Genomic DNA, 288,358 nt, shown 5'->3' with positions numbered 1-288,358 from the left:
TTGGGATTTATTTTGACAGATCTAATAATGTCTTTTTTTTTTAAATGTCAAATGTAAGAAATAAGGGTTCTGGGCAAAACCTGGGTATTAGACCCCCATCATAAATGCTCATCCTTATAAACTCGCTTAATTTAAAAGCTGCAAAGGGCAAACACCATTGGTTCTCTGTGAAAACACTGACCTTGACACCAGACCAGAGATTACAGATTCATCCACCATGCTGGATATTAATCGCCGGGCAATAGCATCAGGTGGGGCAATGCGTCACTATAGCTATGGCCCCTCTACACGGAGCGATGTAATGGCATTTTCGTGATCTAGGGCAAGATGTAGACAGCTTCAAAAAGTGATAAAATGGAGAGTGAAAAACAGCCAGCCAATCTGCTCCTACCTGTCATGTTAAAGGCTGGGTTTGAAAAAATTACACGTTGTAGCTGATTTGCTGGTTGTTTATCACTCTCCATTTTATCACTTTGTGAAGCTTGATATATCTGGCCCCTAGTGAGATCGCTTATGGGCCCCACACACGGGGCAACATTCAGGCAGGCTCTGCAGCAGTTATACAAAGGGAAAAGGGGAAGGTGGGAATTTACCGCTTCACAGGTAGCTATTCAATACAGGTGTGGTATAGCGTTCCGACAGTCGCGATCCCGACAGTCATTAGCCTGACGTCGGGATCCCGACTGGCCGGACTTAGACAGCATGGTGAGGGCAACAAAGCCCCTTGTGGGCTCGCTACGCTCGCCACGCTGTGGGCACGGTGGCTCCCTACGCTGGCCATCTATTCTATTCTCCCTCTATGCGGGCCGTGGACCCCCATGAGGGAGAATAGCTGGTGGCCGTTGGGAACCCGTCTTTCGGTGTTTTCAGGGGCAAATGCAGGATTTTCAGAAGGGGGTTTCCAGAGGGGCGGAGCAAAGCATGGAGATGGACTCTTAGGTGACCCAGTATATGCTGGGTCAGTTAAAGTATTATAGATAGACCAAATGTATATAAATAATAAGAACATATATATATATATATATTTATATGTATACATATATATATATATATATATATATATATATACACAAACACATTTTTTATATATATATATATATACATACATACATACATACTTACATACATACATACATACATACATACATACATACAGGGGCGTCAACAGCAGTGTAGACCCCTGGGCATAGCAATATATTGGGGACCCTACCGATCCTCCAGTGGTAGGGGTGCTGGAAGCTTTGATGTCCTGCGGGTGGTAGGGGGTATTATATCAACCGCTCAGCATGTAGGATCAGTAATTTCCACTAATTACCCCTTTACTGCCCAGATGGTGGGAGATGAGGTGGGAGAAGGGGGCATTTGGCTGAATGAAGGGGCCCTGATACATAAATTCCAGGGTGGTAGAGGATATGTAATATGCAGAGGAGGGGTGTAGAGTGGAGTGGGCTTATTATTCATTATTTTCTGGTGGGAGCAGTGGCGTAAGTTCATCCCAGTTTCCCGGAGGCAAGAATAATATTAGTGCCCCCAAATAGCTCAATCAGTAAGGTGTCTGTCTAACACAGGGTGTGCAAAAATAATGTTAGGAGGGGGAGTCAGCCACAGAAGCGAAATTGATGGCTTTCAATTAACTGATTCAAACTCGCCGGGGAGGAGAGGTGCCCCCTTGGGAGCAGGAGCCCGGCGGCAGATGACTCCATTGCCTCCCAGAGTTACGCCTCTGGGTGGGAGGACAGCTTGCTTGACTGCAGATATATCCAGTTACCGGAAATAGATTTCTTAGATTATAATGAAATTAAAAACTAGAGAATCCCACCTACCAAATGGTACTAGAGACTAGGGGATCAGAGTTCAGGAGGCAGAGCAATCTGCCAATGAGAATATAAAACTACATACCAGGTGTGTGGAGCTGGAGCAGTAACCAGCTGCTGGAAGGCTGATATCTGTGGTTTTGGGCACAGTAGAGACACTAGTGTCCATCAAAGGGGGAGAGTCCCAGCTTTTGGAATATATCCTCAGAAAAACTCTATGTCAGACAGAACCTGAAATATCTGACTGGGAAGAGCAATTAACAGGCTTGCATTGGGGTCCACTGCTTTGAAGTCAGATATCTCCGGGTCCCAAGAGTCGATTTTTAAAATTCTTGTACCCATGGAAAAGGGGGACGCCACGCTTTCAGGCTATAGACTCCTGGGGGGGTTTCTGGGTACTCAGAAACCCCCCCTGCGTGCGCTACTGCAACAGTCGGGATCCCGACGTCGGGTAAATAACTGTCGGGATCCTGACTGTTGAGACCCAGTCCAGCAACCATTCATTACTATCGGTATGTACTATTAATAATTATTATCCACTGTACTGGCTATTTTGTACTGATGTGTACATATTATGACAGTGGAGGTGCTCCCCAGAGAGTATGGTATTAAGGGCGGGATGTATTAATATACAACGCCGCCCCTCGCCTGCTAGCCGCCGCGATGCTACCGCATATGTACTAACATATGCGGCTAGCATCGGGTTGCGGTGATGGAGACACCCGCGATTCCTGTAATGTGATGTGCAGGGGGTCTCCGTCACATCCCGGCGGCTGTCAGAGTCCCCCTGCGTCTCCTCCTCCCCCCTGCAGCCGGATGTCCTCCCGGCTGTGACACCTGCTGGGGGATGAGAAAATCGATGGAGAACAGAAGGGGGGGTCACACGGACGGCTATAGAAGCCCATACCCTGCCAGAGATGGGGCAGACGGGTAATGGTACATAGGAACATGCGGTAAAACCACCGTTTTACCGCATTTTCCCTTTAGTACATCCCGCCCTTATTGTGAGCAAGAAAAAAGAAAAAAGTACTCTCTCTTTTTGGGGGCACACTTATTTGATTTAATTAAAACTTAACTTTTAATTTGTAATTTATATAAATATGGTTTAGCCAATTTACAGACCAGACAAACAAAACAAACATACATATATATAAAATATAACTTTTGGTGACTATGTTAGAGTAATCTGTCACTGAAAATTGATTAATTCTGTTAGCACTCAAAAATATCAGGATACCTTTTTGTACAGATTATTGCGGCTAAAAATGTAAGTGATCATACATATTGTTTCCCTCTTCAAAGGAAATCAGAGGGGAGTAGTATGTCACTCCTTTAGTAAAAAATTGTAGAAACAGAAACAATGTTGGTTAAAAAAAAAAACAAAGACAAGTTTGTAATAATATGCTTAGTTACACTTAAATTGAATGTAACAAAAGCCACTGGATTCCCAATAAGTTAATGTACAACAAATCTAGTGTCTATTAACATGAATCCTCAAAAATATGTCAATGTACAATAAGTAAAGTATCAATTAGTATCAACTTGCACACAAATTTGTATATCACTTATCATAAACTTTTTGCAGTACACCTACTCAGAGAAGAAAGATGGCAAAAGTCTTAAAGAATTTTATGACAAAACGATAAGTATCTATTACACCACTGTCCTAACTGGCTAGTGTATACGATCAGATTACATATGCAAATACAATAATAGTCAGCGGCGTAACTATAGCACCACAGCCCCCGCCACCGCGGGGCGGGGGGGCACTGTGCATGTGGGGGCGCCGGGGGCTGCGGTGCTATAGTTAACCCCCCCCCCCCAATCCCCCGCAGACTTACCTATTGTGCTGGTCCCGGCGGCTCCGTTCTTCTGCTGAGGACCACCACAAAATGGCCGGCCCCCATATAGCACACAGTTCTCTGAAACTGTATGCTGTATGGGGGCGGCCATTTTGTGGTGGTCCTCAGCAGAAGAACGGAGCCGCCGGGACCAGCGCGATAGGTAAGTCTGTGGGGGATTGGGGGGGGGGTTGCATAGGCGGCGGGGCGGCAGGGCAGGGGGGTAGGGGTGCTTGGCGGGGCGGCGGCGAGGGGGGGCGCCCAAAACGTAGCTACGCCACTGATAATAGTTTAATTAGCTGTGGTGACCCTGGAGAAATCACCGTTTACTTCTAGGCGAGTGAGCGAGTGAAAGGGGTTAGGGGATATCTACTGTCCTGGTTCTTAACTACAGAACCCTGTTGGGCAGTGACCAGTGCAGTGAACAGTGTACTGAGAGAGACCAAGCATTCTGAGTGAAGTAGCTTCACTCAGAAAGCTCATCGGCCCGCATGTAGGGCCCTTTAGAAAATGCCCTCATATTGCCTCGTGTGTAGGCCCGAAGAGATTTAGACAAATCGCTTAGAATTTAAGCAGAAATCTCCCCATGTGTATGGCCCATAATGCAACCAATGTTGCACACACAAAGATTAGAGACCATGGGTGAGTCACGAATAGTTCTTGGAAAGATAAAAATATTTACTCGTATATCTCTCTATCTATGCATTATATAAATTACAGGAAATGTCATGATAATTTATGCGGTTTGAATAAAATGTATATAAAACATTTCTATATTAATAATTATTGGAGGCCTCAAGCCAAGAGATTACTTACCTTTCTTCCTAAGCCTTTACATTTTATTATCATAAAAATGCTTTTAACTGTGCTCATATTCGCTTAGATATAGTCTCCAGGTAGCCTCAAAGCGCTGGTTAATGATTTGAATCTTCTGCAAAAGCTGATATGAAACATTCCGCGTTTAATGTATTTATTATTTTAACCTAGCATGATGGATATAGTGTACACAAATTAGGTTCATGCCGCTTCTCAGCTCAGTGCAGATGTTTGTTCTGCTGTGGGGTTTCCTCTCGTTCCTTTTCATATCTTTCTAGTATTATTTAATATTAAAGTCTAAATGCAAAAGGTTATTACCCGAAATGTCTGCACCAACCCTGCAATAGGCTTATTGTGCTCTAGGTAGCAGCATTGCTAGCTGCCTGGGTGCCCAGAGCAAGGGCATGTTGCGCGAGTGTCCCCAGATTTGTAGCAGGCACTCAGATGATTGCCACAACCCCCTAACCTCCCCGCAAATCCCCCACCACCCCCCGCCACCCCATGTAGGGATGGAGACCGTGTACATGGACGATGGAGGGAGTGTGTCCTGACTCCGGTGCCACCCGGCCGTGACTCACACAGCCGATATTGTGTGTGCCACTGCTGGGCGGCGCAGTATTCAGGACATAGAACAGAAGACAGCGGGCGGGCAGCAGACAGGGCAGGGATGCCGTTTGCGGTGCGCTGCTCCTGCTCCCTATGAACTTTCGGCACCTGGAGCTCGTGCTCCGCCCTCGCTATACCCCTGGCTCTAGGTTTTATTGTCCTTAATTATTTCTGTATTTTTTTTTTTCAAAAATGTTTTAGTATAATAAATCATGTTTTTGATGTATCTAAAGCGACTTTGAGTCCTTTGGGAGATGAGCTCTATATAAATACAATTATATTTATTATCATTATTATACATATACATGTTGGGATAAAAACTATTATTCCAAATGCAATGAGCTGCACCTCCATAACATTGCTTCCACCAGCCTGAAGAGTGGTGATGATGCATGAAGGATCCATGCTTTGTGCTGTTGTCTACAAATCTTCACCCTACCATCTGCATGGTGTAATTGAAAACGTGATTCATCAGTTCAGTTTGAAATCATTTACTGTAAAATACCTGTGTTCCTGAGCAAATCAGAGAGTTTTCGCCCATTTTACAACAAATGGCATCTGGACAGGCCGCCTGATTCTGTAGCCCACATGATGTAATGTGCAGTGTACTGATCATTGAAATGCAATCTGTATTAGTTCCAGATAATCCATTATTTGAAGCATTGTTACCCATCTTTGAGATTGAACAAGTCTGCCCAATGTCTGTTCCACTTCATTTATACCCACAGACATTGCGCTGTGGCCCAGGTTTACATCTTTTGGACCACTGTGTGTACATTTTAACTGTGACCCTCAATAGTTCCACCAGGGCCATTCTGTCAATGCTTCATCAGATCGCATCATTTCATTTACCCATTATTTTATGAGTGATACACTTCATTAGTCTCTGTAATTTCATTCTTACCCAGACTAAGACATCCTACTACAATATTATTGGCAAAATAGCTAATTTGCATACACCACCCCCTTGCAAATCTTACACTTGCCCAGGACCTGAGTGGGGAGGAAAGTGTGGTGGAACTGATTCCCACATCCTGTAATGGTGAGGTGGAACTAGTTCCACCTTGGCCCTGTACAGTAATTCTAGCAGAAAAGCATTATCGTTTTTAGGGAGGTTCCAAACACCCTACCACTGGCCCTTGCTCTGCCTAATGGGCAGAAGTGAGGGGGAAAATTAGGTGGCAGCAGTGGTGGAACTTGTGGGTGGTGAGCCCAGGTGCAAAATATAATTTGTGACCCCTTCCTCCACCCCAACCCAAGTTCATAATATGTAACGTAACAGTGGGTGACAGGGAGAGGTAGAGGGTGACAGGGAGACAGAGTGTGAAAGAATAATACAGTGGGTGACAGGAAGAGGGTGACATGGACAGAAGAGGGCCCCTTCGGGAAATGAGTTCCCCCTTCTCTCCAGGACCACTTTAAGCCTTGCGTTTGCCCCTGAATTATAGTATATATATATATATATATATATATATATACAAAACAGGAACAGAGTGCGCTAGAGGGTGAAAGTACACAACTTTTTTTTTACACAATCAAAAATTTAATAAAAGCCAACAATACGGCTCATAAAAAACACAGTGATAATATAATCATATATATGAATCAATTTGACAACATCTGTGATAATTCAGAATAACGACAGGCCCAACGCGTTTCGTCAACCACGTGACTTCATCAGGGGCATTAGACGACTTGATTTATCAAAGCTGCAGTTGCTTCTAAAAATAACAATACAATATATCAGAAAAAACAGGAGGAAACATATGAAGCTCATTTAAGCTAAAAAGCAATTCAGGAGGAAAAGGAGGACAATGGAGAAGAAAAAAAATATAATAATGACGAGGAAAAAAATTGAACACACTGCAGAGTATCATTTGCAGAATACATATGCAACAAACCATTATCAACATTTGCCATATCAAATTGACATCACTTTATAGATTATCCTAAAAAAGCAATTGATTGCTTTAATACAATTAATAATAATAAGTAGACCAGTACAATTAATAAAATAGACCAGTATAAATGCATCAGGTCTCTAGCCTATATTTAAATAATAAATATAAAAATAACAGAAAACATACTTATTGCTTAAAAATACATACATACAGAGAGAATTCATAAAAAACGATACCTTCTTGCAGTGTCTCAAATTGACTGAGCATAAACAAATTAAGTGGGTAATGATCAGTCAATTTGAGACACTGCAAGAAGGTATCGTTTTTTATGAATTCTCTCTGTATGTATGTATTTTTAAGCAATAAGTATGTTTTCTGTTATTTTTATATTTATTATTTAAATATAGGCTAGAGACCTGATGCATTTATACTGGTCTATTTTATTAATTGTACTGGTCTACTTATTATTATTAATTGTATTAAAGCAATCAATTGCTTTTTTAGGATAATCTATAAAGTGATGTCAATTTGATATGGCAAATGTTGATAATGGTTTGTTGCATATGTATTCTGCAAATGATACTCTGCAGTGTGTTCAATTTTTTTCCTCGTCATTATTATATTTTTTTTCTTCTCCATTGTCCTCCTTTTCCTCCTGAATTGCTTTTTAGCTTAAATGAGCTTCATATGTTTCCTCCTGTTTTTTCTGATATATTGTATTGTTATTTTTAGAAGCAACTGCAGCTTTGATAAATCAAGTCGTCTAATGCCCCTGATGAAGTCACGTGGTTGACGAAACGCGTTGGGCCTGTCGTTATTCTGAATTATCACAGATGTTGTCAAATTGATTCATATATATGATTATATTATCACTGTGTTTTTTATGAGCCGTATTGTTGGCTTTTATTAAATTTTTGATTGTGTAAAAAAAAAGTTGTGTACTTTCACCCTCTAGCGCACTCTGTTCCTGTTTTGTATTTCTATCTGTTCTGGGTCTCAGCTAACAGGGGACTCTCAGAGTTGCTGCTATCTTTAGAATTGGGCGCGGACTTTTGGGTTTCTTTTGTCTTTTTTATATATATATATATATATATATATATATATATATATATAAATAGAGGACATAATATTGCTATGTCCCATTTCATTTGCTGAATATAGAAGAATGACATTTTGATTATACCTTTTGCTTATAACATTTTGTTACTGTATTTCAAAAAAATGTATTTAGTGAATAAATGTAAATTGGTAAAAATTTGCCCTAATATTTTAGGTCATTACAGAGCACTGAATAATATGTACGTTTCCTTCAAGCAAGAGAGACATTTTCTGACTAGACCACCATAGGCTATAGAACAAATATGTCATACAGTATGTTCTAATGTCAGCCGGTGCTCTGTCAAAGGCATCAACCTCTATAGAAAACTTCATTCACTGCTGTATTAAACTATCATTAAGCACCTGGTGCCCATATTGTATCCTTAGATCACCCATCTGGATATCATGAGAACAAACATCACAGTCTCCAGATTTCAACACAGGGTTCTCCAGCTGTATTTAAATGTACTAGATTCTAAAAGCTGCTGCAGTGAAATGTCAGAGGCATAAATACACATCTGATACTTGGCTAGATAGCATCAGTCACTGCAATCAGTACATACTGCTATACACTCCACAATTCAAATTAACGTTATTGTCTTTTCCATCCAAAAACAACACAATTAATGGCCATGGACGGCTTCAGGTTGTTAAAGGACATTATTTCTGAATTGTGTAACTTATGTAACCTCAACATCCCACGGTTAAAGTATTTTTCTACTGTATGCTTATAAACACATGAGGTAATTAGTAATTAGCTCAATCAAAAAAGAAAACTAATTATGCTTATGGGTAAGTAATAGCAGTGCTGCACCTCCTACCTCTCTGGAGCAGTTCTGCAGCAGTCGCAACCCCCCCCCCCCCTCCCCCCCACCCCCAGTGGAGCAGAGGCAGGAGGAGGTTAGTCAAAGTCTGTGGAGTCCTATGCCTGTGGTGTCCTATGCAGGGGGAGCAGCCTGTGGTGTCCTGGTATTGTGTAGGGGAGCAGCCTGTGGTGTCCTGTTATTATGCAAGGGGAGCAGCCTGTGGTGTCCTGTTATTATGCAAGGGGAGCAGCCTGTGGTGTCCAGTTATTATGCAAGGGGAGCAGCCTGTGGTGTCCAGTTATTATGCAAGGGGAGCAGCCTGTGGTGTCCTGTTATTATGCAAGGGGAGCAGCCTGTGGTGTCCAGTTATTATGCAAGGGGAGCAGCCTGTGGTGTCCAGTTATTATGCAAGGGGAGCAGCCTGTAGACTCAGAGCCGGATTAACAATGGGCCTGATGGAGCTATAGCTCCAGGCCCACTCTCCAAATAGGCCCATTTTGTAGCTGAGGTTCAGGGCTTTCTAACGAGACCAGCCCCGCATCGCTAGCCCCCCGGGAACTGGAGATACGGCCAAGCAAACCTGGAACGTTTTCCCTTAGGATAACATGGGACCCGCTAATTCCGACCTCCACCTGGTTCCAACGGCTGTCAGTTCCCCCCTACAGCATCACAGAAACTCGAGGTTGATCTCAGTCGAACCCAAATCGCTGGGCCTTCAATCTGATACCTGGTCCATATGGGTTCATTGGTTCTAGAGATATTGCAGGTAAAACTATTTTTTTTTTTCATTTCTGAAATGTAATTTCATGGCTGTTCATGTTGTTTGAGGACAGATTTCTCTGGAACCAAACGGCCCAGTTTCACGGGACCAAAATCATTCGAAGGCTACATGTGAATGGATCAGTTGGTTCCGAAGATATAGCTGGTTGTTTAAAGGGGGGCAGGGTGGTTTTCTCTCCCCCTCACACCAGAAAATGCAGGGACTAGGCTGGTGTAAAAGGGGCCAGTCCGAGAATGTCCCTGCATGATCCTGGGACCATATTCCCTGCATTTTCTGGTATGAAAGGGGTATTATTTCAAATAGCCGGGACATGCAGTGCTCTGAATACAGCCAGGCAGCCCCCTGCTCTCTGCCCGGCTGTTAATGGCTGTCATTTCTGCCCGGCGGCGACTGTCTCCCAGTTACCGCGAGCATGTATTCCCCCTTGGCAATGAGCATGTAATCCCACATGGCAACGAGCATGGAACCCCTGGCAAAGAACATGGAACCCCTGGCAATGAACATGTAGGTAAGCAACACTTATGTAGCATCATTTTTAATAGGCATTATGGTGTTTGGCATAATACGTAATGGAGATTATGGTGTGAGGCTTAACATGTAATGGGCATTATGGTGTAAATTTTTAATGTGCACCTTTGGCGCGCAATGCCCCTATTTATGAAGCATGTTGTGCATTATTGCTCAATCTGTTTGATATAGTGCAGGCATGTCCAAACTATGGCCCTCCAGCTGTGAAACTACAAGTCCCATCATGCATTGCCACAGTTTTGCAATCAGGGAATGCTAAAACTATGTCAAGGCATGCTGGGATGTGTAGTTTCACAACAGCTGGAGGGCCACTGTTTGGACATGCCTGGTATAGTGTGTATTTTGGCTCAATCCATGTGGCAAAATGTGAATTTTGCCTTAATCTGTGTGGCATAACGTGAATTTTGCCTTAATCTGTTTGCCATAGTGTGAATTTTTGCTCAATCAGTGTGAATTTTGTCTCATTCCATGTGGCATAATGTGTAAGAAGCAAGTACAGTATAAGGGGGTTACTATTGTGTTGCATGATTTGTATAAGGGGTATATGGTGTGGTAAACTTAGGTTACCACATAAAAGGTGCTGACGTATTGTCTACCAAGTTTCGGTTTTCAGTATTTTTTTATGACTGGAGTGCTGCCTCACCCCGCAAGTATCTTAGGACATCGACGTCCTGCGGGTGCACCTTTGGAGTGCACCCGCCAATATATCTCCCTGCATTTTTCTTATGCCAGCCCCCTGCCTTTTCCAGGCATATATAATTAGTTGAAAGTATTTACACAAATAGAGACACACCCATGAGCAGACCACCCAAACAGAACACTGGTCACGCCTCCCACATTATTAGGTGCTGGCCGCAACCCCTATTATTGCGCATAATAAGCCCTTGATCATTTTCAGCTCCAGGCCCATTTAGACCTTAATCTGGCTCTGCCTGTAGTGTCCTGTTATTATGCAGGGGGAGCAGCCTGTGGTGTCCTGTTATTATTATACTGGAAAATTTGCCAGTAGCTGATGCATTTCCCACCCTATATTGCATTTCCCATCGTATATTGGTGCCCCCAAATAGCTCAATCAGTAAGGTGTCTGTCTTCATTAGGACAGGTCATGGGTTCTAATACAGGGTGTGACACTTACAAAAATGATTTTAGGAGGGGAGTCGGCCATATCGACAGCATTCAATTGAGTGATTCAAACTAGCAGGGGAGGAGAGGTGCCCCCTTGGGAGCAGGAGCCCAGCCTCAGAAGACTCCGTTGTCTCCCAGAGTTACGCCTCTGCACCCTAGGCTTATACTTGAGTCAATAAGTTTTCCCAGTTTTTTGTGGTAAAATGAGGCTTATATCCGGGTCGACTTATACTCGAGTATATACGGTAAATTTCCTTGCAATCGCAGCACTTAGAAGATTGTATACTGCAAATAGATGGATGAGTGCATAGATATAAAGTCCCTTCATTCCATTAATTTGCAGCAGTTTTGTTCACAAGCTTACTATTATTATTCTGTTTTTAGAGATTTTTAGCTACACACAAAGTAGTATTTTTTATATCCAATAACAGATTAATCTCCTTCCCGTTCCCTCTAGATGTATAATCACATGGTATTGTACAGACTCCAGCCATTGGGAGTAATTCTATGTCCTGTAGACAATATTTCCTCTAGCACCCATGTTTAAGTGCCCAAAGTAATTTATATGCAAACCTCGAAGACATATGTGTTAGTATTAAGGATATTTACAGTTTATGTCAATCTACTTATCCGTGGTATAAAAAGTCTGCATATTTATAGTCCTTTATTTCTAGTAACAAATGCAGGATACCACAAGTCATTTACATATTAATAGAACACATAACAAAAGCTCAGACGTCTCAGCAGTCTGTGGGCACTTGATAGTAACATCCATATGACTACATTTTCATATAAAACCTGATTCAGATATGGACGAAATGTTAATGTGGTACGCGGTGGAGCAATTGTTTGCTGCTGCTCATGCATGTAAGTTGCACTACACATGTGATGTGATGGTCTTGTGGCTGTGGCCATGGGGAGGATTTCTGGGAGGTGGCAAGTCAAAGGCAGGAGTGTCACAAACGCTTCAGGAGTTTGTCACAGCTCGTGTCTCTGATCACATATGCAGTAAACGTGGCTCTGGTTCTTATTTCCGTTTGTCATGCTACATGACCATGGGGTTACACATACCTCCCAACTGTCCCAATTTTCTTTGGACCGTCACTTTTTTTTTAGGATGTTCCCGCATCCCGCTCGGGGCCGGCAGTGTCCCACAGCAGGGAAGGGGGACGCAGTCGGGAGACCCCCCTGTCAGCAGAATAGCAGTGAATAGACTCTGCAGGCAGAGTGGCTTGGCGCATGGTCATCAGCTCACAGAGCCACTGGCCATGCCCCCACAGTGGCAAAATGGGTAGTGGTACAGTAGTGGTACTGTGTACGTGAGCCACTGGGGCATGCCAAAAATTGGGAGTGGGCAATGAAAATGGGGGTGTCATACACATATGCCCCCAATAGTGCAGTTCCAGATACACATATGCCCCCACAGTGCCAGATACACATATGACCCCACAGTGCCAGTTACACATATGCCCCCATAGTGCCAGATATGCCCCAGAGTGCCATATACACAGGCATCCGCCCGGACGGGACACCCCCCGGACCGGACTCTACAAGCTCCGGAATACAGAGTTTGATGTCCAGTCTGGTGTTTCGGGGTCTTCTCCGGGTCCGGTTTTTACTTTGTCCCCGGAAAGCAGGGGGCCTTCCAGTGGGTATGGATCATTAGGTCGACAAACATTAGGTCAACACCATTAGGTCGACATTCATTTAGGTTGACATGAGTTAAGGTCGACATGTAGAAAGGTCGACATGACTTTAGGTCGATATGGTCATTAGGTCGACATAGGTAAGGTCGACAGGGTCATTAGGTCGACATGGGTAAGGTTGATATTGAAAAAGTCGACATGGTTGTTTTTGGGGTCTTTTTTTACCGGAATGTCAACACAGTCAACATAAATACTAAAATGTAGAACCGCGTTTCCTCGCATGGCTCGCTGCGTTTGTCATGCTTCGGGCACGGTGCCGCGCTACGCTTGGCACACTATTTAATTCTCCACCACACCCTAGTGGATGGTAGGGCATGAAATACCGCCTGGCGGCACATTTTGGCTCAAAAAACAGTAAAAAACCCTGTGTTGACCTAATGACCGTGTCGACCTAATGACCCTGTCGACCTAACCCATATCGACCTTAAGTCATGTCAACCGAAATGCATCTCGATCTACTGGTGTCGACCTAATGCTTGTGGACCATCATTCTGTTGACACAATGACCATATCCCCTTCCAGCAGGGCACAAGATTATACAGGAAAGCACAGGCACTGCAGGTTCCGGTGTGCACAGCTCTTCTGTGACTCGCACATGCAGCCATCCTGCCAGAACCAGGTCTATTGTATTTTTTGGATGATTTTTGGTGTGCGATTTGAAAAATGGCACCCTATTACATGTGTGAGTTCTATACTGTGACATGGGAATCTGGATGCGCACACTATGACATGTGTGATTTTCTGGAAAATAGGTATTTTTTCAGTTTTTGTCTAAAGAAAAATCGCACAATATGAAAAATTGTGTTCTACATTATGACATACAAAGCACTTATACTTGAACTGTCAGGGCTTTACATCTTTAGTGTATAATGGAGTATTCCAATTAATTCAACTTCTATACATTCTTGGAACTGCAGAAGATTGTTGTAATGATCTCTTGATAGCTTGGCTGCATTAGCTTGTAATGTTACTTCTAGGAAATTGAATTAATTAGAGCTGTGTTCATCATCATCATCATCATCATCTTATCTATATACTTACAGGTATATACTGTACTTACTCATATTCCTGCATTCACTCAATTTAGTACAGTATTATACAATATTTGCCTAGGATTAATTCTCCTTGTAAAACCTTAATCTTTATACACGATCTTCTGGGCAATCTACAGATAATGGGCCTTATTCTGGTTCACTCTCAGTGGCAAATTCCTTCTCAAATGGACAAAACCATGTGCACTGCAGGGGGGCAGATGTAACATGTGCATAGAGAATTAGATTTGGGTGAGTTATTTTGTTTCTGTGCAGGGTAAATACTGACTGCTTTAGTTCTACACTGCAATATCGATCTCACTTTGTAGTAACACCCCACCCAAATCTCATTATCTCTGCACAAGTTACATCTGCACCACCTGCAGTGCACATGGTTTTGTCCATTTGAGAAGGAATTTGCCTCTGAGAGTGAACCAGAATAAGGCCCAATGTGCTGACACAGTCCCATGTTTCATGGAATAACTATGTTGTTCCCCACATAAGCCTATAGCATTTACATAAAATTTAGATCATTGGGAATGCAGCTACTGTGTGTATGATATCATTCACAGGCTACATACAGTACTAAGGTGCTTGTAGGACTTGGGTCCATAACTAGTTGATATGTGTACATACTGTACCTCTCAACATGACCCATTCCAGGAAGGACAAGGGGGGAGATTCTCTAAGCTAAAAATTCGGTAAAAACCCCGTTATCAGGGTTTTTACCGCATTTTGGGATGCACCAAGCATCCCCCACCGGGTTACCGTGACCTATGGGCTTCTACCGCAACCCTCCGCTACCCCGCACCGCCCCAACACCGCCCCACACAGACCCCCCCCCCCGCCACGCATCGTCCCCCCTCACCTGTGTCCGGGCAGCACCCCCGGACCTGTGACCTCCTCATCCCTGCACTATGATCCTCTTCCGGGTGCAAGGAGGAGGAGAGCCCGGCGCAGCAGCAGTGTACTATTTTTGGTATACACAGGTTGGTTGAAAGTAGACACCAGCAGAATCAGCATATAAAATGGGTCACACAATGAGGTTTCAGGATTAGTCAGAACACATTATGACTCGAGGGCACGTGGTGCTGATTAATGTAATATGTGACACTTGTATATGTTGTGTGACTTAAGCCGCCTATACACGGTCCGTTTAGCGGATCCGTTTTGTACTTAAATAGTACACTTTGCATCGCAACACATGTCTTGTGCATGCGTTGTGCATGCAATGTGATGCGATGCGATGTAAAGCAAGTACAAAAAGTATGTGCAGCACATACTTTTTGTACCATACGATGAGATGTGCGGGAGCGCGCATCTCATAGTACAGAACGGACGGGTAGGAACGGACCGTGTATGGCGGCTATAGTCTGTATACTGAGCAGAACAGCACTTCTGTTGAAAATAAAAATGTACAGTATGAGGGCACCTCTGTAATGGCAGCCATGATGACCCAATGCTTCAGTAAAAGCACTATGGTGATTGTGTAGGCGTATACCCCATTTCCAACCTATTTCACTTTTACAACTGAAAATTAACATTATCCTTTGTTGGTAAACAACATATTTATAATATAAGACTATATTGGGCACTAGTAAATACATGGGCCTGGCATCTGTTGGGGCACCTCAGCAGTTTCCATGTCCCACCAGTGCTCTCTCCCATCCTCACCCTCTCCTGAGCCATTCTAATTACCACACCAGTTGCTGTTCCTCCTCTCTTCTGGCAGACCAGCCCATGCGCATGTCATATCTAATGTGCATGGCAATCACAGAGGGAGCTGAGGCCCAAAACTTGCGCAGTGAATTTGATGCATAATTGCCATGACCGCAGTTACGTCATTATGCTCATTTGTACTGATTTAGATCAGGGATCAATTTAGAATATAGGGCATTATATGTTTGTTTGTTTTTTCCTGTTCACAATACAATTTCAACCATCAACAGATTAAAGTAATTATTATTTTGTTAAACAGATGCAAAGCATTGACAGAAACACTGACAGTTTCACTGAAATCAGTTACGTGTGAGAAAAATTCAAGTGGTTCATTGAACCTCTCTCAAAAAGCTGTTACTGGTCTCATGGGCTCTTATTCTGGTTGGTGCGGATATTCCCGCTTGCGTACGGGCCGCCGATGTTTATCTTCTGCGCATGTGCAGAGGTCACTCTGCGCATGTGCAGGTGTTTTCGCCGCAAGGATTCTCTATACGCCGCACAGGGGGCGTAGAGGGGCGTGAGGGGCTACTTATCCTCATTACCCTATGCATACGCCCCGCGTTTAATGGGCGTTCCCATGCAAACGCGGGGCGTATGCATGGTAATGAGGCCGTGACGCGTTGGTACGGGGCGGGCATCTGACATCGCCGGATGTCAGCTGCCCGCCCCCATACAAGATTTCACACGGACAAGTGTCCGTGTGGTCTTGTGTTGCGGGACCTGGTGGAGCGTGCGGCCCTGCATTCGATGTTCGGCGACCATCGAATGCAGGGGCTGCTCCCACCATGGAGGAGGCGTATCCCCGTCCAATTTCATGCGGATCGCCACATATCCGCGTACGGACGGCCGTGGCGATCCGTATGGAAGGCGGGGATTCGCCTGCACGGTCGGAGCCGCATATGCGGCTCCGGCCGCACCAACCAGAATAAGGGCCATGATGAGAAGCATAATCCTTTGTGCTTCCTAATTGGTAAATTAGCACAAAAGAAAGTAAAAAAAACCTTTCCATGGAAGTTTCTCAAATGCATTTAGTAGAATAAAAAAAGTCTTAATCTACAGCACTTTGGGCCTTATTCTAGTTCACTAGAGGCAAATTCCTTCTTAGCTGGACAAAACCATGTGCACTGAAGGGGGGGCAGATGTAACATGTGTAGAGAGATTTAGCTTTGGGTGAGTTATTTTGTTTCTGTGCAGGAAAAATACTGACTACTTTATTTTTACACTGCAATATAGATCTCACTTTGAAGAAAAACCCCACCCAAATCTAACTCTCTTTGCGCATGTTCCATCTGCCCCCCCCCCCCCCCCCCCCCCCCCAGCAGTGCACATGGTTTTATCCAGCTAAGAAGGAATTTGCCTCTAAGAGTGAACTAGAATAAGGCCCTCTGTGACTAGCATGCCAACGATCCTTTCTGAAGCTCAGATTTTTTTACACAGCTACAGTATAGTCAGAACTAATCTACAGTACACAGAATGTGTTATACTGTACAACTACATGGTGAATGGGCAGGGGGACCGTAAATCTATCCAAAAATGACTAGGGCACTTTAAACAAAGATAAAGGGTTTTTTTTTTGCTCATTTGTTTTTTTTTTGTAATTCGTTAAGGCAGTGGTTTCCAAACTTGACCCTCAAGTACCCCCAACAGTCCACATTTTCCAGGTCTCCACACAGAATCATTAGTGAAATACAGTAATTAGCTCCACCTGTGGTTCTTTTAAAATGTATCAGTGAATAATGAGTACACCTGTGCACCTGCCACGTGACCTGGAAAATGTGAGCTGTTAAGGGTACTTGAGGACTGAGGTTTTAGTAGATACTATAATTTCTTAAATCAATGTTTATCAATGTTTTGTGTTTTTGTTTTTTTTGCAAAATAAAACCTCTATCTGAAACTAGGGATGAGCAGGTTCGGATCTCTGAGATCCTAGCCCCCGAACTTTACAGTCCAAGGCAGGATCTGAGCCAAACTCGAGTTTTCCCAGTAGATTCGCAGGTTTTGGATCCTATGTAAGTCCCCGCCGATCGCCGCCATCATCACTTCATCATAGAGTGTGGGAGACGGACCTACGCCTGTCTGTGGGTGGTGGCGTCAGGTGGGTTCTTGCTGTGTCTGCTGTCCTACTCCAGGGTGCCGTGTCTGCTCTGTTAAATCAGTCCAGGGGTGCCCAGTCTGCTTTATACATGTGTGTTGCCATTGTCTGCCCTATAACTGGGTGCTGCTACTAGGGTGACCAACTCATCCCTTTAATCCGGGACACATATTAATTACACAGGTTCTGTGGCTGGCTTTCACCTGGTTTTAAACTGCCACACCTCAAGACTCCATTTCACCTGGATTTAAACTGCCACAGAACCTGTGTAATTAATATGTGTCCCGGATTAAAGGGATGAGTTGGTCACCCTAGCTGCTACTGTCTGCCTTATAATTGGGTGCTGCCACTGTCTGCCCCTTAACTTGGTGCTGCCACTGTCTGCTCTATAATTAGGTGCTGCCAATGTCTGCCCTGTCTGCCAAATAATCTTTATGATGCTTTTCTATATATCTATGTCCAGTGACGTGTGGTGAGGTCATTGCCTGGGGAGGCACTGAACTCCCCCCCACCCCCCGCGGCCAGGCACGGACACTGTGCTACATGGTATGCTGCGGCCACCGGTACATTTGCTGGCCTGTGTGCTGTTGCTGTAGAGGGGTGCTGAGCTGTGTGATGTTCTTTAGAGGGGTGCTGAGCTGTGCGCTATTCTGTAGAGTGGTGCTGTCCTGTGTGCTGTTGCTGTAGAGGGGTGCTGTCCTGTGTGCTGTTGCTGTAGAGGGGTGCTGAGCTGTGTGCTCTTCTGTAGAGGGGTGCTGAGCTGTGTGCTGTTCTGTAGAGAGGTGCTGTCCTGTGTGCTGTTGCTGTAGAGCAGTGGTTCTCAAACTGTGGGTCCTGACCCCAAAGTGGGTCCCGACCTTCTCAGTATGGGGTCACGACTACATGTTGCTGACCATCAGGCTGATGATTTTTCTAATCTCAGTCAGCGATTCAAGGGTCTGAAAAATCTGTTGAATTGTCTGTTATTTTAGACTCCTCCCATCACTCTGTGCCTCCACAATGCTGCCATGAATGTGCTGTCTGCTGACTACACATGTGATGTGATGACTTTCTGCAATAACTTGCTGGGGTCAGTGGCGAACGCAGGGGGGGGGGGTTTCTGATTACCCGGAAAAAGAACCAGGGGTCTAACAGTCCTAGGCTGAAAGCTGAGGGTTCCCTCTTTCCATGGGTACAAGAATTTTAAAAATCGGCACTTGGAAACCGGAGATATCTGACTTCAAAGCAGTGGTCCCCATCCAAGCCTGTTAATTGCTCTTCTCAGTCAGATATTTCAGGTTCTGTCTGACTTTTTTCTGAGGGTATATCCAAAAGCTGGGACTCTCCCTCTTTGATGGACACTAGTAGCTTGTCTTTACTGTTCCCAGAACCAGAGACATCAGCCTTCCAGCAGCTGGTTACTGCTCCAGCTCCACACACCTGGTATGTAGTTTTATATTCTCGTTGGCAGATTGCTCTGCCTCCTGAACTCTGTTTCCCAAGTCCCCAATACCATTTGGTAGGTGGAATTCTCTAGTTTTTAATTCCATTAAAATCTAAGAATCTATTTCCCTGGAACTGGAGATATCTGCAGTCAAGCAAGCTGTCCTCCCACCAGAAAATTATAAATAATAAGCCCACTCCACTATACACCCTCCTCTGCGTATTAAACATCCTCTATCACACTGGAAGTTATGTATCAGGGCCCCTTCATTCTGAGCGGTTGATATAATATCTGATGAAGCCGCTGACACCATAGGAGGCGGGGAAACGCGTCATCCAAACGATCCCTCACTGTTACACGTGAAGCACCGCTGACTGAGAGAACCCAGAAGCCGGAGCTGAGGGTCCTGGATAAGGCTGACCACAATAACAGAGCGGCCGGGGACCCGCTCACGGCGTGGGCATTGTTACAAACCTCTCCTCAAATTGGATTACAAAAAGGATCCCGGAGCATAAGTATACCCTTTTTTCAATACCTATAAATCTCAAAGCTTACTAACATCTGAAAGCTAAAAATGATATGGTTAAATGACTGACCACTAATACTTGGCTGGGAATCAGCAGCCCAATTGCATTGGAGTATGACTGTTGGAAGTGAATTAACATCTACACCCACAGCTAAATAGTGTCTTATACAAGACTGTCATTTGATTCATGCTTTACAGAGACTTAACACCTTGCATGCCTAACAAAGTCTAAAGCCTGCAGCTTATTAACCTCTGCTCTCTATCCGCATTTTAAGTGTGAAAGATTGAAAAAGTGTGGTTATTAACCTCTTAATTACCACATTGTGCTAAAAAATATTTCAAGCACATCAAAAAGTGTAAAAAGCATGTTTAGTGGAATTGTTTTTTTTATATGATATATTTTTATTATATGTAAATCTCACCGGCCGGTGCCTTCGCTTTTTATGAAATTTATGAAATTCTTTTTATGAATAAATAAAATTATATTGATTTTTTACTGTAACAAGTATCCAGAGTATCCCTTTGCGCCATCTACCCTGTATCCATTGTCTTTTTTCTTTTAAAGAGGGGTTGAGTATCCCCTCTAGACGGCTGCAGGGAAAAGTAAATCTTCCAGCGCTTCTCTATTACCTCTTTGTGATATAATACCCCCTACCACCCGCGGGACATCAAAGCTTCCCCCAGCCCTATCGCTGGAGGATCGGTAGGGGCCCCAATACATTACTATGCCCAGGGGTCTACACTGCTGTTGACGCCCCTGTATGTAAGTATGTGTGTATATATATATATATATGTGTGTGTGTGTGTGTATATGTATACACATATATATATATATACAACACAAAATCTCTAAAATTGCGCTTTTTCTTTAAAACATATATTGGTCGCTGTTGACACTCAGTCCCCTACTAGTTAGAACTGAAAAAATACTTCAACACACCCACAATAGTGTCTTCAGCGCCCTCTAGCTGTAATGTCCATACAGTATATAAAATATATAAAATAAACATAAACTCCAGGTGATTCTTATGAAGAAAGTTTTTCTTTTCTTTTTCAAAAACCGTGATCAATTCCCAACGCGTTTCACCTACATGAGAGGCTTCATCAGGGGTTTATGATCTTAAATTTTGAAACAATAGAAATGGTACCCATCAGGGTCAAGTTGAAAATATTCAATATTCAATATAGGTGTCCGGATATGCCCGGATTATATCGGTGTATATAGGCCTGATTGGGACCTGTTTTAGAACTGTAATAAGTTAACTCTTTATTATATATGTTAATCCCTAGAGTGGTATTTTTCTGGCAGATTATGGAATTCCTCTTCGAATTTGTTTTTGAGGCAAAATCGACAAAGCAAAGAATTTTTCTCAAACTATGAGTTTTGCAGAAACATCCCCAAATGTTTTTTGTCCTTTCTATGGGGAGATGTGTCCTCTAGGAGATCCAGCCAGCATTTCTATTGTTTCAAAATTGAAGATCATAAACCCCTGATGAAGCCTCTCATGTAGGCGAAACGCGTTGGGCATTGATCACGGTTTTTGAAAAATAAAAGAAAAACTTTCTTCATAAGAATCACCTGGAGTTTATGTTTATTTTATATATTTTATATACTGTATGGACATTACAGCTAGAGGGCGCTGAAGACATATATATATATATATATATTATTTATATACATTAGGTCTAGCTATAATACTTTAACTGACACGGCATATACTGGGTCACCTAAGTGTCCATCTCCGTGCTTTGCTCCGCCCCTCTGAAAACCCCCTTCTGAAAATCCTGCATTTGCCCCTGGGGGTCCTGTCATTATTTTTATTGTTTGATGGGGTCCCAGAGAAAAATAGTTTGAGGACCCCTGTTGTAGAGGGTTGCTGTCCTGTGAGCTGTTGCTGTAGAGGGGTGCTGTCCTGTGCCTGAAGCATCGCGAGCGAGGGGCTGCGGTTCACCTCCAACTGTGTCCATGTCGACTGTGTCGACATTCGGGTCAAAAACCTTGCGACCTGTCGACCCAAAGTCATGTTGACAGTTTCACCTGCACATTCTATTTGTCCGTATTTTGACCATGTCGGTATTTTAAATGTCGGGATTTTGTCCTTGTCGGTATTATGACCCATTCGGGATTTTGACCCTGTCGGGATTTTGACCATCGGGATTTCATACCGAATCCGTCCTGGGTTTGCCTTTCTCACCTTGGCAAACCCAGCCTTCTTGCTTAAATCATAAAAGGAGATGCCAGAGAGGACCCTTTTAGTGGCCATCTTAATTCAGCTCCTCAGGGGTGTGTTTATGCTGCTCTCTCCAGTGCTTCACCCTATTAGACCAGCTTTTTTCCTAGGTTTGTAAGTTATTTAGGGGCAGATGTATTAAGCCTTAACAAGAGATAAATGCAAGGGTGATAAGGAGAGATAAACGTCCAGCCAATCAGCTCCTTACTGACTTTTTCAAACACAGCCTGTAACATGGCAGTTGGCAGGTGATTGGCTGGATGTTTATCTCTCCTTATCACCCTTGGATTTATCTCTTGTTAAAGCTTAATACATCTGCCCCTTAGTAACTAGTGGTGCGGACTGATTCACATTCACAATTGAGTGCTGCAAGAACAATAGTAATGTCTCATTTGGCATTTTGTAGTGCTGAAATGGGTTGCTAAGATTACAATAAATGTGTCCCAATGTGTTTTTTATGCATTAAATGAGCTGCTTTTTTAAAATTAAAATGATTAAAATTAAAATGATTCAAATCATAAATGTGCTTCTAGTTTGAAGTTGAGGTGTCACAAGATTTTATATAGCAGATATGCATACCTCCCAACTATCCCGATTACAGCAGGACAGCCCCGCTAATTGAAGACTGTTCCGCTGGGAGAGGGGGCATAGAAGGGAGTTGGGGTTCAATAGTGCTCTGCAGAGCAGCCTATGAACGCTGAACAGAGGCCATATGCATGGGGGTCACAGTGCTAGGCCATGCCCCCTCTGCCTGATGTCCTGCCCACCTGGTGTTACAAGTCCTGATTTTAAAAACACAAAAGTTTTTTATCTGCGTCGATCTTCAGTGGTCGACCCAATGTATGTCAACCTTAGTTATGTCGACCTAACAACCGTTTCCCCTCTTAACACCCAATACTGTAGGTAAGATATTTCAATCCAGGCTGAAAAGTAGGTTACTCCAAATTGTGTTAAAGGTTGACACCTGTGGATTTCTTTGTAATTTATTATTGGTATAATTCAAAGCCTTTTATGTTTCCATAATTGAAAGTACTGAATTATGTTAAATTATTTTTTGGAGAGTGTAGCAACAGGGCCGGCGCCACTAGGCAGGTTTAGGCGACTGGAGGGCGTAGTGAGCTGCAGGCCAGCAGCAGCAGCAGTAAAGCTACCACAGCAGCAACAGAGGAGAGCCAGAGGAGGGAAGCTGCATCTGCTAAGCACTTACAGCTATTCGGTGAGTGAGCACCCCCCCCCCCTTCCCGAGCAGGCACATCGCCCCCCCCCCCCCCCCCCCGAGCAGTGTGCCAGCACCATCGCACTCCCCCCCCCCGCCCCCAGCAGCACGGCGACCACATCGTGGACCCCCCACCCCAGAGCGGGTGAGCCTGGGGCGCTACGGTGCCTAACACCGGCCCTGTGTAGCAATCCACTCTGATAGAAGGGGGAAAATAATTCACCAATTCAGTTTCCAGAACCAATTAGTAATATATTTATGAAAAAAAGCTGTCCTGCAAAAGGACTCCAAGACCATATAACAATGTAGTATTGTGTTCAGTCTCCTGAGGCATTGTAAGTGTGGATCAAAAGGCTTCTTTTTTGGAGATAATCAATTCTGATTGGGAATACATTTGGGAATAAATATTTAAAAAACTAATATTAGCATTTGATCTGTTGCTAATGTAATCTGAGCCACGTAGAGCCCTAATTACTATAGGACCATGGTATCCCTTCAGCTAAGTAAAAAGTAATCTGCAGTACTAGACTTCTTCCCATACCTGTAAATAGAGCAATGTTGGCGAAAAGTGTATTTTGATTCCATACTTGAAAGTAGATTATCAAAAATAGTTTTCTACAAATTATAATTTGCTCTAGTTTCAGCAGAAGATGAGGATTTAAACTAAGAAGTAGTTAAATTTGCCTGAGGTTCCAGGTATGCTGTACCCACTTGTTTATCTCTCTGTTTACAATAAAAAAGAATTGTACTTTGAAGCACAGATTTAGAGACTTGCCAATACAGCAATGGGTTCCCTTTTTCAAATTCAAGATTGTTATGTTTATAATCCATCCAGTCAACATCAAGCATTGCTCGGGAATTGAAAGGAGTTAGATAAATGAGAGGAAAAGGGCCATTGACAAATGGGGCCCTTGTCTGTGTAGATTGTTACCTTCATTCACCCCTAGGCATGTTCTGAAATACAAATGGTTTCTAATTCGAAATCTATTACTTTTGCAAATAAATGTTCTGATGTTAGTAGGTAATCAATGTGGTAGAGGGTGCCAGGTGCAGCTGAAAGACACATACTGTATAGGGCGGTATTCAATGAGCCTGATTCGCCATGTTTTTATGGCGAATTTGTGCTGTTTGGCGAATTTTTGACTAAAACGGTGAATCACCCTATTCAATGACCAGATGGCGAATACATTTGAAGGTTTTTTCGCCATGATTCACCGAGTAGCAATCGCTATCTTTTTATGGTGAAGTGGAATGTGAACTTTTAAAATAAAGTGTTTTGTTTTTTACATTTGGTGTAAAAAAATCAGGAATTTTATTCTGAGGAGGGGCATGCTATTTTTATTCATGTGCTGTAAGCACATGAATATATATTTAATTTAAAAAAATATATTATTATTCATTTTTTTTTTACACTGACCAGCCAGCAGGGGGCGCCAGAGCCGAGCCGCTCATTAGATATTCATATATTCACTTCACCCGATCATTACATATTCATGATCGGGTGTAGTGAATATGCCCGGTCCCCTGCTTGCACCCCCGTGGGCCAGCCTGTGCTGCCTGGCACCCGGGGAGCCCACCTCCCCCCCATAAATGTTGTGGGGCAGGCAGAGAGACTTCCATCTCCCTGCCTGCCACCGTCCTCAGGCTCCCTGCAGCATTCGCCGCAGGAGCTCATATTCGCCGGTCAGGGGCAGCGAGCCCCTGACTCGTTGAATACCGGAGCCGGCGAGGCTCCGGAACGCGGCGACCCATTGTGAATGTGCAGCGAATCCTAAACAGGATTAGCTGCACGTCGCCGGTATTCTCATTGAATACCGCCCATAGTATATCTCTAAGGGATAACTGGTCTTCCAAATGTCTACTACCCGAAGTTGGCTACATACAGTATATAAGAAATACAAACTTTTGGTGTTGGGAATCTTTGTGAGGAAGTAGAATTCCTGTCTCATAACGATTAAAAAATCTCCACCTAGGATAATGGAGGCGTTTAAATGAGAAAACAATTTGGTCAGTAATGGAAGTAAAAACTTTGATGATTCAGGAATTCCATATGGATTTGCAAAAGGATTGCGATTTTACAGTGATTACAGTATTTAGAACTATATTGAGAAGTCTTCTATAAAATACCATCTTGTGGACCTGTAGCAACCATGACACCTCTCGCCTTACATGTATATGTAAATGCCGTTAACACAAACCACTGTGGCATATTTAACTTAGCAATTTCTGGGGGAAGATGAGCCTTCTGTATGAATGACAGCAATGTTAATATGCATTTAATTTAAATACAGGAGAAGTTTTCTCCCTTTACCTGATGTATTAATGCCACCCACATTCCAAGTACCAGTTATTATAATAGCCATTAGGATAGTGAGGATCTAATAACCTCCAGGAACAAATCTAAATATACAAATAAGCAGCAGTTATAATGATCAACAATACCATAGAGAGAATCAGAGATACACACAGAGGAAACATGACAGGTCACACAAAGGGCTTTATTCAGATCTGAGCTCAGTACAAATTTGTTTGGAAAATGGGCAAAACCATGTGCACTGCAGGTGGGGCAGATGTAACATGTATAGAGAGAGTTAGATTTGTGTGAGTTATTTTGTTTTATGTGCAGGGTAAATACTGGCTGCATTATTTTTACACTGCAATTTAGATTTCAGTTTAAGCACACCCCACCCAAATTTAACTCTCTCTGCACAGGTTACATCTGCCCCACCTGCAGTGCCCATGGTTTTGCCCATTTTCCAAACAAATTTGTACTGAGCTCAGATCTGAATAAGGTCCAAAGAGAAGAAAGTGGAACATATATATGACATGACAGAGAGAAAGGCATTTTTTAGAAAACAATACAATAAAAGCCAGTGATGTGGTTAATGTGTCTGTGGCATTTTGTGTGTATAGTGAATTTCATTTAAGGTGTTTTTCCTTCCTCTTACAGAAGTTCATGCTCTATTTTAAAATCAGACTCTGTCAGTGATGTCACTGACATGTTTATTATAGTATGTGCTACAGGTTTTATCTTGCTGTGCATGTTCTGTAGATATGATATACAGTACTGTCACTTTTTGCATCCTTATATAACCCGGGTTAAAAGCACAGTAAATGCCAGTTGTTTGCACGTCTCTACCCATTTTCCTAATCGGAAATCTGTACACCAAGGTTGGCTTTGGGAGTGCCCTGTATGCTACCATATCCACTCTTATATTAGGACTCTTAAAGACGTTTGGTAACAATTTTTTATTGCACAATAACACATGGATAAGGGAAAAATAACATTTCCATGTATGTTTCATCATGTATTTGTCAGCAATTTGTAGAATTCAAGGGGTGACTTGATGAAGGGGCCATCTTAAAGGCATTGTGGGCCCAAGTCAAAGCAATGCACTGGGGCCCCCATTTTAGTAAAACAAGATCATAACTTCCAGCAATTAACATGCTTACAGCCAATAAATAATGTATATACAGTATGGAGTAATCATGCCCCCGTCGTCAGGACAAAAAGGCAAAGGTAACGGTTACCTTTGCCTTTTTGTCCTGACGACAGGGGCATGACCCCCGAAACGTAGACAGGCTATGGAATAAAATTCATCCAGTTTTTTCACCGTCTTCAAGCCTCTGAGTGCCTTTGTCCCTTTCAAACTTATATATATATATATATATATATATATATATATATATATATATATATATATATATATATATATATATATATATATAGGACTTCCACATGTTTTGATTCAGAATTCATTAATGATTTGCTGAATAATGTAATAAGAAAGCCATCAATCCTACAAAGAGAATAACTGACAGGTCTGACCTGAAAGCATAGAACATTATAAATACTAGTAAGAATTCCTATATACTTTCGTGTAAAAAAAAGGAATTCTGATCATGGTGAATAAGGTGCAGTAAACAGATGTTCCACATACTCAATATCAATTACACTCATGGGTGAAATAATAATCTCTACTGAATAATGTTTACCTCAAGGATGTTCTTTTTTTTTGTCATACTGAATGTTAAAATTTAGGTAGTTTTACATAAAGGGACATGCCTGATCCAATTTGGACCGATGGTCATTATCACAGTATCCAATTAGAGGTATCAAGGAATCCAATTAGACCTGCAATCACACACAAACACATGGCACCTGGTATAGGGATGAGCAGCTTTGGATCTCCGAGATCTGACGCCCCCCACCCCAACTTCCCAATGCAATGCGGCATCTGAGTCTGGCATGGATTTCTAGTGAGGTTTTGGATCCTATATAAGAGCCCACCGATCGGCACCATCTTCACTCCAGCATTGGAGAGAGTAGAGGACGGACCTCTGTCTGTCTGTCTGCTGGTGGTATTGGGTGGGTGCTGTCTTGGAGTGCTGTATTGGGGTGAAGTCTTGGGGTGCTGTCCTGTGCCGTACAGGGTGCAGCTGTCCTCCTGTGCTATAAAGGGGCACTGCCCTGTATGCTGTACAAATAAAGGGGTGCTGTCCTGTGTGTGCCGTAGAAATAATAATACAGGGTTGCTGTCCTGTGTGCTGTTGTTGTAAAAGGGCGCTTTCCCATTGGGCTTAATGGGCAGTTGCCCAGGGGCCCAGAGATTGCAGTGGCCCACCCTAATAGGGAAGACGGTGCTGCCCGAGGGAGCTGTGGCGGGTGGTGGGCCGCCTGGCAAAAAGCACCCTGCGAGTAAACCAGAATAAGGTCCTAAGTACAGTAAGCTAATTATAGTGATCTGATATCAACAAAAGGCATCTTTGTCCAATCTCCATAGCTTAGTACATCTCCAGAGAGTCTTAAGGTTCCCATATATTACTGCGAGGAATACATTACTGTGAGGTAACACATGCCGCCCTCACATGCGATACCCTGCCAACTGGTCACCAGGGAGCCGCAGACCTCTAGGGCAGGAGGATCGCATAAGATATATATGATATTGCAAATTATATGTCTCATGCGCTCCCAGGAAGGGCTCTGACAAAGCCTTTAGTACATACGCTCCAAACTTTCAACCAATCAGTTCCTGTCACTTTTCAAAAACATTTCTTTTAGGGACTGATTGGCTCATACTTTACCTCTCTCTACTTTATCACTTTTCAAGGCTTAATACATCTCGCCCCTAGTTACCCAGATTAATGCTTATCACTATTTCTCTTAGAAAGTGAAGTTTTAGCATATTTGGAGATTGTTATAACTTCTATACTATGTTTGATTGACGTCATCAATAAAAAATGGAAATGGGTGCCCACATTATACAGCTGTGCTATGGTTATAGTACTGTTAAATACTATTAATAGGACTAAGTCATAATGGAGATAGGAAGCCTGATATTTGATCCCAATGACGTTAACTTCAATATTTCCGCTTGCGAATGCATTATTTCTATATGGCTTATATATCAAATATATTTGAATTAATAGTCAAATTCTGAAAATGTTCCATGTGAGTTTTAGACATTACATAATTAATCTGTTGTAAACGTTTCCAATTATTCTATATGTTTAATATGCATAGATATACTGAGTAGCAGGAGAAAACATGCTGCATAGAACAGATGGCCACCAAAACAAAATTCAAGAGCAAATAAGGTTAAAAATAATTATCTATGTTGAACTACAGTATTCACTTCAAGGCAGTTACAGCTCTGTTAATCTGATATAACTGATGATGGAAATTGAGGGAAAGAGTGGTAGACAGTTCAAATTTGAAAAAATTAGTTATACTATGGTCATGGTGGTGGTGGTGGTGGTGGTGGGGCAATTAGTTATTGGTCATCTGCTAGGTGTATCCGGTCCCTGGGTCAACAATATTTAGATCTACAATCACTAGGTCCACTACCATTGGTTGACAGTGACTCAATCAACACCTAAGAATCACACGCTTAATTTCGACATGTACATGGTCAACACTCAAAAGGTTGACATGACGTTTTCATGTTTTTTTTTATACCGACTTTGTTCATACTTTACCATCCAAGTGGGCAAAAGAGTTAGATTATAATAGTGTGCCCGATGCAAGACATATACCCTGTCCATGTTGACAGATGTCAACATAGACACACACAAAAAAATACATGAAAAAATCATGTCGACCTTTTGGGTGTCGACCATGTACATTTCGACCTTAAGCTTGTGTAGGTCAACCTTCTGTCACTGTCAACTTAGGGTATTCCAACCATTCTTAGGTTTCGACTTAGTCACTGTTGACCTATAGTGGTCAACCTATTGACTGTCAACCTAAACATTGTTGACCCATTATCCCAGAACCATGCTATGAGCTTGATTCAGAGCTGTATGCAGTGGCACGATATATATCAACACTGCAGTACAGTACCGTAAGGGGCTGATTCAAAGCTGTATGGGATGGCACAATATAGAGCCACTGCAAAGCACCTGTCTAAGGGTCTGTTTCAGAGATGGATGCAAATCACACAGTCGCTGCATCTTGTAATATGCTAATGGAACAGGTGGCTTCTTGTATAATAAATATACCTCCTACTGGTTTTCGTAATTGGCTGTTGCATCCAAGGAAACAGCAGGAACATTGGACATTATTATTATTATTATTATTATTACAATTTTATTTATAAGGCGCCACAAGTGTTTTGCAGCGCCTTACAAAGGAACAGTATAGGGAGAAAAAACTTGGCATAACATAGAATAAATAACAAAAATAGAGTACAAACAAAGAGTGCCACAGTTAAATACACATTACAGCTTAAATATAAGTAGTGAGGACTCAATCAACATACTATAAGAGGCTTGAGGCCAATGATGGAGATGAGTTTGCGAATGAAGATGGTCACTGAGTGTTTGAGTATAGGAGAGCTGTGAGTGAAATGTGAAGAGAAGAGGGCTTTGACAACAGGAGGGAAGAAGGCCTCTCACTAACCCTCAGGTTGTTCGAGAGAGGGCTAGACTGGTCATCGGACACTTATGGCAAATGCCACACAGACTGATTGCCTAAATGGCTGGTCTGACCTAAAAGACTGGCCAAACAGCTCTGGTCATCTGTAGGGCACCCAGAGAGACCGGGGCTGACCAAGCAGCTCCACCTCGATATGAGACTCATGGTAAACCCTCTGGAGACATGGCCACCCCCCCCCCCCTTCCCCCTTGTCATGTACAGTGTCAGGGCTCATTTAGACACCCAGTCCGTCCCTGACTCAAGAGGTCTGACCAAGTCATGCTGCCAGAACCAGTGAAGCTGTGTGCAAGAATGCAACCACTGGCATCAGTATACCCAAAATGGGGCTAACATGCTACCTTTTCCTGTAATGCTACCTGTCGTCATCCAAAAAATGTTAGCAGCATGGTGCTGCATTGGGAGCTCTGTAAGCGGCATCGCAGCCCCGGATCTGCACACATGCAGAGTGGTTTCTGTACATGCACAGATCTCTGAACTAGGCCCTAAATTGTAATGCACACAACATGTTTTTATTAAAGCAGTTTTTTATTGAGGATTTTTTTGCAAAGTGACTGACCGTGGCAACAAAAATAGATGTGTCATGAGCATTTTGGAGACGTGTTTGAGGCAACAACTGTAATCCCATATGCAGTTACAATGGGCCTTATTCTAGTTCACTCTTTCTGACAAAACCCTTCTTATATGGACAAAACCATGTGCACTGCAGGTGGGGCAGATGTAAAATGTGCAGAGAGAATTAGATTTGGGTGAGTTATTTTGTTTCTGTGCAGGGTAAATACTGGCTTCTTTATTTTTACACTGCAATATAGATCTCACTTTGAAGTAAAACCCCCACCCAAATCTAACTCTCTCTGCACAAGTAACATCTGCCCCACCTGCAGTGCACATGGTTTTGTCCATCTGAGAAGGAATTTGTCAGAAAGAGTGAACCAGAATAACCCCCAATGTATCCAGCATCTTACTTACTGTGCAATGCTCCATGACCATAGGGCTAAGCAAAACTTGGATAATTGGTGGACACCTGAATACAAATGTTGGCGGTTGTGACATTTCAATACACATTGGAAGCGCTGTGCTAATTTGGTTTGTGTACCTTAGGCAGAAGAACATGCAACAATATGAGAATAAAAAACAATTATTTATAATGTATATGATAAACACATAAAAATAAGTTTTTCTGAGGTGGCCACCCAGTACAGTAGTTTAAAAAGGAAACTTTTTGGCATTAATCATATATATAAAAAACATACATATATTACAGTATATATGAAGAAATAAATACAATTAATGAAAAAATGATAAAAAAATATTATATATAAATTACGTCAATTTGGCTTATCTAGATGGTATGTAGATTTCAATATTTATTATGGAGTGCACTTTTTGCCCAATGTGATAAGTCCACCAAATATCTGATGTATTAAGGATGGGTGATTTAGAAAGTACTTGCCGTGGATAGAATGAAAAAGACGTCTGTAATGTGCTGTTGGTATCCGCTGCAGTGCCGGGACTCGACACATGCAGCAGGGGTCCGAATGGTCTGGAACTGGCTGATGGTAAGCTGAGGTGTACTGCTGCGTCTCTCACCTGCCTTGCAGTGATGGGCGTCTCTCACTCTCCGTACCGCAGGTGGTACGGCTAGGCGAAGGACGCACGTAGATGATAACCGGTGAAGTTGTCTCTCTCACAGACAGCGTCACAAGCTCCCTCACTGCTCCAGACTGTGGCCCTTATTCTGATTGAGTCAGATGGCTCCGTGTGTGGTCGGACGTCCGATGTTATTTGCACATGTGCAGAGGCGTATCTGCGCATGTGCGAATGCCTCACTCATCCGAACACGGAGTGAGGTCCATGCAGAAAACGATCGTAGGGAACCATCCGAGCAGGGGGTGGAAAGGGGCGTGAAGGGCTGTTTGGGCTCATCACCATATGCGTATGCCCCGCGTTTCATGGGCGTTCCCACGAAAACGCTCGGTGTAGGTATGGTAATGCAGCCGTGACACACGTGTGGGGGGCGGACAACAGACATAGTCGGATGTCAGCTAGCCGCCCATATCCCTGCTTTCATACGGAAAAATGTCCGAGTGGTCTGGAGCACTCGGTGCTGCCTGACCGCTCGGTCCATCATTCGATGGTCGGCGACCATCAGAGGATGGGGGAGGTTCCCACAGATGGAGGAGGTGTTCACATGAAATATCCATTCGCGGTCCGTACGCTCGGTGTCTTACCGCATTCGGACGGTGTGAGCGATCCGTACGGTAATCGGTTCCTGTCTGAAATACGCATCCGTCCGAATCAACTAGAATAAGGGCCTGTGTGCGATGGACTGCGCTCACAGCGGCTGGTGAACAAGTGATGTAAGAATGTCCAGTAGTACAATCGGTGGTTGTAGATTGATATAAAGGTTCAAATTGACCGAGTAATGCTGCACAGTGTCCTTGTATAAGTTTCTCTAACGCGTTTCACTTCCAAGAAGCTTTTTCAAAGAGTGAGGTTGCGTATCACTGCAGCCTTCATATACCTAGCATATAATTGGGTCTTGCTTGTGATTGGACCCATATCAATTTAATACAGGTGTAAGTTGTGACATTTTGCATCTTTTGGCATAGTCTCATCCTAACCCTCTGTTTGTGCTCACTTCTATCCCTGCGGTGTCACCCCAGTTTGTTTTGCCCCTTCCCTTTAGAATGTAAGCTCTAACGAGCAGGGCCCTCTCTCCCCATGTGCTTTTCTTAGAATATATCTCTGCCACTGTTATAATTGACTCAGTGTCCACTGCTTCAACTGTCTTTTATTTACCATGTACTTGTCCTAATTTGCTTTTGTACTGTAAATCCTTTTTTTTTTGTTTTGTTCTTTTGATCATCTATTTATTGCCAGGTGCAACGGAACCCTTGTGGCACCATATAAATAAAAGATATTGTTAATAATAGTAACAATAATAATAGTCTCTGCATGGTACTGTATACAGGGTTTTTTCAAGTATGTGTGGGGGGTGTGGATGGGTGGATATCATATTAACTAAAATGTGAGAAAACTGTGCTAGCAGTAGCAACTGCTCCTCACATGCTAATTCTGTACAAAAAAAAACCACTAAATCAAACATTTTGAATTGTTGCCATAGCGATGCCCCATCAGACAAAATACTGTATGTGTTTGTTTGGTTTGTAAGACGGCTGCAAAGCATTGTTCTTCCCAGTATAATTCCCAGATGTACGTCACACAGATTTTATTTATTTATTTATTTATTAACAGTTTCTTATATAGCGCACACAAATTCCGCAGCACTTTACAAAGCATAATTAGGAACAAAAACACATATCAAATTACAGTACAAGACAGTTTAGGACAAGTACATGGTTAATATGGATAGTTGCATCAGGGGACAGGACACTGAAGCAATCATCAGGGTGGCAGAGGTTTATATATTCTAAGAAAGGCACAACAGGAGAGAGGGCCCTGCCCGTGAGAGCTTACATTCTAAAAGGGGAGGGTTAGACAGACGGGGTGACACAGAAGGGAAAGAAGTGGGCATAAACAGTAAATTAGGATGAGAGATGGTCAGGTTTTATGCTGGAGGGTGGGAAGAGGTCAGCTTAGTCTTTGATATTTTAAGTCTAAAAAAGCGCTGGGTCATCCAGGAGTAGATAGCAGAGTGACAGTAGGAGATATGAGTGAGGATGGAAGGAGAGAGATCAGAAAAGGAGCGGTAGATTTTAGTATTATCAGCATAGAGGTGATAGTGGAAGTTAAGTGAGCAAATAAGTTCACCCAGAGAGGACATAAAGAGATAGAGAAGAAGAGGACCAAGAATAAAATTTTGGGGGACACCTATTATCAATGGAAGAGCAGGAGAGGTGAAGTCATTAGAGGTACAGCAGGGCATTTTCAAAACAGACAGTGCAAATACCAGCATTAACAGTGATATTCAAAGTTTTAGCAGTTGCAGAAATGGTGATAAGCTGGATGAACAGTCAGATACCCAGGAGTAGTATGTTGTGAGTATGAAGTGAGCTCACTCAAAGCAGTCCTTTGGTTTTCTGAGTTGCTGTAGTTTCTGTTTTTCTGAATCACTTTGATATCAAGATGTTAAGTTGGTTGGCAGTTTCTGTCCAGTTTAAGTCCAGAATAAGTCCAATCTTTAATCTATGTAACTTTTTCTCCCTACTTAAAAATCTTCCTACTTTAAAAACTGACAAAATATCAATAGTCAGCTTTCAATAGTCAGCCAGGCTGTGTCAGCCTAGTATTCTCACTAAATACTAAATGCTGTTTCTAAGTTAATTGATTAAGACCCCACCCAGCCAGAGCCCCTCTCCCACTAGCAATAAAACTAAGATAAACAAATGGTAAGAGGTTACATACCATCCCAGCCACTAATACATTCAAACTCACTTTAATTCTTAATACAATTGCACAAATACCTATAAGAATGCAATATGCAGGCAGAGTGATGGTGACTCAATACTGGCATTGGCATGTAAGGTTAAATACCTATAAGAATGCAATATGCAGGCAGAGTGATGGTGACTCAATACTGGCAATGGCATGTAAGGTTAAATACCTATAAGAATGCAATATGCAGGCAGAGTGATGGTGACTCAATACTGGCAATGGCATGTAAGGTTAAATACCTATAAGAATGCAATATGCAGGCAGAGTGATGGTGACTCAATACTGGCAATGGCATGTAAGGTTAAATACCTATAAGAATGCAATATGCAGGCAGAGTGATGGTGACTCAATACTGGCAATGGCATGTAAGGTTAAATACCTATAAGAATGCAATATGCAGGCAGAGTGATGGTGACTCAATACTGGCAATGGCATGTAAGGTTAAATACCTATAAGAATGCAATATGCAGGCAGAGTGATGGTGACTCAATACTGGCAATGGCATGTAAGGTTAAATACCTATAAGAATGCAATATGCAGGCAGAGTGATGGTGACTCAATACTGGCAATGGCATGTAAGGTTAAATACCTATAAGAATGCAATATGCAGGCAGAGTGATGGTGACTCAATACTGGCAATGGCATGTAAGGTTAAATACCTATAAGAATGCAATATGCAGGCAGAGTGATGGTGACTCAATACTGGCAATGGCATGTAAGGTTAAATACCTATAAGAATGCAATATGCAGGCAGAGTGATGGTGACTCAATACTGGCAATGGCATGTAAGGTTAAATACCTGTAATGAGATGAATAAGATTTTATACACATATACATATACAGTACACACATATATATATATATATATATATATATATATATATATATATATATATACATACACATAAGAAGCAATCTTCCATTTTAGTTCTCTCCTGCAGTGCCCCCTACCTGCTCCCTGTGGATGCTTCCCATGACTATTATTTCTCTTTCTTACCTTTTCTCTGTATCTTAAAATTTCTATATTAAATCCATGTTGAAAAATCTCTTTCTGATATACAATGATACACATTGGTATAGATATACTGTATTTTACATGTCACTCTCAATGATCCTCAGTGTATTACCCACTAAGCATGGGTCCCCCTTACTATGCAGCCTCTTCTTTTCTCCACTTTACACACACATAAGAGCGATGTGTTCCTAGCCGATATGATGCCTGTACACACAACACGATGCAGTGGTACGACGGCATCTTCCAAAATACCATGATGCATTTAGGAGCACGGCATAGTTAATAACATCTTCTGATTGACAGTGCAGTACAGCCAACCAGAAGATAACGTTAATGACCAAATGACTTGTGATAAAAGGTGTAGGTGGCCCGTCTTTATTAAAAAAGTATATTTAAAACACAATAAAAACCTTTGTCATTTAAAATAAATTGCAGAAATGGAATTCAAATAGGTTCTTATATGGGTGGTTATTTATTATACGTTGTTATTTATTTATTTTTTTACTAAGTTCTCCTAGGTATATAAATAGTTCTGACTAGATTTGGGATTATAAAAAATGTGCTTGCTCCTTGACAGGCATAGGTGCTAAAACAGGGGGCAAGGGTCCACTGAACCCCTCCCTCAAATATTTCAGAAGCACCAGTCGAGGGGTGCGGTGCCATCTACATTTAATATACGCAGTGTTAGGAGGAAGGTAATACTCTTTCTGGGCTGCTCCACCTCCTCCCTCCCCATGACCCAGAGCCAGAGTTAGGCTTCTCTGCACTCTAGGCAAAAGTTTACCCTACAGTGCTGCTCCCACCCCCCCAACCCCACACTACCACCAATGCCCGCATCCCAGCTCATAATGTGGACGTATGGAGGGGGCATCTTAGAAGTTCCACCGCCACCACCTGCATTAAGTACAACAAGGATGTCTTCCTCATAGACATTCTTAATTTTGTGATAGGCAAACTCGGTGCCCTCTCCCAGATCCTCTCCAAGGATTTCATTACATACACCGTATGCAGTCATTTTGTATTTGATGTACAGGTGGAGCCCCTCTCATTCACTGCCAGCACTCGCCAGAATGTCTCTGCTGGGACTGGGACGCGCATGTATCTCACATGAACACGCGTGCCAGTCACTAGGCGGCTGGGCAGCGTGACCCTGCCCATCTCCAGTTCAGGGAGGATGGCAGCGAGGAGCTCCATCGGAACGGGGCGCACGAGTGTCTCTTGTGCCCACGCTTCCTTCTGGCGGCTGGCGGGGCTTGGCGGCTGGTGGGGGCTGGCGATTCTATCACCAGCCCCTGCAAGAATGAGCTACGCTACATCTGTATCTTATGCAATTCCAGCCAAGCCTGCTGAAAGAATAGAGATGATACAATTTTCAGCCCAGCAGAACAATCCCTGTAGAGTTGTTTCTTCGGAAAGGGTTATTCCCACAAAGATTACCAGTAAACAGTAGGCAGGGCAAGTAGAATGACTGTAATAAAGACACGTTCTAGTAATAGTGGTAAAAGGCAAGTCAAGAAAATAAGATGCACAATGTAACTCACTACACAAAATAATGAAAAATAACAATTTTAAAGCCTGGGGAGCAATACAGTGGAGAGGGTTAAGGCTCCTACATACTAGATGATGATTCGAATGATATGGAGGATTCATACACATCGGAACAACATATTGTTCAAATCGACAAGAGTCTACACATTGTGGGCCTGATTCAGACCTATTAGCAAGACTGCAATTTGTGCAGATGGATAAAACCATGCTGCCCTGCAGGTGGGCCAGATGTAACATGTGCAGAGAGCGCTAGATTTGGTTGGAATGTGTTCAAACTGTGTATTTACCCTGCACAGAAACAAAATACCCAGCCAAAATCTAACTCTCTCTGCACATGCTACATCTGCCCCACTGGTGAATCTAGAAATGTGCTAATGGCTGGTCTAGATTCAACTAATCCTGTAGTAGGGCGGGGACTTTGAGTGTTAAAAGGGGTGTGGTCTCTCAAAAAAGGGTGTGGCTTAGCGGGGATGCCGCTCTCACAACCCACTCCCCCGTTATACATGAAACAGTTTGTTAAACCATTTGCATTCACTCAGCACACTATATGTAGGTTCTTTGAGGGATTTCATGTACACATCATAAGAATACAAATAAATCGTATTTATAGAATGAACTGTTTACCCAACTCTGCTGGAGCAGCTGATGATTGTATGCGACCTTACACAATGGAGAGCGTTTACAGTTTGTATAGTCTCTCCCAGGTGTCCTGCTGTAGGTGCATCTGACAGCAAATGCAGGGACTCCCTTGGTGGGGAGTATGTACCGTGGGTATGTTGTGTAAAAGGGGTGAGTCAGTGGAAATAGAACAGGGGTTGGGCAAGGTAAAGTCACTTGTATAGTGCAATCGGCGCAAGCCAGTGGCCGTCCAAATGTCCCTCTGTGCTCCTCTTCATGTCCCGTGGGTTGGCGGTATGGTGAGACCTTGCCTCCCAGAGTCACGCTGTCTGGCGGTGCCGTGTGCTCAACTCTGGAGATCAGTGGAGACTTGGGTGGTAGGAGCTTATTCTGATCGGTGCGGCCAAACGTGCGTACGTTCCAAAACAACGTACGCTATCCGTACGCGGCCGTTGGGGTTAAGTCCACCCACAACTCAGCCGCATACGTACGGCCAGAAACAACGTCGAAGGGGAGTGGCGTACAATTGAGCGTACGCCAACGTACACGGACGGACCGGCCCTTACACTCCGACAACTGGAGTACAACTGAGCGTACGCCACCGTTTACGGACGTCTCTCGTTCGTCTTCCCGCCGACTTCTTGCGGAAATCTGAGCGTACGCCAGCTTGCACGGACGGGTCGCTATTGTTTTCAATGGAAAACTCAGCTTATGTCACCGCTCGTGAGAGTGAGCGTACGTCCGTGCACGCTGGCATACCCTTCACATATATGGACCTGCAAATCTTGCCTTTCAACTACAATTCTGACAATTAATTAATTATTCTATTTGTTATTCAATTATTGTTTTATATTAACTCAATTGTCTACCTTAATAAAGACCCTAATAAAACAACATTTTAACCCTCATTACATGTATATTTGTTATGTTCTAATGTGGCATTTTAATCACTATCTATGTGTCCCCATATTGCTGTTACTTTTAAATCAAGTTATGTTGGTGTTTCTGTATATGTACTAAATTATGTCCATAATTATTTTGTCCAAAATGTGTAACATGTATACCTACCCTGATGTTATGTGTGATGTTTTAATCGAACAACATTAAACATTCATGCATTTTCACTATGTGTTATTGTACTCAAAAACACACACATTCACACATCAATCATTACCCCTCACCTCAAATTACAAATATAACTTACATTACATTCTGTATGTACCTACCTTTACAAGCCCTCTAACATATTTATTATTAAAAACACAGGCAATTTATAACAGAATATAAACATTTATTTATAACAAACATAATAAGGGGGGGGGGGATAAAAATAAATTAAATGCGGGCCTCCATTTGGGAAAAAAGTATGCTCAAATACAGGAGGGTCAGGAATATCTCCCGCATTATTGCTGCCACCTCCTCCTGGTGCTGTTCAGTGTCTGTAGTGAAGGGATAAAAAAAAATAATTAATATATAACATACACAAATGTTTGTTGTATTTGTACATAATAAAAAGTTGTGAGTTATGTGTGAAGGCCACATACATTTTTCAACTACATTGAAGATGGGTCTGCTGTAAACACAGTGGGGAAGGGGATGGGGAAATTTGGTGGGCCCCAGCTTTACCCATTGTCTCCTCTTCCTCCTCCTCCTCCTCTTCCTCCTCCTCTTCCTCCTCCTCTTCCTCCTCCTCTTCCTCCTCCTCTTCCTCCTCCTCCTCTTCCGGCTGCTCCTGGGCTGCCTGGTCACGGGCTGCCTGCTCCCGGGCTTCTATGCGGGCTCTTGCCCGTGCTGAAATGTTCATGTTGATGGCATAGAAATCGAAGATTGGGTTTCATAAAAAAGGGGGAAAGAAAAATTAACATTAGTCATGCTCATAACCTTCCACATTATCATTGCTGTTATATTTCAGACATTTATCATGCAAACTAATTGATATGCTACACCCAAAAACTGAGCAACTACTTAACCCCCCCCCCCCTATACACCCCCTATACACCCCCTATACACCCATATACACCCCCTATACACCCCCTATACACCCCCTATACACCCATATACACCCATATACACCAATATACACCCCCTATACACCCCCTATACACCCCATATACACCCCATATACACCCCCATACTCAGGAACATATTTATAAAAAGTACAGAAAACATTGCAAAAAAACGCAGTCATACTAGTAAATAAAAACTTACATCGGGCAATATGGCGGCGAAGTGAGCATAGCAACACTGGCTGCCGCCGGCGCAGGTCAGACCAGCGCCGCTCAAGTTGGCCCAGGTTTCTATCGACGCCGGTTCGGGCGAAAATTAGCCGGCGGGCAGCATTATATGCCCGCCGCTTGTCCAGATTTGACACATAAGGGCCCCTGGGCCCCAGGCGGCGGTCCATGACCTCAACCAAGGCCAATAGCTCCTGGGTAGAAAACGCCCTAGCCCTGGTTGAAGTCATAGTGGCAATGGCGCAGTTATTAATTGCAGGTACATATATAACTTTTGGTGCTTGCTGATTGGTGTAAAAAATTGTTTGTTTAGTATTAACTTTATTAATCCTTCTTACATGAACAAACTGGATGCGAATAGAAACTTACGTGGACCGTTCCGATATACACACACCATAACCAACAGCATGCATTCAATGTATAGAGAGGAACTGTATATACAGTGTGCGAAAAAGAATACACGCAAGCGTCTACTAATAAATACGCTGCTAAAAGGGGCCCAATGCAACATGTTGGTGTATGACAATTTCAGACTCATTACATATGTAAGGAAAGCATTATAACGTGATATTTTGAAATGTGACTCACAAAGCATACACGAACTCAAACAGATACCAGCTGACAACATTCATCATTGGAATGACAGGTGTACACATTTCACGATGTAGCACACAATGCTCCACAACCTGTGTATGTGCATATACAGGTGATTGATCAGGTGCGTGGAGACCTGCGTAATTTAAGCGGCAATTATCGGCGGGAAATATCGGCGTAAATTAGCAAGTACATTGCGGGGAAAAATATACGCCCCCTTGTTCATGGCGGGAGATTAACATATAAATATTCAGTCAGATGCAGGCCAGAATTGCTGCAAACATGTCTAACTCAGACGATTCCGCAGCTGAGGACGCTCTGCAGAGAGCACAAGCAGAATCCCTGCTTGAAGCGTTACAGAAGAGGGAACAGGAGCGGAGAAGGAGGGCTCAAGAGAGAGGTAGCCTGCCAGACCAAGCGGGCCCCTCACTAACAGGCCCTGTTCAACCTCCACCAGCTCCACAAGGGCCAAGCAACCAGCCAGAACAAGAGGTTGCATCTCTCCAAACAGGTGTGACCCAGCAGGTGCATGGTGAGAGAACTGGGGCCACCAGAAAACGAGCTGCAACATCTAGGGTGAGGACTGAGCAGGATACCACCTCCAAAAAGAGAAACCCTGCATTTGTAGAGGCAGAATTAAGAATTTTAGTGCCCAGAGCACGTGAATGGATAGAATTGCCAATCAGGAAGCCGGGTGCCAGTGCAAGGAGAAACCTTTGGGACAAGATAACAGAGGAAGTGAACCAGGTGTCACCAGTGGTCAGAGATTGGCTATCGGTGAAGAAAAGGCAAGTGTGTTTGTCCCCCTGATAATGTCATATGTGTGTACATATGTTACATGTATGTTTTGAGAATAATAGAAAGGTGTGTTTGTAGATAGTGCTACACTTCAATGTCACATGTGAACACAACCATGTCTAATAACCCACATTGATATATGAAACATGCACCATTGGTGTGATGTGAGGTTATGGGCACAGTTCTGCTCATGTGAAGTATGTGAAGTATGTGATGGGACAAGAGAAAGTGTGTTTTGGAAAGAGTTGTTGTAAAGGTGCCCATACACGTTACAATTATTGTATACAATATTGTATACAATATCGCATCTCATAGCATATCGGTTTAGCAATGAGTACAAAAAGTATGTGCAGCACATACTTTTTGTACTAGATCTCATCTAATCTGATCTCATCGCAAAACCGATATGCTATGAGATGCAATATTGTATACAATAATTGTAACGTGTATGGCCACCTTTACATGTTCCATATGATGCAACTGAAACAAGAATGAGCAAACTGTGCACATGTAGCTGGTGAGAAACTACACATCCCAGTATGCCATCCCATAGTTAAATGACTCCATAATAACCACACTGTCAAGCTATGGTGGAATGTGTAGTTTCACAACAGGTGGAGGTGCCTAATTTGGCCAGGGATGATGTCATTTCTGCATAGTGATCTATGTATGTGCATTTAGTGGCCTAATGAATGAGATGAGACACTGAAATGCCTCCTAATGGAGACATTAATGTGTGTGTGGGACACATATGGCTAAAAAACATAAGATCACCCACACTAGGAAATGTAACGTAGTCATGATGTTCACTAGCACAGTGGTGCACATATCTCATGGTGATATTTGTATTTTTAAACTTGTAGGTGGACCGACTTCAAAAGTACACTGAAGAGGAAGATGACTGACCGGTACAACCACAGCATGTCCACCGGGAGAGGTCCTATGCCCGATACTTTGGAGTATACCCCCCTGGAGCAGGACGCCTTGGACGTCATTGATGTGGCCGAGGTCAGGGGGATCTCCAATATGGACAGTGAGCTCCCGGCGGAGGTCTTTGATGCTGCTTTTGATGGTAAGTCACAGTAATGCATTGTATTTTGAAAGAGATTTTTTAGTGCGTATGTGATGGTGACATTGTTTTCAATTATTATCCTAGCAGAAGCAGAAACCCAGGATGTACCGGCAGCATCTTCCTCTGCAGAGCCACAGGTGGAGCAAGTGGTCCAGCCTCCACCAAGAAGACACCCCCAGCCCCAGCCACAGGAGACATGGGATGAGAGCATGATGGTGATGCTGGAGAGGATCGAGCAGCAAGGGGTGGATGCTGCGCTCCGTCAGCAGCAGATTGGGGAATTTTTGGAGGATTGGAAGGCCACAAACAGGCAGCAGTGTGAGGCCTTCAACCGCATTAATGACACTCTGGCGGCTGGCATGCAAAACATTGGCCAACACCTCAGCCGCCTGAATGTCATTCTTGCGGAGCTGCTGCCCACCGCCAGGTCCCTAAGGGACAATCCCCCATCTGCTGGCCCACCCCAAGCTGCTCCCCAACCTTCCACCTCTGCTGACCCTCCTGTGTCCACTAGGGGAAGACGCCGCAAGCCATCTGACCCAAAGGCCCCTGTCCCCAAGGCCCCATCTAAAAGGGGGAGAAAAGGGCCCAAATAATGAGACCTGGTTCACTTCCTCTGTGGTTGGACCCCAAATGTTTCAATTGCACTGGACATCCACTTCCTGAGTTGGCCATCTATCCATTTTCGTGCCATGGGCATTAAAGTTCTTATTTTGACCTCTACAAATGCAGGATACATTTTTGGTGGTGTGTATCTTGCTTAGTATTCACCCTGGTTGTTGCAGTACGTATTCTGGTGTCCCCATTTCTTTCACCATTGCATTTGCAGGGTAACACATGTTTGGAGATATGCAACCTCTTGTTCTGGCTGGTTTTTTTTTATTTTTGTGTCTATTTTATTTGTTTATTTGATTTATGACATGAAAGTGTCTACTAAGCTGTGATGCTGAACAGCAAATAAATTTATTTTACCAATTAAAACAAAATTGTTGTATGTGTAATTTCTTGTGTGAAACAAATACTAGATTTATGTGTACTTACTGACCAGGGTATTTTTGAACATTTGTTAAAGTGTGGTCGAAGTTTCCCATGTGTAACCCTCTCCATGGTCATTCCCATGTTCCTATCCAACTTTTCCCTGCTAATTAGTTTGTGTCAGCACATGTGCAGAGCAACTTAATAGGTGAGAAAGCAGTTTGTGTGCAGGTGAGGTAGCTCCTACAGTAGTAGGTAAAAGCAGGTCCAGAACAATGCTTTCCTCATGGAGTGGGTGAGGCAGACAAACAAGGGTCAAAAGGTACATTTGTGTAGGAATGCATATGTGTCCTCCCTAAAAAAAGATGTGTGAATCGGCCAAACATGATAAAATTGCTTGTGAAGAAACATGTATAAGTTTTTAAATATATATGATTTTACAGTGTCATAAGCAGATGTAGGAATCCTTTGTTAGAGAGATGTGAGTGCAATAATGTGATTGGTGGCATCTTACATCCAGAGTGTAGTCAAATCCAATTCATAGCAGATCAGATAGTGGTACAGTTCTGTATTTTGGCTACTATACAAAGATTGTGTGCAAAATAGTGGGCATGGGCTTAAAACATTGCTGAAACATCCTTTGTAGGTGTTAGATGTGGTTTATGTTATTGTATCATAAATACAAAACCTATGTTTGTATTAGAGTGAACACGTTGACACATGTCGACATGTGTAGATTGAGTGTGCTACTGTGTAAAGTCTATGAAAGCACGTAGTGAATGTGTCTAACTGTTTAGCAAATAGCTACCTTAGCATATATAAGCAGGTCTTAAAAAGATTCTTTTTTTTTCCCATCAATAGATTTTTATTGGTGCAGAAAATTTATATGGGGTACAAAAAAGAAGAGGGGGCATTCCAGGGAGGGAGGGGGGGGAGGGGGAAGGGGCGTGGATAGCAAACATAAGGGGGGTTACAAATCAGACATAGATCATAACATATCACTGCGCAGAGTGATCCACGGTAACAGCATAAATTCAAACAGTACAACACAAGCATTGATTATTATTGTACATTGTACATTGCTGCCCTGTGGCCTAGGGTTAGTGGACTCTCAGTTATAGGAGGTAGAGGGAGCAGGGCTGCGGGGCTGACATTGAACTGGAGAGGCATCAGGAAGTTCAGTCAGATTGAATTGTGGCGAGATCGAAGTGGTATCGGGGGGGAGGTGGCCAGCACCATCACCCTCCGAGGTGTATATAAACCAAGGCAGCCAGCGAGAGTGAGGGGGGGGATGTCTTGAGGAGAGGGGTAGGGCATTGGTTTCCATAAGATAATGATGGTTAGTCTTCAGGATAACCTTAAGGAGAGAAGGGGGGGAGGGTTGTTTCCATTGCTGTGCCAAATTGGCCCGAGCAGCGATGAGGATATGCCCTAGGACATAAGTTTTCTGTGTCGGGACATCCTGGGGGTAGATATGGAACAGGGCGATATGGGGGGAGGGAGTAATAGACGTCTGGAGGACTAGAGGACTGTGGAGGCTAAATTGAAGACCTCCTCCCAGTACTCCCGGAGTTTTGGGCAGGACCAAAAGATGTGGTATATGTTTCCCACACCGCCACACTGCCTCCAGCACTTATTAGAACATGAAGGCCAAAAGGTGTGGAGGCGGTCGGGGGTTAGGTAGAGTCTGTTGACGAGTTTGATATGCATCTCAGTGTGATTTAGGCAGCGGGACATTGTGTAGGAAGATAGAAATATTTGACGCCACTGGGCGGGCGACAGTGGTCCGCCTAGGTCCACCTCCCACTTCTTATGGGCTGAGGTTTTGGAAAATTCAGAAGGGGTCACCAAGACTTTATACCAAAACGATATATCCCCTTTAGAATGTACCATGTTGGGCCTCGCGAGGGCTACTTGGGAGAGTGCATCTGGGGGGGAATAGTTATGAAAGTTAGATTTCCACCAGTGAGCGAGTTGCAGATAGTGGTAATATTCCGATTTGGGGAGAGAGAATTGGTGTTCAAGGGAGGTGAAGGGAGTCACAGAGTGTGCTTCCAGGATGTCGCTTAGGGTTTTAATCCCATGGGCTCTCCAGACCGTCAATCGAAGATTGGGTATCAATTTCGCTACTGTGGTGATAGGTAAGGTGGCTATAAGAGAGTTCGAAGGGGGGAGCGAGGCTATAAGTTGGTCCCACGTGTGGAGGGAAGCTATAGTGGATGGAAGCAGGTTCGGGAGGCTGGGTCTAACATGTTTCGGGATCTTAAGGAGATCTGATAATGGGATGAGGGGGGAGCGGGTTTGTTCGATGGTCACCCATGCCCTGGGGGAAGAAGGGTCAGTGTAATGCTTAATTGGGGCTAGTAGGCATGCTGCTTGGTATTGGAACAGATCGGGGAGATCAAGTCCCCCGAAGGCTCTTGGGATTGACATCCTGGAGCGGGCCATAGTCGGGGGTTTCGCTGCCCAGATATATTTTGTCAGAATGGAAGTGGCAAGTTGTAGGGACTTTTTGGGGAAGATATATGGGATGGTACGAAACAGGTACATTAGTTTAGGAAGTAATGACATTTTAAAAGCTGCCATGCGTCCCAACCAGGAAATTTCAAAAGAGAGCCAGGATTTGGAAAGGGCGGCAAGGGAGGTGAGGAGGGGGGATATGTTGGCATCAAAGACATTTGCCATAAGGGGGGTAATGTGTATGCCAAGGTATTTTATTGATTTGGTTTGCCAATTGTATTTGTATATGGATTTCAGTTGAGGCAGTGAGTTAGTGATGTTTATCGGGAGGGCATCAGTTTTAGTAGTATTAAGTTTATAGTATGAGGCTGCGCTATATGAAGCTAGTGTTGAGTGGAGAGACGGAAGGGAGGTAATAGGGTTGGTCACAAAAAGGAGTACATCGTCTGCGAATAAGCTAAGTTTATGGTTACTGGATCCTTTTTGCAGACCTGGGAAATTTGGGTTGTTACGAATGGAAATGGCCAGAGGTTCTATGGAAAGAACAAAAATTAGCGGGGAGAGGGGGCAGCCCTGCCTAGTGCCGTTTGAGATCTTAAATGGGTCCGAAACAAAGCCGTTGGTGAACACCCGGGCCGACGGGGAGCCATATAAGGATAGGATTGATGTGAGAATCCGATCCCTGAAGCCAAAGCGCAACAGCACCTCCTCCATATATTTCCAGTTTAGTCTGTTGAATGCCTTTTCGGCATCCAATGATAGGAGGAGGAGGTGCTGTTCCGCCGAGAGAGAGTCGACCAGATCAAACACTCTTCTGGTATTGTCCGAGGCCTGACGCCCCGGGACGAATCCCGCCTGATCCGGGTGCACCAGCAAGGGCAGAATTAGGTTAATACGAAGCGCCATAAGTTTAGCAAATAGCTTAATATCAGTATTTAATAGTGCGATAGGTCGATAATTTTGGCAGAAGGCCGGGTTTTTGCCTGGTTTTGGGATAGTTACTATGCGGGCCTCTAGGAGCTCTGGGGCGGCATGACCTGTGGAGGACAGTTCATTGAAAAGATTCGTCAAGTATGGGGATAAAAGGTCGCTGAAGGTGATATAGAAGTCTGTAATAAACCCATCGGGTCCAGGGGCCTTGTTGCGGGGAAGGGATTTAATGGCCGATTGAACCTCTGCCTGTGTCCAGGGGGCATTTAGGGAGTCTAATTGTTCCGGGGTTATGGAAGGGAGTTGTAGGTCGTGTAGGAAACTTGAGATGGTGTCACTGGTGGGCTGTGGTGTGGAAGGGTCTGAAGATAGATTGTATAGTTTGGAGTAGTAGTCTGCAAATTGGTTAGCTATATCTTTGGGGTTGCTAAATTTCTCTTTGGACGGGGAGATTATACATTTGATTCTATTCCTGGCTTGTTGGGTACGTAATTTGCGGGCTAACATTCTGCCGGATCTGTTGCTGGAGAGATAGAATTTATGTCTTAATCTATTCAGGGCGGACTGGGTACGCGCCAGGAGGAGTTTTTGGAGTTGGCCACGTATGTTGGCCAGCTCCTTCTTCAGGAGATTCGATGGGGCTAACTTATTTTGTGATTCCAGGGCGCTCAGCTTAGTCTCCAAGGCTTTCTGTGTTGCAATGGCCCTTCTTTTTAGGGTTGCTCCCGCTTGTATGGCCGCCCCTCTGGTGACCGCTTTAAAAGCGCACCAGTGGGTGGTCACAGAGGTATTTTGTGGTGCATTATGAGACATGTAGGAGTTGATGGATGTTAAAATAGATGTTTTGGCGGTGGGGTCAGACAGTAGGTGTGGGAAAAGGCGCCATGGTCTGGGGGGGATTTTAGATGGTTGGAAATCCCACTGCCACAGAACTGGCGCGTGGTCAGACCAAGTAATTGGGAGGATGTCCACCTTGGTGGTGTGCTGCAAAGCCCATTTATCACATAGGATGAAATCGATCCTAGAGTACGTGTTGTGTACTGGGGAATAAAACGTATATTCACGTCCGGTGGGGTAAGAAGTTCTCCAGGTGTCATAGAGATCGAATTCTAGCAAGAGGTTGCGGAATGCTAAGGACATGTTATTGGAGGAAGATTGGCCGGTGTTGGGGCGTCGGGATTTGTCCAGCAAGGGGTCTAGGGTCAGATTAAAGTCTCCTAACAGTATGAGGGAGCCTTTGGCAGAGTTCCTAACTAGAGAGAGTAGTTTGCGTAGGAAGGGGAGTTGGTTGGAGTTAGGAGCGTATATGGAGACAATGGTCGTCAGCTTGTCCTCGAGGAGACCCGTCAGGATTAGATACCTGCCATTCTTGTCTGCTATTTGGGATTGATGGACAAAGGAGGTGCGGCTGCTAATCAGGATTGCTACTCCATTTCGTTTGGATGGGCCGTTAGCATAGTAGGCTACGGGATAGTTCGAGTTCTTAAAGGTGGGGGGGTTGGGGGAGGCAAAATGTGTCTCCTGGAGCGCAACCACATCTGCCCTTTGCTTGTGAAAATATGTAAGGGCAAGCCTGCGCTTATTGGGAGAGTTCAGACCTTTAACATTGAGTGATAGGAACTTAGGCATTCAGGGGCTTAAGGGGGTACGATAAGGGTGGAGGGCATCTGGTCTGGTGAGGGCTAGGGCAGCAGTCTCTGCTATCCATTACAGGGAGGGGAGGGGGTGGGATGAAAGATGTGGAATAGGGTGGGGACAGAGAGCGAGGGAAAGAGTAAGAAAAAGGGAAAGGCAAAACAAAAGGGTCCAGTAATTGGGCCCGCATGACTACTGCAGGGGAGAAAAAGGGAAGGGGAAACTCGTGCAGTAGTAACTAGAGGTTAGGGGGGTGGCCTGTGTTTTGAGCGGGGAGAGAAATCAAGGCCGCCACTCATAATTATACAAACAAATATAAACATATAATGGGGGGAAAACCAGCATATTATAGTGTAATAAAACCTGAGAATATTACAAAGAAACCATTTGACACATCTAAGTAGTCAGAAGTAGATAGTATAAGATTATGATAAACTGTCTAATGTACTATCAAATACCATAACATATAACTAACTAAAAATAGAAAAAGTTACAACTATAACCATGGGACTAGGCGTCTGACGCCCTACTTTGCTAAACAAATAGAGAAAGTATACTCATCGCTAAGTCCTCATCCCGGTGGAGGAGGAAGCAGGGGGGGACGACCGTAGGGTCCATGGATCAGCAATTAAGAACAAACGTGGAGAGGGACAGTCTTTCAGGTGTCGGACCATTCCTGGCGCATGGGCTGCGGGCGTCTCGGTTCTGGAGGTCTTGTGATCGAGATGTCCCATTCCAGTAGGAGCTTGATCCCCGCATCCAGGGAGGATATGGTGTACGAGGTGTCATCATGGTATATTATCAGTTTGACTGGGAACCCCCAGCGGTACCGGATATCCTGGGATCTTAGTGCCGAAGTGATGGGGGCAAATGCTCTCCTGTTAGCCAGGGTGGCGGGGGAGAAGTCCTGAAACAGCTGGAGGCCTCCCAGGACGTCAGTGTTCCTTTGCTCACGTGCCGCTCTTAGTAGCTGTTCTTTTATCGTAAAGAAGTGAACTCTGAGGAGGGTATCTCGGGGTAGGTCGGCGGAGACCGTCTTGGGTCTGGGGAGACGGTGTATGCGGTCGATCAACAGATCCTTGGGATCTGTGGAGGGGAGAAGTTTGCGGAAGAGGGAGACGGCATATTCTTCAAGCTCGGAGTTGGCCACAGAGTCGGGTATGCCTCGGATTTTCACGTTATTACGTCTGGACCTGTCCTCTAAGTCCGCCAGCTTGGATTTAAACTGGGTGATCTCCTGTTGTTGTTGATCGTATGAGGATATCAGGTCGTTGTGGGACGCAACCAGTTCTTCCATTTTCCGCTCTAGGTGGTCTGTTCTGTCGCCTATTGCCACTAGCTCAGTTTTGACCTCTCGAATGGCTAGTTTGAGATCTTTGGCTATCTCAGCCTGGAATGCCGAGAAAACCTGGCATAGGGACTTTACCGTTACCGGTTCATCTGAGTTTGCGTCTATCCCTGCCACTCCAATTGCAGGGGTAAGCTCCTCGGTTACTCCCAGGGGGGAGGGCATGTGCTTCGGGGGGCTAGAATGGGGGGCAGGGATTTGAGAGGATCTCCGCGAGGACATGGAAATTTTTGCCGGGACAGCGTCCTTGGGTCTCTTAGCGGGCATGTTGATATTGACGGCACAAAGGACAAAGAATTAGGATGCAGTTAAAGGATGGCACCGTGGGGGTGTTTGACTCAGGCTAAGAAGGCATGGTAGTTGCTGGAGTTCCGGTATTAGGTAGTGGCAGCCATGAAGTCAGAGTGATCACATTTATGCAAATAGGGATGCAAAAATCTGCGTTAGATCCACTAGGGTGTGCTGGAGCTGCTATAGGACCTGTAACAGGTCAGTTAGAGATTAGGCAGCGTGGACCTTTTAGTATGGTAAGTGATGAATAATAAACGCAGTGCAAGCTTAGTTCACAGAAAATTCAGGTGGGGGGGTAGTGTAGAAGGTGACAGGATCCACAGGCAGCTACAAACCAGGGATGAGAAGTGCAGCCTTGATGTGAAATATAAATGGCACTCTCTGCAGCAATCTCAATCAAAGTTTGGCACACTTAAGGAGTCAGGAGCTTTGCCAGGTAAGTCTCAGACTGGGATAAGCAAAGCAGTACCAGGGGTAGTTCAATCGCAGGAGATTGTAGATTGGACTCAGAGGGTGTACTGTGTATGCAGGTGTAGCAAGATGGCCGCCGTCATTACTGTGGTGCTGATACACTACAGCAGCAACCTCAGAGCAATCTCCTCTTTTAAATATAAATGCAGGGCTTTTGGGTGCCTCTGGAGATATCCCCAGGCGTTAGGGAGTGAAGGGGGAGCAGTACAGTACCTCCGTTTGCGTCGGCGGGTCCGAATACCCGCGATCGTCGCCCTGGAGCTCCAAACCCGGCAGGGCCTCCAAATTTAGGTCCCGGCTTTTCCCGGCGGGTAGGCCGCAACCCGCAAAAACGTCCAGAGACGCTTCCCGGCTCCGCGGCTTCTCCCAGCAGGGTGCCCCGGTGGTCGGGTGCAACAGGGAGGTGGTCAGTGTGCTGCAGGGTAATTTTTAAGGGCTTTATTGGGGAGTTTTGTGGAGAGCTCTCAGGAAATGCAGCTACTCCAGGTCCCGGTCAGGCCACGCCCCCCCTTAAAAAGATTCTTACCTTAAATTAAACAAACCTTTAAATGTCGAGAAGTATAGAAAGATAAGCTTCCAATGTGTTTGAGTGCTGTGTGTGGCTTGCAGGTAGTGAAATCATGGTTTGGACTTAAGAGACTGCAGCATTGGTTATTACCAATGCTGCAGTCTCTTAAGTCCAAACCATGATGGAGGTGTATGTGTTTGAGTAGTAATCAGCGTTAATTAGCAAACCCAGGCGCACGCTGGCATGCGGTATCTGTAGGGGTGGTTTGAGATGGCGGTTGGCGGCCGCCTGTTTTGTGTCCGAAATGAACGGTGCCTTAGTCGATCGTGCGGTAGTAGCACCGCTCATTTTTGGTGCACACCCCCGTGTACGCCCATATTTACGCCCATTTTCCCTCATTATTTCGGCCGCTCCCCTCTTCACGCCCCTATGCCGCCCCCAATGCCCGTACACTCGCGTATAGGTTTTTTCGCACGTAGAGACCCGTCCGTAAGCGTTGTGGAGTGTTCGCGCCTGCGCATTAGCGAATGTACGCATGCGCAGATCATAAAAAATCCCGGGACGTACGCGTACGGCCCGGCCGCTCCAACCAGAATAAGGCCCGTAATGTGGTGGATTTCAAAAGTGTTTGTGTCTCCTTTGTGCCATCGGGTGACCCGATGTTAGCAGCCAGGTTTAATGGGTGGTCTGGTGCATCGCCCGGACCACCCCTTACATTCGCCTATGATCTGCTCCACCTGCAGTGGTGCATGGTTTTGTCCATCTGCAAAAAATGCAGCCTTGTTCAGGTCTGATCAGGCAATTTGTCACTGCTGATGCATGCTCCTCAGTGTCGTCAGTGACATTCTCTGTCGACCATAGGCGTGCGCAGCCTATTTTCTTAGGGGGTGCACCATTGGAGGGGCGTGTCCATCACCGCCTACTGGGCGTGTCAATTACCGCCTACTGGGCATCAATGCAAACTGAATAGAAGGTGACTTATTTATGTATATGGGCTTCAGAATGAATCATTCCCCCCACACACATACTAGAAACAGGGACAGTGCACAACAAAAGCGCTGCAAAAATGTGCTCAGAGGGCTCAGGAGGACTCTGGGACAGGGCTGGAGCCTGAGCACAGTAGCACTGCACAGTGCACTTGCCATTGACTTAATGGGGCAGCGGACTGGGCACACTGAGACTGGCTGGACACATCCCATAACTCCCTCCCTGCCCCCTCCCCATATCCCACAAAACCTCCTTTATTTTTGCTGGTCCCCTTCTGATAGGCACATTGCGGGAGCCGGGCGGGATGAGTTGAGGTTTGCTGCGTCGGGCGGCTGACTCTGGTCTCTTTCCTGCAGCCTGTACAGGCTTCACAGTCACAGATAGCATAAAAGTCAGCCACCACAGCCCGCACTGCTCCGACGGCTGTGACGGCTGTGATTGTGCTCAGGGAGCAGTGCCGCGGATCAACAGCAGAGATCAGATATCGACCCCCTCTCCCCTCGGCGCACAACATCCCCAACGTCCCCCCACCGTGCATCATCCACGGCACCGAACGTAAGTAAAAAAAAAAAAAAAAAAGGAAGGAAACATCAGCAATCATGCGGGGGGTCATTAGGAGGTACCTGTGCACCCCCGGCACTCCCCGTGCCCACGCTTATGTTGTCGACCCTGCTTGCAGCTCAATCTGAGGATAATGTCAATGACAGCATACTCCTGGATGTGGCCACTGACGGTACAGTATTAGATAATTTGCAAGATTGCGCAGTGTGTACACATTGTATCGCTTGTTCAGGAGTTCAAGATAAATCAACAAAATTGCATTGTTTATTTACATGTCGTCTAGTGTTACCTAGCATTAAAGTACTGTACCAACCAGTAAGCTCCTAACTGTCATGTTACAGGCTGTTTGAAATATAACTGTTAGGAGGTGATTGGTTGGTACTTTATCTCTCTCTGCTTTAACTCCCCCCTTTATTTGATCCCCCCTTTGTCTGATTGCTCTAAATTACTTTATACTGTGCTGTGCATAAAATATTGAGTTGTACTCATCTTATATTACAAAGAGGAATATCAAATTAAGTATTTCTTTGAATGTAAAATAGACCATGTCAGATATTTATGCTTAGAACAAGCAATGGCCAAATCGCTATGAGAGGAGTTAAGAATCCCAGGTTTTTCCTATAAGGTCAGATGACAAGCTTGCCACTGAGGCAGAACTGGTTATGGTCTAGCTGTCTATCATTCGGGTTAGCCAATCCCTGTTAGGAGAAGTAACTTGGAATAAGGATATAAGTATTCTGGAGTCCCCAGAGGCGCAAGGCCTCTTGGGAATTATTCTTTCAGGGTCCCACCCACCAGCCCAAAACCCGTTTTTTTATTCTCTTACCTGTCATTGCTTGGTGGTTTTTTTTGTGGCTTTTAGGGCGCATATGACCAACCCGGAGCACCTACAGTACCCTTGAATCATTGGCGAGTTTACTTGTGCGGGTAACATCCAGTCTGGTCCATGAGGGTTAGGTGAGCCCCCACGATGTTAGGTGTGTTATTTATACTTCTTTCAGACCGCAAACCCGGGTCCAACCCTTTATTTTGAACACGGGTCCATCCCTGCTGCAACCTGGGTTAGACTCCTTTTTGACACCTTTCACACTGCACTTCAATCTGGGTTATTCCCTGGTTGGCCACTTTCACACTGGACCCGGGTCAGCACAGTAAAACCTATTGGCGTCATTAAAAGTGGACTTTTTTCAGGCTCACAAACATGACGTCACAAAGGAAACAAAAGTGAGCGGCTGAGAGGAAAACTGAGCGATGCCTATATTTGCGCAGGGGGAGAGCCTCTATTTTAGCGATGTTTTTGTAAACCACAGCATCTTTTACTGTTCGGTCATATCTGCGCATTTCTTCATCTCCCCTTATTTTCAGCAATCCCCTCACCTCCTCATCTGACCAAACTGAGGACATGGCTGTGCTACTGCCGGAATGCTGCCTCAGACGTGTGCTCTGCAGTGTGCTGCTTGTTTTTCAGGGCTCTGGCCACTGATCTCATGAAAGAGACAGAGGAGTCATCCAATAGCTGCGTTTGGTAACCCTAACCTGGGTAGGGAGCTTTCAGACTGCACCCCAACCCGGGTTAGAGCCGTGTTCAACCCTGGTCAAGACTAGGGTTGAAATGCAGTGTTACTCAACTCTGGAATTTTCACAGTGGCGGTTTCACACTGCACCTTGTCCCGGGTTGGAGTCACAAGGACACGGCAATAACCCGGGTCCAGAGTGCAGTCTGAAAATGGTATTAGGGATGACGTTTTAATCTTCCTCCAGGGCATGGCCTGAAGTAAGCAAAGCTAGAGCAGGAATGCAGTGTCCCCTGGCCACCTTTTCCTCATTTAGGGTAATGATTTGGAATATAAAGCTGTGACCTTGTTAAGCCAAGCTGTACCGTGTCCGTGTCATTATTTTACACCTACATGAGCTTTACATGGTAAGATTCTAACATTGTCTCACTTAGGTTAGTTTCAATTTAGTTGAATTAAAGGTTATGCGTTAAGTATTCAAGGTTGAAGGTTTTATAGGAATAAACTAATGCAGCTCTTAAGCATTAAATGGATACAAAAATTAGATTGGATTCAAATGAATAAATAAATAATATTGAATAAAAAGTTACCAAATCATCCCTTTTGCTTTTTTGAATCAAAGACTTCCATAACAATGAGCTGTCCTACATAACGAGAGAAGGTTTAAATGTATAACATTAGCTGTAGCTTCTATTAAATGAACCTGTTAAACATATTCCTTTTCTTTTATTTAGTAAATATGGATTATATGGTTTGCTATGATGGAATCTCGCCATTCTAGTAAACAGAGGTAATACTGCAACTTTGACAATGGATTGTAATGTCTTAGAATTTATAGTCATTATACTGTTTTGAAGCATACACTATTGTCTTTCTAGATGTGTTCACTAAGTACTCAGCTGTATAGTATTTTAAGAACAACACGATGGTTATGTTATTAACAATTTCGGTACTTGTTTCCTAGCACGGCCACACTGATCAGAATCGCGGTCATCGGGGGTAAAATCGGGGCCATCGCGGGCATCGCGGCCGCTAAAAAAATCGGGTGCGATGGCCAGACGCGATGCCCGCGATTTCCCCATAGAGAACAATGTTAAATGCCTCAATTTACCCGCGATGACCACGATTTCCCATAGGAAACAATGTGAAATGGCTCAATTTAGCCAAATTATCATAGGGAACAATGGTAAATGGCCCAAAAACAACCCTGAACATTGAAATGTCCCCCCAAAAGTTATTGACGCCACCCCGCCATCAACGTGAACCCGAAGCGTGGCGAGCGTAGCGAGCCCGCGAGGGGCGGCGGTACACGTCCTCCGACCTTTTCATGCCCTACTATCCACTAGGGCGTGGAGTGAGAATAGAATAGTGTGGCGAGCGCAGCGAGCCACCGAGCCCGAAGCGTGGCGAGCGCAGCGAGCCCCGTGAGGGGACGCGGATACCTTCACAGTTATACGCATCCCCTAGCGGGCTTCCCAGGTGTCCATGGCGACGCGGACACCTGGGAAGCCCGCGAAGGGACGTGTTTACCTGTGAAGGTATCCGCGTCCGCTCGCCACGCTTCGGGCTCGGTGGCTCGCTGTGCTCGCCACACTATTCTATTCTCACTCCACGCCCTAGTGGATAGTAGGGCATGAAAAGGTCGGAGGATGCGTACCGCCGCCCCTCGCGGGCTCGCTGCGCTCGCCACGCTTCGGGTTCACGTTGATGGCGGGGTGGCGTCAACTACTTTTGGGGGGACATTTCAATGTTCAGGGGTGTTTTTGGCCCATTTACTATTGTTCCTATGCTGATTTGGGTAAATTGAGGCATTTCACATTGTTCCCTATGGGGAAATCGGGGGCATCGCGTCTGGACCATTTAAGCATTTTTAGGTGCACACGACGCGACCGACCCGATTTTTCACTGTTTTCAATGCATTTCAATGGAAAAATCGGGGGCATCGCATCGGTCGCGTCGCAGGCCACTCAAATTACCCCCGATGGCCAAGATATGTGGCCGTGCTAGGATACAAGTACCACAATTTCCTGATACAAATTGAATGCAAGTTTAATAAACAAGAAATAGACACTGCCACAAATACAATACAGACATTCCGTGTGTGTGTCCAACTAAGTGGGGCCCTATGCTTGTATAAATCAGATGCCTTAAACTTAAAATATAACTCCATCCAATGGACTTTTTGGTGCACACAGAGATGAGGTAATAAAAAAAGAGTGGTCACTGCTCACTGCATTAACCATGGGCGACGAGTTCCTGCTGAGAATACCTTCCAATATTGGTGGCAGTGAAGGAGGGAAACAGGAATGCACTTGAAATTAGAGGGTCTGGCCTTCCAGTCAGGGTCATGGTCTATGCCTGCGGTGCTCCCGCAAGGCCACGCGCCCCCCCCCCCCCCCCCCCCCAGCTTTTACCGCTTTTGGGGGCATAGCCAGTGCTGTGAGAGCTGCTGGCCATGTCCCATCCCCTTTCGCACAGTGTCTATTTCTATATCCCGAGGGGGGATTCCTAACTGAATGATGTAGATAAAGAAGAAATGAGCACTAGGAAACAAGTGCTTGAATTACACCTCCCAGTACACCTCCCCAGAGATCCACATAACGTAAGGCCCCCATACATCAGCAATCACAATGAATTGTTTCTCAGATATTGTGATTTTGTTTCAGCAGTATAAGATCACAGATGGGATGTACTAAAATGAAGATGCGGTAACCCCCCCGCATCAACCCCGCTCCCCCCCATCACCTGTGTCTGGGCAGCCTCTTGCTGTACTGCCCGGACCAGTGACCTCCTTCTCCCTGCCCCTCTACCGGGTACAAGGAGCCACGGAGATCCTCTCCCCCCGGCTGCTTCGCAAAGGTGCCTGATCCAATGTTGTTTTTGGAGTGAATTTGTACATTTAATCACATGAACACCAAATTAGTGTACCCCGTACCCTTTCATGGCTCACCATGCTTCAGACCTGGTACTATGCTCCCCTATCACTGTGCTCACCCGCTTTAACTATCCAAATGGGACTCCACGTGGTTGGTAAAGTATGAAAATGTCAAAAAAAAGAAAAAATTTCCCCAAATAATCATGTCAACATTTTTATATGTCTACCATTGTCATGTTCATCTTTTGCTTGTGTCGTTTTGTCTATGTTGACCGTGTGCATGTCAATCATTTTGAGTTGACCAATTGCCCCGCACTCAAGCTGCGAATGGATATTTATGCAAAACATCCATTCGCATGCGTGCGGGGGAATTTTGCGTGCATACGGCGGGTGGGCATTCATGCGAGCGACGGGTGGCATTTAATTGGCTTATAAAGCTGCGAAATCCACAGGTTTGTGAGTCAACCAGAATGAGGGCCATTGGTATTTACAGTAGGACTACAGGTTGCAAGAAAGCCTGTCAGTACTTGCAGATCCACAAGTACCAGCATGCAGGAATTAAGGGCCGTCTCTAAACTGTAGTCCCACTGTAAAGGAGATATTAAAATAATCACTTCAGCTTCAAGTGAGTGCAGGTGGCCTGTAACAGTCAGCCTATCTGCTGATTTTGGTGATGCATTGGAAGAAAATCCTTATACAGTAAATCATCATTTTTAAATATGTTTAAAAGTCTGATTTGGTGACTGTGATCAGTTTTTGCTCAGGATCACCAGTAGTGGAAGCCCGTACATTACTGATTTATTGTGACAATCATCTCCAGAATGGATAATTGCAACAATTATTGCTGACTTATTGGGGCTATTAGTTGGCCTGTCCTATGAATATATAAGAAGACCTTGGGTTATGTCTCCAGCATCTCAGATAAGTGTGGTAATCCTGCATGATTTTCTTGCCATTGATAAAGGGAAAATTAATTGGGTAATTGGAAGACAAATTCTGAATTCTGATGGACTTTCTATTGCATTATGTATAACTAAATACACACAAAGCCTGATTGTACTTTTCCTTTTAATTAATTTGTACAAATAACTTACAGTACAGTATTCAATGACGCTCTGTATTACAAGATTTAGGCAATTTTTTAAATTGAAAACTTTTGCTATTGACTCTAATAACAATATATTGAAAATCCATGTGTATGCATGAAATAAATAGAGGGGATTTAGTCATATTTTGATCAAAACATTTCAGCTTTTATCCCACGTCAAGGGGCCCCAATGCTCCGTAAATCCCTACACTAGCATATATGCTCAGCACACCATCCCATTGCTGTTCCATGTGCTCACCTCCCAGAGGGGAACATATATACAGGGCTGGCTGTGAGCCACAGCTAACTAGGCCTTTTATAGTCATATGGCCCCATACATTAGGGTGACTTCTCCCCTCTTGAGCCGCCCGGGCGGCAGGATCACATGCAATATCTTGCATGCAGTCTTTTTACATGTGATATATTGCATGCGATCCCTGCTAAGCCTGCCCGGCTCACAAGCAATACAATGGATTGCATGTGCAGCTGGTGCGATGCGAATGGACGGAACTGTGGATGACATTGGGCCATCTGTCATTCTCCTGCAATTTGGGCTCTTTTCCTAATATTGATCACCACAATCGCAGGAAAAGAGCCCGAATTGCAGGTACATATCTGAGTGAATGCTGCATGAGAGCGCTAGGCAACATTTTTTTAAACAAAACCAAAAACAAATCTTTCCATGCTCAGGGTTACTTATATAATTCAGGTTACCAGCTGGGTGGCAATATTGATGCCATACAGATGTATCCCCATACATCCTGCAAGGACAGCCTGGCAGAGCTGAGTGCGTGTGTTCCCATCATGGTCCTACTACTGCCCCCAGCTATATTCAGCAAAGCTGTAGCAGGACACATCTGCATTTGTATACAGAACAGAAAGACGTTTGGGTACTTGTTTCCTATCTGGGCGCCCAGGTTTTCTACGTACGGCACCGTAATGAAATCGGATCTCATCGCATCGTACACATACACGATATTGAACGATGCGATGCGATGCGATGCGATCAGATTCGATTTCCCATAGGAAACAATGTGAAATAGCTGAATTTAGCCAAATTATCATAGGAACAATAGTAAATGGGCCAAAAACACCCCTGAACATTGAAATGTCCCCCCAAAAGTAGTTGACGCCACCCCGCCATCAACGTGAACCCGAAGCGTGGCGAGCGCAGCGAGTCCGCGAGGGGCGGCGGTACGCGTCCTCCGACCTTTTCATGCCCTACTATCCACTAGGGCGTGGAGTGAGAATAGAATAGTGTGGCGAGCGCAGCGAGCCACCGTGCCCGAAGCGTGGCGAGCGCAGCGAGCCCCGCGAGGGGACGCGGATACCTTCACAGTTATACGCGTACCCTCGCGGGCTTCCCAGGTGTCCATGGCGACGCGGACACCTGGGAAGCCCGCGAAGGGACGCGTTTACCTGTGAAGGTATCCGCGTCCCCTCGCGGGGCTCGCTGCGCTCGCCACGCTTCGGGCTCGGTGGCTCGCTGCGCTCGCCACACTATTCTATTCTCACTCCACGCCCTAGTGGATAGTAGGGCATGAAAAGGTCGGAGGACGCGTACCGCCGCCCCTCGCGGGCTCGCTGCGCTCGCCACGCTTCGGGTTCACGTTGATGGCGGGGTGGCGTCAACTACTTTTGGGGGGACATTTCAATGTTCAGGGGTGTTTTTGGCCCATTTACTATTGTTCCTATGATAATTTGGCTAAATTGAGCCATTTAACATTGTTTCCTATGGGAAATCGAATCGGATCGCATCGCATCGCATCGTTCAATATCGTGTATGTGTACGATGCGATGCGATCAGATTTCTCTACGGAGAATAGCATGGTGCGCAATTAACTTAGCGGGCGCCCAGATAGGAAACAAGTACCGACGTTTGCTATCAGCGCTAACAATAACATACTGCAATCTGTATGTAGCACATAATATTGAGGGGTTCTGTCATGTTTTGATCAAAACATTTAAGCTTGCAGCCCACGGCAAGGGACCCCAATTTTCTGCAAGGGGGTGAGTGCCAGCAATAATGACTGGCACTCGTGGTGGTATTAGCACAATGGAAGCGCACTAGAAACTGTGGGTATCTGGCGCTGAGAGAATCACAGGAGCAATCTGGAAGCTGTGAAGAGCTCCAGCGATGGTGACTGGCGATGAGCGTAACACAGCAGCAGGTGAAGGACTCTGGGACTGTGGAGCAAACACTGGAGAAACACTCAGTTGTTCTGGCATGGTCTGCGGCATAAGGGACAGTTTGATCTTCTGTCCATCCAGTGCGCTATGCAGGATCCATGAAACACATGGGCACAAGGCAGCACAGAAACTGCATCACCATTTGCATAGTGCTCCAGGCATATGACACAGGAGTCCGGTATCTGTATCTGCATATAATGGCCAGACGGCCATGCAGCTATCTCATTTGGTGGGTCCAGATGGGCCGCTACTTGCTGCCTGCTCACAGCTGGTACATCAGGGAGAGGGGGAGTTGGACCTCTGATGATATTCGGTCTTGGCAATTCCACAGAGCTCTGTGCAGGACTCCTGGAGCGATGTCTCTGCTCTCTGCCTCTTTGTGTCCTGCGAGTCCTGAGTCTCCTCCCTTCTACAGCCGCTCTCCTGAGTTCTGATCTCAGTCTCTCCGCAGAGGTCATCATATGATCAGACTCATCTGAAAACATACATGTTATATTGTGGTTAGCACCATTCCCTATAGACAACATACACAAATCATTTCTTGTTGGCCAAGAGCAGGAGTTACAGCTGTACAATTGTGATTTATTGCAGCAATAATATGTATTATGTATTAAGTGTTAAATATTCACTTATGTGTTATGTGTCGCTGGATGTCACCGCAATGTCCGGCCTCCATGGGAGTTATTCACACCTGATTGCTACTCTGCTAAATGCAGATCCCTGCGATCAGCCCATTGCGCCCAGCCAGAGTGATATCCCGCCCGTATCAGCCTGCGTATTGCTTAGTACAGCTTGGGAACATTAGCTGGATCGGCAAATAGCTGCAAATCCATTAGCAAGCTGCTCACCATCTAATGGTTATTCCAGTGTGTGAGGTCTCTGCCCAGCCCAGGACTTACTCAGCGGCTGTGATAGAAGCTGCATTTCCCTGACACTCCCAGAAATCAGGCGGTTATCACCCCCAAATGCCAGATTTCTGTAATTGAACTTGCGTTAGGCCAGCATTAAAAAAGTAGCAGTATTTTATCGCAGGAAGGTCTCACCCATGCGCTCTATGATCTGTACGCATGCACAGTCTATCAATAATCTCCCAGCCTGCGAACAGGTCTGAATAACCCCCTATGTGCCACACACACACACACACACACACAGAATAACATGTCCTAAATCAGTGGTTCCCAACCTCACTCCTCCAGTACCTCTTACAGGTCAGGTTTTCTAAGTCACCCTATAGGAGCCAACTGTCACACTTTATCACCAACTGTCACAGGTGACCTGGAAAATGGGACCTGTTAGAGGTACTGGAGGACTGGAGATGGGAACCACTGTCCTAGATTGTTATATTGCCCCAAGCATTTCACTTACCAAGATCTCCATGACCAGTCCCCCAGCTTCTCTGGTCTTCCAGGAGGCGCCTTAACTCTCTTCTACTCATTTTGAGTAGTTCACAGTCAAAAACGGTCAAAAATCACAACCAACAATGTCCAATGACAGACTTCAGCCACACGGTCAGGTACTGAAGACATAATACTGCTGGTCCTGTTCCCTGGTGGATGACTCACAGCTGACCATTGTGACATCACTGCAGCCAAGATGGCGGAAAGCTGCTGCTGTGTTACTGTATTTCCATGAATACGGCTGGCTATTATAAATGTACACAATATTTCTACATAATTTCTAACAACAACCCATAAGTATTATGAGGTCCATGAATTGGGACTGTACCGGTGCAATTTGGGAGATCTGTTGCATAGAAATTTCCCATCTTTGTCCATTGCGAAGATCACCATATTAACCCTGAACTCTGCTCAATCCCAAAATATTACGCAACAGTTTGCAGCATACTAATTCAGTGGGCAGGGCCAGGGAGAGATCAGAGGGGCCCAGGTATTGGGGGCATGGCCAAATGCAGGAGGTGTTTTCATGTCATTCTGGGAAAAACCAACAAGCATGCTGCCAATGCGGACAAAGTTTACCCCCTCAGCATCTGGGCTGAACCCCTTCAGCAGGCCCGGGCAGGGCCGTGCTAGGCACCGGAGCGCCCTAGGCAGGAGGGCGCCCTGGCGCTCAACCGATCCACCGGGTGGGGGGGGTCGCCGAGTTCCAGGTGATGCGGCACAGGAGGGACCTGGGGATTCTCCTGCTCTACCCGTGGACAAAGAGAGCTGCAGGAAACTTACCCCTGCTGCCGGCGTCCCTGTGTGGGTGAAGTCACTCCACGGGGGGTGATGCTCGGGGGGAAGAGTTGCGGCTGCCGGTGGCGCTGACCTCCATTCAGGGAAGGGGGGCCTGCTCCAAACGCCTGCCCTCCAGTGGCCGGCGCCATAGGCAGATGCCTAAAGCTGCCTTGTCTGCCTGGGCCCGGGCCTTGTAAACAGTATTTGCTCGTCCATCTTGAAGGCCCTACTGATGCATGATTATTTGCAGAGATTGGTATTATTTTGTAGATTTGTTTAAATATCATCTCTGCAGCTCAAATGGTTAATCTCACTGCAGCACATTGTTTCACAAACTAGCAGTACTGCACCATTGTTGGGTGCTCTCTGCAGTTTCCAGCTTGCCCCTTTGTTACCCTCAGCACTGGCACCATGGTTTATGTACTACATACAGTATGCACCTGGTTTATGTGCTACGTAAATAGATTTGCAGTTATTGTTAACGCCAAAAGACGTGATAGATGTGTTTAAAAAATACATTAGACTTGTATGTTTGTGTTTCAGTGAAAGTTGACACGTCGACTCCTATGAATTGTGTATCCTCATACTTGCCTACTTTTAAAAACTAGTTTCAGGGAGATTATAGTTGGTAGTAGAATTTTGCACAGTGCCCCATTGAGGGGGTGAGTCATGCTCCACTTAAAGGGCGTGTCTTGTTCCATATATGGAGAGATTGTGAAGAGAGATTGTGAACGTGGCACCTAGAAGCGTGGTTGTGTACTGCTATTTCTGAGAGGAATCTTTAAAATGACTTCTATCCACATGTAGATGAGCCCCAAGGCCAAGCAGATAGTTTTTTGCTCATTTGCAAGAAGTAGAATGTCACTGTCAGGATACAGCAGTGTGAATACCTGCTACTGATGATGCAAAGTAACTTGTATGGTAGATGTGTCCCTGGTGCTCTTGATGCAGAGGGGAGAGAAAGCAAAAAATGGTATCTTGTGTGTGGGGGGCGCGGGTGCCGCGAATGAGGGAGGGGGGGCCGCGGGTGCCGCAAATGGGGGAGGGGGGGCCGCGGGTGGCGCGAATGGGGGAGGGGGTGCGGGTGCCGCGAATGGGAGAGGGGGGGCACGGGTGCCGCAAATGGGGGAGGGGGGGCCTGGGGGCGTTTTGAGGCTGCCGAGAATGTGGGGGGACGGGGGCGGGGGGGCATTCACAGGTGTTACGGGTGCCGCAAATGGGGGAGAGGTAGAGTTGGAGCTATGAGGGTAATTTGTTTGAGGACTGAGGTGCAGGAGGCGGTGTTGCAGGGCTGTAAGAGGGATGGAAGACAGCAGGACAGGAGAGGAAAGGACAGGAGAAGCCACTCACTGTGCGCCACTTCAATGCTGAAGTCAGGACGGCTGTTGGGATGGGTGGTGGGTGACAGGCGCTTCTTAAACTCTGCACACAGCACTGAAGTCAGCGGGCAGAGGCTGACTACTGCAGCGCAAATCATTACATTACCATTACCATACTGTATGCACTCAAAGGAACGCCGCGGCCGTACCCAGGTACCACTGCTACTTCCTCCATTTACATGGCCCAATCACATCGGCTTCAGTGACAGGGGCGTGCTTTCATATTGGCTGAAAGCACGCTCCTGTCACTGAGGTGCCGCTTCTAGTAGCATTTTTAATGGGCATTTGCAGCCCTCTGCTTATCCCCGCCCCCCTGCCCGTCCGCTGCTTCCAGGGTTTTGTTATGGGCAGCTGGAGGCACTGCTTTCGGTGCCTCCAAAATCAATGTAAAAACTATGCAGCAATGAAAATGATTAGAGTAATATAAAGAAGATTCTTATGACACAGAATATGTGTCATAAGTATTTTCTTTGCATTATTTTAATCACTAATGACAGGGGAGGCACTGCCTCCCCTGCCTCCCCTGACAGCACATCCCTGGTTGATAGTTACATGGTTGACATGAGTTTTTCCAATTTTTTTTGTTACCGAATGTCACAGGTCGACTTGGTTCATACTTTACTATCCAAGTGCCCATAGAGTGAGTTTATAATAGTGTGCCCAGCATAGCAAGTCACCATGCACGAAGCCATGCAAGAGGACACTGTGTACAATCAGCATCAAAAAAAGTGAAACACTTATGTCGACCAATGTGAGCGTTGACCACGCTGCCATCACTTTAACGCTGTTCTATATTATAAGGATTTGGGATTTTTATTGATGCCTAAATGGGCTTGTCGCAGATAAAATAGTTTACTGTCCAACATGGGTACAAGTGGGACCTGGAGCATCTGCTACTGTTGCCAGCCTGGATGGATCTGGAGCTCTGCATATGGTTGGAATTTCAATATCTTAATATACACCCAATTTACAACCAGGGTGTCACGACCACCATGGCTGCTACCCATGCCTCCCATACTATGGTTACCTCTGGGCAGTGGCGTAGCTACGTTTTGGGCGCCCCCCGCTGTTAGGGGGGGGCGCCCCCCCTGCCCTGCCAAGCACCCGCCGCCCATGCAAAAAAAAAACCCAATCCCCCGCAGCCTTACCTATCTCGCTGGTCCCGGCGGCTCCGTTCTTAACTTCTTCTGCTAAGGACCACCACAAAATGGCCGCCCCCATTCAGCAGACAGTTTCAGAGAACTGTGTGCTACTGTATATGGGGGCGGACATTTTGTGGTGGTCCTCAGCAGAAGAACGGAGCTGCCGGGACCAGCGAGATAGGTAAGTCTGCGGGGGATTGGGGGGTGTGTAACTATAGCACCGCAGCCCCCGGCACCCCCACATGCACAGCGCCCCCCCCCCCCCCCCCCCGCGGTGGCTGCGGTGCTATAGTTACGCCGCTGCCTCTGGGGTCCCTAATAGGGCAGTACATGCTCTGGTGCTTACCTCTGCTGGCAGTCCCCAGGTTGCTGGGCTGTGTACTGTCGCGCTGTCACCTGCTGGTGACAGTAATGACGTGCGCACTGGTGACTTGCGGGTACTGCTCGGCGTGGGGCCTGAGGCTCCATGATGCTCTGTGCCTGTTTGGGCCTTGCTGGACAGACAGCCTGGAGTATGCTGCACATGCTTCCTGCAGGCTGGGAACTGTCGCCGCCCCTAGGCGGCGGCCATCTGGTTTCTCCAATGGGACTGCACTGCCAATCAGCTCCAACCAATTGCAGTGCAGCCCTCCTGATAAATACTGACTGACTAGGTCTAGGAGTCAGTCAGTACAATGATGTCCTTCCCTAGACATCTGACTCCCTCCTGCTGACAGTGCTGCTGCCTGCCAGGTATCTCCAAGAGGAATCCTTCTGCTTGCCTGCTGTACTCAACCATCCACCTGCAGGACCCTGCTGCCGCCTCTACGGTCTGGACAAGGTTAGCCCCCCAAAGGGGATCACCCTTTTCCTCACCTGACGGTCACTTCACCTGCAACCCTCCTGGTCACAGCCATTCAGGCCTGCTATTATTCCTTCCGGATTCCAATCGTCCAACCGTCCAATCATCCAATCATTCATTCAATTCTTCAATCATCAATCCAATCATCTTTCCAAGTATATTCTTCAGTTCGATTATTCAAGTTTACGTTTATTATCCAATCTACACTTCAAGCCATCTTCAGATATCAAGAAAAAAATGGAAATGGTACAGCGCTGTGTTCAATATTAAATTCAAGATTTTTTATTTAAAATATTTTCACAACATTAGTTAAATCAATGTGGCCAACATTGGGACAGACAAGACTTACAAACATGCAAATTAATTCTCCCCTCAAAAAAATATATATAAAGGATCCTTTTAACTCAGTCAATGGTTAGCAGCATGCAATTTTTAAAGGGGGGTTAATAGTGTTAAAAAGTTAGTGGTTTTAGCCTCTTGGTTAGTAGCCGATACTTGTTTATGAAAGTGCACAATCATTCAAGTGAATACTTAAGTTTGTATCCGGATGGGCAAAAACGGGGTCCAGTCTGCAGTCTCCAACCAAACCTCTCCGACCGCTGGATGTTTGATGCGGTTCTAGCTGGGATGGTATGGTGGCTTTATGGGGCGGCAGCTTCTCTCCCCAATCCTTATCCTCTTATCCTCTACGCGTTTCTCCGCCTTGGACTGTCAGCGGCTTCCTCAGGAGGTGACACACCTCCTGAGGAAGCCGCTGACAGTCCAAGGCGGAGAAACGCGTAGAGGATAAGAGGATAAGGATTGGGGAGAGAAGCTGCCGCCCCATAAAGCCACCATACCATCCAAGCTAGAACCGCATCAAACATCCAGCGGTCGGAGAGGTTTGGTTGGAGACTGCAGACTGGACCCCGTTTTTGCCCATCCGGATACAAACTTAAGTATTCACTTGAATGATTGTGCACTTTCATAAACAAGTATCGGCTACTAACCAAGAGGCTAAAACTACTAACTTTTTAACACTATTAACCCCCCTTTAAAAATTGCATGCTGCTAACCATTGACTGAGTTAAAAGGATCCTTTATATATATTTTTTTGAGGGGTGAATTAATTTGCATGTTTGTAAGTCTTGTCTGTCCCAATGTTGGCCACATTGATTTAACTAATGTTGTGAAAATATTTTAAATAAAAAATCTTGAATTTAATATTGAACACAGCGCTGTACCATTTCCATTTTTTTCTTGCACTATCTCTTTAAGGGGTTTGGTAATCCCCCTTAGGTACGAGCTGCAGTGTTGAATATCAATCAGCGCTAAATATCACTTTTCCCCTGTATCTTCAGATATCAACCTCGTGCTCCACCCACTACGAACTTTACAATAACTTTTATATATCATTGACTTTGGTTATCGCATATCTTCAGTATTACCTTTGTGCCACTATTCATCTCCAGTATTACAGTATCTTTATTAAAACTGGTTTTCTTTATCCAATTGCATCACTCCCTTCTGCCGTTTATGCAAAAACCTTACATCAAGGCACCTAGCCTCCGTTACACTCCAGCTGGTGCCACTGCTAGCGTGACACAGGGGCTGGGAGTCCTGTACAAGGTAAAACCACACCTAGTTAATGATTGTCCCTTTAAAAAAGAACTTGGCCCCTAGCCCCTTTAAAAAAAAACCTTGTCCCCTTTTCCCCTTTAAACAAAAAAGTTTGGCCATCATCCCACACCGCTGCCGAGCTCACATCGCATTACATCCAGCTCCAAATCTGTTTCAGCTAATTTAATATCCAAAATTTTAAAATATTGTAAATGATTTAAAACATCTGCGAGTAATACTCATTTAGTATTTATGAAACAGGGCAAACTACATTGCAAAAAATCAGTTTTTCTTGGATCAATACATTTTACACAGTAGTTCAGTCTCTTTGCTGCCTGTTAGCAGGATAAACTGCTCATAACCCACCTTTGTGCTAGTCAGTGCTCTGCTATTCTGAATGACCTGCCCTTTTGTCAGATTGATCGCTATGATGATAAGATCATAAGGAATCTGCACCCTAGGCTAGCACAAACTTATTGGAAATCAGATGTGATTTGCTGCACTGCATCTGCAGTTTGTTTCTTGGAAAATATTCAACATCTTACTGGCTTCTTGTCAGTTTGAAAAAACAGCTATTTAATTTGCAATTTTTCTATATACCTCTTCTGTAAACTTTCATTTTTTGATGCTCTCAATATCTGTTTATCTATATTTTGACAAAAATGATTGTGCTAATAAAATGTATTGCATACTTGCTAAGTTGTTAATTTCCCTCTCCAGTGGGTAAATGCGTTGGATCATTATGGGCAGCACGGACTGTGTAATGGTTGGGATGCGGTCAATATGCTGGCGGTCAGAATCCCGGCGGTCAAAATACCGACACCGGAATCCCAACCGCCGCAATGCCAGCACTATAGAGGGAGAATAAAATAGTGCCCGCCACGTGGCGAGTGCAGCGAGCCCGCAAGGGGGGCTATCCACGCCCCCCCCCCCTTGTCGGCATTGCCGCGGTCGGGACCCTAATGGTTAGCATTACTGCCTCACAGCGCTGAAGTCATGGGTTCAATTCCCACCATGGCCCTAACTGTGCGGAGTTTGTATATTCTCCTCGTGTTTACGTGGGCTTCCTCCGGTTTTCTCACACAATCCAATAATTGTCGCCAAACAAAATTAAACTTAACTTAAAATTGAACGTTTGCGTGTACAGATGGAGCCCCTCTCATTCAGTCCCGGCACCCGCCAGAACCTCCCCTGTGGCGAGCGCCTCCATTAAACTGAGACGCACGTGTGTCTCACACGCACACGCGTCCCAGTCTCTTGGCGGCGGGGCAGCGGATCCCTGCCCGTCTCCGCTTCAGGAAGGCAAACAGGGTTAGGGGAGGGGGGGTCGGTGAGGGGGACCTTTGGCGGGGACCCGGGGGGAGCTCCCTTGCCACGGGCGGGAGCTGGAGGCGGCTGGTGATAGTTTCGCCAGCCCCTGCAAAAGATGAAGCCGGCTACATCTGTACATGTGGTAGGGAATATAGATTGTAAGCTCGACTGGGGCAGGGACTGATGTGAATGTTCAAATATTCTCTGTAAAGCCCTGCACAATATGTGTCTGCTATATAAATAACTGGTCTATTTTCCCAGCACAGCACAGCCTCTCTCCCCAGCTCAGGACATGCTGCTCAGTGCAGTGCAGAGAGAGTGACAGCTGCACTTAATTCTATTAAAGGGCTAGACTAAGAGGGCTCCATCTGTAGCCCTTTAATAGGATTACTCTGCTAATCCCCTACTGTATTGTTCTACAGTATGTATTGTATTGCAGATGAGAACAATAGGCCTTGGGCTCACCATTGTTATCCAGAGAGGGCTGGCTGAGGAGGGCTCCATCTGTATGTCACATTGCGGTTTCATCATCACTGGTAACTGTATTGATAACAGGGCACTGGAAGAGGCTCCCAGGCATTCCCTGTGCTGCCACAAACAGACTAAAGTGCAATATGCCCTGAAACCACTTTATTTTGTGGTATCGCTGAGCAATGGGCCTGATTCAGCTTCCAAAATATAGAAGTAGTGGCGCATGCTGTTAAGAACAAAGCCCAATATAATGAAGTGGTGCTTTAATGACGGCAAAGTAAATCACATATGTGTTGGATAGCAGGAGAGATTAAATCATTGCTTCAGTGCAATACTGAGAGGGAACACAGAAAAGTACCTGCTTAATAAGGTGCCTCCCAATCCTCCTTACATTGGAGAAGATATGTAAATTACTGTATATCATTTTATACATTATTACATATAGGTGACCTGGGCGGGTGAGAAAAAAACAGTTTAGTAGATTAAAAAAACTGTGTAATGGAACCAATACACACGGGTGCACTGTAAGGAATCAGCAGATGGGTCAGCCAGGGTTCCGGATAACTTACCGACCATCGGGAATCTGACGGTAATTTCTCCGACATCGGAATCCAAGTTTACATGGGCTAATTTCCCTCATGCGGGTCCACATCGTGGCGAGCACAAGGGGCTTGAATGCATATCGGGCTCTTGACAGTTGGGATTCTAATGACGAAAAAACCGACTGTCGTAATCCAGCTCGTCATTATCATTGTATCATTGTCTGCTTGCATTTATTATACTGAAATCAGGTGTTTCACTTACTGCCTATTATACTGTCCTGACTTTTCATCACCCGTTCTATAGCACCTCCTGTCCTGATCTTTTCCTTTTCTGCTGACCGTTCAGTTTTCAGCCAGACTTCTGCTTGGACATTGGTTTGAATGTCAGTCTTTGTAAGTTGTAAGATGAGACCTTTGGTGAGGTTATGTAGCCATAATAGTCCGGCAGGTATATTTACACAAATAACCACCAGATGAGTCAGTCAGTTTGTATATGTAATTATTTATGAATAGACCCAATTCCACTTTATACCAGAATTTCACTCCCAGTTTATGTACCCCATTCGGTGCAATCACATAGCACACTTCCCAGCCAGGATTCAGGATAGAAAATATTAATATTAAAATGCTATTTAATCAGGTTCTAGTCTAAATATACAGTATATAGGTTCTAAATGGCAACATTGATTAGGACAACATGTAAAATAGTACATTTATTATGTCACCACCTGAATGTTGAGAGAATATGCTATTTTTAGGGTTAGGGTTAGAATTAGGGTGGCCAATCCCAGGATCTGGATTGGCAGGATCCCAGGATTTGGCCCCAAAATGTCTGGGATTACTCGATTAGACTGTGCATGCTCTCATTGCCCGCTCCCGCCTCTGGAAATCTCTCGCTGCCCACTGCCCGCTCCCGCCGCCACTTCAGCAGCTTCGCTGCCCAGCCCCACAACTGATGACTACTGCACCGCTGCTATCTGCCCTGGCAGATGTGATTCGTTGACTGCCGATGGTTATATTCTTTTTTGGACTGTGTTCCTTTGGTCACCCATCCTGTGAGCAAGGTCCCTGACGTGGGACCGAAATTTGGGGGGGACAGAACACACAGGTTCAGTAATTCTTTATTGTTATATAAAAAATAATTATTGTTATATGAAATACTTTCTTTGAATCAAACTCAAAGTCTTTTAAGAGATTTTTGGAGAGTGCTCTTTCCCCATTGACCTTGGACCTATATATATATATATATATAATACCATTCTCACCATTACTTATCCACACATTAACCTTTGCATTTTCTCTATTGATTAAGAGAATGCTCTCTATTCATTTTGATTTTCATTTCACATTTGCTTAGGAGAATGCTCTCTATTCATTTATTCAGAGGATGCTTCTTATTTTCAACCATACTGTATGTGACATACAGTGGTTACACGTTCTTGGACTCTTCAATCACTGCTCTCTCACATCCTGCATAGCGCTTCATTAACGGCTGGTAAATCTAGAGAGAAACACAGAGAAAAAGAAACATTAATGGTCATTAATATAAAACAACTGTTTTATTAATATTAGAGTGCACTTAATGAAAATTGCCACTGTAAAGTGCTTTAGGTATTAAGGTATGATGTCTATGCTGTAAATAAAAGCACTTGTCAGGATTACACCACACCACAACACACCACAACACACCACAGTAATACTGTCGGAGGAGGCAGAACAAGAACAGGATGATGCCAGTCGCACAGGAGGATAGTGTAGTAGTGTTTTTCAAAAAACCCTCATTTAATAGTATTCACCGTATTATACCCATATGTTTTCAGGTAAACTTTTATTTTTCAGGAGACACTTCATTCATGACACTTTTCATGAATATTGATGAGTGACACAGGTACTTAAGGAACTTCCTTTTGGCCACCAGGTTGGTCCTGACAAAGCTTTTTTTGCGAAGCGTACTCAGGTCTACTGCATCGCAGTGTGTGCGCCCTCCTGTTCCCCTTCCCCACATGAATGTATTTTGATCTGTACTCACTCCATATTGCAGCGTTACCAACGGACGCCAGTCACCACTGGGTCCGTGGAGCCAGAGAAGCGGTGACATCAATCACCGCAGCTCTCTGACTCCCTGGGCAGACGGAAGATCAGTGGTGTTTACCGGCACACCCTGATCCTCTCCACAAGCAGTAATCGCAGCTGACAGCTGCCCCCCTGAGCAGTGAAGCGCCAAGTGTTAGAACGCCATCGGCACCGGGCGCTGTCACGGCTTGGTGGGACTCAGTGGTAGCACACCCGTCTGCCACATACTGGGCACGGGAGTAGCTCCTACCGCATATATCCGCATTTAGAAATTATCAGGGGTTTATGTCTGCCTCCTTTTCACTGTATTATTAAAGATCCATGGCATTAAGCCAATTTTTTTCTTTTTTCTTTTCCCTGTTCCTTTGGATGTAATAAAAGCCTACTCTCACTACAGATCTGTATCCCCTTATAAAATATAGGCTACGTATATATTTGGTTTAATTAAAGGGAACTGAAATTCCAAGAAAACAATCATAATACGGCCAATTTACATGTTGATTTGATGGTAACGCTCCTAACAAGGACTCATAAATAACATTGGGGAAGGCAATACAGTGGGGCCCCACTTTGTGAGGATCTAGTATCCTTTTTAAATTTGCACTGTCCGTGTATATGTATTGTATTGTGTCAATATTTCGCAACATTTTATTAAGCATTTTCGAATAACAGTTATATTTTATTGAAATTCTCTCTTAGTGCACCACATAGCGATACTCTTTCTCTATCTTCCCTGTCAGAGGAGGTCAGTGTACAGATAGTCCACTGTGTCCTATCCGGATGTGCAGGGATTGACCTCTCAGTCTGTTATCCTAGCTTCCATGACCTCCACATGATGTATCAAGGGAATGCGCCGGTGGGACTCCTTTAATTAATAGATACTGTACCATCTCTCTGTATCAGTTTGTGCAATGCCACTTGTGAATGTATTATGGTAATTAGTTTATAGAGTCTTTGTCCTAAGAAAATATGTACAACAAAAAGTCCACTGTGTTTGCAGAGTTTGGACCTTATTCTGATCCACATGCAGTGCTGCAAATTTTGCAACGCTGCAGGTGGTTTTAATGCCCCCCCCCCCCCCTTCTCTGAACGGCTTCAAATGGATGTTTTGCATCCATTCGCAGCCCTGGGTGCGGGGACCAAATAATAAAAAAAATAAAAAAACATGAAACCTCATGTTGACAATTTTCATGTCAACCTATTGCTTGTGTCGACCTTTGACCACGTCAACCTTAGGTATGTCGAATTTTTTCTTGTGTCGTCATATGGCCTGTCAACCAATAGTGGTCGACCTATTAACTGTGGACCTTGTTACTGTCGACCCTATGACCCATACCCCCATGAGCAGGGTCCTCCATACGTTTTGTTTCCATGTCTGCATTTATTTACGTCCTGTTCTTCCCTCCTGTCTGGCACCGGGCGCACCTTGCAAATCTATGCTAATATTAGTATCTCTTGGACAGTTAATCAGACTGTAGCGGTGGCACGACATGATTGGCGGTTTGAGCAGCGTGGCCACTTATTGGCAGGCATGGTTAGGGTGGGTACACATCAGGACGATATTTGCATTATTTGCCGATTGGAATGTATTTGTACCTGAATGACACATCATGCATATTGTCTGATAAATACGCTCAACTGTGTGCTGCAGCGGGTCACATGCGACATCTTACAGTCACATTTGACACCATGCATATTAATGAAGGATGGAACAGTGATAGTTCTGTTGTTCATTAACTCTTCCAGGGGTGTACCTGCAATCTGCCATGGTGGAGGGGGCGAGGGGGAGGTAAATTGCCCTAACCATTGGCCCGATTACTGGTCGTGTAGCTAGCCTTAAGCTGGGCATATACTACTGCGCTTTCTCGCAGAAGCAGTGTTTGCTCAGCCGATCAACCGCGACCCGCCCGGGACCTTCCCAGGGCATCACATGCGGTCCTTTATCTTGTGATGGATCACATGCGACCCCTGTTCCCTGCCCAGCCCACTGCCGGGAGTGAGGACCGAGGTCAGACCTGCATGCCGATTCGACCTCCGACTCATGGGCTCATGGGACCGCACATCGGACCTGAAGGTACATCACACTGACCCGATTCAGGCCGATATCTCGGCCCGTTCCATCAGGAACGGGTGAAATCTGCCCAAATCAATTTAGTGTATGGGGGCCTGTAGTCAGATGCTCCAGTCAAACAGTGGACACTTTGACAGAACAGTCAGCAGGCAGCAGTTTTAGTTACTATATCCAATAAACAGTGTCAGAATATTCCCAACAACCAGATTCCAGAATGTGAGGTATATGTAGATGAATAAATTGTCTATATCATTTCCTCCATGATGTAAGGTGAGGCCGCTGTCTATAGATGCCATCTGTTCATAGTAAAATCATTCAGGCTTTTCTAATTAAAATACAATGGTGTACATTTATTTTTTACTGAATTATATTCTTAATTATTCAAAGTGATAAGCTTTGCAAATACATGTAGTTGCTAAACATCTTCATTTTTCTGTAGTAATTCTGAAAACAATGAATGCCCAGAACCCATTCCATGATGTTGGACTCTGGTATTTCAGTAGCTGCTACTATGCTACAGTGAGATGTATTGGAGATGAGCAGCGTATATTCAGTTAGGTAAATGTAGCGTCCTTTGGGCCGAATTCAGCATCATTTGTGGATTTTAGCATATCTGCCTATGCGCGCACACCACAGCATGCATGTGTGAGCCCTCAAAGTCTGAGCGATTGCGAGGATGCAGCGTTGGGTGGCCGCCAACACGCCATTGAGTGGGTGTGATATGGTCATCGGAGGTGTGTCCAGACCATTTGCAGGGCGGTTCACGGCGTCTGCGAGCCAAAACATGGCTGCCCAATGCCTGCCTTCGCAGCTAGGCTATGCAGGCAGAAAGCTTACCATAGGCTAATTGAAGTAGTGGTGTTATTCATTTAGTCGCAAAAGCAGCTGCTTGTTTGCAGGTAAAAGGAAGAAAAAGCTGTCCTACAGACAGAGAAACGCGGCAGGAGCTGCAGGCCAGCCACTTTGCCACTGCCATCCTTGCACAGCACTTTGCACTTTGTCATCCCCGGACCAGTCACCGCTGTGGGAACCATTCACAGCCATCCTTTTACCATCAAGTGGGACTCTGCTCATTCCATCACCACCACCCAGGAGAATACCGCTGCTATGCCATCCTAAGTTGGATCAATTCCTCTAGAGGACATTATTGGTAATTATACCACATCATTTCAGAGAAACCCACCAGAGACTGTGTTTTTTTTAAGATTTATCCCCATTTCACTACAGGCGATACTAATAGAAATGGGTGACTATCCAGCTATTAACATATACAGATGACAGTGGCCTTATATTGTTGCTATTAACCCATTTTTATCATTTACAAATTTTATTATATTGAAGTGCACAATAAAATGTCTTATTATTGAATGCTCATTGGTATATTAGCGCTACCTTTTTTCTTCCTTTTATCCCAACCTTTTCTAAGGAGTTGCTCTCTCCATACGGGAGCTGCTTGCCGAACCACCCCACACCAGTGACCTCTTTTTTGCTACCCAGGTAGCAAAAATGTTTTTGTTGTCGCTTGTTTGCAGGTGCCGCAACCATGTTAATCCATAGGTCTGGGAATGATTCTAAATTCTATAGGTTAACGCATGTTAACACAATAATTTACTGTGCAAGAAAAGGGGACTCTAATTGGATTCCCCCTATGAGTCATGAACTACCACTTTGTGTCCAGGATCTATAATTACAGTAAGAGATGCATTATTCTTTATAATATAGCAATTTTCCTAATGAACACTACATCAATGATATCATAACTTCACAGAATATAAAAAAATGCTATATACTGTAATATAACATTGCATAGAGGAGACATATACTGTGATTTTTCCAAAAGTTTCTTTGTTAGAAGTATAATTTGGACATAATATGATACAATTAAAAGATGCATTTTTTTTCTGCGCGGAATTAGGAAATCATTAGAAATAATGTATCTTGCTATAATCTGGGATATCGGTGCAATTTCTCACATCACTGTGATCTGTACCAGCAATTGGTAATGGATAATAATACTCGGCACTCCTATACTTCGACATAAAGACCAAAATCCTCCAAGAATCATCCTCCTCAACAGCTTTTTACGTTGCTGCCCCAACGAATCAATGGTTATATTAGCTTATTTAGCCCTAAAGGCTGCAACAATAGCACCTCATAATTATAGACCCTACAAGTAACACATCCTTGAGTATTCAAATGATGTTTTCTACTTAATATAACTTTCTTGTACTTTATCGCACTTTACTGTATGATGATTATATCTCCCCCCCCCCCCTTCTTCCCTGACCCCCCCCCCCCCCCCTCGGTCTTCGTCTGTCTGACAATTTTGATTATGTCCTATATCTCAATGACAATATTTTCAATTTCTGTGTTACATTGATGAAACTTTCCCACCATTGATAGCCAGTTGTGAACCGCATTTGATCTGAGGTTTACATGACTCTCAACGGCTACACTTAGCCACACAGTTACAGCCTTATCTGGTATGAGATATTGTATTATACCATTCATGCGATGTGTATTTGTATGTTACATTTTGAACTCATACTCAAAACTCAATAAAAAGTTTATAAAAATAAAATAAAATAAAAACTCGACATGGGGCCAATTACTGCCTCTAGTCAGGGAAAGGCCACCCATCTATTAATACTAGAGTAATGGCAGAGACCATTCCATACGCACCAGTGGGATTCTGTTGCAATGAACTGTGTCAATTGCCAATTTCAAGTAATAATAACAAACAGTATTGTTCATGAATCTTTTCATTGCAAACGTTGTGTTTCTAAAGACGCAGGCACATGTGTCACTGTACAATACATGACAACTTGTGTCCCCCTGAAATAAAATTCATTAGAATAATGTTTTTTCCTGCCATTGATAAAACATTCCGATCAGTCAATGAATGTAGAAGAACAATTGTTAGTTACCTTGCCTGCATCTGGTCTTGGAGTTACTACTAACTTGTGTTCAGCCGGTTTGGTGACATCTGTATGGGACGAGGGTGACGAATGCATAGCCAGTCCTGAAATACAGAAACAAATGCTATCAGGACAAGTAGCTGCCACCATGAGGAACTGTCCACATGAACAACTCCTGGAATCAAAAGAGGTGAAGCCCCCAAGGTGCCTGGTGTGAGGGGGCACCAATGGGAAATGGGTACGGAATACCGGAGTCCGCAGCCTAGAGTGCCAGGACATCTTTGTAGTCTGTGCCATGTGCTGTCTATAGCATTAGAGAGACAGAGGGGGGGATGTACTATGACGAAAATGCGGTAAAACCCCCGTTTTACTGCATTTTCAAATTTACTAAAACCCGGCCGCACCATCTTAGGGTGGCGATACCCTATAGAAGCCTATGGGCTTCTATCGCCGCCCGCTGCCTGCCGTCCGCACCACCCTCCCCTGTCCTCCGTGCTGCTCCTCCTACCCCAGCAGCATGTCATAGCCGGGGATGTCCTTCCGGCAGCAGGGGGGGGGGGGGACACACCGGGGACCGCCGCAAAGCCCAGAGGTGATGGAGACACCCTGCACACCACATCACAGGTATCGCGGGGGGGCCTCCGTCACTGCAGTGCAATGCTAGCCGCATATGTTGATACATATGCAGTAGCATCGCGGCGAGGGCTGGCGATGTATATTAATAAATCCCACCCAGTGTGAGTGTGTGCTCATTTTCACAGGTTATACTTCTCTGTGTGAACATTGGCCAAGCTCACTCAAATGCCAAGGCTGAAAAGTAGCCGCAGTTTGTCCCTGGGGGCACATGGCAAGGAAACAGTGGAATACATGATAATAGTGCTAAACACACCTATGGGTGCAGCTAGATACTCTCCATTGACAGTGCTAGAAAGGACCCTTGCACAGAATATCTAACTGTCCCTGGGTGCAGACTCCAATGAAATATGCTTGCATGCATATGTAATACAGCCACTTATTTGTGCATTATAAATATACTACACTCTCTTTTATCCTGAGTGATTATATAAATAATCCACAAAACCCCTAGAACTCTGCCACAAATATAGACCCACCTGTTGCTAAATGATCCCCTCCTTCACCACCTAGCTAATTAACCCTAGAACATACATCATTTTTGCAGGCAGTAATTTCACGTTTCTTTAGGGTATTTTATTATATGGTTATATGGTTAACAGTATTCCCCAGTGAATGGCAAAGTAAAACATGTAGACAGATAAATGTGTGAATGCTACCACAGAATGCCATTATTAACAAATTGTGAGGCTACATTTCAACAGTTCACAGTGAACAACTTCTCTAAGGTTTCAGTCTTAATCATCATTCAATACTATGACAATATACTGGCCAATGCTGTGTTGATGAGAAGTGAATTTTGAGTCTATTTGCACTGGGCATGCTTAGAACCAAGCTTATGCAAGTACAGGTGATACACAGCATAGTTGCCTACCCTCCTGCATTCTGCAGGAGACTCCCTGAATTAGCAGCAATCTCCCTCCTCTCACCTACACATTACACTGTTATATTTTGGGGGAAAAGGAATGATAGACAGATACATTTACATTGACTCATCATCAGCACCATTTCCCAGCACTTTACTAACTGCTTTGGGGCTCTACATTTGGATATAAAATTTTAGAAGATTCCTCTCAGATGTAGCAGTACACACCCATGCTTCTAGGTGCCACGTTCACAATCTCTTTTCACAATCTGTCCATATATGGAACTAGACACGCCCTTTGGGTGGAGCATGACATGCCCCCTCAATGGGGCGCTTTGCTAAATTCTACTACCAACTATAATCTCCCTGAGACTAGTTTTCAAAAGTAGGCAAGTATGATACAGAGTAATGTGCATATATAATTCCTCATCACCATTTATAACTGAGGCTGCATAATTGCCAACTCACAGTGAAGGAATATTGATGCAACTGTAAGCTATGTATGGAGTTGGATGGAAGCAATCATATTCATATTTTCAGATGCAAGTTTTGTAGCAATGTGTACAGTACAGATCAGAGCAGACCACTCGCAAACCAGCACACAAATCAGAGTACGGGTGAATATACATTATTTTTAAGGTGCACACAAAGTGGAAGTTTTCACATCCAAGTTGCGTTTATCAGCCTGTAGTCTTTAACAATAGGGAATTCAATGAGCGGCGGTCATTCTAATTCACATATTCCCCTGCGTGTTGCACTGCGGAGCGATGTTTTCAGACTGCTAATCATTTATGTGCATGTGCAGCCTCTTTGTGCGAGCGGGCGGGGAAATTGATTATTCGCTGACCGCTCATACACAGCGGTGTGGACGGGGGCGTGGGGGGTGGCGGAGAGGGGTAGCACCCATGGGAACGCCAAGAGTTTCATGGGTGTCTCCATGAAAATGCTGGCCATTCCCATGGTAATGCAGCCGTGACGCGTGTGTGGGGGGCAGGCAGCTGATGTCAGTAGATAGCAGCTTGCCGCCCTCTTCCCGTACAAGGATGTAGCAGATCTAAGGCTGACTTAAATCTGTGAGCGCTTGCAAAATCATTCGATGGTCAGCGACCATCAAATGATTTTGCCCCCGCACGCAAGGCTGCTAAACATCCACTCACATGTGATCAGGGAACTCAGCATGTGAGGGGGGGGCAGCATTTGAGCGGGCGGCGTTTAGATGCCCGCAAAGTTGCAAACCTGCTCGCTAGGCTGCATATATTCGCTGCGTAGGCAAGCCCCGCCAGACGCACCACACACACACTTGCATGCGAATGGATGAGCACACTTACACATCCACTCGTAGGCGGATGCACGGAAGAAAAATAATTTGATGTCGCTCTCCATCGATTTAATTTTCCTCCCTTTTTGGATAGAAGTCAGCCTATACTTACTATTATCCTGTACGGAGATGGCCAAAAATGGATTCTGAATCACCCCCTTTGTTCTATATAGATATTTTATATGATAACCAACCATATCTTTATAATGACAGTAATCATCGCTAAAATATGCAGCTTTGAATCTCATTAATGCTATTCCAACAAAAAAATGCTTAAAGATCTGTAAAAAATGGAATAATAATAAATTGTGCGTATAAGCGCAGAATTCTAATTCAACAATATACTGAACTATGTCTATGCTAACTGTTTTAACCTGAATTAAAATGTATAATTACATGCAGGTACTTGTCGTACTTGTCATTGTGTCTTACAGTATTTTCTTGTTTTTTGCCAACTACTGACAAATGTTTCTTCACTGACCAGATTGACCTGTTCCGCAGCCGACTGTCAAAAAACCACCAGGAATCCAAATGATTAAAAGGATCGGCTGTTAGGAGGACACCAATAATGAGGGAGTAGTAAACAGGGTTACTTGGAAAATAGGATGTCATTTATGAAGAAAGATGACATAGCTTTCTTTAAACAATTTTTCACTCCTGTGATCTCTTCTCTTATAATCATGCACAATAGTGTCCGTACAGCTCACAGAATAACTCAACTGTTTCTGTCCCCAAATTTACTTTTAAAACACATTTATACACGTCTCTGTGGGCAATTAGATCAACAATTAAACACACAGCTTCTAAATATTTTTTGGGGGAGGGGGGCGGGCGGAATTGAATTTCTCCTATGATGGTTAGCCAACAGAAAGCAGGAGATATGTATCTAGGGGGCAGATTTATTAAGCTTGGAGAAGAGATAAACTGGTGATAAAGCGGAGAAAAGGTAAAAGGAGATAAAGCACCAGCCAATCAACTCCCAACTGTCTTTTTCAAACACAGCTGATTGGCTGGTGCTTTATCTCCTTTTACCTTTTCTCCGCTTTATCTCCAGTTTATCTCTTCTCCAAGCTTAATAAATCTGCCCCTTAGTCTTTATACTTTAGCAAAGGCCCATACACACCGGGCGATTTTACGCTAAAAGCACCTCCATTTTTCAGTTTGAGCTGCTTTCAGCTCAAAAGCCGCCGAAGTGTGCACAGGCTGGCGATGAGCGCTGATTCATGATCACGTATCATCGCCGGCCGCGGCCGCTCATCTGCTAGACTTACCAGCCAAGTGGACAGCTTTCCATAGCGTCCTGCTACGGAAAGCTGTCCACCCCCGGGAATTTTGCTTGGGCGGGCAAAAATTGCTTGGTGTGTAAACACTGAGTGATTTTCAACCCATCTCAGCATCATCGCTTTGCATACATGCTGGGGAGTGTGTATGCACCTTAAGAGTCTAACAACACCTAATTCTGTGGCTGATTCGGTAGCATTCACAATTTTTCGAAAATAGTAAAACTGCGACTGCATGCTATCACAGCCCCAGCACAGGGCAAGGTCGTCCAGCATAAAAAAGCTTGCCTGTGATCGCAATATAATTTTTATTGCATTGCAGAAACTGCTACAATTGCACATGTGTATATTCGCATATAATCATGCGCAGAGCCGTACTATCGGTCCCCGGTACGAATACCCTGGGGACCGAAGCAACCTGAATCTGGCCCTTTATTCACATTTCACCACCACATACCTTTTTTCACATTACAGTATATCATACTGTATTGCTCTTCATTCATATGACATGACCGTATCGACCTTTATTCAAATTACACATCCCCATATTCCCCTTTATTCCCACTGTATCTTTACTATTCACATTAAACCACCCTGGATCACCCTTTAGGATTGCTGGCGGCAGCGCGTATGTATTGAATTGCTGGCGGCAGCCTGGGGGGGAGGTGCTGGCGGAGGAGCATATGTAATTGGGGGGGGGGGGTAGGCAGCGTCATATGTAATGCGGGGCGGGGGGCTCACCTGCTCCATTCTGCAGCCTCCAGATGGGGGAACGGGAGCTGGGAGCCCTCCCGTGGCCATTTTTTATGTGGGCAAAGTGCCGCGGCCCAGCCAGTCCAGGGGGGGGGAGCGCGGCCGGCCCATTTTTCAGGAGTTTTGGTTTTGGTTTCCCGGTGGGCCAATCCGCCATGCCCCTTATTCACATTATACAATGCCGTATTTCTCCTTATTCATATTACACCACGTCGTAGCAACCTTTTTTGCACATTACACCACTCTGTATCTCTCCTTATTTACATTACACCACACTGTATCACTCTTTATTCACATTACACATTAGAAGTGGAGAGTACAATCTCCACTATGGAAATTCCAGGAATGATGCTTTATTCCCTTATCAAGCTCTCCACCACTACGTAACTAGAACTTGTTGGGACCCATAGCAAAAATCTTGAAAGCCCCCCCCACCCCCACGGAGAGAGTTTCAGGAAAAGAGAAGGAGTGTGTCAGGGAGAGAGAATCAGGGAGAAAGAGTGTCAGAGAGATAAAGAGAGAGGAGGAAGAGAGTGTTAGGAAGAGAGACAGGGGAAAAAGGGGAAAAGAATGTTGTTGGGGGGGGGGGTTTTGTCAGACATATAATAGGTGAGGGGGTGAGGGTAAAACATGTGCACACAGGTGCTTGGAGTCACCTCACATCTCCCGCATTCCACTTTAAGCTTGAGGGTCCCCGCTGGCAGCCAAACACCAGCAAGGTACTTTTCAATCCAGCCAACACACACTGGCTCCCCCACTTTCATACTAGGAAGCGCAGTGAGCTGATGACGTGAGTGACCCGTTAAGTGCCCCCCCTCCCTCGCCTGGCCTTCTACCTGTTCGGTGGGCATCTGTCCGGGGATTGTAGCGTTAACTTTTATAGTGAGTGCCCGCTTGACACACCGTTCTTCGTCTGCCGGGTCCACACCTCATGCTCTGCAGCAGAGGAGGAGACTGCAGGGGATCACTGACTACCAGCATTGAGCACCCGGCTAATAGAGAAGGCAGCTGCAGCGCCCTCTATAGTGTGGCAGTGGAACTCTAAGTTGACGAGTGCTGCTGCGTCTATATCCTTCTTCCCTACCAGCCACTAACTCGTCCCGCTGCGCCGCATTATAAATACATTTTAAAAAATTATAATAATTCAAGAGGGTGCAGGAGATGGCTGCTGGGTCCTCATTCCATTACAATTTCTACTTGCCTCTGTAAAAGTGAGTACAGGTGTATCACCATTTGTTCAATAATCCCCACAGTTTAAGCTGCACACTGGTTAACATACACTGGACATTTCATTGGGTCAAAATCACAATCCGCTGGTTTGAGTATATTAAGGGACATATTTATCAACAAGTGATATTGTTTTTATAACTCATTTCAAATGATAAATGGTGCTCTAACCAATCAGCTCCTAATTTTTCATTTGATGATAGTTCGGAGATGACAGGCCTTAGCACCATTTATCTTCTTTAACAAGTGATAGCAAGATTATCACTCATTGATAAATCTGCCACGAAGGGTGCCCACACACTAGAACAATTTTTTTGCAGACAGTCTGATTTCCGACCAATCGGCAAAGTTTTACCACAAATTGGCCAATCTCGATCAGATGCGCGCTCCCGCAGATCTTTTGATAAATCTTCTGATCTTACATGCTACATGAAAGATCAGAAGATTTAGCAAAAGATTCATAGGAACGCACATGGGATCTTAAGAGAAGTATTTGAGTCTTATTTATTTGAAGGCTAATTTATGCGCACATCTTAAGAATACAGATCTTTCTAGTGTGTGGGCACCTTACCTCAGCTAAGCCACCACTTGTACACACATCTTCCTCATAGGTATCCTCACATTAGGTGGTTGAAGTTGGATCACTGAGAATGGGTAAGCTTGCGAGGGCCAAGGGCCCCTACATAGCTCACTATGACATAGATGCTCTAACCATACTAACCACAGAGATTTTGGTTGAACCCATACTAGCCACAGCGATTTTGGTTGCACCTAGGGTGGCCAATCCCGGGATGTCCGGTACTTCAATCTCGGGATTTCGGGATTAGATTGCGCATGTGCAGTCTAATAACGGGCATGCCTTGGCATCCCTAGTTGCACCTCACCGATATATGTGAAGCAACATGAAGGGAATAGTGGAAGACCTAAGCTGACTGTCCTGAAAAATCTGTTCCAGGCTTTCATTTACCCAAATAACTAGATGTTAATCTGACTATGTTTAACGGCGTTTCTAAATGCCACATAACTCTGAAACAGTTAATCTGGTTTGATCATTTTTTAAATATTGTTGAAGTGAAGATTGACTAATGAGGAGTAGCAAATATTGACAAAAGGAAGTCAAGGTCACCTTATAGCTTCAAGGACAATAAATCACATTGTTCTTTGGAACATGATTGAATACAGACATTGTTCTGCACATTCTGATCTTGTATTCATAGTATCAGTTTATTAGTATTTCACAAAGCACATTATAAATCTACAATTTGAAAGACAAAGCAAGCGGGGCATAGAAACTGCAGGAAATAAATGCTTTGAAAATCTCAGCTGCTAAACAATTAGAAGAGTAACCTAAAGTACAATTGAATTAAACACTGCACGTTTATATGGCACAACAAGAAACATTCCGCCTATTTCTGAATGGAATGCAAAAATAGTAAGGGTCAATTTACAGATGCCAAAATCTGATCATGCTAACTCTTTAACGTCCTTGTAAACACCCTTGTAAAATGACATTGCAAAAAAGTATTAAGATCACATCAATGTTAAATGGGAAACTATCTCACGTCACTGTATTTACAATTACGCTGGTCAAAGTCCACCTAGAAATGCAGTTTGCCACAAAAGCGCAATTGTGAGGTGTAATATACTGTATGTCCCATTATAGGGATAGGGACAAAAGGGTAACAGTAAGCGAGGAGCAGACAGGGGAACAACAGCCCAGCACAAGGCTGATCAGCTGGACAATCTTTGTGAGGACCAGCAGCAGCAGCTTTATATGATGAAACAGTCTGACTCATTATAGTACCTGGCTGTCCATTATGATACTGTTAACCATGGACCCATTCATTGCAGTAAGTCCCTTTGTACTGCACCGGCTGCATAGCCATTGATTCCATCACTGCTGCTGCTGTCCTTTTTTCGAAATGAAAAAAAGTCTCAGAGACTACCGGGGAAGGTAGAGGGAACACAGTGCTGCATGCCCCTGACACCTATGCCCACATTCTTTTTTATTAAGGAAAAGCTTGGAAGATATAATCTACTGTAGCAGATTTAGAGCTCCATGCATTTACAAACCGGTTGGGCACCGGCACAATTTTTTGATAGTGATGACTGGCTTGCATCATGTAATTGGCGCCACCAATTGCATGCAGGGGCAGATGTATTAAGCCTAATAAAGTGGTGATAAAGCGGTGGTAAAGTGGAAAGTGATAACGCACCAGCTAATCAACTCCTATCTGTTATTTTTTAAACACAGATGATTGGCTGCTGCGTTATCACCTTCTACTTTATCAACGCTTTGTCACTTTACCAGGGTTTGGACATCTGCCCCTTTATGCCTTCTCTTATACACTTATGTCCCAAGATTACTTTTGAGAGATCTCAAATATGAGAGTGCATATCACTCTGTAATAAAAGGCCAGATATTATGTTTTCAGTTGCAGAACAAGCTGGATAAGTGTGTCATTAGGGACTGCAGTACCACATACAATTAGAATGAGGCCAAATTATTAACGTTTCTTAACATTGACTGAATGTGGCCTGTCTCGTGGCAGGTAAAATTAAGGTCAGAAAACTGTTACATTTCATATTGCTGATGCATCCTACACCATGCACTACAAAGTAATTCATCCACTGTACAGAGGGTGATCTCACAGCATCTTGAAAATGAAAGACTCACCATCAGAAAATGAGCCTTGCTAATTGTCTTTTCTTTGAAAAGATCCTGGTGAATGGTCCAATATAATGTAGCCAATGTAACTTAATTGGTCATTTTTATACCCACAAGGGTACAGGGGAAACACCCAGTGGGCCCCACTCTCTAATGGTTAAGGGGTGTACACACGGAGCAAATTTGTGCTATTTTCTAAACAATCTGACTAGATTGCTTAGAAAGTAAGCACAGATCTCTCTGTGTGTATGCTCGGAGAGATTAAATATCTCTTGCTAAGTCAGTGCATGCAGTCACAATCTAGTCAAATTGCTTAGCAAATGACTGCAAATCTGTCTGTGTGTACAGAATGAGAGATACTGATCGCAATCTCTCATTCTGAACCACTACCCTGCCTTTTTTTGCTTAAGCAAAATTGCTTACCAAAATTGCCTAGCAAAATTGCTTAGCACAAATCTCTGCGTGTGTATGTGCTCTCCATGGGATATCTTGACACCAGAAAAATTGCTTAGCAAAATTGCTAAAGAATAAGCTCTGTGGCAGTTGGCCACACCCCCTCTGGAGACTGCCACACCCTCACACATGGGCTCCTACCATTGCATTCCCCCGGACAGTATTTGTCCAGCCTTCTGTCCAACAGCACTAACGTGGCAGAACAGTGGTCACTAATCTCACAGCCCACCGAAGTCTTATATGAATAAAAGGAGGGAAATCACTAACTCTAAGTGCAGTGCACCACAATATTTCTGCAACTTTCTCTTACCCTAATAATTTAGGTGCAGTTATTAAAAAAAGACTGTGCCACAAATATTGCCACTGATTTTAGTAGAGGGCCAAACACAATTTAATTAAATGACAGTACAATACATCTCCAACCAATCTCTCTCTCTCTCTCTCTCGCTTTCTCTCGCGCGCGCGCTTTCTCTCTCTTGCTCTCTCATTATTCTATGCAATTCTTTAATAAATGACAATCTATTGCCACAATAGGCTTGCATTGCAATGTTCATTTCCCAGTTAACAGCAATTAATTATTATTTCCCAGGATGCTGCTCTTTTTTTCAGAACCAACAATGCTCATTCTGTGCTTTTGTCACTTGCAGATATTTACACGAGGAAAACAAATATGGCTCTGCACAAAAGATTGCCTGAAACTTGGCCTGTGTGACAAGCTTAACAAGAGGTTTGTGTATTGCAGGAGGATTAGACAGCAATAAAATACACAGTCATTTTTAATGAGTCTTCTTACCATGAGCTGCTTGATATGCACATCCGAGACAGGCAGAGTTAGAGGTGGCAAGAGTGTGCACTGGAGCATTGAAAATGTCTGACAAAACCTAAACATGTAATATAAATTAGAAACAAAGTCAGTTTGCATCCCAAAATAACATCTCCGTGAAACAAATGGAAAATACACGTGTGCTCTTCCACTCTCATCTCTTACAAAATTATATAGGTTATGGCTTAATTAATAGACACTATTTTGAACTCCGTTTACAGAACAAAGGAGTCTATGCAGTGGCGTAACTAGAGTGGGTGCAGGGGGTGCAGTTGCTATGGGGCCCGGCAGCTGGGGGGGGGCCCGCGGGCCCAGCATGCTACCCCCAGCACCATCCAGGGAGCAGTGTCAGCTCACTGCTAATATCTACTGCGAAGGACTGTGTGACCGCTCACAATCAGCGTGACCGGCGGGGGGTCCAGGTCATGCAGATGCCGGCAACGGTGATGGCAGACAGATGGGGATGGAGTCCGGACGTCCGCTGTGCGAGGAGGTCAATTGACGCTGATGCATGTGCGCCATGTGCAGGGGGGGAGTCGTGGGTCTGGTGGTGGCTGCGGCCAGCGGGGATTTATAAGGGACCGCAATGCAGGTTCCCGGGCAGAGGCCTGGGCAAGGGGGGGTGAGGCCGGGAGACGCTGATGTCAGGGGGCGGCCAGCGGGGGAGTTAAGGGGGACTGCGGCGCTAATGTTGGGCACTGTCTGGGAGGGGGGCGGCTGCTTGACGCTGATCCCATGTAGCGGCATGCCGGGGTGATGTCCTGGTGGCCAGGGCAGACAGGGTATTCAACAGTCAGGGGGCTAGTTGAGATGACCGGGCTGAGGTCAGGTGGTATCTCTACCCTGGTCTGACAACATGACAAGAGAGAGCCTGACAGCCAGAATGATTTGGCTGAGAATGAATGAGAGCCTGACAGCCAGAAGAGCAACTGCAGGCAGTCTGAGGTGAGTAAATGTGTTTATGTAATTACCCCACTTGTATGTAATTAGTGCTTATTGGTGCTGGTTACTAGAGTGTAATTGCCACCCAGCATCACACTATCCTCTCTCCCTATCCCTTAGTGTCTCTCCCCACCGGCTAGCGTCTCTGTATCCCCTCCCCACCGTCTAGCGTCTCTGTATCCCCTACCCACAGTCTAGCATCTCTCTATCACCTCCCCACCGTCTAGCATCTCTGTATCCCCTCCCCACGCTCTAGTGTCTCTGTATCCCCTACCGACCGTCTAGTGTCTCTGTATGCCCTCCCCACCGTCTAGCGTCTCTGTATCCCCTCCCCACCATCTAGCATCTCTGTATCTCCTCCCCACCGTCTAGCATCTCTGTATCCCCTCCCCACCGTCTAGCATCTCTGTATCCCCTCCCCACGCTCTAGTGTCTCTGTATCCCCTACCGACCGTCTAGTGTCTCTGTATGCCCTCCCCACCGTCTAGCGTCTCTGTATCCCCTCCCCACCATCTAGCGTCTCTGTATCTCCTCCCCACCGTCTAGCATCTCTGTATCCCCTCCCCACCGTCTAGCATCTCTGTATCCCCTCCCCACCGTCTAGCGTCTCTGTATCCCCTACCCACAGTCTAGCATCTCTCTATCACCTCCCCACCGTCTAGCATCTCTGTATCCCCTCCCCACGCTCTAGTGTCTCTGTATCCCCTACCGACCGTCTAGTGTCTCTGTATGCCCTCCCCACCGTCTAGCGTCTCTGTATCCCCTCCCCACCATCTAGCGTCTCTGTATCTCCTCCCCACCGTCTAGCATCTCTGTATCCCCTCCCCACCGTCTAGCATCTCTGTATCCCCTCCCCACCGTCTAGCGTCTCTCTATCCCCTCCCCACCTTCTAGCGTCTCTCTATACCCTCCCTACCACCTTTTATCTATCTCCTCCCTATTGTCCTGCATCTCTGTGTCGTGTGAAAGGGGTGAGCCTGCAGTGCAGAGGATTTTTTTTTTTTTTTAAGTGGATGCCTATGTGGTTTTTTTCATGGGGGGGCCCTTTCAAGATTTTGCTATGGGGCCCACAAAGCTCTAGTTACGCCTCTGAGTCCTAACTGACATGTTACAATCTGTGTTTTAAAATGACAGTTAGGAACTATCTGGCTGGCACTTGTTCTCTCTCCGCTGTATCTCTTTCCAAGTCATCTTAGTTATTATCTTATTATTATTATTCGTAGAAGAAATACATTTAATTATTTGATATGCAGATGATTGGTATTTTTGGTAAAATTATAAGGATTATAAGAATTTTTCCTTAGATGTTCATACATAACCATTTTCAGCCAATGGACAGATCTACAAGCAAGCTGCAACTATTCAGATCATAGCACCCCACACCTAGATATAGCGAAAGGGGCCTCCAATATTCAGAGAAGCCTTGATGATGGCTGGGGGGCTTGATCATACATTTGTACAAATATATGTAACCCAGGGTTTCCTACCCTCCCGGAATGGCCGGGAGGGTCCCGATTTTAGTCCCGCCCCCTCCACGGAGATGTGCAAATCTGGTCATGTTCAAGAATGGGGGCGGGGCTTAATGATGTAACGTTCAAGCCCCGCCCCCAGAACTCCTGCTGAATGTCTCCTCTCCGGGCGACATAATGACCAATATATTGCACGGCCATTTTGCACATACTATGGGTATTATTCAGAGTTGATTGCCATTGAGCAAATTCGCAATCCTATCGAACCACTGCACATGCGAATGGATTGTAGATCGTAGCGACAGAAATAGTGAAAATATCTCATCACAATCCTCTCGCAATTTGAAGGACAGGAAGCCGCCATTTGTGGGTGGTAACTGGACATTTTCTGGGAGTGTCAGGAAAAACACAGGCGTGGCCAGGTTGTTGGAAGGGTTGGTGTGTGACATCAGCTCCGGCCTCACTTAGCCAGATTCTGTCACAGAGTTGTGGAAGGGTCAGAGCTTCTCACAATTGCACAGACTGGAAAAATCATTCGATGTTGAATGAATTGTGTATGGATTTGCAGATAATAGTTTATAGTGATCCATTTGCAATTCTCTTGCAGATTTGCACAGGGCAGGTTTTCTGTCTGTCTGTGTGGCGGCTATGTACAGGCAGTCATCATTTGCACTCCAGCACAGACCGAAATTCAAAGAGGGGGGTTTACATCAACTGTCAGTGAGTCCAGGACAGTGATGCTTGGAGTGACATTAGGTGTGGCTCCCCTTTTTGAATATTGGACTGTGCTGCAGCCCAACCTCTGCAACTGCCGCTGGCAGGGAAGTCCAGAAACAGAGCATTTTGTACCTAATGGAATGGGCCATGTTGGAGGGTATGCAACATTAGTGTACAACTCTGAATCAGGCCCACTGGAGTTGTTGTCCGGCCATTTTCTGGGAGTGTCAGAAAAGAACGCAGGTGTCGAGTAAGTCCTGGGCTACGCCCAAACTGTACACACTGGGACAATCCTTTGAAGGTGAGCAGCTTGAAAAATGGATTTGCAGCGATTTGTCAATCTAGCTAATTTAAGCAAGCCATGCGAAGCCGTTTGCAGGCCTGCACTGGGTGGGATTTCACTCTGGCGGGGTGGCGTATACCCAATCGCAGGGCTCCAAAAATTAGCAGCCAAATGATCAGGTCTGAATTAGGCTCAGTGCACCGAAACTTAATGTGCACTGTGCATTCACATGTATTCCTGGTTTGTAAAGGATCTCTGTTTTGTGACTTTGATACGTATGATATATTAGGATTATTTGTTCAATCATGAACAGTGATCAGAAAGGGTGACACATAATTATCATGATGGGTACGTGGGAGAGTATAAATCATGTATGCAGGGCCGTTTCTAGACAATTTAGCTACCAGGGCGAAGAAATCAAGATGCGCCCCCCCCCCCCCCCCCCCAAAAAAAAAAACAAAAAAAAACATAACATGGTATCATAGAAATTGTGCGCGCCGGAGGCGCGCGCCGAAATAGGGGGTGTGGCTTAATTTTAAAAGGGGTGTGGCTTAATATAAGGCTTGGTCTAGCAGGAAAACAATTACCTTATATCACACTTTTGCAACCTGCATGACCAGACATTGGTTACTGCAGGAATTGTTATTGTCCTCCCGCACTTAAGTTGGCGGGCTGAGGGCCACACAGTGACCTAGTACGCCTCACAGATCAAGGCCAAACAATGACAGGCTACTTAAATCATTATACACTATTTATCCGTGATGACAATTACCCATTACGCCGTACACTGATATGACGATTACATATTACGCCGCACACCGTGATGACAATTACACATTATGTCGCACACCGTGATGACAATTACACATTACGCCGCACACCATGATGCCCATTAGACCCCACAATGTGATGGCAATTACACAATACTCCCCACATCGTAATGCCCATTACACATTATGCCCCATGTGCCGCTGCCGCACAACTGATGCCGTTTACTAATATGCCCCCACAGTGCCAGCTATGCCCCCACAGTGCCACAAATATATGCCCCCACAGTGCCACAAATATATGCCCCCACAGTGCCACAAATATATGCCCCCACAGTGCCACAAATAAATGCCCCCACAGTGCCACAAATAAATGCCCCCACAGTGCCACAAACAAATGCCCCCACAGTGCCACAAATAAATGCCCCCACAGTGCCACAAATAAATGCCCCCACAGTGCCACAAATAAATGCCCCCACAGTGCCACACATATGCCCCCACAGTGCCACAAATATATGCCCCCACAGTGCCAGATGTGCCCCCACAGCGCCACACATATGCCCCCAGTGACACAAATATATGCCCCCACAGTGCCAGATGTGCCCCCACAGTGCCAGATGTGCCCCCACAGTGCCACACATATGCCCCCACAGTGACACAAATATATGCCCCCACAGTGACACAAATAAATGCCCCCACAGTGCCACAAATAAATGCCCCCACAGTGCCACAAACAAATGCCCCCACAGTGCCACAAATAAATGCCCCCACAGTGCCACAAATAAATGCCCCCACAGTGCCACAAATAAATGCCCCCACAGTGCCACAAATAAATGCCCCCACAGTGCCACAAATAAATGCCCCCACAGTGACACAAATGTATGCCCCCACAGTGCCACAAATATATGCCCCCACAGTGCCAGATGTGCCCCCACAGCGCCACACATATGCCCCCACAGTGACACAAATATATGCCCCCACAGTGCCAGATGTGCCCCCACAGTGCCAGATGTGCCCCCACAGCGCCACACATATGCCCCCACAGTGACACAAATATATGCCCCCACAATGCCAAACTCACTTTTTCTCTGCCTCTGCTGCCGCTGCTTCCGAGGGGAGGGGAGCGCATCGTGCCTCTTTCCTTCCCCTTCAGTGTGTGTACCTGAGCTGAGCCGTCAGCCATTCATATCTCGTGCCCGAGCTCTGATTGGCTGACAGCGGCAGCCCAGTGACGTGAGCGAGGGGAAGGAGAGACGCACAATGCGTTCCCCTCCCCTTTCCAGGGAAATCTCAGCCTCCGCTTATGCACTGTCGTGCGTGGAGTCGGACCGGCCGGGGACACAGAGCGGCGGAGGAGGAGGCGGCGGCGTTAGCGGCGTTGGGGGAGACTGCGGGGCGCCCTGGCTGTTTCAGAGGCGGACAAGCCGTGCGGCGCCCCGGGCTGCTGCACGGCTTGTCCGCCTCTAGAAACGGCCCTGCATGTATGAAACGTGTAGGTAATCCCCTCCGGTGCTAGCAGGGAGCGAGTCCCTTACCTCACGCTGTAAATGCACATAAAGGACAAATGACAAAGAGAAAGAGGATAAATGGAACATATGTATCTGTGGATCAGTCATGTATCGCCTGACAGTTGTGACTCCAGATTTCCAACCTTTTTACCATTAAATCTCATGTGTCCTTAATTGTATGCCCTTCAGAAGTTCAGGCCATCTCATGTGAATCGAAATGTTCTATTATATAATGAGCTGTAATGACAGTTTTACCCATAAGCATATGCAAGATTAATTATTGATAGATAAAACTACATCTAGCGAGAAAAAATAGTTAAATGCTAGAAGAGATATTTATGAAGAAATGCTGGCAAACCATTTTTACATACCTCCCAACTGTCCCGTTTATCGCGGGAATGTCCCGGTTTTTGGGGATGTTCCTGCAGCCCGCCCAGAGCCAGCAGTGTCCCGCAGTGGGGGGGACAGTTGGGAGTCCCCTCTGCTATCCGCTTGTCAGTGAGGAATAGACACTGTGCACATGCGGAGCGGCAGCAGTGGCAAAATTGGGCGTTGCCTTGAGCGAGCGACACAATTTGAAGGCCACGCCCCACTCCAATACATCGCAGGAGCTCCCACAGAAAAGGCCACTCCACAGAATCAAAGGCTTTTGCCGCATCCAGGGATACTATAACAGAGGAGGATTCCTCTCCGTGAGAGGCCTGGAGATGTCAGTTTAAACATCTAATATTAACAGAGGTTGACCGTCCTGGCATAAACCCCTTCCGGGGTACAAAATATTGAGTTACACCTCTGGACCACTGACTCACAGTTTGTGGGCCTGATTCTGGTTTGATCAGTCCCCAGCATACAGTATTTGCACCAGGGACCAATGTTTTTGATCTGCGCAAGCGCATATTCGGAAATACGCATGTGCATGGCCACTGTGCACACAGGGGAGGTGGGGGGGGGGTGATGGAGGTGGGCAAGGTTTGGCTAAATAATCCACAACTTACTCCTTTTTCAGTAATATTTTTGTTACTTGTGAAATATTTAACCAGATCTTTGGTTTGATTCAGAGGTGGCTTCAGAATCGGCTGCATACACTGGCAGTCACAGGTCTGTGACTTTATGCAAATACCACTACAAAGTCTTCTCCTGGTGTACATTTCTGTGTATGAATATGTATGGACTGAATGGACTTCAGCATGGTTCATCTTCAGATGCCAGCATAAGTCGCACCACTGAAACATGCAACAGCCTTATTGCAGGCAGGAGCAGGGTTATCATCACTGTCCGTTTGTGTAGCCACCTCCCAGTCACAGCCCAGTAACGCCCTGTCACCGGCTAGGAAGGTGTAGCCACTTCCCAGAAATGCCAAGCACTTTTGCAAGACATCTCTGACATTGTGCATTTTACTCGCACATCACCTTTGTGATTACACTGCGCTGTAAGAGTTTTCAAGGATTTTCATGCAGATTTAGTGGATTCAGATCCTGATCAGCTGTATAACTGATAAAACTCTATGAAGCACAAAAATAATAATAAAACCTATTCCAGCTGATGTTGTCTTTGTTTCTATAGGAACAAAATGATTCAATGTATCCTATGCGGTTTATTTAAGACTAATAGTACACAGGTCTCATTACCATGTAAATCACATGCCTAGGCTAGGAATAAAGGGGTTGGGTATGGGATCCAGTCAGGATGATTATGATCAAACTACCCGCAATGACATCCTGACTGTCATAATCCCGACACATTTTACCCACCCCTCCCACAGCCTAACCCTACCCTCCCACACCCTAACCTCACTCTCCACGTCATAACCCTAACCTCCCCCTCCCACAGCCTAACTGTAACCTCCCCCTTCTGCAGCTCAACCCTTCATTATAACCCAAATCTCCTCCTCCTGCAGCCCAATTCACCCCTCCCACAGCTTAACCCTAAACTCCTACTCCCACAGTGTAAGCCTTACCTCCCTACCCGTACCCTAATGCTTATGTTATACACACATACTGGGCAATTTTATCCTAACAATCCGGATGATATCGTTATCGTTGATGATATCACTGCACATCGGCCAGTATGTATGCTCCCATGCATCTATAACTATCCTGCTGTCGTCTGTACATGCAGTTCAATCATGACAACTGCTTGTACGGAGCGGGCGGGTGACGTCACTGACCGATATCAGTAACGATATCGGTCAGTGTGTATGTACTATATTGTGACTCCCGCGACACTGCCGATATAGTTGACCCAGCATAATACTTACCGGTAGAATGGGCCAATATTCTGACAGTTATGATGCTGCTGTCGGTGTTGTGAACACTGGCATCCTGACTGTTGTATACTGACCACATCCCAATGAAAATCTCTTTCCTTATTAGTATATTTTGAATAGTTCAATTCTGTTGTCTCAATCACACAACTATAAGGCTCCACTATGTAATGTGTAATGCAGCACCCACTTACAGATTACATAAACTAATAGGCAAAACAAGAACACAGTTCATGACAAAGTAGGGCAGTATACAGGAAGCACTGTGTATATAAATGTGCTACATCAGCAAAGAACACTGAATAAGCATCAGGGTGGTACACATCTCAGAAATTAGATGCCCTCAAAGGGAGAATGGAATAAAAGATTAAGAGTCGGAAAAGCACATGAGGGAGGAGGGCCTTGTGCATTAATGAAGTTTCATTAAGAAACTTCATTAATGTGCATTGGATAAGATGTCAAACACATGCACTTTGGCCACTTTTCCCCACAATTCTCAGCCCGATCCATCTGAATTGGGTGAAAAGTGGCCAAATCGCACTAGTGTATGGCCAGTTTATGGCCAGCTTTAAAGCCTTTTCATCCGAGTGTATAGCCAGTGTGAAGTGCAAAGTGACAGATGAAGCACAACGAGGCACAAAAAAAAGCCCTTGGCACTACATTGTAGTACTTTGCATACAATGTGGCATCAAATAATTCAGTGCAGTGCATTCCCATTAAGTGGATTTGTCACATCCAATTGATTAATATATGCGACGGATATAAACTCAAACAAAAGAGACACCCAAGTTGCATGGGACAAGATGCACCAAGATGGGCTCTTTGGAGCAACTGTGACAGAAGTGTATAAGGATACATGTGTACTTCATATAACAGACAGAGTGATAAAAGGTACCTGTAAAATATCTTGATTGCATGAAGCTCCTCCAGTGGCCAATATCCTTGTTTGCGGCACTAGATAAAAAAGGAATTTATATTATTTGTATGTATATGTGTGTGTGTGTGTATACTGTATGTTTGTGGATTCAAATACAAAAAACACCATGACCTTGCAATAATTGCACCATTATGTTCCATCCAGCACACATCAATCACATTAATGTACAGTATATGCCTCAGAAACCTGGAAACATTATACAGGATCTTAGTCCAGCCTCCACTCTGAAGGACAAGGGTATAAAATACATTAAAAAATTTAGAAAAACACAATTTTACTTGAAAATAAGACATTATTGCTCCCAACTGATATATTCTATTTATAATCTAAACAGGACTCCTGTTCCCTTGTAGACAATCAAAATCATTTTTCACATTGGGCATTAGTGAATGGCTGCCAGAGAGCCAGAGTCATGGCTTTAATTGTGACTCTTTGTCAGTTATATATAGTGTGTGCGGGACCCCTACTATGGTGGTGTTTCGTCTATTTATCCCATTTGCACCTTAGGTAGGTTAAACAGCAGGAAATATGGGCTGAGTTATGAGAATGCCCACACACTGCACAGTATCGGGATCTTTTGGACAACATCTTTTGTCAAGACTACCTGATCAGAAAGTCAAAGCCGAGCGTTCTGCCGGTAGACGATCATATCTGCACACTACAAAATAACACAAGCCGATCATCCGATAACTGGCAGATTGACCCTATACACTATACAAAGTATATTTAGCTTAACAGATCAAAAACAAAGAAACATTCTGTTAATTAACCTAGGAGTTCTCAAACTCTGTCCTCAAGACCCCACACAGTTCAGGTTTTCCAGGTCACCCGGCAGGTGCACAGGTGCACTCATTACTGACTGGCGCATTTTTAAATATCATGCATGGGGTTTGTTTGCATAGACGCAAACGCAAAAGACAAATGTGCTTTTTTTGGGCGCACTCTTTAACACAGTAATAATTGTATGATAAATGTATTTATTTAAAACATAGCTTTTATTGGACTTTTATATCTAAAAGAAAGTGAACACAATAATCAAACAATTAGTTCAACGTAAATACGTAATCTGGGCGCATTTGCTGTTTTGACTTAGTAATCGTACAAGAAATTGCTTTAAACGGCGAAAGTATATGGATTGGGTCCCAATTAGTCTAGATCAGTGTTTTTGCCTCAGCATATACATTAAATATCCACAGGTGGAGCTAATGATGTCACTTGATTCTGTGAGGAGACCTGTAAAACATGTACTGTCTGGGGTCCTGAGGACCGACTTTGATAACCTGTGCCTTATAATAATCTTGTTTTGCAATGTGAAATCTCAGTTCTGTATTGCTCTACAAAACGAGGCACCCCAGTGCGTATTTCTCATTTTCTGCTACAAATCTTGAATTTGCCCCGGTCTTTCCCTCTCCCTGTGGCAACTGCTGCTCCTCGAGTTTTTTACAAAAGAATAAAGGTGTTTTTGCAGATAAAATGAATTGGAACTTGTACTGCACAGTGGCTATTTTTCTCTTCATTAATGATCTTCTATTTAACCAAATTGGTATAGGTTCCCTGCGAATTAGTTTGAGACAGGGTCATTATTTTAATTCTAGAGTCTTATTCCATAACACTAGAGCAGACATGTCCAAACTACGGCCCTCCAGCTGTTGTGCAACTACAAGTCTCATCATGCCTTGCCACAGTTTTGCTATTAAGGAATGCTAAAACTATTGCAAGGCATGCTGGGATGTGTAGTTTTACAACAGCTGGAGGGCCACCGTTTGGACATGCCTGCACTAGAGAAACATACATTTTATTCCTGATGGTCTTCTATGAAATACCTGCCTAAATAATTTTTGCATTAGTTCTAGTCTGCAAATGAGCTCCATGACTGCTGGAAGGATCGGTAATCTGCAGTGATTACAGATGAAAGCTTTGTCAAGTGGAAAAGCGGTGGAGTGCTGGGAATTCCCACTGTTTGCTGCAGAGTAACAGTAATGGAACAACAGTAAAAGCTAATGGTTTATTAAATTAACTTTTGGAATTTCCCAAAAGTGATATAATAATCTAATATTGAAATATGAATTATCTTAAAACCATATAAATATATCTAGACAATTTTGATAATCAGTGGTGATCTAGAAAATAAGCATTTCATGGCAGGTTGATTCTGGGATGCTTAGTACTGTTAAAACAGATTAAAGAAGAGAAACAGCAGGGATGAAATTAAAGCATCTGCTTATTAGTTAATCCATAAAATAAAACATTTAAGCAACACTGAACTACACTTATTGCACGTTAAGCCGATGTAAAGCCCTGAAGTCTCATATAAAGTCAATGATTGTTTCTTTGTGGGTTGACTCAAGATCCCTTGAGCACAGCAGCAGTCAGTTAAGTTACTCAGGATTAAACAAGAGCTAGTAGGGACATAATGTAATGCAGGCTTGCTCCGTCACAACACACTTGAATCTTATTACACAGTCTTGTTAGAGTTTTAATTGTTGCAACACTTCTGATCAGGAGTGTCAAGTGGTGTGTGGGTGCAAGCACCTGTTCCTGGGAGGACCTGGCAGTGGCAGAGTATATGGAACGAGGGAAGATGGGGTTACTGTCTATAGTTCATTTACCCTAGCAATGTGGAGAATCAGATTAAAAGTGACAGTTCATTGCCATAGCTTCTTAGTGGTAAACAGGGTCACACCCCCATTTGGCTGTTTGTTAATCAATGCCATTTGCCAAGGCATGCAGCCTATGGGAATACTACAGTGAACCTTTACTGCATGTAGTAGATACATCATTTGATTTGATGGCAGATAAAATCCACTTGACCCATCTATTCTGCGCAAGATGACATCCAGTGAGTAGTTTGCTCATTAAACAAAAAACTGCTCTAATAACCACCTGACACACAGCTACAGTACCGTACAGCGTAATTGTAGATCTAATGTTGTACTAATGTTCAGGAAACATAAGTTATTTCACCTTTTCATACTCTCCTGTAACTTACTATATACGTGTACATTGAAAGACATTCAATTAGAGAAAGCCCGGTCATTCCGCAAATACGTACAGGATATATTTGTATATATTTGTAGACGAGCAGATTTCTCTCTAATATCTGTATATTTAATTAGAGGTGAAATGAGGTGCTGTTGATGGGGTTTCCATACTGTTTCAATGGCAACTCAACCCTTTCTTGGTTAATGGAAACAACATGATACTCTATATCCATCCTGTAATGTTTAGCCATATATTTGTTGGGTTGTATTATTACACTATGGCATATGTAGCAGCAGCTATGATTGCACAAATGAAAAGAGAAATAATCATTAAGCATGAAGCACTGGAAATACAGATACACAATCCATATACCTAAGCTCATCTCTCACAGATTTGGGAAGACAGACGAGGCACAATAGTGTACCCAGGGGCACCAGGCATTTTACATGCTGTGTTCAAACATTTACATTTGGTACCTTTTTACTCCACTTTATTTATCTCCAAGATTTGATACACTTCTTTAATTTCCCATTTGTGTATGCTCACAGATTTTAAATGGAAAGAATTGAAGAAAAGAAAGAAAAAAAAGAAAAGATATAAAAGCAAAAAAGGAAGGAATGAAAAAAAGAAAGGGAGAAAGGAAGGAAGGAATGTCAGGAGCCAGGTTCAGTCTGTTTTGTTTTCTGTCAGTTTCTGTTTGGCATTTTGACTCACTGGTGGCCTTCAGTGGCAGGTCTGTTGCCATTACAGCTTTGTGTTCTGGGAGCTAATTTATTCACTAGGCTGTGAGATAATTAAACTAATCAAGCACTTGCTGGGAGAATGCCTGGAGATACACCAGGTGTTATCAATCACCTGAGGCCTTGATAAGGCATGCTCTTCTTTGGATCCCTGCCAGTTATAGCTTGCTGTTTTCTGTGCTGGTAGCTGCAGATCTACTGCTCTCTGGTCCTAGGTCCTGCTCCTGTTCCATTCAGTCTGAATTCTGTCGGAGTCCTTCTCACTTCAGTCTGGGTCCTGTTTACAGTCTTGTCCTGTGTCGTCTGGGTCCAGTCAAGTGTCCTATCCTGCTGCAGTCTGGATCAAATATCATTGTCCCCTTGCTGTCCTAGTCCAGGGACCTCCAGCCGTGGTGCAGCCATTGTCCAGCTGCCGTCTCACTGCGGTCACCGTGCAGCTGTAGTCCAGCCGTTATCCAGCCGCCCGATTGCTGCGGTCAGTGTCCAGTCTTGGGCCGGTCACGTAAGTGCTCCAGTGGAGCCTGGTTCCTTATTCTTTATTCCTACGGGCAAGCGGCCCTTCCTCCTTAGTTATAATCATTATTATCCTGGTTCTGCTCTCCGTGGTTCGGAGAGGCCCACAACTGTGGGTTTACGTCTGTTTTGGGGTACCGTCACTTTAAGAGTACTATTTTTATGTTGGCGTGTGTTTGGTTTGGTGGCGCCCTATTGTTGCTTTGTTCTGGTGTTTGCGACTCGGTCGCGCTGTCCCGTCCTTGGCCTGGTGCCGGTTAGTCAGGGTTTTTTTCAGGTAGGCCCGTTAGTTAGATCTGCCTTTTAAGATACTCCCTGGTGATCGCTCACCCCTTGTCACCACTCCTGGCTGCATCGGGGTCGGAGCAGGCTTAACCGGCTCCTTCGAACGCGGCGGCTACAGGCGAAGCCTAGCACTACCGCAGGGGTATTCCATCTGCCCACGGGACTCAACAGAGTCAGTGTAGGGTTTCGCTGTGGCCGTTCTAACCAGCGGTCCCGGCTACGGGCTCACGCCTGATCTCCAGCTCCCTGCCTCCTGCAGCACCACACCAACATCCTCACAGTACTGTCTCCGGACTCCCACGGTGGGTAACCCCCAAGTCCGTAACAAGGAAGGAAGGAAGGAAGGAAAGAAGGAAGGAAGGAAGAAATTAAGGAAGTTAGAAAAGAAAAAAGGAAGGAAAGACAAAGAATAGAAAAAATGAAGAAATGAAGGAAGAAAATAATGAAAACAAAGATAGAAAGAATGAAAGAAAGAAAGAAAAGAAATAAGGAAGAAATGGTGGAAGGAAGAAAAGAAAGAAAGAAAGAAAGAAAGAAAGAAAGAAAGAAAGAAAGAAAGAAAGAAAGAAAGAAAGAAAGAACGAAATCTCTGGTTTCTGTACTGACCTTAAATTTTATTGACTTTATATTTAATTTGCGGTTAAGGTTATTTTAAGGTGCACTTTCTAACCACTGCCATATTCTCATCTTTCCTCTGTAGTCAGTTGACCAAAGTCCTTACAACCAGTTTGTTCCACACTATGGCCATAGACAGTGCTAAGCCCATCTTCCACCACCCTCATCAGGATTGCTGTCCGGACCAGCCTTACAGGATCCAACGACCCTGCATGCCATCTAAAGGGTTGCCTTGATTCCATCAACATCTACCCATATTGTCCATTTGGGACTTATACAACCAACTCCATTAATCACTTTCCAGTGGACCAGTAATTTGTGCCATCTTGGGCCGACCACTTGGACATATGGACTGTTCCATCATCATATGGGACTGATCAACCAGGAGTGGTAACTATTACACATTAACCAGTACTGTTTGTCAAAATAGGAATGGACTCTCCTTTAACTGCTGCTAGTGTGGAAGTGGAACCATCTGTTATTATTAAATCATCGTTTTTCGTACCATATTTGTTTTGAAATAATACATTCATTGTAAAGATCATCCAATATTTACAAAGTTTTCTTTTAAAGGTACAGAACTGCTATTCTTTTTTTTTTTTTTATGGCCATTGGAATGTGACTGATATCCATGCATTACCATTGTGAATCAAAATAGTATAGTACATATAATGTATCATATACATATAATGTATCCATACTAAGAAGTGGGCATGTCATTTCTGAAAAAAAAAATCATCAAAATTATAATAATTAAATTTTTTAGATGGCAGATAGATTTGAGTGATTATTACAAAGGCAATCTAGGGTTACACAGTGCACTAGGAAAGAAGGATCGCTCCAAGGCTGTGCAGGAATTATTGTAAAACATGGGACGGAAAGATGGCAGAAAGCTAGACTCCTACATTCAGCTGTTGGAGTTATACAAGGTAAATATGCAAACCTACACTAACTATATAGTTATGCCCCATATATACATCGGTGTATATGGAGTTTGCAGTTTCGTGCTGCACAATTAGGTGCAACAGTGTATATTATTAAGCAATAACTAATAGACAGTTATACAATAAACAATTAACTTGTAGACAGGATAATGCAGACTTATACTCATCCACACGTGACATATGGGGTGAACATTTATAGGATGAGAGATTCAGAAATTGAGAGATTTGGTAACATATCATTTACACTTCACAATCAAACTGGTTTTGCAGTGTAACTGATTGCCGCTTTAAAAAAACTTGAGCTTTCTTACCAAATCTCTCACTTTCTGAATCTCTCATCCTATTAAATTTCCCCCCATGATTTCTTAGTGACACTACTATTTTGTTTACAACAATCATTTTAAAAATACAAATTCGCAATAAAACAAAAAATATAGAAAAACAATAATTAAAATAATTGAATATGGTATCTCAGTAATTTATGGCATGCTTAAAAAAAAATGGGTTTGAGAATTAGCCATAAAAATTCAATATTACATTTCATAAGTAAATTATAACAGGAATGAAATGGAGATAGACAAGAGCATACCAGAATTAATAACCATGAAATTGCACAAATGTTTTTACCAGTACTGATGGTTCACACAGTATAGTAAATCTTTTCTACACTTCCAGACTTTTACCTTAAGGAGAATGACAGAACTACTGTATGACTCTGAATATTGAATGTATTAGCTGAACTATTCATATCACCTATGACGTATGTTTATGTGTGGTACATAGTAGCAGATTATTATATAAATTAAAATCAGTTTTACTTATTCACAAATCTGAATTCTGTTGTAAGTCGCTGCTAACGTAACACATACTGTAGCAGGACAAATAATGAAGCATTGCAGTGCAGAGTCATAGTAATCAATTAAGATAAAACATTTAATACTGTATAATTTGAGCGGCATGACTGTATTTTGTATACAATTCTATAGACAATGGCACAATTACATGGATTTTCATGGATTGCATTTGTCATTGCCAATATGAAGTCTGAAGGTGTGGTGCACCAGCATTTGATGACCGCATTCAAGACAGACCCTTACTCTGCTCTTCTGAGAACAGAGAATTGGTCATAACAGATTGGTTCCTACCAAAACTTTTATACTGGGCTTGGTGGGGTGCTGATAAACCGCTATGGCTACAGGTATAAGATGCAAATAGCCTTAACTCCATTTACAGTGTATTGTGGAACAAAAAAATATATTTAAGCTAAATGTCCTAAGTGGTAGGCTTTCACAGACATAAATATTCAATGCTATAAAATTGCAATATTCAATGGCATAAAATTGAAGAGGAGCATGTTCAGATTTACTGAGGCTCTTTTCACCAAACTTGCGCAAGATCATATTCATACAGATTCATCATATTGGCTAACCAAAACACGTGCCCATAGCCAATAAGATGACAATTTTGAAGTCAGGCTAAATCCAAACTGGCACATCTCTAGAAAAAACTGTACAATCACTAATAATAATAATAATAATAATAATAATAATAATAATAATAAACACATAAACACATTTCTATTAAGATCTAGAATTATTTCTTTTTTACTTTAATTCAAGTTATTAAATATTTTATTTTTAATTTATTAACATTGGTTATTTTTTACCATTTAAATTACCTACAGTACAGTTTTAGAAACATCTTAATTGGGTTACTTTTTCTCTTTAGCTAATCGCTGATCCGATCCTCAAACATTGGCCTCAATGGGAATTCTGTATTTTTCTAATGGGGAGCAGGTGATTCCTTGGCGAGGCAGAGGGTGATGGGTATAGAGTAATGCAGGAAAGTAGCAAAGAGTGAGGCAGTGGGCGAGGGAGAGATAGTGGGAGACGGAGAGGCAGTGGGTAACACCAGGTAATAGATGATAGAGGAAAAAATGGGTGATGTCAGGGGGAAGTGGCAAGAAGAAGGGAGACAGGAAGAGGGGGACAGAAAACAATGTTAGCATCTAATAAAAGATATAAACACCGGATCACCTATCAGGTGTTTATATCTTTTATTAGATGCTAACATTGCTTTCTTTTTAAAAGAGTATATATATTTTTTTTTTTCTCCATTACTGTTTTATCCATTTGTTTTACTGATACACCATCCCCCTTTGTGTGGGTATATATTGATATCCCCTTTTTTGTAACAAAAAAACAAAAAAATGTATGTATCTCTTTTTATTTTATTTTTTCCCCTGTGCGTAACAAATTGTTGAACCTATATTTATAAATACTGTCCCATATGAATTTAATACGTGCATAACAGTCGCTATCAGAGTCCAAACCAAATTTCTTTCCAAAACTACTCCCTGAACGGGACACCACTGTTCCTGGACTCAGCTGACACCCCACATACCCAAGGGGATTGCATTAAATGGGACTGGACCCCTTTTACAAATACCTGTTTGATACACCTTGACCCACATCTCACCTAATCTACTTGTTCCATGTATATATATATATATATATATATATATATATATATATATATATATATATATATATATATATATAGGAAAAGAAGGGAAATGTAGGGCGCCACTTGTGTTCTGAACAACTTAGTTTTTAAGTATCAAAGAGACAGATATACCTTTAGAAAAAAAGGGTGTCAGCTGACCTCTAAAAAAACACCTTGGTAAGGGGTGTAGCAAAAGGATACAATGGTTTGGATAGAGGTCTAAGCGACTACAAATATCTGTATAGGAAACGTTTTTCTTTTAAAACATATAAAAGTTTTATTAGTACAAAAAATTTTTTTGGTATATAAAAAAAGCACAATAGTATTTATATAAGAACAAACAGTACAAGAAATATCATAGAAAAAAGCAATATATAAAAAATGCGAAGCTAAGTAAAAAATGCCTATAAAAAATATCGCTAAAAAGGGGAGATATAAAATAAGTTGCAGGTAAAAGATACAGAAGTATCAGAACTTATCTCTTTATGGAGGAGTCAGCAGGCAGTACCCAACGCGTTTCGTCATCTAAGACTTCATCACCCCTTGATGAAGTCTTAGATGACGAAACGCGTTGGGTACTGCCTGCTGACTCCTCCATAAAGAGATAAGTTCTGATACTTCTGTATCTTTTACCTGCAACTTATTTTATATCTCCCCTTTTTAGCGATATTTTTATAGGCATTTTTTACTTAGCTTCGCATTTTTTATATATTGCTTTTTTCTATGATATTTATTGTACTGTTTGTTCTTATATAAATACTATTGTGCTTTTTTTATATACCCCAAAAAATTTTTTGTACTAATAAAACTTTTATATGTTTTAAAAGAAAAACGTTTCCTATACAGATATTTGTAGTCGCTTAGACCTCTATCCAAACCATTATATATATATATATATATATATATATATATATATATATATATATACAATCCAAATTCCCCTTGTGGGGGGAAGCAAGGAGCACTCGCCAAATAGATAAAGAATTTTCTATTTATTCAAAAAAGACAAAAATAGCAAAAAATAGCATAAGTCCAAAGTGTTACCTCCTCCTTTGGACTTATGCTATTTTTTGCTATTTTTGTCTTTTTTGAATAAATAGAAAATTCTTTATCTATTTGGCGAGTGATCCTTGCTTCCCCCCACAAGGGGAATTTGGATTGTGTACCTGGCACACTACGGTGTGACCTTGGGGCACCCCATCAATTTGTCTCCTGGTGTGTGCGAGTGCAGGTCAGCTCCTGTCATTTTACAGGCTGCATTTAACAAAATTACAATTATTTATGCTTATTTATTAACAGTTTCTTATATAGTGCAGCAAATTCATTGTGGTTTACAATTGGAAACAGTGCTAAAATAAACTTGGTAGTTACAGACAGTCAAAACGCTAGTTAGGAGCTAATTAGTTGGTATTTTGGGGTCTATGTTCTAGGCTTTGGGAGAGAGACAGTGAGAGACAGTGAAGAGAGATAAAGTACCAGCCAACAAGCTCATAATTCCCATGTTGCAGGCAGTGTTTGAAAAAAGACAGTTAGGGGCTAATTGGCTGATAATTTACCTTTTTTTTAAAATAGGATTTGTTTTGTCGGAAACGGCCGCAGATTCTAAACTTCACGGATGTTTTTCGACAATCCGTGGCTGTTTCCACCGATCCACGGACTTTCTGATACTAGACAGTCAGAACATTTAATTCCGACTGTCGAGTTTGATTGGACAAAGACGGCCCGGGATTCCGACTGTCGGGACATTCCAACAGTCGGAATCCCATATTGAATACCCCCTTTGACGGCTATTTTTTTTTTATAAATTTGAAACTGTCACTAATAAAATGAAATATGTTTGCAATATTGAAGCCCCCACACACTGGTTATCTAGGAACATGAATTACTATAATCCAGCAAATGTACCTTAAAGTAGTCCTGTTCTCTTGTCAAATCAATAGTTTATAACACTGATAAAGCCCCTAATCTACTGGTAGCTGAATCCCGCCTCTACTTCCGCTCTTTGTGCCATGTTATGTACAGTATTTGTATCTTGCTTATAATCCCCCTCCGTCTGTTCTGCAGTGTTCCACTCTACTACACTTAATTAAACTACAGTAAAGAAACCTCTTTTCATTTCCTTACAAAGCTATAATCATGTCTTATCTGTTTTTCTCCTTACCAGATTTACATATTAGTAATTCTTTCCATTGTTTCTGTAAAGCATCAGCCAATATATTGATATTAGTGCCCAGAGAATGGTTACAGGTCGATGCATTACCTAAGCAGTTTATCCTTGTTACAAATATAGAAAGGTTCATTTGTTTAAGGAAACTAGGCTGTCTTTCAAACTGGACTATTTCTGATTTCTTAATCGTTTTTTTAAATACATTTTAAACTCATTTTAAATTAACAGTTCATTGCCCTTATCTGGCAGAAGTGTGGAGGGGTTTCATACCAGGGACACACTGGGCGAGATTTAATACGGCCCAAGTTTAGTGGCAGTGCGAGCTGTCCGACGAACTCAGATGTTATTTTAAAGGGGAATTAACTTACAAGGCATGGTTTTGCTCGCACTGCCGCTGAACTCGGGCGGCATTAAATCTCGCCCATAGTTTAGCAGAAATTGCTGCCACATGTGCCAGAAGCTTGCCTACACATGAAAGAAGATTGAATCCAACAGCGCAAAAGACAACACAGTATATTTTTCACCTTAAGGCAATGTTAGGAAATGTTGAACTTACATGTCATGTTAGTAAATAAGCCTTATGCTGGGCACACACTAGACCATTCCCAAAGCCCCTGATATACTGTAGTTCACTATATCAGAGATGCAGCAGGAGAATGATATTGAGCATACAATTGCCAGGTCTTCGAGGAGGTGACGGGGCTATATGACACAATGATAATGATATATACGTGATAATGTCAACGATATCGATATCTTTCATATAGTGTGTGCCCAGCGTTGTGACAAAAAGGGGCACAATACTGTTTGCTGCCTGTCAGAAGAGGCCAAGAAACAGCACTAATATAGCCCTCCCAAACTACAGAGGTCTCTGACGTTAACCCCCAACAGATTCAAAGTATTTTTTTAAAGTTACTTTTATAAGTATATTGTGCACAGGCAATTTGATGATGTAATATGATAAAGAGCACATGGGAAATGCCCCTTTTGCCAACTTGCCCCTTGTTAAGAATTGATACTATGAAGCCATGCCAGAGGAGTGTAGCATTAATATCTTGCTTGTAAAACAAAGGTACAGTGCTGAGAAATGTAAGGTCTCACAGTGAGGCAGATCTATTAAGCCTCATAAAGTGATAAAGTGATAAAAGTGGCCAGTGATGATGCACCAGCCAATCAGCTCCTGTCAAGTTACAGGCTGTTTGAAAAATTACATTTAGGAGCTGATTGGCTGCTGCGTTTTCACCAGAGACTTTATCACTTCACTAGGCTTAATACATCTGCCCCTGAGTGACTAGCTTTAAGTCGAAAGGAAAAATTGTGGCTGATCAGATTTGTTCTTTGCCTTTTTTTCAGCAGATTATTTTGTGTGTAGGTCTGCTATTGATGATACATAAGGTAGGAGATTGTACAGTATAGCACCATTGGGATACAGCTTCATTTAAAATGTACATTGGACAATACATTTCAACTTAATGCTTCTTGTATAGTGTATTTTTCAGGTTAACAGTCCTTTTTCTCTGTTTCAGAACCGTAATAAGGTTTCAGCTACCTGTCCTGCAGCTCAGTAAGATTTAGCACATTGATTTTGCTCTCAGGGATACTTTGAAGGCCTATTCACAAATGTTTTTGATACATGTACTGTATGTGCTACATGTTCTTTGTGGCCAAAATGCTTCTGAACCTACAAATACTACATCTGAAAAAATATTACTGCCCATTTTTGTAAAGTTTAAGTCTTAGATATGTTGACATACGTATGAACATAGCAAACAACAAGGGGTACATTTCTAAAGCTTCTAAAAATGGAAAAGTGGGGATGTTGCCCATGACATCTAAGGTTTCTGTATTGCATCCTAGAAAATCATAGACCTAATCTGGTCTATGATTTTCTAGGATGCAATACAGAAACCTTAGATGTATTAATATCTTATCTACTGGAGTGCGAAAGTGAAAACTCCACCACCTGGCAATCCCCACTAGAGCTCACAACGCCTAGTGCTAATGCACTGTTTCTAGCCCCCTGCCGGTTCCATTGGGCATGTGCGAGATCTCACTAATCTAGCAAGATCTCCTGTGCTGCCCGGAGTGAGCAGCCCCCACAGCCATGGACAGCGCAGTCCTTACTGGAGAACAACTGCACCTGTAGAAAACGATAGCTGTATTTGCGGTACTGACTGTTCATACATTGCCCCCACTTATCAGCAGGCTATTTGATACTGTAGATAGTAGTGCCAATAATGACAGCACATAACAGTGCTGATACGGCTTTTCCCCGATGCCGACCCTTCTTACATCTACCCCTCTGTCCCAATAGCTTGTTATAGCTGGCGGCCACAGCTCCAGAGATGCATTGTCAGAAGTTTAGGGTTCTCCCTTGTCTCTACATGTATGAACTCTGACCACTCGGCCCTTGGCCTGCTTGACTGTGACTGCAGCCCTACTTGGGCTCTGCCTCAACACACAGCCTCTAGGTGTGGTCACGTACCCCTTTTTGTTGCTTGTGTGGGTGGAAACAGTTTTTTTTCCCTTTATTCCAACATTTTGGGACTCATCATTTAATAGGATTGTTTTGTTGAAATTCTAGGCTTTAAAATATGGAGTGCTCTGATCTCTGAAACTTTTGTGACAGCATCATGACACCAATATCCTTGGAAACCCCAAATTCACCATGGTGTATACATACAGATACATGTTTGTAAGCCTGCAGGTGGGAATTACAGGTGCAACTAGAGCATGACATTTGCTGAATAACACTTTCAATTATATGTACAGGACGGGTCTCCCTTATCCGTGTATTCCAAAAACCGAAATATTCCGAAAACAGTGGTTTTTCTGAATATTTTTTTTTTTTTTTTTTCCCAACCCCTTTTTTCATACTTACCTTGTCCCGACATGTCCATGGCAGCCTCCGGGATCCTCTTCAGTGGCATCTCCGGACCCAGGGGTGAATTGCGCGAAAGCACGGGCGCTCCGGTGACATCACCGGCGCACTCGCGCAATGATCCCCTGGGACCAGAGATGATGCTGAAGAGGATCCTGAAGGCCACCGTGGATGCCGGGGGACACCTTGGACATCGGGGCACCACCAGGGGACCAGATGAGTATGAAAAAAAAATATTCCAAAAGTAGAAAAAAAATCCCTTATCCAAAATGCTCGTGCTCCCGAGCATTTCAGATAAGGGATACTCAACCTGTATACAGTATATCATTAGGGAAAGCTTTGCTGAACATTAGTTCTAATGCCATCTACTCTAATTTAAATATAAACAAAAGGTCATCACAAAAGCTAATCTGGTATATATACCTGTACATCTACATGACCCATCTCGGTTTCCCGGAGATGAGTTTCTCTGTGCATTTAACAGACACATGAAGAATATGTAGGCAGACAGGTACAGTGCTTATCAAGATGTACTGCGGCTTTTAAAATATAAATTTAAAGTTTTCAATCTGCGAGATCTGATTGCATTATAAATAGTGGGAAAGATCACGTCTCGCACTACAGACATCTGTGTATTACTATTTATAATTCCCATCCAATATCCTTCATTTCTTAGTCCCCAAACCCATTTCCAGCCTTTCATTAGGATCCTAACCTTTAGAATTTATTTCAAGCTCTATGTCTGCCCACTTAAGAACATAATGTTCTTTTATGTGAAGTGTAAATTGAAATCCACATATATAATAAACAAGCTCGATATTGTAATGGGTGCTGCTCTCACACAGCATGCTAATTTCAAACACAGATTACGCCGAACAACAGATTATGCTCTTTACTCCATGAGAACTACTTAGTTCCCATTGTAGTTCTGTGCATTTACATTAATTGCATGCGACAGACTCACTTATTATAGAAACTTTTTAAACATAAAAACAGGAATCACATCTAATATGCCACAAAGCAGCCTACTGTACATAGTTGTACATTCTTAAAGTGTAGTTATGTCTAAATACAACTTTCAAACCAGATAACAGCATGGGCAGCACGGACGGTGTAATGGTTAGCATTACTGCCTCACAGTACGGAGGCCATGACCTATCTGTGCAGAGTTTGTATATTATCCCCGTGCTTACGTTGGTTTCCTCCGGTACTCCGGTTTCCTCCCACAGGTAACTGCCAGCAGATTACAGGTGTCGGATTTCAGGTAACAAGTGCTGGGTAACAGGAGCTGAATTGCAGGTAATAAGTGCTGGGTAACAGGTGCTGGATTCCAGGTAACAAGTGCTGGGTGGCAGGTGCTGGATTGCAGGTAACAAGTGCTGGGTAACAGGTGCTGGATTCCAGGTAACAAGTGCTGGTTAGCAGGTGCGGGATTGCAGGTAACAAGTGCTGGGTAACAGGTGCTGGATTCCAGGTAACAAGTGCTGGGTAGCAGGAACACTAAAGAGCATGAACTGGAGCACAGGTTGAAGCTTCCTCCCAAGGGATTGACAACAAAGCACTGATGTCTGCATGCCCCAGAGAGATCAGCTTTATCCCCCTGGGCTGATCCCAATTGGTGGGGCTGGACTGAACTGGCGCTATTGGCCGGCTACAACAACATGGCGGCGCCCGGACAGGAGACAAACACCTATTCCTATTCCCCCGCCAGGAGCGCACGCCGGAGGCCCCGGGAAGATGGTGGTGGAAGGGAAGACTGGAACCTGGACGGACGACCAGCAGACCCAGCCGCCGGAGATGAACAGGTGAGCGGCGTGCCCCAGCACTGGCCGTGACAGTTGATTGTAGGTATATTGGGCATGTTTTCTATGTTTAGATCCGATTCCGATCCGATGCGCGTCCCCGCTGGTCAATTGGTCGTTTTACAGATCCTACCTGCTGCAGATAGGATCTGTAAAAGATCCATTCAACTGGATACAGATCCAGATCGGATTGGGATCGGATCGTATGCAGATCGTGTGCTCCAACAGATCGTGCAACCATTGCACGATCTGCTCACGATCAAGTTCGTTGTGGTGTGTACAGTACCAGGCATTAGAATTCTCTTCTGTGCAATCACTTTGCATTTTATGAATTGATAAAAAATTACAAACATTTCTATTTTTTAAAGAAATCTTATATATATATATAGAATGTTTTTCACACCTGCCTAAACTTTTCCACAGTACTGTATACCAATAAAAAGTTAAAATGGAATCATCTATTTTAAGTGTGCCCCTCCAAAAAAAGAGTTGCTTTTTTTTTTTGCACTTAAAGCCCCTTCACCTGGATACACGAATATCACTTTAAAACATGCTCTAGTCCTTTATACCAATGAAAGAGTTTGGAACAGGGAAATCATTTCCAACAGAGTTATTCCTCTATACGATGATAACGGCTAGTTCTATTAACCTACTGGGAAAATGTTTGAAAAAACCATGACGCCGAGGTTTTGTTATATAGTGCTGGGCCTTAAAACGGGTGAATGATCCTGACAAACACTGACTGTTCGCCAGCTTTACTGAATTATAAATCGTCATTTTATATGCAATAAAAGTGACGGTATTGGCTTTTTAAACGTGTTACAGTCTCTTTAAAGTGCCAGTAGGATTGTTAGTCTTTAGACAATGTCATAAATGTTCCCAGTAATTCACAGCTTGCGCCTATCTCTCGACAACTGTAAATATTGGTTTTATATGGCTAAGTGATTGAAATAGCTGTAAGGTTAATCTATAGTTCTACATATCTAACAGTCTTTGCTGTAGACACAGTAATACGTTGTGAGAGGTAAATCAGTCAGAATAATGGTATTTGACGGCAGCTTAGCTACCACAACTTGTTTATTGTTAGCGGATAAGATTTATGACTGTGATAAAAAACAATATATTCCATTGTATGTTCGCCTGACAAATATGGGTTTATATATTTTTACAGCAATAAGCATGTGAATAGTGTGGGTATGGGCAGGATTTGTATAAGGGATGCCATTATATACTGTTTATAGTATATCTGTGTATATGTTATATTATACATAGATAGATAATAGATAGATGTATCATATTTCATAAGGTGAAGACAGATAATATACCAACCAGTCAGGTTGTCATATTTTCAACACAGGGCCTGATTCGGATTTGTACATAAATCTGATGGTTTGAGGTCTGCACATGTATAAAATGGGTCACTCACATTTGCGCCGTAGCAGCATAACTGCAATGGTGCAGAGCAGTGGCGTAACTATAGCCCCACAGCCCCTGCCATGGCGGGGAGGCGCTGAGTAACTGTGGGCGCCGGTCTACGCTGCGGGGCTATGTTACTAACCTCTGTGTGTGGCTGAGCTGACCGGGACGTGTGGGCAGACAGCGCGCCTCGCCCTAGCCCTCCCATCCGCCTAGGGGGAGGGGTGGGGGCGGCGCCTCCCATAACGGTGGTGGGGGGGGGGGGGCGAAAAAATCCTAGTTACGCCACTGGTGCAGAGTTTATGGGTGGAGTAGGGGGTGATGATCGGGAGGGCATTTCGTCCCCACTTTTGTACAAGGCCATCTTAATTAAAAATAATCATAACTTCCTGCTGTGTCTCTCCACCTGCTATCAGCCATCCAGCAATTAGCATGCACTACAGAAGCACAAGCAAACCCCTGCTCGAAGGCCTCTAGAATTGTGGGGCCCTAGGACAGCTGCCCATTAAGCCCATGCATTAAGATGGTCCTTCTTTTGTAGGTTTGCCAAGCTCAGATTCTGATTCGTCAGATGCAGATTCCTCTATCCAGCAGAAGGGATCCGATGGCCAGGTGCTGGTTTTAGAGATACACCCTGGTGCTAGTTTTAGAAATACAGGGGTATCCAATTTTTTCATTCCCCTGAATTTCTAAAACCAGGACCGGTTCAATGAACCCGGGGCTGGTTATAGCCCCGGGTTATTATTTATTTATTCTTTTTCTACACAGGGCAGCTTTGCACGGATCTGAATGCTTCATACCCATTTGGCAGCCGTAATTAGGTACGTATATGAATGTATACAAATAAGAACGGGTAGGAATCACTAAGACATTGAAAAATACAAATGAGGAGAATACGTCAGCTTAGTAAATTTGTCATATTCTTCATTCGTATTTTCGGGTGGTATACGACCGATCCCGTTCGTACCGGGATCGGCCATATATGGGCATCTTGGTAAATTTACCCCTAAATAGCTCACATCGTGCAGTACACAGATGAACCACTGAGTGGCCAGTTACCCATTGATGAAGTATAAAGTATAATGCATGTCAATATCAGTGCTATGTGGATTCTAAATTCTGTGTTGTGCAGGAGTTCTCCTTTAATAAGGTTAAAAAGATAGAAGATCTTGGCAAAGTCTTTCCCAGTGATCTTGATGTTTCAGAATAAACTTTGGGTTATTAGAAATTAACATTATAATAATATATTGTAGAACTGAAATGAAGTTTTGATAAGATGATTTTAATCGCATAGCCATCAAATGTAGGAAAGATTCTTTTAGAGGAATTATAAATATGACATAATCTGATCTGCACAATTCTGGGGGTAACCTTTTGATGCATGCACAGTGTTTCTCACATGCATGCGTTTAAGTCAATTATTGAGTGCTTTCACCAGATGTTTTATTGGTGTCTACCTCTAAATAAATCCCGAGGTTAATAAGGAGAAGAACTGGCCTGTAATAAATAAGTGAGAAGGAAACACAATCAGGTAAAAATTAAGTGAAGTGATATTTAAGGAGTGCCGGATGACTGACCGACAGTAGGGATTCCGACAGTCATTACACCGACGTCGGAATTCCGAAGGTTACAACCCGACAGAAGGGCAGCAGCTATTCTCTCTTGTGGGCCTCAAGGGGCTTAGTTGCGCTCGCCCAGCTGTCTGAGTCCCGGCAGTCAGGATTCAGATTTCGGGCTAATGACTGTCGGAATTCCGACTGTCGGTGTGCTATACCACACCCATATTTAAGTATCATAAAACCACTTACAATATTCACAATAGATGCTCTTGTATAGGCTTCTCTCTCGAATAGGCTTCTATAGGGTAACGCCAGCATTGCATTCTGGGGCTTAGTACATATGGAATATGAGGCCAGCCGGAAAACAGCAGTTGTAGGGGTTTTGAACACAATTTGGACCTTTTTCTGGTCCACATGCAGCGCTGGAGGTGGTTTTAACGCCGCCCGCCGCTCGGGCCTGCCTACACCTTGTTTGCAGAGTTCCCCACTCGGGTTGCGAATGGATGGTTTGGATAAACATCAATTCACAGTTTTGGGTGTGACAAAATCATTCGGTGGTCGCCGACTTCAGGTGCCTTAGCTTTGCGTGTGCCTGTACGGGACAGGTACGGGACAGATACGCGTCACTGCCTAATTTCCATGGGAACTCCGAGCATTTTCATAGGAACACCCATGAAACACCAGGCGTTCCCATGGGCCACTGCCCTATCCCCCCCCCCCCCCGCCACTGGTGAGTGAGAACGAGATGGCGAACTATCAGTTTGCTGTGCCTATCGCACCTGGCGTATGCACAAGCGCATTCGCAAAACATCGGTCCCCGTGGGACCAGAATAACCTTTAGCACGGTACATCCCACCCGGAATGTTTTTATGGTGATATGTATGGGAAGAGCTTTAAATATGATATACAGAGGTGTCTTCACTAGCTTTTGTGCACTATACTGCACAATATCTTGTGCAACATCGCGCCCATATTAGCATATAATCTGCTGTTTGCAGTTGCCATTATAATCTAATATGGGCAGAAGCTAACCTGAGCATAGGGATACCCACAGCTGTTGCATCATTTCCGTCCGACAATGTACAATTGCAGATACATTGGTACCATTGCTGCAAATCATGTCATGACGCAGAGTCTGAGTGCCTCTGTAAATGCACAAGCTGTGTGCTCTCCAGCGATACAGAGGGCTCCCCAGTAGCAAGATCACAACTGCTAATTTATGCAAGCCCCAAATAGCTATTTGAAAGGCCAGGACATACCTGTGTTGATATGACCACTCACCATTACCTCCCCCAAATACTGTAAAATGAAGTAAAATACTGAATAACTACTGTCCAAATCGAGATTAGCACGTAAACCTAATGGTTTACATAATAATCTAGTGGTGGGTGATCTACACATGGGCAGGACAAGTTCATGGAGGTGTTGAGGGGGTGGTGCCAGCTTTTGTTTCCAAATACGGGGGCAGGTGGAGGCCCAAATCTGTAACTGCCAAAGCATATTTCCTGGCCTAATCTATGGAGGTGCAGCAGCCAGTCTGCGAGCCTAAATGCATCCTTGCATACAGCAGCAATGCTAACACCATGAATGTTGGAATCCGGCTCTATATACCCAATAACTACAGTCAACCAAGGTGATGTCTTCCTGACTTATGTATCTGGTAATATTTAAAATGACATTGTTTATAATTCCTGTTTATGTCTAAAACACATCAGGCAAAGAACATGACAATACAATACATGTAGGTATCTGATGAGGACAACAGAACTGATAGAGTGCCTGCAGGGCCGCTGTAAGGCTGCACAGCACCCTAGGCAAAACTTCAACTGACTGCACCACCCCCCCTCCTCTCCCCCATATTGCTACCAATACCCACTTTCCAACCCCTTAAGGCATACTTGACAAACTTTCTGGAATGGAAGGGTGTTTACCAAAAAATTGGGTGGTCCTCCCAGCCCTACTTTGGGAAGGTGGGCAATTCCCCGCTTTCCCTGGAGGCCCCCTTTGCCACCCACAACAGAGTACAAGGAGGAGGGGGCAGCAAAGTAGGGAAGTATGCCTCAAGGGAAAGTATGGAGGTACTTAATGCCACCTGCATTAAGTACAAGGATCCTCATAGACATCTTAATTTTTGATAGGCAGGCTTGGTGGCGCCGGTGGCGCCCCCCCCCCCCCCCCCAGACCCTGGCGCCCTAGGCAGCTGCCTAAAGCTGCCTAATGGTAGAGCCGGCCCTGAGTCCCTGTGATCTGCTGTACAGTAACTGTAGTAATCACATCCACCTTTGATAGAGCCACCAGGAGTGGCGAAACGCATCAGGGAGCTACTGGGGACACCCCCCCCCCTCTATTGATTACAAACATCTGGATTGCAGCCCGAACCATCCCCTGGATTTACAAAGTTGCTTTTTCCACCAAAGGACATTACCTCCTTGTGCCTCCATTCCAAGGACAACATCTGGTAATATACCATCTACCATTCATCTTTTGGGGAGCACACAAGCACTTTAAAACCACTAAATTGTCAGTGATTTGAGCCAACTTTGGGCCGACCCGTGGACACTCGGAGGAGAACATCCATACCCAACCAAGGGTGGTAAATATTATATTTAACCATGTTCGTCCAGGGGTAACATAGGAACGGACTCTCCAGCATCATTCTCATCTTGTAGGGGGCTCCCATATATTGGTTTTTACGCCATCAATTGTGTTCATTCATTTTAACCCCTTTTTTAAACATCCATGCATTTACAGGGAATCCATTTTTATATTTGATTGTGTATTGTGAAATAAATTGTTTATTCATCGATTCTCATCACAAGTGCGCTGTTCACATTTGTTTTTTCCTTTTGTTTCTCTATACGGGACTAACTACCCCGGTTACTGAACAGCTGCTGGTTAAGCCACTCGTGACTTAACGCCCCCAAGTTCTGACCCCTAGGGGACAGTCCTATTTCTGTTTTTTCAAGTAGTAATCACAATGCCTGTGTCCATGAACATTTACCCGATACCCTGATCCGCACCCTCTCTGTTATGGCAGGGCCATCGCTGTCTTTGTTTTATGTCACTATATGTAAGCTATTAGTACCTGATGCCCTCAACACTATAGTCTGTGCGCCCTACAATAATAACGCAAGACCTATTGATCCTATCAAGGGCGGACAACAAAATAAAAATAATTTCTATAGAAAACTGAAAACTTTTAATAACAAAAAAAACAAAAGAAAAAACAGTAAAGCAAGGTTGTTCTCCTTTATTTCTAGTTAATAGGTAAATAATGTACAATGACTTCTCTTTAATATCAAATTTACTGCTGGAAATTTGATTCTGTGCTCACTGTACTGAAAGGATAAGGCAGAACTTTAGAGAAAACAACTGATGGAGATCGTGAGTGGATGTTCTGGAGGTCACTGACATTATATACAGCCGATTATGTGTACTCTGTAACTGGGCGCTGCGGAACCCTTGTGGCGCCATATAAATAAAGGATAATAATAATAATCATAAATTCTAATGGCAATACCCAATAAACACAGAATTTACAGCCCCCATACACCTACAGGCCATCTGCTGGCTGTCTGTACACTGGCTTCCTGGACCGCCAACACTGACATCACAATGGGTGGGTCTGACCCATTATACTGAGCAACAGATTGGTTGCCGACGCAACCTCGGGTCGGCGGAGTTTAAACGTGTATCCAGCCTTACAGTACATGGGCGCCAGTTTTCATAAATGCCTCTGTGTTCCAGCAAGTGTTCAGCAAATGAAAAAAAAAGCTGCTTGTTCCTTTTAAAATATATATAATATAACATTTTAACAAATGGCTGTTCTATTTGAGTACTAAATTCAATGGGGGTATCCTATTTTCATATTAGTACTCATTGAGATTCATCATATATAGCTAAACAGAACCATGATCTTGTACATGAACTGCGCCCAGACAAAGGGCACACTATAGTCACAGCAGCAGATAAAAGCATTCTCCATTTGTCAAAAGTAATGAAACATGTCAGCTACACTCAGCACAATTTGAAATCCAGAAGGGAAAAGAGCAGCCCTGCGACACTTTATTTGAAAGACAAGGTCAGAACATTTCCTTCCTTCCTTTCTTTCTTTACAATTCTACAGCTAAATGTTCAAGGTGATGCAAATGAATTTGTAAAAATATAGAGACAGGCAATCTGATGTGATTAACTGGATCTATGTGTGCGTGTCAAATCACATACGGAGATACCGGCACCTTAATTGGCGGCTGTTACATGAGAGATATATTACATCTTTTGGGGATATGGGGCATCCGATTTCGAATTGCTGATCTGAAATTGAAAATTAGCAACTGATCAGCTACAGGTCAGTGACCCTCAGTAGTGCATTAGTTACTTCTGTAATTCATCACTTACATTCTGCTTAATTATATGACAAGTATCACTGCATTGTTATCCTGACAAGGCTTTAACACATTAAAAAAAAAAGAATATAATATATAAAAAAGGTAATAATAAGAGCAAGAAAAATATGCTGCCGGCAAATGTTCGACTGAGGCAAATGAGAAATATAGATATCTTTTTATATATATGAAATTATAGTAGGACTCGTCCAATAATATATAAAACACTACACTGTAATATATACAGCAAACCAATCCAAATTGGGTAATGGTAAACTTCATCATGTTACTGTAACTTATTAAAAACATATGGATACAGCTAGCAGTCAAATTTGAGATCAATTAAAACAAATTTGAGAACGTTCAAGAGTGTTGACTATTGACCTTATTCTGATTGACTCACAAGGCTGTGAATTTCACAGCCTTGCGAGTCCATCAGATGCCGCCCCCCCCTCGTATGCGACGACCCCCCCTGCAATTGGATGATTTACATAATCCTCCATTCGCAGGTGGGGAGAAATCATTCCATGGTCGGAGGCCATTAAATTATTTATCCAGCACTCGCAGTTCAGAGACACCTATATGGTGTCTCTAAACTGCGGGCACCTTGTGCGAGGACAGGGCGGGCAGCGGACATCCAGTGATGTCAGCTGCCTACCCTCGCACCCACGTCACAGGCTCATTAGCATAAGAATGTCCAGCATTCTCATGGGAACGCCCATGAAACACTGGGCGTTCCCATATGCTAATGAGGCTGGTAGGTGCCCCCCGTCTGCTTTGTACCCGGCAAACAGAATGTGTGCAGATGCACATCATCGGCCCTCCGCGCAAACGCACGGAGGACCGAATCAATTAGAATAAAGTCCTATGTTCGAGTGTGTTTTCTTAGGCGACCCGACTCATAACATGGCTCAGATAACATTTTGTTTCGAGTATTTCATTATAAAGGGTACTTGTTTCCTAGCACGGCGCCCATAGCATACCGTACTTAGTGGTGTGCGATGTGATGCGATATTCCTGTTAAATTAACAGGAGTGCTTGTACAATGAAATATCACGATGTGAAGCAAATGGCGAGCGCAGCGAGCCACCGGGCCTGAAGCATGGTGAGCGCAGTGAGCCCTGCGAGGGGACGAGGAATACGAGCCCGAAGCGTGGCGAGCACAGGGGACGCGGAATACATGTAAAGTAATCCGTGTCCCCTTGCGGGGCTCGCTGCTCTCGCCACACTTTGGGCTCAGTGGCTCGCTGCACTCGCCACACTATCTAAAATCAACTCCACGCCGATGTGGATAGTGGGGGTATGAAAAGGTTGGAGGACGCGTACCGCCACGCTTCGGGTTGGCGTTGATAGTGGGGGTGGCGCTGACAATGGAGGTGCATTTAACATTGTAAGCACCCACCAGGGTGCTTGTACAATTAAAAATCGAATTGCATCACATCGCATGCCGCTATATTGCATGCGATTGTATACGATCAAAATCGGGGGTGCCGTGCTAGTAAACAAGTACCTTATAAATTTTAACAATGAATTTTGGAAACAGCAGTGTTTGAATTTGACTTTGAAATAAAATCATTTTACATCAATTTAAAAAATGATGTTGACAAAACAAATTACAAATTATAATGCCATTGAAATACACGATCCACAATAGCAGCAAACACAAACAGCTGACCTCAAATACAAATGGTGAACCTTAACTATGATCAATGTAAGCCACAAAGGAGCTTCAGTTCTATCAAGTGAGCTGAACATACAACCTCCCCTAAGTAGAAACACAAGTGGGTACATGTCAATTAAACCATTACATTAATGGAGAAGAGGCAGCCTTGGCACCATCACACCCAACTGACTCCAATTTAAAATTTCTATGTAACTTTTTTCGATAAATTCTACTGAAGATAAATAATGGAAATGTCAAAATTGAGCTATAACTGTCTTATCAACAATCAAGATGTGGCCCATAAAAAATGTTTAGCTAGAGTAGGTCTCTTCAGCATAGTGGTGAAAAGTAATGGCATGAGTTAAAGTTACAGTTGCCCCAATCAGTCAAAAAAAATCAGAGCTGCAATTGGCAGAGGAATTGACCTATGGAGTAACTTATCCAATATAAGAACAAATGGTATGCTGCCTCTCTGACATCCTAGAGTGGTTGATACACTGCAACATTCTGAAGCAATTTCTAAATATCTTCTCTGATGTTTCATATGATAAAATAATAGTAATGTCTGCTTCCAATTCACCTGTTTTGGAAGCTTTCTTTTCTTTAGATCTATACCATAATTTCAAGACTTCCGGTTCCATCATGGAGGATTGAGCAGCGTCTCCTCACCACTCTATCACCCGCCCCGGTTCACCCACTAATAACGCTGTCGGCCGCTCGCAGAACCTGCTCAAAGTCCTTTCGTCAGTCAGCCACAGGAATGGAGAAATTCTTGGGCCCCCAAAACGCCACCAAGCTGTCTCCCCCTCCGCAGCAACAACGCCAGGATAAAAAGTGCGTTGACCACAACATGGCACCGGACTCAGAAACCACCAACCCCCCCCCCAGGGACTCCAGCAGTTAATAAGCCTATTACAGAGACAGCCACTGACACCACCAATGCCTCCGATGTCATAGGTACACCACTGTTTAATCATGAGGAACTAGTCTCTGCAATTCAAGCCTCTGTGGCACCATTACTGCAAAAAGCAGTTTCTGAAATAACATTACAGATAAGCCGTCTTTCTGACATAGGGCCTTATTCTGGTTGGAGCGGCCAAACGTGCGTACGTTCCAAAACAACGTACGCTATCCGTACGCGGCCGTTGGGGTTAAGTCCACCCACAACTCAGCCGCATACGTACGGGCAGAAACAACGTCGAAGGGGAGTGGCGTACAAATGTGCGTACGCCAACGTTCACGGACGGGCCAGCCCTTACACTCCGACAACTGGCGTACAATTGAGCGTACACCACCGTTTACGGACGTCTCTCGTCCGTCTTCCCAACGACTTCTTGCGGCTATCTGAGCGTACGCCAGCTTGCACGGACGGGTCCCTATTGTTTTCAATAGAAAAGTCAGCTTATGTCACCGCTCGTGAGAGTGAGCGTACGTCCGTGTACGCTGACATACCCTTCACATATATGGACCTGCAAATCTTGCCTTTCAACTATAATTATGAAAATTAATTAATTGATTGAATTAATTAATGTGCAAAATAGTGGCCATGGGCTTAAAACATTGCTGAAACATCCTTTGTAGGTGTTAGATGTGGTTTATGTTATTGTATCCTAAATACAAAACCTATGTTTGTATTAGAGTGAACACGTTGACACATGTCGACTTGTGTAGATTGAGTGTGCTACTGTGTAAAGTCTATGAAAGCACGTAGTGAATGTGTATAACTGTTTAACAAATACCTACCTTAGCATATATAAGCAGGTCTTACAAAGATTCTTACCTTAAATTAAACAAACCTTTAAATGTAGAGAAGTATAGAAAGATAAGCTTCCAATGTGTTTGAGTGCTGTGTGTAGGCTTGCAGGTAGTGAAATCATGGTTTGGACTTAATAGACTGCAGCATTGGTTATTACATTCAGGTGTATGTGTTTGGTAGTAATCAGCGTAAATTAGCAAATCCAGGCGCACGCTGGCATGCGGTATCTGTAGGGGTGGTTTGAGATGGCGGTTGGCGGCCGCCTGTTTTGTGTCCGAAATGAACGGTGCCTTAGTCGATCGTGCGGTAGTAGCACCGCTCATTTTTGGTGCACACCCCCGTGTACGCCCATATTTACGCCCATTTTCCCTCATTATTTCGGCCGCTCCCCTCTTCACGCCCCTATGCCGCCCCCAATGCCCGTACACTCGCGTATAGGTTTTTTCGCACGTAGAGGCCTGTCCGTAAGCGTTTTGGGTTGTTCGCGCCTGCGCATTAGCGAATGTACGCATGCGCAGATCATAAAAAATCCCGGGACGTACGCGTACGGCCCGGCCGCTCCAACCAGAATAAGGCCCATAGTTACATAGTAGGTAAGGCTGAAAAAAGACTTGCGTCCATCTAGTTCAACCTGGTATAGATATCCATTGCTGATTTGGTAGGTTCTGATATTTTACACACAGATTATATTTCTTATTTGTACCCATGGATGTTTTCTCCAGTAAATGTTTGTCCAACTTTGCCTTAAACGCATTTAATGAGCCAGCCGTTACCACCTCTCTGGGAAGAGAGTTCCAGAGTTTGACTGTTCTGACCGTAAAGAAATTCTTTCTACTAGCTGAATGAAATCTTTTTTCTTCTAATCTATACTCATGCCCTCGTGTCCTAGATTCCTTTCTAGTAGAAAAGAGGGTGTGTGACAGTTCCTTATATTGGCCCTTGATATACTTGTACATGTTGAGCATGTCCCCCCTTAAACGTCTCTTTTCCAATGTAAATAGTCCCAAATTGCTTAATCTCTCCCCGTAGCTTAAATTCTCCATTCCCCTAATAAGCTTTGTTGCTCGCCTTTGGACTTTTTCTAATTCTATGATATCCTTTTTATAGTGTGGGGCCCAGAACTGCACTCTGTACTCGAGGTGAGGTCTCACCGATGCTTTATACAGTGGCATAATTACCCTTGCGTCCCTAGTTTCCATTCCCTTCTTAATACATGCCAGAATTTTGTTGGCCTTTTTTGTAGCTACATTACAATGGGCACTACATCCCAGTTTGCTGTCTATTTGGACTCCTAGATCCTTTTCAAGTATGGAATTACCCAGTTCCTCTCCGCTAAGGTTGTAACTTGCACACTGGTTGTGTCTCCCAAGGTGCATAACCTTACATTTATCTACATTGAACCTAATCTTCCATTTTTTTGCCCACTCATCTAGAATTGCAAGATCATTTTAAAGCATGGTGGTGTCTTCTGATGATTTGATGACTTTGCTAAGTTTTGTATCATCCTCAAAGATGGATACATTGCTGAGTAACCCTATCCCAATATTGTTAATAAAAATGTTAAACAAAATTGGCCCCAAAACCGAACCCTGGGGCACTCCACTTATCCACCGGTATCGTATCTGATACGGCACCATTCACAACCACTCTTTGTTCTCTATTACATAGCCAATTCCCTACCCATCTGCAGATATTTTCACCCAATCCTAGGTTCTCCATTTTATTAATCAATCTCTTGTGTGGGACAGTATCAAATGCTTTAGCGAAATCTAGGAAAATCACATCTACAGCATTTCCATTATCGAGGTTTTTGCTAACCTCTTCATAGAACCCTAGTAGATTAGTTTGGCAAGAACGATTTTTCACAAACCCATGTTGGTTAGTACTGAGTAGACGGTGATGGTCTAAATATTCCTGGATACCATCCCTTAAAAATCCTTCAAATAGTTTACCCACAATTGATGTTAAACTAACGGGTCTGTAATTAGCGGGATCTTCCTTTTTTCCTTTTTTTAATATTGGCACTACCTCTGCTATTCTCCAATCTTTTGGTACTATATCTGACGATAGTGACTTGCTAAAGATATATTGTAGGGGGGTAGCTAGTTCATCCCTTAATTCCATTAATACCCTCCGATGAATCCCATCTGGCCCTGGTGATTTATTTGTTTTGAATTTGCTTAGCCTCAGTATTATTTCCTTCGGCGTGAAATCCACAATGAGATCTGGCTCAGAATGACTGATGCTGAAATACATATTAACAACAATATGGATAATATCCATACTTTACAACAATCAGTTAAAACACTGGAATTGGATAATAAACGCCTCTCCGATAAAATAGAAAATGCCGAAAATAGAAAAAGATGCAATAACATCAGAATTACTGGAGTACCGGAATCTATTAAAGGCCCCCCACCTTGAACACTTTGTTCGCAATACCCTCCCAAAATTGCTCCATATTGAATCCATATGTTCTGACACAGTTGTTGAAAGATTTCACAGACTGGGTGACCTTAAACCTCAGGCCCATTCAACATCAAGAGTAGTCATCCTTAAAATATATAACTACTTACTACAAGCTATTTGGACTGTATCTAGAAAAAATAACCCTATTAAATGGGAGGAACATACTCTCTGTATATTTCAAGACTTTTCCATAGATGTGTTCAAAGCTAGGCTTTACTTCCTCTGTATGCTCTGCCATGGTGAAAGCAAACTGCAAATTTTATATGATATTCAAAGATTCTGGAGCTAATGGCTTCCACACTGTCAAAGAGGCGGAGGAGTTTCTTCTAAAGAAAGGGCTAAATCAAAGACCTGATGACATCACTGATATTGTGAAAGACCGAATTACATCGCTTGTAACAGTGCTGACCATTTGGTATATGTTTGTTGTTCTCCTTTGGAGCTATTGAGAGTTCTATAAAATGTTATTGCAGACTTAATATATACCTTTTATAATTTACTAAGAGCTGGATGGGTGACTGTACCCTGCCGTTACTTGTTCTTACATCTGTTTATTAAGCTAGTATTCCTATTGTGTGCGATATATTAATGTGCACACACCAGAAGGTTTCAGGAAGTCCACATTTAATGATTGCTTAGCTGTTTCCTTTTCCTCATGTCTCTTTGGGGTATATTCAAGGGGGGGGGGGGGGTGACCACAATTTTTTTTAAATGTATTAATGTGGCACTTCAAAAAAATAAATAATAAAGATCCTTTAAATAATAAAAAAATAGACTTGTAGACACCAAATATATAATAACTTTTTTTTACACTGTAAGTACGTAAGGTGAGTTCACCTAAAAAAGATAACAGGCATAACAAAACGGCGAGGCATAACAAAACAAAAGCTAGCACCGTTCGCCTTTTTAGCTAGCATTGAATACACTTTCGGCAAGGTATGCTAGATTTCCCATAAGAGAACAGCGGCAAACAACGTCAAGGACCAAGCGGTGAAGAGAGTGAAGCTCGCTGTTCACTTTTGGCGAACCAGGAGCTTTAGATACAGCGAGGACCATTTTTGTCGAAAGAACTCACCTTCTCGCCAAAAATAAAAAGGCATCCTTGCCAGAAAAAAAGGTGAATTGGGAGCATTTGTCTAATGTTACCCTCATGTTTCACCCCTTTTCCCTCTTTCCTCACTTTGATGGTTTATATGCATATTATTACTCGCCTATCTACTGTATCAATGTCTATTAATATTAGCTCATTGAACATTCGATGTTTACACACACCAGCCAAACGACGTAAGCTGTTAACGTATCTTAACAAGCAGAATATTGATTTAGTCAGTCTGCAGGAAACACACCTAATTCCAACAGAAGTTAGGAAACTTCAAATGCTAAATTGGGTTGTGTTGAGATCTTACAGCATAAGCTAAAAAGTCTCTAATTCAAATATCCTCAGTGGTAGCTTATCCTAATGGCAGATACTTGATTACGAAGATAAATGTTGGAGGCATTACTCTAACTATATGCAATATATATGCACCCATGCAATATTAAAAAATCATTTTTTATAGATCCATTGACAAAATGACATTCTTATCATCCTACTACATATTGGCCCTTATTCATGTTCATTCGTTCGCATGCACACACGCACGCACGCAGTGTTACACTTGATAACAGCACGTACGCATCTTGCAGAGTCACGCCTATAGGGCTTGCGAACTCATGCGTTCGCACCCATACTAAAAAGGGTGTGACCTTTCATTGCGTGCAATTAAAACTGCTCGCACGCGCCAACACATTTTCACACGCACACGCACCACAGTGTGCGTGCGAACATGCTCTTGTCCCTAATGTGTTTGTCAGTGCAAACATGCTACACATGGCAGAGTGAAAATGTACATAAAGGTATGTTATATAAGGGCAATTAATAAATGTGTTAAGTGCATTTGCATTTGTGGCCTACAATTCACCTTACCATAATAATTTAAATGTGTCTGCTAACACTAGTTTGGTTTTGTGATGCAGAGTTAAATGATTGTCACAATCAACCAATAATTGGTCACAATGGTGTTCAGGTGCTATTGATTTCCCCATTTCGCTACTGTGTTTTAAGCGTACGAATGAGCAGTTCACAAGAAGTATGGTGTGCGAAACTGAAAACCTGCTTTGAGCTAGCGAAAGTTTTGGAGTTTGTGTGGGAACAATCCCTGTTGCAGTCATGCGAAAGCAAACCCACCACTCGAAGTGAACGCCCACGTGTACGCCCAGTTTTGCTCATTATACTGGATGCGCCCATACAAACGCCCACATCACGCCTACTGGCTAAACCTTCGCTCGGACGACAGAAACCGATTGGAAGATTGCTTGCGAATAGGAATTTCGCAGTTTGCACATGCGCATTGCGTACACTGCACATGCGCAATGGGAGCAGTTGGGTGATACATGCGAATTCGCATGCGAACGTGTCAATGTGAATAAGGGCCATTATGCGGAGATTTCAATTTAATATATTCACACTTTTAAAACAGATCCCCCGTCCTAAAAACATAACCCCATTTCCTAAAATATATGTCCCCTATATTACACAATTACTTAATGTGGTTGATATGTGGAGAGCTCTGAACCCAGTGGAAAGGGAATTCACTTGCACCTCAATAACACACAAAACCTGGTCTAGAATACACTATATACTACTGGCTGAACCTTTATATCCAAAGTCAAAATCTGCCTTTATTGCCCCCCTCCCAATTCTTTCTGACCATGGTCTGATTTCCATAGAATTAGACCTCAGTAACTCTAAACCTACAAAACCCACAGTTCCTTAACCCAATCTCAAGGACTACACGATAAGCTCTTACTAACTTGGAAGCAACATTGCTTTGATAATGCTAGAACTGAATCTTCTAATCCTGCTAATCCAGACAAAACTGTGATTAGAGGCAGTCATTGAGTATGCAAAAAAGGATGGAGGTGGCGCTAATCCCTTGGAAATCTGGGTGTGTATTCGAGCTGCTGGTCCTCACAAGAGGGGGGTCCGCTACGGAATACAGCTGATGTTGTTGTATGTAGTGTGGATGAATCAGGAAGGTGTTGATAAATAAGCCCTAACTGTTCTATTTTCGGAAATCAGATCATTCTGATGAAGCCACTGACACCCCACAGGAGGCGGAAAAACGCGTCATAGGACTAATAACTACATCACTTTCCTAATTTTTGGGTTGGAAGGAAACTATCAGCGCTACTATGGTTGGAGTCCGCCTGTCCTGGGTAATGGGATAAATCCCCTTTTATCCCTGAACAACAGATATATACTTTTTGGGGTATACTCAGGTTCTAGGCGCTCTCCTCACGGATACATTAATTTTTTCGGGGGTCAATACATTTCCCCTTCTCTCCACTTATCAAAATTCAAAAAGGTGGGAATGATACTTCCCTTTTACTGGATGTTCTTGTTCAGGTCTTCCTCCTTTCTCCCACTCTCGTTTTCCTTTGGAGTTCTCGGGGTGTCGACGTATATGGTGGGAGAAAAAATATATAAAAGGACCAATGTGTAAATCAATTTTTTAAAATGATGATATGGGCAGTTTTTGCGGAGATAAAACTCTTTCTTTTGTTTTCAAGGTTCAAAATCGAGTACTGTGTACCCCAACTCACTCGAAAGCATATATTTAAACACTCATCAAGGTATCTTTTATAACTGGGTTGCGTACCCGTACTCACGATGTAAATGTGATGGAAACACATATAATGGTTTCTTTCTCCAGATTTTGGTGCAGAAAACTTTATTCAAATATACAAGTTGATAAAAAGATCCAGGGTGCAGGAAATGTCAATTTCAGCATCAACATTAAGGTTTCCAAGGGTCCGGACCTGGGACCTATGTGGATGACTGATCTTACACTTACCTGCTCCTCTGGGTATCACACTAGTGCAGGGACAACATGTTTCGAGGATTGTACCTCTTCCTCAGGTTCCTGACTAGTGTGTGTCTCCCCCTCTGTTTTTATACTATTCCCGACCGGAACTTCCGGTTTCCGGATTCCGTGACCGGAAGTACTCCGTTCGTACTCTTAACAACAATTATATTCATTCTTTTTAGTATTAAAATATCCTCCTCCCTCCGTTTTGCCTCCCTCTAAAAGTTCCCTGTCTTTGGTACGCAGTAAAGCTGCGTGTTTCGTGTTTTTCTCTGTGTTTGTTTTTCAGGAAGAACGTCACTGCGGGGCCTTCTGGCGGGGGGACGCGTCACTTCCGGTCCACGCGGTCTTACAGACGGCGTCCTCTATTTCCCGCTCTCATGAATCAAAGTTTCATGCGGTCCCTCTCCTTTACTTCCGGGTTCATGCAAGCTCCCAGATAATGCGTTCTTAAAGTGCCGGTGCCATATAACAATAAATAGGGGATCTTTCTGGGGATAAGAGATGTGCAAATATCAGCTTATATCAAAATGGGAAAATTCATAAAATACATAAGGCGCAAATGTATATAAAGCAGCAATAAAATTGTGTTAAATTGATATGAATAAAAATGAATATTAAAGTTAATCTTTTAAAACTTTCTTAAAAAAAAAATTTAAAAAATGTTGAAATTTTTTTTTTCTAAGAAATACTTGATAAAAATCTCTAGGCATCTTAAAAGTTTATCAATAAAAAAAATTTTTATTTTATAGGAAGCTCTTTTTGTCATCAATTCTAGAGGAACCATTTGAGTTCGAAATCGTTATTCAGTCCCATTGGGACCAAGGTTTTGAGTTTAAAAATAAATTTCATTTCAGCTTTTGCCAGATTGACTTCAACATTCCTGTTTCTCCAATTTCCAGTTACTTTTTGTATGCCAACAAATTTTTTTATTGCATTTATTGAGCAATTGTGTTTCTCTAAAAAGTGCTTCGATAGGTGATGTGTGGTTAGTCCTTTCTTAATATTTTGGAAATGTTCCGAAATCCTTGTCTTAAAAGGGCGTGTTGTTCTCCCTATATATACTAAACCACAATTGCACTCAATGAGATAGACAATGTTGGATGTCTCACAGGTGATGAAGTCTCTGATTTTTACAGTGACACCATTGACAGAAATTTCTGTTGTTTTTGATATTCCTGCAGGGACCTGTCTGCAACCTACACATGAACCGCAGCGATGAAAACCCTTAGTGCGTACCAATGATCTTCTTTCTTCCGGCATAGCACTATGCACTAATTGGGTCTTTAAGTTGTTAGACTTCCGATATATGAACTTCGGTCGCTTTGGAATTATGTCCCTGAGTATTGGATCTTCTTGTAACAGATGCCAATGCTTATGGAATATTTTCTCTATTTGCTTGTGGTTTCTGTCAAACTGTGTGAAGAACGCAAACTGAAGGGCCATTGAGTCTTCTTCTGCTCTAAGATCTTTCTTCCTGATGTTTCTTTTTAGTAGTTGGCTTCTATCCTTCTTTTGTACTTCATCTATTGTTTCCAAAACTTCTTTTCTTTCATATCCCTTAGCTAGGAATTCATTCTTCAGTTTAGACTTTTTCGTAGGTTAATATTTCAGGGTCACTGCAGTTCCTTCTCAGCCTTAAGAACTGGCTTTTGGGTTTTGATATAAGCTGATATTTGCACATCTCTTATCCCCAGAAAGATCCCCTATTTATTGTTATATGGCACCGGCACTTTAAGAACGCATTATCTGGGAGCTTGCATGAACCCGGAAGTAAAGGAGAGGGACCGCATGGAACTTTGATTCATGAGAGCGGGAAATAGAGGACGCCGTCTGTAAGACCGCGTGGACCGGAAGTGACGCGTCCCCCCGCCGGAAGGCCCCGCAGTGACGTTCTTCCTGAAAAACAAACACAGAGAAAAACACGAAATACGCAGCTTTACTGCGTACCAAAGACAGGGAACTTTTAGAGGGAGGCAAAACGGAGGGAGGAGGATATTTTAATACTGAAAAGAATGAATATAATTGTTGTTAAGAGTACGAACGGAGTACTTCCGGTCACGGAATCCGGAAACCGGAAGTTCCGGTCGGGAATAGTATAAAAACAGAGGGGGAGACACACACTAGTCAGGAACCTGAGGAAGAGGTACAATCCTCGAAACATGTTGTCCCTGCACTAGTGTGATACCCAGAGGAGCAGGTAAGTGTAAGATCAGTCATCCACATAGGTCCCAGGTCCGGACCCTTGGAAACCTGAGTGTTGATGCTGAAATTGACATTTCCTGCACCCTGGATCTTTTTATCAACTTGTATATTTGAATAAAGTTTTCTGCACCAAAATCTGGAGAAAGAAACCATTATATGTGTTTCCATCACATTTACATCGTGAGTACGGGTACGCAACCCAGTTATAAAAGATACCTTGATGAGTGTTTAAATATATGCTTTCGAGTGAGTTGGGGTACGCAGTACTCGATTTTGAACCTTGAAAACAAAAGAAAGAGTTTTATCTCCGCAAAAACTGCCCATATCATCATTTTAAAAAATTGATTTACACATTGGTCCTTTTATATATTTTTTCTCCCACCATATACGTCGACACCCCGAGAACTCCAAAGGAAAACGAGAGTGGGAGAAAGGAGGAAGACCTGAACAAGAACATCCAGTAAAAGGGAAGTATCATTCCCACCTTTTTGAATTTTGATAAGTGGAGAGAAGGGGAAATGTATTGACCCCCGAAAAAATTTATGTATCCGTGAGGAGAGCGCCTAGAACCTGAGTATACCCCAAAAAGTATATACATCACTATCCTCTCTGGAGCTCCAGAATACGATCCCCTCATCTGCCTGCAGGATAAGCAAGTACTGTCAAACTTCGAATCAGCATTGTAATTACTATTAGCTTGACAGCCAGCAGCAAGCATACATTGGGATCTTTTTATATACTTTTTAAAGGAGTAAATGTTCCTTTTGTCTTTTTCTTTTATAATCACATACCAACCAATTGGTTGGGTGTTGTCTGGCCAGACAGTGGACTGTATAGAACTCTCCTATGCACTAAACAGTGTCCTCTAAAAATAGCCAACATGCTGTCGACAGGAAGGATCCAATAATATCTGGACACAATTATACCTACAGAGACCATACATGAACAAAATTCTGAGCCATCTTTATATATATTTCTTTCTATACTGTTGATTTTTAATATGCCTGTTAGGCTTTTTTATCGATCAGTATCACTGGCCAGTGAAAAATCATATTTGTTTAAATAAATTGCAAAATAGGTACTTGTGTAGTTTCACGATGCCAGCATGGTGAGCAATCCATCGAGCCCGCAGTGTGGGCGAGCGAAGCGAGCCCCGCAAGGGGACTCAGACGCACGGCGCCATGTTGGCGCCGTGAAACTACACAAGTACCGCAAAATATATTTTATACATTGTTTCTAGCGCGTGTACATGTACTCTTTTTTCTTATACAAAGCAATGACTTATAGTTATTATTTTGTTATTAAATGTTTAAAACATAATTTGCTACAAAGCAGATTAATATAAAGAAAATAGCAGTGATACAATTCCTCCTTAAATAAACAAGCTACAATGCACATTCATATAATGTTTAAGCACAATTGATACATTCTGCCAATCACTTTTAATTGACATACTGTATAAACAGTTAAACATTTATATTGATTAAAGTTATTTCTTCTCTTTCTTTCCACATCCAAACGGAACACGGGGCATAGTGCCATTCAATTAGAGCAAGTTGTCAATACTGACACTTTCTGAAATGTCAACTTGACAACTGGCTTAGTTACTTTGAGGTTTATAGCCAGAACGAATTAGACAGTATTTAAACTTTAAATGCAGACAAAACCTATATTTTCTACAACAGCTCCTATGACGCAATATTTTTTACTGCTTCACTGACATGGTGCTAGAAGTATACAAGACAAAAGCAATAGTATAAAAAGGGTGTTGTAAAAAAACAAACATCAACTTGATGATAATTAGAATCAGCCATTCTAATTATGTAATTCAAATAAATACAGTTGTATCTGCCAAAGAGTGTCTGATAAATGACTAAAGGCCAATCAGCAGCTGCTATCGGCCAAATTATCTTTATTGCTGATAGAAATATACAAAAATATCTAAAGTCTCTCACCATCAAATGACTTTCCAACCTTTAGTCTGAAAAGTAATCAATGCTTACTTTTTAGATGGCCACTGTAGTCCGAATTCGGGGCGGGCACTAATGTCATGTAATGTCAATGCCCACCCCAATCAGGCACTGACATGATGCCCATAAAATGCTGGGTGTTCCCCTGCTACCGCCCCCTAAACGCCCCCTTCTCCTGTTGGACAAAGTGTGCTAAATAAATAAAACTTACTTACATACTGAGCGAACGACTCGCGAGTGTGATACTCGACAATGTTCCTCGCATACGGGGTTTGCGCTTGCACATATTCACACATGCGCAGACCCCCAGCATCGAAAACGGGGCCGAATTTGGACATGAACAAATGGGTCTGTATTGACCCCATTAACAGTTGTCAGTTAGTGAGGACTGCAAGAATCAGGGATGCATCAGTTTCTGGTCCCTTCAAGGAGACGGGCCTCCAAAAAAAATCCTAAGTAATTGTTTAGCAAACTGAACGAGGACACATCTGCCCACAGTAAACAATGAACTCACTTCAAATGTTAGCGTAAAGAATTTACTTTTGTATTTTGCCTCAGCAGCATCCATTTTAAAGGGTCCCACAATAGTCAGTGAGCACACTTAGATTCCACTTGCCCTAGTGCTACTTTTCCATTACAGGAATATCTCGATGGAACCATTTGCCATGTTCATTGCTAACTGCTCCAAGGTTTGCTAATAAGAAAACTAAGTCAAAGAAATGGATTTTCAAAAATGTTACACCACATCCCATGGCAATGTACAATTTTAAAAGATTGGCTACCATTTCTTCATGGTCGTCTGCCTTATATGTAGCTCTAAGAATTTCCATAAAATACTCTTCAAAGACTCCCATCTTGAATCAGTTCTCTTATATGAGGTCCTACAAAGATGTAAATCCACTTCGATCCATTGCTTTAATAATGTTTTTGATAATAAATATAATGGAATACACGATCAAATGATAAATAAACTTGAAATGTTGATTTATATAAAATGAAGCTTTACTGGTTGATAAATGCCGCTAATTGCTAATACAATGATTCAATTAGTCAAATAAGTAAAAATAAATCAATTAAGTGAAAAAAATGAATGAAATAAATAAAATAAAAATAAAACAAAACAAAACAAGAAACAAAACCAAAACCACAATCAAAACAATTAGTAAGGATCAGTGACTCGATATTGAAACAGAGTTTGATTCCCACTGCAATGTCCTGCTCGAGATTTCTGTGTGTTATTTGCACAGTCACAGAAAGATGATTGGATGAAAAAATAGTAGTAGGTATACCAAAAATAAAAATCAAGATACAAGATCAGAGTCGTGAATGTTGGTGTGTATCCACGTTACCGGTGGCTTGTGCGCGAAGGGTCGATCCTGATAAAAATGATCTGGCTAATGTTAATGTGTCAGACAACGGCGTCCCGTTCGCTGACAGAGTCTAGTGGTGTACACAGTCCTTTAAATGATGAGTCTTCAGGTACCTCTTTTACATTGGTGGTCAGCGGCGCCCGGTTTTCGGGGGAAAGTGTCTGCTTTCTGTCACAGGTTGCCCGGACTTCTGGAGACTCTTTACAGTGGGATCGCTTGCACACGGGGCTGCGCGTTAACACTGCACCCTTGTGCTGCGATGCCCTCACTGTGAAGTCTCCCTGTCTCGGAGGTTTGCAGGACACTGTCACGGATACCGATGTGGTCCGCGGCTGCGCCTGCTTCACCTCTCTACGGGTTCCCTGCACCAGTCGGCTCTCCTCTCCCCGTACTCACCTCTGCTTGCTGCGGTCTTGGTCCCACGATGTAACCGACGTGTGCACGCGCCGGCTGTCAGCGTCTCTGCTTCCAGAAGTCCTGCCGTCTCAGTTATTTAGCGGGATGTGTGTACTTAATGTTGGGTCAGTTGTTGCTCCAACGCGTTTCAGCTACCTTGTAGCCTTCTTCTAGGGAGATTTGTGTTGTGAATGTGCCCATTCAGGTTTTTAAATAACCCTCTCATTTCCTTTGCCGTTTTTTCATTGGTTAATGTCAGTAGTTGCTGATTGGCTCTCTGTGTATGACGTTTCAATACACCCTCCCTCTTTGATAAACTGAGTCTCTGTTACATTTATCAATATGTTGCATCACAATTGTTGTAATTCTTTAGGGAGCATCAATTTGCTAGTAAATAATTGCTGCAAGTTAGAGATGTTTGGGGAACATCAATTTGCTGGTAAACAGTATTACTGTATTAAGCAGTTAAGTTAGATAAAGATCTTTTTAGATAAGTTAATCAAACTGATGGGATTTACTTGGGACTTTAAAGTGAGTTTGGTGGTGATCACAGTTTCATTTCATTTTTATTACCAAGGAATTTCACTTTTTACCTACTATAGCCTTGACTTCGTTGTCTAGGTTAAGACCTCTAGGTCTAAGTGTTTTTAGGATGTACATCCATTTGAGTTCACATCTGTTTATTTTCATTTGGTAGTCACCCCCCCGCCAGTTTTGTTCTACTGTCTGGATGCCCATGAATCTTAGTGAGCAACGGATTCATGGGCATCCAGACAGTAGAACAAAACTGGCGGGGGGGTGACTACCAAATGAAAATAAACAGATGTGAACTCAAATGGATGTACATCCTAAAAACACTTAGACCTAGAGGTCTTAACCTAGACAACGAAGTCAAGGCTATAGTAGGTAAAAAGTGAAATTCCTTGGTAATAAAAATGAAATGAAACTGTGATCACCACCAAACTCACTTTAAAGTCCCAAGTAAATCCCATCAGTTTGATTAACTTATCTAAAAAGATCTTTATCTAACTTAACTGCTTAATACAGTAATACTGTTTACCAGCAAATTGATGTTCCCCAAACATCTCTAACTTGCAGCAATTATTTACTAGCAAATTGATGCTCCCTAAAGAATTACAACAATTGTGATGCAACATATTGATAAATGTAACAGAGACTCAGTTTATCAAAGAGGGAGGGTGTATTGAAATGTCATACACAGAGAGCCAATCAGCAACTACTGACATTAACCAATGAAAAAACGGCAAAGGAAATGAGAGGGTTATTTAAAAACCTGAATGGGCACATTCACAACACAAATCTCCCTAGAAGAAGGCTACAAGGTAGCTGAAACGCGTTGGAGCAACAACTGACCCAACATTAAGTACACACATCCCGCTAAATAACTGAGACGGCAGGACTTCTGGAAGCAGAGACGCTGACAGCCGGCGCGTGCACACGTCGGTTACATCGTGGGACCAAGACCGCAGCAAGCAGAGGTGAGTACGGGGAGAGGAGAGCCGACTGGTGCAGGGAACCCGTAGAGAGGTGAAGCAGGCGCAGCCGCGGACCACATCGGTATCCGTGACAGTGTCCTGCAAACCTCCGAGACAGGGAGACTTCACAGTGAGGGCATCGCAGCACAAGGGTGCAGTGTTAACGCGCAGCCCCGTGTGCAAGCGATCCCACTGTAAAGAGTCTCCAGAAGTCCGGGCAACCTGTGACAGAAAGCAGACACTTTCCCCCGAAAACCGGGCGCCGCTGACCACCAATGTAAAAGAGGTACCTGAAGACTCATCATTTAAAGGACTGTGTACACCACTAGACTCTGTCAGCGAACGGGACGCCGTTGTCTGACACATTAACATTAGCCAGATCATTTTTATCAGGATCGACCCGGCGCGCACAAGCCACCGGTAACGTGGATACACACCAACATTCACGACTCTGATCTTGTATCTTGATTTTTATTTTTGGTATACCTACTACTATTTTTTCATCCAATCATCTTTCTGTGACTGTGCAAATAACACACAGAAATCTCGAGCAGGACATTGCAGTGGGAATCAAACTCTGTTTCAATATCGAGTCACTGATCCTTACTAATTGTTTTGATTGTGGTTTTGGTTTTGTTTCTTGCTTTTGTTTTGTTTTGTTTTATTTTTATTTTATTTATTTCATTCATTTTTTTTCACTTAATTGATTTATTTTTACTTATTTGACTAATTGAATCATTGTATTAGCAATTAGCGGCATTTATCAACCAGTAAAGCTTCATTTTATATAAATCAACATTTCAAGTTTATTTATCATTTGATCGTGTATTCCATTATATTCCTTACAACCGTAAGAAAGGGCGGAGCGCAGCACTAAAACTAACATATATTCTGAAACTAAATCCAACGGATTAGTCATCCGTTAAGTGCGGCAGCTAGCCCAAGAATTCAGTGCGCAGGTACAACCCCCATTATTAGAAATGTTTTTGATAAGACCAAGCTTTTGGAGGTAGAGATACTTTTCCTGGATCAACAAGTGGTGTACTGACAACGTTCTTCTTTACTGGGGTTAGTAATGTTTGCTTTGGCCACTGCTTCTGAATGTAATGATCTCTCTGGTCTGTGCTCTGTCCCACTCACAAAGAGAACAACAGTACTGTACTTTGTGAAACCATGCAGTTATCCAACCAAAAGAGCAATGAATGTTGTTACCCCATTATTTTGTACCCCTCTCAAATTATACTAAACTTCTCAGAACATTATAATTAAAGAAAACAACGGGCCTGATTCTGGTTGACTCTCTAAGCTGTGGTATTTCGCTGCTTAGCGAGCCATGTAATGCTACCCGCCAGGAGTGCAAATGCCTGCCCCCCGCCACCCAGCGAATTTCCCCACCAAACTGCAAATGGATGTTTTGCATAAATATCCATTCGCAGGGTAGCGTGCAGGCCTGAAATCATTTGATGGTCGTCGACCATCAGATGATTTCTACAGTCTCCGCTGACAGACTTGCGGCATCCTGTTCTGAGAACTGGGTGGCAGGCTGACATCCTGTGACATCATGTTCCTGTCTTCGTTCATATGGGGACACCCAGCGTTTTCCTGGGTGAACCCAGTGCTTTCGTGGGTAAGCCCCCTGCCCGCCTCCAAAACGCTGCACCCCCTTGTGTGAGGGCTACGGAGACTATGCAAGTCTCCGAAGGTGCCCACACAGAAGCCCTGCACATGCACATCGCTTCATCATCGGTCCCCCGTGCAGGGGACCGAGCCGACCAGAATAAGGGTCAATGTGACTTTACCGAAAAAACTCCCTATATGATCTATAAATGGGTTATATATCACAATGTACATTCTTAAAGAGGATGTACCTTTAAAACTATATTTTTTGTTGGGGAAGGGGATTTTTGGAAAGCAAGTGCACAAGCGTAGGGAATCTGAAAATAGATATCATATACTGTAAATGATCAGTGTGGAGGTGCTCCCTTGAGAGTAAGATAACACTGAAAGAAAAAGAGAGGAAAGACTCTCTTTTTATTGGGGCACTCTTATATAAGTTTTACTGTGTTGGCGTTTAGTGTGATAAAGGGTCTTATGAGTCCTGGAATCTAAAGGTGCCCACACGCTAGAAAGATCTGCGATCGTAAGATGTGCGCATAAATTAGCCTTGAAATCTTTTGTCCGTCCTGGACAAAAGATTTCAGGCAAGCACACATCTTTACCAAAGATTTTTCTTAAGATCCCCTGTGCATTCCTATGGATCTTTTGTTAAATCTTCTGATCTTTCGTGCAGCACGTAACATCAGAAGATTCAGCTAAAGATCCACGGGAGCGCTCATCGGACCGAAATCGGGCGATTTTCGTCCGATCATCGGAAAACATCGGACGATTTATCGGAAATCGGCCAATGGGCCCAAAAATCGTTCAAGTGTGTGGGCACCTTAACTCATAATTTTATGTTTGCTGAGGTGTAATTGGGGTAGTTCCCCTATTGTTATTTTTAATAAAACTTAACTTTTATTAATTCATGGTAAAATAAGTTTGTCTAGACTTACACACACATATAAAGACACACAGAATATATATTATATAATAGTATGTACAATATTGGAGAATACCTCACTGGGTATAAAATTCTGTCCCCTTTCCTGAATAAGACAAGGTACACAGACTTAATTGCCAAATTGAGTCATATAGGAAAGTGTATGAATCTCTCAGCAGATATTTCTGACACTATGGGGGGTATTCAAATGTTTACTTTTGGGCGTCATATTTTTCAAACCTTTCAAATTCACGCATCTGACGTCTTTTGAAGTAATGGTTGGGTTTGCTATTCAAATGTTTTTTCTTTAGACGTCTAATCTGCTGTAGTTGTTTTATTTTTTAAGCCCATTTATTCCCCTCTTTTAATCTCACGCCCATTTATTCCCCTCTTTTAATCTCACGCCCATTTATTCACTTTTTTAATCTCACACCCATTTTATTTGCATGTTTTGCATTACTTTACATGTATTCTGCGTCCCCTCGCGGGGCTCGCTGCACTCGCCACACTTCGGGCTCACTATATAAAATCAACTCCATGCGTAGTTGGATAGTTGGGGTATGAAATCACCCATGGGTGACTATACAATTAAAAATCGGGTCTTTACAATGAAAAATCGCATTGCATGAATTGTATGCCACTATATTGCATGCGATGCGATGAAAAAATCGGGCGCCCAGATATTACATAAGTACCGTTTATCCTTAACCCCTTATAAAAAAAAAAGGAAATCTCAGGAAATAAGTCATTCATTTAAAAAAAAAAAATTAAAAATAAAATAATACTTTTATCACCACCCGACACCCAGCTGAATAAAATGACGAGAAACTTACCAACTTCAGACGACTATTAAAAGGCGTGAAACTTATCACCAAACATTTCAATAGGAAGCCCATTGAAAATGACTGTGAAATAAAAGATGTTAAAAAAACTCTAAACTTTTAAAAGACGGGGAAAAATTGAATAGCAAACTAATATCACGACATATAAAAGTTGTGAAAAAAAGGGAGAATAGGCGTGAAAAAAGAACAAACCAACATTTGAATACCCCCCTATGAGCAATAAGAAACATGTAGCAATGTTGTTACAGTATCTGTCTGCTGATACTGTGTATCCAGATGGTATACTGGAGATTTGTATAATACCAACACCTTCCTATCAATTGGTTCATTAAATGGATGTAATTACTCAATTATCACATTCATTGGTTTGACAGGTTAATCTACACAGATAGCAGCAGACAAGAGTTTAGTCAATAAACAATTATAACTTTATATATGCTAGAGTAATATAAATATCACATTTGCTCAAAAGTTTTGTTAATAATGGTTATCAGCCTCTCTGTACAGATTACAGGTAAATTTACAAATATATCAACCTGTTGCACAATCTTTTTAAATGTCAGAAAGATCCTGAATCCAAATAAATCCTGTCAAAATTGGATAGAGGTATCCAGACTGCAAAAAAGTGAACCACAATGTTTAGTTTTATCACTTACGGTATACAGATGTAGCGGGATTCATCTTTGCAGGTGATGGCGATGGCGTCGCCATCGCCATCCCCTGCCCCGCCGCCGTCTGTATGCCGGAAGGGGACGCGCACGCCCGGTGCCCACACCGGGCGACCGCACCCCCCCACAGTGGCCAGAGGTCCCCCCCAGCCCCCTCGAGCGGGAGGCAGACAGTATTGCGTCCGCCTCGCCGCCCCGCCGCCCGGATACTGAGACGCGCGTGCGTGGGGGACGCACGCGCGTCTCAGTCAGATAGAGGCGCCGTGTTGCTGGCGATCCGCCAGCAGCATGCTGCTGGCGGATCGCCAGCAACAAGGCCCGATACATCTGTATGTAGCCTGCGAGAGTAATAGTCAGATCAATGCCAATATCAAGAAAAATAACATTAATGTCATTGATAAAGATCTGCAGTATCGAGAAATAGATAGATATAATCTATTAATTATCAATAAAAGTATGCAGATTATACCACGCATATATTAAGGTAAATTTCAAGGTAACCGTCTCCCCTTAGTAGAGATGAGAGTTTAACGTATAGAATTAAAGTCTCCCGAGTGTGTTACTCCACCCAGACTGCTGTTGCTCTACTTTATATACCTGAAAGGAACAGTGTAAGTCATTAGGTGGTCGTGCAAAAGTCGCCCTTTCATTTACTGACCTAAATTATTCACTGCCAGCTGCCATCATGTGGGTATGGGCTGGTAGGTATTGTGAGCAAGCAAATCTGATTTAGGAAGGTAACATTTTAGGGATATAATTTTAGGCTGGCATCTACAATCTCCTTTGTGGGGAGGGCACCCTGGTGTCACTTAACAGAGCAGGGATTGCTCCAATCCCCACTCATAGGATGACAGTTTGCAGTGAGTATAAAAAGGTAGACAGGGCAGTGTTACCACTGTTCCTGTTGCGCTGCTGCCATCCATGTACGAGTAACCCTCATTAGTGGGTGCAGTGCCAGAGTAAGCCTTCGGGGGGCCCAGGGCACTTTAGACAGGGGGGCCCCCTTGCACTTGTCATTGCTGGCTGCAAACTGCATGGGGGGCTATTACACTGTCAAAACACAGAGTAAAGGCAGTACAAACTTGGTCAATGGGTAACTGCAGGGGATATATATACATATACATGCATACCCCATGAAAAGCCTGTGTTTGTCCCTCTGCACCTTACTCTGTAGGAGACCTCACAGTCCCAGTGCTGCCTCTGATTAAAAACCCTCCCATGACTAGGCTGCTGCTGCTGCTGTTCTCCATGGGCCTGAGAAGCATGTAATGAGCTCCACCAATCAGAGCTCAGCACAAATGTCTCAGCCTCTGCCCTATGGTGCAAAGTGTCATCGGACATAGTCAACTCCCAGTAATGCACTGCACACTTGGCTCCCGATGCTCAGCACCATTAATCATTGTCACATTGGCAGATAGGTGAAGCTGCAGCACTACCCCACTCCCATGCACAAAACCTTTAGCTAAAAAAAAAAATACATGCCAACCACAGGGGGCCCCCAGGGGTACTGACCCTTTGTGCCCCCATTATAATCCAGCCCTGGGTGGGTGGTGAGCGGCACCAGGTCAGGGCAAAGGACCGTCGAGGAGAGTGGGTGCCGGGTAATCACCTTGCCGTGATGCGGGCGGTGCGTCAGAGAAAGGTAGAGAGGGAAAGCTGGGAGACGGAGAGGTTCCTTATAGCATGTAGATATGCGAGTAGTCTGTCAGAATGTTGTACTGCGGCCACCGCTGTGCACAGCAGTGGGTCTGTCTGAACGAACGTTTCGCACCGGGAGGCTTCCTCAGCATGTGTGTGTGTGTGCGCCCTTGTCCACTTCCGTGTCTTTATATGTGTGTGTAAGTCTAGACAAACTTATTTTACCATGAATTAATAAAAGTTATGTTTTATTAAAAATAACTACCCCAATTACACCTCAACAAACATAATTATGAGTTAGATTCCAGGACTCATACAACCCTTTAACACACTAAACGCCAATACAGTAAAACGTTAATATAGGAGTGCCCCAACAAAAAGAGAGTCTTTCCTCTCTTTTTCTTTCACCTTTAAAACTATGTATGATAGAAAAAGTGTAGAAAATACATATATAATACCACCTGAGGTGCCCTGTGACAACATCATTGTTTACCTTATTATCTGTATGACTGGTGTTGTAGCCTAATAAAAAATAATTTTGCACTACCACTCATGAGGTGAAATTCAATTAATCCTAATAATTTTTGGGGTGTAAAAATGGGACTTTAAAAAAAAAATTGCTTTGGGCTTTTAAGTTTTTTGCTCCCGAAAAAATGAATCTGTTTTTAGGTGAAAATATATAAAACCTGTGATAAGTTCACGGACCTACTGTGTGTGTGTGTGTTAACTGCCCTTTTCGCAAAAACAAGCTAATTTTCCTTTTTTTTTTAAACCATCGACAGACCTGAAAAAAAATTCCTTAATAAGGGCTGAAACACATTGGGCCTGCTGGTTAGACTAAGGGGTTGAATTAGCCCATGATAACTTCCTGCGGCTAATTGATCCCCCCCCCCACACACACACCCTGTGCTGGTAGTGGCAATTTGGGGTCACAGACAGGAAGGAGTCCCCCTACAAATATGTTGCCAATCTAGCAAATAGATGAAGCTAAGACTGCATCAGCCACTCGTAGATATAAAGACAGATGATATTTCATATTTAGTTTACTTTGAGAGCTATTATTATCAATTATTAATGACTTTGTTTAATCTTTGAATTTTGTAGCAATGACTTCTCCTTCACAGGACATTTTACATTTCTTTTGAGATTGGTGATCCAGTGTGTGTGTGTCCTTCATATCGTCCTTTTCTATTGCTTTAATCACGCTTCCTAAATGCAAAGAGCCAATCCAAGTACAACTCGCAAACAGGCGATTAAAAATGTATAGACAAGGATGTAGTGTTTATCGCTGGCACTGCGGATTACTAATGCAGTGTTTTATTTGTCATGTTAAGTCAATAATCAAAGCAGATGAGATATACAGTAATTGCAATTTATTCTGTGTGATTGGCCACTATAAATGACAAGAGGATAATTTACATCAAGGGTCTAGTTCCCACCATTTGCATTTCTTTAAGAAGTTGAACTCTAACAATTATGTAAGTCAAGAATGTAATTGCATAATTTGGGCTGTTAGTGGCATGATTAAATGCCACAGTAAATATAAAAATATAAAAAAATAAAACACTATAAAATAATTAAGATGGGAGATTTCCAACAAGCACAACTTTATGACATGTGAGATTCCGCATAAGAACAAAATACTAATGTTGATGTCCTGCTCGTGCTACAACCACACCTTCATTTATTTCACTGTTTTAGCTTTTCAAACCCTTGAAACAGTTTTTGTTTAAGCCTCATAGACATGATATAAATAAATGGACGTCAGGACTCTTGGGGGTTTATTTACTATAGGTGCATACACACTGTACAATTTATTTGACCAATTTGGTTGAAAGACATTTCCATTGAACCTAGTGTCCTGGAAGATGCGGTCAAAAGATATTGATGGCAGACGAACGACGAATGATGATGCGCATACCCGCCAGTTGTTCATCAAGATTGTTCATCAACTGTGCATGCAGCTTAATTTGGATATCTTTCAAAAATAGCCTATAAACTATAGCTAGATCTTTCGTCTTTCGTCTGTCGTCATCATCTTTTGTCCAGGACACTGGGTTCAATGGAAATGTCTTTCAACCAAATTGGTCAAAAAAATTGTACAGTGTGTATGCACCTTATGATTGAAGTTCTATTGGATGGGATGTTGCTATGGGCAACCAATCAGAAGCTACTACTTATTTATTTAGCACCTTCTAGAATATAATAGAATCTGATTGGTTGCCTATAGCAACATTCCATCTTCAACAGAGCTCCCATCTTAAGGGGACTACACACGGGAAGATGAGAAAGCTGAGCGATGCTAGATCGATCATAATGCTCAACACAGCGCCTTTACAGAGTGGCTTCACAGGAATGATCATTGCCATGAGCCACGCCTCCTGCTTTCCTCAGTATGGTGGCATGCCCAGCCCTCTGTTAGCTGCTGGCATGCCCCCATAGGTGGGAGAGGAGGATACTCCCAAAAAAACATGGCTGTCCTGTGAATATCGGGACAATTGGGTGGTAGGCATCCCATGGGCTAAACAAGACATGTCCCCTTCTCTTAAGTGCAGCAATCTAAATAAAAATTAAAATAAAAATTTCTAAATAAGTCAAATGCAATATGGCTCTTCCACGGCTCAGGGAGGGCTCCAGTGAGGCTTCTTCTTCAATCCCTCCATTGGCTGCATACATACACAACAAAACCCTACTCTGCTCGCCGAGTAGGGTTGAGACCACATGGAAAGCTATTTCCCCCCACACTCAATGGGGGCCAATGAGTTCGGGGGCCCTGCCAGAATCCATCCCTACCATTATCTCCATCACATTATAAAGTTGTATATTACTAATGTATTATTAAAAAGTTCTGGCATGACAGAAAACTAGAATTTATACATAATTATACATATTAAGGTGAAATGTATAAGTTTATTTACACAATGCTCACCGTACAAAAGAGCTGTACTTAATGCCTCTCCATGTGCTCATTTCCTGGAAAAGCTTAGGGTAAGATTAATACCAACAACCCATTACATTTCCTCTTTTCATGATAACTAAAAAAAAAAATTGATCTGGAAAAAGTATATATATTTTTTTAAACGAAGCTTAATGCCAGGTCCATACTGTGCGTTTTTTCTAGTTAAGAAAAAAAGATGTATTTAACGTGCAGAATACTTGACATCTCTATTAAGGAAAATAATGCATTTTCTAAATCAACTGCTGCTTTTAAAAACAGTAATCTTCGGTCATTATTAAGAGTTACCCACAACCTCTATTTTCTAGCTGAGATAATTCCAAGCAAAGTCCATGTGTACATATAAGAGATAACACTGGATAATTTAGTAGGCAGTAGGGACATTCTTTAGGTAATCTGTGGACTCGTTGGATGCATTATGCAAGGAGATCACGTAGTGGTTCTATTAAGTCGGCCTACAAAAGTGTAATGAAAAGAAAAAATACGCTCTTTCTGATATTATTCTTTTTTAACAAGCTTAGCCTCAACTACTATACCCGAGGTCACTTGGAAAATTTTGATTGAGCAAGAGATAAGTTGTAAATGAATAGTTCATTTTATGTTCATTAATTATTCCTTTGTGTGTAGCAAATATAACCTTAATTTTAAATAACTAGATGCAGCTTTGTTTTGACAGTTCTAGAAGCAAGGAAAAAAAGTAGGAAGCGTTCAATGGCGTTCATGCCTTGAATTGTAAAGCATGATAATGATCTATTATGTGTCCGGATAGTAGAGCAGCGTCCTCAACTACAATCTAACTCTATGATATGATGCACAATATGTGCAATGTGCCGCCCAAAAAATATCAAGATACCCTACAGCCGTTGCCACACGTAGGAGGTGACACATCAGCGGAGGAGCTGGCAGCAGTGAGTGACGTGAGAGTGGTGACTGCACCTGCAACATCTTCTGGCCTGCTACAGCCAGGTCAGGTACAGGAGGAGGCGGCCCCTACTCTCATTTCACCCCACTCTTCCGTAACCATCTCTCTTATGCTTTCCTTATTGCTGCCGGGCCTAATTATCGCCTGCCTTGATGTCCCTGACGCAAAAACTGTGATCCTGGAGAAAAGCCATCCTCCCAGCACACGTGAGCCCTCATAGTCACTACTCTCTACCGGCCGCTCTCTTTCCATTATGAAGTGGGTAATAGTGTGTGGTATAATGTGTAATGGTCACTACTATGTCGTAAAATGTATCTGGAGCATTATTTTGTTGCATGTGTACTTGATGTACTACTAATACTCTATGGTATCATGGTGTATAAGGGGCTCAAGTACTCTGAGGCATTATATATATAAGGGGCTCTACTACTGTGTGGCATTATGTGTGTGAGAGGCACTACTGTGTGGCACAAGATATATAAGGGAACCTGCGGCATAATGTGAATAATGGGTACTACTGTGTGATGTGTTAGAAGGGAAACTACTTCTGTGTGGCACAACATGAATAAGTGGCATAATGCATGTAAGGGGTGCTTTTGTGTGGCATTACATGTATATGAGTGACTTAACATTCATAAGTGGCACTACTGTGTACCATTATGTGTATCAGGGGCACTACTGGCATAATGTGTATAAGGAGAAGTACCAAGATTCACCAAAATTACTATTTGCAGATAGAAGATAAATGGTAATTGGGCTGCAAGGGAAAGTGTAAAACTGGGTACACACTATATAATGTGTACCCAGGCATACACACCTGTCAATGCAGGCAGTAATGGAGCGATAGTGGGGGCTAAACTGCATTCAGCACCATGGCAATCGTTAATGACATCCATTGGACCTTCATGTATGCCCGTGGGGGATGTTGATGGCAATCTGCAGGCATGTCATTACGCAGCATAATGGGTACAAATAAGATGGCTTAAATGGCAATGAGAAATCTGTATGTAGAAATTATAAGGTAATACTATGGTACAAAAACACATAAATAATAAAGTCACCTTATGTGATCTATAAGAACTTGACCAGGTCAACCTGACTGTATAAGGCACAATCACTGCAGACTAAAGGGACATACACACTTTAAGATGTGTGCTAAGTGTTTTTGGTAAGTTATTTAGGGAAGGCGATTTCCTGGTTTTTAGATCGCCCATAGAGAGCCCATACACATGCAGCGATGTGAGCTCCCCGATTTTGCTAAGCGATGTTACTTAAGAAAAAAAAAAGGCAGGGTAGTGGCTCAGGGTGACAGATCGCTATCGCTCATTCTGTACAAACAGATTTGCAGTCACTTGCTAAGCAATTTGACTAGATTTTGACTGCATGCACTGACTGAACTAGCGGGCAACAGTGATGTGCGGGATCGGTTATCACCATGGCTCGGGGGCATACACATGGAGAGATCTGTGCTTTCTTTCAAAGCAATCTAGTCAGGTCACCTTAGAAAAGAGCACAAAATCACTCTGTGCGTATGCCCCTTTAGGCCTTTAATGCAGTGTGACAATATGTCACACCATATCATGTGAGTGCCAAGGTGGCAGACTTATCACTTAAAAAAAAATACACAACAATTATAAGCAAGAATTTAGATATAGTAAGTTAGCTCAGGCCAAACAGGACCATGGTGTTAAGCATTTGGATCCAATTTGCCTCTTGCAGGGGTGGTGGCATACCTATTGGTAATAATCTTGTAAATTATTGTACATTACTGTAGCTTTGCAAGAACATGTCAGATTTCTTTAAAATGCTTTGCTAGTGGTTGATCCTGGTTAGGGATGTCAATCCCGGGGCAATGTTCATTCCTGGGATTCCCGGGATCGGCATCCCTAAAATAAAAACTCCCCTGTCCCCCTTACTTAGCTCAGCAGCGGAATGGAGGCAAGAAGCGGCTGTAACTGTTCTGTGTGAGAGGTTGGGGGTGCCGCGAGCGGTTTCCGGCACCGGAGGTGCAGCGATGAGGCCTGCGCAGCATGACCCATAGGTCACGCTGTGCAGGCCGCAGCGCTGCACCTCCTGTGCTGTAACACGCTCACTGCCCGTCCTCTCCAGTGTCGCACTGGCCATAACCCGCTTGCCGCCCAGTGAGGCCGGGACCCGCTCACCACCAGGCGGTTAGTGACAGTGGCTGAAGCCGCTCATCTTCCGGCCGCACGCCGGGTTGGGAACAGCCGGGCACCGTCTGAGCAGGTGCTCAGACGGTGCCTGGCAATTTACTATGCAATCCCGAAATCCCAGGATTGGATAGTCCAATCCCGGGATTGAAATCCCGGACATTTTGTGGCCAAATTCCGGGATCCCGCCGATCCCGGGATTGGCCACCCTAATCCTGGTGTTTGCCCATAAGGGTCATCCTAATGGCAGACCGATGTAGGGGTACCCTTTCTTTTAATTGTCTCGTAGTTTTATCTACGTATTGTAGGCTACAGAGACATCCAGTGAAGTGCATGTTAGTACATATCTGAGAATTTTTTTCCTGGAATTTGACTGTACAGTACAAAGGAAATACTGAGAATATGCAGGTGGTGCAATTAATGCAACGATAGTAACCTGGTTTCTTGTATCATAAACTCTTTAGGGATTTTTTTTATCCTGGAAATAGTCTCAGATGAGCACGCCAGGCAGAAAGAAATCAGTTCCTTTCTTACTCAGCCTCAAAAACGGAGAGTACAAATGTTCAACAGAATCATCTCCCCAGAAGTTAAGAGATACTTTTAAATAATAAGCTTTCAGCTTCAATGTCAGAAAATGATAATGTGTCACCTAATGGTAGGTTAACATTTAAAAAGCCATCATTATCAGTGGTAGCAGTAGATACAGACATTATGGCAGCTAAGCAGACAAGTGAAAAGTGCAGACACCCTGGGCAATACTGAACTTATTAGAAAAACAAGAGATATCTTGGTTGCAAAAATCAGGAAGCAGCAATGATTCCTAAAAATACAATGCCCAAAGCCAGGCACTCTGTAAATAATGAAGGCGATGTGCCCAGGTGTCTACATTGATATAACACTGATAAAGACCCAGCAGCAGGTTTTACTCAGGAGTTCTATTGAAGATGGGATGTTACCCATAGCAACCAGATTATATCTATTATCTTCTAGATAAGTGGTTTTCAACCTCGGTCCTCAGGACCCCCACACAGTTCATGTTTTCCAGGTCACCTGTGCATTTTTAAAATGTGACAGTTGGCGATACAGAAGACAGCTGCTGATGACCTGGAAAATGTGCACTGTGTGGGGGTGCTGAGGACCGGGGTTGAGAACCACTGTTCTAGATGTTCTAGGTGCTAAATAAATAAGAAGTCTAATCTGATTGGTCGCTATTCCATTGTCAATAGAACTCCCATCTTAGTACATTTACCTCAGGGACTGTTCAGCAGCATATAGGAACAAGAAAATAAGGCATCAAGTCATTTTCAGTTTTAACAACCTTTTTCAGAGGTACAAACATACAAATGACCAATTCCAAACTTATATACCGTACCTGCCAACATGTCCGATGTGGACTCAAACAAACAAGCTACAGGCTGTAATGGTGGCTCCTCCCTTAGGGGCGGGTCAAGAAAAGAGAGGGCTCATTGTGGTCCCCCTCCTTTTCCCCTTCACCTACATTTACAATGTTTCTTTGTTGATGGTTTAATTGGCCCAAGTTATGGAATGTATAACACAGAGAATGGGTATTTCTAACCGAGCTCAATCTCAAGATAAATTAGTATAATTACTTGTCCAGGTGTTATGAAACAATTGGAAGGGTATATTCACGGTCACTTTCAAAACTCCTTGGAAAGATTTTCTCATATATAATAAATCAAACATTAAATATATTCATGGTGTAGTATATAAAACAAGTTCTTTATGGATAAATTATTTCCAAAGGAGTGGTATCACTTCTAGTATGGTGTAGTGATGTCAATCCTTATGGGGTCACCCTTTGTGCTGAAGCAAACAGGAATGCTTACAGAAAGCTTACATTCAATATGTGAACACCAAATGTATAAAGGTATCTTTGTATATATGCTCGCATGAATGCTTACATCATCATCCTGATGGTGAATCCTCCCATAAAGGTTTCTTTGATGTTTGACAACAAGATGGCAAAAGGACACTAGAGTAGCAGACTGGAATGGTGGCCAAATTTAACTCATCACAATCTAGTTCCACTCAGGTTTGTAGACACTGTATGAGTAAAGAAAAGTCCAATGCGTTTCGACAATCTTGTGTCTTTCTCAAGGTGTAGGTATACCATGTCAACTCTAAATTAGTGCATGGCCCTTTTTGAACAGGGGGGGGGGGGGTGATGAAAGAGTTCATGCAGACTGTGCACCAGGTGTCACCACGATTACGATAAGATTCCATACATATATTTTGGTTCTCTATGCCAGAAAGAGCATTAGTGTCCCCTCTTCCAAATGTATTATCTAGGGACAGCTGAAAAAGGGAGTTGATCATGGAAAAGGGATGTAGACACACAGTAGTCCCCCCAATTCAAATTACGCCACACAGTAGTACTCCTTACACTCCTTACACCAGTGTTACTTACTCACATTATACAACACATTAATGTTCCTTATTCCCAGTATGTATCCTTGTAGTGATCCCAATATACATATTTAGGGCACAGTAGTGCCCTATATTCACATTATGCCATACATACAGTAGTACCCCTTTATAAATGTTACGCCACACATTATGGCCCCTTATTTACACTATGCTACACAGAAGTACCCCTTGTTTTATTTTTAGAGAGGACAGACTATGAGATCATTGGTAAAGGCAAAAATTATAAATAGGTCTCCACAACACAGTTACAAAAATGTGTAAATATAAATACAGTAGTAAGTATCCTGGAAGTGACTACAATTTCTTGTGTATGATATATGTCAGATAAAACCTATTCTCACCTTCCCCCTCCTTTTCTTTTCCTTTTTTTTCTCACTATGCTCCTCTGCTTCAAGTAAGTTCCAATTTATTCCTAGATTTATCTTCTTGTCTCTATTGATTTTCTTCTGCTCTGGCTGGAGTGGGCTCGTGTCTCTCTGGACATGCTTGGCAACGTTCTCTTCAGCTTCTTCTACATCTCATTGCCATTGAGTGTCACTAGTAGCACTGCCGCTAATGTGCACAGGATATAGTAAGCCGGGGACAGCAGGGGGAGCAGCGATGACACCAGCTGTAAGCCTGACTCACTGCCCCTTTTGCTGTATATTAGTAATTACTATTATGGATGCAGTGGGACTATGGAATTACCAACTGTAGTGTCAGCTCTACTGTTTGGTGCAGGTAGAAACCCCTTCCAACAAATTACAATTTCTTTCCTAGCCAAGAGGTAGATTCCTCCCAATCTTACTAGAGCGTTGGTTTATATAATTTTTTTCTTTTTGGTTACTACTACTGTATATAAAAGTGTAAAATCTGCCACTCCCACTTCTGTACATATCTCTCCACTGGCTGCAGGTTTATAATCTGTCCCCAAAATCTTCTGAAATACTCATGAGAAGGGACTTACAGTACAGCAGGGCTGATACTAGGATTTTTGTTACCTGTGGCAAGGCAGCAATTTGGTGCCCCTATCCGTTATACCTTGCTACTCAAACGCACACTGTAAAGGTGAGTGCAAGAGCAATGTAAAACCATGATTGTGGCAGGAGTGAATGTGAATGGCTTAGCAGAGCCAGATTAATCATGTAATTTTTCTATTCTGTTATATTGTTTCTATTGTTATGTGTTTAGGGAGACAGTGGGGCAGTTTATCTCCTTGATAAAGATTGCAGCCAGCAATCGAAAACGCGTTTGGAGTGTTTTGGACCATTCCTTAGAGGACTTCTGGACCTTTGGCATTTTATACCGGCACCTGGAGGTTGCGTGGACGTTTGGTTTTCCCGGGATCAATCCCGCTCAACCTCAAGCCTGTTTGAGAACTTTGATATTATCTTGGTTCTCCACCATACACGGTACTATGCCAAGTGGTTCCACTTGCCTTGTTATTTGTTTATGTCTGTATGTTCAATAAATGGTTTTACACTATACCCCCATTCATTTCTCATTCTGGGTCACCACGACTACCAACTGAGGCATTAAGGGACACAGGGACTCATAACTACTTCCATCAGTGTGACAACCACCCTTGGGACCTGTTTTGAGTTTTATAGATTCGGAGAAGAGGAACTCCTTCACCCCATAAGGGGCATACGGTATTTTATGAAATAGCCTTCCCTAGCTTTGGAGAAGAGGACCGCCCCTTGACCTATAGGGACGTATTGCTCGGCGCCAGTGGAGGAGATTTTGATACTCCCCCTTTCTGTGCATTTTGTCTTTTTGTGGTTTCTAGGGTTACCACTCCATCATTATCACCCCACAAGGCAGCCGACCTAGCGCACATCCACCTCAAACTTATTTTTTGTCTTCGCTCCATGGCTAAAATCACACCCACACAACACTGGTCGAAGCTACTTTCCTTCTTAGTAGTCCATCCCATGGCACAAGGCAGGGTCGTCCACCCTATGGCACAGGTGATCTACAGGCATACAGTGTGGTTGGGGTCATGAAAGGCTCTGATGCATTTCGCTCCATCATCAGTGTTTTATCAAGCAATCAAGCTTTTACTCTTTGATAAAGCTCACACGAGGGGCAAAAACATGTCAAAGCCTGCATGGACCCCAACCGTACTGCATGCCCTTAGATCACCTGTCTACATGGACGTAGCCAGACCTTACATTGATGCCAGTGTCCACCTCATCCAAAGGTCTACAGCCTAACCAGCTGCGATACCTGCATTGCCGAGGATACTTCTAGACATCCTGGCTGTCATGACTTCCCTTCCTGCACTGCTGACAATTGAGGAGAGGTAATACAAGCTACAATCCAGGCTGGGTAACTCATGCCTCCTGCAGTGGAGTTGAGGAGAACAGAATAAGCACCTGTCCATGAGTCAGATATTATGATTGGCGGCTTTATCTTGATCTTACACTGGGCATGCAGTTTTATTGATTTGAATGAAAGCTACCGATTTACTCTTTTTATCATAAGAGATATTTTTACCTCATGATCCACCTTGTTCACAAAAATATACAAAATAGTTCTTTATGTCGAAAACCTCCATTTCTAGGAGGTAATTCTCTATTTGCATTGTTAATTTCAATTGAATTATTAAATTATTTATTTATTTTCATACCAGTGTTGCTCTGTTTTCATAAGCGCAGAGTTGACGTTTTTTGGTTTTGTTTGATTGGTGCCTTATGGGCATCTTAATATGCAACCACAGGCATATTAAAACTCTGCAACTTGATGTGCTACTTGTGTTTTATCTGGGTGCCCGATTTTTTCATCGGGTCGGAAAAATCGCATTGATCGCATCGCATGCGACCAAATCGCATGCGATGTGATGCGATCGACGCGATTTTTCCATAGGAATCAATGTTAAATGGTCCCAAATGGTTCCTGAAACCCGATTTCACATTAGGGCCAATGTTAAATGCCCCTCAGGTCCCCCCCATTCGGTGTATGCCTCTTCATTGTTAACACCACCCCACCATCAACGCCAACCCGAAGCGTGGCGAGCGCAGCGAGCCCGCGTGGGGTGACGGTACGCGTCCTCCGACCTTTTCATACCCCCACTATCCACGTCGGCGTGGAGTTGATTGTATATAGTGTGACAGCGCGCCCCACGAGGGTCCGAGGAATATGAGCCCAAAGCATGGCGACCACAGCGAGCCCCGCAAGGGGACGCGAAATACATGTTAAGTAATCCGCGGCCACTCGCCACGCTTTGGGCTCGTATTCCGCGGCCCCTCGCCACGCTTCGGGCTCGGTGGCTTGCTGCGTTTGCCACACTATATAAAATCAACTCCACGCATTGGCCCTAATGTGAAATCGGGTCTCAGGGACCATTGGGAACATTTAACATTGGTTCCTATGGAAAAATTGCATCGATCGCATCGCATTGCATGCCTTAAGTTAAGGCATGCAATTAAAAATATCGGGCGCCCAGATAGTACACAAGTACCCTTGATGTCAAACAATTTGTATAATTCATTGGTACTTGTGTATTATAGTGGCGCCCCCGACGTACATCGCGCAATGTTTTTATCGAATCGCATCGCATGCCATGCACCCGTTGGCATGCGATGCAACGCGATTTTTGCCCCCTATGCGATGAAACATTGTATAAGCACCCTAAAGGGTGCTTTTAAGCACCCAAATGGGTGCTTACAATGTTAAATGCACCCCCACACCACCCCCCCACTATAAACGTGAACCCGAAGCGTGCAGAGCGCAGCGAGGCCGCGAGGGGCGGCGGTACGCGTCCCCCGACCTTTTCATACCCCAACTATCCACGTCGGCGTGCAGTTGAGAATAGAAAGTGTGGCGAGCTCAACGAGCCACCGAGCCCGAAGCATGGCGAGCGCAGCATGCCCCGCGAGGGGACACGGATACCTGTGAAGGTATCCGCATCCGCTCGCCACACTTCGGGCTCGGTGGCTCGCTGCGCTCGCCACACTTACTATTCTCAACTCCGCGTCGACGTGGATAGTGGGGGTATGAAAAGGTCAGAGGACACTTACCGCCGCCCCTCGCGGCCTCGCTGCGCTCGCCATGCTTCGGGTTCACGTTTATAGTGGGGGGGTGGCGTGGGGGTGCATTTCACATTGTAAGCACCCATAAGGGTGCTTATACAATTTTTAATTGCATCGCATTGTATGGCATTGTATGCCATACACAATGTCATACAATTTTAAAATTGAATGACATTGTACAATATCGCACGATATCACGTCGCATCGCATACCATCGCATGCCTTATGGTATGCGATGCGATGGGCGCCGCTATAATACACAAGTACCATTCATCAGATACAGTATCACCTGGTTTATAAAATTAGAGCCTGAATGGGGGGGCTTTTTTGCGTTTCTCAACTCTACTCAGCATTTTAAAAACAAAGATGTTACTTGTTATAATGAAATCCCTAATGCTTCAAGATGATCCATTATCCGCAGGAATGGGAACACACAGATTTTTGTTCACCGGCACTGAAAAGGCCAAATCCTTTCTCTCTAACCAGTCAGCACGGTGTGTGCCTTTGAGAGTGTCAAGATTTTAGGAAAGGTTATTTTCCTGAAATATTGCACCTATGAATAGACTGTGTCCCTCATGGGCACGGGTGGATAGTTTTCAATGAAATGTTTCATACTCCTCATTCAGCACCTAGGCGTGACTGACATGTATGGACTGCACGTACAGTATGTGCATTATACGTTATACCATCGCTACAATCTATCACTATTGCTTCTGAAATATATTCTCAATGTCGCTTTGAACTTGAGAAATGAATGTCTCTTTAGATCATAATTTCTTCCCAAAATGGCACTTACATTAAAAAAAGTATGTTAGCACTGAGGCAGGCAATTACCAAACACTATTTCTATGCCCTCATGTGAATTGCATCATAAGTCAATGCGGTTCCTTAAAGAAAAAAATATTTTACCATTTAAAAATGAAAATATCTACACTCCAGTTTGCACAGCGTGTATGCAGACCAATGATGGGGAAAATCGCTGGCCTGAAAATCGGTCGCTAATCTGCTGGTAATTTTAGCAGATGAGTGGCAGGGGCTGGCAAAGGTGTAGGAGCGAGCATCAGCACTCATCACCGGGCCAACCGGGCCATACACACTGGGTGGCGTTTGAGTTGAAAGTAACCCAAACGGCAAAACTGAGCTACTTTCAGCTTAAAGTTGCCCAGTGTGTATTGGCCTTAAGTAATAATGCTAAAAGTCTATTGCCCTCTTCTGTCGATATCCGGACTTTATTTCAACAGTCAATAGGCCACTATTGGTGGCCATGCACTAGGTCGACGTGATCAAGGGTCGACATAGTTAAAAAAAATCGGCACTGAATATGATCAACATTGCTTTTTCAAGATTATTAAAAAAAATTTAAACTTTTTCATACTTTATGATTTATGCCGACTCGAGCAGTAATCTTTGCTGAGCATGCCGGTAGTAAAGGGAGGTACCTATTAGTGTAGCCATATGTGGTACACTAATATGCTACAAGATACAAATTGCCCCCCCCCCCCCAAAAAACAAAAAAACTCATCAACCTTTCATGTGTTGACTGTTTTCAGACCTTTTGCTTCTGGTCTACTGGGACAGGTCACAGCAGATTGTGGCTATAGTTACTCAAACACACTACAGTCAAGCTGGTAATGCTGTTAACTACTGTAGGGTCATAGGCGGAACTACAGTACCATGGGTGAAGCAGGTGCAGTGCACTGGAACCACTGGAAAGCTCTTATGGAACCTTGCGGCAGATGTATTAAGCCTTGTAAACCTCAAAAAGGAGATGGTGATAACGCACCAGCCAATCAACACCTGTCATTTTTCAAACACAGTTGATTGGCTGGTGCTTTATCACCCACCTTCTACTGCATCGCATCTCGAGTACTAAAATCATTTACTAACTGTGAATGTGAAACGTACCAGTACCACTATCAGATTGTTCTGATTTTTTTAAAAATATAAATGTATTTATTCATTAAAACACAACCTTTTTACTTTTGCAAGTTTTAAAGTGAATGCATCGTTCTTCTATTTTAGAAAAAGATAAATGTCTCTTATGTGAGCTTGCTTAGAGTTTTCTTAAATATTGCCGGGTTTTCAAAGCGCACAGGTTCATACAGGTTTCATATTTTCACCCACAGCTCCCTGTCCAATTTTGCTTTACTTGTGTACAAATTATGAACTTTAAAAGCCACAGATAACTTTCTGCCTCGTAAATGAACAGCCTTAAGCTCCTGCTAAACTTTATCTCCCTGTGGCTTACGGAGCATCAGAGCAGATATTGGTCAGCAGCAGCAGAAGTGCTGTGGTGTTTGCACAAAAGATGAAAACTAATTTACTCCTTTTCCTGGGATACAGTACTGTATACTGACCTACAGGAGATAGCGGTTCACTCCAGGAAAGCTCTGCAGACTAAAAGCACAACTAAATAATAATAATAAAAATACACTTCATTCTAATCATAACTTTTCATTGCAGTTATAACAATATTTCTTCCTCCAATCTCCTCTAAATACCCTACCAAACAAGCTTTTTAAACAATGTCAAAAGTCTACATATGCTGGAAAAACACAAAGCAACAGTATTTCACACTTTGTACTGAATTCACTGACTGCCAGTAATCACAATCTGTACTGCTGCACATTTCTATTAACATTAAAATCAGATACTATGTGCTGTATAGCTCCTTTGTGCCATGGGTACTCTTTACCTAGCACGGCGCCCACGATCTTGATCGTGGGCATCGTGAGGTAAAAAATCGCGTCGGTCGCGTCGTATGCGGGCTAAAGATGCCCGGACGCGACGCGACCGACGCAATGTCCACGATTTCCCATTGAAAACCATGTTAAACATGGACATCGCGTCGGTCGCGTCGCGGCCGGCCATAAATGTGCACACGATGACCGCGACGCGATGCCCACGATTTGCCATAGGAATCAATGTTAAAAGGCCCGATGGACACGATTTTCATGTTAAATGGCTGAATGGACCCGATTTTACCATAGGAAACAATGTTAAATGGGCTTTAGAGCCCAAATACTTACCCTGAACTCTGAAATGGCCCCCCCAATTGTTTACGCCACCCCACGATCAACGTCAACCCGAAGCGTGGCGAGCGCAGCGAGCCCGCGAGGGGCGGCGGTACGCGTCCTCCGACCTTTTCATACCCCCACTATCCACGTCGGCGTGGAGTTGAGAATAGAATAGTGTGGCGAGCGCAGCGAGCCACCGAGCCCGAAGCGTGGCGAGCGCAGCGAGCCCCGCGAGGGGACGCGGATACCTGTGAAGCCCGCGAGGGGACGCGTATAGCTGTGAAGGTATCCGCGTCCCCTCGCGGGGCTCGCTGCGCTCGCCACACTATTCTATTCTCAACTCCACGCCGACGTGGATAGTGGGGGTATGAAAAGGTCGGAGGACGCGTACCGCCGCCGCTCGCCACGCTTCGGGTTGACGTTGATCGTGGGGTGGCGTAAACAATTGGGGGGGCCATTTCAGAGTTCAGGGTAAGTATTTGGGCTCTAAGGCCCATTTAACATTGTTTGCTATGGTAAAATCGGGTCCATTCAGCCATTTAACATGAAAATCGTGTCCATCGGGCCTTTTAACATTGATTCCTATGGCAAATCGTGGGCATCGCGTCGCGGCCATCGTGTGCACATTTATGGCCGGCCGCGACGCGACCGACGCGATTTCCATGTTTAACATGGTTTTCAATGGGAAATCGCAGGCATCGCGTCGGTCGCGTCGCGGCCAGACATAAATGTACCCGCGATGCCCGCGATGGGCGCCGTGATAGGTAAAGAGTACCGTGCCATGTTTATCATGATGTTTTGTTATGGACATGGTCATTGTTGAACACAGTGATCAGCTGGTTCGGTTGAACACTAGAGTGACCCAGGGGGATACGGCCATTTGGTCTACAGCATTTTGGTCGACAAGCATTGGGTCAACACCATTAGGTCGACATGGGTCTAGGTCGACAGGTCGTTAGGTCGACACAAGCATTAGGTCGACAGTGTCTAGGTCGACGGTCCAAAGGTCGACATAGGGTTTTTCACTGTTCTTTGAGCCGACATGCCCTACCAGTCACTAGGGCGTGGTGGGAGAATAAAATAGTGTGCCGAGCGTAGTGAGGCACCGTGCCCGAAGCACGATGCGAGGGGATGCGGTGCACTGAAAACTGTGTCCATGTCAACTGTGTCAACATTTGGGTCAAAAAGCAGTGAAAAGCCCCATATAGACCTTTTGACTGTCAACCTAGACACTGTCGACCTAATGACCTGTCAACCTAAACCCATTTCGACCTAGAACCATGTTGACATTTCCCCATTTTGACCTAGTGGTGTCGACCTAATGCTTGTCGACCAACATGCTGTAGACCAAATTATCCCAACCTGACCCAGGTAGCGCAATAAAGCCCTTTAAAGCCTGGCCTCAGTCACTGCTATGTGTTGGTGTCATTCCTGGGTCAGTGCGGTTTATACTGCGCACAAGTGCAGTCTCTCTCTTCTGCCGGAGCATGACAATGACATCTACCAGCAGCAGGAAGTCCAGGTCTCCCTGGGATAGGAACAAAACTGGAATGGACCCGAACCCAGAACAACAGACCAGCGACCTGCTTCGGGGCAGGTGGTGTCCTGTATGGTAAGGTGTCAGATTACATCCTCCTCCTATGAAGCATGGAAGGGGTAAAGAGAGTAGAACCACTCCCAATGGGTATATAGATATATGTAAAATGTTTGACCTTCAGGCTCGCTATGCAAAGCCGTCCTCTCCCCGCTGTCGGCGCCGGGCAGGGGGAAAGCAGCTCAGTGTGTTTTCACTGAGCAGCTTTCCCCCCAGCGATGAATGCGATCACTGCTGTCCATACACTCTGGGCATAGTCACCCAGTGTGTATGGACCATAAGCGTTTTAGTCAGATCGCTTCGAAATGGGGCTGAAATTGCCCCATGTGTATGCCCTTTTAGCCTGATTGACAGTCTGTAGGTGTTTCAGGCCAGCAATGGGAAAGCGCTCCAGAAAAGAGGGCATTTTGGCAAAGGGGCTGCAACAATTGCATTCACCCCAATATGTACAGCACCACTCTCACTACAATGTTTCAGTGTTACGCAAGTGATATGAGTTCCCCTATCATCAGCAGATATATAGACCCCTCCAGCAAACACATGGAGCATGGTATATAAAATTATCTCACGGTAAACACTTCACTTTGTGCTTTGATATACAGTATATACTGTATACCTTTGACCTTGCAGTACCGTTATATCCTGGTTCACCTTCTAACTCTCAAATTGCTGATTTACTATTTCTACTTTTGACTTCCTACACATTTGTTGACCTGTCTCACAGTTCTGTTCTCAGCCATCTGCTTTTCTCTTATTATACTATTACTGAATTAACACTTTTCTCCTTCGCTTTTGTCCAGTTTGAGAAATTGCTTCAGAAAGGAACGCCTCTGCAAATAAATAAACTAATGTGTTTTTGCAATCTCCTACAGTGGCAAAGGCAGGATTTTAGAGGGGGTTTCCTAATGTAATCCAACATCTCCCACTCTGCAGCGCATTGGAGTAAGTACGGGAATCTGGGGGAGTGTTAACAGCCCTGAAATAATATTTAACAGTACATATGGTCCATAGTATAGGCTGTTTCAAACATTTAAATAAGATAAGTGGTCAGGAAAAGATTAAACATATAATAAATAAATACACAAACATAATAGAACCAGTACTGCACTTTCTAAGATCACAATCTTCCACTTCATGGTAAGGCTGCTGTCTCTTCCTCCTGGCAGCTGCTCTCCATGTTTGAGGGCAGTAAATGTGGTATAAGAAGCTGGTACACTAGGCATGTACATTTATTTATTTATTAGCAGTTTCTTATATAGCGCACACAGATTCCGCAGCGCTTTACAGAGAATATTTGACCATTCACATCAGTCCCTGCCCCAGTGGAGCTTACAATCTATATTCCCTACCACATGTACACGCACACACAGACATTCTAGGGTTAATTTTGTTGGGAGCCAAATTAGCCTAGCAGTATATTTTTGGATTGTGGGAGGAAACCGGAGTACCCGGAGGAAACCCACGCAAGTACGGGGAGAATATACAAACTTCGCACAGTTAGGGCCATGGTGGGTATTGAACCCATGACCTCAGTGCTGTGAGGCAGTAATGCTAACCATTACATCAGCTCTACTCTGTCCCTTACACTGTGGTGGTAGCTCTACTGATCATATTATATACCAGTGCTATTGTCATAATTTAAGGCACTAACCAAGAGGAGGGGATCCCCCCTGCGTTTGCCTATGTCCTACCACCACCTATTCCCTATATATCAGCCCTCTATTGTGGCACCTAGACCTTTACACATCCCAGCATGCCTTACCATACTGTAATTTTAGCATTCCTTAATATCAAAACTGTGGCAAGGCATGATGGGACTTGTAGATTCACAACAGCTGGAGGGCCATAGTTTGGACATGCCTGACCTACATGGTTGCATCTGATGCATTGTGCCAACCTCTCTACATTCGAATTCATACTTTTGGGGACTATATAAACAAGTTTATCCGGTTAAGTGGTTAAGGTAATTCTAAATTTCACTTGTAGTTCTGTAAGGAGATCTAGAAAACATGGTTTGTTATTATTCCCTGAGTATTGGCAGTGGTAAGACACTGATAATTAGGCACACAGAAGAACTACACTTTGCCGGATGTACATCTCTGCTTCCAGCAAATTCCTTAGAAATAATAGATCTTATTGTGCATTTATTTATGACCTAATAATATAGTCTACCATATAGTCCTTACCTCAGATTAAAACACTTCACTATCCTACCCTAACAGAGAGATCAATAGTTAGCTGATCTTTTAAAATACAAATGAATGTATTGAATGCTGGACAGAGAGATTAAGAAAGAAGTTTGAAAGCACAATCAAACTGTAATGAACAAGTCGATAACAAGCGGACGTAGCAGGCTGTATCAGTGTCGGTAAAACAACAGTAAAAGATTAAATACACCTTCCTATCAGTATAGCTAGAGGAATAAAACACACACACTGCAACAGGCTACATCTTAACACCATGCTTAACACAGATTGGTAGTGATGAAAGCATGCATTTTCATACATTAATATTTGCAAAAGGTGGTAGAACAACCGGAACTTTGGAATATTAGAAATTTGCAGACTTACTTATTTTATACCCAAGGCGCTCTGCGTAAACCCTCTTAGCCATAAACTGCCCCTCAATCAGAGCTCGGATTTCAACTTCTTTTGGGAATTCTGACACCTAAAGTAAAAAGAAGAAGAACATGTGACTGATGATACTGCCACTATTTCCTGGCGCTGTGTGGTCACTGTGCACAGTTTGTAATACTCTAAATCTGTTACAGTGCATAAACACTGAGCGGCTTTTCCCCTATCCGGCGCTGTTGGTGGGGGAGGCAGATGGCTTTGCATAGCGCAGCGCTATGCAGAGCCGTCCTCAAAGTCCTCAAAGCCGCTCATCTGCTGGTTATACCAGCAGATGAGCGGCTTTCCTGGCGATGATGCGGCGATGATCACCACTCATCACTCATTGCCGGGCCATACACACTGGGCGGCTTTGAGATGAAAGCCTCTCAAACTTGCTGTTGCGAAGTACTTGGGACAGCTAAGAAATTGGAGGGAATAAGTATACTAGCTGGTATGACCAAGGAATAGACAGTGTGTCCACTGCCGCTGCCTGGGGGTCCCTGGTCCTGATACAGTAAAGATGCAGCTTCTTGTTGAGCCGACACCATCAGATCTATGTCCGGGCAACCCCACCAGTATGTGATCAGCTGGAACACCTGGGGCTGTAGGTCATGGCGACTAAGAAAGGTGGCCTCCCAGGTTTCCACATCTAAAATGAAAAAAGAAAATATGGCCTTTGAATGCTTTTCTGCCAAGATTGTGGAAACCTCCACAATCTTGCCCTGCTTTTTGTCCCTCCTTGACAATTTACAGGCCCTGCTTTTTGTCCTTTCTTGATGATTGACATACGCTACAGCTGTAGCGTTGTCGGACTGCACCTGAATCGCCTGATTTAGGAGCAGATGGGAGGCCTGAATCAGAGCCTTGTAAATCGCCCGAAGTTCCATTATGTTGATTGGAAGAAGAGACTTGTAGCTTGACCACCTGCCCATAATCTTTACCCCTTGGGTTACAGCTCCTCAGTCTCTTAGGCTCGCATCCATCATTAACAGGACCCAATATTGGAACCCGATCTGCATAACAGGTGAGACGACTGAAACCACCATGCCAGAGAAACTCTGGCCCGAAGGAATAGCCATATCAACCGACGCATGTGCAGGTGGGAGCATGACCATTAGCGCAGGAGATCCAAATGGAAACTCCTGGCATGTAAATGCTTGTATTGGATGGCCTCATAGGACGCCACCAACTTTCCCAACAGGGGAATACAGAGACCTGGTTCGGAGTCAGTACCTCCCTGACCAATTCCTGAATGGCCATTGCTTTGTCTGATGGAAGGAAGATTCTCTGGTCTACTGTGTTCAGAATCATCCCCCAGAAAGAGAAGTCTCTGGGTAGGCATCATGTGAGACTTCTGATTCTTTAGAAGGATCTGCGTGCTGAGACTGTGTTAATGACGCCGACCTCCTTAAAGGTTTCACAAAGGACACGCGTGGTATCCTGAATGTGTTTAACCAGGGTTGTCATATCAACCAGGGTCTTTCCACCCACCAGGCCTTCCTGAACATGACCTGCCTATGAGTGAATGGCATCCAGCAGCCTGCAATAATATGCTTCTGGAACGCACCCGCAGGAGTGTAGATAGATTTTAAAAATGCCCTCAATCTTTCCAATCGGCCAGATCCTTCAAGGCAGCCGCCTCAGTAACTGGCAGGACTGTCTTTTTTGACAGGCATGAGACCAAGGCATCCACTGCTGGCTGATTTCTGCCCTCTGGAGCAAAGGGGAAGGTGGACACTAGATGCTTGGAAATCTGGAATTTTTTATCCGGGGATGCATAAGCTTTCCTGAAAAGGTCATCCAAATCCTTAGAATCAGGAATAGTGACACTAGCCCTTTTCTTCGTAAAAAAAAAAAGGATTGCTGTGCCTCAGATTCCTCAGCAGGTATAAGTAACACATCTCTGATGGCCACAATAAGAGGTTTGAGGCCCTGAGTTGGATAAACCTCTTCCAAAATAGGCTCCACCTCCTCACCTTCCTCCTGCTCACCCTCCTCTTTGGAGTCAGAGAAAACCTCTAAAAGCCCACGCTTTTGTGGTGCACCTGAGGTAGAAGCAACCAGCTTGAATAAAACAGTCACACTTGTACACAGATACACACACCCACACACACAGTGATATCATGGGGGGGGGGGTGTAAAAGCAAGTATGCCCCAGCCATGTAAGGGACCCAGAAGGAAGGAAACCAGCACACTTTGCCAACCAGACCCAGTGTGAATGTAATGGCACTATCAGTGGAATTGACACTGATATACCAGTGACACAGGGGCAGATGTATTAAGCCTTAACAAGAGATAAATTCAAGTGTGATAAGGAGAGATAAACGTCCAGCCAATCAGCTCCTTACTGACTTTTTTCAAACACAGCCTATAACATGGCAGTTGGCAGGTGATTGGCTGGATGTTTATCTCTCCTCATCACCCTTGGATTTATCTCTTGTTAAAGCTTAGTACATCTGCCCCACAATCCCTTAAAGGAGCCATTTTTCAGCGGCTCTCCTCCAGTTTAACACCCCTGTACCAGTAAAACTGTAGACTGAAGTGCCTTGGAGGAGTCACTGCTGGTCCTGCTCTGAGGTAGCTCCTCTTCCTGTAATAGCGCCGAAGCTACAGAGAATATTTATACTGGCAAATATATATATATATAAATTTCCAGAAATTCCGCACCTATGGCAGCTGAGTCACCACGGTGGTGCTCACTCCAAGGACATAATATCCAAATAACAGAGAACAAGAAAAGAGGGCACTCACCAATCGTTGAATAAACATGAAAAAAGGTTTTATTGTTGCTCACATGACACGGCTAACATTTCGGTCTTGTCCAAGACCTTTGTCAAAGCCAAGTAATGTACAGAAGAGGTCCTTCCACCATGAACACCCAATTCAAACTGGCCACCAGAGTGGTATATATACCTGTTCTACATCACCTGGTGTACATAATGACCAATCACAGCCATGCATCACAAAAATCATATATCTAGACAAACTACTTGTTTACATATAAAGTAATAAGCTGGCAGACAACGCGGTTAAGCTATTAGGCAAACTGGCATAAGGTTTACTGTTTTATTAAAGCATCAAAGGTAATCACAATAATAACGTGCCGCGAAACCGGAAGTACCATGCGTTCCACGCTGCTGGAACGCACGCCCGGTACCGGAAGTACCATTACTTCCAATGTACTAGCGCCACCGTCAATTTAAAGACCAGGGGCTTCAGACGGATTTAATGGTTACACCCTGCGTCATTACCATGCGACGCTGCCAGCACCATGGTAACAGGGGTAATCAAAACAACTGACCTGCGCCACCACATTCAAGTCTCGTTGGGACACAGGCAGAAACAATAAGGAGGATCCATAGCGCCATCTATCACGCGCTTACAGACCCTATGTATCACTTCATACAGGGAAATTACATTTCTCATAACTGAAAATAAGCCAGTGTCATAACAGCCATACCGCGATGTCCTGGTGCCACAGATATATATGGCAAACATTTTCTATACTATTTATTAGCAGTAGTACAGTATAACCACTTATAGATGGACCAGCAAATCCATATTACTAAACAAATGTGAAAAAAACTACTCATATTTACAGACAAGACATACAAATATACATACATTTAAAAATAATTTTCGGGTTCATGTCGATCATGTCAACATTGGCCCGCCCCTTAAAAAAGCTGAAAAAACAGCAGGGCTAATTATATCATAGGATGCCTTATCAGTATCCTATCCGATTCTACCAAAATCAGCAAGAACTCACAGAAATACATTGAGTCCCTTCGAGGTAACCGTCCCCAGAGTTGCAGATTATACATATGAGAAACCGCACACCGTAATGGATGTACTTTCTTGGGTGCCAAAACACATACAAAATTGCATATATATCATATCCACACAGGGTAGAAAGTAGCTTCCAAGCAACAATATCCGACATTCTGGAACGTGTTCCAACAGTGAGGATAGGAGCAGCACCTTAAGAGGTCCTTATTCGTCCCCCCCCCCCCCCCCCCCCCGTCTAAGCTCCCAAGCTGCAGGCATGCTGCATGTCAAAGCAGCATGCCCAAATAAATAAAAGTTTAAAATAATGAATGAAATCCTCTGGAGCTGTAAAGTGTGCATCCTCTCTTGAGGGCACATTTTTCTAACTTGAAGCTGTGGGAGGGGGCATAGAGGGGAGGAGCCAGCACACCCTGTTTGAAGTTTAATGTGCACAGGCTCCTTTGGACCCCATCTATACCCATAGTACTAACTGATTCCCCAGTATCCTTTATGGATGATAGAGAAATAGGTCTTAAATCGCCCCGTGTGTATGCCCCGCTCACAAGCTTACAAGCTGTAGAGGCTGTTGGTCACACAAGAATGCTGTGAAGTAAAGAAAGAGAATATATATATATATATATAGCAGCCCTCTGACGAAGTCGATGACGAAACGCTTTGGGGCGTGGCCTAGCGTCTTCTCTGACCAAGAACCTTAACCTGTGGGGTGTGAGACTACAACCGCTGCTGCCGTGGACGCCGCATTCGAGTGTAACTACTCCGACATAATACTGCTGGGAGAAGCAGTTCTTGCAATTCTACTGCGGTGACTAGTGCCGCTTCTTGTGGTACGTGACCCCCGCTACCTGTTTTATCATCTGTGTACCCTTCAATAAATTGTTTAAAATTGATTCATGCACTATAGTGCGCTTGCTCTTATCGTTTCTTTTGTAGACATATATATATATATATATATATATATATATATATATATATATATAGTTATGTGTGGACCACATAAAGGGTAATTGGATACAATGGCTTATAGAGATTATGTAGGCGGTCCTGGAATTGAATAAGGTCGTATGAAGAGGCTAGTTTTCAGGTAACGCTTATTGGTTCAGAGAATAGAGGAGAGTCTTATTGTGCATGGGAGGGCATTCTACATACTGGCTGCAGCACATAAAGCATGGTGTAACTATGAATGGAGCATTTAAAGAGTGTGGATGAGAGACACAGATCTTGTACTGATTGGACAGGTCAGGCTACAGTAGGAGATATTTTGAAATGAGTGAAGAGATGTTGGTGTCATTTGGTTAATAGCCTTATGTGTAACTAAAACTGTTTTATATAGAATTCGGTAGAGTGCATGTAGCCAATAGAAGAATTGACAAAGCGAAGCAGCAGATGAATACTGAGCAAAGCAGATCATCCTTGCAGCTGCTTTTAAAATGGATTGTAATGGTAAAAGTCTGTTTTGTGGAAGACCACTAAGAAGAAGAATGAAATAATTGACATGCATGAGCAGACCGCAGCTAATCGCTCAACTGTGAAAAAACTAGGTTTATGTACATCTCTGAATCAGGCCCACAGCACAAGGTGTCAGACTACAAAGTGTCATGTATTTGTGTGGGAGCATCTCTGCAAGATGCCTGTGTATTCATGTGGGTGTACAGAGAGTCACTGTACCTTTTGATTTTCAGCATTGAACCTGTGAACACCAAGAGCCTGTGGAGTGATTTCCATGACATCAAAATAAAATCCTAGGAAACATTTAAAAAATAAAAATAATATTAGTATCACAAGTAGCAGTAACATAGCAACATAAATAGAAAATCATTTTAGCAATATGCTTCAAAAATGAATCTGGTGTGAAAAAAAAAGAAATGTTTTTGTTATTTTAGTAGTACAGTATACAGCTTTCAGTACTGTATAATGAGATATTGAGCCATCAGAAAACATGATCTATATAGAACATGTGCAATTGTGCCATCTGGAGGCTAAGAACTGGTACTGCACACCATAAAACCATAATACAAATACAATACTAGTGTTGCTTATTTTTTAAGGAAAAAAGTTGAACTAAACTTGGGGCCTGATTCAAACCTACTCGCTAGCCTGCGTAAATTTGCTGTCTAGCGAGCAGGCAAATGTCGCAGGCTGCCCGAATGCGGTCACTAGAATACGAGCGGATGCGTTGGGGAACACATCCGCTGGCATGCGGCTGTACGGAAGTAAAATCATTCGATTGTCGCTCACCATCAAATTATTATTATTCCCTTCGCAAAAAAAAGTCAGTCTAGACTGACGTCTTGTGACGTCAGCCGCCCTCCCCAAGCAGGCATCGTCACACCTGCATTCGCAGGGGTACGCCCAGTGTTTCTAGGGGCACGCCCACCGGTTTTGCAGACACGCCCAGGAACCCCCTAGGCAGTCTGCTCCCTGCCCACCTATCCTGGAGCGAACGCCCCTGAGTGTGAAACTCACGAAAGGTGTTCGTACATGCGCATATTCCGCAGGCGTAAACCCCTACAATCAGACAAGGCAGCAAATTCGGCCCGCACTGAGGAGGTCTGAATGGCCCTCTCAATTTAATACATGCAAACAATAACAGTCTTTTACAACACACTTAGTAGAAACCGACTAAGCAACAGAACTGAAAACCCGGCAGGCTATTTACCTGCAGCCTCGCCCATTTTGGCCCCCTCCTCTTTCCCGACCGCTGCACCCCGCACCAAAGTGCAATAGAGGCTAAGCACTAGTGTGCATGCGCAAACCTCCGGAAAAAATGGCGCTGCAGCCATATTTTGGAGATTCCGGCAGCGCTACTGCCTTCCTCGCAGCACTCCGGAGGGTTAAGTATTAAAAAAATGGGGGCAATGTGTGTGGTGTGGGCCCCCTTTGTGGGGGGCCCAATGTAACAATACATTTTTAGGGTGATAAAGTACCAACCAATTAGATCCTTAATAATTTTACAGACTGTAGCTTGATACATCCCCCACCACCCACCCCTCATAATGAGGACAATCACAGCGGCGTAACTATAGCACCGCAGCCCCCGCCACCGCGGGGGGGCGCTGTGCATGTGGGGGCGCCGGGAGCTGCGGTGCTATAGTTAAACCCCCCCAATCCCCCGCAGACTTACCTATCTCGCTGGTCCCGGCGGCTCCGTTCTTCTGCTGGGGACCACCACAAAATGGCCGCCCCCATATAGCACACTGTTCTCTAAAACTGTCTGCTGTATGGGGGCGGCCATTTCCTGATGGTCCTCAGCAGAAGAACGGAGCCGCCGGGACCAGCGCGATAGGTAAGCTGTGGGGGATTGAGGGGGGTTTGCATGGGCGGCGGGGCGGGGGGGTAGGGGTGCTTGGCGGGGGGTAGGTAGGGGTGCTTGGCGGGGCGGCGGCGGGGGGGGGGGGCCCTAACGGCGGGGGGTGCCCAAAACGTAGCTACGCCACTGGACAATCATTATGATGTAAATGCCTAATATGATTGTTCTTGTATATGCTTCAATTTTACTGAACATGTGGATGCTACCTCAGATATCTAAAATTGCCTGGTACGTATTTCAGTAAATGCCTTTGACAAATGAAACCTCCAAGTTCATAATATACTGTATACTCATGAAGGTGTTCCTGCATTCTAAAGGATGGAGAATATGACTATTATTGCGCACATGCTATTATATAGGGCGTTTGAATGCGTGTATTTGATAGCTGATTTTTTCATCCACATCATGTTATATACTGTTTCAGTTAGTCTTTAGTCCAGCTAATACTGTGGTGTGAACCTATATTTATAACCATACCTATATTGCCATTGTTTCCAATGGGGGTTGATCTTAACATTTTAGAAAACTCTTCCCAGGAGCCAGATGAACAATCGTCTCTGATTTTCTCTCTCATCAGGGAGCCGTTCTTAAAACTAGGAAGCAAACAAAGACCATTAAAGTGGCAGAAAATAGTTTTAGCGCTCAATTCCCGTCCTTTGTAATGAAACGATGACCTCTCTTTGCCTCCAACAGAAAATAGTTCAAAATATTGCATCTGCCTCAGGAGTCTAATAAACCCAAGAGATGATATTGTCATACTAACACACAAATAAGTGTATTATGCCAGATGATCCACTGGAAAATGGGTGATCGCTACACATTAGACATTCATTTCTGAGGGGGGATTTTAGACTCTTATGCAGTAGTAGTTGTAAATCATATTTATTGGCTGGTCACATACAGCTTCTATACAAACCAAAAGGAAAAAAGGAAGAAGTTCTGAATACATTACCTATACTGTAATTGGCTTACAGTGAGATTCTGAATGGAGACGATTATTTAGGAGGATAAAAAAATGCATATTAAAAACTTAACACAAATATTCTAATAAAAGATGTAAGTGTGCAAGAATAAACGAATATTGTATATTACATTGTATGTCGATAATAAGTTATATAAAACAAAGTGTTAAGTGTAAGTGTAACATACCTGTAGAACTCACGAGAAAAGAAGATGAATGCAAATCAGTTTATAAAAACATACAGGCGGGATGTACAGGTGGAACATCCTTTATTCAAAATGCTCGGGACCAGAAGCATTCTGTATAAGGGATTATTCCATATTTAATTTTTTTTTTTTTTTTTAAATATATTTTTATTGCGATTTTCAAAAGAAAAGATTGACAAACAATACATCTCACATGTCAAGTAGAATCCAAAACCAAGCACTACCTGGTACATTGGAGATGATGTAAACTAACTTTTACAAAAGTTCTTGCAAATACAATTCTAAGTAAACTTAGTAAACAGTTGTGGAAAGAATGGGGGGTGTCGGTGCACCCGTAGATTTGAAATACTATGTAGTGATGTCATTGGAGGAGATTACATCAAAGTGTTCGGGGGGGGGGGAGGGGGGGGGGAACACACATGAGGAAAGCTATAAAGAGGGGTACCTTGGAATAGAAGGGGCTTCCGGTCCGCTATAAGAGAATAATTGTATCGTTGCAAGTATTGGTCAATTATTTATACACATCAGTTTCCAGCTGCTACCTGACGCAGCAGGTTCCAGGAGGTGTTTTCAAATAACCTCATTATATGATTTTGAGATTGGTTATCAAGGGTGTTAATAAAGTATTCCCACTTTTTATAGAATTTTTCAACACCCATCTCCACATCTGGTATCGTGGATCTCCTGTCACAATACAGAATCTGCACCATTTTTTTGTTTTACCTCCACGAGAGATGGAGCGGATCGACTCGTCTAGTGTATTAAAATAATTTTCTTGGCGACAGTGGTTAATGTGACTAATAGCCGTATTTTGTATTGCTTATCAGGACCCAAGTTCCAATTCCTGAAGTTCCCACAGATGCATGCTAGCGGGTCAGGGGTTAGATGTAGAGAAAGCATAGAGTTAATGAATTGAACTACTTTGTGCCAAAATTTCCGTATTTTCCTACATCCCCATATACAGTGAAAGAAATCAGCATGAGATACAGAGCATTTGACACAGGCGCCTGTTTCAGAGCTCGCCATTTGCTTCCTCTGAGCGGGTGAGATATATGCCCTGTGGATCATTCTGATATGGACTTCCTGTAGGTAGGAGGACTGTAAATATTTAAGGGTGGAGTCGTATTGTGATAATAGGTCAGGCAATAAGGTGATATTAGGGGTATCCGATGACCATCTTTGTAAAGTAGATGCCCAGCTCGTGGAGGCAGCTAGAGATGTTAGTGGTATATATAGGGTGCTAACTCTGTATGGAGCAGAGGGCATAAGTTTAAGGAGGGATAGCAGAAGATTTGGTGTGTTGTCGGTGGTGTTGGGTTTGGGTAGGGATTGGATGTAGTGTCTAACTTGGAGATACATGTAGAAGTTTTGAGAGGGGAGTTGATATTGAGACTGAAGGTCCGCGAATGAGAGTAGTCTGCCTCCAGGGTCATAAACTTTGGAAATAGAGGCCAAGCCTTTCTCTTTCCATTGGGAAAAAGTAGAGTTGGATAATGACGGGGTAAAAGCAGGGTTTCCCCATAGTGAAATAAATGGAGAATAGAGCGGGTTATAGTGGAATTTCTTGGTGACGGCTAACCAAGCACGGTAGGTATCTCTGAATAGGGGATGCTCTCTGATCTCTGCTGGGATTTCAGTCCATTTGGTGTGGAGAAGACCATTAGGGGAATATGGAGCAAATAATGCAGCATCTAGTTGTGTATCTGTATAGGAACTATTGTCGAGCAGCCAGTCACTGACATACCTGAAGAATATAGCATTAGAATATTGAGCTAAGTCTGGAAAACTCAGCCCTCCTTTTTTTCGGGGTAATCTCAGTCTGGCAAGAGCTATTCGTGGGCGTTTCCCCTGCCATAGGAAGCGAGAGAAAGTAGCGTTAAGCAGTTTCAAATCCTTGGGTGAAATTCCCACTGGTAGCATCTGCATTACGTAGAATATTTTTGGGAACAACACACTTTTGATGGCTGCTAATCTACCCAAGAGTGAGATAGGAAGGGACATCCAATTGTCTAGGTAGTTCTTAATTTTGTCGATGACTGGGGTGAAGTTTAGTTTATATAAATTAGTAAGGTCGGAGGGAATATGAATACCTAAATATTTAATAGCTGTGGATGAGATATGGAAAGGTTGGAGTATTGGTAAGGAAGAAAAGTATGCTGATGGGCCTTGTATTGGGAGGATCTCTGACTTGCTCAAATTGACTCTATATCCGGAGATAGAGCCGAATGCAGAAATCAATTCGAGAACAGCAGGAAGAGTAGTGACCGGGTTGGAGAGAAATAATATCATATCATCTGCATATAGAGATACCTTAAGTGTTTTAGTTTGGATATTAATACCTTCTATTAGAGTTGAATTGGGTTGGGATCATTTGGTCTACTGCATTATGGTAGAAAGTCATTAGGTCGAATCCATTAGGTCGACATGCTAAAAGGTCGACATGACTCTAGGTCGACATGGGAAAAGGTCGACATGATTCTAGGTCGAAAGGTCATTAGTTCGACAGGTCATTAGTTCGACAAGGTCATTAGTTCGACATTGTCTATGTCGACATTCACAAGGTCGACATGGGGTTTTTCACTGTTTTTTTACCTGAATGTCAACACAGTCGACATGGACACAGTTTAAAGTGCACTGCATCCCCTCGCATCGCTCGCTGCGCTCGCAATGCGTCGGGCACGGTGCCTCGCTACGCTCGGCACACTATTTTATTCTCCCACCACGCCCTAGTGGATGGTAGGGCATGAAATACCGCCTGTCGGCACATGTTGGCTCAAAAAACAGTGAAAAACTCCATGTCGACCTTGTGAATGTCGACATAGACAATGTCGAACTAATGACCTTGTCGAACTAATGACCTGTCGAACTAATGACCTTTCGAACTAGAATCATGTCGACCTTTTCCCATGTCGACCTAGAGTCATGTCGACCTTTTAGCATGTCGACCTAATGGATTCGACCTAATGACTTTCTACCATAATGCAGTAGACCAAATGACCGCAGCCCGTTGAATTACGTATAGCGATCGCCAGGGGTTCCATAGCAATCGTGAATAGGAGAGGGGATAAAGGATATCCCTGCCTGGTGCCCCTGGTGATCACAAAGGGTGGGGAGGTGGAGCCATTACATGATATTTGAGACATAGGGGCGCTGTAGAGGGTACGTAGTATGTTGATAAAGCCAGGTGTAAAGCCAAAAAGGCGCATTGCTGTGAATAGATAATCCCACCTCACCAGATCAAACGCCTTTTCGGCATCAAAGGAGACAATCAGCTTAGGGGTGTCGTCCGAAGAACGGGATGTGTGATATATTGCTCCTAGTAGTTTTCTCACATTTGTTACAGAGTGGCGTCCCATAATGAAGCCTGTCTGGTCCGGATGGACTACCCGCGGAAGGTGAAATTTTAAGCGGTCTGCCAGGATTTTAGTGAGTACTTTATAGTCAAAATTCAGCAGTGAAATAGGTCTATAAGATCCTGGCAAAGATAAGTCCTTGCCCAGCTTAGGGAGAAGTTTAATAGTGGCAGAGTTAAAATACAACGGAATAGATTGAGTAGTGATGATATGATTATAAAAGGCTACTAGGTTATCTCCCAACCGTGGCAAGAGTATTTTGTAAAATTCCGCGGACAGGCCATCCGGACCAGGGGACTTTGAAGGCTTAGACTGCTGAATCACTCTAGTAACCTCCTCTAGTGTGATAGGGGCCTCCAGCCCATCAGCATACTCCTCAGGGAATTGAGGAAGAGGGGGGAATTCCCAGGGGGTAGAGGGCGCCGTATTCTCCAGGGGGGTGTGTGTCTCTTGGGTAGGTTCAGTATATATCTGAGCGTAGAAGTTCCTCATGATGTCAGTGATCTGGTCGCCCGACGTTGCCATGGTCCCATCAGTTCTACGTAATGGGTGCACTAATGTAGGGGGTTGTGAGCCCCGTAAAATATTGGTTAATAGTTTGCCTGTTTTGTTTCCGAATCGATGGAATTTAAAATTAGAAGAAAACAGATAGCGCTCACTTTTAGTTTTTAGATACTCATCAAAATGGATTTTTGCAGTATTATATATTATTTTGTTATTTGCGGATGGGGTATCTTTGAAAGCGTTATATGAGTTAGTTAACGCTGTTTGTAATTCCAGGTAGGCATCAGCCATTTTTTTATTTTCCGCTGCGACATAGGAAATAATAACTCCTCGCATTACTGCTTTCCCTGTCTGCCAAAACAGAGCCGGGTTTGACTCCGCGCTATCTGAGTTCGTATGTTTAAAATCCATCCAGGTCGCATCTAATTTATTACGGAAGGATATGGATTGGGAGAGATAGTTTGGAAATTTCCACGTTCTAGATGGCCCTTTTTGTATATTTGTCTGAAGTGTCATCCACACTAGCGCATTGTCTGACAGCCATATTTAATTTTTTAAATAAACTGTTTCTGTAATTTCAGAATATTTTTATATTTCAATGAGGTACCTTGAGGTATCTTGCATTTATCTGTGTGTGCGTGCCTGTGTGCATGTGTGTGCGTGTGTATGGATGTTCCACGATAACTCTCGAAGTAAGTAAAAACACATATCTAGATCAGGGTTGCCGACCCTCCCGGAATTTTCGGGAGTCTCCCGAAAATCGGGGCCCCCTCCCGGCCCCCCGGATGGGTGGGCAATCCTCCCGGATTCAGGGGGGGACCCCCACTGTCCCCCGGATTGCGGCATTAAAATTCCGCAATCCTTGGGTCTCAGAGGAGGGGGCGGAGCTAAAATGACACAATCGCGTCATTTTAGCCCCACCCCCTCCACGGAGATACCTGAATTCGCTGGTTTAACAGCATGGGGCGGGGCTTAGTGATGTCACGCTTAAGCCCCGCCCCCTGAGCGGCTACTGAATCTCTCCTCTCCGGGCTTCTCCCGGAGAGGAGAATAAGAAAGTCGGCAACCCTGATCTAGATGTTTAACATCACAGGAAGAAATGATTACTGATAACAACTTGGAAAACTCTATACTGTTTATCATTACCTTTTATCTCTATGTTACTTTATAGCGAAGTAACAGACAATACTTTATTAATAAGGACCCAGATAGTGATATACATCTGCTTATTACCCAATATGCACTACACTATCCATTCACTCAGCGAGCCTGTTTCTGCTCTCTGCTTGTAATTCATTAGTAAGATTGGGCAGTTAGGCCTCACATGTAGTCTGCACTATTATACTATTGCATCAGCACAACGTATGCCACATAGCAATATTCACAACTTAACTAGAAGTAGATCTGGGTTCCAGCACAGAACACTGTTTGACACAGATTTATATGATTAGAATATAATACGTCCTCATACAACCAACTGAAGTTATGATTTGGTATGAATAATTACCATTCAGTATGGAATATTAGGAAGTATTAGGAATTACTGTTGCCTAGCAGCACTAAATGTGGAGAATACTGAATCTAAGGGAGCTACAATGAACGGTTCACCTTAATGTTTACCATAATATAATGAATGATCAGAATGTGTTACACTGTACATTAAAATGAGTGTCATGTGTATATCTCTCACCATAACAGAGCCATGTAGTGTTCAGGATGCACTGGGTTTATGAATATATGACCCTCCAAAGACGGGGTGGGTTGTTGGATCCAAAGGAATAGGGTATCGCTAGTGCCAAGACTGACCTGTTCCAGAGAGAAATAATACATGCACCTATTTACAATCAGGACTGCGGAGTCCGTGACACAAACAAATACCGGTAGCTTATAAGATTTATTCTGTTCTGTTGCTTTAATGCTTGTAATGAAATTTTCCAGGCTCCGCAGCTCCCCTGCTGCTGCCGCGACCATTAGCACTGCATCAGTGACCAGGTTGGCGGCCCCGCTTGGGGAGGTTCGGGGTGGCTCAGGAGCACTCGGGAGTTCAGGTGCCCAAGTCCCGCCGAGCCGCCCGAACCTCCCTGAGCATGGCCTGCCACCTGGTCACTTATGCAGCGCGAATGGCATCGGGGAGCTCCGGCGTAAAGGGCCACATAAATCAGCAATCACAATTTATGGATTTTCAGATATAGGCAGGGCTATTTTTGTGCAGGCTCCAGCAGGAACTGAGACCCTTATTCTAGTTCACTCTTTCTGACAAAATATTTCTTAGATGGACAAAACCATGTGCACTGCAGGTGAGGCAGGTGTAAAACCCCACCCAAATCTAATTATCTCTGCACAAGTAACACCTGCCTCACCTGCAGTGCACATGGTTTTGTCCATCTGAGGAATATTTTGTCAGAAAGAGTGAACTAGAATAAGGGCCACAGTTCCTGCTGGAGCCTGCACAAAAATAGCCCTGGATATAGGGATATTTTGGCCAGATAAATGGATTTTACAATCTATCTGACTTTGCCCACACATTACAGATTTATTTCAGTGATCGGCAGATTTTTCCATCTAAAGATTGCATCTTCAGATCTGGAAATTGCCCAATCGATTGTCATTTCAGCTGTTCATAATGTAAATACATGAAGACGACGAATTGGGAATGCCCACACATATAAAAAAGATCTGCAGATAATACCAGATTATTAAACATGTTTAAAAACCTGATTAAGCAATCGATTGGCGATTTTGATTGGGGTTGCCAAAAGGGGGAGCCCACACATCTAAAATTAATTGTGGCAATCATCTCCATATCTGAAAATTGTCACAATTAATTGCTGATGTATGGGGCCCTTAAGATCGCAGGAGGACAGAGGTCAGTAAAAGGGGGGGGGGGAGCGGCGACAGGAGGGGGGAATCGGGGCTGGCTGCTGCCCTTGAGTGGTGAGTATTACTGGGGCAGGACAAACCTGCCCTGGTAAGTTTCTCCTGCCCCAGCAAATCCCACCACACAAGGGGTTAAGGAACAGGTATAACTTCAGTATCAGTATGATATAAAACACAATGCTCAATATCTAAAATAACAAATAGGATCATAAATGAAATAGATGAATGTGTCCTCTGTACATAAATGTTACCCATATTGTTTAAAGCAATTAATGCACGTACTATATGTTACGTTCCAACAAAACTTAAAATAAACTTATGACACTAGAGCACAGGTTCTCAAACTTGGGCCTCGGGACCCCAAGCGTTCCATGTTTTCCAGGTTTACTCACAGAGTCACAGATTTTTAGAAATGTGTCAATGACTAATGAATACACCTGTGAACCTGCAAGGTGACCTTGAAGTGAACTGTTTGGGGTCCTGAGAACCTGAATCAGAGATGTGCCAGGTATCCGGTCATTAGGTTGAGAGTGTCTAGATAGACACATGAAACAGGTCAAGTTGCATTAGACACATGGTCAAAAGGTCGACACCACCAAAATGTCGACTTTTTTCACATTTTTTACTTTTTTGGTCTTTTTTTTATTGGATTTAAATAGGACTGGATGTGGGAAGAGAAGATGAAGCAACTGTACTCTGGCACAGAAGGAGTCATCCTTTATTACATAGTGCTGCTGCCCCGGTATCTAGTTGTGACTTCATTTACCTATATCATTTTCATACTTTAATGTAAATGTCAGTATAGCATTTAATAAAGACCTTCATAATGAATCTCATTAAAAAGAAACACATACTGTATAACCTCTAGCCATAGTCTTATTTCCATCTGTCTACAAAGAAAAAAGAAAAACTGTACTCGCCTACAGATATATGTAAAACATCTCCACAAACAAAGTACATACTTTATGTGGAGGTTGGAGAAAAGTGCCGGGGTCAGTGCTATGCCCTATTAAACACTGTATTCATTGCAGGGTAAAAAGCCAATTATTTCTCAGGGTATTTTCATTGGCTATTATTGGTCTTATTATTAGACTTGTGACCTCTGTCCATGCTGTTATTATCATGCAAGAACTATGAATCATTAATCACTGTGGAAAGAATATTACCACTCTCGCTGTAAGTTGCTGTGAGAACAGCTCTTGGAGATACAAAGCCAATTCTGTCAGTGTATTTGCATAAAGATGGCTTCGAATATGTTATAATGTGGGCTAAAAACTATAAAAAAAGGATGTTATACAGAAAAGTCTATTGAGGTTTGGTAGGCCCAAAACAAAGCATTCTCATCAAGTGACCCAGAGTGTGATTCAGGGTGATGCCAATGTACCAATGGGCATTTACGGTACGGGTCATACGTTGCTGGATGTAGTACGGCTGCAGATGTCAGTTGATTGACAGTCTGCAGCTGTTTGGGGGCAGCAAAGGTCTATATTCTGTGGGAGTTCTGAGACCAGGGTCTTCATGGCCCAACAGAGATTTCCTGGCCTCAGCGACAAAGCTGCAGTGGGCAGTCTGTGTTACCTCATATGTTACTCAGCCAGCCAATGGTGTCCCAGGTGTTCCGATACTGCATCATTGGATATAAGAAACTGTCAATAAATAAATTGGATGTTTCATGCTGCATTACCATTTATCCAAGTAAGCAGCAGCGATGCTCTTTCAAACCACATCTGAATCTATTTATCTATCTATCTATCTATTAACACAGCTAGATAGATAGATACAATAGATAGATAGATAGATAGATAGATAGATAGATAGATAGATACAATAGATAGATAGATAGATAGATAGATAGATAGATAGATAGATAGATAGATAGATAGATAGATAGATAGATAGATAGATAGATAGATAGATAGATAGATAATTACATACATAGATAGATACAATAGATAGATAGATAGATAGATAGATAGATAGATAGATAGATAGATAGATAGATAGATAGATAGATAGATAGATAGATACATAGATAGATAGATAGATAGATAGATAGATAGATAGATAGATAGATAGATAGATAGATAGATAGATAGATAGATAGATAGATAGATACATAGATAGATACATAGATCGATCGATATATACATACATAGATAGATAGATACATAGATAGATACATACATACATACATACATACATAGATAGATGTGTAGTCTCCATGCAAGCCCCTCCTCACATTGGCTGGCTGGCGCATGTCTCCTGGACATAATCTACAGTAAAATGGAGCAGGTGCCACTCTCCCGAAGTTTTATGTTATGTAGTGCACATGAGCAGGTCCGTGATGCTTGGGCCCCACTCCATGTTAATAATAAAACATGAGACACTGCTGGAGAGGTAAGTATCGTGAATGGGTGTTAGATATGCCTATATATACAATGCATCTGCCCACAGGCTCCAGAATCTAGGGGGCGCCCCTGAGTCTGAATAGCATAAAATGATGGCTGACTCGTATAGGCATTCTTGTTTAACATAAAGCAGGTGTTGAATTTCTCAGAAGGTAAGAACAGGAAGAAGAAGTTTTGCCTAGGGTGCCAAAACACCTTGCACTGGCCCTGGATATATATAAGCAGGGTAATAACCATCAGAAAGACTCAACACACATTATTAACCACCAGCACACTTACCACTATATCCCCTTCTTGCAGTCTCATTCCAGCCAGGGAAGCTGGGTAAAGAATAAATCACGATAAGACATGTCAAAACATTTTATTATCAGGGTTAATTAGACATAAAGGACCTGACTGCATAGTTGAGCAATTTCTTGCACTGTACATGCACAAATAGTCTAAGAAACGCTTACTGGACACATGAAAGCCAATGGGTGGGGGGTATTCAATATGGGATTCAGACTGTTAGAACGTGCCCACAGTCAGAATCCCTGGCCGTTTTCGTTTCTCTTAACTGCAACTCGACAGATAGAATTCAATGTTCCAAGTGTCGTGAAGTCTAAGGGTTGGCGAAAATGGCCGCGGATTGACAAAAAATGGTGGCCATTTCCGACAGGTCTGGCTTGTTTTAAAGTCGGATCTGTTTTTTCGGAAACTGCCTTCAATGCTGTCGGAAACGGCAGCATTGAATAGGCAGGGGCCCCTATTTCCGCCAGCAGTGGCCGGGATTGAAGGCCCTCCAATGTGTGCGAAGGAGTACACAACTGTGTATAACAATGCTATGACTTGGCATCTGTGATTCATGTGCATTTCAGGGTGAAGAGAGGGTGTAGGTCACAGATGCGACCTTAGAGTGCGCCTGGGAGGAGTTGTGAAGCCTAAGCAGCGGTCTCTAAATTGGGGTGTCAATCCCAAACAATATAGCAAGAAAAAAAGAAGGGGTAGAGACCGCGCTAAAACTAAAACATGCAACAGGTATAAGTAATGATATGTAAAAATTTATTTAATACACACTAAAATATAATTAAAAAGTTAAGGATAGCATATCCTATAAAACATAGATACCACAATGCGTGATGTATGAGAGGTATAGTCACCCACAGTATATTGCACAGTCCCGAGTCCGTTCCTAGAATGCCTCTATGGAATTTCCCGATTTGTAAGCCTTTAGGAGAATGTAGGTCTCCAGTCCAGGGAGCTCCTTGCTGTTGTATAGGTGCTCTACCTGGAATATGTAAAAAGCCGGGGAGCGTCCGCTGTATGGGAGGTGCTCTACCTGAAATGAGGTCGCTGGGAACCAGGGAGCATCAGATGTTTTGAAGGTGCTCTACCTGGAATATGATCGTTGAAAACCAGGGAGCGTCAGATGTATTGAAGGTGCTCTACCTGGTAATGATGGTGGGTCCCAGAAAATAGGCTGGTGGGAAAGATTGTGAAGAGGCTGGTCCGGTCACCGGGATAAATAGTGGTTGTAGATTCAGTAGTGGGTGTCTTGAGCCCCTTTCACCGACGCGTTTCGCTAAATAAGCTTTATCAAGGTGATTGATATCACCTTGATAAAGCTTATTTAGCGAAACGCGTCGGTGAAAGGGGCTCAAGACACCCACTACTGAATCTACAACCTAGCGTCGCTAGGACTATACTGCAAGGTCTGTCCTTGCACTTAAAATATCAAATAAATACTAAAATCACATCCCAAATTTTGGGCCTTATTTTAGTTCACTCTTTCTGACAAAATCCTTCTTAGATGGACAAAACCATGTGCACTGCAGGGGGGCAGATGTAAAATGTGCAGAGAGAATTCGATTTGGGTGAGTCATTTTGTTTCTGTGCAGGGTAAATACTGGCCGCTTTATTTTTACACTGCAATATAGATCTCACTTTGAAGTAAAACCCCACCCAAATCTAATTCTCTCTGCACAAGTAACATCTGCCCCACCTGCAGTGCACATGGTTTTGTCCATCTAAGAAGGATTTTGTCAGAAAGAGTGAACTAGAATAAAGGCCTATGTCCGAAGCTTTATTTTACACCTTCAATATGTGAGTGTAAATAGTTTTTTATTTACTTTCGTTTTTTTCCCACTTTTCCAGCTTGAGCTGTGGGATTCTCTTATTGCCAAATGTATATTTTACCCAGAATTTGAGAACATAAGTATTACAATGTATGTTGTACTGTACTGTACTGTATGCTATTTTATGTACAAGAGTGGATTTAAGAATTGTAAAACTCATGGTTGGGCAACCTGCTAATAGATCATCATTTAGAAATTGAATGTAAATACCAATAATATCAATTGTTGGTATATACAGATGTGTCCTCATGTGAAGGCAGCTTAGCAGGGCATAAGCTATACGTATGTTCCCGCTATGCATTCACCTGAATGGGAGACGGAGGTCTCATTTATTCTAATTCAGCAATTGATGTGCAGGTATCGGTATGCCGCAACTGGAACACATCTCAGCCCTGCTATCTAGGGCCCCATTTCAAACTCACAAGGTAATTCTGGTGTCCAGCTATGCCGAAGAGTTGTAATGTCATTGTCACTGTGTACAGCCAGCACCCACAACCACTGCTGCCGCTCTATCTAGAGATGGCCATCGATCATCGATGATTCAAAATCATTGATGGTTTATGGCCGATGTTGAATACTTTTGCCATCGATAGGGGAGAACCAGATAGTTTCCCTCCCTCGATGGCACAGCAAAACAGATGTTTTGCTTTTGGTTTCTTTTTAAAGTGCCAGGACACGGAGCATAGCTCCACCTCCAACACCTGTGAAGCCCTGTCCCCATGTTCTGATTAACCCACGAGCCAGTCAGTCAAAGAAAATGGATGACCATCGATAGGTAACACTATAGATGGTCATCCATCACATAGTTTATTACTATCGATGGTCGGTTGCAGTATCGCCATCAATGGAAACCATCAATGGCAACTGCACAGTTGTCCATGCCTAGCTCTGCCTCCTGACCCTGCTCTCCGTCCCCTCCTCCTTTCTCTCCTCCCCTCCCTCCTGCTCTGCACTGATTATATTAATTTGCGGGTGCATTAGCGGCACAGAAAACCACCACTTCATGGTTAAATAACACTATTGCTTTCCAGACAGCACGGTAGTGTTAAATACTGGCAGCAAGAGGAACCCAGCAGCAGAAAGAATGGGCATTATTCTATTATTTGTATATTATTTAGTTGAGTTTTTTTTTTTTGTTAAATGTGGCCTATAGTCTGCCATAAAAACACACAGATTTGTATTTGCAGCCACTTACCTGGGTTATCTCCAGTGAATGCAACAACTCTGCAATCATGGTGAAAGCCATAGCGCTGAACATAATACGGGGACACAGACCCCTATCGGAGGAAGGAAATGCACACAACAACTGTTTATATTATCGCAGTAACAATCATTTTCATTAACACATTAGGCAGCTATTAAACTGGAATGTGACTTAAAATATGGCGAAATACATGGATACACCGATGTATAATGTTTTGTTAAAATCAGTGCTTGCTCATGGGTGCATTATGACTATAAGCTCCAATGGGACAGAGATGTAAATCCCAAATATTTTGTGTACCGCAATACTTAATTGGTAAGGGAAACATTTGTTAACAAACGATAAGAATAAACAAATATGTGACATAATTCAAATATAAGAGCATGATTCAGAGTTGATGACAAATGCAAAATCTTTCTTAAATGGGCAAATCCATGCTGCACTGCACAGTTACATGTGCAGAGAGAGTTAGATTTGTGTGGGGTGTGTTCAAACTGAAATCTAAAGTGCAGTGTAAAAATAAATCAGCCAGCACAGAAACAAAATAACTCACCCAAATCTTCCCCTATCTGCCCCACTTGCAGTGAACATGGGGAGGGGGGGGGTAGTCACACCTGATCGTTGCTGTATGAAATTGCAGTGTCCCTAAAAAAATTACTTAACTCCTTAAGTCATTTTCCAAAAGTCACTTTTCTTATAAGAAAAGTGACTTTTGGAAAATGGCTGCCCCCATACGAAAGACAGTTTTTTTAAACTGGTTTTCCTATGGGGCAGCCATTTTCTGAAAGACACTTTTTTTCATAAGTGTTTCCGACCATACAGAACTGCAGTGCCGGGATCCACAACGGAGGTACCGGCTGCACTGGGGTAAGTCGACACGGGGGGGCGTCGACACGCGCGGGGGGTGTCGACACGCGCGCGGGGGGGGCGCGGGGCGGCTCCAGTGCTCTGAATATTTAATGAGCGCTCATTAAATATTCACTGTGCTGAATTTAGGACCCAGCTCATTGGCTGGGTCCTAAATACCGTTTCAGAACCCAATTTTGAGCCTAAAATACCGGTTCTGAAACGGGTAGGACCCTGCATTTTAACCGGTTAGAAAAAACGGTATTTTCTAACCGGTTAAGTGGTCCTGCACCTTTCAGACCGCACAGATTACCGTTTTAAAACGGTAAAAAAACGGCAATATACCGTTTACAAAGTGCTGTCTGAAAGGGGCATAAATGGGAAACGGTTAAGGAAGGAAAATATTGGCTCACTAAAAAATAAGCAGGGTACCCTGGTAACAGCAGGAAAAGAGAAAGCGGAGTTATTCAACTGATTTTTTGCTTCGGTATTTACAAGGGAAGAATCGTCAGAAGATCTCCCACAGATTAAATGCTCGGCTCTTGATTGCTCCCAAACTTTATGCTTGAGTGAGGAAATAGTCAAAAATAGATTCCAGAACCTAAATAGTAACAAATCTCCTGGCCCAGACGAAATACAGCCTAGGACACTAAAAGAATTGAGTTCTGTCATAATACTACCATTATATCTGATATTCGAGGAATCAATAAACTCGGGGACGGTACCAAGGGACTGGCGCATAGCTAACGTAGTACCAATATGGAAGAAAGGTAGCAAAACTAACCCTGAAAAAAATAGACCGGTCAGCCTTACATCCATTGTGGGGAAAAAATTAGAAGGAATAATAAGAGAGTGTATCCAAAATTTCTTAGAATAGGAGAAAGTGATAAATAAGGCTCAGCATGGGTTCGTGAAAAATAGATCATGTCAGACTAATTTAATTAGCTTCTATGAAGAAGTCAGTAGGGGCTGGACTTAGGGAAATCTGTTGATGTAACACTGCTTGATTTCGCTAAAGCTTTTGACACTGTGCCTCATAAAAGGTTATTAATGAAACTAGGTTATTTAGGGTTAGGAGATAAAATTTGTAATTGGATTAAAAACTGGTTGCACAATCAGGGACAGAGAGTGGTGGAAAGTGGCATACATTCCAGCTGGGGTAAGGTCCAAAGTGAAGTCCCACAAGGTTCAATATTGGGACCCACCTTGTTTAATATATTCATTAATGATATTGGCAGTGACATAGAGAGTAAAATTGCAATATTTGCGGAGGACACAAAATTGAGTCAGGAGAGGATGTGGAAACACTACAAAGTGACTTAAATAAACTGGAAAGATGGTCTGAAAGTGGAAAATGCAGTTTAACGTTGAAAAATATAAAGTAATTCATTATGGGAACAAAAATGAACAAGCTACTTATAGGCTAAATGGAGTTATTATAGGGAATTCTGCTGTAGAGAAGGACTTATGGTCATCATAGATGAAATATTGGGTAATAGTGCACACTGCTCAAGTGCAGCAGCAAAAGCAAACCGGACACTGGCATGCATTAAAAGGGGTATGGATTCAAGGGATGCCTCTTTACAAGGCATTGGTGAGACCATACTTGGAATATTGTGTTCAGTTCTGGACACCGCACCTTAAAAAGGACATAAATGAATTGGAACAGGTACAGATAAGTGCAACTAAGCTAGTAAAAGGTCTCGAATCCCTAGAATACAAAGATAGGTTAACCAGGCTGAATAAGTTTTCACTGAATTAAGAAGAGGACTCTTCACCATTAGAGCAGTAAAATTCTGGGACTCATTGCCGGTGGGGGTGATTACAGCAACTACTGTTAATGAATTTAAGTAAAAACTGGATAAATTTTTGTCAACAAAGGGACTCCTATAGATATGATTTACTCAAGTTTACTTTAAATCCGTCAACGTCATAAATTAGCAGATACCGTATTTAAAAGTAAATACCTACCATGATCAGAATAACTACTTTAGATAATGCACTTTACTTTTCCATTTTCTTGTATAGAAGAACAATGTGTACACTCACAAGTACTGAAGATGATGGAACAACGGTCCCCAGCTTCTCTTTCAGGTGAGGGGCACACGCATTAAGACACTTCTCATTCCAAGTTTTGTCCTTAATGTCTAGTAAATTCATTCCAGAACCTGTTAATAAAGCGAGTTATGGTCCATATTAAAACAGAGTTGTGTACACATGTGATTATCTCAGTGTTGAAAAGTATAAAAGACCTGAACACTGGGTCATATTCTGTAATAGGGAAGGCCACGTCAGGTGGGTTAGACTGATAAGGAATACATAAAAATATTTAACGGCAGATAAGAACCGTATGGCCCATCCAGTCTTACCCCTTTAGGGGTACGGTATTAGGGTTAGGGTAATAGGGTAAAGGTATTTGTACACCTACATCCCGGAAGTATCATAATCACTGCAAGACGGGCCACTGCACCACCACTACCTTTTTTTACTTTCAATCAGGCGGATTGGTTGCAGCTTGTCTACACATACACAGCAGAAAAATATCTAGGCAAAGCCGTGGCATAATCCTGGGCAGTATTTCAGCCACCAGATTAGAGAAGCGGAGTTATTCAGGAGAATAGTAACTGCAGTGCAGCAAAATGCGCAGGATGGCTGACCACAGCAGAATGTCCAAGGATGATCTTACAATGTTGTGTTAAGAAAAGGGTGTTAAAAGCCTTTACAATCCAATTAAGTATCATGAGGGCAGTGCTCATGAGCTGTAATAAGATACAGCTGACAGAGGTGAAAAACGCTGATGGTGGCAGCATCCAAGAGAACAGTCTCCTTTTGAGGACCTAGGGAGCTGTCCAAATGCTGTCACTTCTTACAGCAAAGTTTCTCAACATTCCCCAGTGGAAATCCCAACGTCTCCAGGAGGGGGACTGATTACCCTAACAGATTGGTTAGTAGAATTTTGAGAAAGGGCATTGTACATCGAAAACCAATGCCAGCTGCTGTACCCAAAGCAGAAACTGTTCGGATTGCAAAACTTGCAAAACTTGCTGACTGTTATGTGGACATTGATGGACATTTATACGTTTTTGAAAGGACTTGCAAACTCCATGACTTGCTAAATGCACTATGCTGCATTTCTTTAGGTGATAGAAAATATCCTATTGCTGATTAATATTTTTATGGGCTACATTTGTAACTTACTTTACTGCATAACTTTCTTTTGAATATAACCTTCCCAGATTGACTAAGAAAAAAATAAGTGAATGAGGGGCAGATTTATTAAGCTCGGTGAAGTGATAAACTGTCTGGTTTTTATTACCGGCCAATCAGCTCCTGTGAAGTTACAGGCTTGTTTGAAAATTGATAGGTAGGAGCTGATTGGCTGGTGATAAAAACCAGACACTTTATCACTTCACCAAGCTTAATAAATCTAGCCCTGAATTCTTATGGGTGGACCGTGGATTCAGGGGGTTAATTCTGGTTCATTCGCTCGGATGCAAGTTCGCATTCTTGCGAGTGAACCAATCGAAAGATGTGGAAGGTGCACGCATATGTAAGGTTGCTCTGAGTGACCTTACATATGTGTGTACCCTCGGGGGGAAGTAGGCGGGCAGCTGACATCCAGTGATGTCAGCTGCCCAGCCCCCGCATGTCCGTCATGGCCTCATTAGCCTGAGAACGCCCAGTGTTCTCATGGGAACGCCCATGAAATGCTGGGCGTTACCTACCATATGCTAAGTGCCAATAGGCTTCAAGGGAGAAGGGTGGAGGGAACAGTTCATGTGTTCCCAAAACACTGCTTTCATCGGATTGCCCTGGATAAGAAATAAACTGGTTTACAGGACTCTGAATACTTCTTACTTCTTCTGTAAGTTACCCCAAGAGTACACATACTAGTGCGCAATATAAGCAACATTTAAACATTAAACTTTTTACATTTTGGACTATTGTGCATTATATTAGGCAACATATGACATAACCGAAAACCATTTACCATCACTGTAATCAATAGGCGCACAATCTCCAATAAACAGCGATGCTGCAAAACTGCTGACCAAAGAAATTCTCTAAAGAAAAAAAAAAGCAGAAAATATTTAATATACAGTATGCAAGCACTTTCCAAAAATACCAAACACATGGGGAAGGGGGAAAGTGTAATCGGATGTGAGAATCAGAAAGTGAGAGATTTTGTGAGATTTGTCCCATTTTTTTTTAAACCAGCAATCATGTACACTGTAACATCAATCTGGTCCTGCAGTGCAAATCATTGCCATTTAAAACAAAAAACCTTAGAACCAGTGGCGTAGCTAACGAGGGTGCAGGGGGTGCAGCTGTTATGGGGCTCGAGCTGTCCCAGGATGCAGGAGGCATTGCTTCTGCGATGTAGAACATCCCATCACGTACATACTTATCGCATAAGTACTTACATGTGCAATTAATAATGCAAAGGACAGCGCTCTCGTTTAGTATCTCTGGGTTTCGTCACCAGGAGTCCCTATGTTACTCGGCACCTGTGTGTGTGTTGGGGGGGGGGGGGGTGTTGGGAGGGATCTGAATGGAATTACAGAAAGAAGAACATGCACTTCTATAAGGTAACGCTGCCATTGTTACCCAAAACATCCAAGCCCCAGAATGCATCACATTCCGGTGCTTAGTACATATAGGAAATACAGCCAAAGTATAATAATGGTAGTTTTCTGGTTTTGGGCTGCACTTTCCCAGTACTACAGTATATCCCGCCCATAAAGAGTCCTTAAAAAAAAAGAGACAAGTAAAATACATTTATGGAATGACTAAATTACTAAATGCAAGCTCAGTGTTTAAATGTCATTTTTGAAAAGAAAGCATACTAAAGATTGTACAGTGGGGGGGGGGGTGTTCTGGTTGCTTGGAAACCCCCTCCTCTTGGTCTTAAAATGAAAGAGCCTATACTTTAGACCACCTGTACTGTTAAATATCAATACTGTATTCCATACAGTATGCAGTGTATAAAAAGACCAATTTTTGGGGCTGTTACCGCTAACCAAGACCTGTGTACTTACTCCAATGCGCTGGAGAGTGTGAGATTTTGGATTACATTTGGAAACCCCCCTCTAAAAATCCTGCATTTGCCACTGGAGAAGTCTCTCCTAGTTCATACAGTATGTTATTTTACCTGTAGTATTTAGGTCTGCCAACCTTTCACACTGTCTAATGAGTTTCAGCCACCAATTATCAAAGAGAGATCCATGATCACTACAAAGTGGATCACATATATTCAGAGCAATATTATAAATTAATACTAATATTACATAGAGACAATGTTCCGCATACAATCTGCTTTCAGTTTAGTAATCTCTTCATCAGGCTCAGATTAACCATAGCAATTATTACTAGATATTCTGCTGGGGCCATTGGGGAAAATGCTCCTCTAAGGAGGCATACACACATGGGGCAGTTTTTGCTTATTTTCTAAGCGATCTGTCTAGATCGCTTAGATATCAAGCACACATTGGGCCTGATTCAACATTGATCGGATGGGTGGCTTCAGCGAATTACACACTCGCTGAGCCATTCCCACTAGAGGGGGCGGGTTGGGATAGTCATCCTGTCGGAGAAGAGGAACGCCCAGTGTTTTATGGGCATCCACATGAAAACGCTGGGTGGGTGTTCCCAAGAGGGGTGTTCCCCCTCTTCGTGGCAGACTCCGACGGAAATATGAATGACTTAAATAATTAAATTGTCGGCGACCATCAAATGATTTCTCTACCCTTCGGCCACATGCGGGGGGATGTGTTCGCATACATCCCCTCGCATGTTACCTAAGGGTGGGGGAGCACTCGGTGGGTGGGCATTCGGCAGGGTGGTGTAAAGCCGCCCGTTAAGCGGTGAACGACCGCTGCTTACCAAGCGTGGGCAGAATCAGGCATCACTACATGTGTATGGATGATCTAGTCACCTGGGAAATCGCCTGCCCTACATCGCTTAACACACATCGCTAAGCAGGATCGCCCCATGTGCATGGGGCTTAAGTGACTAATTGTAAACAATCTACAACGTGCAGCATAACATGGAAGATACAGTAGTTACATTCTTATTTATATATCATCCAGCTTTGTCCACAGCAAACAAGTCAAAATGGATTTTGAAAGTTCTTCTGCCTAAGGCCAAAACCAGCATAGTGTGTCCCCGGCCCAAAGCTGGGTACACATTAACCGATTATCACTAAGGCATGATAACGATAGAACTAATGATATTTTTGTGCATACCGGCTAGAGTGTACGCATTATATCGTTAACGATGTGCAGGTCATCAATCGACCCCTTCTGTTGTGTGTGCATGCAGTAAAATCCTGACTATGGAGGTATTCAATATGTGCACTCGTCTATTCAATCTTGTCATTAACCCCTTCCCGACATTTGACGTATATATACGTCATGGCCGGGATGTACTTCCCGACACATGACGTATATATACGTCATGACTTAAAAGTGCCACCGCGTCTACAGACGCGGTGACAGAGGGACGATGTCTGCTGTCCCTGACAGCAGACATCCTCCCTCATTGCCCAGGGGGGGCAGGGTTGCCCCCCGACTTGGGCGATCGCTGCTATTGGCTGTTCAAAAGTGAACAGCCAAAACTAGCGTTAAACTCCGTGTAGTGTAAAATTTAGACTCTGCTGCCCCCTAGTGTCCAAAAAAATTAAAGGCGGTTTAAATAATGATTTAAAAATAAAGTATAGATATGGTCTTTGTTAGTTATTAACTATTTTGAGTGATATGATTATTTGTCTCACAAGCAGAAAATGTAATATTTTGCAAATAGCAAAATGTTCCATTTTTTTACGACATTTTGGTATTTTTCCCCAAAAAAAAAAAACTGTATCGACCAAAATTCACCACTAATTTAAAGTACAATGTGTCACGGGAAAACAATCTCAAAATCACTGGGATAAGTAAAAGCAAAAAAAAGTTATCCCCACTTAAGTGATACATGTCAGATTTGAAAAAAAGGCCTCTGTCAGGAAGGCAAAAACAGGCTGCGGCGGGAAGGGGTTAATGACAGCAATGCTGCCAATACCGACAGCATTGAAGGACGATCGCGTCTATTTTCGCCAATTACAGAGATCTCCAACACAACTGTCGGTACATTGAATACCAACAGTCGAATTAGTGTCGGAAGCCAGTGAAAACGGACAGGATTCCGACTGTTGGGATGTTCCAACAGTCGGAATCCTTGATTTAACACCCCCTATATCATCAATAACAGTATGCTCCTGGGTGTGGCCACTGAACTACTGTATATTGTTAAGGATATCGTTTGATGTGTATGCACTTTATCATTTGTCCAGAAGGTTCAGGCAGTTCAATTGTTAGCTATATGGTATTGTTTACACTGCCGGCTTGTGTATACCCAGCTCACAATTTCAAAAATGATTGTGTTTATTGTATTTGATCTGTCTTCTAGCAGAGAGTTCCAGGGTCAGAGGTTTTGTGCTCAGTGACAATTATAAGTGAGAGGATGGGTTGGAGAATGAGGAACATATGTGTAGCCATGCATAACACTGCTCGGAGTGCACCTGAGAATGTCATTCACCGCAATTCAGCATAGAGGTGCAAACTGGTGCAACTATAGTACAGGACCAGAGTTCATCCTGCTCTAAGCTGGTGCAATGGCAAAGGCAACATCCTCTAGTATGCGTTTTCCACACTGCCTGTTCAAACAACTTCTCCCCAAAGGACAGGTGCCTGAAGCTTTGGAGAGTGATAAAGTGGAAAGAGAGTAATTACTAACCAATCAGCTCCAAATGGACATTTTTTAAACAGACAGTAAGATGCAGTTAAAAGCTGATTGGCTTGTACTTTATCTCTCTTTATTTAGTACCAAGGCTTAGTACCAGTGGAAGCTGCAGCGCTGACTATATAGTGTGTGCCACACAGCACACATAAACATACAAAGTAAGATGTATGTATTATTTGTGCTTCCTTCATTTATCCTGGGACTCCAGATTAAGTATAAATATCCATCTAAACCCGCTCCCAGATTACAATTGGCTGGGTTTCAAAGGAGTATGAGGTGGATTTTGAATGAGGGGGCGAGGCCTAGTTTTGAGGCCTGTGCTCCACGCCCCTGTTTTCATTGATGTGGGGGTCGTGGCCAGCTCTCTAGTATCGGCGGGCTGACCATGCCCCTGTCTCTCTCAAGTGAATACAGGCCCATACACACTGGGCGACTTTGATCTGAAAGCCGCTCAAAACAGCTGGCTTTGACGACGGCTTTGCATAGCTCTGCGCTATGCAAAGCCGTCCTCCCCCCTCAGTCGGCGCCGAGATATGGGAAAGCCGCTCAATGTGTATGCACGGAGCGGCTTTCCCCGTAGCGGTGATTGTCATCATCGCTGTCCATACACGCTGGGCATAGTCGCCCAGTGTGTATGGACCTTAATTCTATTCACCACTGCGGCAGGGGGGACTCCCAACTGCTCCACCTCCCACCCCCACTGTGGAACACTGCCGGCCCTGGGTGGGACGTGGGACATGACAGTTAGGAGGCATGAAGCTGAATGCTGTGTCCGGGGTGCAGTGGCGGCTTTGATAGACACATCGATCCCCGATGACCTGCAGCCAGCACATTTGTTACATACATCTCTGCAAATATGTTTAGATAAACTAACCAACTACCTCTGCGCTATGTGGTGCCAGCTGAAGCCCCTGCTTAGTACATCTCCCCCAAAATGAGGACTTTTTGCTCCTTAGTGGTATGCTAGGACCTCTTGTACAAACCGAGGCACGAAGCAGACTGCCTAAACTACCAACACTGTGTTAAAGTATTTATCATCATTATTTTGCTCCGGTTATTTATCCTGTTGGTAAATGTATATAGTTTGTTTTATCCTAGAGCAGTGTTTCTCTAATCCAGTCCTTTAGGGACAGCTACAGTAACAAGGCAAGTTGTCCAAGTGTTTGGGCAGAATCACAGACAGAACAACCTGTGGATCTTTAAATAAGTGTCAGTGGAAAATTAAAACACCTGGGAACAAGCTGAGAGATATGGAAAACATGCACTGCCAGTGGACTGGATTTGAGAAACACTGTTCTAGAACATGGCTCTTTGTTAAGGGAAATGTAACGTAATTCCCATCAAATAAAAATATAATGTTTCTGCTCTCATATTTGTATATATTGCCCTCAATGGACACCCATTACAATAGTCCTATTATTTGTATTATAATAAAAGATTTCATACAGACGAGGCTATTAAATCACTTAGAAATGGAGCACTGATCGTTCTGTGTTTATGCCCTGCAGCGATGGCGATGCACGGTCCCGCTTGTCGCCATCACCCGCAGGGAAAGACAGTGATTGCTCTGTCTTTCCTACTAGATTGCGAGGCTTTGCCTATAAACAATAGGCAAAACCCCGCGCTGCACACAACGCTCAGCACACATCACGGAATGCATCACGGGTGTACCGCGATGTGTGCTGAGCGACTGTGCTTAAGCGTTACATTTCATCGCAGTCGCCCAGAGATATAGACACGGAGCAATTAGTGCTTCATTTATAAGCAATCTAGTCAAATCTCTTAGAACCGGGTGAAAATTGCCCCGTGTGTGTAGCCCTTAACACTAATATTTGGCAGCAACATATAAAGTTGTGAGATTTTTTGTACTTAACAAATGTATGCAAACATGCATGAAACTTACCTCGGTTTCTAAGTATTCTCTCGGTTTCTGTTTATGTATTTTAGCAATTTGGTTACCTGTGAAACGCTGAAAATTATTGCAGAATAAATTGTCAAAAATTATTCCAGTTAAAGCACAGATATTAAAATCAAACAAATATGGAACAATTAAACAGCTAATCTCCAAAAACTCCCGCATTTTAAGTCATGCTTGCCTACCTGGCCCTCTCCATGAGGGAGAAAATGCTGTGTTCCTGGACTTCCCTGGTAATGTAGGATTGCCATCACCTGTGGTGAAACCCCCTTTCTTATCAATTACCTAGCTCACCACCGGTGATGGCAATCATACATTACCAGGGAAGTCCAGGAACAGAGCGTTTTCTCCCTCATGGAGAGGGTCAGGCAGGCAAGTAAATTTTAAGTTAACCAACTGAGTAACCCTTGGCTTGTTTCACAGCAACAGAGGAGCATGCAAAATATAGCCTTAATCCAGTTATTGGGCTCAGAAAAGGGAAACAGCGACTCAACTGAATTTTAACATTGAGACTGGTATCCTATTAGCTGTGGCCATTTTTTGCATAGAAAAAAATGTTTTTTATCGCGATATTTACCTGATGGTCATTATCACACTATCCTACTATAGCGTTCTTTCCATGCAAGAAATTACCTGTTGTCGCACAAAAACACTTCCGTAAAAAAAAGTGGACCTACAATATGTGTTTTTTCGCTGTAGTGATTGCAGAAAAGTGCTTAGTTATAAGAGATGTGGTTTCACCAGCCTGTAGATTAGCGGTGGTAAATTATTGCCCTTAAAGTGGAGCGCACATTTCTTTGAGACATTTATGAAATTGGAGTAAATAAGTGTGTCTATTGAATTAAAAAAAGAAACAAAGCAAAAAGTCTGATTTTCTTTTGCACAATATTTTATAAATATCCCCAATGTTTTGTGTAAATACTTCCATTTAGTAATAAAACCGGATTCATGTTATGGTAATCCAAAGCAAGTTCATGTTTTGCCATTATCACTTTGATGTCAATCACAAGCTCTGGCTCACATTTCAAAGCACTATCTACATGTGACCACTAGGTGGCAATCTTTGATCTACTCATTAACAAAAACGTACACATCTGATCTGTGTGATTGCAAATAACAAATGTTTTATTGTTACATATTAGCGCTTGTTAGATTATTCCATATGGAAGTGTCTTTCAGAGAAGTAATAAAAGCTAACATCACAAGCTTCTTTTCCTCAATACAGTATGCACTGATGTAAGAAGACATTTTTGGTACTGAATTCATCTGAAATTGCAAGTGATGCACCAGTAACTTCAGCCACCAGTTCCTGATCCATTAAGATAGAAGCAAAATATATCACATGACTTCTAGGTGTAATTTTAAAGCAACTTTATTTGGTCTGTCTTTAATTCCTAGCACTATTATTTATACATGAAACTAATGCATCTTCTGCGAGAAGTTGATGTGCAGGTCGGGATTAATGATGTGCAGGTTTGGGTAAATCCAGACTCTGGAACACGAGCATGATTCTTGCAAGTTATAAAGCTGGCAATACACCTAAAGATGTATTGTCCGATCTGGCTGGTTGGAACAAAAATCAGGGAAATTATGGGAGCAAATGACAGTTGATCACTTATTTTGAAATTCTGGAAAACTGACAAAAACGGTAAATTATATATTACAAGATTTTTGTCCCAACCAGCCAGATTAGACAATAAATCTTTAGGTGTATGGCCAGCTTTAGCTGGTATATATGACGGGCAATAATTTAAAATTCCAAACCATATTGGTTTTTACAATTGAAATTATTGCCATTTTAAAATATGGTCTAACCTAGGCTATAACTAATATTTTTAGTGTCTTTCTGGATTTCCAATAATGCATGCCATTTCAATTGCCCTTATGTTTCAGATATGTCCATTCAGCCACCGTATTACCTCATACGCCCGCGATCCTGTTATATTGGCCAGTACTTGTGGCCCACCAACAGATTTTTCAAGATGGTCGCACTCAGCCCTTGTACTAGAGTCCATCCAGACAGGGCTGTCATGGACAGAAAAACAAGACTGCAACAAGAAAAACTTCCATGAGTTAACTTGAATTAATGAGTAATATTAATAGCACAGCATAGTACAACTAACCTGCAACACAGCATGCAGAGTCAACTCAGGGGGTAACTTAGATAAGACTGCTCTGAAGCCTTCTCTCCAATAAACACTGCCATGTTGCTGTAACAGGATATATAGAAAGGAAGGAAACACAACATAATATTCCCAGAACGCAATAAACAAGGTTTGATATATAGTCTATCATATTATACTGACATTGATGCACTAGCTACAGTGCTGTACAAACAATGATTTTATTAATGGTCCACCTTCAATTACTTTAACATGCAATGAAATATATCTTTGGTGATTATTGTTGCATTCTATTGCCTCAGAAATGTTGGATGCCCCTGAACACAGATTTAATATACAGATTAATTAATCTCTGCATATTGCAGGTTGCATTTGTGCGTTTTACATCTATTCCTTGATCTGCACTGTTAGGGCCTTATTCTGGTTGGTGCGGCCGGGCCGTACGCGTACGTTCCGGGGTTTTTCATGATCTGCGCATGCGTACAATCGCCAATGCGCAGGCGCGAACACTCCACAACGCTTACGGACGGGTCTCTCCGTGCGAAAAAACCTGTACGCGAGAGTACGGGCATTGGGGGCGGCATAGGGGCGTGTTGAGGGGAGCGGCCGAAATAATGAGGGAAAATGGGCGTAAATATGGGCGCACACGGGGGTGTGCACCAAAAATGAACGGTGCTACTACCGCACGATCGCCTAAAGCACCGTTCATTTCGGACACAAAACAGGCGGCCGCCAACCGCCACCTCAGACCACCCCTACAGATACCGCATGCCAGCGTGCGCCTGGGTTTGCTAATTTACGCTGATTACTACTCAAACACATACACCTGAATGTAATAAGCAATGCTGCAGTCTATTAAGTCCAAACCATGATTTCACTACCTGCAAGCCACACACAGCACTCAAACACATTGGAAGCTTATCTTTCTATACTTCTCTACATTTAAAGGTTTGTTTAATTTAAGGTAAGAATCTTTTTAAGACCTGCTTATATATGCTAAGGTAGGTATTTGTTAAACAGTTATACACATTCACTACGTGCTTTCATAGACTTTACACAGTAGCACACTCAATCTACACAAGTCGACATGTGTCAACGTGTTCACTCTAATACAAACATAGGTTTTGTATTTATGATATAATAACATAAACCACATCTAACACCTACAAAGGATGTTTCAGCAATGTTTTAAGCCCATGCCCACTATTTTGCACATTAATTAATTCAATCAATTAATTAATTTTCATAATTATAGTTGAAAGGCAAGATTTGCAGGTCCATATATGTGAAGGGTATGCCAGCGTGCACGGACGTACGCTCACTCTCACGAGCGGTGACATAAGCTGAGTTTTCTATTGAAAACAATAGGGACCCGTCCGTGCAAGCTGGCGTACGCTCAGATAGCCGCAAGAAGTCGGTGGGAAGACGGACGAGAGACGTCCGTAAACGGTGGCGTACGCTCTGTTGTACGCCAGTTGTCGGAGTGTAAGGGCTGGTCCGTCCGTGTACGTTGGCGTACGCTCAATTGTACGCCACTCCCCTTCGACGTTGTTTCTGGCCGTACGTATGCGGCTGAGTTGTGGGTGGACTTAACCCCAACGGCCGCGTACGGAGAGCGTACGCTAATAGTGAACGTACGCACGTTTGGCCGCTCCGATCAGAATAACCTCCTTAGTATCTATTTGATTATGACAGTATACAACATTCATGACATATTCTTTAAAGAATTTATTCAGTATTCACTAATGGGACAACTCAGACGTTATGCCAATGTTGCTTCTCTTAAGTCCTAGATTCTACGACAGTAATGTCTCCAGTGTTCTGGTAACAACTACAATAGTCTTCAGGCTGGCTTATATACAATGGCTGCACTAACATGGGATAATCTAAGACCTGACAGGAAGTGGTATTTATTACATCAGGCACAGATACAGGTAGGGTGACCAACTCATCCCTTTAATCCGGGACACATATTAATTACACAGGTTCTGTGGCTCCTTTCACCTGGTTTTAAACTGACACACCTCAAGACTCCAATTCACCTGGTTTTAAACTGCCACATAACCTGTGTAATTAATAAGTGTCCTGGATTAAAGGGATGAGTTGGTAACCCTAGATACAGGGGTAGTTGTATGAAGGAGTTATAAGGGAGGAGAAGAGAGCCAGAGGAGAAGTGGCCCATGGCAACCAATCAGCTGCTCTGTATAAAGTTGTATTATGCAAATGATATATGTTACTCCAGTGCTGATTGGTTGCCATGGGCCACTCCTCCTCCACTTCTCCTCTGGCTCACTTATCCTCCCTTATCACTGCTTCATACATCTACCCATTAAAAAGATGTATCCGTATGAACAGACAATATCAATTACACAAAATGGCACATTTTGGCTACTAAAGGGTGCTTCATTGTACTGTGTAACCTCATTCATCAGCCCAAACGCTGGCATTATGTGGATAAACCACACATTGATGCTTATTTCAGTAAGAAAGTCGTTGCTCATTAAGAAAAGACATAGCCACAGAGCGCCTTTTGAGAACTGTCCAGGGGCAGGGGGTGAATTAGTCAGGTCGCCTCTAGACACAACATTATCGAAAACCCCCAAAAGGTTAATGCGCATCACTAGGTCATCTTGGCCGTCTAGGTTGTCATGGCTAAAGTCGACAGCGTTGGACGGTCAACACAAGCATTAGGTCCACAATGGCAAAGTCGACAGCCAAAGGGTCTACGTGAGTTTTTAATTTATTTATTTTTGAGCCAACAGGCGGTATCTCATTCCCGACCATCCACTACAGTATTCATCAGTCACTAATATAACTGGGGCCAGGTCCAGCTGGAACACTGAAGCGCAATGGCTGCTCTCCCTCTACTGTGACAACGAACGGCTGCATTTACCTGGCCAGTCCCTGACAGAGCTTTCACTGTGGAGAAGTTGAACCCAGATGACTTCATTCTATCCAGGATACAGTCTAATGCCTGCACAGAAATATAGGAAGTCAGTAAATACAGTACATGGCTGCATCATCCTGTTAATACTCAGTGAGAACAGCAGGTATTACCTGACTAAAAACAGCCAATTTGCTTCATCCCTTATATGGAACAAACTATTATCAAACTGTATACATGATGACAGTGGGAATTATAAGCAATTTGTATGCAGTACCTACAGTATTTGCTGGGAAAAAAAATAGAAGGTATATTCCTTTGTTATCTACTCCATCTATATAAATGTAATACAGTATTATCATTACCATGGGGCATACACCGTGCCAATAGAACCTTCACTTCAAGCCGTAAAAATATAAATTTGTTACAATCACTTTATTTGGACAAAAGGGCTACAAATCTTTATGATGAAACAGGAGTAGTCCGTTTTTATGCTAAATGGGGGCGTATATTGAAACTCTACGATTAAAATACCAGATCACACATACTGAAATAAAGTATGTAAAACAACAAATTGGTATAGTTACTAATTCTAGGACCTTGGAGTGTCTTACAGGGATGTTACCCCTGCCAAATGGGCTCTTTATTCAGACTTCTGGCATATTAGATGTTACAGTATGTGATAGCTATGTTGACATATGTGTTCCCTTTGTTATATGGTTGAATTAGACAGCGGAGGTCCTGCTAAACTGGGGCTCCAATACCTTTCATTTATATATTTTATATGTAATGTTTTAATTTATTTATTATGTTTTTTTATTATTATGTTTTATTATTTTCTTTCTTCTCTCGTTTCTTAATTGAAAAATGTCATACTAAATGTGAGATGTGCTAACCTATTTTACTACTGTGTACCCCAAGTCGCTTAGAAATGAAACACTGATCACTCCTTGTGTATGCCCCTGAGCAACGGCAATGCAGAGTCTCATGCGCCGCCATCGCCTGACTAGATCTTGACTACATGTCCGGGTACACAGCATCCCAGCATCCCCTGCGAACATTACCCGGCGCATGTGCAGTTTTAATCTGAAGCCACCGGAGACCAACAAGCGGCGCCTAACATGGAAAACTGCATGCGCCAGGTACGCATACACAGATAAGACAGGCAGATGGCAGCGCACATACGTTATGGTTGGCAGCGTATGCCCGGCAGCAGGGGATAATGCACTCCCATAACAAAGCCAACTCTGTACATAAATTCTGGCGTATTGTAGGTGAGCTTCACCACGAAAAAGTGGTGAAGCGATCCTGTGACCATAAAGAACCTAAAGCCCACATTAATAAATCTACCCCACAGTGCTGTACCAGGACCTACCCTGCATGCGGGAATACAGAGACTTTTTTTAAACCCACCTGTTGCATAAATTGCATTCAATGTAAAGTGTATTTACCCAATCATTGCAGATACCTAGGGTATACCTAGATTGTTTTACTTACAAAACAGACCATAGAGTATTTTTCCTTTAATGGATAAAACTACAAATAAAAATAGTTCTGGGTTCTGGATGAAGTCAGATGATATCAACAGACAAGGTGCAGCTACCATGGGTGCAGGGAGTGCAGCTGCTACAAGGCCCAGAGCTGAGAGGAGCCACCATCTTTATCACAGTTAGGCTGCTTCCAAACATACTGCATTCTGGCAGGATGCAGTCGAACAGGATCCTGTTTAGCAGGATGCAGCTTCTTCTGTCTACACATTGCAATTAACAGGATGCAGCAGGCTTGTGTATATATCCTCTTGAGTAAGCATCCTGCTAAAACACAATGTGTAGACACAGCCATAGATTTAAATGTGCAGGCTCCTTCCTGCCTTTAAAAGGGACCTGCCCAAATGCAATGTGTAGATGCAGCCTTACATGTGTTATGCACAAAGGCGTAGCTAACAAACCTGCAGCTGCTATGGGGTCCAGAGCTGAGACACCACCTTCACTGTCACGGTTAGATGTGCTATATTCAGGGGTGTAGCTACCATAGGTGCAGGGAGTACAGCTGCTATGGGGCCCAGAGCTGAGAAGGGCCACCATCATTTAATTTTATCATACACAAAGTGTCCCCATAATTGAGGATACTGTGTTGCATAAAGTGTACTGGCAGTCCTGCAATGTGACATAATGTGACTAGGGCACTACTATCATAAAATAAACTAGAGCACTACTAAGGTGTATAACATTAACTAGGGCACTACTATGGTGTATAACATTAACTAGGGCACTACTATGGTTTAGAAAATGAACTAGGGCACTACTATGGGGCATAACATTAGCAACTGCTGCAGAGCTGTCTCTGTAGAAGCATTTGTTTGGACTGTGGACCCTTTAAAATGTTGTGGTTAAGTCCCGGTCAACAGAATAATAATATTACTGTACTAACTCTCCTGAGATCTGGTGGACCCCAGTTGGCGCTGCAGCATACTTGCCTACCCTCCCGGAATGGCCTCCCACATTTACCTGGAGCCCCCCCACAGTAGTGTGTTGTACTGTCAGGGATCCTGGCTACACTGTGGCAATAAGAGTTTGACAAATTATTGACATCAGCTGCCCTCAACCCCACACCCACATCACAGCCTCATTAGCATGATAATGCCCAGCATTCTCATGGGAACGAACCCATGAAACGCTGGGCGTCAACATATGCTAATGGGGCTGCCCGGCCCCCGCCCACTGTGTAGGGTGCGTGCACACGGCGAACAGAATGTTCGCCGTGTGCATGCACCCTGCATCTGCATGCACCCTGCATCTGAACACCCGCAGAAACGCATCTGCGTAGACGCACACCATCGGACGGAATCAATTAGAATAAGGTCCATGGTGCTGTGCAGCAAGGCTCCACTATTCTCATATGCATGGGATACATTTATTGCAAACACTGTTCTCACTCCAGCTGCCGTAATGCTGCACAGAGCACTTACAGTACAATGTGGTTCTTTGTGTTCTCAAGTGGATGTAACTTTTGTGTTTGCATTCAGCAGGATATTTACCCTAATCACGAGCAGTAATACAGGTTGTGCAAAAAGCATCGAGCTGCGACTTACAACAAAAAATAATAAATCAACTTTTATAGGAGCCAGACTAAGATAAGCTAATAATTGTGGGTATACAGTATGGGCAGCAGTGAGGGGGATTATGTATTAACTTGGAAGTCAAACAAATCCGGGAGGCAGCAGTAAGTGGAACACGGTCACTGTGCAATTACTGGCATCAATAGAGAGGATTCTCTGCAGTAATGTCTAGCACACACCGCCTACCTGGGATTTGTCCAGTATTGGGTTACCGCACATGTTTTCTTCTTTAACCTTTCTATTAAGTAATCCTTCTTTGTATGCTTCTATAAAATTGAGTCTTTAAAGTATATATTTGTATGTATTATAAATGTATATTCTCTTTATTGTATTATTATGATATCATACTTTTATCCATAGGTATACAATTACGAAGTGCCCATCTTTAAATGTAGCTAGAACTGCATCTTACACGTATTCCTCTCTGGTAATGGTGATTTAGAGGCTACTGGCAGCAGTATAATACCTACGTGCATAAACATGATATGAGAAATCCAGTCTTACCTTCACCCACATTAACACTGGTGACGTTACCGTCAGCTTGTCACTATGGACATGAACACCTCCATGCGTTCTGCAAATATCCCAAAAAAGATACACTGCATTAGAAAATCCAGCTGCTACCTACTTGTTCACAGTGTAACTCTGACACTTACATCGTAATAAACTTCACAAACGTTATTTGTATTGAAGCATAAGCAAGACCATAGACGCACACAATACGCAAACGTGTTTTATAACTGAAAGGAGCCTAATGCTCAATGGGGGTCATTCTGGGGAGTTCGATGGTGAAGATCAGCGCATGGGCATAAGAGAGTATGTGCATGTGCAAGTCTTCACTGCGGGTGCCCGCGGAGAGTTGCATAGTCTCCAAAGCCAGGAGGGGGGGGGGTTGCAGTCATTTTCTGGGCGTACCCACGAAAATGCTGGTTGCGCGCAGGAAGACGATGGGCATCCCCATGCAATTAGGGGCGGCCAGCTGCCTTCTGGGGCGGGCGGCTGAAGTCACCGGATGTCAGCTGCCCGCCCTGTTCTCAGAGCAGGGCGCCGCTAATCTAAATCACAAGAGAGTCGGTGACCATCAAATAATTTCAGGCCCGCACGCAAGCCTGCGAATGGATGTTTATGCCAAACATCCATTCACAGCGCAGCGGGGAAATTCGGCAAGTAGTGGGGGCGGGCGTTCGCGCGGCCGGCGGGCGACATTACATGGCCAGCAAAGCAGCAAACTACCGCTGCTTGCAAGCCAACCAGAATCATGCCCAATGAGTAATGAAGTAAATGACACTACTGAATACAGGTATTTATATAGATAACATATAAAATGTATAGTGCAACTTATGAAACCACTGTATAAGGACAGATGTCAGACCCGGTAGTGGTATTATTGACCCATCGGTCATGAACCCTTTCACTACGTTTGGGACAGAAGGATACTAGTAAGTTAATAACAGGCCTGTGAATACCACTCCAAGATACCATGGATGAAGCTCCCAGAGGAAACAGGAAAGGAAAGATACAGGATGCAGCAGGATTTACAAGCTGTTGTGAAACTACAAGTCCCAGCATGCCTTGCCATAGTTTTGCTTTTTAGGGAATGATAGAACTGTGTCCCATTTGCATGCTGGGATTTGTAGTTTCACAACAGCTGGGGAGCTAAAGGTTGCCCGCGTCTGGTCTAGGCATCATAGAGTAGTCCATATGCAAAGTGAAATTGCACGTGTCAACTTAATTCCATTTCTAATACTTGTGTTCTGCCCCAAATGCTGTAACAATGTAGATAAGAATTGGTGATGGTGGAGATCTTTGTAGAAATTGGAAAACCAGATGTCATGGTATATTTAATAAAACAAACCCTTGTCCCGGAGAGGAGATAAAAAAAAATGAAGGTAAGAATGTACTAACACCATCAGAACACACTGTAAGCAAAGCAGAAGCAGATATATTCAAAAGACTGCAGACTGTTGATTCATTAGGAGTTTTAATGTATGATGCATTGATGGTGTACAGCTCTGTAGAAGCTCTGAATGGGCACATTGTGTAAAGTGAAATCAGAAGTCCAAACTACTATGACATACTCTCTAACATGGGCAGTGGCCCCTGCGGTGGCGGAGAGGTGCAGAGAAAGTGTGGGTGCCAGGGGGTCTGCGGGGCTATAGTTCCCCGCTGCTGTCTGCCTGTACCTGGCCTGTCGTCACGGTCCCGTCTCTCCCGGCGCTGGCTCCTGCTACTATAATGTAAAGTGACTCTTAGAAAACGGCTGCCCCCATACTGCAGACAGTTTTTGAGGATGCTAGAGGAGGCCTGCAGCCGCCTCTAGCATCCTTAAAAACTGTCTGAAGTATGGGGGCAGCCATTTTCTAAGAGTCACTTTACATTATAGCAGCAGGAGCCAGGAGAGACGGGACTGTGACCGCAGATGTGGCAGGAGAGGTATGGGGCGGGCATAATGCGGGGGGGGTGCACATTAGGTAGTTACGCCACTGAACATGGCCCATTCCATTAGGTATAAAATGCTCTGTTCCTAGACTTTCTTGACAGTGGCAGTTGCAGAGGTTGGGATGCAGCACAGTCCAAAATTTGAAGAGGGGGGTCACATCAACTACCAGTGAGCCCCGGATGGTGATGTTTGACAGTGTTTGGGGTAGCAGCTAGGGTTGCCACCTCACTCATCATCAATTCCTGGAGATCTATCCCCCACACAATTTCAATGCGCGTGCCGAAGGCGCGCGGGCTCCCATAAAAGTGGGTGTGGTGCAATAAATGGATGTGGCCTATTCAACAAATGGGCGTGGTGTGTAATTCAATAAGTAAAACTATTTTTTTTAAGCCACACACTGGGATACATACAGATGTTAGCCAACAATAGGTGGGAAGAATCATGTACGTAGGATAAAAGTGCACCACCTATGCCTATACTTAGGAACCTGGATGATCCCTTTGAATTACATATACGATTAACTGTGCATTAAAGCAGGAATTTCTTATAAAACAGATCTAAGAAAACCCTGAAGAAGTTGTTTAAAAAAAAATTGCAAACAGGTAAACGTCGCCTGGCCCCCCACGGAAACCCCCCTGCGCGAGTCCCCTCTCTAACATGCGCGGGAGGATGTACTTATTCAGTCAAGTAATCATTCAATCCTTTCTTTTTTAATATAATATTTGTGCATTTGCAGTTGCGCATATTAATGCCAAATGCCTAAATCCAGCCTTGCAGAATTCACTGAATATTTCTATGGGGTGAGATGTGGTTGTCGCAGGCACCATAAAACCAGTGAGAATTCAGTTACGGGAGATAGCCTCTCTGCCACGAGTGAGGGTGGATATATGCTGCGCTTATGGACCGCCAGACTCTCTGATTTATGTTCACAGGGAAACTGGCGATAAACTTCTTTAGTTTGGAGTGTAGCATGAAAACACTCCTCTAGTAAAAGGTATCTCCACCTGAATAATACACATCAAAGCTTGTTGTGCATTTGGATTTGTAAACACTTCATTCTCCTCGACTAGGAATTCTAGCTTCTGTAATTGTGGCCATATCCAGGTTGCATTTCTCAACTTCATGATCCAAAAGGTTATTTTTTTCCTTGGCAGCCAGATTGAATGTTCCATGTGTCTTAACTTTGTTTTGACAGCTTTTGGCTGGTAGTACATTTTTCGCCAAGAGCTCAGCTGCCGAATGTGATAGTGTTTGCTGTGGCTTTTGAGAGTTGTCCTGCCATTGGTTATGTAACTGGGCGTTACGGTTCCTTCACCACAAATACCACCCCTCCCCATTTATCCGGGCTTGGGACCGGCTATGAGATTCACATAGGCTGGGTTAATGGTGATGTTAAGGCCCCCCAGGTGTTTCCAGGTTATTACTTAAATAAAAATCCTTCTGTCTCTTGCATAGTCCCAAGGATTTTCAAAGGGTGGGGGCAAAGTCTTCGGTCTCTCTTATAGCACAGAGGATCTTCTCTTTTATCTTCTCATAGCTCTGGTATGGAGGCAAGGATTTGCAATTTAAACATGTAATACCTTCTGGCAGCGATGATGTTCTCCCGCCTTTGGCAATACTGAATTTCTGCAAAGCTGCCAAAAGGTAAAGTGCTGGTGCTGGTCACAAATTGCACCAGCCATGTTCGGTCATAGTTGTTGATCTCATTCATAAACTGCCAAAGCCATGTGACCAGTGATACAGAGTGTTCTTCTGCCATTCCTTTACTTCTAGGTCTGGGACACCGCACACCATCATCTCCAACTCTTTTTCCTCAACGTCTTGCAGCCACTGCAGGGGGACAATGGTGTTCAAGCCCTCCAGGAAGGTGCTGATTTGATGTTCTGCTCTGGACAGCATCCACTTAACTATCAAACCGATATATTCCTTCTTATTGGCCTCAGTAACAGGGATGTTTGCTCCATCCGGCCTCAGTTCATGGGATGTGACTACTCCCAGTATGTCAGTGTTTGCAGAAAAGAACATTTCTAAGTCACAGTCCTCAATTTTATTGATTATGATCCATGTGAGGGAACGATAGAACTGAGGGTCCGTGTACTTCAGGTCAACGATGGTGAGTTTTCTTTCCAGCATCCGCTTGTAGAATGGGAGAGAGAAGCTTATGGCTGTTTGTATACCATGGTATAAAAAGCCATCGCAATAAAACACCCCATATATGCGAAAATGGGCAAATGGCCAGGGATTGTTGAGAGCCTGGGTTGATTTGGAGAGTATTGTTTGAGCACGCGCCCCTTCTGGCAGATGGCAAGAAGCGGCGATTGGCAATAGAATTGCCAGGAGCAGCTCTAATAAGCTCTGTACATCAGAGAAAATCACCACCTCCCAGTCTAAAAACTCCCAACACCTCTTTGCCACTGTCAATTCCCTCATCTGCCCACCTCCTCCTCCCCTCCCCTCCTCACTCTCTGCCCTTGACTTTGCCACTTACTTTACATCCAAAAATGACTCCATACATCAGGACATCATATTTAACCAGACCACCTGCAACCTACCACTTCCTCTCCCTCACAATCCCTCCTCCTCCCCCTTTCCAACTCTGACATTCTTCTCCCATGTATCTGGTGAGGAAGTCTTGGCCTCATCTGTTCCTCCCCCTAACCACCTCCCCATCTGACCCTACCCCCTCCCGCCTCCTCCCCTTCCTCTGTCCTTCTGTCTGTTCCCATCTTGCCCACCTCTTCAATCTATTCCTCTCATTGGGTACAGTCCCCTCTGTCTTCAAGCATGCTCTTGTCTCTCCTATCCTTAAAAAAAACCTAATTCTCTCGCTAACTACCGACCCATTTCTCTCCTTCTTTTGCCTCCAAACTCCTTGAGCGTATTGTCTACAACCACCTTACTGCCTTTCTTTTCTCCCACTGTCTGCTTGATCCATTCCAGCCTGGCTTCCGTCCCCTCCCCTCCACTCCACTGAAACTGCTCTCACTAAGGTCTGCAATGAGCTTCATGCTACCAAATCTAAAGGCCACTACTCTCTACTTATTCTTCTTGACCTTTCTGCTGCTTTTGACATGGTTGACTACCCTCTCCTTCTTCAAATCCTTCACTCCCTTGGTCTGCGTGACACTGCTCTTTCCTGGCTATCTTCTTACCTCTCTGACCGCTCCTTCTCTTGTCATAACTCCGCCTCCCCTGCACTTCCACTAACAGTAGGCTCTGTTCTTGGTCCTCTCCTTTTCTCTCTCTATATACATCATCTCTATGTGAGCTCATTCGCTCATTTGACTTCTAATATCACCTCTATGCTGATGATACTCAAATCTACCTCTCCTAACCTCTCTTCTGATCTCCTTGCTCGTATTTACAACTGTCTCTCCGCTATCTCTTCTTGGATATCCCAGCGCTTTCTTAAAATAAACATGTCTAACACACGTACATGTACACACGGTGAGATTCCCTTGCTATTCGACTTAAGATTCGAGTGCTATGCAATCTTTGCTAACTCTGTACTATTTACATACAATTCATGCTATCTACATTAGATTTGCACTATATAGTCATTGCTGCCCTGTCTATCTGGGTTTCGATTTGTGCTGCAGATCCAGATGCGATTTTGACTATACAGTCCAAATCTCATGCTGATTGTACCCGTGTGTACACACCATAAACCTGCCCATACACGTCCCGATCCCGGCGTGCGTTCTGGGCTAAAATAGCATCGCATTGCATGCCTTGTGCATGCGATGCGATGCGATAAAAAGCAAGTACGAAAAGTATGTGCAGCACATACTTTTTGTACTGTGCGATGAGATGCCACAGGAGCGCGCGCATCTCAAAGCACACATCGCGGCGCCGCAATCGTATATGGGCAGCTTTAGAGCTGATAATCTTTCCGCCCTCCCACATAACCTCAACTTCCACAATTTCACTATTGATGGTACAACGATCTCCTCTGGCTACCAAGTACGCTGCCTTTGCGTTACTCTTGGTTCCTCTCTCTACTTTAAACCACTCATTCAGTATGTCTCACAGTCCTGTCGTTTCCACCTCAAAAATATTTAGAGGATCAGACCCTATCTCACACAGGATGCTACAAAGACCCTCATTCACTCACTAGTCATATCCAGACAGGATAGGATTACTGTAATCTCCTACTTTCTAGCCTCCCTGTAAAACACTTCACTCCAATCTATGCTGCTGCACGGCTCATCTTCCTCTCCAAATGTACTATGTCCACCTCCCCTCTCTTACAAGCCCTACACTTCCCTTCAGAATACAATTCAAGCTCCTTACACTCACTTACAAAGCCATCACCCATTCCTCTCCCACCTACATATCTCTCCTTGTCTCTCTTTACACTTCCAGCCGCCCTCTCCACTCCACAAATGCATGACGCCTCTCCTGCAAACTGGTTACTTACTCCTATTCGAGCCTCCAGGATTTTGGCCGTTGTGCTCCATATCTCCGGAACTTTCTACCCCTCTTACCCTAAAAAAGGGACATTTAAGGGGAGACATGTACACATCTTAACATGTACAAATATATCATGGGGCAATATTCAAAAATACTGTATCAGGCAACCTCTTTACCTTGAGGTCGGAAACTAGGACCAGGGGGGCATGCGTTCAGACTAGAGAAGAGAAGATTCCGTACCCTTAGAAGGAAAGGGTTTTTACGGTCAGGCCGATAAAGGTATGAAACACTCTTCCAGAAAAGGGGGTGATGGCAGCCACATTGAACACTTTTAAAATAAGGTTGGACAAACATGTATGCGCCCTCTGAACCCCACAAGCTAGCTACAATGTCTCCTCTACTACAAGTGCTTTCACTCACCATATCTCCTGCAAACATCTGCTAAACCCCACATCTTGCTCTATAGACCAATGCGCACTAGCACATTGACCAAATTGAGATTCTATAAGACTAGACAAAGTGATGCAAATCCTCTTTGGGCCTGATTCAGACCTGATCGCTCATCTGCAAAGTTGCAGATGACTCCGAGCAGTTAGCCAAGACAGAAATAAAACCCGCCTCATTCAAATCTGGGAATGATTTGCGAAATTATAGCAGATCGCTATCCACTGACAAATCCACTCGCAATTCATGAATCATCTAATGATTTTTCCAGTCTGTGCAATTGTGTGCTACTTGGCGCTACCAATCCTCTGTGACAGGCCGATCGAGTCCGGCGCTGACATCATAGTCCCCAACTTAAACCGGCTGGGCACACCTGCATTTTGTCAGACACTCCCTAAAAACGCCAGATTACCACCCCCAAACGCTAGCTTTCTGTCAGTCAAATCCCCCGATTGCCATGACCATCCATAGGTAATTTCTGTCGCTATTTCCCTTTGCGCCTGCGTGCTATGATCCTTATGCATGCGCCGTCATTCAATAATTGCTCGATCTCTGAATTTGCACATCTGCGATCACCTCTGAATCAGGCCCTTTACCAGAAGTGCCCTCAACCTGTGAAATATTCTGCTCCTTGGTACATACATAGGCTGCACCTATATACTGTAAATACTGGTCCAATGTAGTTACCGCCACCAGGCATTGGGGATAGGTGACCTATAATCTACGTGTAAATTGCAGACGTGCATTTGTCAGTTATCTAGATAGAGTAAACTGAACATGAATGACGTTATATTATAATAATTGTGCCAGTGTGAACCCGAACAGGTGGTCGGAATTATTTTATCTGCTGTCATCATTAGGGCTGGGTGTATATGAAGCCTGTGGCTCTCACACAGGGATTAAATATTTGCTAATCTTGTTATTCCACAGCTTTGGGATATATTGCAGCTCATTAAGCACAGGTAAAGGAAGTTTGTTTTAACAGAACAGTTTTAACAATTGGGGCAGTTTCAATTACTCACAGTGTTTGCCATACGGGTAAAGCTCTGGGTTTTAACAGGAGCTAATAAATTCCTCTGCATTTTCCCTGTGTGTAATGGTGCATACACACGGGGGGAGATATATTGCTGAGCAATATATTGCTGAGCAATATATTGCTCAGTGGGTGACATTTATTAGAGGTTGATGTTGGGTTTTTGGCCATTTTTATCGCAAAAACGGCCGTTTTCGCACTTTTTCCCGAATTCGCATAATTAATGAGATGCGAAAATCTGCAAAAATGCGGGATTTGCCGCGAAATCGCACTTTCTGAAAGTGCGATTTTTTTAATCTCCGGAATTCGCATCCAGATGTATTCCCCATTGAAAAATATACAAATCGCAAATTTAATGAGATGCGAATTTGGAAATCGCCATAAAAAATGGTCTAAACATCAAAAAAAAAATAGACCTGATCCTGACTGGCGAATTTGTCAGAAACATGGCGATTTTGTCAGAACCATGCACAGATCATTGTGATCTGTGTATGGTTCTTTGCTAAAATATGTGTAAAAGTTAAAATATTTAAAAAAAAAACGGCGTGGGGTCCCCCGTCCTGTACATAACCAGCCCCGGACTCATTGAGCTGGTTCCAAAAATACGGGGGACAAAAAGCGTAGGGGTCCCCCGTATTTCTGAAACCAGCCCCAAACTCTTGGACCGGTCCTGGTTCCAAAAATACGGGGGACAAAAAATCTGGGGGTCCCCCATATTTTGAAACTAGCACCGGGTTCCAACAGCCCGCAGTGTCATGCCACAGCCGGGGGACACTTTTTACACAAGGTCCCCCGGCCGTACCATGAGCACAGTGGCTGGTCAGCCTTGGACGGGGTACCTGGAGGAGTGGGGACCCCCCCAATAAAGGGGTACCCCCCCAGGCTTCACCTGTCCAGGACTGAAGCCCGGAGCTGTCACCGGCGTCCCTGGCCATTGGATGCCGGCCTGATAGGGTTAAACTCACATTCCTAACATTAATACAGGAGAACTACAAGTGCCAGCAGACCTCCCCCGCATGCTGGGACTTGGAGAACCACAAGTCCCAGCATGCGGGACAACCGGCTTTCTCCGATGCAGCTAACAGCTTCTGTCGCGTTGTCCCAGCGCAACAGAGGCTGAGCGTCTTCGGCTTATGCGTCTCCATGGAGACGCATTGCCCAATCACGCTCTCAGCCTCTGTTGCGCTGGGACAATGCGACAGAAGCTGTTAGCTGCATCAGAGAAAGCCGGTTGTCCCCGCTGTCAGTGCGGGGGGAGCCGGCTCTGCTGCAGAAGGGAGACCAGCGCTGGATCCTGGATCGGTATGTATTTTGGTGTAAAAGTGAGGTGTGTGTGTGTGTGTGTGTGTGTGTGTATGTAATAAAGTTTTACTTTTCTGTGTGTGTGTTTTCTTTTAACATTCTTTTTACAGGTGGACTACAAGTCCCAGCGGACCCATTAATGCCCCGCATGCTGGGACTTGTGGTTCTCCAAGTCCCAGCATGCGGGGGAGGTCTGCTGGCACTTGTAGTTCTCCTGTATTAAGCAATGTTAGGAATGTGAGTTAACCCTATCAGGCCGGCGTCCAATGGCCAGGGACGCCGGTGACAGCCTCGGGCTTCAGCCCTGGACAGGTGAAGCCTGGGGGGGACCCCTTTATTGGGTACCAGGTACCCCGTCCAAGGCTGACCAGCCACGGTGCTCATGGTACGGCCGGGGGACCTTATGTAAAAAGTGTCCCCCGGCTGTGGCATGACACTGCGGGCTGTTGGAGCCCGGTGCTGGTTTCAAAATACGGGGGACCCCCAGATTTTTTGTCCCCCGTATCTTTGGAACCAGGTCCGGCTCAATGAGCTCGGGGCTGGTTATGTACAGGACGGGGGACTTCACACCAATTTTTTTTTTTTTTATCACAAAATCGCACATTTCACCAAAATCGCACCTTTTCATGACTAAAAATTCGCACTTTTTCATTCCGAAAATCGCCCTATATCGCACTTTCTCGCACTTTTCATGCCGGAATACACACCTCATTAAATATGCGAATTCGCGGAAAAAATGCGATATTAAAAAACGGCGATATAGGGCGATTTGAGAAAAAAATCGCATTTTCCCAAAAACGGTAAACCCACTAAATCTCGCCCAGAGATGGTCGCTGATGAAAAGGAACCTCTGCTGGGGGAGCCACAGAGGTAATTAGCTGGTCGCAGGAGCAAGCTTCTGCGACCAGCGATTACAAAGGGGCAGAAAACGGGAGCGCGCACCCGGGGCACACTTCCATCACTGGCAATATGGTCGCCTGCGACCATATTCCCAGCGATTATAGCCCCTATCGCACCCGTGTGTACACAGCATTAAGCCCGAGAGGATGCATTTACGTGGATTTTTTTACCTGCAAGTTCTGAGGGTTCTAGAGTTACTGTGCAGGCAAACTGTGCATGGCTTACCTTGAGGGGAACATGCAGAAACATTGAATAACTGTAGACATTAAACCTGCAGCTTTACCTACACAGTAAACACCGTGGCTAATTGAATCTGCCACTAAGGCCACAATTTGAGAATGCGGCATATAATTAAATTACTCAGTGTAGAGTAATTAACTGCTTGTAAACGCCTGTAGTTGATTGAATCTGCCCCATAAAACAGCAATTATACATATTTGAATGTGACACACTCTACCTATCTGCTCATTATAGTAGGTCTTAAAGTAGTCATAATTAAGAGGCTGATGAATTTCGACTGCTACAAACCAAAACAGCAGCTACTGTATCTTACGACCTCCATACATTATGGCAACTTCTCCCCTTTGAGAAATCGCCCTCAATCCCCCCTTGGAAAGATCCCGAGTGGCAGGAACGCACGCAAAATAACGCATGCGATCCCAGCAAAGCCTGCCCAGCTCACAAGCAATACATGCGATTGCTTCTGCAGCTGGGACGACCTGGAGGCTCTGGTACGATGCGCACAGGACCGCGCATCACATCGGACCTGCTGTCAGTCACCTACAATTTGAGCTCTTTTCCTTGATTGATTGCCGCAATCACAAGAAAAGGGCCCAAATTGCAGATAAATTGCATAGTGTATTATAGCAGTCAAAAATTGTCATGTATCTCCAATTGTAGATCAGTGATCAAAACACAGATAACTGATTGCCCAAGTATTCACACTACCCCACATTTGTTACTGAACATTTGAGGGGAATGTGATAGTGCGAGAGACAGATATTGACATTTGTTTACATTATTTACACTGCCGAACCAGGTTGATTTTGCCATGTAAATAATTGCCACTTTAAAAAAAGGCAGGGAGAATTCTCACAAAATCTCTCACTTTCTGAGTCTCACCCTAATACATACCCCCTTGATCTTGAAACTTTTATCTCTATGTAGAGTTACGAACCTATTTACTGCAGGCAAGGCCAGCTCTACCATTAGGCAGCCACCTAGTGGTTTCATAATATGGGGGGAGGGGCTAAGTCGGACTACCACAAAACGAACGCTATTTCTGAGTGAAGCATTCTTGTCAAAGTTAGTGCAAACAGCTGGTGTTGAACTTCGAATACCCCTTTAACATCGAACCATGGACTTGGGTTATTGCGACGTTGTGGTGTGAAAGCACCAAACCTTATAACCTTGGTCAACCAACCCGGCAATTTAACCCGGTTATAAGAAGGATTAAACCCAGGTCGCCCTCTGTATAATGGGCACCCCGGTTTTGTGTGAAAGCGCCTGAGCCAAGTCAGACGGGTTCCCGGCTTAGCGATGTTAAAGGGGTATAAGATGCCAACTGAGGTTCTGGAAAGTATTGGTGTGTGGGAGCAATAAACTGAAGGTTTGCCTAGGGTGCCCAAAAAACTTGAACTGACCTTGAACCCTTTCAGGTTTGCACATAACATATTTGAAACAATACTCATTGGAATATTTTATTTTTATGATAAAAGAAAATTTAATGTGGCTTTTGTTGTTGCATCAGGACACTGGGCCTGATTCCGACCTCATTGCACCTCTGTGAATTTTCACACAGCGGCCTACTATCGGTAGACTGCGCATGCGCGACGAGGGCTAGCGACCGAATACGGCTACTTTTTCCCTTCACTACCCATTAGCGAGATGATTGACAAGAAGTAGATGTCTAGGCGGTGGTACTGTAACTGCCCATTTAGTGTCATGGAAAATGCTGGGTGTGCCTCGGAAAACACAGACGTACCCACGTGTCTAGGGGAGGGTGAGTGACGTGAGCACCAGCTTGGATATGCCTGTATTCATCACAAACGCCAAGGCTTCCATGTCGATCATAGTCAACCCCATCCAGACGCACAGCATACACATCCATTCTGGCGGGTAGGTGTCTAACTGATCACTGGGTTCTGAACATTCGCAGCCCAGCGATCATGTCTGAATCAGGCTCACTGTCCCGTTAGTATACAAATCTTCTCCAAAGTCACATGCCTCTTGCAGACTACAGCAGAGGCCTGTCACAGCATTATGCCTACGCCACCAGAAGGTATAGTTTTCTAGAGATGCTAGCAGTATTATGCTCATGCCAAACATAGGGGTCTATGAACTAAGCCTTGGAGAGATATAAAGTGGCCGGAGATTCAGTACCATCCAATCCGCTAGAACAGCAACGTAACAGGCTGTTTTGAAAATGACAGCTAAGAGCTTGTTGGCTGGTATTTTATCTCCGTCCACTTTCTCTCCCTCCAAGGCTTAGTACATAGCAGCTAGCACTAAAGCTCTGATTTATGATAGTCTCATCCACTTCCTGGTATGTGGGACTCTCATATGTTTTCTAGAAAGCTTGAGCTTATATTTCACTGCATCTTTTCAGCAATAGTTATCTCTTTGCTATCTTGCCATAAGGAGCAGGTACAGTATGTTAGGTTCCTGGTCTATTGTCCCATGAACGGTTTCTGCCATCACTGCCACGGAGAACTGTAATCCTGTCAGAATTGCCCTAGACCAGGGGTGGGGAACCTTTTTTGTGCCAAGGGCCGTTTGTATGGGGAAGAAATCGTTCGGGGCCATATGTAAAAATGTATCTTGCAAATTGTCCTGCTGTAGCCGTCCCACGCTCCGGCGGCTGCTGCTGTATAGGACTGACAGTCTCGGGCTGCTGTTGATTAAGAGGAATCTCATGAGAACTACCGACCTCTCATGAGAATTCCCCTGTACTTGACTCCAGGCAAAGCCACCTGGTGGGTGGGCAGGCCACTCAGACAGGCTACGGGGGCCACATACGGCCCCCGGCCTGAGGTTCCCCACCACTGCCCTAGACCTTGGGTGGATGTACCCTCTTCACAGAGATGCTCAGTTGTGGAAGAAGGACCATTCTAGACACATTCACAGTTGCACGATTTTTCCGGTGACCATGCCTGAAAGTGATCTACTGTAGGAGATGGTCAAGTCGCAAAAATCTTTTTAAATCCTTCCCGATTTTGCACTTTTCAAGAACTTATTTTTTATCTTTAGGCTGATGCTCTTGTTTGCAGATGTACTATCCAACTGCAGATTTTCTCAGATATACTCAGGGCTATTTTTCAGTAGGCTCCAGCAGGAACTGTGGCCCTTATTCTAGTTCACTCTTTCTGACAAAATCTTTCTTAGATGGACAAAACCATGTGCACTGCAGGGGGCAGATGTAAAATGTGCAGAGAGAATTAGATTTGGGTAAGTTATTTTGTTTCTGTGCAGGGTAAATACTGGCTGCTTTGTTTTTACACTGCAATATAGATCTCACTTTGAAGTAAAACCCCACCCAAATCTAATTATCTCTGCACAAGTAACACCTGCCTCACCTGCAGTGCACATGGTTTTGTCCATCTAAGAAATATTTGGCCAGAAAGAGTGAACTAGAATAAGGGCCTCAGTTCCTGCTGGAGCCTGCTGAAAAATAGCCCTGGATACACTGTAGGCTTATTTATTTAGAAAGAAACGGATTTGTATTCTGGTGGACACCAAACAATGAACTACATTTTATCCTTGAAGACGACGTCTGACACATCCCTGCCCATCTCTTTGACAGTTCTGTGCCAACTCTTAGCTGTGGGGATTCCCACAGTGGTAGGAACACGTCTCTGAGCATTGCTACTGGGACTTGGGGGCATGTCCGTGTGGGGAGATAAAGCTGCACTAAATACTAGGAACGGGCAGGCTTTACACATTTCTACACAATAACACACGACAAGAATACACATTGGCCCTCATTCTGGTCCAGTGGCTCCCCTGCGCATTCCCACGATGATTTAGGACTGCACATGCACACAAGCATTTATGCGCATGTGCAGCCTCAGTTTGCGAGCGGGTGCCGTGAATAGATTATTTGCTGGCCCCTTCGCACGGAGCAGTGAGGACGGGAGGCGTGGGGTGGCGGGTTATGGTCACACCCATGGGAACACCAAGGAAATGGAAACACCTCCGTGACGCGTGTGCTGGGGGCGGGCTGCTGACATCACTGGGTGTCAGCTGCCCGCCATCTTCCCATACAAGGTAGATGCAAATCTTTTTTTGCAAGCACCTTAGACATCATTTGATGGTTGGCGAATTTTGCAGCTTTGCAAAAAAACAGAATGACCTCCATCATATATGAGGTGAAGTACCGCCGGTGACCACTTGAGGCCACTTGACGGACCAAATAACTTCTTTACGTGTTAAATGATGTCATACCAGGAAGTGAGAGCAATTTTTGCAGGGACACTGATCTGTTGCAAACTTGTTGGATGTGGTGAGAGGGAGTTGTGAAGACAGAGGCCCTTATTCTGGTTCACTCCCAAAGGCAAATTTCTTCTCAAATGGACACAAAACCATGTGTACTGCAGGTGGGGCAGATGTAACTGTGCAAAGAGAGTGGTTTTGTCCATTTGAGAAGGAATTTGTCTTTGCGAGTGAACCAGAATAAGGGCCATTGTCTCCACTCCCTTATGCCAAAAGCAATGGCTTCATGTTTCTCTGATCCTGCTCTACACCCGAGATGGATCACTTACCCAAATTCTGGAAGATCTTTATCAAAGTGAACATTGTCCTCGTAGACAACTTGCAGTTCTTCATTAACAGCAATAACCTTTAGCTGTAGAATGGAAAGTAAAAAAAAGTATAAGCAGTAATATTACTACACTAGTTACCAGCCTGTCAATACAATGGAACAACAGAACAGTAATTGCTCCACTGGGCATGATGAAGTGATTCTACTATACTATGGCCCTTATTCAGATCTGATCGCATTACAAATTTGTAGAAGACCACCATTGTTTATTTGTACGCCAATGCTTAAGGGGATATTTAATCTCATATTCAATGCTGCCGTTTCAGACAGCATTGAAGGCGGATTTCGACAAAACAGATCCGACTTTAAAACAGCTGTGGATTGTCCAATTCATGGCCATTCTCACCAATCCGTGGGCGTTTTCGCCGATACGCCCACTTTTCACCACTCGACAGGCAGAACATTGAATTCTTACTGTCGAGTTTCAATCCCACATTGAATACCCCCTCAATGTGTGTGCCGCTGTTACCCCCCCATTACATTTCCAGGAAGCTCCAGCCCTTTAGTACCTTATTTTCGCACATTAGCTGCTTACAACTTTGTAGCTGCGAACACATTAGTACACATCTCTGAATCAGGTCCTACGTTGCCTGTTTTATTTATGCCAATTTTTCTCCACATTCCAGCGCTGCAGAACATTTCAGTTCTAAATAAATCAATGTCAAGCCATCAAACGTGTGCTTCCATTAGAATAGAAGAAGGCAGTTGCTGAACAAAGTGACATCACTACCGAGGGTCCACTGACAGAGCTGCTATACATGAGAGCATGTGTCATTGATGAAGCAGCCGAAGTGATGGGTGTGTCCGGCCCTGCCTAATCACCGCAATAATGATGTGATGCCACTCACTATAAGCTTGATCTCAGCAAACAGAGATTTCATTATATATGATGAGCTATTTAAATAATCAGACAGGGGAAGTACAGGCAAAAATAAGTGTCCGTGATTGTGCAGGGCTCTTTAGATGCGCAGAAGTCTGTGCTGTTTCAGTCATTTCAGATAAGTGCATTGCTATATGTAGGCATAAATGATCTGATACTAATGCACAATCTAGATAGCTATACCGCTGGGAATCCAATGTATTTCAAAAAAGTCAAGCATTTGTCACCTGAAATAAGGATACTGTAGCTCTGATATTTACTGCCCATATACATTAGGGAGACTTCTCCCCTCAGAGAAGTCGCTCGCAATCTCCCCTTGAGCCACCCACAGGACACAGGACCCACATGTGGTTCCTTTGTATGTTATTCCAGCCAAGTCTGCTTGGCTCACAAAAAAATCCAAGAGATTACTTGTGCAGCCGGTGTGACTCGCAAGCTCCGGTGCTATGTGCATGGGACTGCACATTGCATTGTATCTGCTGTCATTCACCTGCAATTTGGGCTCTTTCCCTGTGATGGATCGCCGCAGTCTCAGGAAAAAAGTCCAAATTGCAGGCAAATTGCCTAGTGTATACAGCGAGCCATCCGAGGGGATGCGGGGCACTTTTTTAGTGTCCATGTTGGCTGTGTCATCATTTGGGCTAAAAAAACTTGAAAAAAACCATTTCGACCTTTTGACTGTTGACCATTTGACCTAATGACCCTGTCGACCTAACCCATGTCAACCTTTAGGTGTGTCGACCTTGATGCATTGCGACCTTCAGTACCCTATGAAACAAGTAGTATGTCAACGAAAAACATTAAGGATTACATTAATTAGGGGGAATGACGAATGACAGGAGGGCTCATGGCCCTATTTAAAAGGCAAATTACCAGGTAGAACTGGTTCACCCGGTAATTAGACTAGCACTAACGTGGGTCCGTTGCTGCAGTCTCTGGCATTTAAATGCCGGGTAAAAGCTGGGTAGTTCACACTAGCAGTGTAAACATAGTATAAGTCTGCCCTCACCCAGGCTGCCTATTGCAGGGCGACTTGCGAGTCCAAGTGCCTTTCCGCTCCCAGAAAACCCCTGCTGCACGGGTGTACGAATACATTTGCCCATGTAGCGTATCTCCCAGATAAAATGCGTAAAGTCGAAAAACAAGAGAAGTGTGGGGGGTACTGCATTTTACAGCCGTCATTGTATGGTACATGTCATCATTAATGCCTTGTTTCCCTATCCTCTTGGAATGGAAGCTTTCATGAGCACTGCACATTCTATCACTTATGACAGCTAGTGTCACACAAGCATCTTGGAAGGTCGACTTTTTCTACACAGAAAAATAGCTGTCATTAGATAAAGTAATTCCATATATCAGTAAGTGCTAACTTGGTTTGTCTGTCACATAACATCTAGAAGCTTCAAACTACTTCAGAACCAGGGCTGAATAAGTCATGTGTGACAGGGAAACTGTTTCACATTAACCGATGGGCGTCAAAGTCAGGATGTTGTACTGCGTCTGCCTGGAAAAACACAACATTCAGATTCGGGGCTGTTACGCCGGCTTAAGTCCGTTTTCATAAGTAAATCATTATCTGTGATGTTCACTGGTTATTTAGTAAATGAGTATTAATTAATTATTACGGTGGCTTCAGCTTACAAAAGCAAGCTGCAAATGATATTATTTAGAAACAAGTTACTGGTCCTGAATCTGGGATAGATTCTATTAGGCTAACCAAGTTATTTGGGGTGTGGATCAGTTGATCACCAGCAAGTTGTTAGACAATCATTCGGTCGACACCATTAGGTCGACATGCATTCAGGTCAACATGCAGGAAGGTCGACATGAGCCTAGGTCAACAAGGTCCTAAGGTCTACAGGGTCATTAGGTCGACAGTGAAAAGGTCGACATGGGGTTTTCCACTGATTTTTTTACCCCAATGTGGACACAGTCGACATGGACACAGGTTAAAGTGCACAGCGTTCCCTCGCATGGCTCGCTATGCTTCTGGCTCGGACACTATAATATTCTCCCACCACGCCCTAGTGGATGGTAGGGCATGAAATACCGCCTATCGGCACATGTTGGCTCAAAAAAACAGTAAAAACCCCATGTCGACCTTTTGACTGTCGACCTAACTCATGTCGACCCAATGACCCTGTCGACCTAACTCATGCCGTCCTTACTGCATGTCGACCTAGACACATGTCGACCTAACGACTGTCTGACAACTTGCTGGTGACCCAATGACCGTATCCCCTTATTTTTATTCATTTTAAAATGCAGTTTGTAACTGTGTTCTGGCCTGTTTCAGCTCTATAGCACAGCTGATCAGTTTTGGAGCCCAGCAGTCAGGTATACGGTCAGGGCCATCTTAACAGCAGTGTGGGCCCCTGGGCAAAGCAATGCACTGGGGCCCTTACCCATTCTCCCCTCCTAGGGGTGGGGGGTGCTATCAGCAGCAGCTTTGATGTCCCGCGGGTGGCAGGGGGTGCTTTATCTTCCATTCAACATGTAGGACCTGGAGCAGTAACTTTTGCTTATTACTCCTTTACTGCACAGGTGGTGGGAGGGAGAACCCTAACGTGTGGAAGGGGGCACTGAGCTGAATGAAGGGTCCCTTGTAAATGACTTCCAGGGAGGTAGGGGGTGTTTTATATGCAGGGGAGGGTTGGATAATGGATTGGGCTTAATATTCGTCATTTTCCAGTGGAAGGGCAGCTTGTTTGACTGCAGATATCGCTATTATATGGAAATAGAATTCTTAGCCTTCAATAGTAACTTGCAGGAGGTGCTGGGAACTTGGGGATCGGAGATCAGGAGCCAGAGCAATCCATTGACAAAAATATAAAACTGTACACCAGACGTTTGGAGCTGGAGCAGGGACCGGCTGCTGGAAGGCTGATATCTCTGGTTCTGCGCATGATAGAGACAAGCTGCTAGTGTTGACAGTAAGGGGAGAGTCTCTAAGTCAGAGAAAACCTGAGAAATATGACTGGGAATTGCAGTTAACAGGTCAGATGAGGACTGCTGCTTTGAAGTTGGATATCTCCAGTTTCCCAGGGCCGATTTCCAAAATTGTGGTATCCCTGGAAAAAGGGGATCCTCAGCGATCAGATTAGGGGCCTTATGCACCTGGGGCCCCTGGGCAAGTGCCCATTAAGCCCATATGAAAAGACGGCCCTGTATACGGTGCCCCACCAGAGTGAAATCTCGTCCCATGCAAGCCGGCAAATTGCTTAATATGGCTTGCAGGCCTGCAAATAGCTGCTAATCCATTCACAAACAGCTCACCATCTCATCATTTTTGTCAGTTTTTAAATATTGCTCAGAACCTTTTAAAAACGCTAAGGTCTGCCTAGCTAGAATTTGAGTGGCTTCCACAGTACCTGTCTTTAAAGCCTGGACTTCCTTGGTTAATGTCAACATGAGAGATATTTCTATACTGTCCGTAAAGTTGAATCTAAATGTTCGTGCACAGTTGGCGCTTTTGCCCAGCATGTATATATAATGATGATGGAATGAAAAATGATCAGTGCATACACACTGAGCATTTTTCGCCTGTTTTGGTGATTTTTCCCGGGGTGGACAACTTTCCATAGTAAAACACTATTGAAAGCCAAAAACAAAAGTGTAGAGCCCTATTGAAAGCCATCCACTCCCTCGTTCATCTCCTGGTAATACCAGCAAATGAGCAGCCGCCGACGATAATGTGGGAGTGCGCATAAATGCTCATTGCTGGCCCGTATAAACTAGAATGTAGCGCTCCACTGGGTCCTCCCCCTTCATCCTGACATGCACATTTACACATGCATGACACATAATAACAACATACACTGAAGTCACATTTATGACAGATGCTATAATTATCTTCACACCCAGATTGATATGTAACGCATGGTTTATATTTCATAACAACAAAAGTTACAAAAAGTTTCATATAGTTCATGGTCACTATCAAGATGACTTATTTCAACTGTGTAGAGTGTAAATGCTGGGTAATATATTTATAGCTATATATATATACCCTCCAACAGTACCGATTGTACCGGTTTCTAGCTGCAGCTGCAGGTAAGCAGCACGTCATCATCACACTGTAGAGAAACATGCAGCACGATGCAAGAGGATAGAACGAGGGCAGCATAGGCTTGAGTGTATTTAAGAGCCTGTGAATTTGATGGTTGTTAAATAAAGCTATTGAAGAAAGTAAATGGGCTCGGGGAAATCTCAGGTCGTGAGTGGCAGGTAGATTAGCCAAACAGGTAGCAGAGGGGCGTTTAGCTTAGAGAGGGGTATATTAGGTGAAGTTGGGAGGAAGTACTTCCTCTTTGAGTCTGGATCCCCACCCTCCCTATTCCCTTTCAATATTTGCTGCTACGTGGCCTCTGGGCCATCACCAATTTGGCTTCTATAGCTTTATTTATAATTGTTGAGAAGGTGCTCTCGACCAGCAGTCAGGTGAGGTGTCAGGTGGTCGCTGTGCAGTATTGCCCCCCTTTGCCAGGACGGCTGTGAGTTCTGACTCAGCAGGGGGACGTTGGACACTTCCTGGAAGTGTCCTCGCCATGCAATAGAAGCGCCAGTAAGTCCGTCACAGCACGGACTGTACCTCACAATAAGGGGTGTTGTCGGTATTGGGGCGTTTCAGTCGCTGGCATTGAAAACACTGTGTTGTTATTTATAGAATAGGGTGTGTTGTATGAGTTATTGCTAGGCAATTAAGGGTTAAGTAAATGTATAGGCCAAGCAGCATAATTCATTAGGTGCCTTAAACATCAACATTAGTTCCCATTACTCGTGTACATTTATATGTGCCCCCCACAGATGCGGGCATTGTGGCCGTTACAAGCGCAGGGCAGGCAGTGCCCAGGCATGTGCAGAGTAGATTACTGTAAGAGATGCCAGAGGAGGGGAGAGAGCTGGTTTCAGCTGCCCCTCTCACACATCTCTCCGTGAAGATTCCGGACCGCCGGAGGGTATGAGCCACAGCGAGGGGGACTTCCTCTAAGCTTCGGCCTGCATAGTCCTTTCTGGATGTTGTGGAGGCAGCAGAAGATGGCAGCGCAACTTCAGAGAGTCGTCTGGATCCTGCTCTGCGTCTTATCAACATTCGGTGAGATTCTGCGGTACTTGTGTATTATCTGGGCGCCCGGTTTTTTCATTGCATGCCACTACTGAAGGCATGCGAGGTGATGCGATTTTTCATTGTAAAGACCCGATTTTTAAATGTATAGTCACCCATGGGTGATTTCATACCCCCACTATCCAACCACTATCCAACTATGCATGGAGCTCGCCACATTATATAAAATCAACTCCATGCGTAGTTGGATAGTGGTTGGATAGTGGGGGTATGAAATCACCCATGGGTGACTATACAATTAAAAATCGGGTCTTTACAATGAAAAATCGCATCGCATGAATTGTATGCCACTATATTGCATGCGATACGATGCAATACAATGAAAAAAATCGGGCGGCCAGATATTACACAAGTACCGATTCTGTTCCCCTGACACTATCTGTGTGACTCTCCAGCAAATAGATATACGCGATACTTACATACCCTTCAACTTTATCATTGAAAGTGTGAGATACTGTACTGCCTGACGACGGATCCAATAAAGGTATCTGAAACGTTGCAAACGCAAACTATGAGCCTGGGAGTCTTACTGGACAGAGTGCCGGGTTATCGTTATATTTATTTATATATATATATATATATATATATATATATATATATATATATATATATAGCTATATATATATATATATATAGCTATATATATATATATATATATATAGCTATATATATATATATATATAGCTATATATATATATATAGCTATATATATATATATATAGCTATATATATATATATATATATATAGCTATATATATATATATATATATATATATATATATATATATATATATATATATATATATATATATATATATATATATATATATATATATAGCTATATATACTTGTAGACGGTCCGGCACTCTTGCTTCTATTACAGCTGCTTCCGTGCCTTCTATTGAGATGTAGATACAATCAGATAGAGGTATAGCGGCACTGGGAGACTTCTCAAATTTCTTTATTGCTGGCGTGCAAACATACACAATGTCCCGACGTTTCGGGGATCAACCGTCCCCTTCTTCGGTTGAAGAAGGGGACGGTTGATCCCCGAAACGTCGGGACATTGTGTATGTTTGCACGCCAGCAATAAAGAAATTTGAGAAGTCTCCCAGTGCCGCTATACCTCTATCTGATTATAGCTATATATATATATATATATATATATATATAGCTATTTTTCAGCAGGCACTGAGGCCCTTATTCTAGTTCACTCTTTTTGACATAATATTTCTTAGATGGACAAAACTATGTGCACTGCAGGTAAGGCAGGTGTTACTTGTGCAGAGATAATTAGATTTGGGTGGGGTTTTACACCTGCCTCACCTGCAGTGCACATGGTTTTGTCCATCTAAGAAATATTTTGTCAGAGTGAACTAGAATAATGGCCTCAGTTCCTGCTGGAGCCTACTGAAAAATAGCCCTGTTTATATGTATATGTGAGTGTTCCTATATATTAATAATGTTATTTATATAGCACTTTTCTCCTAATAGGACTCAAAGTGCTTGCATTAGCCTTTTACAGCACAAAATACAAAACAAATGCAATGTACATTGCATGCATTTCCCCCCTCTGTCTATTACCTGCTGAGTACTGAAGTCAAACCCCAGGTAGCATGCTGCAGAAGCCATGCTGGGACAGGATCCTAGCAGTCACTGCAGCCCAACTCCTCTGTGTATATACACCACCGTTCTGGCTGCAGTCAATCAGTAACCAGTTCAGCTCCAGTTTGTGTGTAATGAAAGGATCACACGACCAGGGGACATTTTGTTACAGAGTTTAATGGTAAATCAGCAGCTCTGCATCCAGCCCTGACTGCCTCACTTCCTGTGCCCTGAGCTTAGCCTTCCTTCCTGATCCTCACACAGGAGGATATGCACTCACTGTACATACTTGCAGCCAGCAGTGACTGAAAGCAACCACTGTAGCTTATAGTTGTGCTGTCCTCCAAACTACAACCTGGGTTTCCACTTGCTGCAGCTGCTGCCAAGGCTTGCTGGGATATAATGCTACACCAGCTGGAGCACTGCACAACTACTGTACATCAATAAATCTATATAGCAGCAACTGTCCTGTACACACACAGCAAATCTAGCACAAATAAATTAATAATTATCCAAAATGGTGACACATTTACTGATGTCACTCATAGGCAAACGTGGGGGGGGGATTATTATATATGAAATATCTATGAAATATGTATTGAAAATCCCCTCACAGTATAATGGTCAGAAAGCCACCATTTGGGGGTGTCCAGGCATTTTAAAGGGGGAGGGGGGGGAACGACACGTCCCCCCACCCACACAGACTGGAGAAATCATTCAATGGTGAGTGAATTATGTACAGATTTGCACATAATAGCGAACAGCTCATAATTCTCTCACAGATTTGCAGGGGGTGGGTTTTCTTTCTGTCTGAACAGTGGCTATCTACGCGCAATCATCTGAATCAGGCCCATAGTGTAGTATTTCACAGAATGCTGGCAGTTACTATACTGTACATAGGGCCCGATTTAGATCCGAGCGCAGAGTTGCAAAATCACAGCCCTGCTGATTATTGTGCATGCACGAGCCATTCATGCGAAGGAAGCCTGTGATGGCTAGCCCTACAGACATTTGGGGGCAGTTACGCACCGTTTTTTAGGAGTGCCCCAGAAAACTCAGCATTCCCTGGCCGTTGGGAGCGGCCTACTTCTCCCCACAGCCATCACAGCACTGAGTAAGTCTCGACTTACTCTGCGCTGCGACGAGATAAAAACAATTCAATGGTGATCACATTCACACTGTGCACATCGGCGGGGGGGATGCAGTCCCTCTGGCGGCATTTACCTGATCACTGGGCCCCGAAATCTTGCAGCCCAGCCATCAGGTCTGAATTGGGCCCATATTAACAAGGAATAGAACTAGGTAAAAGCAGTCAGAGGTAAAGAAAGTACGCATCATTAATGTCTGCTCACTTGGAAGCCTAGAAAAGTCATGTTAAGATCTCCAGAATGCCATTAAGCCTTTATGATCATCGTGTCTAATCCTGCTTCGGGTGTGTGCAAACAGTAGATGAAGGCTATTCACAGTCCTACATGTTGCTGTACACGGTCAGCCAACCGTTCCCTGTTGCATGGTGGGTGCACAGGTCTAACTAGTCCTGACAGTAATGGAGATATGTTTTGTACCCAGTTATGCCAACTGGCGTTTCACCAGCAACCTGTTATCGGTCTGTTAAGGCATGGAGTCCACGAGATCTATTCTCGATCATATTGTCATCACTTCCTACAGTTTGCCTAACATTAATGCTCTGTAGAATTTGCAGCAACAGATTACCAATAAGGTAAATTAGGCGCTTGTCTGGGTTGAAGTCTAAAATCAGCTACCACAAAGTCAGTTACTGTGATGTGCAATAGTAAAACTAACAGAAGGTAGGGCTAAAATACTAATATCCTAAAAATGGATTGTCTGCTTTTATAAAAATCTTACATCAATTTATCCACTTTACAAGATATTAAACAAGTGCATCTAACTCTTTTTGCTGCATTTCCTTTGAAAGGTGAGAAAGCTGCAAGCAAATCCAGCAAAACGCGTTAGTGGCACATTACTTCCCAATAATAAGGATGATTTATCTGGACTCACACGGAAATGTTTCCTATCAAGGACACTCTTTGGGACTCCTATGGCCACTGGGTGACCTACAAACACACCATGGGGGTGATTCTGGTTGACACACAGTGCTGCAAAGTTCACAGCGCTGCGTGTCATTTGTAGCCTGCCCAATGCTCGCACATGCCACCGCCCCCCTACGCAGGGCAAATTTGCCTGCACGGCTTTGAATGGATGTTTTGCGCAAACATCCATTCGCAGCCTATGCGGCAACACCCACATCACTTCAAGGTCGCAGGTGCACACACGCAAATTCGTCAGCCAATTAGCATGAGAATGTCCAGCATTTTCATGAAACTCTGGGCGTTCCCATGGGCACGATTACCCGCCTCCTCCCCACGTCCCATGCCCACACTGGTGGGTGCAAGCACCCGGCGAACATCCTGTTTGCCGTGTCCACTCGCACATGCACATGTGCAGTAAAGAAACATTGCGCACCCGTGTGAATTCGCACTGGTGCGCATGTACCAGAATAAGGTCCCATATACTCAGTGGTGTAACTATTTATTTGGCGCCTCCCCGCCGCTAATTTCGGGGTGCGCCCCCTCCTAAAATAAAGCCCACCTGCCTCCCACCCTGCACTTACCCCTCTGCACGCCGCCGCTGGGACTGCAGATCTACTTGTCTGCGGTCCCGGCTCTCCTCCTGTCAGGCTTGTTAATGAAAATGGACTTCACAAAATTGCCGCCCCCTAACAACAGAAACTTTTTGAGGATGCTAAAGGAGGCGGCGGCCTCCTCTAGCATCCGCAAAAATGGTCTGCTGTTAGGGGGCGGCCATTTTGTGAACTCCATTTTCATTAAAAGACGCCTGAAAGGAGGGGAGCCGGGACCGTAGACAAGAGACAAGTAGATCTGCGGCCCCAGCGGCGAACAGCAAGGTTGGTTGCGGGTCCCGGCGCCGGCTGCAAACAGAGGGACACGGGCTCCAACAGTGCAGCGCATGATAGCCCCTCAGACGACAGGCACCCACACTTAATCAGCGCCTCCACGCGACCGCAGGGTCTGCGGGGCTATTGTAACACCACTGCATATACTTTGTAAGGAGTTTTAGGACTGATTCAGACACGCTCACTAAGCAGTGTTCTTTCGCTGCCTAGTGAGCAGGTAAATGCAGCCCACCGGGGGAGCGAACTCCCATCCCCTCTTCTCAGACTGACTGTCCGCACCTGCATGCGAATGGATGTGTACGCCAAATGGGCCTGAATTAGGGCCTCTTAGACATGGACTTCTCCATTGGTGAATGCTTTGACTATTGTGGTTCTGGACTGTGCCTACAGCAGGCATTCCCAACCACGGTCCTCAAGGCACACCAACAGTGCAGGTTTTCTAGATATCCAGGCTTGAGCACAGTTGACTTAATTAGCATTTGAGGGATTCTGATTAAGTCACCTGTGCTGAAGCCTGGATATCACTAAAACCTGCACTGTTGGTGTGCCTTGAGGACCGTGGTTGGGAATGCCTGGCCTACAGTATATCATTACCAGTCAGATCTCATTGTCCTATACAAATAGCCCAGGATAACGAATAGGAACAAGCAAGTTTTATGAAGATGTCTTGAATTGTTGTGGGGCATTTTTATACATTGTGATTAATATCTTTTAATGTGAATGAATGAATGAAAAGATTTTTAGAAAAGAAGACAATCCATCTTATGATATTATTTTAGCGCTATCGTTTGTTTTACTATTGTTCTCTAGACTTTGCAGGAAACATACAGTGTGTCCTGCAGTGTAAGAATACTGGAGCTCATATATTAATCTACCTTGAAGCCAGCATACCATGTTAGAGTAAGAGATGGAAGTGGCCCTGTGGTACTGAATATTTGAACTTACAAATGACATTGTAAAGGAGGTGTACCCGGCAAGCACACCTATAGTCTGTATATATTTATACCTTCTATGGGAATGACACGGTCAGGTTTAAGAAGGCCTCTATATACATATATTATTTATAGCACCCAATATAAACCCCATCATTTGGTACAATCCAAAGGAAATCCACACCCTTCACTTATATCACCCTTAAACAAATGACACGCCCTGCACATATGCCACCCTCTTACACATACGCCACACCATGCACAAATGTCACACCCTGCATATATGCCACAACTTGCACATACACTGCACCTTGCACTTACATCACCCCTTACCCAAATGATACCCCTGCACAGTACACCACCCCTTGCACGTACACTGCACCTTGCACTTACACCACCCCTTGCACTTACTCCACCCCTTGCATGTACACTGCACCTTGCACGTACATCACCCCTTGCACGTACACTGCACCTTGCACTTACACCACCCCTTGCACTTACTCCACCCCTTGCATGTACACTGCACCTTGCACGTACATCACCCCTTGCACTTACACTGCACCTTGCACAAATGCCACAACCTGTACACGCACCACACCTTGCACTTACATCACCCCTTTCACAAATGGCACATCCTGCACAGTACACCACCCCTTGCACATACACTACACCTTGCACTTACTGTACATCACCACTTGCACAAATGCCATGGCCTGTACATATGCTCCCCCCCCCCCCTTTCACCTACACCTGGCCCTGCTCTATTGTCACCCGTTGCACATAAACCATGCCCAGCATTTACATAATCACTTGCACATATGCCATGCCCTGCAGATACCCAGAAAAGCATAATAAGCAGCTGAGCAATCATGGAAAGAGTTGTGCCCCTGAATGCGAGGAATTTATTGTAACTTAAAAACAAAATATACAAAAAAGAAGACTTTTCAATATTAATGGCTATCACAAATGTCATGATCAATGCAAAGCTTATTACCATACAGCCTTTGCATAGGACAGATTCAGTTTACCGAATTAAGATATGTAGTCCCAATTTCCACAGATAAGATCATTTGGAATAGAGAAAATCCCAGCAGAACACAGGCAACAAACCAGACACAGGTAAATTCAATATTTAATAAGCATTGCAAACAGGCAAACAGTAAGACTAAACAACGCTGAATAATGAATAAGCAAAACCTAGAACAAAGAACAATACAAGAAGCAGATAGTGGAGACAGAATGTACAATAATTTGAGGCTGGGGGTACAGGGTGCACAAACACAAACCGGATAATAGGGGTCAGGGATGTCTGGGCCAGGCAAATACAGACCCTACTGCAATAAGGAGAGTGGAGGAATATAGTAGCGAGAGAGAGAGAAAGAAGTAGAACAACAGGGCTAGAACTAAATATAATTGTTCACTGTAGCCCAGAGATAGAGAATAATATGCAGTCAATGAGATAACACTTACATTTTTGAAGACAGGGACCAAAATATAAGTATTTACTAGTGCTATTGATTTTCAACAACTTTCTACCTCTATACAACAACTGCTCTCATTCATTTCTACATTTGCCTGAGACAGCTGTATCCCACCTGAACCAGACTCTACATACACTTTCTTCTCATTGACCCCACAAGTGAAGTTAAAATATCAACACTTTTTTCATCCTTCTACTCCACTAACTCTCCTCTTGCTCCTATACCCTTAAAAGTCATTAAAATCTTTCTCCCGTGCTTATCCCAAACTTAACTAAAATCTGTACCCTCTCTCTCTCTCTCTCTCTCTATTCCCTTCTCTGTTCAAGCATGCACTTATTACTCCCATTCTAAAAATAAAATTCAGATCCAAACTGTCTCTCTAACTACCGTCCTATCTCACAGCTCCCATGCCTCTCCAAGCTAATTGAGAGACTTGCCTGCACTCGCCTCACACACTTTCTTAACTCCTACAACCTTTTGGACCCACCTCAGTCAGGCTTTCGCTCTCAACACTACACAGAGACAGCACTGACTAAAGTAGTAAATGCATAAAAAGAGATATCCAAGAGAGGATATCAAAAAGTCTCCCAGGTGGGGCACAGCCTTCTATAAATGGAAATATTACTGTTAAGATTAAACTTTATTGATTCTAAAATTGATCCTTAAAAGTTGGTTCAAAAAAAGACATTGGACAGAGACAAACAAGCAACATTTATACATGAATAGATTTGAGAAAGTAGTGAAATATAACTTTCTAAAGTGTCTGTAGATCTGTAGTAGTAAAGTAGTAAATGATCAGGCCACTGCTAAATCTAAAGGCCATTTCCCACTTCTTATTCTTTTAGATCTCTCAGCTGCCTTTGACATTGTGAACCACTCTCTTCTCTTAAACACTACAATCCCTAGGTCTTCAGAACACAGCCCTTTCTTGGTTCTTATCCTACCTAATCGCTCTTTCGGTGTTCGCTTCACTGATTCTACCTCCTCCTCACTACCTCTGTCAGTTGGAGTACCACAATGCTCAGTCTTAGGTCCTCTGCTTTTCTCAGTCTATACCTTTTCTCTTGGGAAACTAATCAACTCTTTTGGATTGTTGGATCATCTGTACGCTGATGATACTCAAATCTATCTATCCTCCCCTGAATTGTCACCAATAGTATTGCTCTGTGTCTCTGAATGCCTTTCTGCCATTTTATCTTGGATGTCATCTTGCCACCTCAAACTCAACATTTATAATACAGAATGAATTATATTCCCACCAGCAAAGAGTAGCTACCAATCTGATATCTCTATCACTGTTGAGAACACAATAATCAATCTTACTCCACAAGTTCGCTGCCTAGGGGTCATCCTCAACTATGAACTATACTTTATTCCTCACATTCAATCTGTCTCTAAATCATGTCAACATGTACCTAAAATACATATCCAAAATTTGTCCGTACCTGACAAAAGACACTGCAAAAACTCTAATCCATGCTCTCATTATGTCACTTGATTATTGCAATAGCCTTCTTACCGGTCTACCTAAGAAAAGAATCTCACCACTAGAATCCATTTTGAATGCAGCTGCGAGGCTGATCTTCCTGGCTAGACGTTCATCGTCCGCTCTTGTTCCTTGTCTTGGTGGGGTACATGCTCCTGTGCCATGCAGGGCATAGGTGGCGTGAGACGTGAACCGCCATGTGTGTTTGTGCCTGGTTAGGCCTCTGTCTGGAAACGCCGGCAACTGCGCAGCTGCGCACGCTCACTGCTGGCTGGATTCTGTCACCTCCGCTGGCGGCCGCCATCCAATTATTCCTCCAACCATCCAATCTTCATACAATCATCCAATCCTTCAACCAACCATCCAATCCTTCAACCAATCATCCAATCCTTCAGCCAATTCTTCAATTCTTCAACCAATCCTCCAATACTTCTTCCAACTACCAAGCATCTTCATATTCTTCAATAAAGTATTGTATTGACTTCCGGTTCCGGCAGCGGCATGAACAGCCGCATGTGAGAAGAGCTCCGCTGCAGACCGGCTCACAAGCACCCTTTTCTAGGCTTTTAAGCCTCCAAACAACCCGCAATAGCCGCACTACCTGTGACCGGAGACCCCGGCCCCGCATGGAAAGAATCCTAGAGGACATGCCAGGCTCCCGCTCCCGAACAGCCAGACCCAAAACGCCAGCCTCTGCCACTCCCAAGATGGCGACCGCAGCAGAACACACGCGGACGGAGGATCTGAAAGCAGCCCCTCTGCCTCCTAGAACCAAGCCGCCCTCACCCACACCAGCTATCAGCCGCACGGAGAATGCCCAGCCAGCCTCCCCAGGGACAGGCAAAAAGGTAACCCCACACACAGACGACCCAGTCACATATGGGGAGATGGTGGGAGCGATAAGGGCAGCAATAGCCCCCTTGCTAGACGCCCAGACTGACAAGATAAACTCACAACTAGCACAGCTGCACCAGAGAGCTGCGGAGGTTGAACATAGAGTGGGAGAATGTTTTCAGGACATAGCAGATATAAAGCCCATGCTGAAACAACACTCCTCAGACCTGATGTACCTGTACAACAAAGTCCAGGATCTAGAAAACAGGTCCAGGAGGCAGAACCTTCGCATAATTGGCTTACCAGAGACACTGAAGGGAAACGATCTCTTTCAATTTATCAAAAATAAATTGCCAGAAATGCTTCACATCCAGGATAGATGTTCAGACATGGTAGTGGAGCGTGCACATAGGCTGGGACCGCTGCGCCCACAGGAGGGCGCCAGACCCAGAGCAGTCATCTTCAAGACGCTTAACTTCCTCCACAAAGAACTGATATGGACAATGTCTCGCAGACACAGAGATCTTACCTGGGAGGGCAATCGCATCCTTATATTTCAGGACTATACTGCAGAGCTAATGAAACAAAGAAAAGAATTTTCACCCATCTGTTCACGGCTAATCAAACTCGAGAGGAAATTTGCCCTAATGTACCCGGCGAGACTAAGGATCTACGATGGCACTGACTACAAAGACTTTATGTCAGCACGCGACGCAGAACTTTTCCTGAGAGAGGAACACCACCGAGACCACGGCCCCCCCCAGATGTCGGACTGTGACTAACCACCTCCCTCCACTCCAACTAAAAGAAAACACCTGCACACAGCAAGCACTGGCCGCCCACATAAACATTGTTGGGTACTGTTTTTTTTTTTTTTTTTGCCCCCCTCCCGCACCCACTCATGCCCATTGAACTGCCCGGCCTCCGTTCCAGAAGATAGAAACAGTTGAGATCTTCAACAACCGGATCAGGTTTATTGCGGTGTATTGCTAAGAAAGCAAATGTTACAAATGTTTTAATTGTTCATAGTTTTGCATAGATATTTAACAGTAGTGAGCTGGTAGGCATAGGAGTCTACAAACCGCAGATACAGGGAGAGATGAGTCTATCTCCCCCAATCGTTAAAGGAAGCAGGCCATTTTGGCTATTAAGTTTTGATTTCATTTACTCCCCCCCCCTTCCCTTTGTTATATCCCCCCCCCCATCCAAACCCCCCAGGGAAAGAAAGCATTTCACCCCGTACATACCAGAAGTAATCCAAAGTTGAGTGTATTGACAGTTATTTATATGTACCCAGCAAACGCCAAAAATGGCACTTAAAATTGGCAGCTGGAATGTGGTAAGAATCAACTCCCCAGTAAAAAGGAAGAGAATACTAGTTTACTTAAATAAGCTAAAAATGGACATAGTCTGTATCCAAGAATCACATCTGATACCACAAGAAGTGGTTAAATTAAACATGTTAAGGTGGAAAGTGATAGCCTCATCTTCTCACAATTCGAAGTCAAGAGGTGTGGTAATAATAGCAAAACAAAACATAGATTTAGAAATATTGAAAACTGTTGCGGATCCACAAGGCCGCTTTGTACTATGTCATTTGAAATATGAACAGCAAGAATTTATTTGTCTCAATGTGTATGCCCCCAACCAGTATTCTAACCCCTTCTTCAGACAATTAATTTCGGTATCAACCCCCTTCCATCACATCCCAATGATATTATGTGGAGACTTGAATCTTGTTTCCTCTAATGTTTTGGACAAGCAAGAGAGCCACACCCCACTCCGTAAACTCCCCAAATTTGGCGTACCAAAATTATGTGAACACCTACAGCTGATAGATGCCTGGAGGGTCTCGCACCCCACAGAACAAAATTTCTCCTGCCTAGCAGCAGCTACCAATAGAATGTCCAGGATTGATTACATCCTACTCTCTCACTTCTTGTTCCCCAAGGTAGAATATGCAGAAATGGCCCCAATCCTTCTCTCTGACCACGCTGTGGTACATATTAAAATTCACTTCACTAATAGCCAGACCCCTACTATAGCATGGAGATGCCCGCCTGCCCTAGCGTCATCAGTACATCTGAGAGATGCTGTAACAACTGCATGGGACAACTATGCTAAAGAAAACAGAGAAACAGAAGAGGCGGATCCCCTGCTGTTCTGGCAGGCGTCCAAACCCACAATAAGAGGAGAAATTATCTCCCACATGGCTTTCATAAAAAAGAAAGCAAAGCGGGAGCAATTACAAGCTCAATTAACGCTTACAGACGCCTTTCGGAATTACAGGGTCACCCCCTCCCCCTCAAATAGAGATACTTACCTAGATGCGAAGAGGACCTATGAGGCCTCGATAGAAAAATCCGAATCTATTTACTCTTTCTCTAAACGAGCTAGGTTTCATAGATTTGGAAATAAGTCCAGCAAATTACTTTCCTCACTCTTACAAGGACAAAGACCCCCGGCAACAATTCGCCCTCTCCGAAAAGCAGATAATTCCTACACCACAACTAACCCCCAGACAGCACAGGTCCTTTGTGACTTCTACACCAACCTATATTCGGCACCAAAATCAGAACTCACAAACTCTCAAGAATTCTGGGAAACCATTACAACCCCCCAAATAACAGAGGAAGATTCACACTTCCTCACCCAAGACATCACACCACAAGAAGTAGCAAAAGCCCTGTCAGAATTAAAAACAGGCAAAGCCCCTGGCCCAGATGGCCTTACCCCAGACTATTACAAATTATTAGCCCCCAAATTAATCCCAACTCTCACCAAAGCCTTTAATAAAATTCTAAAGTTAAATGAGATGCCCAACCACTTCAATTCAGCAGTACTTAGAGTGATCCCGAAGCCAGGTAGAGATTTGGCTCTGCCCAGCTCTTACAGACCAATTTCTTTACTAAATATTGACTATAAATTACTCATGAAAATCATAGCAGAACGTCTCAAACTGATTCTACCAAAAATAGTCCACATAGATCAGACAGGCTTTGTCATGGGAAGAAGCTCAACAATAAATATTAGAAGAGTCCTTTCGACAATTCACGCTACCCAGTGTGCTGTGTCGGAAGATCCAAAAGCGATATTATCACTCGACGCAGAAAAAGCCTTCGACATGGTACACTGGGAGCACTTACATAACACGCTTAGAAAATTTGCCTTCCCAGAAACATTCATACGCTTCCTATCAACGATATACGAGGGAGCATCCTCGCGAATCATTTGCAACAGCTTGTTATCAGACCCATTCCCCATCCTGAGGGGCACGAGACAGGGCTGCCCCCTGTCACCCCTTCTGTTCGCCCTGGCCCTAGAGCCACTAGCTATCCATCTAAGAGAATCCCCAGAATTCCAGGGAATCCAGATTCGGGGCATAGATCTTAGAGTATCATTATTCGCTGATGACATGCTTTTATTCCTGTCTCACCCACAACACGCAATACCGAAAATCTTCCAAATACTACAGAAGTTTGGCAGTTTCTCGGGCTACAAAGTAAATATTGATAAATCTGAGCTATTACCCTTAAAAGGCCCCCCACCCACATTCCCACCAGATGACATACTAAACTCCATTAAAATCCAAAAATCCCATATAAAATACTTAGGCATCATGATCCCGAACAAACTCACTGAATTATACAAAAAAAATTACTCCTGTATCATACCTAAAATACTGAAAACTCTCACAGACTGGGCCTCTTTGCCTCTCTCCCTTCTGGGAAGGATCGAGGTGGTAAAGACAGTGTTATTCCCCAGGCTAATGTACCCCATGCAAATGCTACCCTTAAAAATTACACCCACAGATATCAAAACCTTAAACCAAGCCTGCTCTAAGTTTATATGGAACGGGAAGAAACCTAGAATAGCATGGACCAAACTCTGTCTGGCAAAGACAGAAGGAGGCCTCGGTCTACCAGATATAAATGCTTATTCCTGCTCCCTGTTAGCCCGTGTGGCACTAGGCTGGTTACAAGACTCAAATTCCTTTTCCCTATGTGAACTAGACAGGGCTGCCCTCTTTCCTTACTCACCTAAAGCTCTCATCCATGTACCAAAAAATAAAATACCCTTACAGATATACAAAAACCCACTATTCCAGGATATTCATGAGGCCTGGCACCTGACATGTCGAGAAATAGGAATTGACCCCCAAAATACGGAATGGATGCCAATCTGTGGAAACCCACTTTTCCCCCCCGGAGTAAACAACCCAGCCTTCAACAGACTTGAGAGGAAAGGTTTAAAACTAATCTCTCAAGTGTTTGATCCGGGAGGGAAAACTTTACCCTTCTCTGCTCTCAGAGATAGATTTGGCCTCCCTTCTAATGCCCTATTCCCAATAATACAAATCCAACACTTTGTACAATCCCTTCCAACCCACAAGATAATATCCTCATCCCACTCTATGTTAACTTCATGGATCAGCAAACTCCAAGCTGACTCCTTTAAATCAAAACTCATATACAAAGCATTACAAGAAAATTTTTTATTAACAACACAAGAAAAAACTAAAACAGCATGGGAAAAGGATATTCCCCAGATTCAGGCCACCGATATATACAAGTATTACGAGTCCACGATGAAGATTCTCCAGGCGTCAGCCCTACAAGAAACACATTACAAAACAATACACAGAGCTTTCATTTCGCAAAAGCAAAGGAGCTACTTTGATTCCTCTGAAACTGGAAAGTGCCTGAAATGCGGCTATCACTCCGGCACTTTGTTTCACAACTTCTGGACCTGTGGACACATTAAAAAGTTTTGGTATAAATTACTGCATTACATAGAAAAACACTTCTCACTGAAAGTACAACTCCTGCCCACACCAATACTTTTTCTAAACTTTGATGAGTGGAATCTCGCTGACAACCAATCCTACCTAATCCCCTTTTTAACAGTTTTGTTCACGGTGGCAAAGAAAACTATATTGAAGTCATGGATTACACATCGAAAACCAAGTCTTTCTGACTTGGAGGAGATGCTAAACAGTTACATGACCTATGATAGATACAACAATATTCACGCTACCCAATCCTTAACAAAGAGTTTCCTGAAAAAATGGAAACCCTACATCAAAATTAGTCCAATTGCCACCCAGAACAAAATCTTAGAAACCCTAGACCTACTCTCACATTTGAAATAGCCAGGAAAAAGATGCAGATAGCATATCCCACTCCTCCCCTTCCTCCCCCCGACGAATCAAATAGAGAAGACTCACACACTTCCCCCCTACAGCTAAAACGCAGACGACTGGTACGTACTTTTGCTGAGATTTAAACGAAATGTTCTCAATTCCCACCCCCCCCCCTCCCCTTCCTTCCCTCCCCCCCTAGAAATACCTCAGACTGACTAATACTTAAAACAGACGTAGAATACTTACCTTGGCAGACACACCAAAGAGATAATCCGACCCCTATAACTAACACCGAAACATATACAAGACATCAGAACACCTAGATATCCAATAAAGCTAAGAAGACATAGGTATCCTGATCAAGGAAGAGGTCATCTTGGTGCGTAGGCCAGCAGGCTGGTAGACGGACCGAGAGACCATGCCCCCCGAGACCCCGAAAGGGCGCCCCACCGTAGTAAATATTAAATATTACCTGCCGACCTATTGTTGTATGTATGTTTTTTGCATGTTGTCTTCGCACCTAAGTGCCGAATGCATACTCTGTTTACAAACCCCAGTGAGGCTTGAGATATTCTGTAACTTTCACGTTATGCCTTATTTGATTGCTATATTACTTGTATGTTTTTCACTGTTTTACTACGAAAAAAAATTCAAAATCCAATAAATATATAAAAAAAAAAAAAAAAAAAGTATTGTATTATTTACTTTTATCATCGCATAACCTACAGTATACTATTTGTGCCATCATTTACAACTTGTACCGCAGTATCTTTATTAAATAAGATTTATTTTATCTCATTGCTTCACTCCCTTCTGTCGTTGATGCAACAACCGTATATCAAAGCACCCAGCCTCCGTTACACTCCAGCTGGTGCTTCATGAAACGTGAAAGTTTGTACTGACTCCATGGATCCAGCACCAGGTAAGAAGCGAGGCACTGCTCCGGTACAACAACTTGCGGCTCGCCTGGATCAACAGGAGGCCGCTCAGGAGCAAGTCATTCATGCCCTCCAGGGCCTGACAAAAAGACTGGACACCCTTCAAACAACGTTGCAAAAGGGCCAGGGGTCAATAGTTACATCGGCGCCATCGCCTAGACCCATGTCCCCAACGACAGGAGTTACTGCTCATCTCCAACTTCCTACTCCAGCTAAATTTGATGGTAACCCCAAAAACTGTAGAGGTTTCATCAATCAATGTGAAATTCATTTTGAGCATCAATCTTCATATTTTCCTACCGAACGAACCAAAGTAGCTTATGTGATATCCCTCCTTACTGGCTCTGCTCTCAATTGGGCATCCCCCTTGTGGGAAAAAGCAGATCCTCTATTAACAGACTATGCCCGTTTCATCTCCACATTTAAAATCATCTTCGATGAACCAGGTCTTCTTAGCTCAGCTGCTACAGAAATTCTACGCCTGCGTCAAGCATCCAGGACTGTAGGTCAATATCTAATCCAGTTTAAAATTCTGGTAGCTGAATTGGCTTGGAATGTGGAGGCATTTCTAGCAGCATTTATGAATGGACTCTCAGACAAAATTAAGGATGAACTTGCGGCAAGAGATCTGCCTTCCAGGCTAGAAGATCTGATCTCCCTCTGCACTAAAATTGATCTGAGACTCAGAGAGAGAAATCAAGAGAGAAATCGAGCCAATCCTAAACCAATTTTTCTTGCTTCTAAACCTTCCTCATTACCGGCGGAAGAACCTATGCAAGTCAACCGCTTCAAATTAACCTCAGCTGAACGTAAATGTCATCAAGATGAACGCCTTAGTCTTTATTGTGCTGATCCTCAGCATGCCGTCGATTCCTGTCCTAAGAAGCCGGGAAACGCCAGAACCTAACCTGTAAGAGAGAGGGCAGGTTAGGGGTTGTTGTTACCTCTCCAAATAACAAAGACTATATTCTTCAAGTTTCTTTACAAGTTAAACATCATCTCAGACAGTTGCCAGCTCTTCTCGACTCAGGAGCAGCAGAGAGTTTCATCACCACTGATATTGTTAAACGTTGGCATCTACCTACCACCCCTCTTCGGCGCCCAGTGTATCTTACTGAAGTAGATGGGAGTCGTATTTTAGGAGAGACTGTCACATTGAAAACTCAACCATTAACTTTGCAAATTGGTCTACATATGGAGAAAATACAGTTCTTTGTCATTCCCAAATCCTCCTACCCATAATCCCAGTATCAATTGGGTAACATCCCAATTTCAAACTTGGGGTACCACTTGTACCAAATCGTGTCTCAACTCTATGGCACCTACTCGTCAAGTCTCCCTTCAGATTCCAGAAGGGTTACCTGCCCAGTATCAAGACTTTTCCTATGTTTTTTCAAAACAAGCCACTGACAAATTACCTCCCCATCGTCCATGGGACTGCTCTATCGAGTTAATATCAGGGAAAAACCCTCCTCGAGGTCGCACTTACCCTTTGTCATTGCCTGAAACGCAAGCCATGTCAGAATATATTGAAGAAAACTTGGCCAAAGGGTTTATACGCCCTTCATCTTCAGCTGCAGGTGCTGGTTTATTTTTTGTAAAGAAAAAAAATGGAGGATTGCGGCCTTGTATTGACTATCGGGGTCTAAATAAAATTACTATAAAAAATCGTTATCCGCTGCCACTCATCACGGAACTCTTCGACAGAATCAAAGGAGCTACTATCTTTACAAAATTAGATCTTCGCGGAGCCTACAATCTCATCCGCATTCGTGAGGGAGATGAGTGGAAGACCGCCTTTAATACAAGAGATGGACACTATGAATACCTTGTCATGCCTTTTGGTCTAAGTAATGCTCCAGCGGTTTTCCAGTCCTATATGAATGAACTGTTTCGTGATCTTCTGTACAAACATGTGGTGGTCTATCTCAACGATATCTTGATATTTGCCAACAGTCTTCAAAAACATTGGGAAATTGTCAGAGAAGTACTCTCTCGCCTCATAAAAAACTTTCTCTTTTGTAAGTTGGAAAAATGTACTTTTGAGGTTTCGTCCATACCTTTTTTAGGTTACATTGTATCGGGGTCCGGTCTGGAGATGGATCCAGCGAAAGTAGAAGCCATCCAGTCGTGGCCTCGTCCTCATACTCTCCGAGGGGTCCAAAGGTTCCTCGGATTTGCGAATTATTACAGAAAATTAATCAAAGGCTTTTCTACCATTGTTGCTCCAATAACTGCTCGTACTCGCAAAGATGCCAAGACCTCCAAATGGGACACCGAAGCTGTTAATGCCTTTTTTGCTACTCAAAAAGAAATTCATTTCTGCACCGGTGCTGATTCAACCAGTAACTTGCAGTACAGTCATTAGAAGATGTTTGCAGTCCTGCTGGTTACAACATAGAATGGGTATGGGTCATTGGGTCAACCCTATTTACGTTGACATGCATTGGCTCGAGCATTGAAGGTCACCAGGGCTTAGGTCGACACCTGCAATAGGTCTACATTGCTAAGGTCGACAGGTTGGAAGGTCACGAATGTCGACAAAGTGTACCGTGTCCCCTCGCATGGCTTGCTGCGCTCACCATGCTTTGGGCACAGTGCCTCACTGTTGTATTCTCCCACCACGCCGTAGTTGATGGCAGGGCATGAAATACCACCTATTGGCACATGACCTTGTTTCGACCTTCCAACCCTGTTGACCGTAGCTATATGAACCGATTTCAGGTGTCGACCTAAGCCTTGTCTTCCTTCAGGGGTTGACCCAATGCATGTCAACCTAAATAGGGGCGACCTAGTATTCCCAGAGAATTTGCTTATAAATAAGCCAAAACAGATCAAATAATGTAATTACACTCTTGGGGGTCAACGGAATTATATATAACGAACTTAGGTGCGAGACACCACAGCAGCTGCCCCACATTATGGCTTCTTCATCTGGCACAAAAGTGCTTGCAGCCCCGTAGGGCTAACAGTAATCTTAGGTGAAATCAGACTGATTTCAGCCCACTAAGGGGGCGAGTTCGGGTATCACTGCTGGCATTGATAAACAGCAGCAATGGCACACCAAATCAAACTAATATACCATCATTGTTAAAACAGCACATTTAGGACAATCATTGTATCCTTAAAAGTTGCAATAAAATATAAACAATATACTGTCACAACACGTGAGAACCCTGCCAGCAGCGAGTGAAGGCTATCCTTCACTCACTACCTTCGGGCAGACATGTGCAGTCATTTCATTATCGGATGGGCTGCAAATGATGGAAATTTTGCTGCAGGGGACGCTGTGTCCTGTTTCTTCCTCATACCACTTTGAAAGGCCCTTGGCTGGGACAAATGGAACAGCTCCCTCCTTACAATTGGAGCACTCCATGGTTCTACCTGGATGTATCCAAGTTTATGAGGGAACCCTAAGAATATCTGCAAGCCCATCAGTGCAAGGGCTCCCCTCAGCAACTGCCAAGTGTGTGGCCTCAAAAAGGCTCGCAATGCACTTCCAAAATCTGAACAAATACAGGCATTGTCCCTGGTGTCTCATTCTATGGGGAAACATCTATGAACCTCTTGGACAGTCCTGAGGAAAAAAAATATATATATTTTTTTAAACATAAATTTTATTAATGAGATGCCATGGAAACATAGGTGATATACACATTGAAGGACCTATGCAGAGGTTCCAAATTAGAATTCAATTATGCACAATCAACATAAAATAGAGGCAACGCTTTGTTTTTTTAAGGGTAATAATATATTGAAAACCAGAATGAAAATAGTGTAAACGAACAGAGAGCAATAAAGAAATAAGGAAAATAGGTACTTATGTAATATATGGGCTCCCGTTTTTCTTATGAGACCGTATCCCCTCGCGGGGCACAGGGCCGAATTTCTCACTAGGCCCGTGAGGCACGGGCCTTGGGGCGGCACCTATAATGGGCGGCACCAGAGCATGTACCGATCCCCGGCATTTTCCTAGGGCATTTCGAACGCCATTGGGCCAGTTAAGGGTCACAGTGGTGGTTTCAGGGACAGACGGCGCTGGCTCTGCTCTTGCACTGCCTTAGACAGGGCAGCTCACACACACTGAGCTGAGCCTGTGCAGCGTGAGGGTGGGAGCGCTGGTACGGGTGGCTGCAGAGGGATGGACGGCTGGAGGCTGCACGGAATAAAGATACCGGTATGGCGGTGTGATGCTGCGGCCACTGGCAGGGCTCACACAGCTGCGGTGAACCTGTATAAAAGCGTCCGAGTGGGGGGCAGATACACGCGGTGCCGGCGTCAGGTAATATACTTACTAAAGAGGGTGGGAGGAGAGAGGCTGTCTGGGCTGGCTGCCACTGTCAAAGATGGCCACTGGCCCAGTGGCGGAACTCCCGGAGGCAATGGAGTCATCTGCCGCCGGGCGCCAGCCTTAAAGGGGGCACTGGCTCCATTGCCTCCCGATGTTCCACTCACACGCCTGCATTAAGCCTGGTGCTGCCTGGCGGTACCTTCATTGTATGCCGCATTGCGATGCGTCCCCCTGCTCCTCTTTCCCTGGTTGACTGCCGCTGTACTCACTGCTCTGAGAGACAGCCAACAGTGACGAGTCGGGCCAGGCAGGAGACTCCGCAGCCAGTGCGGGTAACGAGAGAGATGATTGATGCAGCTGCGGCACTGTGACGAGGAGCTGGGAGCCGGATAAGACACGCTGCAGCGTGTGAGGCCAGTACACTACACGTAGAGACAGCAGTCAGCTGGGCAGGAGATGAGTGCCTGAGTTACCATCGGGGCAGTGTAAGTAGGACACAAACTTTTGGGGGGACAGTCACATGGCTCAAAGTTGCCCAGCACTCCAATTTGCATACCATTATATCCACGAGCGCCCGAAAAGGGGGCGGGGCGTATGCAAATGAGGTCGCGGCTTATGCTAATTAGCCGCAACCTCATTTTCATACGAGAATAGACGCTGTGCGCATGCGCACAGCGTCTATTCTACTAGATTGGGGGGTCTCCCTAGTCTATTCTACTAGATTGGGGGGTCTCCCAACTGCCACCCCCCGCAGCGGGACAATGCCTGCCGCGGGTGGGACAGCGGGACAGGACCTTAAAATCGGTACTGTCCCGCTGTAATCGTGACAGTTGGGAGGTATGTGTGTTTAAAGAGAGAGAGAGATATCTATGTCTGTCGGGTATGGGTAAAAACCGGACCAGGACAAAACCCCCGGACCGCCGGACCAGACATCAAACTCTGCATTTTGGAGCTTGTATCGTCCGGTCCGGGGGGGTGTCCTGTCCGGGGGTGTCCTGTCTGGGGGTTCTGCCTGTCACACCTGTCACCAGGTAGAGGAGGAGGGGTAGAATAAAGCCTCCCTGTATGGTCCGGGCATGTAGCAAAAACCGGACGGTCCGGACCACACGGGGAGGCTGTAATCTCCCCTCCCCCATGTCCCTGGTGATAGCTATCACAGGGACCCCCCCGGACAAGACACCCCCGAACAGGACACCCCCCCGGACCGGACCCTACAAGCTCCGAACTGCAGATTTTGATGTACTGTCCGGCGGTCCGGAGTCTAGTCCTGGTCCGGTTTTTACATAGTCCCATGTCTATCTCTTTCTCTCCCTCTCTATATTGCACTTTGTTTAGCCATAGATGAATACCCACCTGGTCAATATATCTATGGCTCAGAGGCTGTAGTTCTATCCATTTCCCGGGCATGAAGGGGGGCACCAACATGTGTCTTGCCTCCGGGCACCTGGGATGAACTTACGCCACTGCACTGGCCCTTGAGGAGTGCTGCTGCACAAGCCCAGACACAGCAGCTCTTCCTCCCATGGGCCTTTGCGGAGTCTGATTCCGTGAAGTGTGTCTGCCAGCCCAGCTGCCTGTTGCCCCACCAGAAAGAAGCAGGTGCAGTCTGTATATAAAAAGTTAGTTTTTTTTCTCATACAGTACAGTGTTGTAAAAAGGTGTGTGTGTGTGTGTGTGTGTGTGTGTGTGTGTGTCCACATTCACATACGGAATAACAATTCTGAAAAGCTGACCTTAATGGCTGCCGTAAAGTCAACCCTTATGGCAGGCATTAAGATCTATATTTAATAGATATAGCTTTTTCTGTTGACAAAATAAATAATATTTATTTTCATAATTAATTCTGCTTTTCAGAATTGTTTTTCCATTTGCGAATAATGTGGACCTTACTAGCATAACTATGTTTGATCATTTTTTATACTTAATTTTAATTGTCATTTAAATGACTGACCCTAGTGCAGTGTGTCTAAGGGGGGCGGCCAAAAATGTTGTGCCTAGGGGCGGCCTGACCCCTAAATTTGCCCCTGGAGGGGCATGCTGCGCTCGACACACTTCGGGAACGTTGGCTCGCTGCGCTCGTCACACTATATAAAAACAACTCTATCCGTAGTTGGATAGTAGGGGTATGAAAAAATGGGGTGCATTTAACATGGGAGCCCAGATAATACATAAGTACCGGAAAATATTATGAAGAGCTACAACAGAAATAAAACAAAGAAAAAGAGGAGAGAAAGAGAAGTAGTATGGAAAAAAAAGGAGGGAAAGGGGAGCAGGAAAGGGGGAAAAACAGGGGAGGTGAAGAGAGGGGGGAGGGGGAACTGGAAAGGGAGGGACCCCATCCGACCGGTCCCGACCATCTCACAACAAAGTTGAATAGAATATTAAGGGGTTGGAGCCATAGTTTTAGTGGAAGGCAGGCGGTACATTAAAATGCGTGGTCCAGGGTTCCCAAATCTTTGTGTGGAAGAGCCTTTTAAGATACTAGTGATGTACTCCATTGAATGGACATGCCAGATCTTAGCTATGACCTCCGCCATTGGTGGAACATTCGAAGATCTCCAGAGAGCATGTGCGTAAATAATTTATTCTGGGCAAGAGATGCTTCTGGGATATCCATAGAAAGGAGAAAGCAGCCAGCCTTAAAAGGAATTCTCAATGATAAAATAGAATTAGCTAAGTCTGCCAACTCCCGCCAAAGGGGGGCCAAAACAGAGCAGTCCCACCAGATGTGTAGAAAAGTGCCATCCGAATTTTTACATCTCCAACACAAGGGGGCAATCTCCGAATTCATTTTATTAAGTCTAACTGGGACATACTACTATCTATAGAGCAATTTATATACGTTCTCCTTCATCCTCACACATATTGAACTAGAGGCAACATTAGAGTAAATATCGGACTATTCCTTTTTTATGTTCTGGCTTTCAATAAAGCTTCGGACTTGTGACTCACCCTCCCACCACACCTGTAGACTTTTTAACTGATGTATAAGTTTCGAATGAATAGTGCATAGCATGATATATTTATAGTAGGGATGTTCACCGGCCACTTTTCGGGTTTTGGGTTTTGGGTTCTGATTACCTTGAGGTTTTGGGTTCTAATGGGTTTTGGCAAAACACCTCCTAAGTGTTTTGTGTTTGGATTTATTTGGGTTTTGGGTTCTGATTTTTTTGTTAAAAAAAGCCTAAAAACAGCTAAAATGGCAGAATTTGGTGGTTTTTTTGCTCCTACGCTATATTGACCTCAATAACATTCATTTACACTCATTTCCAGTGTATTCTGAACACCTCACACCTCACAATATTGTTTTTATTGCCAAAGTTTGCACTGAGGTAGCTGGATAACTATGCTAAGCCACACAAGTGTGCGGCACAAACACGTGGCTCATGTAAGAGTGGCACTGCAGCGGCAGACATGATGGCAGTTTAAAAAAATAGGCCCATAAAAGATACCTATCTGGCTTGATCATGCACTGTTTACCATGTGCAGCCAAGGAGCGGTGGGCATTTTGTGCAGCACAGAGTTTGTCTGCAAGTGTGTAACTGTTTCGATCACTTTAACATCCAACAAGACCCCTATCTGGCTTGATTGTGATTATGATTATTTATAATTAATTTCATCTGATTTTTAATTTGGTGATTAGTAATATTATTCATTTATTATTTATTATTACCATTCGTCTCGTCAATCATTGCCTAATGGGTGGAGGGGAGGGGGCTAATCAATGACTAGGTGGCAGCTGGAAGAGTTCTATCTGGCTGCGACTTCTGTAACTCTATTGATCGCTAGGGTGGATTCAGGTGATCTGGCTCGCTAGGCGGGTGTTCCCTTTGCTCACTGCTTCACATGCGTCCCTCGTGAAGCTGTGCGCTCTGTCGAGGAGGATGTCCTTTGCCGGTAGAGAAGTACTGATCTTCTCTCAAGGTGTTACGACTCGTAGCTGCACTCCCCTGCTACAACCTCAAAACAAGCACCAAGACCCCTATCTGGCTTGATTGTGCACTGTTTACACAGTGCAGCCGAGGAGCAGTGGGCGATTGGTGCAGCAATCAATTACTCTCATTAGTGGAATGCAATCAGTTGTATGCATTTAAAAGACAAGTCCCTCATACGAATGACTCTCAGCAGTGGGCACCAGACCAGACAGGTAGATGAAGCAGTACTAGACACCACACGGTAGATAAGTCAGTACTAGGCACAAGACCGGTAGATAAGGCAGTACTAGGAAGTACTAGGCACCAGACGGTAGATACGGTAGTACTAGGCAGTGGGCACTAGACCAGACAGGTAGATGAGGCAGTATTAGTTGTGTGTGTATCTGTTTTGGTCAGTTTAATATTTAACAAGACCCCTATCTGGCTTGATTGTGATTATGATTGATTGATTATTAATTAATTTTTTGATGTGATTGATTCATGGTCGAAACCCCGTTTAACAACCTGGTTGATCCTGACCCTGATGTGCAGTTTGTCTCTGTGCTGAAAGATCCCAATCTCAAATGGCAGACTGAACAACCTGTGGATAGCCATATTTCAAAAAATGTGAATGGGCTTGTGTGGCAGCCCACTACAGGATACCCCCTGTGCCCCTGGAGTGCCCCCAAAGAAGTTTAATTGCAGCCAATGCTGCTCAGAGGAAAACTGCAGGGATGTGAGGGGTTAAACAGCCCCAGCTCAGTCCACGTGCAGGGAGCCTGACACCCCCGATTGGCTGCCCAGGGATTGTGGCAGTCCACCCCTGGTGTACTCTTGTGCCCCCAAAGAGATTTTAATTGCAGCCAATGCTGCTCAGAGGAAAACCTCCTTTGCTTGTGGAAGCTGCAGGTCTGTGAGGGGTTAACAGACTCAGCTAGTGTCCTAGTGTCCCAGCTCCCCTGCACATGAGACAGGAAGCTGGGAGGTCAGAGGTGATCCCAGCAGCAGTGTGTGAGAGAGAGAGAAAGTGTGCAGAGGGGTGAAGAGCTTGTATCCTGAGCCAGGAAGCATGCAGACAGAGATGCTGTGCAGAGAGAAGCACACATCTGAGACCAGGCACTGGGAGCAAGGACCCAGCAGTTAATGACAGCCAGCACTGCTGACCAGAAGAAGGGGTGAGCAGCATGTGAAGGGAGATAGAGCCCAGTAGGAGTGACTGCAGAGACCTACAGCACGGAACTAGGCAGAGAGGGACATTGCCGCCCATCTGGGAGTCACCCAGAGGACCACACAGCACCCAAGACAGGCAGTGGCCAGCCAGGAGTCGTGACCAGCAGGAGCTGGCAACTGCAGCTGATTGTTCAGGTACTGGGGTGTTGGATACCCCCACTAACAGGACTGCCTGTTTGCCTCTGATACAGGAGATTGCCCTAAGGGATGGGAATCTGCCTGCCCCTCTTAGAGAGGATTTTTGATCACTTTTGTTATACATAAAAGTAGTGTGCACACTAAGTTATGGCCTAATCACCTTGTGAGGATTTCCTTCGCGGGACCGTTATTCAAATTCAGGAACTGTGTTGTTTTGCACCAGGGACTACCGCGCAGTGTATATAGGGTGCATAGCGCCACTTGGCGGACATGTTGTGACGTAATATTATTCTGTCATATTGTTATTGTTGTGATGTAATTTTTTGCGTAATCGTTCTCTCTTTAATCTGGTCATTGATTAGTTATAGCTTTAATTACTGAATGATATAAAGTGACTGTTTTGCATAAGTACGTGAGTGTATTGCAGCAACCCATTTACATATCTCCTTTAAATAAATATTTGTTGCTGCTAGCCGTAGTAGCCTTGTCTTTTGTGGGTTCTCCTTGGGTTGTGCCATTCCCTGCCACAGGTTCTCCGGAAGAAGCCGTGAGGAATCCAGAAGCTGCCGCCGTAATCAGCTCCAGATTCAGGTACTATTTTGCACCACACTGTTACAGGGGCACTGGCACAGGAGCGCAAAAGGAGAGGTCAGAGGTGAAATGAAACTGTGCCGGAGGAGGGTTTGCAGCAGCGTGAGAGAGGATGACACGTGCTTAGAGAGAGAAGACAGGCTGGGCACCCTAAAGATCCACAGAGAGGAGAGCAGCAGAGTGCGCAGCCTGGAAGCGTGCAGAAGTGAGACCCGCTAGAGAGGAGAGAGCCGGGCAGCGTTTCCGTGCAGGAGACCCGGCGGTGATGGACAGCAGCGCACACAGAGAGAGCCAGCAGCCAGCATCATGAGGGAGGCAAGAGGGAAGCCGTGAGGAATCCAGAAGCTGCCGCCGTAATCAGCTCCAGATTCAGGTACTATTTTGCACCACACAGTTACAGGGGCACTGGCACAGGAGCGCAAAAGGAGAGGTCAGAGGTGAAATGAAACTGTGCCGGAGGAGACACCAGGGACACCAGGGAGACACCAGGGAGACGCTACCGGCCGGAGCCGGCAAAAGCAGCAGAGTACAAGGGTGCCCTACCCCCACTCAGCCTGTACCCTTCCTGCCCCAGCCCTGACTCCCCCAAGTCAGGGAGATCACATTCTCACCCATAAAGATGGTGACACAATTTTAAAAGAGGACAGAGAACAATCTCATGCACATGAGACCACTGTGCTTGATACAAGACAGACCAGAGTCCACCTAAAGGTGTCGGCTAGTACAGCATCCCTAAAAGTCTCAAGGCTCCAAAAAAAATTAGGCAGTGAGCCCCTGACCAGACAGGTACAGCAGTATTAGGCAGTGAGCCCCAGATCAGACAGGTAGATACGGCAGTATTAGGCAGTGAGCCCCAGACCAGACGGTAGATATGGCAGTACTAGGCACCAGACAGGTAGATAAGACAGTAGTACTAGGCACAAGACAGGTAGATACGTCAGCAATACTAGTATTGTGCACCAGCAGAATTTATAATAATTAATTTTCTTATTAGGTACTGTTCGGCCGTGGCACTCAGTGGCAGACGTCAGTGCACAAGCAGCATGGAATTCTTTTTTACAGTCCCACACAGCACAAGTATTATTTTTATTTTTATCAAATTAGATATAGCAGCTGTGTGGTTGGAGGAATATGGCCGACGTGTCGCTGGATGAACTGATCAGGAAACGGGGAATGTCCGTGGGCACCGGGATGTACCGCAGGGTCAGTAACAGGGGAGGTATAGGAAACGTGAGATCCAGACTCCAACCATCTGTGAACAATCGTCCACTTGCCACCAGTTTTCAGAGAACATTTGATGCTCGTCAGAAAATTGGTGTGACTGATGCACGCCAAAAACTAGGGATAAAAGATGCCCGTGAAAAGTTGGTGGCCAAAGATGCTCGCTTCCGCATAAGGGGTAAAGTGCAGGACGCCCGTGAAATGCTGAATTCGAATAAGCAACAGATCATGGCAGGAGACAAGCCTATCAAAGTGATGGACGCTCGTGAAAAGATTACTTTAAGAGGAGTGCTCCAACAGTGGTCGAAACCCCGTTTAACAACCTGGCTGATCCTGACCCTGATGTGCAGTTTGTCTCTGTGCTGAAAGATCCATATTTAAAAAAATGTGTGGCAGCCCACTACAGGATACCCCCTGTGCCCCTGTGCCCCAAAGAAGTTTAATTGCAGCCGCCCCCAAAGAAGTTTAAATGCAGCCTCCCCCAAAAAAGTTTAGCCGCCCAAAAAGATGTGTAACTAATTGTACCCAACTGGTCATCAAAAATAAATCAATCTTTATTGTGAAAACAAGGTATCAAGTGGCAAAGAAAAGGAAGCCAGTGATGAGAATTTTGTGAGCTGTGAAAGTATTATCAAGGAAACATAACTTTACTTAAGTTTTGAGGAAAGGCTTTATCGGACCATTTCATGAATAAAGAACAGTTGATGAAGAAATTAAAGAAGTATTCATCGTTCTTGTCATTAAATAAAAAGGAGAGAGATGCGAAGGTCAAATCATTACAAAGGTTATCTGATGAGGAAAAAGCAGTTCTCTCTAAAAGGCTATGCACATATGACAAATACTACAAAATGTTTGCAAATCAATTAAAAATTGAAAAGGGGGGCCAGAAGGTTTGTACAGCTTTATCTCCTAAAAAATTTCCAACAACTTGTTCCGAAGCAACTGTGTCTGTTAGTAGGTCAGCCTGTACAACTAACGGCAAAGAAAGTGACTATCTTCAAAACAAAAGGATTTTTGCCGCTTCAGAAACTGATCATGCTCAAGGTGAAGGCAGTCAGTGTACACCTCAGAATGCTAACCAAATACACAAAGTCCATGCAAAGATAAAGGATATTGTAAAAGAAAATTGCACTGACAAGTCTTCAACTTACAAAAACCAAGCTATGTATAAAACTGCAGTAACTGGAAAACTAAAAAAAACTTTAGCCGCCCACAAAGAACTTTAATTGCAGCCGCCCAGGCTTGATTCTGATTATGATTGATTGATTATGATAGATTGATTGATTATGATTGATTGATTATGATTGATTGATTATTAATTATGATGTGCCTGATCCTGACCCTGATGTGCATTAAAAATGACTCTCAGCAGTGGGCACCAGACCAGACAGGTAAAAAAAGGTTAGCCGCCCAAAAAAAGAAGTGTAATTGAGCCTTCCTGCCCCAGCCCTGAGTCCCCCAGGTCAGGGAGATCACATTCTCACCCATGAAGGTGCAGCAATGAGGTGGAATGCAAACAGCTATATGCATTTGAAAGACAATACCCTCATTAAAAATGACTGTCAGCAGTGGGCACCAGACCAGACAGGTAAAAAAAAGTGTAGCCGGCCAAAAATAAGTGTAATTGAGCCTTCCGGCAACAGTCCTGACTCCTCCAGGTCAAGGAGATCACATTCTCACCCATGAAGGTGCAGCAATGAGGTGGAATGCAAACAGCTATATGCATTTGAAAGACAATACCCTCATTAAAAATGACTCTCAGCAGTGGGCACCAGACCAGACAGGTAAAAAAAAGTGTAGCCGGCCAAAAATAAGTGTAATTGAGCCTTCCGGCAACAGTCCTGACTCCTCCAGGTCAAGGAGATCACATTCTCACCCATGAAGGTGCAGCAATGAGGTGGAATGCAAACAGCTATATGCATTTGAAAGACAATACCCTCATTAAAAATGACTGTCAGCAGTGGGCACCAGACCAGACAGGTAAAAAAAAGTGTAGCCGGCCAAAAATAAGTGTAATTGAGCCTTCCGGCAACAGTCCTGACTCCTCCAGGTCAAGGAGATCACATTCTCACCCATGAAGGTGCAGCAATGAGGTGGAATGCAAACAGCTATATGCATTTGAAAGACAATACCCTCATTAAAAATGACTCTCAGCAGTGGGCACCAGACCAGACAGGTAAAAAAAAGTGTAGCCGGCCAAAAATAAGTGTAATTGAGCCTTCCGGCAACAGTCCTGACTCCTCCAGGTCAAGGAGATCACATTCTCACCCATGAAGGTGCAGCAATGAGGTGGAATGCAAACAGCTATATGCATTTGAAAGACAATACCCTCATTAAAAATGACTCTCAGCAGTGGGCACCAGACCAGACAGGTAAAAAAAAGTGTAGCCGGCCAAAAATAAGTGTAATTGAGCCTTCCGGCAACAGTCCTGACTCCTCCAGGTCAAGGAGATCACATTCTCACCCATGAAGGTGCAGCAATGAGGTGGAATGCAAACAGCTATATGCATTTGAAAGACAATACCCTCATTAAAAATGACTCTCAGCAGTGGGCACCAGACCAGACAGGTAAAAAAAGGTTAGCCGCCCAAAAAAAGAAGTGTAATTGAGCCTTCCTGCCCCAGCCCTGAGTCCCCCAGGTCAGGGAGATCACATTCTCACCCATGAAGGTGCAGCAATCAAGTGGAATGCAAACAGTTGTATGCATTGAAAAGACAAGTCCCACATATGAATGACTCTCAGCAGTAGGAATAATGAATGGTGATGCAAGATGGAATTGTCCTTGGGCCCTCCCACCCACCCTTATGTTGCGAAAATAGGACATGCACACTTTAACAAACCAAACATTTCAGCGACAGGGCCTACAAAACTGTGGCTGAAATGATTGGTTTGTTTGGGCCCCCACAAAAAAATAAAACAATTCATAATATCTCCCTGTATAAACTGGCTCTACAGTAACAAGATGTCATCGTCACTCATCATCATCATCATCATCCTCCTCCTCCTCCTCCTCTGATTCCTCGCCCCCTTCAGTGTGTACTTCCTCATTCTCAGAGATTATCAATTCGTCCCCACTGGACTCCACAATCACAGGTCCCGTTATAATCTCTGGAGGCAATTCCTGCTCTTCATTGAATAAGTGATAATTCATTTTTATAAACATCATTTTCTCAACATTTTTCGGGAGCAACCTCCTTCGCCGCTCACTGACCAGGTTCTCCGCTGCACTGAATACTCTTTCGGAGTACACACTGGAGGGGGGACAACTCAGGTAAAATAGAGCCAGTTTGTACAGGGGTTTCCAAACTGCCTTTTTTTCCTGCCAGTACAGGTAAGGACTGTCTGACATGTCTACTTGGATGCTGTCACCAAAGTAATCATCCACCATTTTTTCAATGTTGACAGCATCCAATGCACCGACAGTAGACATGTCAGCAATCGTTGGCAGGTCCTTGAGTCCAGACCAGATGTCCAAACTCCCTCCTGCCTGCCCTGCATCCCCGCCAGCGGGTTGTGTGGGAAATCGCAGCTGTTTCCTCACAGGCACAGGTGGGGGAGAAAATGAAGGAGGAGCTGGGGCCATGTCACGGTCCCCTTCAGATGACAATCTCCTGACCAGCAGGTCTTTGCACCTTTGTAGACTTGTGTCCGCCGGAAACAGAGACACAACATACGCTTTAAACCGAGGATCGAGCACTGTGGCCAAAATGTATTCCTCTGACTTTAACAGACTGACCACCCTCGTATCCTGGCAAAGCGTATGGAGGGCTTCATCCACAATAGCGACATGCTTTGCGGAATCGCTCCGCTTTAGCTCCTCCTTCACTTTCTCCAGCTGCTTTTGTAACAGCCTGATCAGGGGAATCACCTGACTAATGCAGGCAGTGTCGGAACTGACTTCACGTGTGGCTACTTCAAACGGCTGTAGAACCTTGCACAACACGGAAATCAGCCTCCACTGCGCTTGAGTCAGGTGCAGCCCCGCTCCTCTGCCTATGTCGTAGGTGGCTGTGTAGGCTTGAATGGCCTTTTGCTGCTCCTCCATCCTCTGCAGCATATAGAGGGTGGAGTTCCAGCGCGTCACCACCTCTTGTTTCAGCTGATGGCAGGGCAGGTTGCGGAGTTTTTGCTCCCGCTCCAGCCTTCGGCAGGCTGTGGCAGAATGCCGAAAGTGTCCGCAAATTTTGCGTGCCACCGCAAGCATCTCCTGCACACTCCTGTCATTTTTTATGAAATGCTGCACCACCAAATTTATTGTGTGGGCAAAACATGGCACGTGCTGGAAATTGCCCATGTTTAATGCCCGCACAATGTTACTGGCGTTGTCCGACACCACAAATCCCCAGGAGAGTCTAAGGGGGGTAAGCCACAGGGAGATGATTTCCCTCAGTTTCTCTAAGAGGTTGTCGGCGTTGTGCCTCTTCTTGAAACCGGTGATACACAGCGTAGCCTGCCTAAGAAGGAGCTGACATGCAGGAGATGCTGCTGCTGCGGAAGGCGATGCATCTACCCAGTGGGCTGTCACAGTCATATAGTCCTTAGTTTGCCCTGATCCACTTGTCCACATGTCTGTAGTTAAGTGTACAGTGGGTACAGCCGCATTTTTCAGGGCACTGAGGACACTTTTTCTGACCTCCCTGTACATCGCGGGTATCGCCTGCCTAGTGAAGTGGAATCTAGACGGGATTTGGTACCGGGGACACAATACCTGCATCAACCGTTTAAATCCCACTCCATTGATGGCGGACACCGGACGTACGTCTAACACCAACATAGCTGTCAAGGCCGCAGTTATCCGCTTTGCCATAGGATGACTGCTGTCGTATTTCATCCTCATGGAAAATGACTGTTGGACGGTCAATTGCTTAGTGAAAGACGTAGCGGTCTTACGACTTCCCCTCTGGGATGATGACTGACTTCCCCTCTGACTTCCAGGAGCAGCAGCAGCAGCGGCAGTAGTAGTAGTAGTAGGCGTAGTGCTGCAGGATCCTCCGGAGGAATCTATGGAGTCATTCATGCAGGTGAGATGGACTGCAGGACTCCCCCCTATCCGGATCGAGGAGGAATTTGTCGAGGAGGGAGTTGGTGGTGTGCTTTTCAGGCATTTGGCTCCAAAAGGAGGACCAAGTGATTTAGGTGTCGCTGGACTGCTAGCCGCACTTTCTGGACTAAACACTGAACCATGACGCTTCTTTAGGTGACGTTGAAGGGAGGTTGTCCCTAGGTGGGCAAGATCCTTACCCCTGCTTATTGGAGTTTTACATAAGCTACAAATGGCAATACTTTTGTTGTCCGGATGCGGATAAAAAAAATTCCAGACCGCAGAGGTGGATTTATTGGTCCTTTGTCCAGGCATGACGATGGGCTTTTTCATCCCATGGACAACAACTTTTTCCACCACAGGTGCCTCATTCCCCCCTGGTGCGTCATTTAAGCAAACCAAGTCTCCATCCTCCTCGACAACTTCCTCCTCAGTGACAGCTACATCAATATCCTCCTCCTGGTGTACAACATCATCTTCACTAATAAAATCTGGAACTAGACTGTGGGTCATCCTTCCAGCATATGCAGAGGGCATACTGCAAATGGTGGAAGGAGCCACCTCTTCACGTACAGTGATAGGAAGGTCCGGCATCACAACCACCGCCACCCTCGGACTCTCTGTGGGGATTTGGGATATGTCTTTAGAAGGATGAGTTATTTCCAGATTTATTTTCTGAATTTTTTTCTGTTTCTTTTTCAGAAATTTTGTCAGACTTTTTTGAGTCGGTGTCAGCCTAACTCTCTTTGATTTCCTATTGGGCGGGGAGAGAGGAGGAGGAGGACTTTCCTCGTCATCTGAAGCTGCACCACTAGTCATGAAGTTAGGCCATGGCCTTAGACGTTCCTTGCCACTCCGTGTCGTAAATGGCATATTGCCAAGTTTAAGTTTCTCTTCCAACGATTTACATTTCATAGTTTTATTCCTTTTACGGAAGTTTGGTTTCAATTGTACATGCCCTCTGCCTTCACACTGGGCATCGGCCGTGGCAGACGACGTTGTTGGCATTTCATCGCCTATGTCATGACTAGTGGCAGCAGCTTCAGAACTATGAGGAAGTGCATCTTCATCTTTCCTTTGTTTGTTAACCTCCATATTTTGGATCTCCATTATTATTGTGGAGTTATGTCACAGAACAGCGCCACTGGTGTGCAATTATATATGTCAGTGAGTATGCACCAGCAGGCAGTTATACAGATACAGCAGTATTAGGCAGTGAGCCACACACCAGACAGGTACGTCAGTATTAGGCAGAGAGCCCCAGACCAGACAGGTAGATAATGATATACGGCAGTATTTAGGCAGTGAGCCCCAGACCACAAAGGTAGAGATATACGGCAGTATTTAATTATTTATTAGGCAGGCAGTATTTAATTATTTATTAGCCGGTGAGCCCCAGACCAGACGGTACATACGGCAGTATAGCCAGTGAGCCCCAGACCACAAAGGTAGAGATATACGGCAGTATTTAATTATTTATTAGCCAGTGAGCCCCAGACCAGACGGTACATACGGCAGTATAGCCAGTCAGCCCCAGACCACAAAGGTAGAGATATATGGCAGTATTTAATTATTTATTAGGCAGGCAGTATTTAATTATTTTTTAGCCGGTGAGCCCCAGACCAGACGGTACATACGGCAGTATAGCCAGTGAGCCCCAGACCACAAAGGTAGAGATATATGGCAGTATTTAATTATTTATTAGCCAGTGAGCCCCAGACCAGACGGTACATACAGCAGTATAGCCAGTGAGCCCCAGACCACAAAGGTAGAGATATACGGCAGTATTTAATTATTTATTAGGCAGGCAGTATTTAATTATTTATTAGCCGGTGAGCCCCAGACCAGACGGTACATACGGCAGTATAGCCAGTGAGCCCCAGACCACAAAGGTAGAGATATACGGCAGTATTTAATTATTTATTAGCCAGTGAGCCCCAGACCAGACGGTACATACGGCAGTATAGCCAGTCAGCCCCAGACCACAAAGGTAGAGATATATGGCAGTATTTAATTATTTATTAGGCAGGCAGTATTTAATTATTTTTTAGCCGGTGAGCCCCAGACCAGACGGTACATACGGCAGTATAGCCAGTGAGCCCCAGACCACAAAGGTAGAGATATATGGCAGTATTTAATTATTTATTAGCCAGTGAGCCCCAGACCAGACGGTACATACGGCAGTATAGCCAGTGAGCCCCAGACCACAAAGGTAGAGATATACGGCAGTATTTAATTATTTATTAGGCAGGCAGTATTTAATTATTTATTAGCCGGTGAGCCACAGACCAGACGGTACATACGGCAGTATAGCCAGTGAGCCCCAGACCACAAAGGTAGAGATATACGGTAGTATTTAATTATTTATTAGCCAGTGAGCCCCAGACCAGACGGTACATACGGCAGTATAGCCAGTGAGCCCCAGACCACAAAGGTAGAGATATACGGCAGTATTTAATTATTTATTAGCCAGTGAGCCCCAGACCAGACGGTACATACGGCAGTATAGGCAGTGAGCCCCAGACCACAAAGGTAGAGATATACGGCAGTATTTAATTATTTATTAGGCAGGCAGTATTTAATTATTTATTAACCAGTGAGCCCCAGACCAGACGGTACATACGGCAGTATAGCCAGTGACCCCCAGACCACAAAGGTAGAGATATACGGCAGTATTTAATTATTTATTAGGCAGGCAGTATTTAATTATTTATTAGCCAGTGAGCCCCAGACCAGACGGTACATACGGCAGTATAGCCAGTGAGCCCCAGACCACAAAGGTAGAGATATACGGCAGTATTTAATTATTTATTAGCCAGTGAGCCCCAGACCAGACGGTACATACGGCAGTATAGGCAGTGAGCCCCAGACCACAAAGGTAGAGATATACGGCAGTATTTAATTATTTATTAGGCAGGCAGTATTTAATTATTTATTAACCAGTGAGCCCCAGACCAGACGGTACATACGGCAGTATAGCCAGTGACCCCCAGACCACAAAGGTAGAGATATACGGCAGTATTTAATTATTTATTAGGCAGGCAGTATTTAATTATTTATTAGCCAGTGAGCCCCAGACCAGACGGTACATACGGCAGTATAGCCAGTGAGCCCCAGACCACAAAGGTAGAGATATACAGCAGTATTTAATTATTTATTAGCCAGTGAGCCCCAGACCAGACGGTACATACGGCAGTATAGGCAGTGAGCCCCAGACCACAAAGGTAGAGATATACGGCAGTATTTAATTATTTATTAGGCAGGCAGTATTTAATTATTTATTAGCCAGTGAGCCCCAGACCACAGACCGCCAGACTGGCAGATTCAGTGCAGGCAGCAGTGCAGCACCAGTGGACTATATATATATTTATATTTAATATAATTAATTAATAATTATATATATAATAAATGGCACAGCACAGCACCAGAGGTATGCCCCAGCACAGAGGAGACAGTACTACAGGCAGGTACACAGTTAGACTGTTCTCCTAAGCAGAGGAGAACATAGTACACAGCAGCACTGAGGGAGACAGCCCTAGCAAATAAAATAATTAATTACAGCACAGTTCACCAGAGGTAGACCGCACAGAGGAGACAGTAGTACTACAAGTACACAGTTAGACTGTTGTCCTAAGCTGAGAACAGAGTACACAGCAGCACTGAGGGAGACAGCCCCAGCAAATAAAATAATCAATTACAGGCAGCACAGCACACCAGAGGTAGACCGCACAGAGGAGACAGTAGTACTACAAGTACACAGTTAGACTACTACACAGCAGCACTGAGAGACAGCACCAGCGATTGCAAAAGCTCAAGGACAAGCTCAAGTTTAAGCCCCAGCAGCAGCACCAACACACCCTCTCCCAACCCACTTCTAGACTGGAGTGAAGATGGCGGGGGCGCGGCAGCTGCTTATAAAGCCTCGCGAAATCCGACGCCGGGAGATGACGTTCTAATCACGCGGACGGACCGAGTCAGGCGGGAATCTCCGAGCGCTGCTCGGAATCGGGCTCGGAATGATGACGTCCGTGGGGGCTCGGATCTCTGATATCCGAGCCCGCACATCTCTAATTTATAGTATGTCACCATAACACATTAAATGTCAAAACATAAAACATTATATAGAGTAGAGATGGCCTTCATTGTGGTTGTCATCAATGGCGATATGACAAACTAATTACGGTATGAATGACCATCGATGGTTTCACCAACTGATGGTCATCCCTGCTCTTTCACTGACTGGCCTGTGGGCCATTAAGAACATGGAGATGGGGCTTCTTGGGTGTTGGGGAGGAGCTATGCACCATATCCCAACATGTCTAAAAATATTCAGATATGCTATGCTATTGATAAAGGGAAACCATCTCGTTCTCCCCCATCGATGGCAAAAGACTTCAAATTCTACCATAAACCATCAGTGATAATGGCTATTTGAAAGGTCGATGTCCATTTCTAGTAGAGACATGTGAAGAGAATTTATAGGAGGGTTTCAAATCACCATAGCACTGGCCTTGGGTACGATCCAAGGTCTGGTAACATATCCAAGTATTAGTACTGCCGATGGGAACAAGATTTGGGAGTCAAACATCTGTGAAAAAGATCTTTTACAATGGTCTTCGTATACTTCACTGTACAGGAGCCCAAAATTTTGACTCCTGTGCTTCACCACAAGTTGGAAATAATGGTGCATCTGCACAGGTACACAACCTCCAGATATCACTCTGGCGGGCACAAAACAAAACTGCAGGAGCCAGAAACAGCAGCCGGCTGACTGAGAACAGAGGGCTGATGTGCACAGATTACCTTTACTGCCAAGTCGTGTCTCGTGTTTTCTTATATTACGTGTGAGTTTTGAGTTAAGATGAGTAAATTCACTTTTTTAACCTTTTGAGCGCCAACATGTCTTTGAGAGAGAATATGCGCTAAAAATGCCATTGTCGCTTACATTTGTTATACAAATTCGAATAAAATTGTTATCTAAAAAAAAAAATTAATTTCCTATATAAGGTAGTAGTAGTAGTAGTACGTTTATTTATAAGGCGCCGCAAAGTGTCCGCAGCGCCGTACATAGCAAACAAAAAAACAAATTACAAGGTAACGTACAGGGTGTGTTGAAAGATACAGTATAAATAGGGGTATAGCTGGTAGAACTAAAATCAGCAACAGTTCAGAAGTAGGAGTCAAAATTGTCAAGGAGACTGAAGATGAAGTAGAGGAAGGGAAGAACAGGACAGGAGCACAGGTGAGGTAATGAGGTAGGGTGAGTACGTGAGGAAGGGGGGCCCTGTTAATAAGAGTTAACATACTAAAAATAGGTGGGTGGACGAACGAAATACAATAGGATAAGTAGGAACGGAGGGGAACGGAGGCAGGATAGGAGGATCAAAAGAGGTTAGGAGGATAGGAGGGATAGGCTAGTCGAAAAAAGTGGGTTTTGAGGGAGCGCTTGAAGGAGGTAAGGGAATCAGATAGCCTGATGGGTGGCGGGAGGTTGTTCCAGTGCAGGGGGGCAGCGCGAGAGAAATCTTGGACACGGGAGTGGGAGGAGGTGATTAGGTGAGAGGTCAGTCGGCGGTCAGCGATGGAGCGAAGAGGACGGGAGGGAGTGAACATAACAGGTCATTATGATGAGTAAAAATGTTTGCTTGGCAATTTTCACAACAATTTTGACAAATTCACTTGGCTCTCAAAGGGTTAATGGGCCTGATCTACTAAGCTTGAAAAGAGATAAAATGGAGAGTGATAAACCACCAGCCAATCAGCTCCTACCTGCCATGTCACAGACTATGTTTGAAAAATGACAGGTAGCAGCTGATTGGTTGGTGGTTTATCACTCTCAATTGTATCTCTTTTCAAGCTTAGCATATCTAGCCCAATATCATTTAACCAAAAAACAAATAATAATAATTATAATAATAATAATAACACATTATATTTACATATCAGCTGTTGATATCTTGTGCCTTTGGGGTATCACAACATTGTGGCTTTACATATCCCCTGTGGCTGCTCCTCACTACAACTGCTAGAGTCTATACCTGGAAGCTGTTATATTTACATTTCACTTTTCTGCAGCCGCTGGGATAGGGATGTTGCCGGGATGCTGATCAGAAAATATGTTCTGCAGAGCAGGCACTGGAGGAAGAAACATGGAGAAAGAGAGACTGGGAGAGCCATCTGAGATTGGCGGAAGCGTTTCTGGTTCCATCAAATGCGGCTATATCAGGGAAAGCCCAGCCTGGCACAGTTTCTCTTTTAATAACGTATGTTTCTGTCTTGTACGTATATTGTTTCACATCTCTATATTATATTTAATCCTGTCAGTTTTTTAGGAACTTGTACATTTAGGAGAGCACTTTGGCCTGTGTTAGGTGTGGTGCTTGAGTGTAGGAAATTAGATGGATGTAGATGCTATAAACTAATAAGATTGGCTGATTGATACTGGAAACAGAACTGGAGATGACTAGCGCAGATTCTTAGGATTAATACTGTACACAAGGTAACAAGGTAACTAAAAGAACTCGCTTGGGACTGATAGTCAATAGTATATACTGCATGGCAAAGGCATCTGGAGACTGGTTACGAAATGGCAAAGATTTCCTAGTGAATGGACAGATGGTAGCTTTGAGGATGCTGGTCTGAGATCAACTATAGCTATGGAGAAGCCGGACCATCAGGTGCCGGAAAATCAGAGTTGTACCTGTATTTTATATATATATATATATATATATATATATATATATATATATATATATATATATATATATATATGCATAGAGGGGACACAGAACTCCATCCCATTCACCTTATATGTACTACTTTGTAGAGACCCCCGTCCCCATTCCCCTCCCACTGCATAGCAGCCATTAAAAAAAACAATACTCCCATCATATATTAAAACTTACAGGAAGTTGTCTGTCACGATCCCCGCTGCTCCCTCCTGCTGCAGTTGCTCCTGCTGGGCCCTCTTGCTGTCACTGTGCCCTCCTGACACTGCTGCTCCCTCTGGGCCCTCAGCTTCGCCACATGGAGCTGACTGAGCTCCTTACAAGCGGCGCGTAGGTGCACGGTGATGTCACCCACACACCCGCCAAAATGCATTCCTGGGACCGCTGCAGTTTCATGAGTGTGTAGGCGGTCCGCATCTCTGTCCTTTGCGGTCCGGAGATGGACCCCGGTCTGCCAGTTGCCTACTACTGGTCTATATTTACTATCGGGCTGGAATGCATGCCAAATAATGGCCGGCTCTGAATATCACTAACTTCTACACACCCTAGCAATTCTCTCCATAGACTACTATGTTCCCTTGTACATAGGGCCTGATTCAGACCCCCCCTGCCCCCAGCATCCCCTCAGTAACATGCGAGCTGGCTGAAAAGGGGGCGGGCGCTGACATCATGTGACTTAATCTGCCCGTCCGAGCAGGCATCGTCCCTCCTGCATCCCCAGGGCAACGCCCAGCGTTTTCATGGGGACGCCCATAAAATGACTCAGCAGTGTGCAACTCGCAGAAGCCATTCACTCCAGAGGTTTGTACGTGCGCATAAGCGCGCATGCGCAAAACCCCCCACCATCGGACACGGGGTCGAATTCGAACCTGACTGAACAGGTCTGAATGGGCCTCATAGTCATTATCTATGGATCAACAGCCAATCCACAGTAGTGCTCTGCAGTCAGATACTGTATTAGTGTTGTTAATAAAAGATAAGAACTGTATTTTAAACTCTAGTACTGTTGCTGTTTATATTCCATAGACATTAAAAGTAACAGGGCCACTAAAATGTATTGACATGTGTGCTGATATCAGTGTATGGAGGAACTTTTCATACACAGTAGTTTACTTCATTCGCCTACCTGTATACTTCCCATAGTGCTCCTTCCTTCCTCCTGGCTGCTGTATATCCCATTACTTTCTCTTGGCTATAATTTCTGTTCTACCTTAAGTCAATAATCTCTGTGTGCTGTACTTATCATTTACTTTGAACCAAGACATCCAGGACAACCTGAATTTCGTGTAACAAATGAGCAGCCACCAAAAAGAACAGACTAGTGTTCCAGGCAGTGAGCAAGCAGCATCTATCTGTCTACCAGCTTTTGCAAACTTAATTGGCGGCTGGTTTTGAACTTAACTGCGCTTTGTTCAAAAGAGACAGAGATGGCTGGCTGCTGCAGCTGCATGGTGCACTTCTCATTGTGGGAACGAATTGTAAAGGCGTATAAATGTATGAGTGAGATATTATCGGTGACTCATACTTACAAGGATCCTGCAGACGGTATCAGGAAACAAAGCATAATGGATATCAGCCGTCTCGAGGAGCAGTACTACTGCACACAGCAAAAGCAAAAGTTACAGACACACATCATTGTTTTCAAAGCAGGTACGTGGGACGGTACAATGTCACTTATTCATTTGCAAAAGTACATATGTTTAAAAACTTTAGTGCACTTTACTGCTGAGTGAATAGGAAAGGTAAAAGGGAAACAGGAACCGGTACAGAGGCTGACACCTTTCTGCATAGAAATGTATAAGTGCACTCTGGGATCATTTTTATATTATTCAGATCTTAGAGTAAAATTATTTTTTCAGGTCGGGGCTGATTCTTAATGGGAGCAAGCAGCTGGTCCAACTATGCTGTAATGCAAGAAGCGCAAATGCAGTGTTTTTGCAAGCAGCATAAATACTGTCTGCTTTTGCATGAAGCCCCCAACTGCTGGACAGCTTCATTTTACAAAGTCATTTCTAATGCAGTTTGGAGATGCATTGTAAATCTGCTCCACCTGCGGTGCAACGTGGTTTTGTGAAGGTGTAAAGTTACCAACTTTGATATGCTTTGCTTCCAACTGAGAATCAGCCCTGTAATGTCACACAAGGCAAATTCTGCAGTGGGCTTGAGAAGGCTGTCAGTGTCACCCAGGAAATCTCTATCAGGCACAAGTCTTTGGACTGGCATTGGGGCAGTGGGGGATTTAAAATATTAACCATACTTTGCTACTCTCCCAGAAGGTGCAAAAATTGTGGGCAGTCCCCTGTCCCCCCGGAAAAAGAGATGTCCCTCCCGCATTGTTGTGGTCACTACCTAGTGGGCACTGTGGGGAGATAAATATAGTGAGTTGCAGGTATTGGTGAGAGGGCAGGGCCAATATGACCTTTTGGGGGGATGCAAATATGTCAATTTTTTGTTTATGCATTAAGAATACAATAACCACTTGTTATTAGAATGCTTTCCTTCAGTGAATTGCCAACACAAGTGGATTCCTAATCAAGTGTCTCTGTTGCAAAGTTTGTGCAAAACTGGTTACAGCTGTACATAGGCGTGTGCAGTACACTTTCTTAGGGGGGTGCACCATTGGAGGGGCGTGTCCATCACCGCCTACTGTGCATATCCATTGCCACCTATTGGGCATCAATGTAAATTAAATAGAAGATGACTTATTTATTTATATGCACTTCAGAATTAAATAATTCCCCCCCCCCCCCCCCCCCCACACACACACATACATATGAGAAACGGGAAATTTACATCATAACTTGCTGCTTGTAGAAATGCCTATCTATATGCAGAATTTTGTGATTTGATTCATTTGTGACAGTATGCTGAGTGTCACATGTTTGTCTTTTTATATACTATATATATCCTATAGAAACAGTTAAACACACGTTTTGTTTATAAACATTTAAAAACTTTACATTTGACAAATTGCCCATGTATTTTTTTTTTTTTTTATCTACTTGCTCTTTAGTAGGGGAGGAGCTTGTCTGGCTCTGTACTGACATCGGACTCAATAGGAAGAGCTGCTGCGAGAGGGCATGCCCAGCAGCCCTCTTCTGCCATATTTGTTAGTGGCAGCCAAGTTTCTGAACCCTTCTGCCCACGAACCATGATTCTTGCCAATGCAGCATTAGTTAGGTCAACCAACTCAGCCGCACTTCCAGCGACTACCCCGCTCGAAGCGACATGTTTATTACTGCCAGCGAGCGGAGTCTCTGCACTAGCTCCAGCATATGCTAGTGCATATGCTTCACTTGCTGCTAGTAATGATCATGTCGCTCAGAGCGGGGTGGTCGCCGGAAGTGCGGCCGAGCTGACCTAACTAATGCTGTATCGGCAGGGATCGTGGGAGGAAGGGTGCAGACTGCAGACACTTGACTACCTGTGTATTGCCAGGGATCGTGGAAGGGTGCAGACTGCAGACACTAGAATACCTGTGTATTGCCAGGGATCGTGGAAGGGTGCAGACTGCATAGACTTGACTACCTGTGTATCGGCAGGGATAGGGATAGTGAGAGGACGGGTGCAGATGACTACCTGTGTGTGTACTGCACTGCCAGCTGCCCCTTATCTCAACTCACTCAGACAGGCAGAGCCAGCTCTGCCTGGCTGCAATAGAGCAGGGGGTGCCCATCATTAGGAGGTGCCTGTGCATCCCCGGCACCCCCCGTGCGCAGGCCTATGCAGCTGTAGTATGGTGTTTCAAAAGAAAATAATTAATGTATTCCAGTTTACTAAACATACAGTGGGGTGATTCTGGTTCACTTGCAAAAGCAAATTCTCTCTATTGGACAAAACCATGTGCACTGCAGATGGGGCAGAAGTAACAAGTGCAGGGAGAATTAGATTTGGGGGAGTTATTTTGTTTCTGTGCAGGGTAAATACTGGCTGCTTTATTTTTATCCTGCACCATTGAAATAAAAAACCCCACCCAAATCTAACTCTCTCTGCACATGTTACATCTTCCCCACCTGCAGTGCACATTAAGGTGGGGCTGATGCATCATATGTAGAGAGAGATAGATTTGTGTGAGGTGTGCTCAAACTGAAATCTAAATTGCCGTTTAAAATTAAAGCACCAATATTTATGCTGCTTTCACATTGCCTAAACGTTTGAGACATGTATTTTGAAACAGTATTTAAAACAGTATATTACCATTTTAAACCCCTTTCACACTGCACATAAATACCGGGTCTCAAGCAGGTTTCCAGTGTGAAAGCAGGACAGACAGTTGCTATAAGACAGCGTAGTGCATATGTAATTAGCCGCTCATTACATATGCGCATATGTAATTAGTGCAGTGCATATGAATGAGTCGCTCATTACATATGTGCATATGTAATTAGTGACTCATTACATATGCACTGCACTCATTACATATGCGTATATGTAATGGAGGGCTCATTACATATGCACTGCGCTCTCATAGCTACTGCCTGAGTCCTATATAACGGTTCAGAGCCGTTCACACTGCATAAAAAATGGCTCTGAACCGTGTAGGACTCTGCTTTTTACCCGTTTGCAAATACCGGTTATTTGTAACCGGTAAATGCAGACTGGTGCTTTCACACTGCAGCTCTAACCATTTTAAAAGGCTAAAAAAATCAGCAATATACCGGTTAAGAGCTGCAGTGTGAAAGGGGTATTACTCTGCACAGAAAATAATAACTCTCCCAAATGTAACTCTCTCTGCACCTGTTACATCTGCCCCACCTGTAGTTCACAAACAAACCAACCGGAATCACCTCCAGTAAGTACTGGGTTTGGATGGGGCACTGTAGAGTTAATGCTACTTGGAACCTAAGAGCCTTCAAATATTGTCCAAAAGATACTGGCAGTGGCAATGAAACTCTGAGTACTACTTGTGACCTTCTGAAAAAGTACAGTATGAACTGATAAAGCGCAGAACACTGCAAAGAAGTAACTTAATATATTACATCACTACCACTGAGCAGGATGTATCAGAGGGTGAAAACATGAGCTTTCTCCAGCTGTTGCCTTGCCCAGCTGGTCAGGAATTCACATTGAAGGTGCATACATACACACTAGAAAATGTTTTATTTGATGCATGATAACTATCTTAATTACATTATCATGTATATCATCTATACATCATTAACCACTTTATTTTATTTATTTATTAACGGTTTCTTATATAGCGCATACATATTCTGCAGTGCTTTACAGAGAATATTTGAACATTCACATCCGTCCCTGCCCCAGAGGAGCTTACAATCTATATTTCCTACCACATGTACACGCACACAAACAGACATTCTAGGGTTAATTTTGTTGGGAGCCAATTAACCTACCAGTATATTTTTGGATTGTGGGAGGAAACCAGAGTACCCGGAGGAAACCGATGCATGTACGGGGATAATATACAAACTCTGCACAGCAAGAGCCATGGTGGGAATCGACCCCATGACCTCAGCGCTGTGAGGCAGTAATGTTAACCATTACACCAACCGTACTGCCCATTATGTGCTCCGCATGTAGTTGGTGATGTCCTAAGTCTGTACATGCAGGACGATGGAGCATATCACTAGTGAGAACCAAGCTTCAAATATGATTTGCCGATGCCGGCTATCTCCCCGGATATCGCGCTGGGTACACATTTCATGCTAATCAAAGTCATTTAGCAAAAGGACATTCAGCTGGTGCACACCGGAGGTGGCTAGTAGAAATATGTGAAAAGTGAGTGGTTTGGGCACCCACTATATGCAGCTAAACCTGGTGCCTTTGGGTGCACCATGCACCCCCAAAACGACTGATTTGCTCTATCAGGTATCAATAATTAATGCCACCCAAACAACTCAATTAACCTCTGAGAGAATGGAGACACACAAAGAGTGCTGGAAGAGAAACACAACACAAAGAGGCACAGAGGGTGCAATTTTATTCATTTGTGGGTGCCCAAATGTAATGTACTCCCACTGGAGCTATTCAATTGTTCCCCCATTGTGCATGCAAGCCCCATGTGCTCAAAGTGGACAACCCCATAGCAAAAAGCAGCCTCAACCCTACCCCACTATCATCTTCCGGACTATGATTTGCAACCCATTGTTTCATTCCTTTCAGTTGCAAAATAACATATTTAAATAAACGTGGGAAATCCAACACTGAGCAATTAAAGGTGCGAAGGGACAATGAGGCATCTAGTAAGGTAATTTTGTTGGCGTTGTGCGGTGTGTGTTGCCAAGTGTTTATTGAAGGGGGGAGTGCTGTGAGGTTATTAATGAAGTGGGGATTCTGTAAGCTGATTACTGAAAGGGGGCGGGTGCCTTTGAGGTGATTACTGAAAGGTGGAGGGGTGCCTGTGAGGTAATAACTGAAAGGTGGAGGGGTGCCTGTGATGTGATTACTGAAAGGTGGAGGGGTGCCTGTGAGGTAATAACTGAAAGGTGGAGGGGTGCCTGTGATGTGATTACTGAAAGGTGGAGGGGTGCCTGTGAGAAGATTACTGAAAGGTGGAGGGGTGCCTGTGAGGTGATTACTGAAAGGGGACGGGGTGCCTGTGAGGTGATTACTGAAAGGTGGAGGGGTGCCTGTGAGGTGATTACTGAAAGGGGACGGGTGCCTGTGAGGTGATTACTGAAAGGTGGAGGGGTGCCTGTGAGGTGATTACTGAAAGGGGACGGGGTGCCTGTGAGGTGATTACTAAAGGAAGATGCAAATAGGTGGGGGGTGCGTGCTGTGACAGGTAGACATTTAGACCTTGTAGGATGTTGCCCTGTTGTTTCTGGTTGTGAAGGAGACCCCCATAACAGTTCGCTTCAGGGTCCCAAAACATAGGCCCGTCACTGCACCTCCACCCCTTAGCCCCTACTCTTTTGCCAGAAACTTGTATGTTCAGAACTATAATACAGTATGTGCTCTTCCTTCTTTTGTAAATAAAACTTGGACCTTGTACACATTATTTATCATGACATATATGACTTCTGTGTATTAACTGTGTCCTTTCAAAATACAAAGTACAAAAAAAAAGATTCATGTTCTGATCACACAAAAATATAAGCGATGTTAACGGTTTCCCTTGAACTCCCCGACGCTCCCTGACCAAAGATATCTTTCGCGAAAATTTAAATCTCCTCCCATTCAGGACACATTTTGGAGGTTATTCTGATCGGAGCGGCCAAACGTGCGTACGTTCGCCATTAACGTACGCTAGCCGTACGCGGCCGTTAGGGTCAGGTCCACCCACAAATCAGCCGCTTACGTACGGGCAGAAATACCGTAGAAGGGGAGTGGCGTACAAATGAGCGTACGGCAACGTACGCGGACGGCTCAGCCCTTGCACTCCGACAACAGGCGTACAACTGAGCGTACGGCGCCGTTTACGGCCGTCTTTCCTCCGTCTCCCCACCGACTTCTTGCGGAGATCTGAGCGTACGCCAGTTTGCACGGACGGGTCCCTATTGTTTTCAATGGAAAACACAGCTTATGTCACCGCTCGTGAGAGTGAGCGTACGTCCGTGTACGCTGACATACCCTTCACATATATGGACCTGCTAATCTTGCCTCTCAACTACTAATCTGACAATTGATTAATTAATCTATTTGTTATTCAATTATTGTTTTCTATTAACTCAATTGTCTACCTTAATAAAGACCTAATAAAACTACATTTGAACCCTCATTACATGTATATTTGTTATGTTCTAATGTGGCATTTTAATCACTATCTATGTGTCCCCATATTGCTGTTACTTTTAAATCAAGTTATGTTGGTGTTTCTGTATATGTACTAAATTATGTCCATAATTAGTTTGTCCAAAATGTGTAACATGTATACCTACCCTGATGTTATGTGTGATGTTTTAATCTAACAACATTAAACATTCATGCATTTTCACTATGTGTTCTTTAACTCAAAAACACACACATTCACACATCAATGGTTACCCCTCACCTCAAATTACAAATATAACTGACATTACACATCTGTATGTACCTGCCCTTACAAACCATGAAACATATTTATGATTAACAACACAGGCAACTTCTAACTGTACATAAACTTTTATTGTAACAAAACTGAAGGGGGGCGGGGGGATTAAAGTAGGGCCTCCAATCGGGCAAACAAAATATTTAAATAGAGCAGGGTTAAAAAAATCTCCCGCATAACTTCGCCAACATCATCCTGGTGCTGTTCAGTGTCTGTAGTGAAGGGATAAAAAACAAAAATGAATATATAACATACACAAATGTTTGTTGTATTTGTACATAATAAAAAGTTGTGAGTTATGTGTGAAGGCCACATACATTTTTAAACTACATTGAAGATGGGTCTGCTGTCAACACAGTACTAAAAAATAATATGTTAACACACACATACTGTACATAGTAAATAACATTAATTCAATTACTCCTTCATGGATGAATGTATGCTGTATCCCAATTGGTACTTTGGTTTTGGGGGACTGTCCTCTAACCTCACAATTATCCTGTGCTATTTAAGGGTTATGAGATTGTTGTGGCTTAAGCACTCCTTACTATTTTAAATTTAGGACATTGCTGTACAAATTATAGGCCTACAGCTATGTTTGTAAAGCATGCATCCGCATGGCCTCACACACTATTACCCAAACAATCTCTACATTTATGTTGCACCAGTGCCAGATTAAGCCTTTGGGGGGCCCGGGGTACTTTAGACCGGGGGGCCCCCTTGCACTTGTCATTACTGGCCGCACACTGCATGGGCGAAAATTATACTGTCAAAACACAGAGTAAACTTGGTTAATGGTTAACTGCAGGGGATATATATATATATATATATATATATACACACACACACACACACACACACACACACCACATGAAAAGCCTGTGTTTGTCCCTCTGCCCCTTACTCTGGAGGAGACCTCACAGTCCTATTGCTGCCTCTGATTAAAAACCCTCCCATGACTAAGCTGCTGCTGCTGTTCTCCATGGACCTGAGAAGCATGTAATGAGCTCCACCAATCCGAGCTCAGCACAAACTTCTCAGCCTCTGTCCTCTGGTGCAAAGTGTCAGGGGACTTAGTCAAGTCCCAGAAATGCACTGCACACTTGTGCAATCAGTGTGCCTTGGCTCCCGATGTTCAGCACCATAAATCATTGTCACATTGGCAGATAGGTGAAGCTGCAGCACTACCCCACCCATGGACAAAACCTTTATCAAAAAACAAAAAATACAAAACAAATCAATTTTTTTTTAAAATACATGCCAACCACAGGGGGCCCCTAACTAGAGGGGGGCCCAGGGGCACTGACCCCTTGTGCCTCCATTAGAATCCGGCCCTGTGTTGCACATCATGCTGGGAACTGGAGTTACCCAACACCTGGAGCCACATAACTACCACACCACTAATGTCGGATATCTCATTGGATGTACTGTTATGTCAATTATTCAAGGGGTGAGGCATGGCCTCACTCAAAAATATCACCAAGGGGACCCTTGTTCCTGGAGAAGGACAGGACACACCTTATGGTCGGCCTGCAGTGATATGTTGCAACTAATGTTGATGTTGGATACACATATGTGGTTGTTGTGATTTTTGATGTGTAGAAATGTGTAGGTCAACATTATACACATTATTTACTTACGGCTACTTGAGCCATCCTGGTCCCCGCTGGTTGGCTGTGCGTTGGTTGGGGGGGTCAGGAGCAAGGGGGATGGGATGGGAATTTGGATAGAGGTAGTGGGTGTGAGTGGGGATTGGAGAGGTTTGGGGGTGGGTGGTGGAGAGGTGTAGGGGGGTTGGAAATGGGGTGGGGAGGGGGTGGGGGTAGGGGTGTGGGTGGGGGTGGGGGTAGGGGTGTGGGTGGGGGTAGGGGTGTGGGTGGGGGTAGGGGTGTGGGTGGGGGTGGGGGTAGGGGTGTGGGTGGGGGTGGGGGAAGGGGATGGTGAAATTGTGTGGGACCAAGCTTGAGCCATTGTCTCGGCCTCCTCTTCCTCCTCCTCCTCTTCCTCCTCCTCTTCCTCCTCCTCTTCCTCCTTCTCCTCTTCCTCCTCCTCTTCTTCCTCCTCCTCCTCTTCCTCCTCCTCTTCCTCCTTCTCCTCTTCCTCCTCCTCTTCCTCCTCCTCTTCCTCCTTCTCCTCTTCCTCCTCCTCTTCTTCCTCCTCCTCCTCTTCCTCCTCCAGGGCTGCCTGGTCCCGGGCTGCCTGGTCCCGGGCTGCCTGGTCCCGGGCTGCCTGGTCCCGGGCTGCCTGGTCCCGGGCTGCCTGCTCCCGGGCTTCCATGCGTGCCCTTGCCCGTGCTGAAATGTTCATGTTGATGGCATAGAAATCGAAGATTGGGTTTCATAAAAAAGGGGGAAAGAAAAATTCACATTAGTCATGCTCATAACCTTCAAAATTATCATTGCTGTGATATTTCAGACATTTATCATGCAAACTAATTGATATCCTACACCCAAAAACTGAGCAACTACTTAAACCCCCCCTATACACCCCCTATACCCCCCATATACCCCCCATATACACCCCATATACACCCCATATACACCCCATATACACCCCATATCCCCCCCATATACACCCATATACACCCCCATATACCCCCATATACACCCCATATCCCCCCCATATACACCCATATACACCCCCATATACCCCCATATACACCCCCTATACCCCCCATATACACCCCCATATACACCCCCATACTCAGGAACATATTTATAAAAAGTACACAAAACATTGCTAAAAAACGCTGACATACTAGTAATCAAAACTTACATCGGGCAATATGGCGGCGAAGGCTGCTGAGAAACACTGGCTGCCGCCTGCGCAGGTCTGACCAGCGCCGCTCAACCTGCCCCAGGCTTCTGCGGACGCCGGTCGTCGAGAAGATCAGGCGGCGGGCAGCAGTATATGCCCGCCGCTTGTCCGCATTACTAACATATGGGCCCCTGGGCCCCAGGTGACGGTCCATAACGTCGACCAGGGCCAACAGCTCAGGGGTGGAAAAGGGCCTAGCTCGATTAGAAGTCATAGTGGCAATGGCGCAGTTATTAATTGCAGGTACATATATCACTTTTGGTGCTTGCTGATTGGTCGAAAAAATTGTTTGTTTGGTATTAACTTTATTAATCCCTCTTACATTAACAAACTGGATGCGAATAGAAACTTACACGGACCGTTCCGATATACACACACCACAACCAACAGCATGCATTCAATGAAGAGAGAAGTACTGTATTTACAGTGTGCGGAAAAATAATACACGCAACCCTTTACTTATAACTACGCTGCTTAAAGGGGGCACGATACACCGATATCCATGGAGAGGAGTACTGTATTTACAGTGTGCGGAAAATAATACACGCAACCCTCTAGTCATAACTACGCTGCTTAAAGGGCCACAATGCGACATGTTGCTGTATGACAATTTCATACACATTACATATGTAAGGAAAGCATTGTAACGTGATGTTTTGAAATGTGACTCACAAGGCATACACGAACTCCAACAGATACCAGCTGACAACACTCATCATTGGAATGACAGGTGCACACATTTCACGATGTAGCCCACAATGCTCCACAACCTGTGTATGTGCATATACAGGTGATTGATCAGGTGCGTTGAGACCTGCGTAATTTAAGCGGGAATTATCGGCGGGAAATATCGGCGTAAATTTGCATCTACATTGCGGGAAAAAATATACGCCCCCTTGTTCATGGCGGGAGATTAACATATAAATATTCAGTCAGATGCAGCCCACAGTTGCTGCAAACATGTCTTACTCAGACGATTCCGCAGCTGAGGACGCTCTGCAGAGAGCTACAGCACAATCCCTGCTTGATGCACTGAACAAGAGGGAACAGGAGCGGAGAAGGAGGGCCCAAGAGAGGAGTCGCCTGCAAGATCAAGCGGGCCCCTCAGTAACAGGCCCTGTTGAACCTCCACCAGCTCAACAAGGGCCAAGCAACCAGCCAGAACAAGAGGTTGCATCTCTCCAAACAGGTGTGACCCAGCAGGTGCATGGTGAGAGAACTGGGGCCACCAGAAAACAAGCTGCAACATCTAGGGTGAGGACTGAGCAGGATACCACCACCAGAAAGAGAAACCCTGCATTTGTAGAGGCCGAAATGCGAATTCTAGTGCCCAGGGCACGCGAATGGATTGAATTGGCAACCAGGAAGCCGGGTGCCAGTGCAAGGAGAAAGCTTTGGGACAAGATCACAGAGGAAGTGAACCAGGTGTCACCAGTGGTCAGAAATTGGGACGCGGTGAAGAAAAGGTTAGTGTGTTTGTCAGGGCTATTTTTCAGCAGTCTCCAGCAGGAACTGAGGCCCTTATTGTAGTTCACTCTTTCTGGCCAAATATTTCTTAGATGGACAAAACCATGTGCACTGCAGGTGAGGCAGGTGTTACTTGTGCAGAGATAATCAGATTTGGGTGGGGTTTTACACCTGCCTCACCTGCAGTGCACATGGTTTTGTCCATCAAAGAAATATTTGGCCAGAAAGAGTGAACTAGAATAAGGGCCTCAGTTCCTGCTGGAGACTGCTGAAAAATTGCCCTGGTCTTTGTCCCCCTGATGTCATATGTGTGTACATATGTTACATGTATGTTTTGAGACTAATAGAAAGGTGTGTTTGTAGATAGTGCTACACTTCAATGTCACATGTGAACACAACCATGTCTAATAACCCACATTGATATATGAAACATGCACCATTGGTGTGATGTGAGGTTATGGGCACAGTTCTGCTCATGTTAAGTATGTGATGGGACAAGAGAAAGTGTGTTTTTGAAAGAGTTGTTGTAACATGTTCCATATGATGCTACTGAAAGAAGAATGAGCAAACTGTGCACATGTAGCTGGTGAGAAACTACACATCCCAGTATGCCATTCCATAGTTAAATTACTCCATAATAACCACATTGTCAAGCTATGGTGGAATGTGTAGTTTCACACCAGGTGGAGGTGCCTAATTTGGCCATGGATGATGTCATTTCTGCATAGTGATGTATGTATGTGCATTTAGTGGCCTAATGAATGAGATGAGACACTGAAATGCCTCCTAATTTAGACATGAATGTGTGTGTGGGACACATATGGCAAAAAAACATAAGAGCACCCACACTAGGAAATGTCACGTAGCTAGGGGTACCACATAGTCCCTTTAATTCCGGACACATATTAATTACACAGGTTCTGTGGCTGGCTGACTTCAAGACTCCACTTCACCTAATTTTAAACTGCCACAGAACCTGTGTAATTAACATGTGTCCGGAATTGAAGGGACTAGGTGGTAACCCTACACGTAGCACAGTGGTGCACATATCTCATGGTGATATTTGTATTTTTAAACTTGTAGGTGGACTGACTTCAAAAGTACACTGAAGAGGAAGATGACTGACCGGTACAACCACAGCATGTCCACCGGGAGCGGTCCTATGCCTGACCATTTGGAGTATACCCCCCTGGAGCAGGACTCCTTGGACGTGATTGATGTGGGGGAGATCAGGGGGATCTCCAATATGGACAGTGAGCTCCCGGCGGAGGTCTTTGATGCTGCTTTTGATGGTAAGTCACAGTAATGCATTGTATTTAGAAAGATATTTTTTATTGCGTATGTGATGGTGACATTGTTTTCAATTCTTATCCTAGCAGAAGCAGAAAGCCAGGATGTACCGGCAGCATCTTCCTCTGCAGAGCCACAGGTGGAGCAAGTGGTCCAGCCTCCACCAAGACGTCGCCCCCAGCCCCAGCCACAGGAGACATGGGATGAGAGCCTGTTGGTGACGCTGGAGAGGATCGAGCAGCAAGGGGTGGATGCTGCGATCCGTCAGCAGCAGGTGGCGGATTTTCTGGCGGAGTGGAAGGCCACAAACAAGCTGCAGGTTGAGGCCTTGAACCGCATTAATGAAACTCTGGCGGCTGGCATAGTAAGCATTGGCCAACACCTCAGCCGCCAGAATGAACTTCTTGCGGAGCAGCTGTCCACCGCCAGGTCCCTAAGGGACAATCCCCCATCTGCTGCCCCACCCCAAGCTGCTCCCCAACCTTCCACCTCGGCTGACCCTCCTGTGTCGACTAGGGAAAGACGCCGAAAGCCAGCTGAGCCAAAGGCCCCTGTCCCCAAGGCCCCATCTAAAAGGGGCAAAAAAGGGCCCAAATGAGACCTGGTTCACTTCCTCTGTGGTTGGAGCCCAAAGGTTTAAATTGCACTGGACATCCGCTTCATGAGTTGGCCATCGATCCATTTGCGTGCCATGGGCATGAAAGTTCGTATTTTGACCTCTACAAATGCAGGATATTTTTTTTGGGTGGTGTGTATCTTGCTTAGTATTCACCCTGGTTGTTGCAGTACGTATTCTGGTGTCCCCATTTCTTTCACCATTGCATTTGCAGGGTAACACATGTTTGGAGATATGCAACCTCTTGTTCTGGCTGTTTTATTATTTGTGTGTCTATTTTATTTGTTTATTTGATTTCTCACATTAAAGTGTCAAGCTGTGATGCTGAACAGCAAATAAATTTATTTTACAAATTAAATCTAAATTGTGGTATGTGTCATTTCTTGTGTGAAACAAATACTAGATTTATGTGTACTTACTGACCAGGGTATTTTTGAACATTTGTTGAAGTGTGGTAGAAGTTTCCCATGTGTAACCCTCTCCATGGCCATTCCCATGTTCCTATCCAACTTTTCCCTGCTAATTAGTTTGTGTCAGCACATGTGCAGAGCAACTTAATAGGTGAGAAAGCAGTTTGTGTGCAGGTAAGGTAGCTCCTACAGTAGTAGGTAAAAGCAGGTCCAGAACAATGCTTTCCTCATGGAGTGGGTGAGGCAGACAAACAAGGGTGAAAAGGTACATTTGTGTAGGAATGCATATGTGTCCTCCCTAAAAAAAGATGTGTGAATGGGCCAAACATGATAAATTAGCTTGTGAACAAACATGCATAACTTTTTAAATATATATGATTTTACAGTGTCATAAGCAGATGTAGGAATCCTTTGTTAGAGAGATGTGAGTGCAATAATGTGATTGGTGGCATCTTACATCCAGAGTGTAGTCAAATCCAAATCATAGCAGATGAGATAGTGGTACAGGTCATTATTTTGGGTACTATACAAAGATTGTGTGGAAAATAGTGGTCATGGGCTTCAAACATTGCTGAAACATCCTTTGTAGGTGTTAGATGTGGTTTATGTTATTGTATCCTAAATACAAAACCTATGTTAGTATTAGAGTGAACACGTTGACACATGTCGACTTGTGTAGATTGAGTGTGCTACTGCGTAAAGTCTATGAAAGCACGTAGTGAATGTGTCTAACTGTTTAGCAAATACCTACCTTAGCGTATAAAAAGATTCTTACCTTAAATTAAACAAACCTTTAAATGTGGAGAAGTATAGAAACATAAGCTTCCAATGTGTTTGCGTGCTGTGTGTGTGGCTTGCAGGCAGTGAAATCATGGTTTGGACTTAATAGACTGCAGCATTGCTTATTACATTCAGGTGTATGTGTTTGAGTAGTAATCAGCGTTAATTAGCCAACTCAGCCGCACGCTGGCATGCGGTATCTGTAGGGGTGGTTTGAGATGGCGGTTGGCGGACGCCTGTTTTGTGTCCGAAATGAACGGTGCCTTAGTCGATCGTGCGGTAGTAGCACCGCTCATTTTTTGTGCACACCCCCGTGTACGCCCATATTTACGCCCATTTTCCCTCATTATTTCGGCCGCTCCCATCAACACGCCCCTATGCCGCCCCCATTACCCGTACACTCGCGTACAGGTTTTTTCGCACGTTGAGACCCGGCCGTAAGCGTTGTGGAGTGTTCGCGCCGGCGCATTAGCGTATCTGCACATGCGCAGATCATGAAAAACACCGGGACGTACGCGTACGGCCCGGCCGCTCCAACCAGAATAAGGGCCTAAGTGTCTGGTCAGTAACAGAAATTAACATAGGGGGTTATTCAGACCTGATAGCAAAGCTGATTTTTTCAACAAATCCATGTTGCACTGCAGGGAGGAAAGATGTAACGTGTGCAGAGAGAGTTTGTCAGGAATCGCTGTGTACGGTCACGTCTGCGGCCGTGCCTGTTACCTTTGTCCACTCTGTGGTGCAGGCCCGCCACCTGTGTTTCCTCCTGCCGTGGTCCATGGCGCGATGTCCCCTGTGTCCCTCTGGACCTTGTGCCGCGTCACAAGCCGATTCCACGCTGCGTGGGCGCCACCATGACACCTGTGGTCAGCTGACAGGCTGGACCAATCACGCTGCCCGATGACCTGAACTCTGACCTGCACCCAAGTATTCACAGGTACTTCCTGGTTGTGATTGATTCTGCGGCTTGCTCCTGGCCTCGAACAACTGTTCTGTTCCCTGTGTGTTTGTCTCCAGTGTCAGAAGTTCCTAGGCTCTACGCTATCCTGTGCACCAACAGTATCTCCAACTGTGTCCTGCTGCTGCTACAGCCTTCTTGCTGGTTAACCCATCACCTACCAGTTACTCCTGCTTATTCCATCTCAGCCGTTGAATCGCATCCAGCCATCGCCGACCATCGAAATATGTGGAAGGTGCACGCATATGTTAGGCTGCTCTGAGCAGCCTTACATATGCGTGCATGCTGGGAAGGAAATGGGTGCAGCTGACACCTGGTGATGTCAGCCGCCCACCCCCCCGAACCCACGTCATGGCCTCATTAGCATGAGAACGCACACTCTGTTCGCCATGGGTGCACGCACCCTGCGTATACACAGAAATGCACATGCGCAGTAAAACAATATCGGTTCCCGTGCGAATGCAGCCCTGTTGCGAACAGACCTGAATAAGGTCTAATGTACAGTATATATTATTTATTTATGAGTGTATTTCATTATGTGGACAATTAAGTAGTCATTGTAAGTAAGAGCAGACATCACTGGCTAAACCGTTTCTGCAACATTAAGTTTACATAAATCACAACTGGTGGGGCAATGCTGTAAATGTGCCTGTTTAAATATTATTAGGAAGATCAGGGTCATCCATCTGAGTGCCGGACGGGGTCCCGACAGTCGGGATCCCGACAGGCATTTACCCGACGTCTGGATCCCGACTGTCAAAACACCGACAGCCGTCGGCTATTTTCCCTCGTGGGCGTCCATGACCCCCATAGAGGGAGAACCGTGCCCGCAGCGTGACGAGCGCAGCGAGCCCACAAGGGGCTTAGTTGCGCTCACCATGCTGTCTGGGTCCGGCCAGTCGGGATCCCGACGTCGGGCTAATGACTGTCGGGATCCCGACTGTCGGACCCCTGTACCACACCCGATCCATCTCCCGACTGTCAATTGCAGCTCTATGAAGAGGCGATGTGACCAGATACACTTCATTAGGGGGTCTAATGAATAGAATGAATGTAGACCGCAGTTAATTAAACTTTTGGCATTGAATTTTACAGAATTTACAACTTTTTGTGGTATTATTAATTGTTATAATGAGTGCAACAAGTCATATTTAATTCTGCTTTTCTTTTCTGTACTCCTGTTTATTTTTTTCTTGTGAGGACTGAGGACTGCAATAGCAGGCTGAATGCAATTAGCATACGGTATTAAGTTCTCATGAGCAGGACCCTTTGCTCTCATGGGATTTTACTTCTCTTACGTAAACCATCTTTGATCCTGTGGTCTTCTGCCATGCTGACAACTATTTCAGTGTTGTCTGCTGATGCAGCTATGGTTATGTACAATATACATGTCCGCTGTTGTATTCAACTGTATGTCAGAGTTTGGTACTTATATGTTAGTTGGGCGCCCACTAAGCTATTTGCTTAGTTTTGCGCGTCCCCTTGCGGAGCTCGCTACGCTCGCCACGCTTCGGGCTCGGTGGCTCACTGCGCTCGCCACACTATATGAAATCAACTCCATCCCGACATGGATAGTGGGGGTATGAGCGTGCTCACTATAGTGGACGGCCAATTAACATATAAGTACCCAGAGGCAGTGGCGTAACTATAGCACCGCAGCCCCGCGGGGGGGCGCTGTGCATGTGCGGGCGCCGGGGGCTGCAGTGCTATAGTTACACCCCGCCGCCCCGCCGGCATCCCCCGCAGTCTTTACCTGTCTTCAGTACGAGGCGCTGGTCCCGGCTCCCTTCTTCTGCTATGAGGACCACCACAAAATGTCCGCCCCCATTTAGCAGACAGTTCTCTGAAACTGTCTGCTGTATGGGGGCAGACATTTTGTGGTAGTCCTCATAGCAGAAGAAGGGAGCCGGGACCAGCGCCGCGTACTGAACGTAGGTAAGACTGTGGGGGATGGCGGGGTTGATGCGGCGGGGGTTGGTGCGGTGGGGTTGATGCGGCGGGGTTGATGCGGCGGGGTGAACGGGCCGGCGCACGGGCGCCCTCCCTTTAACGGCGGGGGGGGGCCCAAAATGTAGTTACGCCCCTGCCCAGAGGGTTTTGCCTATTTCTCTTAGCCTGATTACAGCATTATAGCAAGTAGCCTTGTGGTCCTGTTCTAGGGAATACCTCTGTGATAGTGCCCCATAAAGCTCTGATGAAGTGCGCCGGACTGATTAGGTTCTGCTATGTTGGCCACAATGCAATCAGCATCCTGGATGCAGGTAAACAGAGGGGTCAAATGGGAGGGAGTCATGTCAGAAAGTGAAGAGAGTAAAAAATGTACTTCCTGCCAACACTCCCAAATATTTGCACTCCTACCCCAAGCTTCACTAAAAAATAAATATATAACATAATATGCAACTGCAATACCTAGTAAGTGTGACATATGTTTATATGGGGGTTGTTCTGGTTGATTCACTCGGAAGCAAATTTGCATCCTTGTGAGTCAATCAGAACCCGCCTTGCAAATGGTGGTATGCCGCCCCACCATTCGCACGACGTGTACGTTCGCACGACATGCAAAATGGATGTTTTACATAAATATCCATTCGCAGCCTGCGGGGGAACACCCACATCATTCGATGGAATCCGGTGATGTCAGCTGCCCGCCCCCTGCACCCGTGTCATTGGCCCATTAGCATGAGAAACGCTGGGCGTTCCCATATGCTAATGTAACGCCCCGCCGTACCAGTGTGTTCTGTGTAACGTGCAATTGTGTGTACAGTACGTTATAGTCCATTGTACATTGCCAAAGTTGTCAGCATGAAGCAATGTACAGTACAGTCTGTGAAATTCTCACTGATTGGATGCATATACATTTTAATGTCTTGTGTTTGCGATAATAGCTCATACAGTAAAAGGTGACCTTTTGCCATACTGCCTTGTGATAATAACACTGACCTAAGAAAAGCGACCACAGAATGCTGCATTCTTCATTGAGGTCTGCACTAAAACACAAGCTTTGCTAACCTATCATGCATGCAAACGTATATTGGATTAGTGTTATATTGACTTATATGTGGTCCAGAAAGAGGGGAAACATAACCTTTTCATTTTATAATTAAACTTGCTGTTATTGCGGGTGTGTGACAGTAAGCTAATTGCTAACCTGTTTTTTTTTTTTTTATTCCAACGATACTTTATTCCAAAGATAAACTTTCAAACAACAAATGGCTTTAATACTGTAAATATAACATTTGCTAGATAACATCTTATTTGGCTTGCTAGCTAAAGTACAGTATTATTTACATATTCATTAAGCTGATTACATAACCTGACCTCTCCAACAGCTGATGTTTTATATGAAAAGGATTTATTATCTATGAATTAAACTGGAGAACGTAATCAGATTTTTTATTAAAAGTACAGCCAAGGCAGTATACTTATTGCAATTTACCAATCATTAGTGTTTCTGACCACTGCATGTTTATAACCATATCCTATGATACAGTACACCAGTCATTTTACTGCAGAAAAAATTATTTTGGTAAAGGATGAGCCTCATTTTATAAAGGATTCCATAGGATGCTCACATAAACTATAAGGAATGTAGTCAGTAGGCAGCCAAAGACACCAAAATGTTGATTACCATAATTTTGACATGGTGGCAGGTATAGGTGAACAGGGTCATAATTTTTACAAGGATACAATGTCAACATTAAAAACAATGTTGACAGTTAATATAGACCGAACATAATATAGACAGTTAAATTTAGATGGGTCGTAAAATGTTGACATAGATAAAATAACATTAAACAGTGAGTTACGTTGATAATTTTTCATATGCTAATTACAATAATGCTGGTAAAACAATAGCAAGCTGAATGCAATTAGCACACGGTATCAAGTTCTCACGATCAGGGCCCTCTTCCCTCATGGAATTTTACTTCTCTTACGTAAACCATCTTTGATGGCACCAAATCCTGTGGTCTTCTGCCATGCTGACAACTATTTCAGTGTTGTCTGCTGAGGCAGCTATGGTTATGTACCATGTACGTGTCCTCTGTTGTATTCATCTGTATGTCAGAGTTTTGCTTATTTGTTTATGTGCTCTGTAATTGGACGCTGCGGATTCCTTGTGGCATCCATAAATAATGGATAAAAACAGTTTAATTCACAGTAGCATTTAAACAGTATTGTTATAAAGGTAGTTTATTACTTAGAACTGCAAAAAATAATTGAGCCGCACCATACCGCACCATACCTTTATTGCTGCTGTGGCCATTAATTAACTTCACAGTATCTCTAAATAACTGATAAAGAGGGTAGTTCTAATTACACTCAATTGAATTGTCAGGCCCTTGCTTAATTGAATACCCCCCCCCCCCCCCCCCCCCCCCGATGTGTTTTAACACATGTACTGTATATTAATAATGAAAGTACCTGTGTCCTCATTTGGTGATGCTGCGATGTATCGCTTCCGCTATTTTATTCAGTTTAGGTACATTATGTATACATTTTATAGTACTGACTTGTATATAATAGGCTTATTATATATATTGTAGGCTTTGGGGGGTATTCAATGTTGCAGTTTTTCAATAATATGGGGATATTGTGGCAGCTTTTGCTCAGAATGATGGAATTCGCATTTCATTTATTCAATGTTTGTTTGGTGGGTTTTTTTTCAGATTTATTGTTTTGCAAATCTGCGTCTTTTTCCACAGAAATGGGCACTAATTCATAAATTTAGATACCTTTTCCAGGAATGCAGATTCAGCTTTTCAAAGAGCCGGATCTGCAGACGTGAATCCTGGTTGTTTCCCAGTCAAAAAATCCTCTTATTTAAAAAGGATCAGAAATAAAGGGAAACATGGAACACCCCCCTTTGACCTAACTGTAAAATCCTGTGGTCTTATTTTAAGAAATAATTTCAATTATTTTTATAATCAAATAAATTAAACACATATTTCATGTTTCTGCAACATTCCAACATTATATTTTAAAGCAATTCTAACATGACATTTCCATCTGAACAATGGTGGTAATTGCATGGCCATATATTTGCTGCCCACATATTTTGTATAATCAATCCGCCCTCCTCTGATGTTTTAGCACATTTTGAAGGTAAAATAATAATAATGTTATTCATATTTAAAACACTATAATTACACACAATGGCTACACAAAATACATGAAAATAAAGTGATAGTTATTGGCCATTTTCCCAAACCATATTTGTACATTATTCAGTGTATTTAACCTACTCTATGTCCCCCAAGATCATCATCCAAAGGAATTAAATGCAAATAATTATTATACTTGATGATTTTTACATAATTTTAAGCATCATTGTTAGAATGATGAAAAATTATACATGTATAATTAATTATTGTGTTAACATTCATTTACAGAAGCAACTATTTATTTACTATCTTTGTGATCTGTTCATCTTTGTTAGTAAATAGCAGAAAAACATGGTGGAATTCAATACAATATAATTGGTCTGCGTGTAATTGTCATATTTCCATTTATGCTGCCTTCCAGCTGTATTTCATTTCTCATTAACTAATGCATTATGTTGTGTGGTTGATGTGCCTCATTCACATTTATTTACTCTGCATTTCGTATGCAACTGCACCTTTAAATCTGACCAGATTAGCTTGGCCTTTCTCCCTCCGTGTTAATACTTAAATATTTAACATGCACTATGTTATTCGGCAGACGGGATTCAATGTCTCACCTGTGAATGCCAAAAAGTGGGCGTGTCTGTAGAAAACGGCCGTGGATCGTTGAGATACATCCGTGATCTCGATAATCCATGGTGGTTCTCGGCAAAACGGGCCCGACTGCTGTTGAGTCCGTTCTGCCGAGATGCCTGTTCAATGCTGTCGGAAAAGGCAGCATTGAATAGGCACACGCCGCTATTTCACCATGGAAATAGCAGCGGGTTATTGAATACCGCATATGCTAGTTGTACAGCTAGATTTATCATGAGATTTATCCTAATTTGCTATGGATGAAGTATAAAGAGGAATCACTGTAATAACACATATAATAAACCTTAGATCAGGCATGCCCTAACTGTGGCCATCCAGTTGTTGTGAAACTATACATCCCAGCATGCCTTGCCATAGGTTTAGCATTCTCTAATAGCAAAACTGTGGCAAAGCATGATGGGACTCGTAGTTTCACAACAGCTGGAGGGCCATAGTTTTGACATGCCCACCTTAGATGCTAAGAGAGAACCCCATTAGTAGAGACCTGCAACCCACCTGCCATTAATACAGTAGTTCAGTCACAGCAATTATACATGCAAATAGCATTTAATATCCCTAAAAATGCCAAAAGCAATGTTATTAAAGGTTAGCTTTTGTTCTAGAGTCAACTTTTATTATCTTTAGACTTGTAAAACACAGAACTAACCATTGTATTTAGTGGCAAACAGAAGATACTGTAGAATAGTGAGATACACAGTATGGCTGGGATTTGTTTAATCTAGAACCTGGATATGCTCCAGAAGACACAATTCACTGCCACGTGTACAAGGTTACCTCACAAAAATCTGCATGTGCCAACGAGGCTTGGTAAATACGTTTCAGTTAACTCTTAAACGCACCCAATGTGAAGTTAAAGTATAAGGGATAATATATACCATGGGTCTTCAAACTGTGGCCCTCCAGATGTTGTGAAACTACATATCCCAGCATGCCTTGCGACAGTTTTGCTATAAGGGAGTGTTAAAACTGGGCAAGGCATGCTGGGATTTGTAGTTTCACAACATCTGGAGGGCCACAGTTTGAAGACCTATGATATATACACATTGAAGAGGATTTTTAGATGGTTGTAAGTGCATATGTTGTGTGCTATGAAAATGTGTCACCGTGATTAGCTTGATAGTATATCTCTAACATTAAAGTTATGCATGAACCCTTGATTTAAGTAATACATGTCTCTCACCAAGTATAAATTCTGCACAATACAAGTGTCATTTTTTAGATAATAATGATGATGATGATGATAGCTATACTGGCTTAGTAAGTATCTGTACGTTAGATTGAAGATTGCATGTAGCTTAAGATGTCTATAACTCTAAATACATATGAGGGTGGCAAGTGTGCACACTCATATTTGGTCGTGTTGTTTTTGTTTTACATTCAAGTCTGATAATCCTCTATATGCTAAATGTTGCTTGCTCTATAATAAGTCTTATCTGTGAGTCTGATCAAATCAAAACTTGGGAAAAGGTTCAGCAATGTCCTAAGTTGTACCGATATTATTACTTTGTCTATTGATGTTCCAGGATTTTTCCACCTACTGCCGATTTTAATTTATTATTATGCTTTTAGTGATGCAAATGTATTCAGAACATGCTGGATCTGTAAGATAATTAGGTTTAGATTAGAAAATGTAAAAAACATGTTGGTTTTCAAGTGGCGCTTGGACCAATAGTCAACAATCACTTATAGCCTCTCCCCTTATACTGTATGTCATAGCCTCTCCCCTCATATGTCATAGCTTCTCCCCTTATATGTCATGGCCTCTCCCCTCATATGTCATAGCCTCTCCCCTTATATGTCATTGCCTCTTCCCTCATACAGTATGTCATAGCCTCTCCCCTCATATGTCATAGCTTTTCCCCTCGTATGTCATTGCCTCTCCCCTCATATGTCATAGCCTCTCCCCTTATATGTCATTGCCTCTTCCCTCATACAGTATGTCATAGCCTCTCCCCTCATATGTCATAGCTTTTCCCCTTGTATGTCATAGCCTCTCCCCTCATATGGCATAGCCTCTCCCCTCATATGGCATAGCCTCTCCACTTATATGTCATAGCCTCTACCCTCATATGTCATAGCCTTTCCCCTCATATGTCATAGCCTCTCCCCTCATATGTCATAGCTTTTCTCCTCGTATGTCATAGCCTCTCCCCTCATATGGCATAGCCTCTCCCCTCATATGTCTCCCTATTTAAATGTAGCCACCATTTATAACAAGTGAGGCATCATTTAAGATGCCTGATACGCTATTGAATTTCTCCCAGCTCCTCCATTCTCTAGCTACTTTCTGATTGGTGAGAGAGCATCCAATCAGATGCCACCATGCCTCTGCAGACATTCTCCACATGAATGTCTTTTATATAGGATCATCTGGAGGCATTGCATTTATTGTATTACAGCTGTTACTGTGTCACCTCCTGTGTGTGAATGGTATGCATTAATAAACAACTTATGTTTTATTTACAGGTGAAAATGAATTCATTTCAGGAGAACCATTTATAAACACAGTTTCAGTCAACAAGAAAGTCAGAAAAATGAAGGCATTTAAAGATCAGAGCCCTGTAAAAGAGGTCACTCTAGAATTGCTGGATAAGAACTACCTAAATGAGAGGAACGGAACATGGCACGCCCACCTGAACATTCACCGCATGGTTCAGCTCGATAGTCAACTGGATCTTAAAAAAGGGACAGGAGACCAGGAGAAGGTCCTTGACAAAAGTTTATTGTTTGACCGGCTGCTGAGCTCTGAAAGCCAGACAACTAAAGACCCGGGACACAGTACAGAAGAAATGGGACCAAGTGAAGTGACTGGCGACAACAAGTCCATCGGCAGTATATACAGGAAATCTTCTCTGAAGCACCCGACTGCTCCATTTTGGAGCCATTACCAGTTCCCCTCCTCCAAGCCCACTTCCCCCACAGAGAAAGTGTTTTACTATCCGTTCCCTCAAAAGAAAAATCCACGGATATCAGAAACAGCCAGAAAGCTAGGTTTATATGTAACACATTAAAGTCATTACTTGGAAATCCTTTAAAAGGCAATGTGACCTTCATGTGACCTTGTTTTATATCCACTTGCACCTTACTTTCCCACTGTGAATAATTCACTATGGACTGAACAATGATATCTTTATTGAAAACAAACAAAAAATACTGTATTTCGATTTCAGGAGCTATGTTGCAGTGGTAAATACTGCACATGCCTTGGAGTGTAGGCGGCCAGGATTAGGGCCCTCTCCTCCTGGTTTCCTACCTGCTCCCACATCTCTGAATCCTTTTACTATGCTTCTTACATATTCCGTACTATACCTCATGTTCTAGAGCTCACAGTTTATGCTTACTTCCTTGGTTTTATTGCACCTAGGTTACCGGAATATTCTTTGCCTTTTGCTTGTTCTGTACTTTGCATTTTGACGTCTACAGTTTATATTATACCTACTTTGGCTGTGTATAACAGTTGCTCTATATATTGTACTATGCTATATTACCCGCTGTACTGCATTGCAGAATTCTGTGGTGCCTTAATACTGTACGTAGTTATACATTCACAATGCAGGAATCTATTTCTACATCTTGGTCATGTTCCAACTGTTGTATAGTGCACCTGTTTTACACAGGCAAAATAAGTGACAGGTGCACTTTAAGTAGAATCATAGTTCTTCTGCATAGGTAACTAACCAATACGCAATCTAAACGTGAACCGACCAAATATCGTAGCAGGCAGGAAAAGCTTTATTGCACCACAAATGGTGAGCAGAGCATGGAATTGGCATCACTGAGCTCTATTAAAAATACACATTCAATGCACATTCATTTTGATAGAGAATGGCAGGGCACAGAACACTTTGTATCCTATATGTTTGTGTTTAGGATCTCACTTGTTATAAAGTCACATTGTCAATAAGATCATTGACCATAGTTTCAGTATGACACCATCAATTAGCCTATCCTTATTCTTGCAAGTTCAAAGGGGAAAGAGAGCAAAAAAGAGAGAGGAGCGAGAAAGGGGTAGTCAATGAGAGAGGGATTAATGGAAAAAGAGGGGATGAGAGAAAGATAAGTGCAAGAGAGAGAGAGGGAGAGAGTGAGACAGATGAGAGCAAGAGAAAGTTAGTTTCAGGGAGAGAAGATGGTTAGAGACAGAGAGAGAAAAACGGTGTCAGTGAGAGAAAGAGACAGCACCAGGTAGAGAGAGAGGGGGAGATACTGTCAGAGAGAGGGAGGAAGGAGAGAGGGGAAGAGTGGGGAATGAGTTGGGGAGAAGAAAGATATAGGGGCCCATTTATCACGGACTGTATTTACAATGTGAACTGGGTGTAATATTACCGCCCAGGATTGCATTGTAAAATGCGATCCTAATGGTGGGATGTATCAACCCTGCCGCGCAGGGACAGCGCTCCGAATGAAGCCCGTCCTGGTGATGTGCTGAGTCGGGCTCCTGGCGGTCTGTACATGTGTGGTTATCGCTGACCCCCCGCCAACCGCACTGTCCCGGCAGCAGTGCGATGTGTAGGCCATGGGCTAAAATGGCATTACCGCCATCTGAGAATGGCAATAGGCCTGGGATGCGATGCATTGATGCCCGATGTTGATACTTCGGGCAGCTTCGGAGCCCCCATAGAAACTTATGGCATGCGGCCGGCAGCAGTGCATGAGGGACTCCGATCCCTGCTGCAGTTCCTCCTAATACATTTGGGGGATACTTAATATTTGCGGCTAACCCCAAAAACGAGTGCTTTCGTGGATTTAGCCACAAATATTGAATGATAAATGGGCCCCATAGCGAGAAAGAGAGACAAGGGGCAGAGAGAGTAGAGAAATGTGACAGAGGGGAGGGGTATGTTGAGAGAAAGAGAGGGAATAGGGGGAAGAGAATAGCAAAGAGAAAGAGAGGAGAGAGAGGGGGAAATGGGAGGGAGAGTGAGAGCAGGGGGAGAATGAAAAAGAGGGACAGGGAGAGAGCAAAAAAACAGCAAAGATGGGGTGGAGGAGAGGTGAGACAGCGGGTGAGGTGAGGGTAGAAAGGGAGGTGACGGTGTGAGGCAAAAGGGTGTGAGCTGACAGGGCTAAGGTGACCATGGGTGAGCTGAGGGGGTGATGTGACAGGGGCGAGATGATGATGTGAGGTGACAGAAGGTGAGTTGAGGGGAGGGCAGCTGATAGGGGTGACAGAAGTACAAGCTGACAGGGGGTGAAAGTTGTCATTGGGTAAGGTGAGGTGGGTGAGCTGATAGGGGTGAGGTGACTGTGGGGAGCTGACAGGGGAAGAGGTGACAGGGAATGAAGTGATGTGGGGAGTGAGGTGATGCGGCAAGCTGACTGGGGTGAGGTGAGAGAGGGTGAGCTGATTCGGGCAAGTTGATGGAGTGAGGTGATGGAGGGTGAGCTGATGGGTTGAGGGGTGAGGTGATGTGGGTAAGCTGATGGGATGAGGTGAGAGCGGGATGATGTGACCGTGGGGAGCTGAGAGGGGATGGGAATACAGGTGTGAGGTGATGGGGGTGAGAGGGTGGAGAGGTGACAAGGGGTGAGGTGATGGGAGTGAGAGGGGATGAGGGGTGAGGTGATGGGGGCAAGATTATGGGGTAAAGTGAGAGGGGGGGTGATGCGACCGTAGGGAGCTGACAGGGGTGTCAGGGGGTGAGGTGACTTGGTGAGGTGAGAGGGGGTGAGGTGACGGGAAGAGGAGGGGGTGGGCAGATGGGGCAGGTCTAGCAGCTTACCTGGTTCCCGGCCGCCACTGCTGTCCCGGTTCCACCGGAGTCCTGGGTCCATAATTGAGGTTAAAATTCGCACTATAGCTTAGAATTTATATAATATAATTATATAATATCATTTATTGGAA

At 44.0% G+C, this 288,358-nt stretch overlaps 2 protein-coding genes across 2 annotated transcripts; one reads left to right on the top strand and one right to left on the bottom strand.

Moving 5' to 3' along the window:
* Positions 1-70,260: 70,260 nt before the first annotated feature.
* XYLB (xylulokinase) lies at positions 70,261-223,745 on the bottom strand. The gene is made up of 19 exons (XM_083189068.1): positions 223,506-223,745; positions 215,858-215,940; positions 201,070-201,139; positions 197,457-197,537; positions 194,564-194,650; positions 194,360-194,488; positions 192,429-192,494; positions 186,741-186,813; positions 184,799-184,917; positions 181,895-181,976; positions 178,865-178,905; positions 174,991-175,106; positions 168,754-168,869; positions 166,635-166,708; positions 161,139-161,235; positions 95,692-95,750; positions 86,818-86,905; positions 76,837-76,931; positions 70,261-71,266 (listed from the first exon to the last, which is right to left on the bottom strand). Exons 1-19 carry the CDS (start codon positions 223,551-223,553, stop codon positions 71,195-71,197), a joined length of 1,596 nt encoding a protein of 531 aa, XP_083045194.1. The 5' UTR covers positions 223,554-223,745; the 3' UTR covers positions 70,261-71,194.
* Positions 223,746-261,841: 38,096 nt separating this feature from the next.
* C5H9orf152 (chromosome 5 C9orf152 homolog) lies at positions 261,842-288,002 on the top strand. The gene is made up of 2 exons (XM_083189067.1): positions 261,842-262,079; positions 284,980-288,002. Exons 1-2 carry the CDS (start codon positions 261,857-261,859, stop codon positions 285,522-285,524), a joined length of 768 nt encoding a protein of 255 aa, XP_083045193.1. The 5' UTR covers positions 261,842-261,856; the 3' UTR covers positions 285,525-288,002.
* The last annotated feature ends 356 nt before the right edge of the window (positions 288,003-288,358 follow it).

The sequence above is a fragment of the Crinia signifera genome, chromosome 5 (genome assembly GCF_055691185.1).
Source record: "Crinia signifera chromosome 5, ASM5569118v1, whole genome shotgun sequence".
NCBI classification, from domain to species: domain Eukaryota; kingdom Metazoa; phylum Chordata; class Amphibia; order Anura; family Myobatrachidae; genus Crinia; species Crinia signifera.
This window is presented reverse-complemented; position numbering and strand designations above follow the sequence as displayed.

Bases quoted from the DNA above. Each gene is read 5' to 3' on its own strand.
- XYLB (XM_083189068.1), bottom strand. From the start codon at position 223,553: ATGGCTTCTGCAGCATGCTACCTGGGGTTTGACTTCAGTACTCAGCAG. The intron at 197,538-201,069 runs GTAAGACTGGAT...ATTTCTGTGCAG, and splicing joins CAGTGTTAATGTGGGTGAAG to GCATTAGACTGTATCCTGGA. The intron at 166,709-168,753 runs GTATGGTTATAA...AATGTTTCCTAG, and splicing joins TGGAAACAATGGCAATATAG to GATTTTATTTTGATGTCATG.
- C5H9orf152 (XM_083189067.1), top strand. From the start codon at position 261,857: ATGGCTGGCTGCTGCAGCTGCATGGTGCACTTCTCATTGTGGGAACGA. The intron at 262,080-284,979 runs GTACGTGGGACG...TTTTATTTACAG, and splicing joins CATCATTGTTTTCAAAGCAG to GTGAAAATGAATTCATTTCA.